General features: G+C 42.5%; 2 protein-coding genes across 2 annotated transcripts; one reads left to right on the forward strand and one right to left on the reverse strand.

Annotated features, from left to right (window-relative positions):
• The first annotated feature begins 53,419 nt into the window (after positions 1–53,419).
• LOC109905297 (GPI ethanolamine phosphate transferase 2) lies at positions 53,420–175,457 on the forward strand. Its single transcript, XM_020502590.2, has 14 exons — positions 53,420–53,882; positions 54,139–54,344; positions 65,303–65,512; positions 65,822–66,010; positions 105,599–105,737; positions 108,393–108,605; positions 117,926–118,143; positions 122,821–123,096; positions 132,145–132,581; positions 139,007–139,198; positions 150,197–150,331; positions 150,547–150,721; positions 157,239–157,399; positions 174,086–175,457. The coding sequence occupies exons 1-14, from the start codon at positions 53,729–53,731 to the stop codon at positions 174,306–174,308; spliced, it is 2,928 nt and encodes a 975-aa protein (XP_020358179.1). The 5' UTR covers positions 53,420–53,728; the 3' UTR covers positions 174,309–175,457.
• Positions 175,458–271,474: 96,017 nt separating this feature from the next.
• LOC116353696 (transmembrane protein 271-like) lies at positions 271,475–272,272 on the reverse strand. Its single transcript, XM_031791401.1, has one exon. It carries the CDS (start codon positions 272,270–272,272, stop codon positions 271,475–271,477), a length of 798 nt encoding a protein of 265 aa, XP_031647261.1.
• Positions 272,273–288,358: the final 16,086 nt, after the last annotated feature.

Genomic DNA, 288,358 nt, shown 5'->3' on the forward strand with positions numbered 1-288,358 from the left:
AAGATCGAGACCAGCCACCTTGACAACTGATGAATCTGTGGGCTTGCACAGCTGAATAATTTCTGCACAAACTCTCAGAAACAGTCTCAGGGAAGCTCATCTGCATGCTCGTCATCCTCACCAGGGTCTTGTCTTGACTGCAGTTCGGCATCGTAAGCGACTTCGGTGGGAAAATGCTCATCTTCAATGGCCACATGCAATCTTGTGAAGTGTGCCCTTCTCTGATTAATCGCAGTTTCAACTGTACCAGGCAGATGGCAGAAAGCATGTATGGCATCGTGTGGGCGAGCATTTTGCTGATGTCAGTGTCATGTCTATGGCATCATTAAACTGAAGACTGTTAGTTTATCAATTCTCTGTAATTATTATGTGATTATTCTAATCATGTAAATGTAATTAACTAGGAAGTCGAGGCACCAAGGAAAATATTCAGATTACAAAGTAATAATTTTCCTTATACAACTTTTCAGATATTTTAATGTAATTAGTCTTCTAATTAATTAATTATTCTTTACCTCGGGTTAGTCTCATTCCAAACGTCGTAAATTGTTGGTTATCTGCACGAACCCAGTCTTCACTATGAATCATCCATACAGCAATTGTCTCAATCATTTATTAGCTAACTAAATAATCACAGAAATGCACACACAAAGTAGGTATGGTTACAAGGAAATGATAGGGGATGTGCCCTAGTGGGCTAAACCGGAAGGGCGGCTTGGTAGACAAAAAGGGAAGTGGGTGTAGACTGAGAAAGGTGGGAATTATGCAAATTGTTTCTGTTGGAGAGTTTGTCCACCCTCTTCCTCTCTGCCATGGTTAGAATGAATAGTTCAGGGTAACATTCAGCAATGTTGTTATGGAATAGATGTTTCATCGGTTGTCGGTCCTCGCATTCACGGGTACATCATTTCTAGCTGCAGACTAGTAATTAGTATCGAAGAGTAGCTCTTATTCTGTCGGATCGATAGTCTAAGAGTTTAACCACGTGGTATGGTTAAAAGATCTACTCAAACCGTAACTCCCTCTGTGATGAGGTACTGATCTGCAGGGAATTCCTCCCGGTGGGGGTTATATTCGTAACAAAGTAGAAAGGGGCTGTCCCATGACGCCAGATCAATGTCTGTGCTCATGGGGCGGGCAAATGACAAAGGGAATTGGAGTTTCCTTCATTAAACAGTTTAAAATCACATTACATAATTTCACAAATAGTTTCATCTTCACCATAATTTGCAAATAAATTCATTAAAATTTACCTGAATTTGTCAAATATAAACTAGTTTGCAAATGTTGAACTAATGATTACACCCTAGATCAGCTAGATGCAGGCAAGTGTATGCATGGCGGTATTGAATGTGTCACTGACTGTCACCTTGATTACTGTCAATTTGTATCTTGACCTGTGCTGACTATATACACTTTGAACTTTCATTCAAAGGCTAGGTTGTAGCAACCTCATGATGGGTATAGGGAACATTTGAGTATTATGTAGTAGCCTAAACATATTGATCTTACATTGAGCTGGGTGAATGGAATATGAATTACAGTCACCCAATATGCTGTAATAGAAATAAGGTAATAGAAATAAGGTAATTCTCATAAAAATACCAAAATCGTCTAACCCATAATGATTCAAATCCTATCAGAAAAGGTCACAGGGAACTTCTTCCCTCAGTCTGAGACACGTGTTCTCACAACCTGGGGTTATGTCATTTATTAGTTTTTGTCTTGCAATACTATCTGCTCATTTAGATCATATAACAAGGTTATCGGTAATAGGTATTGTGGTTTTAGCATTACAATGGCAGAATCACATGTAATTACTGTGGAATGATCACGCTTAGCACGACAAGATGTGTCAAGAGCAGGGAATCAGCTGGATGTACATATTTTATATGATCAAAGCAATCTATTTCTTCTCATATCAGAATCGGGAGCTGATTGATCCATCTATTTTTGTTAGGAATTAATGTTATGTAAAATGTTTACCACAGATTACCATTTGATTGCTTATGACGTTTATGACAAATGGTCTCTACAGTGGTCTACAATGAACTCTACAAAAGAGGCCGTATTAGATCTGAATTCTATCCACCAAAGCTTCCATAAAAGTCTGTCTGTTGTGCCAATGCTAAATCCCCAGTGCAAATAATTCCAGGAAGCAGCTTCCCCTAGAAGACTAGGAGGAATTAAAGCAATGTCGAGTGAGGGCTGCTGTCACCCTGATTGCCAAGCCTACTCATGAAATCCAGAGCGCCTTGTGTTATCACATACATATTTAACCCGTTACATAGACTTCAGTTACAGACAGCTCTTACATATGTCTGTTCACCAAAAGACAACATACTGTAAATAGAGTAGTATTACAATGGGTTCCATTTTGGGAAAACAGAACAACATTTTTCTTTAATTGAAGAACTAGCAAAGTGTACAAGACAGAACAAAGGGAGATGACATTAGAACATTCGGGACATGTAAAGAATGTGTGATAATGTCGTAATCTTTAACGTCTTAAAATCGTTGCGGTTTTGTTGTCTGCACCACAAACCAGTCTTCATAGCAGCAAGACATCCGAGCAGTATGGCGAGTTGTGAGCATTCAGCGACCCAACGTGTTGACAATCCAACTCCATTCCCTGTTTGGTATTCACGTCCTGCCGATTTACATCGGCAGACCTTTGTTTTGAGTAAGAATTTGTTGGATATGATGAATCAATTTGACACATTGAAAGCTCTTTCTGAAACACTGTCTCTTGATTCTTTTTTGAGTGGTATGCAAGAAAAGGTCTACCTTAAAATACAATTGCTCAGTATTGCCTAGTCACATATGTTGTTTAAATTGTCAAACTCCAGGAATCATTTAAGAGCTCCTTGACTCCCTGGTACTGTCACTCACTCCTCCTGCCCTCCAGTCAGTGTGGGACCAAAATGCCAACAAACAAGTATCAATCTGCGTGACAGGCAGAAGAGATCAGTGGGGAGAAGTAGAGGAAGTTGGACTTCAGTACACGGGTGCATCCATCAGGCCGTGGCCCAAATGACTCAGCGGTGTTCCCGAGGTGCGCTGTCGACAAATCTGCCTGATAATCTGCCAACAAGAGTGGCCCATTCGACCATAAAAACAGTGTTGCAGATTACAGGATATTCACTTCCATTGGGTTAGCTATTTATTTCCCCCTTAAGTGACAGTGCAGTGGTCAAAGTACCATATGAGAGCGCAATGTAATTGACTCCAACCTACACTGCAGTCTTTACAAAGTAGCATGCTGTTACTGTTGCTACCTAAGCAGATGTTTACATTTGAGTCATTTACAGTAGCAGACACTCTTATCCAGAACAACTAGGGTAAAGTGCCTTGCTCCAGGGCACATTGGCAGATTTTTCACCTGAAGGATTCAAACCAGCAACTTCTGAGTTACTGGCCCAACGCTCTTAACCGCTAGGCTACCTGCCACCCAGTCTTATAACCCAGCACACTATGAACTGCTGTATCAAAACACCCCACAAATTTCATGCTCCCTCATACAGTTTTTTTATTTTGTATTTTCTCTCCACTTTCTATTAATACACTTACTTCTAAACACATTGCTATGGTGGGTTTGACATAATCTGTCCCTGAGAATGTTTCTCCCCAACTTCAATATCCTCCTAGGATCATTAAGAGGAAGGAAACTAGAGGGAAACCGAAAACAGGAAGGCTGTGTTTATCTGAGCGTATCAATGCGATGATGATGAAGAATGACGGCTTGATGGCCATAACTCACTGGGGAGACGTTGGTGTGGAAATTTGGCCATTTCTTTTGGCAGGTTGCATCTGTCATCGTGTAACGACTGATTTAAGGACCCGTCAGTCATTGATTATGTCTCTGATGGGAGTCAATGGCGATAACGCAGGTTTGGAAATTGAATTCATCTTCTGAGGAGATACAGTAAGGGATGTGTGGGAGAAGGTCTAATGGAAGAATTCAATCTGTGTTTGTTTTTTCATCAGTCTTTTACGCTTTGGGTGTTTATATTGTCTAAAAGGTGAAGTGTATAACATTGGTTGCCATGAAAGCAAATGTGAAAAACATAAGCTGCTACTTAATATGGTAGTGTTATTTTACTTAGATTGTGTACGCTTTTGCTGTACATTTCCGATTATTGTCTTATTTCCTATCAAAGATATTAGAGCCTTTCGGAGTGCCGTAAAACTTCGGCTCAGTGTATAGAAATCCACACAGCAATGGCTTTTTCCAGTAGTTAGTAGTAGGAAATAAGACGTTTCACCGGTACCTCGCCATTATAGCCCGACAGACTTCAAAAGGGACACACTTTCATTTCTAAGAAAATTGTGTGTGATGTGCAGTATTATTCCTTTCTCCAACAAAGAATAAAGAGAACGGCAATTATTCTGCCACTTATCACACTCCTCCTCGTGCTCGGACCGGCCTTCTTCTGCTGAATGAGGGGGATTCTGAACATCTCTGGGACATTTACTGACAAGCAAAAAAACTGCATGATCATGCTATGCAGAACGGCAGAGCCACAATTCACTTTATGTACACCAGTGGTTTGCTCCACTTTGTTTGTGAATGCACAGTACTATTACCTAGCTATAATATTGGATTACCAGTTCAAAATGCCAACACTTGGCAGCTAGTACCCACTGGGCACCAACTGGTTGAATCAATGTTGTTTCATTGTCATTTATTATCGTTGGGCCATATGGTACTTTGACCACTGCACTGTCACTTAAGGGGGAAATAAATAGCTAACCCAATGGAAGTTTATATCCTGTAATCTGCAACACTGTTTTTCCACGAATCCACGTGGAAAATATATTGGATTCGAAAAAAGTAATCAACGTCGTAAACTGTTGTTTTGAGGGTGAATTTCCCATAGACAAACCTTCTATAAAAATATGCTGAATTTGTACCTTTTGAAAGAATGCCAGATTTTTATCGTTATAGCCACTATCAAAAAAACCAATAGGCTAGGCAACACTTCCTACTGGAGACCTGACCCATCAACAGCTATCCATTTAGTCTCCCATCCAGGGTTTTAACCAAGCCCTGCTTAGCTTTGATAGTTGTCACTGACTACTGACAATGTGCTATCGTGAGAATATGTATTGAGGCATCTCTTAATACTAGATATACTGAACAAAAATATAAAACGCAACAATTTCAAAGATGTTACTGAGTTAAGGTTCATATAAGGAAATCAGTCAATTTAAATATATTCAATAGGCCCTAATCTATGGGTTTCACATGACTGGGAAGACATACGTGAGAGAAAAAAGTATTTGATCCCCTGCTGATTTTGTATGTTTGCATACTGAAAAAGAAATTATCAGTCTATAATTTTAATGGTAGGTTTATTTGAACAGTGAGAGAGAATAACAAAAACATGTTATAAAATTGAAATTGATTTGCATTTTAATGGAGGGAAATAAGTATCTGACCCCCTCTCAATCAGAAAGATTTCTGGCTCCCAGGTGTCTTTTATACAGGTAACGAGCTGAGATTAAGAGCACACTCTTAAAGGGAGTGCTCCTAATCTCTACTTGTTACCTGTATAAAAGACACCTGTCCACAGAAGCAATCAATCAATCAGATTCCAAACTCTCCACCATGGACAAGACCAAAGAGCTCTCCAAGGATGTCAGGGACACGATTGTAGACCTACACAAGGCTGGAATGGGCTACAAGACCATCGCCAAGCAGCTTCGTGAGAAGGTGACAACAGTTGCTGCGATTATTCGCAAATGGAAGAAACACAAAATAACTGTCAATCTCCCTCAGCCTGGGGCTCCATGCAAGATCTCACCTCGTGGAGTTGCAATGATCATGAGAACGGTGAGGATTCAGCCCAGAACTACACCGGGGGGTTTGTCAATGATCTCAAGGCAGCTGGGACCATAGTCACCTTGAAAACAATTGGTAAAACACTACGCCGTGAAGGACTGAAATCCTGCAGCGCCCGCAAGGTCCCCCTGCTCAAGAAAGCACATATACATGCCCATCTGAAGTTTGCCAATGAACATCTGAATCATTCAGAGGACAACTTGGTGAAAGTGTTGTGGTCAGATGAGACCAAAATGGAGCTCTTTGGCATCAACTCAACTCGCCGTGTTTCGAGGAGGAGGAATGCTGCTTATGACCCCAAGAACACCATCCCCACCGTCAAACATGGAGGTGGAAACATTATGCTTTAGGGGTGTTTTTCTGCTAAGGGGACAGGACAATTTCACCGCATCAAAAGGGGCGATGGATGGGGCCATGTACCATCAAATCTTGGGTGAGAACCTCCTTCCCTCAGCCAGGGCATTGAAAATGGGTCGTGGATGGGTATTCCAGCACGACAATGACCCAAAACACACGGCCAAGGCAACAAAGGAGTGGTTCAAGGAGAAGCACATTAAGGTCCTGGAGTGGCATAGCCAGTCTCCAGACCTTAATCCCATAAAAATATGTGGAGGGAGCTGAAGGTTCGAGTTGCCAAACATCAGCCTCGAAACCTTAATGACTTGGAGAAGATCTGCAAAGAGGTATGGGACAAAATCCCTCCTGAGATGTGTGCAAACCTGGTGACCAACTACAAGAAACGTCTGACCTCTGTGATTGCCAAGTACTAAGTCATGTTTTATAGAGGGGTCAAATGCTTATTTTCCTCATTAAGATGCAAATCAATTACATTTTTGACATGCTTTTTTCTGGATTGTTTTGTTGTTATTCTGTCTCTCACTGTTCAAATAAACCTACCATTAAAATTAGACTGATCATTTCTTCGTCAGTGGCCAAACATACAAAATCAGCAGGGTATCAAATACTTTTTTCCCTCACTGTGTATACATTGGTTGGTCACAGATACCTGACAACAAAAAGGTAGGGGCATGAATCAGAAAACCAGTCAGTATCTGGTGTGAGAACCATTTGCCTCATGCATTGTGACACATCTCCTTCCAATAGAGTTGATCAGGCTGTTTATTGCAGCCTGTGGAATGTTGTCCCACTCCTCTTTAATGGCTGTGTGAAGTTGCTGGATATTGGTGGGAACTGGAACATGCTGTTGTACACATCAATCCAAAGCCTCCCAAAAATGCTTAATGGGTGACATGTCTGGTGAGTATCCATGCCATGGAAGAACTGAAACATTTTCAGCTTCCAGGAATTGTGTTCAGATCCTTGTGAAATGGGGTCGTGTATTATCATGCTGAAACATGAGGTGATGGCGGCGGATGAATGGCATGACAATGGGCCTCAGGATCTCGTCACAGTATCTCAGTGCATTCAAATTGCTATAGATAAAATGCAACTGTGTTCATTGTCCATAGCTTATGCCTGCCCGTACCATAACCCCACCACCACCACGGGGAACTCTGTTCACAACGTTGACATCAGCAAACCGCTCGCCCACACAACACCATACACATGGTCTGCGGTTGTGAGGCCAAATTCTCTAAAACGATGTTGGAGGTGGCTTACAGTAGAGAAATTAATATTAAAATTATCTTTCAACAGTTCTGGTGGACATTCCTGCAGTCAGCATGCCAATTGAATGCTCCCTCAAAACTTGTGTTACAGTATGTGACAAAACTGTGCAGTTTAGAGCGGCCTTTAATTGTCCCCAGCACAAGGTGCACGTGTGCAATGATCATGCTGTTTAATCAGCTTCTTGATATGCCATACGTGTCAGGTGGATGGATTATCTTGGCAAGGGAGAAATGCTCATTAACAGGGATGTTGTCACGTGTGCTCCCCCTCCGGCCTCTAGGTCACCAGGATGCTCGTTACGGCGCACTCCTGTCACCAGCGTTATGCGCATAATGACACTTACCTGGACTAAATCACCTCTTTGATATGTCACCCCTTTGGTTTCTTACCCAGGTGTTATTGTTTGTGTCACGTTGGTGTGCTGTTCGTGTTCCTTGTTGTGTACGTTTATTTATTAAAACGTATTCACTCCCTGAACTTGCTTCCCGACTCTCAGTGTACATCGTTACAGATGTACACAAATTTGTGCACGTAATTTGAGAGAAGTAAGGGTAGGCTTAAAAGGGCAAATGTAATGTAATCATATTTTATAAATCATATAGCGTCGATGATACTATTTAGGCCTATACAGCATTTGCGAACACAACAGCTATTGTTTTAATTCAACCCAGGGTTCAACTAAAAATAAACTATACATATAGGCATAGTGTTTCAAGCTCTGGTTGATTTCAAATGGAATCTTCAAGTTCGTTTATATGTTGGATTCACATCTCCATCTCAACCAAAAGTTAAAGACTAGGATCAAATTGAACTTTAAATGAAGTTTAAATCAATTTTGATTGGGTTATGTCCTATTCTTTTTGGTTGAGAGGGAGATGTGAATCCAACATATCAATTATTCATTTGTAGACCAACTGGATTTAAAGCCAGACTAAGTCAGTGGCACAAAAGATACATCTCCTTCAAAATGTTCATATTTGGTTGCGTTGACAACCAAACACAATTCAATATCACTTTTGCAATAGAGTAGCTAAATTCCTATTAACTTGTTGACAAGATAACAAATGATATGTTGCTTTCACATCTCCAATTCAAACAAAAAATAAAAGTTAAAGAATAGGATTAAGCCAGTTTCTCAGATGAAATTATCCAAGCATTACATACATCTTCTTTAAATGTTGATATTTGGTTGGGTTGTCAACCAAACACATTTCAATATTCTTCTCTAAGACAGTAAATAGCCTAAAGATAAGGCTATGTAAAAAAAAAAAAATTCAACATTAAAATGATTCAAACACTTTGAGGTTACTGTACCTACAAATGTCTTCTTATGTTATCATAGAACGTGTGCATGTTCAAGATAGCATGGAAATGTTGCAGGTCTGTGGAGATCTTCACAATGCTACAATAATCAGCACAGAATCTCGAGCATCATTTGTCACTTGCACTATGTGCTTTCAATATAATCTCGACTGCAATCCAGGTCATTTGGTTAAGCCATTAAGTTAAACACAGTGATAACACATTTAGTTGTTGCAGAAATACACAATATCTGATATCTGTATTCCTATTTGAACTTTGTTTCGCTTTCAAAATGGTTGAAAGCTTAGTGATAATACATTTGAATTCAACAAACTTCTGGCTGCATTTTTTTGAGGGGGTGAATAAAGGTTGAAATCTCATTGATCAACATCTCAACCAAATGTGACCCAATGTGACCTGCTACTCAGGTGTTGAGCAAACACTATATCGGCTAACTCATGGTTTAATGAAGTGCTAACTTGTTAGCATCAACTGTGAATACCAGATTCATGTTGAATTCACAGGAAAGAAAGAAAATAACCCAGTTCCATTGTGATAGAACCTGGTTCCACAATAACAGGGACGACAGATGTTAAAAGCATGGAGGAGAGGCCATTTAGGCCTATACATTGCACTACACCACGAAGGAAAATATATCTAACACTGTGTCCATGCATTGCATATGTCATGGCAAAGACAAGCAGGCAACCTAAAAGCAGTCTTTCCAAAATTGCCTGGACAACTTCTGTTCCGTGAAAACTGAACGTTTTCTTTGTGACTTTCCTGTGCTGTGCGAGACATCAGAGTGAATAAATAAAAGCTTACTCTGTGTGGCATGTTGGATCAGGGGATGGGATTAAGAGCGTTTTCACGGCTAAGGGAGATGTCTAATCTTCTGACAGCAGACTAAGAAAATCTGTCTCAGACTGACAAGGAAGCTCATGTCTCTCCTTCCAGCAAAGGAAGATAGCCGAGTAGCCGTCCACAAGAGTTCACGTTTGGATCATTTCTGAGTGGATAAATAAGTGCATCTGACTAAATATGCAGGTGCATTTGTCAATATCTAGGTACATTTGTCCTCCCCCCACAAATAGAACTGTAAGTCAGAAAATGTACTGAAATTCCTGTCGTTAAAAATGTACTTCAAAATTCAATTCACTAGTTATATTTTTGATTAAGACATTTGCGACAGCAGCTACAATATGTCACCTCTTTAGCGGTCGATGTCGTTAAGGATTCTGATTAAGTGTCTGATAGGGCTACTATGCTAACACATGTGTTGCCATTATCACACTCGGCGAGCCAAATTGCTGGGCCCTTCCCAACAATAGAGAAATAATAGATAAGTAAAACACATAATAAAAGTCATAATAAATCCAGAATGAATATGTCACACCCTGATCTGTTTCACCTGTCTTTGTGATTGTCTCCACCCCCCTCCAGGTGTCGCCCATCTACCCCATTATCCCCTGTGTATTTATTCTGTGTTTTCTGGCATGAATAAATAATATAGAGACCCGTTCCAATTGGACCTGAGGACAACAATACCCGTACTGTATAGCTACTTTATTAACCGGAGCTGATAAAGCGCGAGAGGAGGGAGAGAGAGGTGCCACTCTAGCAGGCGGGTGGAGGGGTCGTACTTTGAGCGAGTGACACGGGAGGAGGGAGAGTAGAGAGACCAATCAAGCAACCAATCAAGTAGACCAATAGATGCCATAGCTAGGTTATTTATCATCAAATATGATTACGTAGTGCCTGTCTTGAATGCATAAAACTGGGAGAAGCTGGTTAGCTAGGTGGTCTAATTGAAGCTGCAGTGCATACACTTTCTCATCGTACAGTTACAAATAACGACTCCATTCAGAATATTAAATAGCAGCCTACCTGTTGCCTCTTGGTCGTTGTATCCTTCTCCTTTAACTTTGAATTTGAATTCCATTTGAATTCCTTCTTCCATTGATTAGATATCTCCTAACTTTTGCCACATATGGAGATTCTATGACTGTAGCCTATTTCCGCTTTGATGACTTATGATTGGCCAACAACAACAAGCTACAATCAAACTTGTTGTCTCGTGACAAGCAAAAGCAGCAGGATAAATGATAAAATGTCACTCTCTCTCTCTCTACAGTAGCAGTCACATTCAGAGCTGTACGGGCCCTTCCAGACAAGTCAGTTAAAATTACACATACCCTTGACAATCATATTATGTCCGATTCAGACCCGTGATATTATTACTACAGACCATGTAGATATTACAGACTGGGTCAGGGAGAGGTTGAAAATGTCAGTGAAGACACTTGCCAGCTGATCAGTGCATGGTCTAAGTACACGTCCTGGTAATCCCACTGGCCCTGTGGCCTTGTGATTGTTAACCTGTTTAAAGGTTTTACTCACATCGGCTACGGAGAGTGCGATCACACAGTCATCCGAAACAGCTGGTGCTCTCTTGTATGGTTCAGTGTTGCTTGCCTCTAAGCAAGCACAGGAGGCATTTAGCGTGTCTGGTAGGCTTGCGTCACTGGGCAGCTTGCGGCTGATTTTCCTTTTGTAACCCATGATAGTTTGCAAGCCATGCCACACCTGATAAGCATCAGAGCCGGTGTATTAGGATTAAATCTTAGTTCTGTATTGATGTTTTGCCTGTTTGATGGTTCATCGGACAGTGTAGCGCCCAGATTAGTGTCCCGCTCCTTGAAAGCAGCAGCTCTAGCCTTAGCTCAGTGTGGATGTTGTCTATAATCCATGGCTTCTGGTTGGGATATGTATGTACGGTCACTGTGTGTCCTGAAGTTCAGCATCCACTTCATCGGACCACTTCAGTATTGAACGCGTCACTGGTAATTCCTGTTTGAGTTTTTGCTTGTAAGCAGGAATCAGGAGGATCTTATGATTAGATTTGCCAAATGTAGCGCAAGGGAGAGCTTTGAAAGCGTTTCAGTTTGTGGAATAAAGGTGATCAAGAGTTTTTCCGCATCTAGTTGCACACGTGACATGCTCGTAGAAATGAGGTAAAACGTTTTCAGTTTTCCTGCATTAAAATCACCGGGCACAAGAAGTGCCGCCTCTGGATGACCATGTTCTTGTCAATTTATGACCGTATACAGCTCGATGGCCCTATACAGCTCATTATACATTTGTTGCGGTAATAATCCAGCTAAATTAATTTCATAATTAAGTTTTCAAAGTTCTTCAGTCTAAACACGGAGTAATCTGGCATCTAATTCTAAATCAAGAACAATCTAAGAGACTATCTCTTGAGATGAAATACTACCTTGTAGTTCAATCAACTTACTATCAACAAAACGTCAAATTCAAATTCAACTTTGTGTCACAATCTTCAAGGTATCATACCAGTACTTAAACAATGGAAATTAATCCAGTACGCTGATGCTCAAGGTTAAGATTCAAGATGGGCCGTTTCCTTCTCACTAGCTATTGCCTCAGGTCCAGCTAAGACTATGTTGATGGAGCTATAGGTAGTGGGTGGCGTGTCCGAGAGGGCATCAGTGTTGCACAGCTCATCTGGCATTGCAGCAAACATGTAATGTATCAATTCAGTAAACCATGAGAAGACCAGATCACTCTGCTCTTTTTGATTGGCTACACTGAAGCTACAAGCAGGGCTCCATAATTAGTTATTGTGTTCAATGATTTTGAATGGTTTAGAATTCTTACCAAAAAAGTACGCATTTTACCATATAATTTCCTTCTAAATACTAAATACCACCTGTACAATAAAGAATTATACCAAAATGTTGTCATTCCTTCTTTAACCTGTGCTCAATCGTCAACAAATTGCTTGCGTTGGCTAAATGTGCATTACTTATTTCTTCCACTGCAACTATAGAAACACATCCACAAGCAATTCATCACTGGCTGTGGTTCCTCTGTGTCCTATTCAAGATACTCCAGTGCTGTGATTGCTCTTTTATATTAATGCGATCACGTTCGAGGTGGCACACAAAGTGAATTAAGAAGCTGAGAAATTGATCGTTTGGTGAATACAAAGGTCTAGGTAGCTTGTACGGCACTTTAAACACTCCATAATAAACTTGGAATTTAGATCACGCAGCAGAATTCAATGGGGGGCTGAGGTCGTATTTGTTTCAAGAAGCGGCCACCGTGAGGTAACAAACAACCTCCCTTGACCTTAGATTTACTTCCGAAAGGGTTTTCATTCCCCTTTAAGGTTAAGGGAGGCTGTTTGTTACCTCAGGGTGTCCGCTTCTTGAAAAAAGAACTTGCATGGGACTCAATGCGTTTAGTTAGTTATCAGATTCAATGGCAGATTCAACCATGGGGTATTTACATGTCTTTCTCTCAGACAAGCACTCCAAGGGTGATTTGTACCATGATATTTTCATACATTTTCAGTCAGGTCCAAAATGATTGGCACCCTTGATAAAGATGAGTAAAAAAGACTATGAAATAAATTATTCAAATACTGAACTATATTGTATGTAAAAAACAAACCAAATGGAAACATCATTCTTTGGGCATGCTTTTCTGCAAAGGGGACAGGACGACTGCACCGTATTGAGGGGAGGATGGATGGGGCCATGTATCGGGAGATCTTGGCCAACAACCTCCTTCCCTCAGTAAGAGCATTGAAGATGGGTCGCGGCTGGGTCTTCCAGCATGACAACGACCCGAAACACACAGCCAGGGCAACTAAGGAGTGGCTCCGTAAGAAGCATCTCAAGGTCCTGGAGTGGCCTAGCCAGTCTCCAGACCTGAACCCAATAGAAAATCTTGAGGGAGCTGAAAGTCCGTATTGGCCAGCGACAGCCCCGAAACCTGAAGGATCTGGAGAAGGTCTGTATGGAGGAGTGGGCCAAAATCCCTGCTGCAGTGTGTACAAACCAGGTCAAGAACTACAGGAAACGTATGTACTCTGTAATTGCAAACAAAGGTTTCTGTACCAAATATTAAGTGCTGCTTTTCTGATGTATCAAATACTTATGTCATGCAATAAAATGCAAATTAATTACTTAAAAATCATACAATGCGATTTTATGGATATTTGTTTTAGATTCCATCTCTCACAGTTGAAGTGTACCTATCATAAAAATTACAGACCTCTACATGCTTTGTCAGTATGAAAACCTGCAAAATCAGCAGTGTATCAAATACTGGTTCTCCCCACTGTACTTGAATGTGCCGTTAAACCGACTATGCATATTAGATAAACAGAGAGTAGCAGCAGCTTAAAAGAGGGGGTGGGGGGGCCACACAATTCAAATAGTCCGGGTAACCATTTGGTTACCTTCAAACTCAGTGCCTCTTTGCTTGACATCATGGGAAAATCAAAATAAATCAGCCAAGACCTCAGAAAAAGAATTGTAGACCTCCACAAGTCTGGTTCATCGTTGGGAGCAATTTCCAAACGCCTGAAGGTACCACGTTCATCAGTACAAACAATAGAACGCAAGTTTAAACACCATGGGACGACGACGCATTCTGTCTCCTAGAGATGAACGTATTCTGGTGCGAAAAGTGCAAATCAAGCAAAGGGCCTTGTGAAGATGCTGGAGGAAACGGGTACAAAAGTATCTATATCCACAGTAAAACGAGTCCTAAATCGACATAACCTGAAACGCCGCTCAGCAAGGAAGAAGCTACTGCTACAAAACCACCATAAAAAAGCCAGACTACGGTTTGCAATTGCACATAGGGACAAAGATCGTACTTTTTGGAGAAATGTCCTCTGGTCTGATGAAACAAAAATAGAACTGTTTGGCCATAATGACCATCATTATGTTTGGAAGAAAAAGGGGGACCTGGCCATAATTACCATCATTATGTTTGGAAGAAAAAGGGAGAGGCTTGCAAGCCGAAGAACACCATTCCAACCATGAAACACGGGTGTGGCAGCATCATATTGTGGGCATGGCTTGCTTGCATAAGGGATCACCTCATAATGAGGTAGAAAAATGATGTGGATATATTGAAGCAACATCTCAAGACATCAGTCAGGAAGTTAAAGCTTGGTCGCAAATGGGTCTTCCAAATGGACAATGACCCCAAGCATACTTAAGGTTGTGGCAAAATGGCATAAGGACAACAAAGGCAAGGTATTGGAGTGGCTAGCACAAAGCCCTGACCTCAATCCTATAGAAAATTTGTGGGCAGAACTGAAAAAGCATGTGTGAGCAAGGATGCCTATAAACCTGACTCTGTTACACCAGCTCTGTCAGGAGGAATGGGCCAAAATTCACCCAACTTATTGTGGGAAGCATGTGGAAGGCTATCCGAAACGTTTGACCCAAATTAAACAATTTAAAGGCAATGCTACCAAATACTAATTGAGTGTATGTAAACTTCTGACCCACTGGGAATGTGATGAAAGAAATAAAAGCTGAAATAAATAATTCTCTCTACTATTATTCTGTCATTTCACATTCTTAAAATAAAGTGGTGATCCTAACTGACCTAAGACAGGGAATTTTTACTAGGATTAAATGTCAGGAATTGTGAAAAACTGAGTTGAAATGTATTTGGCTAAGGTGTATGTAAACTTCCCACTTCAACTGAATATATACACACACACTAACGGTAAAAAGGTTTAGAACCCCTACTCATTCAAGGATTTTATTTATTTGTACTATTTTCTACATTGTAGAATAATATTGAAGACGTGAAAGCTATGAAATAACACATATGGAATCATGAAGTAGCCAAGAAAAGTGTTCAAAACATCGAAATATATTTGAGATTCTTAACTAGGCAAGTCAGTTAAGAACAAATTCTTATTTTCAATGACAGCCTAGGAACAGTGGGTTAACTGCCTTGTTCAGGGGCAGAACGACAGATTAGTACCTTGGAGCATTTATTTGGGCAGCAATCTGAGGTACAGTTAACTCCAATGATCTTATCCTCTGCAGCAGAGGTAACTCTGGGTCTGCCTTTCCTCATGAGAGCCAGTTTCATCATAGTGCGTGATTCTTCATGTGCAGTCGCAAAAACAAACGTTCAAAGTCCTTGAAATTTTCCGCATTGACTGACCTTCATGTCTTAACGTAATGATGGACTGTCATTTCTCTTTGCTTATTTGAGCTGTTCTTGCCATAATATGGACTTGGTCTTTTACCAAATAGGGCTATTTTCTGTATACCACCCCTACCTTGTCACAACACAACTGATTGGCTCAAACACATAAGGAAAGAATTTCCACAAATTAACTTTTAACAAGGCACACCTGTTAATTGAAATGCATTCCAGGTGACTACCTCAAGAAGCTGGTCACGAGAATGCCAAGAGTGTGCAAAGCTGTCATGAAGGCAAAGGGTGGCTACTCACATATAAATATAGTTTTTGGTTACTACATGATTCCATATGTGTTAGTTCATAGTTGTCTTCACTATTATTCTACAATGTAGAAAATAGTAAAAAATAAAGAAAAACCCTTGAAGGACAAGGTGTGTCCCTAAGTTTGACTGGTACTGTGTATATACACAATGAATTTACAAAACATTTTTCATTACCTAGATTGACCAGGTGAATTCAGGCGAAAGCTATGATCCCTTATTGATGTCACTTGTTAAATGAAGTGGAGGAGACAGGTTAAATAAGGATTTTTAAGCCTTGAGACAACTGAGACCTGTATGTGTGTCATACACATGTCTCTGAGGCTGTTCTGAGGGCAAAAGGGGTACAACTCAATATTAGGAAGGTGTTCTTAATGTTTTGTACACTCAGTATATATGCGTTTAAATATGGTGATGGACTGGAAGATGGTGCTTTTAACATTCAAAGCATTCTGAGTATTAGTGTTTTATTCGTCTCTGTACTAAACTATATTTTGTACATAATTCAGAATTTACATAAAATCTGTCAATACGAAGCGTGGTGATGCCCTGATTCCCTCACTCTCTTATCGTTGAACATGTTGGTGCTCCTCTGTGCTGATTGCACCCCTGATTATGTGTGAAGTGTCTGAGTTATTTTTGTTGATTTGAAGACCATTTTGGTGATCTTTAGGGGAGATCTGTTCATTAGCAGTATAAGCCTGTGCTTGTCAGAGGGACTGGAAATAACTGTGGGGGTTCGTTCACCTCTCTCCACCAGCCATACACATTCAGTTGTGTTTTTGTTTTTTTCAAATTAATTCAGAATTGCAGCATGCGGACGAAAATTATTTTGAACAAATGCTCTGATGTCCAACACACACAGCCACACGTTTGGCCCGGGCCAACTGTTCAATTCGATTTCTTAAAGAATGACTTACAGTGCCACCATGCAATTACCTTAGCAGAGCCCAAACCTTATTATTTAAATATTTACTCTCCAATGACCATGGTCTTTGATGTGCCTTGGTGAGTCAGTTGAAGTCAGAGGTTTACATACACTTAGGTTGTAGTCATTAAAACTTGTTTTTCAACCACTCCACAAAATGATTGTTCACAAACTATAGTTTTGGTAAATCGGTTAGGACATCTACTTTGTGCGTGACACAATACATTTTTCCAACAATTGTTTACAGACAGATTATTTCACTTAATCACAATTCCAGTGGGTCAGAAGTTGACTGTGCCTTTAAGGACAACAAAGTCAAGGTATTGGAGTGGCCATCACAAAGCCCTGACCTCAATCCAATAGAAAATGTGTGGCAGAACTGATAAAAACATGTGCGAGCAAGGAGGCCTACAAACCTGATTCAGTTACACCAACTCTGTCAGGGGGAATGGGCCAGAATTCACCCAACGTAGTGTGGGAAGCTTATGGAAGGCTACCTGAAACGTTTGACCGAAGTTAAACAATTTAAAGGCAATGCTACCAAATACTAATTGAGTGTATGTAAACTTCTGACCCACTGGGAATGTGATGAAAGAAATAAAAATCTGAAATAAATAATTCTCTCTACTATTATTCTGACATTTCACATTGTTAAAATAAAGTGGTGATCCTAACTAACGTAAGATTGGGAATTTTTACTCAGACTAAATGTCAGGAATTGTGAAAAACTAAGTTGAAATGTATTTGACTTCAACTATACGATCCGTAGTACCACCACTGTCTTTATCACTGTTCTTCAGGCATTTGTCAGTTCCTAAAAACAGTCCACAACTAATTTATTCAGATTCAAAAAATACATTTCAGGCTGATTCATGTTCATTCAAACTTTACTGGGTTTAAATTCATTATTTAAAATGAACTGTTGAAGGGAAGATGGGATCATTGTCAAGCCTTGGTCTTAGTGTTTTGTGTTTTCGTTATATATTTGGTCAGGCCAGGGTGTGACAGGGGTTTACGTGTTGTATTTCTTATTGGGGTTTGTAGTATTTGGGATCGCGGCTGATTAGGGGTGTTGTATAGGCTTGGCTGCCTGAGGCGGTTCTCAAATCAGCTGTCAGGTGATTCTCGTTGCCTCTGATTGGGAACCGTATTTAGGTAGCTTGAGTTTCGCTTTGTATTTCGTGGGTGATTGTTCCTGTCTCTGTGTAGTTTCACCAGATAGGCTGTATTTAGGTTTCACGTTCCGTTTGTTGTTTTGTATTTATTAAGTTATTTCATGTAGCGTCATTTTCTCTTCATTAAAGAACATGAGTAACCACCACGCTGCATTTCGGTCCGACTCTCTCTCAACAAACGAAGAACGCCGTTACAATCATTGACTTGTCAGCAGAGTCTTTACATTATGGATGTCACTTTATGGGACATTGAAACTAGTTCATGTAGGGGAACATGGTTTGATAATAAATGGCCTTTAGATTACATTAATCCAATGGCTCAAATGTGGCTGAAAATGACAATATCGATGTCACTTTGGGAAAATGAAACTAGTTGATGTAGGAGTAAATGGTTTGCTAAAAAAATGGCCTCTATATTACATTCATCCCCTGGCTCAAATGTTGTTGTTTTTTACTTTGATGCAATTCTAGCATTGCACATAACACACAAAGATCCAAAAGTAAAACACCCTGACACTCAGTTCCAAGAGACTGAAATGTAATCAAGTAAAAAAGGGAGCGTGCTGTACATGTCTCAAGTTCCTCTTGTCTAAGTACAATGGGTATTGTATATTAAAAGCTATGATTTTGAGTCAGTCAGACTGAACTCAGAAGTCGTTAATGGTGACATAACATTGTCTCCAGAATGATGAGGCCAAACATAGACACGGAGTTTAAACCAAAATATGAGCGGCAGTTAAGAGTATAAGTGGGGGATTGAGTGAAGACGGTATCCATCACTCCCTGGATTTGTCTGTTATCTCTCTCCAAGCAGATATTTTAAAGCCAGGCCCAGAAACCTCCCATGTCTCATAGCTCACCATGTCTTTCTTCATGACTGAAACGCCAGCCATCCTGAAGGATTTTTTTGGGGCTGATTATGAACTTTAATGGCACTGCTGGTTGTTATTTTGTCAACTTTGTGAGTATTTTCTTCTTAATATGGAATTAGTCATTTCGCTTGTTGGTTGCTTTCTTACATAACTTTCAAGATGATATACTGTATATATATAAACCAAAGATCAATTCCACAAAATTGTACTTGCAGTCAAACTACTGTCATCAATATATTTTTGTTTTTAGTTCTCCAAATGCTAAGTGCACACAATTAATATTTTCCCATGACTATGTGACCTGTGAGTGTTAGCCTTTCATGAAGGTGGCAAACCAATTTGGTCACTTGCTAATGTTATCTTCCCTCTGCATCCTTGTCATTTTATTGAACATTTAATCTGTCATCCATCCTTTCATTTCCCCTTTCTCCTGTCAGTGCCTCCCCAAAAACAAATGGGATGGTATTTGGTGCATTATATTCATGCTGATCTCTCTGTCTCTTTTCGATTAGCCATTTCTCCTAGCAGCCAGCCACAGGTTGGCAAATCTCTGTTGTGTTTCAAATGAGGTCATTGCAGAATAATTGGTTTTGCCATCTGTGATATTTGTTATTTGTTTGGATAATGGGCACCAGCCATTGTTTATTCGCAACTTCCGATAATAACCTTCCTTTATACACAGGGGTTGACTGAGACTTTAGTTTAATTGATCAAGTCAGAATGGATCAAATTAAAAGTTATTTTACTCTTGATTCATGGATGTGTTGTAGGAAAGGCCGTATCAGATAACACATAGAGTAGGCTAACAACTATACTGAACAAAAATATAAAAGTGTTGGTCCCATTCTTCATGAGCTGAAGTAAAAGATCCCAGAAATGTTCCATAGGCACAAAAAGCTTATTTCTTGCAAATGTTGTGCACAAGACAATCCATCCACCTGATAGGTGTGGCAAATCAAGAAGCTGATTAAACAGCACAATCATTACACAGGTGCACCTTGTGCTGGGGCCAATGAAGAGTCACTCTAAAATGCGCAGTTCTGTCACACAACACAATGCCACAGATGTCTCAAGTTGAGGGAGCGTGCAAATGGTATGCTGACTGACGGAATGCCCACCAGAGCTTTTTTTCCAGAGAATTGAATGTTCATTTCTTCACTATAAGCCGCCAACAACGTCGTTTTAGAGAATTTAGCAGTACGTACAACCGGCATCCAAGGACCTCAACATCCGGCTTCTTCACCTGCGTGATGGTCTGAGACAAACCACCCAGACACCCAAACTGTGGGTTTGCACCGCTAAAGAATTTCTGCACAAACTGTCAGAAACCTTCTCAGGGAAGCTCATCTGCATGCTCGTTATCCTCACCAGGGTCTTGACCTGACTTCAGTGGGCAAATACTCACCTTCGATGGCCACTGGCAGCAGCTACTCTTCCTGGGGTCTGGCAAAATGAAGGCAGTTATACAATTTTAAAACATTACAATACATTCATAACAAAATTCACAACACACTAAGTGTGTGCCGTCACGTCCATACTCCACTACTACATATCGACAACACAAAATCAATGTGTACATCTGTGTATAGTGCGTATGTTATCATGCGTGTGTGTGTGTGTGTGTGTATGCATGTGTCTGTGCCTATGCTTGTGTTGCTTCACAGTCCCTGCTGTTCCATAAGGTGTTTGAAAATTTGATTCTACTGCTTGCATCAGTTACCTGATGTGGAATATAGTTCCATGTAGTCATGGCTCTATGTGGTACTCTGCACCTCCCATAGTCTGTTCTGGACTTGGGGACTGTGAAGAGACCTCTGGTGGCATGTCTTGTGGGGTATGCATGGGTGTCTGAGCTGTATGCTTGTCGTTTAAACAGACAGCTCGATGCTTTCAACATGTCAATACATCTCACAAATAGAAGTAGTGATAAAGTCAATCTCTCCTCTACTTTTAGCCAGGAGAGGTTGACATGCATATTATTCATGTTTGCTCTCTGTGTACAATTAGGGCCAGCCATGCTGCCCTGTTCAGAGCCAAATTGTAATTTTCCCTCTTTGTGGCACCTGGCCACATGACTGAACAGTAGTCCAGGTGTGACAAAACTAGGGCCTGTTGGACCTGCCTTGTTGTTAAGAAGGCAGAGCAGCGCTTTATTATGGACAGACTTCTCCCCATCTTTAGTTTACAATCCAGGGTTACTCCAAGCAGTTTAGTCACCTCAACTTGCTCAATTTACACATGATTTATTACAAGATTTAGTTTAGGGTTTAGTGAATGATTTGTCCCAAAAGACTGTTGTCAATTTGTTTAATGTAAAATAGTATCTGGTCTAACACAATTATTTCTAAAACTTTACTAACTGTTGGTGTCAAGCTGATTGGTCGGCTATTTGAGCCAGTAAAGGGGGGTTTTACTATTCTTAGGTAGCGGAATGACTTTTGCTTCCCTCCAGGCCTGAGGGCACACACTTTCTGGTAGGCTTAAATTGAAGATATGGCAAATAGGAGTGGCAATATTGCCCCTATAATCCTCAGTAATTTTCCATCCAAGTTGTCAGACCCTGGTGGCTTGACATTGTTGATTGTTGTCTATCATTTTTTCACCTCTTCCAAACTCACATTATGGAATTTATAATTTGGTCAGATATATTTGGGTGTGTAGTGTCAGCATTTGTTGCTGGCATGTCATGTCTAAGTTTGCTTATCTTGCCAATGAAAAAAAAAATCATTAAAGTAGTTGGCAATATCAGCCAGTTTTGCAATTAATGAACAATCTGATTTAATGAATGATGGAGCTGAGTATACCTTTTTTCCCCAAATTTGATTGAAGGTGCTCCAAAGCTTTGTACTATTATTCTTTATGTAATTTCTCTTTGTTTTATAGTGTAGTTTCAAATTATTTTTATTCAGTTTGGTCACATGATTTCTCAATTTGCAGTACGTTTGCCAATCGGTTGTGCAGCCAGACTTATTTGTCGTTCTGTTTGCCTCACGCTTAGTGTATGCAAATCAACCAGTGAGAACTCCAAAAGCATATGAACTATTTGCTGTACTCATCCAACTGCCAAGCAGAAAGAGATATGGCTAGCCAAGTGGTGGCACTGTCAACACAATTTCACAAAAACAAAAGGTGCACCAACAATCTAAATATAAGATTTGGCGCAAGCTGACTTACATTAAAGGATACTAATACCTAAGCAGTACAATTTCTGCTCATCCTCACCACATCCAAGAAGGAAAAATGTCTGCATGTGTTGAATGCAGTGAACTAGCGTGGAGGTCTGAGGTCAGCAGGTGTTGCTTTCATGGATGTCACCCCAAGGCGGCAGGGATCTCGAGTCCCTCAGATCACGTCAACGCTACCCTGCTGCAGGGAAATATCGGGAGATGAGCGTGAGCACTTGTTAACATCTTCATGCGTTCAAACTCACATTGAAGAACAGGTCAACCCTCACTCCGATAAGATTATATGCGGCTTTTTACAGTTCAGGAAGCAGCTGCTGCTAGAAGGTAAACAATGGTAGGAGAGGGGTCAGAGGGTGAGTACTCCGACCAGCACTTAAGTGCTACACTCAAATAGCAAGACGTAGAAGAAATGTGTCAATTTAGTCAATTTTACTTCCTGTCCCTGTACAGTATGTTTTCTTTACTCTCAGAGGACATCCTTTTTATCCCCAGCCAGCAGCTCTGGTGTGGGACGTCAGAACGACAGTCCCCTAATATGGCCAATTATCTATTCTGATAGGGGCCGGCCAGTTGATTCAACACTAATCTCATGAACTGATATGATGTATTTAGGTGGGCGTACACCTGGGGCGGGTTGATTTGTGAGTTGCCCTTCGTGCCCGCTCCCATACCCTATAATTCTATATTTCTTTTTGTAATTTGTATATTGGTAGACCAGAAAAGCCACATCCTGATTGGCAGATGAGTGTCAAACCCGGATTAGAAGCACCTGCTGCTCATCGGATGTTCTTTACAAATGCTGCTTTGAATTAAAAGAGAATTGTTTCCTAATAACTGAAGAAGGCTGTAAAGCCCCAAACATCTGTGTACACCATCCCTGATGCAGTGAAAATTATTCATTAAAGAAAATATATTAAGTAAGCTTTATGCAATCTTTTTGAGCACGAACACATTACTCCTTTTTGTTCAGTTGATTCAACACCCATTGATTTAGTGTTAGGCTTCCCTGTCACTGATGGAGCTTGACATTTCTAAGTAACACATTGAAGTAAGTGAGTCATTTCATATAACTAAATAATGGCAGCCTCAGTAATTTTGCTTCAGTACTTACCTTCCTCGCTCGTGCCCCAAATGCTGATCTGGCATTCGATTCGATGTGTGAACTTCAAGTTTTCCCACATCTCCATTCATCATAACTCATTATGGGGCCGAACAGCTGGCGATATGGGGATGCAGCGTCATCGTGACCGATCTATCCGTCCATTTCCATCTGTTTCACCCCATTAACTCTGGAGATTGGCCCGTGTCTGGCGTAAATGCCTTCCCAAAACCCTATAATCCCACTCATTTATCTCCTCGTCTGTCATCGGTCCCCACATCCCACAAATCTTTGTGTTCTTTTCATCGCCATGCCTACGATATGCACTTGTTGCTAGTCCCAACCCAAATGGGATGCGATCCACAGACTGGGGGAAACCTGTAGATATGGAACTGAATGTCTGGAAACTCATGACAGAAAAAGCAACACCCCCCCCTCCCTTTTTGTAGTAACCTATTGTAGTAAGGTTACTACGTTACTCATTCCTTCAGAAAGCACATCCCTGCTCTTCACTACAAGTTCCTGGTGCTGGGAACCATTGACATATAGTTTTGATCCAATCAGAAGGCTCAGATTCAAATACTACAAATCAAAGCATTTCTTGCAAAACACCAATTCTTTAAAACACAGCTACATAAAAACTATCAAGGGCTGCAGGCTTATATCTGTGACAGGCACTTGTTTTGGCATTTTCAAAGGGCGGTATAATTTAATGATAGCATTAACTAATAATGTCTGGGCGTTTCTTCAATAATTTATTCATTAGCACACCTGGGCTGTGACCTGGGCCAGTGACCTTTAGATTGGCCCTCCTTGGTGAAATGCTCCAGGGTGATATTTCAACTAGGTATAGATCTAGTATCAGCTTCACCTCCCACAAGCCTAACTTTAATCATTAGTGGGGAAAATGCAAAACTAACCTCAAATCAGCCTCTAGGGTCAAACCCTTTCCATTGTCCTCCAAACACGACGAGTTGAGTTTTTACAAGAACGGTGAGCAAAAATCCCAGAACCACACGGGGGGACCTAGTGAATGACCTGCAGAGAGCTGGGACCAAAGTAACAAAGCCTACCATCGGTAACACACTACGCCGCCAGGGACTCAAATCCTGCTGTGCCAGACGTGTCCCCCTGCTTAAGCCAGCACATGTCCAGGCCAATCTGAAGTTTGCTAGAGAGCATTTGGATGATCCAGAAGAAGATTGGGAGAATGTCATATGGTCAGATGAAACCAAAATATAACTTTTTGGAAAAAACTCAACTCGTCGTGTTTGGAGGACAAAGAATGCTGAGTTGCAGCCAAAGAACACCATACCTACTGTGAAGCATGGGGGTGGAAACATCATGCTTTGGGGCTGTTTTTCTGCAAAGGGACCAGGGCGACTGATCCGTGTAAAGGAAAGAATGAATGGGGCCATGTATCGTGAGATTTTGAGTGAAAACCTCCTTCCATCAGCAAGGGCATTGAAGATGAAACGTGGCTGGGTCTTTCAGTATGACAATGATCCCAAACACACCGCCCGGGCAACGAAGGAGTGGCTTCGTAAGAAGCATTTCAAGGTCCTGGAGTGGACTAGGCAGTCTCCAGATCTCAACCCCATAGTAAATCTTTGGAGGGAGTTGAAAGTCCGTGTTGCCCAGCAACAGCCCCAAAACATCACTGCTCTAGAGGAGATCTGCATGAAGGAATGGGCCAAAATACCAGCAACAGTGTGTGAAAACCTTGTGAAGACTTACAGAAAACATTTGACCTCTGTCACTGCCAACAAAGGGTATATAACAAAGTATTGAGATAAACTTTTGTTATTGACCAAATACTTATTTTCCACCATAATTTGCAAATAAATTCATTTAAAAAAATCCTACAATGTGATTTTCAGGAATTTTTTTCTCTAATTTTGTCTGTCATCGTTGAAGTGTACCTATGATTAAAATTACAGTTCTCTCTCATCTTTTTAAGTGGGAGAACTTGCACAATTGGTGGCTGACTAAATACTTTTTTGCCCTACTGCATACATACATTCACATAGAGAAATTCCAACAGTCCTTGACTTCAAGGCAACATTGTATTGCATGTACCGGATACAGTGGCTTGCAAAAGTTCTCACCCCCCTTGGCATTTTTCCTAGTACTGTATATGGCATGCTAGGCACATCCATGCTTTGGCCAATGAATGCATGTATCCTTTGTATTGTATTAATTGAATGCCCCCTCTAAAATACCATCCACTGTATAGTTGGAGAGGAGGTCGCACACATTGACAGAAATTCTGTCTAAACCCATTTACAAAAGAAGAGCTGTCATCTTGGACACAGGCTGTCCCTCAAGGTCATGTATTCAAGCAAGGATCATCACATGCACTGTCAGTGCAAATACAGCCATGGGTGAGAAGCCGTGTGGCATGCTTAAATGTGCCTCCTGTCACATTATATTTAGAGTAGGAGTGTCTTACAATGCAAGTGGCTATTTCAGGAACAGCTTTACATGACGTGTAAGATCCATCAGCTGAAGTGATCAAAGAAAAGACAGAAGGGATCAGGAAACAGGAAAGGAAAAGGAGGAACACCCCTAAAAATAAACCCTCATCATGGATTTTAAGAAAATGATATCAGTCACATAAGCTACCTTGCGTCACGTGAGCCAGACAATTGCAAAGCTCATTTTCCATATACATTTGGGGGGGAACAAGCTGAGGTTTATTCCTAAATCTGTGTTTGCTTGTTATATAGCATTTATCATGAATCTGTGCCTGGCTCTGGCATAACTAAGGTTGGTATATGCAGTCTTACCGAAGCGCCTGTGTGTGTTCTGAAGCCAAGTGCCTCGCTTGCAGCCCCTTACTCAAACGGCTGTCTGGATGCAGAGCCAAATTATTCTCACTCTCTTCATCAGATGCTAATGAGCAATTACTCAGCCAAGAGTAGTCTTTGCATATCAAAATGGAAGCACATGGAAATGTGACTCCAGGACTGACTACAGTAACTTCACCACCATACCCCCAGTAAGTAAAACTGACTTAGGCAACTCATGCATGTCCTCTGTTTATTAGATTTACATTCAAATTGCCCCTTCATTCAGATAGCTGGGCTGAAATTGTTTGTCACAAGAAAGTGAGCAAAAAGGTAGTACAGCACATAAATCAGTATTCTCTCATGGATGCGAAGACCCTGTGTGAAAACATTGTACAAATGCATCTCAGACTTAGTTCATTCTCCCTGGGCAAAATATTGTCCAACGTTCCCCTCGTTGTTTATATTTACTTTACCAATGTAATCACTTGTCATAAACATAACTGTTGGTATTTTTTATTACCCAAAAGTCCTCAACATACATTTTCTATTGTCACAATGTAACCTAGATTTCAACCACAACATTTTAAACATTTATGTTTCTTCACAAATAAATCAAATATTAACCCCAAATTGTGTGTTGATCGGATCTGGCCTAGAGGGTTATTGGCATTGCAAGACAAGCACAACAGCTTTGTCAAGTAAGATTGTAATGAAAACATGTAATTCCATCCAGCAACAGTGATGGAAGTCCTATCTGTTATTCCCAGAATATGCAGCACTTGGGAAATAAGACAACAGTCAGTAGGTGCTGAAAGGCTGGAATTACTGTACCTTGGCACCACATGGTGGATAATACAAAACTCATCCTGCCAAGACTGAAAGTCCAACAGAGTATTTAAATAATGAAAACCTCTACCCAGAAACCAACACCAGTGGTATAAAGCTGACCCGTCAAGATTTACCTGATGGTTTCCCTCACCTTACACAATACATGCACAAACGGAGCTGGGAAACGAAACATCAAAATGGTATAGTTGATATTACTGTAAATAACCCCCACAAAACTATTATTTTGAACTGGTGTCACATGTACACTATATAGTATTTTCACAAGAAATATAAAATGTTTAATTTTCTGTACTTACCTGTTTTCAAGGTGAAGTAGAAGTCCTCCTGTACTTTTTAGATGGTATAGTCCAAAGGATGGGAAGGCAATCTGAAAGATGATTGGGCATGTAACGGTTCTCTTTAGTTGAAGGAGAGGCGGACCAAAATGCGGCGTGATGATGATTCATGTTTGTTTAATAAAGGAAACTATACATGAATAAACTACAAAACAATGAAATGTGAAAACTCAAAACAGCCCTCTCTGGTGTAAACACAAAGACAGGAACAATCACCCACAAACACACAGTGAAACCCAGGATACCTAAATATGGTTCCCAATCAGAGACAATGACTAACACCTGCCTCTGATTGAGAACCATATCAGGCCAGACATAGAAATAGACAAACAAGACAACCAACATAGAATGCCCACTCAGATCACACCTTGACCAACCAAAACATAGAAACATACAAAGCAAACTATGGTCAGGGTGTGACAGGGCACTCTGTTCTAGACCATTGGGTTGGGTATGGGGGTCATGATGCTATGCAAAGCTCTATCCTAGCAAGCCAGCTTTTGTGAGTCCAAGTTATTGTATGCTGTTTAAACTCAGTGAGACAATTTACAGTAAGACTTGTTAAAGTCCATTACATTTTCATATTCATCCCACATAAATGTAGATTTCTACACTCTAACAGGCCTCAACATGCAGCATTCCCATATCCATATCTGCTATGACAGCGTATTAATTTATTTAATCATAATTCATTTATTATCCATTAATGTATAATGCGGTAATAACCACAGCTGGACAAATTGTCTTGTCAAAGCATGTTGAACGGCATGATTTTCTTTTGAGTAGCGAGTGACAATAGTCACTCACCACAGCCATGTCTTAGAAGCCTGGGAGCATGGTAATGGCACATTAATATGCATTAGTCCAATGTAAGAAATGAGATTTGGACTGAGAAATCCGTTTGAACTGAATTTTCTAACATCGACAATAATATGTTTTGTTACCATGGTATTACGACAGCTGAGATTCAGGGTCTTCTCAGAGTGCTACAATCAAATGGTTTGTACAGCTCTTACCACCTCGTTCTATTACAGTGCCTTGCAAAAGTATTCATCCCACTTGGCATTTTTCCTATTTTGTTGCATTACAACCTGTAACTTAAATGTATTTTTATTTGGATTTCATGTAATGGACATACACAAATTAGTCCAAATTGGTGAAGTGAAATGAAAAAATGACTTATTTTTTAAAATCCCCCCCCAAAAATGAAAAGTGGTGCATGCATATGTATTCACCCCTTTTGGTATGAAGCCCCTAAATTATATTTGGTGCAACCACTTACCTTCAGAAGTCACATAATTAGTTAGATTGCACACAGGTGGACTTTATTTAAGTGTAACATGATCTGTCACATGATCTCAGTATATATAACCTCTTCAAGGTTAGGAGCGTTTGTCACAAATTAAATGGTAAACTGTCACCAAATCACCTGTTTGTTTGTTTCTCCGTCCAGGTCCACCCAGGCCGTAGGCGAGGTCAAGGATAGCAGGGTTCGGTACACAAATCGGGTTCTCGGTAGGTCCAGGTCCAAACGCCAACAGGTAAGTCCAAAACAATCCAGCTCATACACGGTAAATCCAGCCAATCTCTATTGCCTCTTTCTCTATTGTTCATAGATTCTTCCAGCACTCTCTCTCTTTCTTCCTGGTTTTTCTTGACCCTTTATCTGTGGGTCGGCTCCACCTTCTGAGGGTTCCCCTAGCTTCTGGGACTTGTAGTTTTGGCGGTCGGCCATTTTGTGATCTGTAGTTCTGACAGGGGTGGCCATTTTAGTGATCGGGCAGAGCCCGTTTATTAGTTCTGCTCTCACATATCTGCCATTTATCACTCGACCCCCTTCTTTGCCACAATATATATATATATATATATATATATATATATATACCTTTTCTGAAAAGAGTCTGCAACATCACTAAGCAAGGGGCTCCACCATGAAGACCAATGAGCTCTCCAAACTGGTCAGGGACAAAGTTGTGGGGAAGTACAGATCAGGGTTGGGTTATAAAAAGATATCTGAAACTTTGAACATCCCAAGGAGACCCATTAAATCCATTATTAAAACATGGAAAGGATATGGCACCACAACTGTCACACTCTGACCATGATTTGCGTTGTTTGTTTCTATGTTTTGTTTGGTCAGGGTGTGATAGGAGTGGGCATCCTATGTTGTATGTCTAGTTTGTCTATTTCTATGTGTTTTGGTCTGATATGCTTCTCAATCAGTGGCAGGTGTTTGTCGTTGTCTATGACTGGGAACCATATTTAGGTAGCCTGTGTTGTATTGTAGTTCGGGGGTTATTGTCTATGTCTGCACTAGTATTATATAGCTTCACGGTCGGTTTGTTGTTTTATATAGTTTGTCAAGTGTTCTTCGTCATTCATTAAAAAGTATGTATTCTAAATACGCTGCGCTTTGGTCTCCTCACTACGACGACCGGACCACCCACCAAAACTCACGGACCAGGCAAGGAGGGCATTAATCAGAGAGGCAACAAAGAGACCAAAGATAACCCTGAAGGAGCTGCAAAGCTCCACAGCGGAGATTGGAGTATCTGTCCATAGAACCACTTTAAGCCGTACACTCCACAGAGCTGGGCTTTACGGAAGAGTGGCCAGAAAAAAGACATTGCTTAAAGAAAAAAAAATAAGCAAACAAGTTTGGTGTGTGCCAAAAGGCATGTGGGAGACTCCCCAAACATATGGAAGAAGGTACTCTGGTCAGATGAGACTGAAATTGAGCTTTTTGGCCATCAAGGAAAACGCTATGTCTGGTGCAATAGTGAAGCATGGTGGTGGCAGCATCATGCTGTGGGAATGTTTTACATCGCCAGGGACGGGGAAACTGGTCAGAATTTAAGGAATGATGGATGGCGCTAAATAAAGGGAAATTCTTGAGGAAAACCTATTTCAGTCTTCCAGAGATTCCAGCAGGATAATGACCCTAAGTATAATGCTAAAGCAACACTCGAGTGGTTTAAGGGTAAACATTTAAACGTCTAGTCAAAAGCCTAATCAAACCCCAGACCTCAATCCAATTGAGAATCTGTAGTATGACTTAAAGATTACAGTACACCAGTGGAACCCATCCAACATGAAGGAGCTGGAGCAGTTTTGCATTGAAGAATGGGCAAAAATACCAGTGGCTAGATGTGCCGAGCTTACAGAGACATACACCAGGAGACTTGCAGCTGTAATTGCTACAAAAAGGTGGCTCTACAAAGTATTGCCTATGGGGGGGGGGGGGGGGGGGGGGGTTGTTTCACAATAAAAAAACATTTTGTATCTTCAAAGTGGTAGGCATGTTGTGTAAATCAAATGATACAACCCCCCCCCCCAAAAAAAATTTATTTTAATTTTATATTTTAATTCCAGGTTGTAAGGCAACAAAATAGGAAAAATGCCAAGGAGGTGAATACTTTTGCAAGCCGCTGTACATTTGTGACTCATCACCTGGATTCTGTGTTATGTAGCAACATTTGAATATCTGTTTTTATTACATTGGATACAAGTAGAGATACAAAATGGTATATAATATACTGCATTTGAGGAAACAATGGGAAAGTAATTCTGCTTTGAAAGTTGATCAACTTGTAAACTCACATTTTGGAGAAAACCATCTTTCAATGTTTTGGTACTACTATTGGAGAGCCCTTTGTTTCTACACCCATTCAGCATTGTTCACACCCATCTCTTTAAGGGTTGAGCCATGCATTCTGTACCAACTTGCCAGCTACTTCCAGCCATCTAAGAAAGAGAGAGAACAGCTCACTGAACATTACTCACCCTAGCAGAGCTGGTTAGGCTGTTACAGTATGTTATCCAGAGCGTTGGGGACTGCAACTGTGCTGTCAGATTGTCTGTTAGTAAATTCAGAGCGTTTCGTGTTCAGAGTGCAGAGGACTCTCTGGCCAATAAGTAGGGTTGTTCCGACAGCTCTGACCTCACAACGACAGTCAAGTACCCAAGCTAACTGGCTAACATTGGCTAGCTACTTCCAGACACATAAATGAGAGAACACCCCACTCTGACCATTTTACTCCCCCTAGCAGAGCTGGTTAGGCAGTTTATGTTATCCAGAGCGTTGGTGACTAACAGTGCTGCTGGCAACATTTGAATTACGCTTTCTTCAATGGGTGTGGAGCGTTTAAAAATGTATCAGTATTCCGCGCTCTGGCACACTAAGTCAAGAGTCTTTTGTTAAGAAATGTGGCTAGATAGCTAGCTAGGTAAACAATGAATCCCAACGCATGATGTAACGTTAGATAGCGAGCTAGCTAGATAACAGTACACTAACATGAAATTAAAATACTTTGCCATAATTAGAGTGGAGTATTTTGTTAAAATATGTTGCGAGCTAGCTAAACAATGGACCATAATCACAACTCATGACGTTACTACCCTGCGTGAATCTGCAGGCAGCTAACCAACCAGGTTCTATGGCTATAACTAGTCAAACAAATGTGTCTGAGATACAAAGAATAAGATCATACACATAATGTTAGCTAGCTAACAGTACAGTTGAAATTAAACCACTTTCGGTCAAAATTAGAAACCTGTAATATATGAAAATGTAGCCAGCTAACAGTACACTTTAACTTGACATTAGGTTGATGCAGTTTGGCTACACAATACCTTTTTTTTTTAAAGCCGGGGTTGACACAATAACCTAGGCATACTGACCAGCTCCAATAGACAACGCGTGCTATATGACAGACCATTCCAAACTAATCTCTGAGCATTGAGCCTGCTGGTCATCTATGAACATTTTGGCCATATTCTGTTATAATCTCCACCCGGCACAGCCAGAAGAGGACTAGCCACCCCTCATAGCCTGGTTCCTCTCTAGGTTTCTTCCTAGGTTCTGGCCTTTCTAGGGAGTTTTTGCTAGCCACCGTGCTTCTACACCTGCATTGCTTGCTGTTTTGGGGTTTTAGGCTGGCTTTATAAATACATTTGATTGATTGATTGATGTCTAGCCTACTCATTATCTCAGCCAATCACGGCTAGCAGGAAGGTTGCGTGCTTTTTCTGTGGCTGAACCAACTAGGCTAATAATTTAACCATTTTATTTGTATTTACAGTTGGCAAACACATTTGATATAAAGGCAAGTTAAAGTTCACGAAAAAAGCATTTGATAAAGAATTATTTTTTTTTAACGTTCAAACAGCTCTCCTGTGAAGTTGTGACTTGCGACATATGCCTAGTTTCCTGAATCGGGTCACATTTTTGGATAATAAAATGGATAAGGAGTTCATACTTGTTTTAAAACTATGGCTGTGCCCCATCAACACTTCAAACCTTATTCCCTTTTTTTACTGTCTATTTTGCCATTTACAGTATGTGTCACGGTCGTCTAAAGAAGTGGACCAAAGCGCAGCGTGGTGAGCGTACATTACTTTATTTATATATATGTCGCCAACAAAACAAGAAACAAAAAAACGACCGTGACGCTTACGAGGTCTATAGTGCCACTAACAAAGATAACTTCCCACAATAACAGAAGGAAAAAAGTATGATTCCCAATCAGAGACAATGATAGACAGCTGTCCCTGATTGAGAACCATACCCGGCCAAAACATAGAAACACAAAAGATAGAAATCAGAACATAGAATGCCCACCCAAATCACACCCTGACCAAACCAAATAGAGACATAAAAAGACTCTCTAAGGTCAGGGCGTGACAGTATGTTATATTTTTCTATGGACTATAGTAGTAAAGGCCACATTCAATATGTATATCTTAAAAAATATATATTAAAAAATGATCCATTGTATGGTCAACTTAAAACATTTCCATATGCTAGCGTAGAACACTCTCCTCCCAGGAGGTGACCACAACTATCATTTCCCACCGGTGTTACCGATTTTCACAGGTCATTCATTTAAGATATTGTACCTCTGCCAAACACAGTACAGTGTAACAATGAGGGTTTGACACACAATGGCTGCAGTGTGGTCTCTTAATTGGAGTTGTTTGGCCAGATGGTTACAGGAAACCCATATGGCCCCATTTGCTGCTTACTGAGCCAGTTTGCTCAGAATGAACCACATCTGAGCCAGGTCTTTCATACCTTTAGCCAAGACAAGACTACTGCTGGACTGCTCAATCTTAATATTGCTACCTAATTACATTTTGGGTGTGTGATATATGCAGTTTTTATTTACTATGTACTGCATTGCATGTATGTGTGTCCCCATGCACAGATGTAGGTGAATACACTCAATAAAGTCTTTGTACTGTGGAAATTAATGGGAAGATCACTCAGAAAGCCACTGTAACACAAAGCATTTTGCCAATTGGCACATATGTGCTGTTGAATGGTCAGTTGAAAAGGTTGGTTCACAGTCTCACTAGATTATTGAGACCAAGTCCCCATATTGCCAATGCATAAGAACAACAACAAGGGATTGGATTCACACAGTGCTTTTCCTGGTGTTAAAGTCAAGAGGCTTTCGATTGTTGGGAAACTGACCTTTCCCACTCCCAATGTGTAGCATCAAAGTAGTTACTAATACGGTTTGTGCCAACCTAGACAGTGAGGCAGTGGTGATAACCCATTAACACACACCTGATTTGGCATGCCTCCAGATTGACATAGTTCCAACAAGCCTTGGCTCATGGCTGTGTGTGAAAAAGAGTCCTGTGTCACAAGACCTGAGAAATGAGCTCAATTAGACTATAGAGACTGAAGCTATCCAAACTCCTTGGCAGTGAAGCACCAAACATGTGTTCCCTCTGTTTCGGAATCTTTTCCTAAAAGCACCACACTTGTGTCTGTGCATAAAATGCACTTACACAATGTACTTTAATGATTTTCAGTACTTTTAACAGGCTTTGCTCTTGATATATTTGAGCTGTTCAGCCCCCCTTTTTGTATGTAATCGTCTTTCTTGGAAAAGTGTCTGCTAAATGCAAAAAAATAAACATGAATTCAAATAAATATGTCGTAGCTCAATTTTGGTAGTATGTTACGAAATCGAATTGACCTTTTAAATGTTTTGAATATATTTGGCGCCCAAGCCAGGATACAGAAAGCCTCCTGTCTGATCCAAAACGGAATCACATACCCATTGTCCTCTGTTACTCATTGTCCTCTGTTACCCATTGTCCTGTGTTTCCTCCATAACCCATCTTCAGTGTATCTATGAGCATGCGTTAGGCCACATCTTAATGTTTTTTATCACATTCAATTTCAAACGTAATAAATGCAGATAATTGCATGAAAATTGCATGTGATTTGCCAGGAACATAAATGGGGCATGTCACATCTCCATTTACTCAACATTCCGCAAATATGAATACTAAGTAGCCTCAATGTCAAACTAGCACTGGCGGCTGTGTCTGGGAGGCATTCTCTCGTAGAGGGTGAGTGGGTAGGCAGTGAAATGGCAGCCGCAGGGAGCAAAGGATCATGGACCATGGTGGAGGGCACAGGGGCCGTTGATGAGTTATTAGATGGAAGTAATAGGAAGGCATTCAGATGAGGCGGACACACCTGCTGCTCCATAATACTGGGGCTGTAAATTCTCAGGGATTGTACTAGGATGTGTGTACTATTAAACTTGAGTTGAAGGATGCTACAGTATATGGGTACTCTAGAGTAGACAAAACCAATCGAATGGCTATTAATCTTGTTGTCACTTTTTTAACCAATGTTAACAGAGTACCATCACCCTCCCTAAAAGGTAGTGAGTAATATCTGCACAGGTAAAGTCCTTTCCATACAACATGTATTTCAAGTCAAATGGTCTTGACTGCTTACTTTGTAGTAGTTACAAAAAAATGCAAAGGCTTTCTGTTTTGTTTTCTGCGGACAAATGCTTTTAGAAGAATAGTATATAGTAAGAAAGGTGAACCATAGACACGTTCAGTGGGGAAACAACAGCGCTGAATGCACATATTAGGCTACATTACATTAGGGACCAAAAACAGCAACCCTAACAGTGTCCTCTAGTGCAGGTATTCCCAAACCGGGGTAGGCTCTAATGCAGGTATTCCCAAACCGGGGTATGCTCTAGTGCAGGTATTCCCAAACCGGGGTATGCTCTAGTGCAGGTATTCCCAAACCGGGGTATGCTCTAGTGCAGGTACTCCCAAACCGGGGTATGCTCTAGTGCAGGAATTCCCAAACTGGGGTATGCTCTAGTGCAGGTATTCCCAAACTGGGGTATGCTCTAGTGCAGGTATTCCCAAACCGGGGTATGCTCTAGTGCAGGTATTCCCAAACCGGGGTATGCTCTAGTGCAGGTACTCCCAAACTGGGGTATGCTCTAGTGCAGGTATTCCCAAACTAGGGTATGCTCTAGTGCAGGTACTCCCAAACCGGGGAATGCTCTAGTGCAGGTATTCCCAAACCGGGGTATGCTCTAGTGCAGGAATTCCCAAACTGGGGTATGCTCTAGTGCAGGTATTCCCAAACTGGGGTATGCTCTAGTGCAGGTATTCCCAATCTGGGGTATGCTCTAGTGCAGAAATTCACAAACTGGGGTATGCTCTAGTGCAGGTATTCCCAAACTGGGGTATGCTCTAGTGCAGGTACTCCCAAACTGGGGTATGCTCTAGTGCAGGTATTCCCAAACTGGGGTATACTCTAGTGCAGGTATTCCCAAACTGGGGTATGCTCTAGTGCAGGTACTCCCAAACTGGGGTATGCTCTAGTGCAGGTACTCCCAACCTGGGGTATGCTCTAGTGCAGGTATTCCCAAACTGGGGCATGCAATACCATCGGGGGTACGCCAAATAAAAATGTGATTCACATCAAACAAAAATCAAACAATGCATTTATATTTTCCAACGGGGCTATACATTTGGGTGTTTTTTCTTGCCTAAGTAGCCTCGTTTCACTACCAAAAATAAAATGAAACTATCTAGTGTTCAGCGAAATAACAACACAATGTCAAATACGGGTAGCCTAGTCAAATAATTAACATCCAATCACATTAACCGTTACTTTCTCACGGGAATTCCACTAACGGTCCATTTGTAGCCAAACGTAGCTACTGCTCATGTTGCAATCTGTACTGATGGCGCAAAAGCCATGACAGGGAGACATAGTGTAGTGGTAATGCGCATGCAAGCAGTTGCTCCCGATTCCACTTGGGTACACTGCAGCCACTTGGGTACACTGCAACATCCACCAAGAGGCTCTTGCTGCCAAGGGAATGCCTGACAGCTTGAAATACATTTTGGATACAACAGTGAAAATTGTTTAACTTTGCTAAAGCAAGGCACCTGAACTCTCGTGTATTTTCTGCACTATGCAATGATATGGGCAGCGACCATGTAACACTTTTGTCACGAGTCCGACCGAGGGTGTTTCCTTTTCCCGGGCGGGTGGCGCTCGGCGGTCGTCGTCACCGGCCTATTAGCTGCCACTGATTGTTTTTCCTCCCCCTCCTTGTATGTTTAGTGGTAGCACCTGTGTAGGGTTAATTAGTTTGTCTTTATTAGACAGCCGGCCCGCCTGGTTGTTGTGCGGGATTATTTCTATGTAACCTTCGGCACTGTTGTAGAGGTACGTGTTTTGTGCCTGGTCGTGATTTGTTCCATTGTACATTTTGATTCCCTGTGTTTGGGAACGTTACTTTTGTGAGCACCCTGTGGTGTGTTAGGCGCTATTAAAAGACGCACAGCATTGAACTCTCTGTCTCCTGCATTTGACTCCACACCCACGACACCCGGAGCATTACAGAATCCCGCACCTATCAAATTGAATGGAGTCAGCAGGAGCAGCAGCCAACCCTCTCCCATCGATGGAGGAACGGGTTCTCCACCACACCACCGTCCTCCATCGGATCGGATCCGCGATGGATCAAGTGATGGAGAGAATGGACAGATGGGAGAGGAGTGGTCTCCTCTCTCCACCTTCGGCACCCATGGTTCCGGACTCTCCATCTCCCGACTCCAGCACCCTCCGTCTGACGCTACCGAAGGCTTATGATGGAGCTGCGGCGGGTTGCCAGGGGTTTCTGCTTCAGCTGGAGCTATACCTGGCCACCATCAGACCCACTCCCTCAGGAGCAGAGAGGGTGAGTGTCCTCATCTCCTGCCTCACGGGTCGTGCTCTGGAGTGGGCGAACGCAGTCTGGAATGGCCCAGACTCAGCGCGGGAGCACTACCCAGAGTTTTCCCGCCGCTTCCGTGCCGTGTTTGATCACCCTCTAGACGGCCGAGCGGTGGGAGAACGACTATTTCATCTCAGGCAGGAGAGGAGGAGCGCCCAGGATTACGCGCTGGAGTTCCGGACCTTGGCAGCCGGATCTGGGTGGAACGACAGGGCCCTCATGGACCACTACAGGTGTAGTCTCCGAGAGGACGTCCACCGGGAGTTAGCGTGTCGGGACACCACTCTGTCACTGGATCAGCTGATTGACATGTCCATTCGACTGGATAATCTGCTGGCTGCCCGCGGACGTTCAGAGAGGGTCCTGTGCGTTCCACCACCCAGCCCCTCCGCTCCCATTCCGATGGAGTTGGGAGGGGCTGCGCCGAGGGGTACCGGAGGAGGAGGCCTTCCCTGCACCAACTGTGGTCGGAGAGGACACACGTCTGATCGGTGCTGGGGGGGTCCGTCTGGGAGTAGAGATGGCAGGCGGAACGCTTCTCGGTCACCCCAGGTGAGTCAGCATCAAACTCACCCAGAACCCCTTGTTGGCCACATGTTTGTCTTAACCTTTTTCCTTCACTTTTTTTCCCTCTTCCCAGCATAGGGCGCTAGTCGATTCAGGCGCAGCTGGGAACTTTATGAATCGCGGACTTGCCCTTAAGTTAGGGGTTCCGCTGGTGCCGATAGATTCTCCTTTCCCCGTGCACTCCCTAGATAGCCGGCCATTAGGGTCAGGGATGGTCAGAGAGACCACGGTCCCACTGGACATGGTGACGCAGGGGAATCATGGTGAGCGTATCAGTTTCTTTATTAATGATTCGCCTGCGTTTCCAGAGACAGGGGGTTCTCCAGGGGTGGTCAGAGGAGTGTTCTGGAAGGTGTTTGGGAGTTTCCATCGGTGCCACGTCGGTGGAGAGTCCAGACCAGGGTTCCACGGTGTGCATTCCCCCAGAGTATGCCGATTTGGCAATCGCTTTCAGTAAAGTGAAAGCGACTAAATTACCACCTTATCGACCGGGAAGGGATTGTACGATAGATCTCCAGGTAGACGCTGCGCTTCCCAAGAGTCACGTGTACCCGCTGTCCCAGGAGGAGACGTTGGCAATGGAAACATATGTCACGGAGTCGCTGGGACAGGGGTACATTCGGCCCTCCATTTCACCCGTCTCCTCGAGTTTCTTTTTTGTGAGGAAAAAGGAGGGAGGTTTGCGTCCGTGTATCGATTATAGAGGTCTAAACGCCATCACAGTGGGGTATAGTTACCCTCTACCTCTCATCGCTACGGCGGTGGAATCGTTCCACGGAGCGCAGTTCTTCACAAAACTGGATCTCAGGAGCGCGTATAGTCTGGTGCGTATTCGGAAGGGAGACGAGTGGAAAACCGCATTTAGTACTACATCAGGCCACTATGAGTACCTCGTCATGCCGTAGATATTTCTGGGATATCGCATTTCCACCTCGGGGGTAGTGATGGAGGGTGACCGCATTAGTGCCGTGCGTAATTGGCCGACTCCGACCACGGTAAAGGAGGTGCAGCGGTTTTTGGGTTTTGCCAACTACTACCGGAGGTTTATCCGGGGTTTTGGCCAGGCTCCCATTACCTCACTGCAGAAGGGGGGCCCGGTACGTTTGCAGTGGTCAGCAGAGGCGGACGGAGCATTCAACAAGTTGAAGGCGCTGTTCACTGATGCGCCCGTGTTGGCGCATCCGGACCCCTCTCTAGCATTCATAGTGGAGGTGGACGCGTCCGAGGCTGGGGTGGGTGCCGTGCTATCACAGCGCTCGGGTACGCCACCAAAACTCCGCCCCTGCGCTTTCTTCTCAAGGAAGCTCAGCCCAGCGGAGCGTAACTATGATGTGGGGGACCGGGAGTTGCTAGCGGTGGTTAAGGCTCTGAAGGTGTGGAGACACTGGCTTGAGGGGGCTAAGCACCCCTTTCTCATCTGGACCGACCACCAGAATCTGGAATATATTCGGGCAGCTAGGAGACTTAACCCACGTCAGGCAAGGTGGGCCATCTTCTTCACCCGGTTCCGGTTTACTTTGTCTTATAGACCGGGCTCCCAGAACGTAAAGGCTGATGCACTGTCCCACCTTTACGACACGGGGGATGGGTCCACCGAACCAACTCCCATCCTTCCCGCCTCAAAGTTGGTAGCCCCAGTGGTATGGGAGGTGGACTCGGACATCGAGCGGGCGTTACGGGCTGAACCCGCGCCTCCTCAGTGTCCAGCGGGGCGAAGGTACGTGCCGCTTGGTGTTCGGGACAAACTGATTCGGTGGGCTCACGTCCTACCCTCCTCGGGTCATCCTGGGGTGACGAGGACAGTGGGGAGCCTTCGGGGGAGGTATTGGTGGCCTACGTTGGCTAAGGACGTTAAGGGTTATGTCTCCTCCTGTTCAGTGTGCGCTCAGAGTAAGGCTCCTAGGCACCTTCCTAGAGGGAAGCTACAACCCCTCCCCGTTCCACAGCGGCCATGGTCACATCTGTCCATAGATTTCCTGACCGATCTTCCGCCGTCTCAGGGGAACACCACGGTTCTAGTGATTGTGGATCGGTTCTCTAAGTCCTGCCGTCTCCTCCCGTTGCCCGGTATCCCTACAGCCCTACAGACTGCGGAGGCGTTATTCACCCATGTCTTTCGGCACTACGGGGTGCCGGAGGACATCGTTTCTGATCGGGGCCCCCAATTCACGTCTCGGCTATGGAGAGCGTTCATGGAACGCTTGGGGGTCTCCGTCAGCCTGACCTCCGGTTATCACCCCGAGAGTAATGGGCAGGTGGAGAGAGTGAACCAGGAGGTGGGTAGGTTTCTGCGGTCGTATTGCCAGGATCGGCCAGGGGAGTGGGCACTATACATTCCCTGGGCTGAAATGGCTCAGAACTCACTACGCCACTCCTCTACTAATGTGTCCCCTTTTCAGTGTGTGTTGGGGTACCAGCCGGTCCTGGCACCATGGCATCCGAGCCAGACCGAGGCTCCTGCGGTGGAGGAATGGGTACAGCGCTCCAAGGAGACCTGGAGGGCCGTCCAGGACTCTCTACGACAAGCGAGTGGACGGCAGAAGAGGAGTGCTGACCGCCACCGCAGTGAGGCCCCCGTGTTTGTACCGGGGGACAGGGTCTGGCTCTCGACCCGAAACCTACCTCTCCGCTTGCCCTGCCGGAAGCTGGGTCCGCAGTGTGTAGGGCCCTTTAAAGTCCTGAGGAGAATAAACGAGGTGTGTTATCGATTACAACTCCCTTCCTATTATCGTATTAACCCCTCGTTTCATGTGTCTCTCCTCAGACCGGTGGTGGCTGGTCCCCTGCAGGACAGTGAGGTACCGGAGGTCCCTCCCCCCCCTCTGGACATCGAGGGGACCCCGGCGTACATGATCCGGGCCATTCTGGACTCAAGACGCCGGGTGAGGGGCCTGCAGTACCTCGTGGACTGGGAGGGGTACGGTCCGGAGGAGAGGTGCTGGGTACCGGTGGGGGACATCTTGGATCCCTCCATGTTGAGGGATTTCCATCGCCTCCATCCGGATCGCCCTGCACCTCGTCCTCCGGGGTGACCTCGAGGCCGGTGTCGGCGCGCTGCAGGAGCCGCGCGTCGGGGGGGGGGGGGTACTGTCACGAGTCCGACCGAGGGTGTTTCCTTTTCCCGGGCGGGTGGCGCTCGGCGGTCGTCGTCACCGGCCTATTAGCTGCCACTGATTGTTTTTCCTCCCCCTCCTTGTATGTTTAGTGGTAGCACCTGTGTAGGGTTAATTAGTTTGTCTTTATTAGACAGCCGGCTCGCCTGGTTGTTGTGCGGGATTATTTCTATGTAACCTTCGGCTCTGTTGTAGAGGTACGTGTTTTGTGCCTGGTCGTGATTTGTTCCATTGTACATTTTGATTCCCTGTGTTTGGGAACGTTACTTTTGTGAGCACCCTGTGGTGTGTTAGGCGCTATTAAAAGACGCACAGCATTGAACTGTCTCCTGCATTTGACTCCACACCCACGACACCCGGAGCATTACAACTTTTACAACATACAGCAGTGAGCTGGTTATCAAGGGGAAAAGTATTGACATGTTTTTTAAATTAAGGGATGAGCTTAAAGTTTTCTTTATTGACCATAATTTTGATGATGAGATTCTCACACGACTGGCCTTTCTGGGTGATGTTTTTTCTCGCAAGAATGATCTGAATCTAGGATTACAGAGACTCTCCCCAACTATATTCAATGTCTGGGACAAAATGTAGGCTATGATTAAGAAGTTGGCGCTCTTCTCTGTCTGCATTAATAAGGACAACACACATGTCTTTCCATCATTGTATGATTTTTTTGTGTGCAAATGAACTCAAGCTTACGGACAATGTCAAATGTGATATAGCGAAGCACCTGAGTGAGTTGGGTACGCAATTACACAGGTAATTTCCCGAAATGGATGACACAATCAACAAGATTATCCCTTTCATGCCCTGCCTCCAGTCCACTTACCGATATCTGAACAAGAGAGCCTCATCGAAATTGCAACAAGCGGTTCTGTGAAAATGTAATTTAATCAGAAGCCACTGCCAGATTTCTGGATGGGACTGCGCTCAGACTATCCTGCCTTTGCAAATCACGCTGTTAAGACACTGATGCCCTTTGCAACCACCTACCTAGGTGAGAGTGGATTCTCGGGCCTCACTAGCATGGAAACTAAATACAGACACAGACAGTGTGTGGAAAATTATTTAAGACTGAGACTCTCTCCAATACAACCCAACATTGCAGAGTTGTGTACATCCTTTCAAGCAGACCCTTCTCATTAACCTGTGATGAGTTATTCACAATTTTCAATAAAAAAATAAGGTTTTATATGTAAGATAGTTAAATAAAGAGCAAAATGATTGATAATTATCATATTATTTTTTTGTGCCCTGGTCCTGTAAGAGTTCTTTGTCACTTCCCACGGGTTGTGACAAAACCTCACACTCATTCTTATGTTTAGTACATGTATTGTATAGTGTGTGTGTGTGTGTGGCAGGCTTAAAAAAAAAAACATTTGAGAGTGCGCTGACCCTGGTGCTAGATGGGGTTACGCAGCTGGAGGTTGAATGTTTGAAGGGGTAAGGGACTATAAAAAGTTTGGGAACCACTGTCCAGTGGACCCCTAACTTCCTTAAACTCCACAAACTCATTGAATTGTATACGTGCCCCTGTATATTTTGTGTAAATTCTCTTACATTTGATGTCTCATATTATGGTACAGTAGATAACAGCAAAAGCTGAAGACCATGCTGTTAAGCGTGTATATGGGAGGCGAAGTCAAGTGCAGGAGAGCGGAGTATATTAAACAGGTGCACTTTAATACATAAAACATACTAGTGCCACAAACACGGTCTACAACAAACGTGCAGACGGGCTTAGAACTCCATCCTTCTTCTTCACAAAAAAGAAACTCGGGAGGCGGGTGAAGTGGAGGACCGAATGTACCCCTGTTGCAGGGATTCAGAGACATATGTTTCCATAGCCTCCGTCTTCGCCTGTGAGAGGGGATACATGTGACTCTTGGGAAGCACAGCGTCTGCCAGGAGATGTATCGCACAAACCCCCCGTCGATGGGGTGGTAATTGAGTCGCCTTCTTTTTACAGAAGGCGAGAGCCAAATCGGCATATTCTGGGAGGATGCGCACAGTGGGGACCTGGTCTGGTTTCCACCATGGTAGCACCAACGGAAACCCCTACACACCTCCCCGAGCACTCTCGCGACCACCCCGTGAGAGCCCTCTGTTGCCAGGAAATAGTGGGGTTATGATGAGCTAACCAGGGAAGGCCTAGTACCACGGGAAACACAGGACAGTCAACGAGGAAGATACTGATTTGGCACCAACAGAGCCCCCTCTGGACGTCCGCGGGACAAATCCACCAGTTGGTCGAAGGAGATGGTGGCATTCCTGCAGGCCGGTGACTTAGATCGCTGAATGCCGCTGAACAAGGAGAGGAGCCGACTCCAGCGGAAGTCGTGACACATGCATACATCCAGTAGATAATAGCTCCAATCCTTTCTGAACCAATCAATTCCCATTGTTGTGTGTCTTCAAGTGGTGAAGGCATAACAGTGATAGGAGTGTTGGCTTGGGACCATTTCCCAGGCCTACCTCATTCACTGGCTACTCAGGCTGCATGATAATCATGGTCTCAATTCAACTGTATTTCTGAGTGGGCGTAACACATACACTCTGCGTTGTACATCAACGTCAATGCCTTGTGCAATTCTGGTCAACTGTAATAACCTTTTCTAAGCTCTGCAGTATGTGGCATTTGAGGTAGGGCCAAATCGAGTCTTACAATAGGCACTTTTGTGTGAGACCTTAAGCTGGCATCTACATTGATCGAAATGCAATTTTAAAGAGCGTCCATGTTCTGTTTACGCATGACCCGTTCTTGCCACAATGAATCCATCCTAATGTAGCAGGCGTAAAACAAACGCCTGAAACCAGATCCCCCACACACTGGACTTGTCACCTCCTTAATGTCCAAATGCAGAAGTTGTGTCACAGACTCTCTTTCCATATCCCCTGAAAACCGGAACATCCGGTTTGTTGGAGAATTGGCAGAGGCTACATTGGATCCAACCAGAAGACTTGTATGTCTCATCTGCCGTGCTAGGCTACTCAACAATCTGTGAGTGGAAGGATGGTAGATTCCAGGCAACAGCAGGCTCTGGTTCGGTCACACACTCTCTTCTGGCTCACAGTCACACACTCAGACTTGCTCCTGGCACACACACGTACACACATACTCACAAACGTATACACACGTGCGCGCGCGCGCACACACACACTGTTTGATCACCTATTGAGTGGTGGCAGGGAAGGGTTGGTACAGAAAAACTCTGAAATCACATTTCCTATTTTGTGCCATCTGTGGCAAATGTGCACGCCAAATTGGGGAACTGAAGCCAGGAGAGCCCATGTTTTTAAAAGTACCCTGAGACATGCCATCTTGAATAATTTCATGTAGCTAATTTTCCAGTAAAATATAACAAAACGAGAATATTTACCTGAAACGTCATTTCTCATGGGTCCATTTCTTATTGTGAAGTGTATCTTCATGAATGAGCAAAATCCGCATTAGTGACATTGCTTTCTCACTGAAAAATACATCTTCATTTGACTGAATTCCAGCTTTTATATAGGAACATAATATTGAATTGTCCAATGTCTATCTCTATGGATTCTGCTATTTGCGGGAAATGGAGAGATGATTTGATTCATACTAAGCTTGTAATCTGTGACAAATATTTTATGGGCGTAAACGAGAGCAGCAAAATTACAGGTTGTCACAGTGAAATGAGATCTAAGAAAATGTGTAACAGAGGGATTTCAGTTCATCTTATTTCAGGAGTAATGTTTCAGATTCAGAAGGCCAGAGCTGACTCAAAGAATACTTGCTCCATCTACTGAAAACATTGTGTAATGGCAGTCCTTGGCATCATGTTGATAACACACTTCAAAATAATAGATCAACCACCAAAATAATAACAATGATAATAATAAGAAGAAGAAGAAGAATTCCACATGGTTACAATTATTAAAAAGTAGGCTATGGCTTTAAATAAAGATGGATCCTTATGAGTATGATGTGCTTATAATTACTAGCAATTGCATTGAATAGTGTGAATAAGAGTGCCATCTGTTGGTCGGTTGTCTCCAAAAGAGATGCTGGTTTAGCAAATGTACAACTTTCCCAGAGTCCAGGTAAGAGGACTGTTAACGGCAGGAGACAGGGATACAATCCACACTTTATTTCACACTCAAGACAAGCGCACACACACACACACTTTACAGAGGAGGGAATGAGTGGAAAGGATTTCTATGGAAGAGAAGAATGAAGAACATATTACACAGTGATAATAAGGTGACAGCAATGTGCCATGGTAACAGTGATATATCAATAATGTACATATAGTAAAGGAGAATGGCCTATATACTGTACATACAGGGATAGCATCAACACGCTAACAAACTAAACATAGCACACAATGCAGACACTATATACAATATCTATGTGTTAGCAATGGGCTAGAGCTTCATGCTAGGCCATAGTTTCTTAGGCTAAATACAGTGCAAGGTATGCAACTAGCATTAGCAGGGCTAGGCAAGCAGCATTTGCTATATGGCTAACATAGCACACCGTAATATATTTAATAGCAGCTAGCCCTTTAGGCTAGGTTACACAGTGAAGCATAGCACAGTGATATGGGCTGTATACAATTAGTGGCCAACAAAGTGCTAGCATGCTAGGTGGCTACGCTAATATGTAAACAGTAGGCCTCTATGATATGACCATGGGGGCAGCCATCTTCGGTTATGCAAAAATGGGCCATAGACAGGTTGTTACATGGTAAGAGCTAACAGTTAAACTATACAGGCACAACATAGATAAATAACAGTCCAGGGAGCAGGAAGAAGGTCCATGGGTTGTGGCCCAGCTGTTGGTGTGTAGGGCAGAGCGTCTACACAATAAGTCCATCTCCCACCTGTCACCTAGGTCCCCCCACTGGGGAGCCAGGCTCACCCAATCAGATTGCTATATATTTGTCAGTGTTCCAAACACAACATTATTTGTCTTTTTACCTAAACACAGTACTTGACTTGGGCAGGAACTCACCAGAGCTGAGTACTGGCAGCTAAAATGTTCTTCTGATTGAGTTCCTGCACCTCCTATAGAATATTAGCTAAAAAATATTGATCAATTCCTGCGCCTAAATATAAACAGTACCGGCACCTCAATAATAACACAGCATGTATTTGTATATATGTTCATAAACACAGGAATATGCAGCCGTATGCATTAAATCAGATGTAAATAATTCCCCAAAACATGACAAGGTCAAATGCGCTGAACAGATGTCCATGTGGCAATCAAGAAGCTCCATAAAGATCATTAAAATGACAATCCATACAAAATATCGTCATGAATTGAATGCCAAATATGATTAATTTGACTTACAGACAATGCTTCTACAAAATGCTAGCAAGTAGGATGGAGTTTGATAACGTTTGCAGCTCCAGTGTGACTTTCACCATTTTGGAATGTAACAATACTTATTCTACAGGATTTAGCACATTTAACAAACAATACACATCAACACAGGACAGTGGCCTCCAAGTGGTCAACATTGGAATTCCACGATAGCCTAAAGGAACTCAAACTCAACTACAGGAGCCAGAACACTCCCCGCCTGGTATCCGTAAGGATGCCACCATTAAGACTATGCAGGTTAGAACTGCAATGTTACTTGTCAGTCTCAGGAGAGAGGAGTAAGATAGTCTCTGAGACTGGACATAGGAAGGTCTAGCATGACCCCTCTCTTGCTGTCTTGACTTCAACCTTTCTCACCTTTGAATCTCTGCTGGGAAAGGTCTTGGTGTCTAAGAACTTGACGGTGGTACCTTGCAGCATCTGATGTAGGGATTTCTGCCCTATTGTTGGGAAGCTCATTGCACTCGATGGGTGTGGGAAGAGGTAAACAGGCCTTTCCATCAGTTGATTCCACAATGAAGCCTCTTGCTCTCCGGCACATGGTCTCTGAGATGCCTGCACACGTTTTGAGGGTGTAAGGTGAGGCATCGACGGCTACGTTGAACACCTTGAAGAAGGCTTATCTGTATAAGTATTTATTACTTTGGTCGTCGAGATTGGCGTATGTTTTCATCTTCTCAGGCTGACCCTCTGGGTAGACATTAACAAGACAGATCTTGGAGCAAGATTTTCCCTGGGCGTTGTCCCCACAGACCTCGGTGCAGGTGGAAGTGGCAACTGGAGAGGAGGGAGACTCGTATTCCTCCCTGCCATCCTGTGTGGAGGAGCTGCGGGCTTCTTTCTGAGCCCAAGGGGCAGGATCCATATGAAGAGCTGAAATGTGTCTGTTGCTTCCACACTCTGAACACTGGATGACAGCTTTACAGTTATTCGCCTGTTGTGCGGTTGAGGAGACACACCAAAAGCATACAGAGTTCTCTTTAAGCAAAGTTTTCCTCTCTTCAAGGAGTTGATTCCTAAATCCTCTACACTTTAGCAGAGGGAAGGGCGGGGGGGCTTTTTGTGGATAGGGTACTGTTTGTTAGGATCATCCATCTTAGATGCATCTTTCTGGATGGCATTGTCCACTTTTGTCTTGTGCACTGTGAAAGGGGATTTTTTAAAATTATTCATACTTTTACTTTTGATACTTAAATACATTTTAGCAATTACATTTACTTTTGATACTTAAGTATATTTAAAACCAAATACTTTTAGACTTAACTTGAGTCATTTTCTATTAAGGTATTTTTTACTTTTACTTGAGTATGAAATTTGAGTACTTTTTCCATCGCTGGCGCCGAAGGAGATGACTGCCGTTTTACGATCCCATAACCAATTGTGCTATTGTGTATGTTTTTTAGCATTATTTGTAACTTATTTTGTACATAATGTTTCTGCCACCATGTCTTATGACCGAAAAGGGCTTCTAGAAATCAGAACAGCGATTACTCACCTTGATCTGGTCAAATCATTTTTCTTTAATGAGTGACGGGAGGTATTGACTCCAGACACCCGAACAGACCTTCATTCCTGTCATTTGCAAGAGAAAGAGACAGAAAAGATATTGCGGAAAGAGATCGGGGTGCCTTGTGAGGATCCGCCGACGAGTGGCTAATCTGCCTTTGCCATCGGTACTATTGGTCAACGTACAATCGCTGGATAATAAATTGTATGAACTAAAATCACATATATCCTACCAACGGTACATTAAAAACTGTAATATCTTATGTTTCACCGAGTCATGGCTGAACGACGACATGAATAACATGGAGCTGGCGGGTTATACACTGTATCGGCAGGATAGAACAGCAACCTCTGGTCTATGTATATTTGTAAACAACAGCTGGTGCACGATATCTAAGGACGTCTCGAGGTTTTGCTCGCCTGAGGTAGGGTATCTCATGATAAGCTGTAGACCACAATATCTACCCAGTGAGTTTTCATCTGTATTTTTTGTAGCTGTCTATATATATATACTGTATATATATTATTTTTTGCTGCTGCTGCATTTGTCCTTTTTAGGTTGCTAGCCTACAGTATAGGCCTTAGCCTACCTTATAATAATTTTTTGTCAACTTGAAATATTTGTAATTTCCCCCACTAATAGTTACAGCTAATTGAAAGCTCCTTAATTGAAACAATAGGCTAACAAACAGGACACATCAACTCTGTTTTGGTAAAAAGCTCACTGACGGGCCTGGAGAAATGTAACCACTCTCAAATTCATAGACCAAGCTATGGATACAAGGACTGACCATCCATGATTTTAAATGATGTTTTAACCATGATTTGGTGCTATACAGCATTTGTTTACATCTAAATCAAATCAAATCAAATTTATTTATATAGCCCTTCGTACATCAGCTGATATCTCAAAGTGCTGTACAGAAAGCCAGCCTAAAACCCCAAACAGCAAGCAATGCAGGTGTAGAAGCACGGTGGCTAGGAAAAACTCCCTAGAAAGGCCAAAACCTAGGAAGAAACCTAGAGAGGAACCAGGCTATGTGGGGTGGCCAATCCTCTTCTGGCTGTGCCGGGTGGAGATTATAACAGAACATGGCCAAGATGTTCAAATGTTCATAAATGACCTGCATGGTCGAATAATAATTAGGCAGAACAGTTGAAACTGGAGCAGCAGCACGGCCAGGTGGACTGGGGACAGCAAGGAGTCATCATGTCAGGTAGTCCTGGGGCATGGTCCTAGGGCTCAGGTCCTCCGAGAGAGAGAAAGAAAGAGAGAAAGAGAGAATTAGAGAGAGCACATATGGGGTGGCCAGTCCTCTTCTGGCTGTGCCGGGTGGAGATTATAACAGAACATGGCCAAGATGTTCAAATGTTCATAAATGACCAGCATGGTCGAATAATAATAAGGCAGAACAGTTGAAACTGGAGCAGCATCACGGCCAGGTGGACTGGGGACAGCAAGGAGTCATCATGTCAGGTAGTCCTGGGGCATGGTCCTAGGGCTCAGGTCCTCCGAGAGAGAGAAAGAAAGAGAGAAAGAGAGAATTAGAGAAAGCACACTTAAATTCACACAGGACACCGAATAGGACAGGAGAAGTACTCCAGATATAACAAACTGACCCTAGCCCTCCGACACATAAACTACTGCAGCATAAATACTGGAGGCTGAGACAGGAGGGGTCAGGAGACGCTGTGGCCCCATCCGAGGACACCCCCGGACAGGGCCAAACAGGAAGGATATAACCCCACCCACTTTGCCAAAGCACAGCCCCCACACCACTAGAGGGATATCTTCAACCACCAACTTATCAAATCAAATCAAATTTTATTTGTCACATACACATGGTTAGCAGATGTTAATGCGAGTGTAGCGAAATGCTTGTGCTTCTAGTTCCCGACAATGCAGTAATAACGAACAAGTAATCTAGCTAACAATTCCAAAACTACTACCTTATAGACACAAGTGTAAGGGGATAAAGAATATGTACATAAAGATATATGAATGAGTGATGGTACAGAGCGGCATGGGCAAGATACAGTAGATGGTATTGAGTGCAGTATATACATATGAGATGAGTATGTAAACAAAGTGGCATAGTTAAAGTGGCTAGTGATACATGTATTACATAAAGATGCAGTAGATGATATAGAGTACAGTACATACATATACATAAGAGATTAATAATGTAGGGTATGTAAACATTATATTAGGTAGCATTGTTTAAAGTGGCTAGTGATACATCATTTCCCATCAATTCCCATTATTAAAGTGGCTGGAGTTAAGTCAGTGTGTTGGCAGCAGCCACTCAATGTTAGTGGTGGCTGTTTAATAGTCTGATGGCCTTGAGATAGAAGCTGTTTTTCAGTCTCTCGGTCCCAGCTTTGATGCACCTGTACTGACCTCGCCTTCTGGACGATAGCGGGGTGAACAGGCAGTGGCTCGGGTGGTTGTTGTCCTTGATGATCTTTATGGCCTTCCTGTGACATCGGGTGGTGTAGGTGTCCTGGAGGGCAGGTAGTTTGCCCCCGGTGATGCGTTGTGCAGACCTCACTACCCTCTGGAGAGCCTTACGGTTGTGAGCAGTTGCCGTACCAGGCGGTGATACAGCCTGACAGGATGCTCTCGATTGTGCATCTGTAGAAGTTTGTGAGTGCTTTTGGTGACAAGCCAAATTTCTTCAGCCTCCTGAGGTTGAAGAGGCGCCTTCTTCACGATGCTGTCTGTGTGGGTGGACCAATTCAGTTTGTCTGTGATGTGTACGCCGAGGAACATAAAACTTACTACCCTCTCCACTACTGTTCCATCAATGTGGATAGGGGGGTGTTCCCTCTGCTGTTTCCTGAAGTCCACAATCATCTCCTTAGTTTTGTTGACGTTGAGTGTGAGGTTATTTTCCTGACACCACACTCCGAGGGCCCTCACCTCCTGCCTGTAGGCCGTCTCGTCGTTGTTGGTAATCAAGCCTACCACTGTTGTGTCGTCCGCAAACTTGATGATTGAGTTGGAGGCGTGCGTGGCCACGCAGTCGTAGGTGAACAGGGAGTACAGGAGAGGGCTCAGAACGCACCCTTGTGGGGCCCCAGTGTTGAGGATCAGCGGGGTGGAAATGTTCACCACCTGGGGGCGGCCCATCAGGAAGTCCAGTACCCAGTTGCACAGGGCGGGGTCGAGACCCAGGGTCTCGAGCTTGATGACGAGCTTGGAGGGCACTATTGTGTTAAATGCCGAGCTGTAGTCGATGAACAGCATTCTCACATAGGTATTCCTCTTGTCCAGATGGGTTAGGGCAGTGTGCAGTGTGGTTGAGATTGCATCGTCTGTGGACCTATTTGGGCGGTAAGCAAATTGGAGTGGGTCTAGGGTGTCAGGTAGGGTGGAGGTGATATGGTCCTTGACTAGTCTCTCAAAGCACTTCATGATGACGGAAGTGAGTGCTACGGGCGGTAGTCGTTTAGCTCAGTTACCTTAGCTTTCTTGGGAACAGGAACAATGGTGGCCCTCTTGAAGCATGTGGGAACAACAGACTGGGATAGGGATTGATTGAATATGTCCGTAATCACACCAGCCAGCTGGTCTGCGCATGCTCTGAGGGCGCGGCTGGGGATGCCATCTGGGCCTGCAGCCTTGCGAGGGTTGACCTGTTTAAATGTTTTCCTCACGTCGGCTGCAGTGAAGGAGAGTCCGCCTGTTTTAGTTGCGGGCCGTGTCAGTGGCACGGCCCGCAACTTTAGTCTGCTTGGGAGCAAGACATCCTGGTCCGTGATGGGGCTGGTTTTCTTTTCGTAATCCGTGATTGACTGTAGACCCTGCCACATACCTCTTGTGTCTGAGCCGTTGAATTGAGATTCTACCTTGTCTCTATACTGACGCTTAGCTTGTTTGATTGCCTTGCGGAGGGAATAGTTACACTGTTTGTATTTGGTCATGTTTCCGGTCACCTTGCCCTGATTAAAAGCAGTGGTTCGTGCTTTCAGTTTCACACGAATGCTGCCATCAATCCACGGTTTCTGGTTTGGGAATGTTTTAATCGTTGCTATGGGAACGACATCTTCAACGCACGTTCTAATGAACTCGCACACCGAATCAGCGTATTCGTCAATGTTGTTGTCTGACGCAATACGAAACATATCCCAGTCCACGTGATGGAAGCAGTCTTGGAGTGTGGAATCAGATTGGTCGGACCAGCGTTGAACAGACCTCAGCGCGGGAGCTTCTTGTTTTAGTTTCTGTCTGTAGGCAGGGATCAACAAAATTGAGTTTTGTTACCATCCTGAGACAAGGCTGAGTATAGCCCACAAAGATCTCCACCATGGCACAACCCAAGGGGGGGCGCCAAACCAGACAGGATGACCACATCAGTGAATCAAGTGATGCACCCCTTCCAGGGACGGCATGAGAGAGCCCCAGCAAGCCAGTGACTCAGCCCCTGTAATAGAGTTAGAGGCAGAGAATCCCAGTGGAAAGAGGGGAACCGGCCAGGCAGAGACAGCAAGGGCGGTTCCTTGCTCAAGAGCCTTTCCGTTCACCTTCTACTTTGTTTACAAACAGTGGAGTAAAACAAGCTTATATTTTGGGTTCTGTTGGGGAATGACAATTGAACTATAAGCTCATGATGCATTTATAAGTTATATTCTTCATTATACTCTGGATGGTTCGAGCCCTGAATGCTGATTGGCTGAAAGCCGTGGTATATCAGACTGTATACCATGGGGATGACAAAACATTTATTGTTCTTGCTCTAACTAGATTGGTAACCAGTTTATAATAGCAATAAGGCACCTGGAGGGTTTGTGGTATACTCTGCGTTGCGTCGTGCATAATAACAGCCCTTATCTGTGGTATATTGGCCATATACCACACCCCCTAAGGCCTTATTGCTTAAATAATCAATGGGTATATATACTGTACAATCAATTACCTATCCAGAAATGACATACAGATTCTAACTTTTCTGGTTATGATTGGGGAAGAGAGTTGGGCAAATTTTATCTCAAAGCTTTAACAAAAACATTACAGAAAACCATGCTCCACTAACTGTTTTCTGTTCTTACCAAACATTTCATTTTTTACCTTATTAATTTAACTAGGCAAGTCAGTTAAGAACAAATTCTTATTTACAATGACGGCCTACACTGACCAAACCCAGACCAATTGTGTGCCGCCCTATGGGACTCCCAATCATAGTTGGTTGTGTTACACCCTGGTTCGATTCCAGGCTGTATGTAGTGATGCCTCTAGCACTGAGATGCAGTGCCTTAGACCACTGCACCACTCAGGAGCCCAAACAAAATATTTTATATTTTGACCATTCAACATATCACAATAATTAAATACATTAAAATTGTAGTTATTAAAAAAATCACAAATATCAATAGATGTAATCTTTCCAAAGCATATTTTTCTGGATGGATCGTAAATATTCTCGAAGTCCCAGTTACGTTGTTTGACTGCTTCGAGTATCCGTAGCTAGTTTAAACAAACCCGGAACCAAGTTGACAGCTCCAGTTCCTGAGAGCATCCTTTCAAACTTGTAGAAACAAATGTTTTTCGGTGGTGATGAATATGCCACAAAAACGAACCTTTTATTATTGTAAATCGATTTTTTTTTTGTGCAGAATTGGGGCGAGTTATCCCGCTAGTGGGAGAGCCATTCATTACATCAAGCTAGCCACTTCCTTGTAATGCAAGAGTCAGAGGATTAAATCAAACACTGCTGTCAAGATAACGTTTATCCTTTCATGTCATAGCAGTCAACTAGCTAGGTAGCTAGCCTGTCAGCAAAATGAGGGTACGTTCGTCATTTTTTGCCTCGTTTTGTCTCGTACTCGAAGTATTAAGCGTAGCCTTGTTTCTTAGGGGATTTTTCCCAGTCCCTGTCAAATCATCTTATTCATCGAAAAGCAAGCTGTCAGATCTTCCGGCTGAACCATTCACAGGTGTGTTTTGTTGACATTCTTTTCTCTCTGGCTAGCTAGCTATACTTAAAATTAGAGTGCTACTGTTATTCTTGGCTCTTAGCTGACTTTATTGATTTTCTGCATTGGATAGCTAGCTACTTGCTTGAATGATGACAAGTAATAAAGTTCTTATTTTGCACACAGAATACATGTTACTTTACCCATTTGTTCCTCAGTGTTGTCTACAATACCTTTAATGTGTTGGTAACTGTGGCATTTTCTTTGGCATTTACAGGGAGCTCCCCAAACTTGTCCAAGGTCCCAGACCCCCTTTTTAAGAGAGTGGTGATAGTGTTGATTGATGCGCTCAGGGAGGACTTTGTATTTGGTCCCAATGGGAGAAAGTACATGCCATACACAAGGCACCTAGTGGAGAGGGGCTCCACACACAGCTTTGTGGCCAAGGCAAGACCTCCTACAGTTACAATGCCCAGAATCAAGGTACGAAAGTAGAACACCACCATAACTAATTCTCATTTGTGGTGCAGTTATTACAACCCTTTACAACTTCATTGTAGAAAAGAAAACTCCCACACTCACAATATTGCAATAAATGTGCAGAAGTAATATTGTGTGCAGGATTATCTTTTCTACCTTTGAAAATGCTGCTTTGTGATTGTGACGGTGTCAGGGTGAAATGTCATGGGGTTGTCATATGTTTGGGTTCAAAACCTTGGATAAAGTGTGTTGAACTAACTGGGCACATATGTCTAGTTTAGGTTGATTCCTTGATTTGAGTTCTGGCCATTAAAAAGTCCTAATAATGCATTTTCTTTGAAATCTTCTTCCAAATGAGATACTGTTTCAACTGTTGTCTTGTTATAGATCTAGTCTAAGCACTGTCCTGTATTGATGAACTTTGAATATAAGTACTTATGAGTAGTAGTCTAGCTATAGATTTAATGACATAAGTGGTATGTGGTTCAAAGAGAGGCAGAATATGTGTACCCTACCACCTTATTCTGACAGTTGATCAAATTACTCTATAGCTACTTTCAAAATGTCAACGCTCATTTACCATAGCTAATTGGGCCTAATAGATCATTCATAGATTCAAGATTCAAACTTTGATTCAACCCCCCCCCCCCAAAAAAATGGCCTACCCTGAATAATAAAAGTATACAACAATTGGCACATCTTTGTGTTGAGACGTTCTCATTCATACCAGAAGGTGGCAGTGCAAGTGTGCCATCATGGACTGCTGCATCTTTCCAAATCACTGCAGTGCACCCAATCAACTGGTATGACACGGCCAACTAACCCAAATCAGAATCACCCAGAGACACACAGCCCATTCATTAGGAGTACACCAGCCAGCCTCTGGCTGTGTGACAGGAAATACATCCCAGAAAAGGCAATTTGGGGAGGGATGTAATTGAGAGAATTGTTGAGGAAAATAAATATTTCATTGGATATACTGGCTGAATTGTACGCTGTGTATTGCTGCCCTTGTGTTTTGAGGCACATAGGGAATGGCCTGACATAGGCCCAGTTTCCTGTTGTTGATAACATGTACACACACACACACAGGGCCGGCTCTAGCCTTTGGGCCCCCCCACCTCGTGACAAAACATTTTAGTGGCCCACCGCTTGACGGTGGAGAGAGAAATTCAAGTTTTAAAGCAAGTTTGCTGCAATTCTACACATTTTTTAATGACTTATGCCATGTTAATATGATATCGGAGTGAGAATGACTAACAAAATGAATGTGGGGCACCCTGGAGGTCAGGGCTCCTGGGCACGTGCACTGCGTGCCTGGTTGGTATTCGGCCATGATTACTACAAGTTTAGATACAGTAGCTGGCTAGACTAACTACCAATTTTTTTTTTTTTAGCTGACATAGCTAATTGAGTGATTTTCAGAACAAGGTAACTGCTTATGCACAACCAAATGTGGAAATTTCACCTGATGTATTCTACTATTCTTACTCTAAATAGTACGTTGAGACCCCGACTGAGCTTAGCTCCTGGTTGCCCTGAGTGACCACTTATATGGCTTGTACCTGGAACTGGCCCTGCGCTCGCTCGCGCGCACACACACTCAAGAGTCCCATTCCAATTCCAGTTTCCCTTGACTATTTTCACATCTCCCGCCCACTTAAGTGATAAGAGAAAGTATTTTCAGGACAAAACAATGCCTTTGCAGGTAAAGCTACAGTGCGTCCGGAAGACCCAATCACTGACTATGCTCACTCACTAACTTTAGCCGACTAGGCTGTGTTGGGAAGACCTTTGCTTTGCAGACAGGGAGTTCTCTTATAAATTAGACTGTGTGGAGTTTATTCATTTGAAAAAGGTGGAATTGGGGCCATTTAAAATAAAAAATAATAATAATACCATAGGCCTACTGGTAATTGTTGAGGTGAAGACCAAGCCTGTATGTTGAGCTCTGTCTATTCTTGGAAGCCTTTTTCAGGGTCACCACACTTTATTGGCTTTGCTGTCACAAATACTGCAGATGGTAGTGTGTGATGCAGACTTAATAACTCTGAATAACTCTTCACCCAAATGAGGTGAAGCGTATGTTATTAAGCGAAGACCAGTGAGTGAACACACACGCTCTCACCACAGCCCTAGTGGACTAGTGGTGCTTCACGATTCCCTGATGATGAATGTTTGCCACTGTGACTGCACGCGTCATCGACAAGGACCCGTTTGCTCATCACTTCTGTTGAGAAAGTTGAAAATGAAAGTTCATCTCTACTTATCACGGGTCAAGGCTTTCGCACATTCCCTTAGGTTGCATTGTTGAGAACACTGTTCTGTGTGGAGGAAATATTTGGTTTCTTTTTGCTCAGGTTGACAAATTGCTCTACACCTGCTCAGACTGAACTCGTTAGCATTCCAAATACTTTCCGGTGGCCGGTAGTAGTTTTCTGCTTCTGAAGAATTTCCTCGCATATCCTTTCATTGGAATGGACACATGAGAAAATATGTTTTTTTTGTGGCCGATTGTATAATTTCCAAGCCTTCAGTTTGACTGTAACAAGAACATACAGCCAGCGGGGGAGGAGTTCTGGTGAATCATCTCTATTGAACACATTTTAATAGGCCTAGGCTAACTCTGGGGAAACTGGCCCAAAATAGTGAAGACCTGTCTGCTCATGATGACCCTAAGTTGGACACAACGTCCATGAGGGTCAGCAAGGAATTGCAGCATTTGGAAATGCCAATATGGGTGACTGGGTCTATGAGAAAGTGGTTTTGACTCAATCAATAACTCAATCAATACATCGCAGACATTATTAGCCTTTTAATTCCATTGTAATGGGAAGAAGTGGGAGCTTTTCTTTCTGTCTTTTGCTTTAGATACATTTGACATATTCATCTCAATGTACCTTTCCTTTGTGTGCTTTGTTCACCCGTAGTGATGTGCGTGGGTGTAGTCATTCTATTTAGTAAATTATGAAGATGACAATTTCTCAGGGACGGGGGGGGGGGGGAAATAATATTGATTTCTGGAGAGTATGTAGGAATAAATGAAAATGAACTGGGAAAAGAAAGCAATCATATAATCTGCATTACTAAGACTGAACCAACCAACCATCCAACCAACAAGAACCAACAAGAAGAATATTTAGTCGTTATCCCAAACACAGCATTTGGACTCGTGTTTTTGGGCTAAACCACATCATGCTTTGAGAGGGCACTTATTGGACCCACTTCTTTATTTTCGCCAGTCTTTGACTCCGCCTTATTTAACATGCAATGCTAGCTGCATTTTCAAGGCCCTCCCTTAGTGTTAAGCCTTAATAATGCATCGGGCGCTCTAATTGGCCGAGCGTCGTCCGGGTTAGGGAGGGTTTGGCCGGTAGGGATATCCTTGTCTCATCGCGCACTAGCGACTCCTGTGGCGGGCCGGGCGCAGTGCACGCCAACCAAGGTTAGCGCACGATGACTCCTCCCACACATTGGTGCGGCTGGCTTCCGGGTTGGAGGCGCGCTGTGCTAAGAAGCAGTGCGGCTTGGTTGGGTTGTGTTTCGGAGGACGCATGGCTCCCGTATGGGAGTTGCAGCGATGAGACAAGATAGTAATTACTAACAATTGGATACCACGAAATTGGGGAGAAAAAAGGGGAAAATAAAAAAAAGAATGCATAGTGCGTTCCAGCGTGTTCCCTTAACATACGGGTGAGGATTATTTTGGTTCTGACGCAGACTAAAATGTTTTTGTGTCAGGTCTATGCTTCCTCCAGAGCTCAGTCAAGGGTTTCCTCTGTTCCTCCACCAGGTCCCAAAAATGGGATCTTCTCTTCATCGACTCCAATGCTCAACCAACATATTTATTTTGCCTACCAGTCATATCCTCTGCAGGAAAGGGAGCATCTCCTCAACAGGTGTTGTGGTTTTTCCCAGCCTGCCAATGATGAAATCGTCAGAAACCCTGCTTGAGACAAGCTCTTCTCTTGCATCTGATTTGAGAGTGTTTTTTCTTACCACATCTAAGAACGAGCCTGTACAGGTTTCAACTGAGCTCTCTGTCACAGACGGAGGGTTGTGTGGTTCGTGTGAGCTGCCAAGTGAACCCTCATAGATGAATAGACTGATGTTGTCTCTCTAGGGTTTGTGTAAATATCCTGCGTAAGATCAAAAGTTAAGCATTGATCTAAACTTTTCTCTGACTTTTGCAATGTAGGCCTAGCTTGAAAAGGATGTATATGTTACCTCCAATCAGGGTTTGAAGCTATAGCAGAGTAGAGATCTAAAGATATCCATTTGGGCCACCTTGGGGTTCTGAACCAGGGGCATCTTACACCCCAAACATCTGAGGGGGCGCAGAGTGAGTGAGGATGGCTATATAGGAAGGAAACACCGGAAACAGCCTTGTCTTGCAATCTAGATCCATAATCATTATGCTTAATTCTATGTAAAAAAAAAAAGTATATTTTCCTGCATATCTAAGCATACCTCTTGAGCTGTCTGTATGCTCCTGACTGATGTTTCTTTTTTTTAAAGACACTAAATATGCTTCTCTGCATCACTGCTAAATCTGGGTAAAGGATTGAAAGGAATGTGAGCCTTATTCAGTTTAGTTTGTATTTATTTATTTATTTAGTTATTGCATGCTTATTTTCTAATGTCTACCAACCTTGCCAGCAGTCATGCTAGCTAAGATAGTTAGACAAGCTAGTTATTCTAACTTGATTGATAGCCTGAAATGTTATAGAAAATGCGTTGTAGTCAGAGACTGCAGAAAACAAAAGTTGACAGAGGGGATGCAGGATTTTGTTTTTGCCTGACTTTAGATTTGTTTCTGCTTATAATTTCTGACATTTTGGTAGGCTATTTGTTAGTCAACTTGTCTATAATTAGATACATGCAGCTTCTCGTTTGTCATTATATGTTGCCCTACAAGACTAAATTAACCTTTTGCAAGATAAACAAAAACCGGAATGATTTTCTGGGCAAAATGTCTGATTTATATAATTTTGACTGGTTGTAAGGAAATAGAAAGCTGTGAAAACGACCCAACATGTTTCTGATACGATTTCAGGTTAGCCTTTTATAATGCTGATAAAGATAGCTAGATACCGCCTGTAGAGGTGCTAACTGCGAATTCACATTCTCTTAAGATGGGGAAATAAATCAATAATATATATCCACTCCTGTTCCTGAGTAAAAAGTTAGCCTACATTTGGTGTATCATTTTAAATGCAGGAAATGCTTAATTTTGCAGGAGTTAATATTAAGGTTATTTGAGAGGTTATAGACCTACAGTCAGTTTTCAGTCTCCATTCAACCCATCCAAACAGTAGACTTCAGTTGCCTTTACGTGCCATAGGGCCATTTGAAGTCGAATTTGTTTAGCACCTCACAACCATCACACACAACATAGCCGGCACTGCTATCATTCCTCGCTCTTTACTACTATGGCTGACCTTGTAAAACAACACATTTCACTACTCCTATCCGGTGTTTTTGACAGTAAAACATCTTTCTTTACCACTTCACCAAATCTTTCCCAAACATGACTTTTCTGTCCCTCCCTTTTCTTTATTTACAACTCTCCATTTCACAGCTTTTCTCTTGTTGAGTTCAGCTCCTTTTTGCCTCCGTGGATCAACATGATTAACCTTTTCTGCCCATTTCCAAAAGCAATCGGCATGTAGACGATGAGTCAACGAACCCCCACATCACTACCGCATACTATATTAAGTCGGAAGTTTACATATACCTTGGCCAAATACATTTAAACTCAGTTTTTCACAATTCCTGACATTTAATCCTAGTAAAAAATCACCTGTCATAGGTCAGTTAGGATCACCACTTTATTTTAAGAATGTGAAATGTCAGAATAATAGTAGAGTGATTTATTTCAGATTTTATTTCTTTCATCACATTCCCAGTGGGTCAGAAGTTTACATACACTCAATTAGTATTTGATAGCATTGCCTTTAAATTGTTTAACTTGGGTCAAACGTTTCGGGTAGCCTTCCACAAGCTTCCAACAATAAGTTGGGTGAATTTTGGCCCTTTCCCCCTGACAGAGCTGGTGTAACTGGGTCAGATTTGTAGGCCTTCTTGCTCACACACGCCTTTTCAGCTCTGCACACAAATGTTCTATTGGATTTGAGGTCAGTGCTTTGTGATGGCCACTCCAATACCTTGACTTTGTTGTCCTTATGCCATTTTGCCACAACCTTGGAAGTATGCTTGGGGTCATTGTCCATTTGGAAGACCCATTTTGCGATGTTGCTTCAATATATCCACGTAATTTTCCTTCTCATTATGCCATCTATTTTGTGAAGTGCTCCAGCCCCTCATGCAGCAAAGCACTCCCACAACATGATGCTGCCACCCCCGAGCTTCACAGTTGGGATGGTGTTCTTCGGCTTGCAAGCATCCCCCCTTTTCCTCCAAACATAACCATGGTCATTATGGCCAAACAGTTCTATTTTTGTTTCTTCAGACCAGAGAACATTTCTTCAAAAAGTATGATCTTTGTCCCCATGTGCAGTTGCAAACCGTTGTCGGTCTTTTTTTATGGCTGTTTTGGAGCAGTGGCTTCTTCCTTGCTGAGCGGCCTTTCAGGTTATGTTGATATAGGACTTGTTTTACTGTGGATATAGATACTTTTGTGCCTGTTTCCTCCAGCATCTTCACAAGGTCCTTTGCTGTTGTTCTGGGATTGATTTGCGCTTTTCGCACCAAAGTACGTTCATCTCTAGGAGACAGAACGCGTCTCCTTCCTGAGCGGTATGACGGCTGCGTGGTCCCATGGTGTTTATACTTGCGTACTATTGTTTGTAGAGATGACCGTGGTACCTTCAGGCGTTTGGACATTGCTCCCAAGGATGAACCAGACTTGTGGAGGTCAACAATTTTTTTTGCTGATTTCTTTAGATTTTCCCATGATGTCAATTTCCTGGAATTTTCCCATGACATAATTTCCTGGAATTTTCCAAGCTTTTTAAAGGCACAGTGTATATACAGTGTATATAAACTTCTGACCCACTGGAATTGTGATACAGTGAATTATAAGTGAAATAATCTGTCTGTAAACAATTGTTGGAAAAATGACTTGTGTCGTGCACAAAGTAGATGTCCAAACCAACTTGCCAAAACTATAGTTTGTTAACATTATGAAAATTACAGGCCTCTCTCATCTTTTTAAGTGGGAGAACTTTCACAATTGTTGGCTGACTAAATACTTTTTTGCCCCACTGTATGCTTAGTTTAATACACTGAAAACAAACTTAAAGATACCAAAAAACAATTAAGTTAAATTAGTGTTGCTAAATATCATGTGGCTGTCCATGGTACTGATTTCTGTGTGTGTCTGTGTGTGTGCTTGCACACTCAAGTAAAACTAATTTAAAAAGTTGACTTGTAGAGTAGTTGAACACTGTCGTGACTTGACTCTAACATTAATCTGAAGACTCTAATTTATCGAATCTCCTAAATATGTTTATTTGTTACCCGATTAAATTAATCATCTAACAATTTACTCGTTAGGATTTGGGGCACCACGAGAGGTTCTATAAAGAGTTACCATCTCCCGAATTATCACATCCATAAACAGACAACTTATTAGTCATAACCTCGTAACATATCATCATTCTGAACAGAGTAACCTCCTTGCATCTGCAAAAGCCCGAGCCTTACTTATGATTCAGTACTACACAAATTGGTTTAATTATTTATTTACTAGCTAACTAAATGGTAACACAGGATGAACATACACACTTAATACGCTAATATCAGGTCCCTAGCGGACTGACAACAATATGGCTGCTTGTTACAAAAGACATGGAGAGGGCGAGAGACAGAGACACTTAACGTTGGTACATTTAGAAACTACTCTAGCTTACAGTACTCCTATACTTTGCACATGAACCGTTGCCCGCTTTGCGTAAGAAATCATGAATGCATTTACATACATTTGTCGTGTAGTCCTGAACAGAACTACAGAGTTTTTTTTCTCCTTCCATTCACTCCGGAAGATGCTACTTTGAAGATGGGCTAGCCAGCCGTGTCGATGGTTCCCAGTGAGGTGATGAGAGTAGGGTAATATGGTGGTTTGAACAGAGTAATAGAATAGAGTCCCACTTACATTCGCATTTTTAGATATTTTACTTAGGACAGCTAATTAGCCATACCAGTTGGGAGGTGAGTGTATCGTCTCTACCTCGAGTTGAGATTCAGATGTCAAACCCCTTTTAAACATGAGCTGCACCTCCTAAGTCTCTCTGTTCTGGTATGTTAATTCTTAACTCAGAATTTCATACAGGTTGTTCTAAAGGGCGATTCCGTCAGGCTGACACGCTCTCTGACCTCACTTAGGGGTGTGACATGTCACTGTGCAACGTTTATGTGAAACAATTGTCTCTTATGGCTCCTAAAATCATGTCCCTCTCTTAATAACAAAAACAATTCCATCATTTTTTATATTTTCATACACAACGTAGAGGATGCTTACTTCGTAAATATATAGTGTATACTTTCCAAGTTACAGTATTTCCTTTATACATTTTTTTACGACATCACAAAATAACAAACAAAACAACATTAGTGTTCTTTAGATCGCCTCTGACCATTCTCCATGTTCTACGTTAGAAATATTGTTCCAGTTTTCGCTTTAGAACGTGTTTTGGCGGGAAAAGTCTTCTTGAAACAAAGCACATTCCTTGGGTGAATTTGGAGAGGTAGACATGAATCTTCTCCGTTGGATTTACAACAGTGCGCGAGTTGTTAACCCCCACCAGCCGCGGGTGAGATGGGGTCTGGTTGAAGTCATCCATTGCAAACCTGATCTGACCTATTTGGATCCTCACAGGACAGTCATGTCCACCAATGCCATTCTCCTCACATTCATGTTAGCAAAACGGTCTGTTGCTCTTTCATACAGTGTGCCTTTAGTTTTCTTTTTCATAGGCTACCTAGCTAAAATGCTTGCTAGCCTAACAATGCTTGCTAACATGGGCAACAATGAACCAGCTAAGTTAGCTTGCTAATTAACGTCAGCCTACTAGGCTACATCTAGGCTACATATTGAACTCCAATCATCTCATGCCAGTGGCACATTATATGCATTTATAGTTAGATCAGATTATCTGTCATAATCATAGGCCAGTACGGAGAATGAAGTCAAAACAAAATCCACCTCCATCCATGCCTTAGGAAAGAGACGATTTTAGCAAATAGACCACTTGCGAATTGATGGAAAATCACAAAAACACAGAGTGACGAAAGATAATTTTTGTTTTATTGGTCAAATATTTGTGGAAGCCTGGCTTCCCTTGGCATCCATGAATACATGCAGCTGGAAGGGAGCCGTGCCAGTTGTGCACACAAGGTCAAGTACATGGCCTCTGTCATGGGTGGGCAAGTTGACATACCTTGTGAAGTTGAAGCAATCCAACAGGGCCATGAAGTCTCTGGCAAAATCACATCCGTCAGAGTCCACATGAATGTTAAGTGCAGGAACTTATAGACGGATCTCATGAGGCCTGTGCATGAACAGCCGGGGGAAAAAAAACCTGGTGAAGACAAAAAGGCAGAGAAACATCACAAAATGTTGTAGTAATACATGCTGGAACTGTTGCGACTGGGAAGCAATACGCTAAGCTTTAGTCGCACAATCTAATTAAGATGTTTTGTCTCATTGAATGACAATAAACACTTCGTTGAAGAATCCCGTCCATAGTTCCTACTCCTACTAGTATTAGTACTGTTGACCAATCACCGACGAAGGGGCGTAGACTTTGGCAACAGAACTTCAACTTGCCTCAAGTATATATATTTTTCCGCTCGAACAGCTGGAAAATCCCTGCCGGAACACCGAAACGAACAAAAACATCACAATGTTGTCATAATATATGCATAAATTGTTTCAACTGGGAAGCATGCAACAGCCTTAAATGTAGATAATACTGATAGTTTTTTGCTTGAATTACAAAGGCCAGCAGGTGCTTTTGACACTGTGCTTTTGACTTGTGCAAATGGACTAGAGCACGAGAACAATTTTGTGGAAAAAGAAAGGCATGGAATCCATTTCATTAGTTTAGTTTAACCTAGTTTTTTTCCTTCTGTGAGGCTGGCTCAAGGTTATTTGCCCCAGAATGTCTGATTGTGAGAAATCACAGGGATTATGCAAAGAGTTGCTGTTAACACTTCAGCGTGAAAACATGTTGATATGCCTCGTTTGTGACAGACTAGTGAGATACTGCCAACAACATCTTGGCCTATATGGGTTTCTTTATTGGATTTAGCTAGCTAAGGAGGACACAACATTATGTAATAAATTATGTGATACAATAAATAGTCATAGTCACTATCAATCCTTCATAGACAGGCTACTATTATGAAAGTATTCTCATTACATAATACAGTATTTTATTTGTTTATTGTAAATAAATGTGTCATTCGGTGATTGCTTTGAAGACAATCTTACACCAGTTTCCCATTGTAATTGCTGTAGCTCCGGTGTTAGCCTTATTCTACTGCAAATCACAGTTAAGTAAATGGAGATGCTAGCGTAACGAAATAACACTGATACTTTGAATAACAGTGATACTTGCTGACTACACCTGACAATTATGTTGCACAATTAGCCTATAGCTTACATATAGTACCAGTCAAAAGTTTTGACACACATACTCATTCCAGGGTTTGTCTTTATTTAGAGTATGTTCTACATTGTAGACATCAAAACTGTGAAAAACAGTGTGCAAATCTGTCATCAAGGCTACTTTGAAGAATCTCAACACTCTTTTGGTTACTACATTTTGGTTACTACATATGTTTTATTTCATAGTTTTGATGTCTTCACTATTATTCTACAATGTAAAAAATTGTACAAATAAAAACCATTGAATGAGTAGCTGTCCAAATTTTTTGACTGGTACTGTACGTAGACTGACAAACTCCCTTGGCCCTCCTCCTCCTGCTCCCTCTAGGCCCTGACCACAGGCAGTATCCCAGGTTTCATCGACGTGGTGATGAACCTGAACTCCCCCGCACTGCTGGAGGACAACCTCATCTGGCAGGCCAAGACGGCGGGCAAGCGGATGGTGTTCTATGGGGACGACACCTGGGTGAAGCTCTTTCCCAAGCACTTCATGGAGTATGACGGCACCACCTCTTTCTTTGTGTCCGACTACACTGAGGTCAGTCATGGTCATTGTCGGTTTGAAGGTCAGGGCCATGCCCTTTAACCTTTGCACTCTCATTGATTTTGTCTGTGATGTGATTTTTTTCATTGTTGGTTACATGGGAATGCCATACCAATTTACTAAAAGTTTTTTCCAAGATCATATCATATTGGCTCAAGTTTAATCTGCTTCTATTACATAATATTTCTAACATACTATACATAAAGACTTTCTCAGAGGTCTGATTCAGAAACAATGACACAGTCTAGATTGTGTCTTGGTGTTAGTCTTTTGTGTTGACATGTCCCCGCTAACTCTTCCCAGGTTGACAACAACGTGACTCGTCACCTGGACAGCACGCTGAAGAGAGACGACTGGGACCTTCTGATCCTGCACTACCTGGGCCTGGACCACATCGGACACATCAGTGGACCCCACAGCTCCCTCATCCAACCCAAACTAATGGAGATGGACGACATCCTCAAGAAGATTCATGGCTCCCTCATCTTAAAGGTATAGAAGCCTACTTTTCAATAGAAAAATAACGCATACAGTACCAGTCAAAAGTTTGGACACACCTACTCATTCAAGGGTTTTTCTTTATTTTGACTATTTTCTACATTGTTGAATAATACTGAAGACAACATAACTATCAAATAACACATATTGAATCATGTAGTAACCAAAAAAGTGTTAAATAAATCTAAATATATTTTAGATTCTTCAAATTAGTCCCCATTTGCTTTGATGACAGCTTTGCTCACTCGTGGCATTCTCTCAACCAACTTCACCTGGAATGCTTTTCCAACTGTGTTTGAGAAGTTTTCACATATGCCGAGCACTTGTTTGGCTGATTTTCCTTCACTTTGCGGTCCAACTCATCCCAAACCATCTCATTTTGGTTGAGGTTGGGTGATTGTGGAAGCCAGGTCATCTGATGCAGCACTCCATCACTCTCCACCTTGGTCAAGTAGCCCTTACACAGCTTTTCGCACTTAGTTCCACTAAGCGCGAAAACAGATGGGATGGCGTATTTGCTGCAAAATGCTGTGGTAGCCATGCTGGTCAAGTGTGCCTTGAATTCTAAATAAATCACTGACGGTGTCACCAGCAAAGCACCCCCACACCATCAAAACACCTCCTCCATGCTTCACAGTGAGAACTACACATGCAGAGATCATCCGTTCACCTACTCTGTGTCTCACACAGACACGGCGGTTGGAACCAAACATCTCAAATTTAGACTCGTCAGACCAAAGGACAGATTTCCACTGGTCTAATGTCCATTGCTCGTGTTTCTTGGCCCAAGCAAGTCTCTTCTTCTTATTGTTGTCCTTTAGTAGTGGTTTCTTTGCAGCAATTCGACCATGAAGTACTGATTCACTCTCACCGCTGAACAGTTGATGTGTCTGTTACTTGAACTCTGTGAAGTATTTATTTGGGCTGCAATCTGAGGTGCAGTTAACTAATGAATTTTTCCTCTGCACCAGAGGTAACTCTGGGTCTTCCTGTGTTGTGGCGGTCCTCATGAGAGCCAGTTTCATCATAGCGCTTGATGGTTTTTGCAACTGCAAGTTCTTGAAGTGTTACGCATTGACTGACTTTCATGTCTTAAAGTAATGATGGACTGTCGTTTCTCTTTGCTTATTTGTGCTGTTCTTGCCATAATAATATGGACTTTTACCAAATAGAGCGATCTTCTGTATACCACCGGTACTTTGTCACAACACAACTGATTGGCTCAAACGCATTAAGAAGGAAAGAAATTCCACAAATTAACTTTTAACAAGGCACACCTGTTAATTGAAATGCATTCGAGGTGACTTCTTCATGAAGCTGGTTGAGTGAATGCCAAGAGTGTGGAAAGCTGTCATCGAGGCAATGGGTGTCTTCTTTGAAGAATCTCAAATTTAAAATATACTTTTTTTGGTCACTACATGATTCAATATGTGTTATTTCATAGTTTTGATGTCTTCATTATTATTTTTCAATGTAGAAAATAGTAAATATAAAGAAAAACCCTGGAATGATTAGGTAGTAACTTTGGACTGGTACTGTATATTGTTCCAATCAAGATTCTAAGAACAGTTTTTAAGGATATGCAGTACTGTTTTTGTCTGCCCCAAAACATTGAAACTGCACCTTTCTATTTACACATTTTCAGGAAATCTCCTGCTTATTTTCAACCTTTTGTAATAAGGTTTAGGATATCAGTTATGACAAGTATCATCATTTATTTGTGGGAGAATGTCCTGTTATGATTAGCGCTTTTGAAGCACTCAACAGTAGTTTTCTTGTAAAAACATGTATAGGATCATGACTGTAAACGGTGTTCTTGTGCATATTTAACCGCGCCAGCCTTGTAGCTATTTTACTCTCTCTCGCGCTTAGGCAACAGGGAGCTCTGAATTAAATGTTCTTGAAAGCCTCAGCTCCAGACTTTCCCAGTAAAAGCCTGCTGCTGTTCTTTACACAGTACCATTGTGACCTATATATATAGACAGCCCATTGTGGTCCCATAGGGTGCCTTAGAAGCTGAATGAAGAAACTCACAAAGTATGTTCCTTCAGATGGCTGAGATGACTAGTAAGATGTTCAACGAGTTTTGAGGTGTAAAACATTCCAGTGACTTTCATAGCCTTGCCGAACTAACGATATCCTTTTTCTTCACTCTGTGTCGGTGCTGTGATAAAATAAATGACGCATCGTGCAAAGTGGTTGGCTGGGAAAGGGAGAAAAGGCAACGCAGGCTCCCATGGCTCCACGGTAAAAAGGTAGCCAGAGCTTCTTTCCTACTTTGGCCTTCCCGGATTAGAAAGGAGAAGCCAGTACCTGCAGTGTGGGACAACACACAATCTGAGCTACAGTTTCTGTAGGGGAAGGGATTAAAGACTGCAGCACTGTGACATTTGCAGACCTGCCAACCTGCACGCGGTTACAAAAAAACGACCCTAAAATAGGCTTCTAGTTCGTACATTGTGGTTTTTGACTCAACCATTTGAGGTTGGAGATGAGCCAATCAGAGAACTTGGCTAGGAGAAAAAATCTCTAGCTCTCCGCTCCAGTTGTTCCACTTTATACTGTCTTTCACAGAAGTTATGTTAGACTTTTAAAGATGATTAGGCCGATGTTAATTAATCAGTTAATTAATCTCTAGACCCAAACTGTTACAGATCTATATCCATCCTGCCCTGCCTTTCTAAAGTCTTCAAAAGCCAAGTGAACAAACAGGTTCACTTGGCTATGCAATCTGGTTTCCGAGCTGGTCACAGGTGCACCTCAGCCACGCTCAAGGTCCTACACAATATCATAACTGTTATCAATAAAAGACAGTACTATGCAGCCGCCAAGGCTTTCGACTCTGTCAATCACAGTATTCTTATCGGCAGACTCAACAGCCTTGGTTTCTCTAATGACTGTCTCGACTGGTTCACTAACTACTTCTCAGGGTTCAGTGTGTCAATTCAGGGGGCCCGTTGGCCGGACCTCTGGCAGTCTCTATAGGGGTGCCACAGGGTTTAATTCTCGGGCCGACTAATTTCTGTCTATATATCAATGATGTCGCTCTTGCTGTGGGTGATTCTTTGCTCCACCTCTATGCAGACAACACCATTCTGTATACATCTGGCCCTTCTTTGGACATTGTGTTAACAAACCTCCAGACGAGCTTCAACGCCATACAGCACTCCTTCCGTGGCCTCCAACTGCTCTTAAATGATAGTAAAAGAAATGCATGCTCTTCAACCGATCGCTGCCCGCACCCGCCTGCCCGACTAGCATCACTACTCTGGACGGTTCTGACTTAGAATATGTGGACAACTATAATACATAGGTGTCTGGCTAGACTGTCAACTCTCCTTCCAGACTCACATTAAGCATCTCCAATCAAAAGTTAATTCTAGAATCAGATTCCTATTTTGCAACAAAGCCTCCTTCACTCATGCTGCCAAATATACCCTCGTAAATCTGACTATCCTACCGATCCTTGACTTTGGCGATGTCATTTGCAAAATAGCCTCCAACACTCAGCAAATTGGATGCAGTCTATCACAGTGCCATCTGTTTTGTCACCAAAGCCCCATATACTACCCACCACTGCGACCTGTATGCTCTCGTTGGCTGGCCCTCGCTACACATTTGTTGCCAAACCCACTGGTTCATGGTCATCTGTAAGTCCTTGCTAGGTAAAGCTCCATCTTATCTCAGCTCACAGGTCACCATAGCAACACCCACCCATAGCACACGCTCCAGCAAAACAACTTTCTAACATTTAGCAGACGCTCTTATCCTGAGTAAGAGCGTCTGAGTAGTGAGTAGTGAGTGCATACATTTTCATACTTGTACCCCGTGGGACTCGAACCCACAACCCTGTAGTTTCAAGCGCCATGCTCTTCCAACTGAGCTACACGGGGCACAAGGTCACAAACTGCACCATTTTTTGTTTCTCTCCGTCACCCATGCACTTTCAAACATTTTTCAAGATGATTGATGAGAAAAGTATTGTCCAACCCATAGGGTATCTCACTGCACCGATTAAAAGTTTCCATTGTAATACTTCTGAACCCCAACTTTCTAACTTTGCCAATAACTTTTGGACTTTATAACATTCCCAGAAGGCATGGATTATTATAACCTAAGACAAAATGTACCTGGTCATTTAATTTACTGCAGGCGTAAGACCTATGTGTTTAACCTTCTGAATTAATGATTATATTGAAGATAGAAGCCGCCTCTTAATGAGTTCCGAGAGCCGATCTGTTACCCAAATAAATAACATCAAATTATTTAGTCTAATTGTTTTTGACTACAGACAGTATGCTGTTATTCCTTTTTTCCTGCATTCATACATTTGTCTGTATGTCTATTCAACATTTGGCAAAAATGAAACCATTCCATGAATTAATAACAATATAGATTTATTTCACAATGCAATGTGACACATTGACAACAAAAAAACATAAGAAAAAAATGACTTCAAACAGTCCATTGATCATTGGATTTCTTCAAATTGCTGTGCAGGAAAAGAATGTCATCCACAGTGTCTGGTCGTAGGCTCGCAGCTGGCTTCCCTTCGCTCTCTCTCTGCACCTCCATTCATTTACAAGGCTTACAAGTCTAGTAGTGGCTTGCAAAAGTATTCACCCCCCGTGGCATTTTTCCTTTTTTGTTGCCTTACAACCTCAAATTAAAATAGTTTTTGGGGGGATTTGTATAATTTGATTCACACAACATGCCTACCACTTTGAAGATGCAAAATATTTTTTGTGAAACAAACAAGAAATAAGACAAAAAAAACAGAACTTGAATGTGCATAACTATTCACCCCCCAAAGTCAATACTTTACAGAGTTTCTTGGGGTATGTCTCTATAAGCTTGGCACATCTATCCACTGGGATTTTTGCCCATTCTTCAAGACAAAACCGCTCCAGCTCCTTCAAGTTGGATGCGTTCAGCTGGTGTACAGCAATCTTTAAGTCATACCACAGATTCTCAATTGGATTGAGGTCTGGGCTTTGACTAGGCCATTCCAAGACATTAAATGTTTCCCTTTAAACCACTGAAGTGTTGCTTTAGCTGTATGCTTAGGGTCATTGTCCTGCTGGAAGGTGAACCTCCGTCCCGTTCTCAAATATCTGGAAGACTAAAAAACGGGTTTCCCTCAAGAATTTCCCTGTATTTAGCGGCATTCATCATTCCTTAAATTCTGACCAATTTCCCTGTCCCTGTCCCTGCCGATGTAAAACATTCTTGGTAATCTCAGGGTGATGAGAGTGTTGGGTTTGCGCCAGACATAGCGTTTTCTTTGATGGCCAAAATGCTAAATTTGAGTCTCATCTGACCAGAGTACCTTCTTCCATGTTTAGGGAGTCTCCCACATGCCTTTTGGTGAACACCAAACTTGTTTGCTTATTTTTTCTTTAAGCAATGGCTTTTTTTCTGGCCACTCTTCCATAACCCAGCTCTGTGGAGTGTACGGCTTAATGTGGTCCTATGGACATATACTCCAATCTCCACTGTAGAGCTTTGAAGCTCCTTTAGGGTTATCTTTGGTCTCTTTGTTGCCTCTGATTAATGTCCTCCTTTCCTGGTCTGTTAGTTTTGGTGGGCGGCCCTGTCTTGGCAGGTTTGTTGTGGTGCCATATTCTTTCTGTTTTTGAATAATGGATTTAATGGTGCTCTGTGAGATGTTCAAAGTTTCTGATATTTGTTTATAACCCAACCCTGATCTGTACTTCTCCTCAACTTTGTCCTTGACCAGTTTGGAGAGCTCCTTGTTCTTCATGGTGCCGCTTGCTTGATGGTGCCCCTTGCTTGATGGTGCCCCTTGCTTGATGGTGCCCCTTGCTTGATGGTGCCCCTTGCTTGGTGGTGCCCCTTGCTTAGTGGTGTTGCAGACTCTGGGGACTTTTAGAACAGGTATAAATATACTGAGATCACGTGACAGATCATGTGACACTTAGATTGCACACAGATGGACTTTATTTAACTAATTATGTGACTTCTGAAGGTAATTGGTTGCACCAGATCTTATTTAGGGGCTTCATAGTGAAGGGGGTGAATACAAATGCACACACCACTTTTCCGGGGGTTTATTTCATCAATTTTTTTCATTTCACTTCACCAATTTGGACTATTTTGTGTATGTCCATTACAAGAAATCCAAATAAAAATCCATTTAAATTACAGGTTGTAATGCAACAAAATAGGAAAAATGTGATGTGGCGGAGCATGAGAAGGTTGTGAGTCTGGGCAGCTGTGATATCGTTTGCATGTGTATGTTTTGAATTGTTCCCCCCAAAAAAATGTGCGTACAAAACAATGACAAGCTTGCAACACACATCTGATTATTAATTATGAATAGGATTTATTTAAATTATTTCGCCACACAATTATCAGGTGGACAGTAGGCCTCTTGAAGCAAGAGGAAATCAACAACATCCACAAGTATTCTTTCACAATAGCTGGCCTTATGTTATCTACAGTTTTGACCTGCACTGTCCCACTCCATGGTAGATAACACAAACTCCTCATTTATGTAATGGGCTGTAAGGCACAAGTATCCTATTCATCGAAAATCATCAGTCCACCTGTCAAGTGTAATTGCGCCATTGTCTTTACCCAAGTTCACTCTCAACTCCGGGACCACACGCCAACAATTTTTTTATTTTTTTTTCTGATGCAAGACTCTAGTGCCAGAGAGGAGAGACTCTCAGACTGAAACAGTCACAACTCCATTAATTTACAAAAGGATAGTCTAATAGCTTGGCTAGGTGTGAAAAATCCCCCAATTTGTGCCACAGTTTAGGCTAACAATAGATCAGCGATTTAACTCCCCCTTGTGATAGTGTGGCTCAATGACCGAATGACTCAATTTTCCACCATCTACCGCAAACTGTTGCGGCATAAGCTCAAAACATGTCGTTAGTAAAGATTGAAAAAAGTAAGTGGCCTAGACAGCTGCCGTGGGGAATTCCTGATTCTTCCTAGTTTATGTTAGAGAGGCTTCCATTAAAGAACACCCTCTGTTCCGTTAGACAGGTAAGTCTTTATCCACAATATAGCAGGGGATGCAAAGCCATATGTTTTCCAGCAGTTGACTGATCGATAATGTCAAAAGCCGCAATGAAGTCTAACAAAACAGCCCCTCCCCCAATATTTTATCATCAATTTCTCTCAGCCAATCATTAGTAATTTGTGTAAGTGCTGTGCTTGTTGAATGCCCTTCCCTAATAAGCGAGCTGAAAGTCTTTGGTCAATTTGTTTACTGTAAAATAGCAATGTATCTGGTCAACCACACATTTTTCCGAAAGTTTAGTAAGGGTTGGTAACAGACTGATTGGTCGGCTATTTGAGCCAGTAAAGGGAACTTTGTTATTCTTAGGTAGCTTAATGACTTATACTTTCCTCCAGGCCTGAGGGCACACACCTTCTAGTAGGCTAAAATGAAAGATATGGCAAATAGGAGTGGAAATATCATCTGCTTTGATCCTCAGTAATTTTCCATCCAAGTTGTCAGACCCCGGTGGCGTGTCATTGTTGATAGACAATACTTTTTCCACACTCACTTTACGGAATTTAAAACTACAATGCAGATTAGATGGAGGTAATGACTCCAGTTAACTACATGGCTCTAGTTAAACTACATGGCCCCACACGTACCTCTAGGGGTACCATCCCCCACTGCTCAACTGACACAGTGGCGCACAGAACGCAAAAATATTCTTAGAAATATTTAACCTCCACACATTAACAAGTCCAATAGCTCAAATGAAAGATAAACACCTTGTTCATCTAGCCACCAAGTCAGATTTCTAAAATGTTTTACGGCGAAAACATAGCACATATTTATGTCAAACCCCCACCAAAAGATAGGCTAATTTACAAAGCCATTTTGTAGAACAATAGATGCAATCACAAAAGCAGGATTAAAAGAAAAATAATTCACTAACCTTTTGAAAATCTTCATCAGATGACAGGAATAGGACATGTTATACAGTACATTTATGTTTTTTTCAATAACATGCCATTTATATCCATAAATCACGGTTTACATTGAAGGTCATGGTCAAAAAATGCTACAACAATGCCCGGAGAAATTATGATAACTCTGCCAGATAACAGAAATACACATCATAAACGTTGACTAAATATACATGTTCTACATATAGTTAGAAAGATACACTTCTTCTTAATAAAACAGCTGTGTTACATTTATTTTTTACGTTACAGAATTCGTTCACTTGTCAATAATATGAGACGGCGCTCATAGATTAGCAATATGGCTTCGCTATTTCGGAGTCCACAGAAACACATAATAACCACATAAATATTCCCTTACCTTTGCCGTTGTTCGATCAGAAGTCGTGGAAGAAGTCATACTTACCAAAACCAGCGTTTGCCTTTCAAATGTGTGTCTTTGGGTTATCAAACGAGACTAATTTGGGCTGAAAAGTACTCAGAAATCTATGGGTTGCGCATCGAAACTTCAAAATTACATATTATATGTCGACTAATCTGGTCAAACTAAGTTCAGATTCGAGCTAAAACATGTTTTAATCATATATAAAATATATAAGCTCGAAAGGAGAAGCCTACATCGTTTGGTGGATCTTGGAGCAAAGAGAGAGAAATTGCAGAGGCGCGCACGTATTATTGCGTGACTGGAGGGTTTCGTCCCGCCAAAGGGTGAGGGAGCGCGCAATCTTCACAATGACGCGCCCCATTGAAAGAGGACATCGCGCTGAAGAGATAGAAACTGTTTCCAGATCTGTAGCTGGTTGGGAAGGGTGGGGGCGATGACGTCAAAGTTGGGCCAACTTTTCTGATGACAGAAAGAGTTTGGAAGAATGGCTGCCCTGTGAGTTCTGCTTTACATAGAGACATAATTTGAACGGTTTTAGAAGCTTTAGAGTGTTTTCTATTCAATAATATTTATTATATGCATATATTAGCAATTTTTTACAGATTTTTTGTCAGTTTACTATGGGCATGCATTTCTCCAACGGGGGCAGTATTCTGCCATAGCCTTAACTGGTTTTAAGCATCTTGGATGTGTGGTGTCAGCGTTTGTTGCTGGCATGTCATGCCTAAATTTGCTAATCCTGACAATGAAAAAATTATTAAAGTAATCGGCAATATCAGTGGGTTTGGTGATGAACGAGCCAATTGATTCAATGAATAATGAAGCTGAGTTTGCCTTTTTGCCCAAAATTTCATTTAAATGTGATTTTTACTATCAATCAGTATTTCATTTATATTTGTTTCATATTTAGTTTAGTTTAGTCACATGATTTCTCAATTTGCAGTACGTTTGCCAATCCCTTATCTCCCTCAACCATAAAATGTTTCAATTCCTCATCAATCCATGGGGATTTAACCGTTTTTACATTAATTTTCTTAATGAATGCATGCTTATTAGTAACTGGAATAAGCAATTTCATAAATGTATCATGCGCCCATTAATGTGTATGGTCGCACCTTACAAGGTTGCACCTTACACACCAACAAAAATGATTTACATCAACAACACAGGAATCAATACAAAACTTATTGTATGACCTTTAATATACGATATTAGGCACCGCCTTTTGAACTTTGGTTTTCCTAGATATGCCTACAATATTGTGATCATCAGGTGGATCTAGATACTGCTTTCAAGCATATTTCTGCAGCATTAGTAAAGATGTGATCAGTACATGTTGATGATTTCATTCCTGTGCTGTTTGTGACCTGTAACCTGAACCAGGTTGCAGGCATTGGTTACAGTTCGAAGCTTTTTCTTAAGTGGGCAGCCTGATGGTGTCCTTTTAGTAGTGGTTTTGATGCAGCCATTCGACCATTATGACTGATTCACGCAGTCTCCTCTGAATAGTTGATGTTGAGATGTGTCTGTTACTTGGACTCTGAAGCATTTATTTGGGCTGCAATTTCTGAGGCTGAGGTACGGGAGTTGCAGCGTGGGACAAGACTGTAACTACCTACCTGTTTTTTCTTTGTCATTATGGGGTATTTATTTTATTTTTTATTTTACCTTTATTTTACTAGGCAAGTCAGTTAAGAACAAATTCTTATTTTCAATGACGGCCTAGGAACAGTGGGTTAACTGCCTGTTCAGGGGCAGAACGACAGATTTGTACCTTGTCAGCTAGGGATTCGAACTTGCAACCTTTCGGTTACTAGTCCAACGCCACTAGGCTACCCTGCCGCCCCAGGGTAGCCTATTGTGTGTAGATTGATGAGTCAAAAAATTGTTTTCATCCATTTTAGAATAAGGCTGTAATGTAACAGAATGTGGTAAAGTCAAGTGGTTTGAATATTTTCAGAATGCACTGTATAGTGTCAGAAAAAGCAAATTCTGCAATTTCCAAATCACATATTCTTGCCAAACAATTCTTAAAAATCAAACCATGCTCTATTTCACAATATAACTTTTTTTGGCAGAATTACTACGATTAAATGCACTCCTCACGTGCACTCACAATACTCAAAGCAGAGTAATATACACTATATATATACAAGAGCATTTGGACACCCCTTCAAAGTAGTGGATTCGGCTGTTTCAGCCACACCCGTTGCTGACAGGTGTATAAAATCGAGCACAAAGCTATGCAATCTCCATAGACAAACATTGGCAGTATAATGGCCTTACTGAAGAGCTCAGTGACTTTCATTGTGGCACTGTCAGTTCATCAAATTTCTGCCCAGCTAGAGCTGCACTGGTCAACTGTAAATGCTGTTATTGTGAAGTGGAAACGTCTAGGAGCAACAACGGCTCAGCAGCGAAGTGGTATGCCACGCAAGCTCACAGAACGGGGCATAGCTCGTAAAAATTGTCTGTTCTCAATTGCAACACTCACTACCAAGTTCCAAAATGCCTCTGGAAGCAGTGGTGTAAAGTAAGTAAAAATACTTTAGTACTACGTACAGTAATTTGTTTTTTGGGTTATCTGTACTTTACTTTACTATTTATATTTTTGACAACTTTTACGGCATTCCTAAAGAAAATAATCTACTTTTTACTCCTTAAGTTTTCCCTGACACCCAAAAGTACTAGTTACATTTTGAATGCTTAGCAGGACATGAACATTTTCTAATTCACGCACTTATCAAGAGAAAGACTCCAGTCATCCCTACTGCCTCTGATCTGAAAGACTCACTAAACACAAATGCTTTGTTTGTAACTCTGCCTGAGTGTTGACGTGAGCCCCTGGTTATCCGTAAATATAAGGAATAGTACTTTTACTTTTGATAATTAAGTATATTTTAGAGATTGCATTTCATTTTGATACTTAAGTAAATTTAAAACCAAATACTTTTACTCAAGTAGTATTTTACTGGGTGACTTTCACTTTTACTTGAGACACTTTCTTTTAAGGTATCTTTACTTTTACTCAAGTATGACAGTTGGGTACTTTTTCCACCACTGTCTGGAAGCAATGTCAGCACAAGAATGCTTAACCGGGAGCTTAATGAAATGGGTTTCCATGGCTGAGCACCCACACACAAGCCTAAGATCACCATGCGCAATGCCAAGCGTTGGCTGGAGTGGTGTAAAGCTTGCCGCTATTGGACTCTGGGCAGTGGAAACACATTCTCTGGAGTGAAGAATCACGCTTCACCATCTGGAAGTCTGATGGATGAATCTGGGTTTGGCGGATGCCAAGAGAAAGCTACCTGCCCGAATGTATAGTGCCAACTGTACATTTTGGTGGAGGAGGAATAATGATCTGATGCAGTTTTTCATGTTTTTAGTTCTTAGTTCCAGTGAAGGGAAATCTTAACGCTGCAGCATACAATAACATTCTAGATGATTCTGTGTTTCCAACTTTGTGGCAATAGTTTGGGTAAGGCCCTTTCCTGTTTCAGCATGACAATGCCCCCATGCACAAAGCGAGGTCCGTACAGAATTGGTTTAATCGAGTTCGGAGTGGAAGAAATTGGCTGGCCTGCACAGATCCTGACCTCAACCCCATCGAACACTTATGGGATGAATTGGAACGCTGACTGCGAACCAGGCCTAATCGCCCAACATCAGTGCCCTACCTCACTAATGCTCTTGTGGCTGAATGGAAGCAAGATCCCACAACAATGTTCGAACATCTCGTGGAAACTCTTCCCAGAAGAGTGGAGGCTGTTATAGCAGCAAAGTGGGAACAAACTCTATATTAATGCCCATGATTTTGGAATGAGACGTTCAACTAGCAGGTGTCCACATACTTTTGGTTATGTAGTGTATTTAAACTCAAAATATGCCATTCTATTCTTTTGAGATGCATTAATTAAATTCATAATGTTCTTTAATAACTGCCCTTAACAAATCAGTAATGAATGGTCTTTGGTGTTTATTTAATTCATTTTAACATTTGAATTGTGTTGTTAAGTGTTTTCCGTTTGTTTGTGCAATGTAGCCTACAGTTGCATAAAGTAATGAAAGTGCTCTTTTGTTCTTTGAAATACATTTGATTTCATATGTTACTTAAGACCTTCATACACACATCCAAATACGTATTATTTTGATAGCATACAGTGCCTTGCGAAAGTATTCGGCCCCCTAGAACTTTGCGACCTTTCGCCACATTTCAGGCTTCAAACATAAAGATATAAAACTGTATTTTTTTGTGAAGAATCAACAACAAGTGGGACACAATCATGAAGTGGAACGACATTTATTGGATATTTCCAACTTTTTTAACAAATCAAAAACTGAAAAATTGGGCGTGCAAAATGTACTTCCTAAAAAGTATTAGCGATTTACACTGATTGGAAAAATAAATATTGTTTGATGCACTTGCCTTTTATCATATATGATAAGAGAGGTCTGATTTTCTCCATGTAGGCCTTCCCTTTATTATAAATAACGTAGAGTCCCCTATATTTCAAAATTTGAATCTCAAGCTAGACTGTATGATAACACTGGTAATAGGTCAGTTGTTGTAGCCTGTTACATTGCCTTCAGAAAGTATTCATACCCCTTGACTTATTCCACATTTTGTTGTGTTACAGCCTGAATTCAAAATGTATTAAATTGTTTGTTTTTTCTCACCCATTTACACACACAACCCCATAATGAGAAAGTGAAAACATGTTTTTAGACATTTTTACAAATGTATTGAAAATTAAATACATAAGTAATCACACCCCTGAGTTCAACTTCCGGCGCCGACAGCGATGGCCGCCTCGCGTTCCTAGGAAACTATGCAGTATTTCTTTTTTTACGTGTTATTTCTTACATTGGTACCCCAGGTACTCTTAGGTTTTATTACATACAGTCGGGAGGAACTACTGGATATAAGAGCAACGTCAACTCACTATCATTACGACCAGGAATATGACTTTCCCTGCACACTGCCCTAACCCATCTGGACAAGAGGAATACCTATGTGAGAATGCTGTTCTTCGTCTACAGCTCAGCATTTAACACCATAGCACCCTCCAAACTCGTCATCAAGTTCAAGACCCTGGGTCTCGACCCCGCCCTGTGCAACTGGGTACTGGACTTCCTGACGGGCTGCTCCCAGGTGGTGAGGGTAGGTAACAACATCTCCACCCCGCTGATCCTCAACACTGGGGCCCCACAAGGTTGCGTTCTGAGCCCTCTCCTGTACTCCCTGTTCACCCACGACTGTGTGGCCATGCACGCCTCCAACTCAATCATCAAGTTTGCAGACGACACTACAGTGGTAGGCTTGATTACCAACAACGACGAGACAGGGAGGAGGGAGGAGGTGAGGGCCCTCCTATAGGGAGGAGGTGAGGGCCCTCGGAGTGTGGTGTCAGGAAAATAACCTCTCACTCAACGTCAACAAAACAAAGGAGATGATTGTAGACTTTAGGAAACAGCAGAGGGAGCAGCCCCCTATCCACATCGACGGGACAATAGTAGAGAGGGTAGTAAGTTTTAAGTTCCTCGGCGTACACATCACGGGCAAACTGAATTGGTCCATCCACACAGACAGTGTGGTGAAGAAGGCGCAGCAGCGCCTCTTCAACCTCAGGAGGCTGAAGAAATTTGGCTTGTCACTGAAAACACTCACAAACTTTTACAGATGCACAATCGAGAGCATCTGCTCCGCCCACAACCGTAAGGCTCTCCAGAGGGTAGTGAGGTCTGCACAACACATCACTGGGGGCAAACTACCTGCCCTCCAGGGTACCTACACCACCCGATGTCACAGGAAGGCCATAAAGATCATCAAGGACAACAACCACCCGAGCCACTGCCTGTTCACCCCGCTATCATCCAGAAGGCGAGGTCAGTAGAGGTGAATCAAAGCAGGGACAGAGAGACTGAAAAACAGCCTCTATCTCAAGGCCATCAGACTGTTAAACAGCCACCACTACATTGAGTGGCTGCTGCCAACATACTGACTCAACTCCAGCCACTTTAATATTGGCAAATTTATGTAAAAAATGTATCACTAGCCACTTTAAACAATTCCACTTAATATAATGTTTACATACCCTACATGACTCATCTCATATGTATATACTGTACTCGATACCATCTACTGCATCTTGCCTATGCCGTTCTGAACCATCACTCATTCACATATCTTTATGTACATATTCTTCATCCCTTTACACCTGTGTGTATAAGGTAGTTGTTGTGAAATTGTTAGGTTAGATTACTCGTTGATTATTACTGCATTGTTGGAACTAAAAGCACAAGCATTTCGCTACAATCACATTAACATCTGCTAACCATGTGTATGTGACATAAGATTTGATTTGATGTTAGAATCACATTTTCCAGTGATTACCGCTGGGAGTCTTTCAAGGTGTGTCTCTAAGAGCTTTGCACACCTGGATTGTACAATATTTTTCTGTTATTCTTTTCAAATTTCTTCAAGTTTTGTCAAATTTGTTGTTGATCATAACTACACAACCATTTTCAAGATTTTCCATAGTTTTTCAAGCCAATTTAAGTCAAAACTGTAACTCGACCACTCAGGAACATTCACTGTCTTCTTGGTAAGCAACTCCAGAGTAGATTTGGCCTTGAGTTTTGGTTTATTGTCCTGCTGAAAGGTGAATTAATCTTCCAGTGTCTGGTGGAAAGCAGACAAACAGGTTTTCCTCTAGGATTTTGCCTTTGATTATCTCCGTTCCGTTTCTTTTTTATCCTGAAAAACTCCCCAGTCCTTAACAATTATACCCATAACATGACACAGCCACCAGTATGCTTGAAGATATGGGGAGTGGTACTCAGTAATGTGTTGTGTTGGATTTGCCCCAAACATAACACTTTGTATTAATAAGGACAAACAGTTGATTTCTTTGTCACATTTTTATTTTTGCCTTGTTGCAAACAGGATGCATTTTTTTAAATATTTGTATTCTGTACAGGCTTCCTTCTTTTCACTGTCATTTAGGTTAGTGTTGTGGATGAACAACAATGTTGATCTATCCTCAGTTTTCTCCGATCACAGCCATTAAAGTCACCATTGGCCCCATGGTAAAATCCTTGAGCGGTTTCCTTCCTCTCTGGCAACGGAGTTCAGAAGGAGGCCTGTATCTTTGTAGTGACTGGGTGTGTTGATCCAACTTCCCAAGTGTAATTAATAACTGTACCATGCTCAAAGGGATATTCAATGTTTGCTTTTTTTATTTGAACCAATCAACCAATAGGTGCCCTTTTTTCTGAGGCATTGGAAAACCTCCCTGGTGTTTGTGGTTGAATCTGTGTTTGAAATTCACCGCTTGATTGAGGGACCTTACTGATAGTTGTATGTGTGGGGTACAGAGAGAGTCATTAAAGAAATCATGTTAAACAGTATTGCACACGGAGTGAGTCCACGCAATTTATTATGTGACTTGTTAAGCACATTTTTACTCCTGAACATATTTATGCTTGCCATAACAAAGGGTATGACTATGTATTGACTCCATGACTTCATTTTTTATTAGTTTGTAAACATTTCAAAAATATAATTCCACTTTGACATTATGGGGGTATTGTGTAAGCCAGTTACCCCAAAAATCTCAGTTGAATCTATTTTAAATTTAGGCTGTAACACAACATGTGGAAAAGGTCAAAGGGTACGTATGAATACTTTCTGAAGGCACTGTACTTACGAGGCACATCGGAGCATAAACTGAGAACAATGTATTTTTATTTGACTGGACTGATGGTCAGTCTCAGTGGAGGGAGGCAGAGAGTGTGAGTCGAAGTGGAAAATCGTGTTTCCTTTCTGAAAGGTATTTTCCTGGTTAAATAAAGGTTAAATAAATAAACAAAAGTGTTGTAGGGAAAAACAACACTCATAAGAACACCCATTTGCTGTATTCTCTGACAACCTCTCGCTCTAGGCATGGTTTTGAAATCTTACAGTAGCCTGCTCTACAGCCAGTATTCATTTTGCTGTGGACGCGTGGAAAGTGCTGTAGACACTGTGATCTAAGGTTTCCGATTAGCCAAACGCTATGCCTACAGATGCACCTATTTTACTGTCTGGGCTCGCCAGGAAGGCAGAGTTTGTATTGTCAGACAAATAAAATGGTTCAAAATGGGAACACTTCAGTTACTCGGCTTGCAGGGTAGCTGAATTAGGTGTACCTATTGCATTATTAGCAAAGAAACACATTTTTAATACAAATAACTAAAAATAAAAAGTAGCTTGGCTGGGTGACCAACCCTCTGTAACTTTCGTTGAAGCTGCTGTACAAAAACAGTTAGTTCTACATCCTCCACAGAAATGCCATAATTGTTACTGGGTGGCTGTATCGCTGTAATTTGACCAAATGAGTCGGATCGGGGCAGGCAGGCAGCTGCGGCCTCCTTCATGATCCCGTATGATTGTTCTGAAAACGACTGTTGAGTTCTATAAATTGCCTGTCCAATATCTCGTTCCATAATGTCTGTAAATCCGAGTTGCTCCTAACTGGGGCTGCTTTCCCCACTTTAGATTGTGACACGCGAGTCCCCAAACCTTGCTAACAGTTTTTTGTTTCGGGAACAGGTAGCTAGCATCCTGGTTGTGGATTTCATTTTTACCATCAAATCATCTGTAACCTTAATGATTTTAATCAAACTCACCTTAAGAATTGTCTCTTATGTACTGAAACTGTCTTTTAAGGCCCTCGATTAGATCGATGCAGTTAGTGACTGATATAGAGGGGGACTGGAGACCCTTCATGGGGAAATCACTAATATCAAATAACTTGGCAAATGCTCCAACATCCTTTTCTATATGCGGTTTCTTGAAAAAAATGTAACAGTGAGATTGGTTTGGCCATTTCACAGCTAGCTAACAGTGAGTGGCCTACACAGTATAGCCTAGCCTACACAGCTGTAGCTACTGTTTACTGCACATGGTATCACTGCGGAGTGACGTGCCAGAACCCACCAGTAATGTTTTCAAATTGATAAGCGGAATTGTTTGAGTTTTTCCCTGGTAAATAATCAAGCGTAATGCATTATTTTGTCCTACATGGAATAGATTTCATGTACAGCACTAGATTTGATGTGGATGTACTTTTAATGTCGGACGTCTTTGAGTGTCTGGAAAGGCATCTGCCAAATAAAATATATGATTCTTGTCGTTATTATTATTATTATTATTATTGTTTTATCTGATGGTGTATGCATGTTTAGGACAGTGCTTGACTTGGATAGAAATGGATGTCGGTACTCATTTTGGGTGCCGGTACTGTTTATATTTAGGTGCAGGAATTTCTCAATACTTTTGAGCTAATATTCTATAGGAGGTGCGGGAACTCAAGCAGAAGAACATTTTATCTGCCGGTACTCATTTCCTGTGAGCTCCTGCCCAAGTTAAGTACTGTGTTTAGATAAAAATACAAATCCAGTCCAGTTTGGAACACTGACACGTGGAGCGTAATTTGCATGTTTTTGTTGCTCAATCTTATTGGGTGAGCTTGACTCCCCAGTCCACCCGTGCCTACGCCCCTCCTGTGATGGCTACACTGTTTGATTTCATTTAAGACTTTAGGTTTCAGGAAATGGCAGTTACAGGTTTTTCTAAAGTGCAAAATGCTCCAACTTCCAGACCTCCCCCTACCCAACCGGAGGCACCACCTTGTCAGAAAATCTTAGGGAGAGCCCATTTAAACGTATTTCCAGTCGTCTCCTGAAGAGTAGTCAATTACCAAGTACCTGTAAGACTCTATTGCCTACCATTTCTACTGAGACAGTCTTCTGCCAACATTTAGGAGAAAAAAAAAAGTGCATTTGCCTATGATTTAAGCAGTGTGGGTGTCGCACGCGTGCCATCGTGGGGTGCCGCCGCCGCTCTGAAGTGGTATTTATAAGAATGATTCAAGGTTGGCAAGTCTGCATTCGTTTGAAGACATTTTGTTGAAGGACAAGCTAATCGTTACTTAGAAAAAGAGAGGTGGAGGGACTATGAACGTGACTGAAGATGATCATGCTGACTAAGGCTGGGTTTTCTAAACCATTGGCCTTGCTACTTGAATGGTATAATTTGATGTTTGATTTACTTGAATATATGTTTTCTTGACCATCAAAGGTGTCTTTTGTACAGCGCCGTGAAAAAGTATTTCCCCCCCCTTTTTGTGTTGTGTTCACTCGGGTTCCCTTTATCTAATATTAGATTTGGATTGAAGACCTGATAACATTCAGTGTCTAGAAAATGCTAAAATACAGAGAGAATTTCAAAGGGGACAAATACCTTTTCACGGCACCGTATATCCTAACTAAACAGGATATTGGTTGATGCTTTGCAAGTTGCAGCCTCTTAATCGTTTAGGGATTTAAAAAAATACAACCAAAATCTGCAACAAAACGAATGGCTCAGAAAGCCAACTCCGCCCCCAGCACATCTTTGGTTGTGTTTTCTCATTTGCACGATTTGATTTCACGGCATGCGTTTTCCACTGTGCTGAAAGCAGCCCTGTCAAACATACTCTTGCTGCTGGGTTCTCACGAGTCTACGATAAAAGGGATTACGGAAGCAAAGAAAACCTGGGCTTGATCAGCGTATGTCAGCTCCCATATACCAGCCACCTTGTTTGTCTGTGCCTGTCACCTGCCATTGCCAAATCCACCCATCCCTGAAACAACAAGAGAGCAAACGTTGCAGGCACAATTTGCCATGTTGTGTGCGTGTCAAAATCATGTCCTCACTCTTTTAAACTGTGTCTGTTCCACTGAGGTTTCAAGAGATTACTCTCTTTCTTCCCTCTGTGTTATGGCTGCTGAAGGTAACCCCCCCCCCCTCAGAAAATAAACAACAGGAGGGATGCCACCAAATATACTTATATTGTAAGTTTAGGATGGCTGATACATTTGAACTAGACCTAGATGTTCTGCAGATAGTCGAACAAATTCTACAATACGTACCTCGTGTGATGTCAGTCATGGGAACCCTGCACGGTGCACAGCTCCAGTCCTTGAAGGCCACATTGTATTCTCTTGTCATCCTTGCCAAAGCTGTATTAAGGGGATAGTTCATCCAAAGTACACTATTTTGCGTTTCGTTTCCTGAGATTTATTTCTTCCATGTAGAGTGCCTTTAGAATGTATCCACGCATCTCAATTTCCCCCCACATTTTTGTTGTGTTACAACCTGAATTTAAAATAGATTAAATTGAGATTTTGGGCCGCTGGCCTACACACAATACCCTATAATGTCAAAGTTGAATTATGTTTTTAGGGTTATCAAATTAATTTAAAATGAAAAGCAGAAATTCAACCCCCTCTGTTAAGGCAAGCCTAAATACACAGAGTGTACAAAACATTAAGGACACTTGCTCTTTCCATGACAGAGTGACCAGGTGAATCTGGGTGAAATCTATGATCACTTATTGTTAAATCTTATTGTTAAATTCACTTTATCAGTGTAGATGAAGGGGAGGAGACAGGTTATAGAAGGATTTTTAAGCCTCGAGACAATTTAGACATGTATGTGTGCCATTCAGAGGGTGAATGGGCAAGACAAAACATTTAAGTGCCTTTTAATGGTGTATTGTAGTACACTTTAGGTGCCAGGTGCACTGGTTTGTGTCAAGAACGGCAACGCTCCTGGGTTTTTCAGGCTCAACAGTTTCCCGTGTGTATCAATAATGGTCAACCACCCAGACATCCAGCCAACTTGACACAACTGTGGGACACATTGGAGTCAACATAGGCCAGCACCCTTGTGGAACGCTTTCGACACCTTGTAGACTCCATGCCCTGATGAATTGAGGCTGTTCTGAGGGCAAAAGATAGGGGTGCAACTCAATATTAGGTTGGTGTTCCTAATTTTGGTACACATGGTGTAAGTTCAGGAGTAACAATTTGCTGAACAAGACACATAAGTTGCATGGACTGAAATAATAGTGTTTAACAAGATTTTTGAATGACTACCTCATCTCTGTACCCCACATACAAAATTATCTGTAAGGTTGCTCAGTCGAGCAGTGAATTTCAAACACAGATTATACCACAAAGACCAGGGATGTTTTCCAATGCCTCACAATGAAGGGCACCCAGTGGTAGAAAAAAAGACATTGAATATTCCTTTGAGCATGGTAAAGTTATTAATTACACTTTGGATGGTATATCAATACACCGGGTCTCTACAAAGATACAGGCGCCCTTCCTAACTTAGTTGCTGGGGAGGAAGGAAACCGCTAAGGGATTTCACCATTAGGCCAATGGTGACTTTAAAACATTTACAGAGTTGAATGGCTGTAATAGGAGAAAAGTGAGGATGGATCAACAACATTGTAGTTACTCCAAAATACTAACCTAATTAACAGAATAAGATAAGGAAACCTGTACAGAATTAAAATATTCCAAAACAAGCATCCATTTTGCAATAATGCACTAAAGTAAAACTGCAAAAAATGTGGCGAAGAGATGAACATACAGTGGGGCAAAAAGGTATTTAGTCAGCCACCAATTGTGCAAGTTCTCCCACTTAAAAAGATGAGAGAGGCCTGTAATTTTCATCATAGGTACACTTCAACTATGACAGACAGAATCAGAGAAAAAAAAATCTATTTATTATTTGCAAATTATGGTGGAAAATAAGTATTTGGTCAATAACAAAAGTTTATCTCAATACTTTGTTATATACCCTTTGTTGGCAATGACAGAGGTCAAACATTTTCTGTAAGTCTTCAAGGTTTTCACACACTGTTGCTGGTATTTTGGCTCATTCCTCCATGCAGATCTCCTCTAGATTTTGGGGCTGTTGCTGGGCAACACGGACTTTCAACTCCCTCCAAAGATGTTCTATGGGGTTGAGATCTGGAGACTGGCTAGGCCACTCCAGGGCCTTGAAATGCTTCTTACGAAGCCACTCCTTCGTTGCCCGGGCGGTGTGTTTGGGATCATTGTCATGCTGAAAGACCCAGCCACGTTTCTTTGTCAATGCCCTTGCTGACGGAAGGAGGTTTTCACTCAAAATCTCACGATACATGGCCCCATTCATTCTTTCCTTCACACGGATCAGTACCTTTGCAGAAAAACAGCCCCAAAGCATGATGTTTCCACCCCCATGCTTCACAGTAGGTATGGTGTTCTTTGGATGCAACTCAGCATTCTTTGTCCTCCAAACACGACGAGTTGAGTTTTTACCAAAAAGTTATATTTTGGTTTCATCTGACCATATGACATTCTCCCAATCTTCTTCTGGATCATCCAAATGCTCTCTAGCAAACTTCAGACGGGCCTGGACATGTACTGGCTTAAGCAGGGGGACACGTCTGGCACTGCAGGATTTGAGTCCCTGGCGGCGTAGTGTGTTACTGATGGTAGGCTTTGTTACTTTGGTCCCAGCTCTCTGCAGGTCATTCACTAGGTCCCCCCGTGTGGTTCTGGGATTTTTGCTCACCGTTCTTGTGATCATTTTGACCCCACGGGGTGAGATCTTGCGTGGAGCCCCAGATCGAGGGAGATTATCAGTGGTCTTGTATGTCTTCCATTTCCTAATAATTGCTCCCACAGTTGATTTCTTCAAACCAAGCTGCTTACCTATTGCAGATTCAGTCTTCCCAGCCTGGTGCAGGTCTATAATTTTGTTTCTGGTGTCCTTTTGACAGCTCTTTGGTCTTGGCCATAGTGGAGTTTGGATTGTGACTGTTTGAGGTTGTAGACAGGTGTCTTTTATACTGGTAACAAGTTCAAACAGGTGCCATTAATACAGGTAACGAGTGGAGGACAGAGGAGCCTCTTAAAGAAGAAGTTACAGGTCTGTGAGAGACAGAAATCTTGCTTGTTTGTAGGTGACCAAATACTTATTTTCCACCATAATTTGCAAATAAATTCATTAAAAATCCTACAATGTGATTTTCTGGATTTTCTTTTCTCATTTTGTCTGTCATAGTTGAAGTGTACCTATGATGACAATTACAGGCCTCTCTCATCTTTTTAAGTGGGAGAACTTGCACAATTGGTGGCTGACTAAATACTTTTTTGCCCCACTGTATGTCCTGAATACAAAGTGTTATATTTGGGGCAAAATGAACACAAAGAATCACCGAGTACCACTCTTCACATTTTCAGAATGGTGGTGGCTGCATCATGTTATGGGCAAGGACTAGGGAGTTTTTTAAACATAAAAAGATACAGAATAGAGCTAAGCACAGGCAGATTCCTAGAGGAAAACCTGTTTCAGTCTGCTTTCCGACAGACACTGGGAGACGAATTCACCTTTCGACAGGACACATTCCTAAAATACAAGGCCACATGTACACAGGAGTTGCTTACCAAGACGACCGCGCATGTTCCTTAGTGTATGAGTTACAATTGTGACTTAAATCAGCTTGAAAATCTATGGCAAGACTTAAAAATGGCTGTCTAGCAATGATCAACAACCAACTTGACAGAGCTTGAAGAATTTAAGAATAGTGTGCAAGTATTGTACAACCCAAGCTTCTAGAGACAACCCAGAAAGACTCACAACTGTAATCGCTGTCACATGTGATTCTAACGTATTGACACAGGGTTAAATACTAATGTAATCTAGATATAATATGTGTTTATTTTTCTTTAATTTTGTACAAATGTTAGAATTATTCTATCACATTGACATGTCCAAGTATTGTGTAGATTGTTGACAAAAAAAATAACAATTAAATTTATATCCCACTTTGTAACACAACAAAATGTGTACGTGCACTCTCCAGCCAATCTGTCTAGTATTGGATCCAATAGCTCAGCAACACTTGATTCAACTACTCCCAGGGTTTGATGACCTGGGTTGGAACACAAATGTAGAATTAAAGAATGACAAGTCCCACACTTACCCGTACGCTGAGCATACATCGCTGAACAGATTTTCTTCCTCTTGAAGAATCAAGTGTTGCTGAGCTATTGGATCCAATACTAGACAGATTGGCTGGAGAGTGCACGTACACATTTTGTTGTGTTACAAAGTGGGATATAAATTTAATTGTTATTTTTTTTGTCAACAATCTACACAATACTTGGACATGTCAATGTGATAGAATAATTCTAAAGACAACCTAAGCAGTAAAGAATTAGCCATGAAAAAACATCGGACTCTTGTACTCTACACTTTTTTAGACAATGCATAGAGTTCGTCCTTGAATGTTCGTCCTTCACTGTATAGAAAGAATTGGTTCTCTGAGATGGAAAACATGCCCCTGCAACGGATGTTTATGGGATTGTGTTCATGTTAAAAGGTAAGCTCTTTCAGCTATGGCTAAGCTGCATTTTTCTAAAAACCTTGAGGAAATCAAATTGATCACCAAGTTGTTGCATAGAGCAGGGTTTCCCAAAGTGGGTCCTGGGGCCGCATTGTGGTTTTTGCCTTAGCACAGCTGATTGAAATAATCAAAGCTTGATGATGAGTTTGTTCTTTGAATCAGCTGTGTAGCGCTAGGGTAAAACCCATAACGTACATCCAGGGGGTCCCCAGGACCCCGTTTGAGGGAGCCCTGGCATAGACCACCGTTTAATACACTGATGGAGAAACGTGTTTTTTCTATTAAATGTGGAGAGGTTTGTGATTTACCGATTCACGTCCTCGGATGAAATACCTTCTCTTAAAGAAGCAGCAGTGCTTATGTGTTCAGCATTTTGTAATGCAGACATAATTTGATACCAGATTGAGTTTCACTTCTCCTGAATGTAACCATGTAGGAATCTAGTCTTTATTCAGTGGGCCTCTAAATTACTAAGTCTATGTGCTTGCCGGGGCACTCGATCCAGCCAATCAAATTGCATTTTTTCTTTCGTGTACATACTCACTTCATCAATTCTATTTCTTATTGGTCTTTTGGAAGGAATGTAAGTGTTGTTGAGTTTTCAGATGAATTGGGGGAAATTCCATGGTAACGGAATTACGCTTTGACCTATGTGCTAAAATATGTGCTAAACAAAAAAATAACATTGTTTTCAAAGTTAAACCATACTCTATGCACAAGGACTACTTTAGTGGGAAAACGTTGGTAACGGAATTAGGAAAGAATCTCCTGCAGAAAGAATGGGTGTCAGCTATGACACGGCGCCTTGAGTTTGAAAGTATTGGACTACAGTAAGTGAAGTGGATTTATACCCAGTAACAGAATTACAGTAACAGTTACATCATGGCTCCCTGATCTGTACTGCACAAAAAATGCTAAATTATGGATATCCTCGTTTTTCACAAGTTTTGACATCACATTGCAGCAGACCACAGTAGAGTACAGTGCAGTACAATACAGCACAAAAGAGCAGTGTAGTGTACAGTACAGTACAATATACTGTGCTCACCTGTCCAAAACTGTATTATATTGTACTCTCTATACTGTGCTCTACTCAACGTACTGTATTGTACTGTACTGCCCCACAAATACAAAACACAGTAACTATGTATTTTTATGTCTAGACAGACAGCAATTTCCGATACTATCATAACACAAGGCGAGACCCAGATGCAGACACAGGAGGCAGATGGTTGGAGTCTTAGATGCTTAATAATCCAAAAGGGAGTAGGCAAGAGAATGGTCGTGGATAGGCAAAAGGTCAAAACCTGTTCAGAGTCCAGGACGTACAGAGTGGCAGGCAGGCTCGAGGACAAGGCAGGCAGGTGGGTCAGAGTCCCGAAACAGGCAAGGGTCGAACCCGGGAGGACTAGAAAAAGAATAGCACAGGCAGGAGAATGGGGAAAAACCACTGGTTGACTTGGTAAATACAAGACAAACTGGCACAGAGAAACAGGAAACACAGGGATAAATACACTGGGGAAAACATGCGACACCTGGATGGGGTGGAGGCAATAACGAGGACCGGTGAAACAGATCAGCGTGTGACAGATACTCCATGATATATTCTGATCAACTGGCTTGTTCTTGTGTCGGAACTAAATACCACATTAATCAGACAATATACCTGGCCATTATAACAGATCAAAGATTTTTGACCAAATTCATAGTTACTGCATTTTATCTTTGTAGGGCATAGTACGCTACTGGTAACACGCTACTATGTACTGTGTTATCCAAATTTGTGAAACATACACGGAGTATATCAAACATTAGGAACACCTTCCCAATATTCAGTTGCAAACCCCACCGTTCCACAGGGATGCTGGCCCACAGTTGGCTTGATGTCCTTTGGGTGGTGGACCATTCTTGATACACTTTAAGCTGTTGAGCATGAAAACCTAAGCAGCGTTGCAGTTACTGTCACAAACCGGTGCGCCTAGCACCTACAACCGTACCCCGTTCAAAAGCAGTGAAATATTTTGTCTTTCCAATTCAGCCTCTGAATGGCAAACATACACAATCTATGTCTCAAATGTCTCGAGGCTTAAAAATCATTTTTGATCCTGTCTTCTCTTCATCTACACTGATTTGAAGTGGACTTAACAAGTACCACAATAAAGGGATCATAGCTTTCACCTGGTCAGTCTGTCATGAAAAGAGCAGGTGTTCTTAATGTTTTGTGTACTCAGTGTACGTATAGTGCATTCGGAAAGTATTCAGACCCCTTTACTTTTTCCACATTTTGTTACATTACAGCCTTATTCAAATATGTATTAAATGCATTTTTTCCCTCATCAATCGACACACAATACCTCATAATGACAAAGCATAAACAGGTTTTTAGAATTTTTTGCAAATGTATAAAAACTAAGGAACAGAAATACCTTATTCACATAAGTATTCAGACCCTTTGCTATGAGACTCCAAATTGAGCACAGGTGCATCCTGTTGTCATTGATCATCCTTGAGATGTTTCTACAACTTGATTGGAGTCCACCTGTGGGAAGGTCAATTGATTGAACATGATTTTGAAAGGCACACACCTGTCTACAGAGGAAAACCCAAGCCATGAGGTTGAAGGAATTGTCCGTATTTCTCCGATGCAGGATTGTGTCGAGGCACAAGGGAAGGGTTCCAAAGAATGTCTGGTGCATTGAAGGTCCCTAAGAACACAGTGGACCTCCATCATTCTTAAATGGAAGAGGTTTGGAACCACCAAGACTAGAGCTGGCCCCCCGGCCAAACTGAGCAATCGGGGGAGAAGAATCTTGGTCAGGGAGGTAACCAATAACTCGATGGTCACTACGACAGAGCTCTAGAGTTCCTCTGTGGAGATGAGAGAACCTTCCAGAAGGACACCCATGTCTGCAGCACTCCACCAATCAGGCATTTATGGTAATGGCCAGACACAAGTCACTCCTCAGTAAAAGGCACATGACAGCCCGTTTGCCGTAAGGCATCTAAAGGACTCTCTCAGACCATGAAAAACAATGGTGTGATGAAACCTAGATCAAACTCTTTGGCCTGAATGCCAAGCGTCACGTCTGGAGGAAATCTAGCACCATCATTATGGTGAAGCATGGAGGTGGCAGCATCATGCTTTGGGGATATTTCTCGGCGGCAGGGACTGGGAGACTAGTCAGGATCGAGGGAAAAATGAACAAAGCAAACTACAGAAAGATCCTTGATGAAAACCTGCTCAAGATCGCTCAGGACCTCAGACTGGGGTGAAGGTTCACCTTCCAACAGGACAACGACACTAAGCATACAGCCAAGACAACATAGGAGTGGCTTCAGGACAAGTCTCTGAATGTCCTTGAGTGAACCTGATTGAACATCTCTGGAGAGATTTCCACATACAACCTGACAGAGCTTTAGAGGATCTGCAGAGAAACTCTCCAAATACAGGTGTGCCAAGCTTATCGCGTCATACCCAAGAAGACTCAAGGATGTAATCACAGCCAAAGGTGCTTAAAACAAGTACTGAGTGAAGGGGTCTGAATACTTACGTAAATGTGATATTTCTGTTTTTGATTTACAAAAGGTACAAAAAACTGCTTTTGCTTTGTCATTACAGGGTATTGTGTGGAGTAAGAATCAATTTCATTATACGGCTTCGACGTAACAAAATGTGGGAAAGGTCAAGCGGTCTGAATACTTCCCGAATGCACTGTATATGATAGGTTCAAATTTGGTCTAGTCCGGGTCTGTCTGTGGATGTTAGCATCAAGGCCAGGGTGGACTGACCACATTTCAATTACTTTTTAATGTCCATGGACGTCCGGTGTCTGTTGGTGCTCAGTGGGTGATGATGCTCGTTAAAGTAAACGGAAGAGAGAGTAGGTGTCAGTAAGAGCTGGGAGAGGTGACATTAACTGGAGTGTGAGAGAAAGGGAGGAGTTGTCCAGACGGACTGTTTTAACAATCTTGGTTTGACCTCCAGACAACAGAAAGACAGAAAACAAAGTATACGGTGTACCAAACATTAGGAACACCTTCCTAATATTGAGTGAAAAACACAAAAACATGTTTCCACCGGCCCAAGTGTTTAAACCCTTCTTTAGGCGGAGTCTCCTCCTATTTCAAACTAGAACCCAACAAGGTGTGTGAGAGAGAGAGCTCCTCTTTGAGTGGCATGCCTATAATTTAAGACCCCACACGGGCATTATTAGACCTAGGGTAGAAAATGTAAAATGGCACTCGTAGAAAGCTGTGAAGAAGATGCACATTATGGCTGGTGATGTTTCCTCCTGCTATGATTATGTACACTCTTAGCCCATGTTCTGCTTGGGTAGCTCTATGTACAGTTGAAGTCGGAAGTTTACATACACTTGGTGTCGTTAACTTGTTTTTCAACCACTCCCCAAATGTCTTGTTAACAAACTATAGTTTTGGCAAGTCGGTTAGGACATCTACTTTGCATGACACAAGTAATTTTTCCAACAGTTGTTTACAGACAGATTATTTCACTTATAATTCACTGTATCACAATTTCAGTGGGTCAGAAGTTTACATACACGAAGTTGACTGTGCCTTTAAACAGCTTGGAAAATTCCAGAACATGATGTCATGGCTTTAGAAGCTTCTGATAGGCTAATTGACATAATTTGAGTCAATTGGAGGTGTACCTGTGGATGTATTTCAAAGCCTACCTTCAAACTCAGTGCCTCTTTGCTTGACATCATGGGAAAATCAAAAGAAATCAGCCAAGACCTCAGAAAAAGAATTGTAGACCTCCACAAGTCTGGTTCATCGTTGGGAGCAATTTCCAAACGCCTGAAGGTACCACGTTCATCAGTACAAACAATAGAACGCAAGTTTAAACACCATGGGACGACGCAGCCGTCACACCGCTCAGGAAGAAGTCTTGCAAGCCGAAGAACACCATCCCAACCGTTGTGGGGGTGCTTTGCTGCAGGAGGGACTGGTGCACTTCACAAAATAGATGGTGTCATGAGAAGGAAAATTAAGTGGATATATTGAAGCAACATCTAAAGACATAATTCGGGAAGTTAAAGCTTGGTCGCAAATGGGTCTTTCAAATGGACAATGACCCCAAGCATACTTCAAAGTTGTGGCAAAATGGCTTAAGGACAACAAAGTCAAGGTAATAGAGTGGCCATCACAAAGCCCTAACCTCAATCCGAATAGAAAATTGGTGGGCAGAACTGAAAAAGCGTGTGCGAGCAAGGGGGCCTACAAACCTGACTCAGTTACACCAACTTTGTCAGGAGGAATGGCCAAAATTCACCCAAGTTAATGTGGAAGGCTTCCCAAAATGTTTGACCCAAGTTAAACAATTTAAAGGCAATGCTACCGAATACTAATTCAGTGTATGTAAACTTCTGACCCACTGGGAATGTGATGAAAGAAATAAAAGCTGAAATAAATCATTCTCTCTTAAAATAAAGTGATGATCCTAACTGACCTAAGACAGGGATTTTTTACTAGGATTAAATTAAAGGAATTGTGAAAAACTGAGTTTAAATGTGTTTGTCTAAGGTGTATGTAACCTTCCGACTTCAACTGTATTAGTATTGTTTTCACAATCTGATGAGGATACAGAGTCTGTAGACAACATGTCATGTTTTAATGTTTGCTTTGAAATTCAAGGTGACATTGCTCCCCATTTTTAGTGAAGTGATGATGCATACAGCACATTTCCCCCAGTGTGATTGTTTTCACTCTCATGCAGTATTAATGTTGCACTGCCACTATTGCAGGACTGAGCATTGCTTATTAGGCAGGGTCCTTAACCAACAATGATTTATAAATGAAACCATGCAAGGAAAGCGACAGATATCCCCTTTTCCATTGCCTGTTCCATTCCCTAGTACAGTGGCTTTTAACACTTTTCGCCCTAAGCTCATTTAATGTGATTTCCAGACTGGTGGCTTTCAGATCCCTTCTTAGCACAGGCACGCACACACACACACAAATGCTGGGATTTGCTTTTCATCCTCTATGTTCAGTGAAGATTATTCACTGTTTGTGGCTCATTCTTTTTAGTTGGTTTTGATTCTACTGTTTGTCTCCTCTTGATCTCCTGTTGTACATTTTTGTTTTCGTTTTTTTTTTCTGGATGTACAGTAGTATATTTATATAAAGCAATTAAAGTGCACGCAACTCCTAAATACTGCATTGAAAATATTTTTTTAATCATTAAATCAAATGTGTTACTATGATCTGTGGAATAATGTAATTTACAACAGAATGAACCGCTATTTGTCATCTAAGCTAGGAATGGCATCACAGTCTCACAGATGACAACATCTAGTGGTTTAGATATCCATCAATCTAGAACCCCCCCCCCCCAAACTCAGGCATGCCCATGTCAGCCGCATCCTTGGAGCTAATCTTGGTTCGGAGCAGAAGATTGCTTTCCCTGGTACTGCAGATCCTGCTCCACAAAAGCCTCCGAGTGTGTTCAAACAGGTTGCTGGTCCACCTCCCAAGACGCCTCTGGGTGCGGTCAAACACTTTGCCGAACAGAGAGTTGTCCCACGGTGGCTGGACAGGGACTATATTCCTGACCACGCTCCTCTCCATGTGTCTACAGGGACTGCAGACTGAGGTGCGGATGGACGGACAGGCGATTCTAACTCAGACAGATGTATGGGAAACACCCAGCATCTCAGTGCTAGAGGCGTCACTACAGACACCCTGTTTCAAATCCAGGCTGTCTCACAACTGGCCGTGATTGGGAGTCCCGTACGGCGGCGCACAGTTGGCCCAGCGTTGTCTGGGTTTGGCTGGTGTAGGCCGTCATTGTCAGAGATCCAAGATGGCGTAGCAGTCAGGCGTCTTTGTCTTCGTCTTGTCGTGTATGTATGTTTTTTTCTTCTAATTTTCTTCGCACATATTTTGTATATATTGAAAAATATATTTTTTAACCTCAACTCCAACATACTCTCCTGCAATCAGCCTCAACCAATGCTTCTATCTAGTAGTCAGCTAGCCACTGCTAGCGGTCATCAGCTAACCTTTAGCCCGGACAACTCCTGCCAGTCTGCACAGCGCGATTCAACCCAGAGCATACCAGACTCTTTTTCCCCACATCTCCAGATTCCTACCGCAAGCTCTGGACCTTTTCACCTGGATCATCGCAGCTAGCTAGCTGCTATCCGCGTGGCTACTCCTGGCTAACATCTCTGTCTCAAAGCAATCACCAATTAGCCTGGAGCTAGCCTATGCTAGGCCCATCTCCCGGCTAGCTAAAGATGTCCATCAGCCACTCCTTGGGCTACAATACTTATTTTGCCAATTGGCCTTGACCCCTTTTACTGCCGATACGGAGCCCCGCCGATCCATCACGACTGGTCTACCAACGTAAACTGACTGAGGGGGTTTTCAACAGGCTCCTCCATCGCGACGTCCCCTGATAGCCTGCTAGCTGTGGCCCGCTAGCTGTCTAGAGCATATCAGACTGTTAGCTGAAGACGTCCATCAGCCAATTTTCTTGGGCAATCACCAATTGGCCTGGACCCTTTTACTACACGGAGCCCTGCCGATCCATCACGACTGGTCTGCCGACGTAACCGCCCGAGGGGGCTACAACTGACTCTTCCGTCGCGACGTCCCCCTAAGGCCCTTCTGCTAGCCTGCTATCCCTGGCCTGCTAGCTGTCTGATTCTCTGTGTCTCCAGCCCGCCTAGCTACTCACTAGACTCCATGATCACTCGGCTACGCATGCCTCTCCCTAATGTCAATATGCCTTGTCCATTTTGGTTAGTGATTATTGTCTTATTTCACTGTAGAGCCTCCAGCCCTGCTCAATATGCCTTCGCTAACCCTTTTGTTCCACCTCCCACACATGCGGTGACCTCACCTGGTTTAAATGGTGTCTCTAGAGACAATATCTCTCTCATCGTCACTCAATGCCTAGGTTTACCTCCACTGTATTCACATCCTACCATACCATTTTCTGTACATTATGCCTTGAATCTATTCTTCCGTGCCCAGAAACCTGCTACTTTTACTCTCTGTTCCAATTGCACTAGATGACCAGTTCTTATAGCCTTTAGCCGTAACCCTATCCTACTCCTCCTCTGTTCCTCTGGTGATGTAGATGGTAATCCAGGCCATGCAGTGCCTAGCTCCACTCCCATTCCCCAGGCACTCTCATTTGTTGACTTCTGTAACCGTAAAAGCCTTGGTTTCATGCATGTTAACATTAGAAGCCTCCTTCCTAATTTTGTTTTATTCACTGCTTTAGCACACTCTGCCAACCCGGATGTCCTAGCTGTGTCTGAATCCTGGCTTAGGTAGGCCACCAAGAACCATGACATTTCCATCCCTAACTATAACATTTTCCGACAAGATAGAACTGCCAAAGGGGGCGGCATTGAAATCTACTGCAGAGTTGTTCTGTAATACTATCCAGGTCTGTGCCCAAACAGTTTCAGCTTCTACTTTTAAAAATCCACCTTTCCAAAAATAAGTCTGTCACCGTTGCCGCTTGCTATTGACCGCCTTCTGCCCCCAGCTGTGCCCTCGACACCATATGTGAATTGATTGCCCCCCATTTATTGTCAGAGCTCGTACTGTTAGGTGACCTAAACTGGGACATGCTTAACACCCCGGCCGTTCTACAATCTAAACTGGATGCCCTCAATCTCACACAAATTCTCAATGAACCTACCAGGTACAACCCCAAATCCGTTAACACGGGCACCCTCATAGATATCATCCTAACCAAGCTGCCCTCCAAATACACCTCTGCTGTCTTCAACCAGGATCTCAGTGACTGCTGCCTCATTGACTGCGTCCTTAATGGGTCTGCGTTCAAACGACCACCCCTCATCACTGTCAAACTCTCCCTAAAACACTTCAATGAGCAGGCCTTTCTAATTGACCTGGCCCTGGTATCCTGGAAGGATGTTGATCTCGTTCCGTCAGTAGAGGATGCCTGGTTATTCTTAAAAAGTGCTTCCTCACCATCTTAAATTAGCATGCCCCATTCAAAAAATTTAGAACCAGGAACAGATATAGCCCTTGGTTTACTCCAGACCTGACTGCCCTTGACCAACACAAAAACATCCTGTGGATGACTCCATTAGCATCGAATAGCCCCCGCGATATGCAACTTTTCAGGGATGTTAGGAACCAATATACACAGGCAGTTAGGAAAGCAAAGGCTAGCTTTTTCAAACAGAAATTTGCATCTAGCACAAACTCCCAAAAATTCTGGGACACTGTGTAGTCCATGGAGAATAACAGCACCTCCTCCCAGCTGGCTAGGAAACACTGTCACCACCGATAAATCCATGATAATGGAGAATTTCATAAAGCATTTTTCTATGGCTCGCCATGCTTTCCACCTGGCTACCCCTACCCCGGTCAACAGCCCTGCACCCCCCACAGCTACTTGCCCAAACCTCCCTTATTTCTCCTTCACGCAAATCCAGATAGCCAATGTTCTGAATGAGCTGCAAAATCTGGACCCCTTCAAATGAGCCGGGCTGGACCCTATCTTTCTAAAATGATCTTCCGCAATTGTTGCAACCCCTATTACTAGCCTGTTCAACTTCTCTTTCGTATCCCTAAAGATTGGAAAGCTGCCGCGCTCATCCTCCTCTTCACAGGGGGAGACACACTAGACCCAAACGATTACAGACCTACAGTTGAAGTCGGAAGTTTACATACACCTTAGCCACATGTTTTTAATCTCAGTTTTTCACAATTCCTGATATTTAATGTTTTAGGTCAGTTAGGATCACCACTTTATTTTAAGAATGTGAAATGTCAGAATAATAGTAGAGGGAATGATTTATTTCAGCTTTTATTTCTTTCATCACATTCCCAGTGGGTTTCCCAGAAGTTTACATAAACTCAATTAATATTTGGTAGCATTGCCTTTAAATTGTTTACCTTGGGTCAAACGTTTCGGGTAGCCTTCCACAAGCTTCCCACAATACGTTGGGTGAGCTTTGGCCCATTCCTCCTGATAGAGCTGGTGTAACGGAGTCAGGTTTGTAGACCTCCTTGCTCACAAACCCCACAATTTTTCTATAGGATTGAGGTCAGTGCTTTGTGATGGCCACTCCAATACCTTGACTTTGTTGTCCTTAAGCCATTTTGCCACAACTTTGGAAGTATGCTTGGGGTCATTGTCCATTTGGAAGACCAAGCGACCACGCTTTAACTTCCTGACTTGCTTCAATATATCCACATATTTGTCCTTCTCATGATGCCATCTATTTTGTGAAGTGCACCAGTCCCTCCTGCAGCAAAGCACCCCCACAACATGATGCTGCCACCCCCGTGCTTCACTGTTGGGATGGTGTTCTTCGGCTTGCAAGCCCCCCCCTTTTTCCTCCAAGCATAACGATGGTCATTATGGCCATACAGTTCTATTTTTGTTTCAGCTGACGAGAAGACATTTCTCCAAAAAGTACGATCTTTGTCCCCTTGTGCAGTTGCAAACCGTAGTCTGGCTTTTTTAGCATGGTTTTGGAGCAGTGGCATCTTCCTTGCTGAGCGGCCTTTCAGGTTATGTCTATCGGACTTGTTTTACTGTGGATATAGATACTTTTGTACCTGCATCTTCACAAGATCCTTTGCTGTTGTTCTGGGATTGATTTGTACTTTTCACACCAAAGTACGTTCATCTCCAGGAGACAGAACTCGTCTCCTTCCTGAGCGGTATGGCGGCTGCGTGGTCCCATGGTGTTTATACTTGCGTAATCTAAATCCTCCCGTTTATGATAGTTTTTTTTCCTGCATCACTAACGACTCCTTTTACCTATTCCCTGCCTGTACTTTAATAACAGGATTTCCTGTTATTAACCTATTGCCTGATCTTCCTGATGACGTGACTAGCCTTTTCCATGCCTGTACTCTTGCCTTTTTGGACCCCCTGTGTATGACTTTCTGCCTGCCCCTGGACCCAGCTACCTGCCTCCTCCTGTGGTCCTTTACAAATAAACACCTGCTGCGCCATGCTCTTGAAACCAGCTCTCTGTCTCCCATCGTGTTCACTACACTTACTGAGGTGCTCAGTCCCAGAATCATTAACCTAATATGTTTTACTTGACAATTGTTTCTGGTGTTTTCCCTAAGATCTGGAACGTTACACATATCCGCAGCCCCTATATAAAGAAGGAAATCCTTCTGACTTTAGATTACTACCATCCCATTTCTAAATGATCTTGCCTTTCCAAACGTTTTAGAATCCCTGGCCAACTCTCAGCTAAGAACTTTTAAAACTTTTCATTCTATTCTTAATGTGCACCAGTCTGGTTTTAGACCTGGGCATAGCACCGTTTCAACTGCTATGCTTGTTCGAGATGACGTGTTAAATTGCTTAGATTATAAAAACCATTATGCCGCCTTATTTACTGACCTTCCCAGGACCGTTACATTCTCATTCAAAGGCTGAATGAAGTAGGCCTGGATCAGGCTTCTTACAGGTGGTTTGAGAATGATCTGGCAACCCATGGACGTCTATGAGTATCGGCGAGCATGCTAGCAGATACCCATCGACTTCGAGTCATTGCGCTAACGCTAGTTAGCATTGGCTCGCGAAACTACCTCTAACGTCCTTCATACTGTACATAGAGACATAGAAATGGTATCCACAAGTTCCTCTGACTCTGGGAAAATGCCAAAGTACCCATTTAAACCACAGGTGACAGTTTTATTACTCACCACTTGATCCTGTATCAAAAGGCTGGCTGGTCCTCATTATGGTCCAGTAGATCACTTCGCTATTCCTTTTTTGTTTGCTCAAGCTTCCGACTTACCTAACTCTGCTGTTAAAATATAAAAACATGAGATGCCAAAACCCGTTCACAAGGTCGGTTAACTCTTGACGTTCCTTGAGTCTCCACCAAACTCGATAAATCCACTTTTAGTTTGAAAGCACGTGAAACCAACTAAAAAATACATTACAATTGTTTGTCCTGGTGCTGCCCCTGCAATTAAAATGATTGATTTGGGGACCTTCTTATTGACAAATGTATTCGTTTTTCTTCAATTTGTGGTGTGGTGGATATTACATGTTTTATATTTTATTTTATTTTAGACGTTTGCTCCTATGAAATTGTATATGCAGGGCTCTCTTGTGAAAGAGACCCTGGTCTCAAAGGTGCTTCAATAAAAGTTTTAAAAAGATGCAGAGGTTGCGCTGGCTGGCAGCTGGCTAGGTGTCGATCTCTGTACAGACAGAGCAGCGGAGGTGGTCTTCCAGAGAAGAGGAAAACGTGGCCGTATCGGAGCTGACTGTGTACTGTGGTCAAATGACAAATGTCATATAAGTCTGTCCCTAAAGCACAGAGTCAAAATGAACCTTTACTCTCAGCCTCAAGTGATTGGTGCTTCTATCTTATCTGAAAGGGGCTGGAGCGTTCCCTTATCCAACGCCCACAGGCCAATACTTTTCCCACAGTAACTCTGGTTTTATCCATGACCCAACACATTCATGGTGTGTTTAGAATAATCTACGGGTCAATTCCTGGACAACTGAGGCAAGGCATTCTCCATTATTATTATTATTATCTACAGATAAAACTATGCCGTGACTATTTGAAATGAAATATTATGAGAACTCGAGTGTAGAAAGTCAAAGCTGAACCTCTTTGAGGTAGAGAGTCGTCACAGAAGGCTTGGCCTGATAAAGGGGTCTCTCATCACTCATGGAAAGAACCTAAGGCCTCTAAGGGGACCTCAAGGTACATGTTTGAAAAATGTGATCAATGATTGTTTTTTGGGAAGGTAAAACATTTTCCTTGCAAAACCCCCCCAAGGATGCCTCTGCAGATACTGTGCATTTTTAAAAGGTTGAAACCAGAATATTTCAAACTTCAAAGGTGAGTCGAAACACTTTGAGTGGTCTGTTTCAAGCCACAGAACAATCCATGAAAAACATCCTATTTTTTTACGATTACCCAGAGAACTTTCATGCATTTATCCATTTTGGTATGACATTCCCTGTCACTATGACATTCAAAGGCATGAAGTCTACAGCTTTCAATAGTGGTCTTGATCTGGCGCATTCGCTATGGGTTCCTGAGCAATCGCCGTTTCCCGCAAAGACGCTCAGACTTCAGAGAACGTTTTGTCATTTGGTTTGAAAAGTATTGATTTTCTTCCCATTTCTAAAGCTCTGTTGAGTGCTGACCTCGGTAATAGGAGGTTGACATGCAGGACAAGGCCATCCCTCATCCTTTTACCTTTTCCTTTTTCATTCTTTTGCTACAATTTGCCTCGGGGTCAGCCCCTATTCTCCTAGGACATCACATCTCTCACATTATGATCTAAACTCTGCAATGGTGCTGCAAATTGCACTCGCCTTCACCCACACAACTTGGCGCGTGAAAAGTTGAAGACAAAATTGTCTTTCATTGAAAATGGGATGAGTTTATTTTTCGTTGAAAAGAAGCAGTTAGTTTGTGTCATGTTGTTCATTCCGCTTTGTGAAACATTTTACAATTTTGTCGATTACTCCCAGAAACTTGGCAATAAATCGATCGGAATAAGGCATGGCAACATATGTATTTGGTAGGCTACAAATGAGCACACTTTCAGGCGTCGTAAATCACGATGGCTGCCTCAGTGCAGGGGAGGGAAAGGAGCATTTTTCTCTTTCCCCTGTTCCTTTTGCTCTACCTCCTTAAAGACTCAACTGAATGAATTACCCAATCCAGGGTGATAAGGCCACTCTTTTTTTCGCCCGCGGTTTCATCGATCTTCATTCCCGACAGACTTTTCAACGTTTTGTCTCCTTGCCTTCCACCAGAATGCAACTGCAACTTCCGACATCTGGCAGATTGACGCTCTCCTGCTGGTGCTCAGGCGCCCCGCTTGAGGAGGCCTTGGGGTTGTTTGATCAGAAATACAAATTGCCTGGCAGTCAGGAAACCTCACAGAGTGGTGGTGGCGAGCAGATCCCCGACTCGCTGCTTAAACACCAATCAAAGTTGGCCAAGTGTTGTTTGGGCTCGACTTTACTTTTCTTCATCTCCAGACTTCATCTATGGGAGTTGTATCGCTTTTTTCCCGTGCAGAGCAAATGACTATTACGTAAAGCCCAACTGTCTTTGCATTTGCAGTTCATACTGTAGTTGTGATTCAGTATTGCTTCTTGAATTAATTAATAGGCCTAGACATTTTGGTGAAACGTGGCTTATTGAATAATTAGGATTTACTGCTGTAGTGCTACTAGCTTCCTTACTAGCTACCTGGTGAGTTCTGAGGAGCCTGTCATGGGTTTCCCAAAAACCCGAAATAACTTTCTATTGAAGACGCAGTCGGAATTTCCCGCCACCCGATAGTTTGAAACTGTGGCTTTGGGAAAAATAAAGCACGTACCATCGAGTGGTTGATATTCATGGTCACATGACAGCATAATTATATTTGGAATGGCCACAGGTGACGTTGCCAGATCACGTCTCTCAGCCTCCTCAGTCATATATACTGTACAGTACAGATTCAGCACTCAGAGAGGGTTAGCTTATTTTTAGGGGTTAGTATAATCTACCAGGAGATGGATAAAATAGTCTATTGTAGATGACACTTGTAGCATGAACTACTCATGAGAGTAGCATGAACTACTCATGAGAGTAGCTGGCTATGCAGGCTGCTGATGAGGAGGAGGAAGGTTTAGAGTGTAGCTCGCTCACTTAGCGTTAAGATGCCATTGATTTGAAAATAGCTGGCTTGGTTAGGGCGAGCAGCTAAACTGGTAGGGACTCGAGGCTTCTGTTAGCTTGCACTGCTAAAGGAGGCAGGCGAGTTTGGAAGAGAGTGCCTGAGAGCTTCTTTTGACATGAAACGGCACTGACCACCTTCCATTCCCTAAAGAGAGAGTGAGTCTAGCCCCTCAGGCGCTGTTTAGACACTCCACTGTGTCATGAGGCGAGGCTGCTACTTCCAGCAGCAGGCCTCTATTTCAAACAGATATCTCCCCCCCCCCCCCCCATGTCCATGGCTAGAATATTGAAGTAGCCCTGAATTGACTGCACAGGTGGAACAATTGTTATTTTCCAATGTGAATATATGTACCCATTATGCTTACAAACTGCCGAAGGGATACAATAGTACTACTGCTGGCACATTTAGACTGGCATTATCTGTGAAGGATAGTGTCGTGGAAGGATCAGAATTTGTTGGTAACATTTGTAAGATGTTTAATATTCATCAAATGTGTGTAAGTTACTTCTCATCAGAATGGTATTTTTGTGTAATTCTGTGGTGAGGTTGCAGTTATCTGTTCTATGTCAAAACTAAGTTGGATGGGCCGCTGAGAGGGGAGAGGTCAAAGTGTCATCATGTGTAAACATATCTTTCACTCTCTACCTTTCCCATGGTGGGGAAAGGAAGGTTGCAGTGTCTGGAATCATTCTATGCTCCCTCTTATGTTGTTTCTATCTTAACCTATAGCCTCACCCTCCTCTCCGTGAGTTTGTCCAGGAGGTTGTATTTTGAGTGGGTTGTATCTAAATGACAATTTGATATATGCCTGTTGATTTGGAGGATGGGTTTATGGTTCACGGGTTTGGGAAAGGAGACAAAGCTGAACGATGAATTATGTCTATGCTGTCTGACTATGTGTGTTCTTTGCTATTAAAGGAACTCAGTTGCATTGTAAGGGGGCTCTCAGAGAATTCAGGGGGAGACACTGAATTTATCTGAGAGTCACAGGATTGTGATAGAGCTCATATAATTAAAGATGGACTTTTATAACTAACTCTGACTTGTTTGTGTGGTTTGCTCCCATGATTTGGTAAATAGAGGACATTTCCACGACAATTGCCTATTGAGGCTGATGAAGACCGAGTTTTCCCCCTCCCCAGACTCAGTCTTATGTCACGGGCCACTTACTGAATATATGCTAACTGTAAATTGCAGTGGATTAAAAGTTTCTGATAAATGGCCATATGTCAATATTTGCTCTGCTTATGTCCCATGCGTCCTCAGGAGACAGAGGGTGCACTACCCTACCTGCTGGTGCTGTGTGGCGACCACGGGATGTCCGAGACGGGCAGCCACGGGGGCTCGTCTGCGCATGAGGTCAACACCCCCCTGGTGCTCATCAGCCCTGCCTTCAAGAGGAAAGGTAAGCACTTTCGTTGGCTCCTCCTGTTATCCTTTAGCCTGTCTGTCTCAGTCTGTCTTGCTGTCAGTGCACAACTAGGCACATTCACACCAGTGTTCAAATATCACAACATATCATAGCACTGGTCCACCCCTTTTTATATGCACTTACATTTGTTTTCACATAGCCACGCTTTTCCTTTTTCCTGACTGAGGATTAATGTCACTTATGATAAGCAGGGGCCTACTCCAGAGTGCCTGAGCCACACACGCATACACGCCTGGATAAATACAGTTGAAGTTAGAAGTTTACGTACACTTAGGTTGGAGTCATTAAAACTCACTTTTCAACCACTTCACAAATGTCTTGTTTACAAACTATAGTTTTGGCAAGTCGGTTAGGACATCTACTTTGTGCATGACACGAGTCATTTTTCCAACAATTGTTTACGGACAGATTATTTCACCTATCATTCACTGTATCACAATTCCAGTGCGTCAGAAGATTAAATAAACTAAGTTGACTGTGGCTTTATGGAAAATTCCAGAAAATGATATCATGGCTTTAGAAGCTTCTGATAGGCTAATTGACATAATTTGAGTCAATTGGAGGTATACCTGTGGATGTATTTCAAGGCCTACTTTCAAACTCAGTGTCTCTTTGCTTGACATCATGGGAAAATCAAAGGAAAATCAGCCAAGACCTCAGAAAAAAATTGTAGACCTCCACAAGTCTGGTTCATTTTTTGGAGAAATTTCTAAACGCTTGAAGGTGCCACGTTCATCTGTACAAAAAATAGTATGCAAATATAAACACCATGGGACCACGCAGCCGTCATCCCGCTCATGAAGGAGACGCGTTCTGTCTCCTAGAGATGAACGTACTTTGGTGTGAAAAGTGCAAATCAATCCTAGAACAGCAGCAAAGGCCCTTGTGAAGATGCTGGAGGAAAAAGGTACAAGTATCTATATCCACAGTAAAATGAGTCCTATATCGACATAACCTGAATGGCCGCTCAGCAAGGAAGAAGCCACTGCTCCAAAACCGCCAAAAGAATGCCAGACTATGGTTTGCAAGTGCAGATGGGGACAAAGATTGTACTTTTTGGAGAAATGTCCTCTGGTCTGATGAAACAAAAACAAAAAAACTGTTTGGCCATAATAACCATTGTTATGTTTGGAGGAAAAAGGGGAGGTTTGCAAGCCGAAGAACACCATCCCAACCATGAAGCACGGGGGTGGCAGCATTATTTTGTGGGGGTGCTTTACTGCAGGAGGAACTGGTGCACTTCACAAAATAGATGGCATCATGTGGAATGAAAATTATGTGGATATATTGAAGCAACATCTGAAGACCTCATTCAGGAAGTTAAAGCTTGGTCGCAAATGGGTCTTCCAAATGCACAATGACCCCAAGCATACTTCCAAAGTTGTGGCAAAATGGCTTAAGGACAACAAAGTCAAGGTATTGGAGTGGCCATCACAGCCCTGACCTCAATCCCATTGAAAATGTGTGGGCAGAACTGAAAAGGTGTGTGTGAGCAAGGAGGCCTACAAACCTGACTCAGTTACACCAGCTCTGTGAGGAGGAATGGGCCAGAATTCACCCAACTTATTGTGGGAAGCTTGTAGAAGGCTACCTGAAACGTTTGATCCAAGTTAAACAATTTAAAGGCAATGCTACCAAATACAAACGGAGTGTATGTAAACTTCTGACCCACTGGGAATGTGTTTGAAAGAGATAAACGCTGAAATAAATTATTCTCTCTACTATTATTCTGACATTTCACATTCTTAAAGTGGTAATGCTAACTGACCTAAGACGGGGGATTTTTACTACGATTAAATGTCAGGAGTTGTGAAAAACTGAGTTTAAATGTATTTGGCCAAGGTGAATGTAAACTTCCGACTTCAATTGAAAATATATTTACACACACATACTCTCTCTCACACAACTGAGCTCTGGCTGTGAGAGACGATGACGTATTTCACGTACACACAGGCACCGCCATCTCTCAGCTGAGCTCTCACACTGTGAGAAGCGGTGACGTCTTGACACAGTGTGAAGAGGAGCTCATTAACGTCTCGCCGCTCCGTGACGAACGTGTCGGTGGCCGTCCATGTGAAAGTGATAATTGTTTCCTCATCCACCACATCTATTTCCGAGATCACTCCTCATCCACATGGGTTTATTTCAGGGGGATCAGATTGTCTTGAGAGACTGGCTGAGGAATTGATGGACAGGCTCATGCAGTAGCTTGTACTGTAGGGCCTCTGAGACGTGAGCAGAACCGCAGAATTCATCTTCTGGATTGGCCTGTCAACTCAACTGTCAGTTTAAAGATTGAGCTTTTGTCAAACTGAAAAACTGGACACAGCATTGATAAAATATAAATAGATGTTGTTGTATTTGAATTTGTGCTACACAAACCAAATCAATAATTATTTTAAAAAAATATGGCATGGTAGGGGTTGATTAGGGATTCAAATGTTCTGGCCTGTAACTTCTCAAATGATTTTGAATGGGACTGAATTGTGTGTCCCCAGAAGGTCATTTATGCAAGACTGTGTGTCTATGCCTGTGTGTCTCCTTGCAGGCATGTGTCTCTATGTCCTGAGATACTCTATGCCCTGAGATACCCTCAATCCACCTCCTCTCTTTGCTCCTTATAACCAGTGGGGATGGAGAAGCCGCCAACAGTAGAGCAGGTGGACCTGACCCCAACCCTGGCCCTTGGTCTGGGCCTGCCCATCTCCCAGAACAGTGTGGGCCGACTCATCCAGCCCGTGGTGGAGGAAGCCTCGCTCAGGGACCAGCTACGCTTCCTGCACCTCAACGGCCACCAGCTGAGCTGCCTGCTGAAGGACAGCATGCCAGCCTATGAGAAAGGTAAGAGGGAATGGTGCAGTGCAGTGGTAGTGCCAGATCAGAGCAGAGAAAGGTTAAACCAGCTCCCAGCCTCCCAAATCCACAGAGTTGTCCGTGTGTACAAAGCTAATCAGAAAAAGCAGCTAAATTCAAGTGTGTTACTAATACAAACACAAGCAAGTATACAGGCGCTTAGGCACATGCATACCATTTGTGGCGTGGACACACACCCACACACACACACACACACACACACACACACACAGCATCTGGCCCTGGAATCCTTTAAGTCTGTAAATAAATGTATTGACACCTGCAAAGGATTCACAAAGATTGCCTTTGGTTGGCTCTCTCCAGAGGACAATCCTGCCCTCCTTTCCCCTCTCTCTCTTTCTCTGTCTGCACACACACACACACACACACACACACACACAGTCCCCTTCTGCAGGGTTGTACACTCTCCTACTTCTATTATCTTACTGAATCACTGTCAAAGAATGAAACAAATAGAAAGGATAAGATTATCCACCTAAAGGGGTTCTTTCACACACACACACACACACACACACACACCGCCCCCGTAGTTCCATTTCAATCTCGGCTGCTGTGTTTAGGCTCTGTTGTATACAGGTCAAAGCGAGGCTGTGAGACACAACAGAAGAAACCTGGGCCCGTATCCACAAGCATCTCAGAAAAGGTCCTAGGAATCCCTTTTAAGACAACAAACCTCCCAGCTCGGAGTAGGTTTTAGGATAATGTTAAGACACTTCTCAGACCAACTCTGAGCCAGGAGTAAAATGAAGTCATAAAAGTTTATCTCAGCTGGTAATCACCACACTTTGAGGTACTGCGAAGGAAAGATAATGATGTTTCTCATTGACATTGTTGCAAATGATGGGGAATAACCAATCGCGATGAGGCATCGCCAGCTGTGAACTCTGTATCACCCTTTATTTTAAAATTTTTTTATTTTACCTTTATTTAACTAGGCAAGTCAGTTAAGAAGAAATTCTTATTTTCAATGACGGCCTAGGAACAGTGGGTTAACTGCCTGTTCAGGGGCAGAACGACATATTTGTACCTTGTCAGCTCGGGGGTTTGAACTAGACAGCCACAGTGAATGTGACTGGACATCAAATATTGCAATGGTAAAATGTTTGATATGCTGTCATTTTCGCCTGACATGATCACTTTGCCTATTTTTAATTACTGCCTAATATGATGGCATGCATACTTTTTGATTTTTGATTTGACAATTCTGATGGTTGTTTAAAAGCAGAATTTTGACAACGTTTCCATTATATCAACACATTTGTCACTCCCATTTTTACAACTCTAAATCGCTTTGGTACAGTAGGCATCAAGTCACTTGCCGATGATGTTGTACAGTGGGGCAAAAAAGTATTTAGTCAACCACCAATTGTGCAAGTTCTCCCACTTAAAAAGAGAGAGGCCTGTAATTTTCATCATAGGTACACTTCAACTATGACAGACAAAATGAGGAAAGAAAATCCAGAAAATCACATTGTAGGATTGTCAAAAGCTCAAGAGATACTGTTGCGTGTAGGTCTACATTATTTATGGCTCGATCATATAGAAAAATCAAAGCATTATTTCAACACCACCATTTCCTGCTTGTAACTGCTCATGAGCTATCCTAAATATCTGTGGACTAGCTGTGACTCTTATGACCAAAGAGGCCTCATGCTTAGCTTTTATTTCTGCCCATAAGAGTAGGAGTGAAATGTCTCTATTCTCAGCACTTAGGACCAATTGTCTACTCTTGAGATGCTTTGTGCACATGGACCCTGTGCTTAGTCTATTACAGTGGATGTTCTGTAATAAGTCATTTAGACAGTGTCTCTTCCCAGTTTTCAAAATTGCTCCTGCACTTTTATGTGGTTCATCATCTTTAAAAGGGTGGGTCTCAAATGTGCAATATAAATGTACAGAAAAAAGTGGTACAGAGTTTTTTTTTTATTTTTTTAAGTGGTTCACATGCAACTCCAGGGTTGTGGGTTTGATATCCTCAGGTTCCCCATGCTGAATATGTTAATTTAGGCGCTCTTTGACATATCAGAATCCCTTGATGTTTCTCTGCGGAGTGTTCCAACTCTACAGTATAGGAACATATTCCATATTCATTGGAGGTACGGTTCCCACTTCAGAATGATCCGGGATCTGGGTTTTGAAAAAAACCGAACAATCCTTGTCGGGAGAGAGATCCGTAGAGAGAGTGTGTGCGGGGGCGTGTCTGTGTTTGCATGTGTCTCTCATCAGAGTCCTCGAACCTGATCAAAGCCACGTCGCGCCACGCAGATTTGTGTTGGTGAATGTGGCTGCATTTACAAAGGCAGCACAATTCTGATATTTATTTTTTGGCACTAATTGGTCTTTTGACCGATCAGATCTGCTTTGAAAAAGGATCTGATGAGATTGGTCAGAAGACAAATATCAGAATTGGACTGTCTATGTAAACGCAGCTCGTGTCAAAACAAGCCCTCTTGCGACACACGTGTTCTTTCACTGAGTGCTACGCCACGTACATATGTGTTTGGAGAGTGAAGCTAAACATTTTACGTTTGGCTCTATACTCCTGCATTTTGGATTTGAGATCAAGTGTTTCATATGAGGCGACAGTACAGATTGTCATATTTTGTTTGAGTGTGTTTTCATACATATCTGTTCTCCGGTTTAGAAATGAAAGCACTTTATATATCTATTATATATCTTGTCCCCCAATTTGAAGATGTCATAAGTATTTGTTCAAAGTTCACTTACAGTGTATTAAAGGAGTCAAAAGGGTTGTATTTGGTCCCATATTCCTAGCAAGCAATGACTACATGAATCTTGTGACTCGTTGAATGCGTCTGCAGCTTATTTTGGTTGTGTTTTGTCCATTAGAAAGTGAAGGGTGAATAATGACTGGAGTAATTTTCTTGATCATCCAACAAGTTTGTAAAAGGCAAAAGCTTGATGTAGTAATTGTGTGCAAGGAATATGGGACCAAATACTAAACTTTTGACTACTATATATACACTATACTTATGACAAAAATACTTATGACAAAATACTTAATGACATCTTCAAATGTGGGTACTATAAAGTGCTTTCATTTAAAAACTGTTAAACAAATGTATGAAAATTCCCTCAAAACAAATGTGACATTCTGTGCTGTTGCTTCATATGAAACATTGTATCGCAAATCCAGAATGCTGGAGTATAGGACCAAATAAAAATGTTTAGCTTCACTGTCCAAAGGCATATGGAGGGGAGTGTAAATGGATACACACAGACATACACACGTGCACACACACACACACACACACAGATCTACATAGTTACAGTGTAAGATTGTGTTTAAATGAAGTATTTTAACAGTGACGAAAGGTATTAATTATGGAATTTGACTACAACAACACATATACCACACCCTCATGAGAGAGTAATCACACTCTGTGTGTGTTACCTTGCAGACTATAGCGTTGAGCAGTATTTCTCCATTTATTGCATGTACGTTAATTTAATGTAATTTATTTTTTATTTAACCTTTATTTAACTAGGCAAGTCAATTAAGAACATATTCTTATTTACAATGACAGCCTACCAAAAGGCAAAAGACCTCCTGGGGGGACGGGAGCCTGGAATCAAAACTTAAAAATAAAAAAAAACATAGAAATATAGTTCAAAACACACATCACGACCAATGATGTAGATGGGATGTCAATCCGCTCAATCCGCTTATTCGGACTGCATTGTGACCGTTTTCCACAAACATTTAGCTTGAATAATCATCCTAGATGAACTGGAGAATTTGGTGCACTGATGTACCATAAATCAACCATACCAGCTTCAGCTTATTATTTTAGCAAGAGTGTTTCTTCTCCTCCTCACAGATTTCTCAATCATCTTTTAATCACAGCTTTTTTGTTCCATAAGTGAGGTGCGAAGAAACTTATCTTCAGAATAACCTAAAGTTCAGATTGTTGGTAGAGGACTTCGCTGAGGAACGAGGTTGTTTTTTTGGGGGATTTTGTGTTTTGTATTTTTCTTTATGGGTTTCTTACTGCTCCTGCTTTGATACCTTGGTCTCAATGGGACTCCCCCTGCCTAAATAAAGGTTAAATAAATATATGTTCATAATTTGAACACTGTCTATCAATTCACCCGCCGCCCTTTCCCCTCCATCTCTTTCCTACTTGTATTTTGGGGCTCCGGTCTTATGTCACCCCATGGGCCTCTATGTCACCCCATGGGCCTCTATGTCACCCCATGGGCCTCTATGTCACCCCATGGGCCTCTATGTCACCCCATGGGCCTCTATGTCACCCCATGGGCCTCTAAATGCTGAATGCACATTACTGTAGACAAATACATGCTAATCAATCACAGTGGCTGCTTATTGCAACTGTCATTTAAAACATATTTATATGGCAGTAGAGTAGCTCAAGAGAAAGGAGAACTCACACAGGCCTTAAATGACTATTCTGAGTTGGATCTAAAATGGCTGCCAGGAAGGTCCTTGTCTACACTACAGATTATTCAGATCCATTTTTTCACTCGCTAGTTTCCATAGTGATTCTGGGACAACTTTACAAGCGGTGGACCTAAATATTGAGTGTGAAATCTGGCCATTACAACTCTGAGACATGAACCGCATAGCATCCTTGTGAGATTGTCCTTACTGTATACCCGATGGACATGCGTAGACATCTACACAAACAACCATCTCACACCTACAGCAAATGTCTTGACAAGCCCAGACAAGACATGGTGAAAATGCTAAATTCAGTCTGTGGCGTGCGTACCTCAACTTTTTTTCTTCTTCTTGTCTTTATCACATATTTAAATTACTGGAGCTCCTTTTGAGAGGCTTTTAATCTTTCCTCAGTAAAAGGAACAGAGGACCGTATGGATTTGTTAATCTGTGAGAAATCTCTGCTAGAGAGAGTTGGGCAATTGGAGAGAGTGGCTGCTTTCAAAGAGAACTCTGCAAGGTTGTGGTTATTGCTGTCCCAGTCAGTCACCTTGATTAAGGCAGCCTTAATATGCAAGTTAAATAAAGGTTACATTTAAAAAATAAAATACAAATGTCACATCCAGCCAAGGACACAGCAAGTAATCTGATCCTAAATTCAACCGCTAGGCTGTAGTAGGCTAAATTACAGTGTGGCCAAACAAATTGGACTGACACAGTAGTGCCTTTATCGAGGCTGCTCGGCCCTCTCCCATTTTGACCTTACACACGTGGATCTCAAGCATACGTGAACAATTACATACAGTGCTGGAATGAAAAAGATGCTGGTACACATTTTTAGAGGTTCATATTTTAGTGCGATTGGGCGTTCATGGAGGGGGCGGACATTGTGATTTTGTCTGGATTGTGACCTCTGACTGATGTGTGTCACGAGTGTCGATCTCGAGCCGAACACTTGGCCCCTAAGCCTTTTATTGAGTGGCCATTTGCTTTTGCTGTTCTGATCGATAGTGATCACTCGAGTCTGCAAGTGGTTTGGGCCCAAATGAGCATTGAGACGATGAACACTCGACATCCCAACTGCCACTTATAAATATTCCAAAATGCAAAATCCATCCGTGAGCATCTATCTTGTAGCATGACTCACTTTCTATGAAACACGGGCAGTGAGGACCCCGGGGCAGACACAAATGCATAGTCTGATAGACAGTGAGAAAGTTGTCAAAACAACAACATCTCTCTACTCCTGCCTAAACTATGTGCAATTATATTGGTCACCAGTGATTTCATCTGCTGGTTTCAACATAATCTAATCACCTATGCTTAGTCTAAATACAGTGGCAACTAGAAGATACCCCAAAAATATTTAGTATATCAACGTAAGCTAAATATTGTATGATGTGGCTTTCCATGGTACTGATTTGTGTGTGTGTGTGTGTGTGTGTGTGTGTGTGTGTGTCACGACTCCCGCCGAAGTCGGTCCCTCTCCTTGTTCGGGCGGCGTTCGGCAGTCGACATCACTGGTCTTCTAGCCATCGCCACTCCACCTTTCATTTTCCACTTGTTTTGTCTTGTTTTTCGCACACCTGGTTTACATCCCCTCATTGCTCTACGTTTATATTATCCTCTGTTCCCCCCATGTCTGTGTGTAGATAGACACACAACACAGCGAGGTGCTGTTTCGTTCGCTCGGCTGCTTTCTCTGGTGAGATACATTCAGCAGCCTCTGGCAAATTGAAGGAAATTTGGAAAACACAGAGACGAAATATAAAATAATTTTGACGTTTTTTAATTTTTAATATTTTTTATGTCTCGTAACTTTGATGCCACTGTAGCTAACTAGCTAGTTCACTTGCTAATGGAAGGAGCATAGCATTTAGTGTTTCACTAGATGGTTGGTTAGTTTCTCTTTCGTTTCATATGAAGTGAATTGCTTAGGCTTAGCTAGCAACTTAATAATGGACAAGATTTTGTGTAACGTTACATGATCAAACTTCAAATATACACTAAACCCCTAAAGCCTTCCGCAAGCTTCCGTTCGGCTGGTACTTAGCCAAACTTGGCTAGGCGAATCCAAAAGAGTGTGCTCGCATACTCCTTTAATAGAAAATAGTACTGTTTGTTCATATTGTCCTCAAAATAGTCCGAATTAATCTAAGATTACTCAAGAAATCTGTAATTAACTTTGTTGTTTTTCTGAGGATATTTTAGTCGCACAATTTTACATCTAACTAATGTTTGGTGCAGTATTTCTCAAGTGAACAAATGTGCATGAAAACCATTTGTCTGTTGTTGATTGACAACAAACACTTCAATGAAGAATCCCATTGAAGAAAACACTCTTTACTTACTTTGAAATGTTCATATTTTTAAATATTCATTTGGATTCTTGCTGCACCTAATACTCTCAGAGAATCTCTGTACTCTGTGCACCCGAATGGAACAGAGGAGCTGGAAACTAAACATTTTGATTAGGAGGTGAAACAACCACAATCCAGGGCCAAATTCAATAAACTCAACCATATAACACTTTATTCTTACTCTGCGGAGATGAAAGTGCTCAACAAAACCAGCCCTTACAGTGCGATTCAAGAAGTACACTCCCACATGTTAGGCATAGTTCAAACATGCGTTCTTCCTGAAGGGAAATAGTGTTACTTTAAAATAGTTACAGGCCAGTTTATATAACCTGTACTTCTTATTGCAATACAGCGCTTTTCCCATCTAATTTCTTTCTTCTCCAACCGTCTGTCTCACTGGCGGTTGGTATTAGATTGATTGAGCTTATTTATTTGTTTCTCTGGAGTGGAGGAGGTACAGAGGTACAAATGAGGGGAACAGGAGGGCACCAGAGGTTTGTGTTCTTGCTGACGTGGCTAATTTCTGTCCTAAGTGCCGTAGCATCCCCTTCTCTGAAAACTTGGCCAGCCACCTCAGTGGGAAGAGAAAAATAACACTGATGGTTGCATGACTCAGCAATATGACAGTGGATTATTGAAGAAGTCCTCGACTTGTTGGAATTATTTGGACTACAAGTGAAGTACCGCCCTCAGCCTCATTGACAACTCCCACTTCTTTTGATATCTGTTTTTCAAATGATTAGATACTTTTTTGTGTGGATTCAGCTAAAGCGAAACCATTGTTTCATTAAAATATGCTGTAATAAACTTTGCATTTCACAAAATTGGGATAACAGAATAATTAAATGATGAATAGCGAGCGTTATCAATTATGGCTGTGACGATAACAGTATCTCAATACTTTTTCCATGGCAAAAATGAAAACACAAAGGAGACCCAGTAATAATCGTATTAGGAGACGATGGGGAGGTGATAAAAAAAAAACTTGTCTATGCCAGGCCAGGGTATTCATCTCTCCTAACCCATGATCAACTAATTAAATTACAGTTTCATTATGAATGGATGGCGTGTCATTTTCGCTGATGTTTGAGGAATTTGTCACCTGAGAAATCAAAGCAGGACATAGGGTGGATCCTGTGTGTAGTATACAGTAACTGAATGAGTAAATGAATTAGTTCTTATTGTTTCTGTAAACGGTGTTTAGCAGTATAATTGGGTACATTAGCTGCAGTGTAAGTGTCTGTTGAAGTGGCAGCTGTTGTAAGATGGGGATACAATTGTAGAGTTTTGGCAGTACAGCTAGTAAATAATTTATAGAGACATATACTGTATATGATCTACTTTTTAGAGCTAGTCTCCTCAAAATATGTCATATTTATAGGCTGTATGTCTGTCAACCAACAATGGGTCGCATTCATCAACCTGAATTACTTTGGTACTTTTTCGTGTCCATCACTAATGAAAGTGTAATGACAGTTCACATTAGAGTAGACAGTCCATGTCTCTCACTCTCATGTACACTGTCTTTTTAATATCTTTGATTTGCTAATAACTTCAGGCATCTTGTGGATACCTAAAAAGGCCATCCTCTGACCAATCCCACTTTCATTTTCACTCTGACCAAGGACCGTTTTTATTGATTGATTCATGCCTATGGCTGAAGGCTCGTATATTTCCACCTCCGTTCCTGTGTCTGACATCATCACAATCTCCATGTATCATAGTTATGCTCATATGATTCAGATAGAGGCGCCAGCAAACGATGGGTATGAGTCGAGTTGTATGCGTTCTAGAACAGTTGGACAAAGCCAAAGCAAAGGGTTGTTTTATTATACTTTACATTTGAATGTTATTGTTCCCAAAATTAGGTCTGTGATGGTCCTGGAATTTTGGAACGGTCGTGACGGTTATTTTATTTTCATGACGGGTCTCCATCCATAATCGTTTGCTACATGATTATACAATTACCATGCCAGCCCTACCCAAAATGCTATTTTGGAAGGTTATTAAAATGCTTGAATGAAATTAATACAGAAAAGTTAACAATGTTGAATGGATTTTTTTTCATATCCTGGTTACGAGTTGGCAATGTTAAGTGAATTACGAGCGGACTAATGGAGCTATAAATCTGCATGCAAATTATATGGAGTGAACGTGCTGTTGGTTGGTTATCGATTGTACTTTTCTCCAAGTCTCCGGCGCAAATGATTTGAGCACGTTTCGCTAAGTAAATGTGTGTAAATCATTACCCGTGGTTTCTTACTAACACAGGAGTAACTATTAGTGTATTATTGTGTTATTGCCGCTGTACAACATATACAACACATTTTTGAAAGGTGCCTCTGTTAGTTATTGTTTGTCTACCTTCGCAACTACTACCACGACTAGTAGTAGTTTGTTTATTGTTCATGTGAAATTGATTGACATCTGATATTACTCACATTTTGGCATAACACCTTCCTTTCCTCGCCCTTGTCTCCCTCTCTCCTCTCTCTCGCTCACAGAGGAGGGCTACGAGCAGTTCCGCGTGGCGGAGAAGTCCCATGGTAACTGGTTGAAGCTGGTGGTGGAGGGCAACACGTCAGAGGTGCTGAACAACATGGGGAAGAAGGTGCTCAAGCAGTACCTGGAGGCCCTCAGGGTCATGAGCGCAGCCCTCAGCAAGCAGATGGGCAAATATGACATGTATTCCATGGTGGTGGGCGTGGTCCTCGTCTTCCAGGTGGGTAGTGGGGTGTTGCCCCCCGCAGACGCTTTTGTCAGTTTGGGATTTTCCCCACGAATGGTTAAGGTTAGGATTGGGGGGGAACCTGATCCTAGGTCTGTACCTAGGGGAACTTCACCCCAGAGCTGGGATTGAGGGACAGGAAGTGACATGGTGATGGTGATAGTGGTGATGATGTACTCGGTAATATCTTGTGTGTATATAAATATTTATATACAGTGGGGCAAAAAAAGTATTTAGTCAGCCACCAATTGTGCAAGTTCTCCCACTTGCACAATTGGATGACAGAGGCCTGTCAAAGATGAGAGAGGCCTGTCATTTTCATCATAGGTACACTTCAACTATGACAGACAAAATGAGGGGGAAAAAATCCAGAAAATCACATTGCAGGGTAGCCTAGTGGTTAGAGCGTTGGACTAGTAACCGAAAGGTTGCAAGTTCAAATCCCGAGCTGACAAGGTACAAATCTGTCGTTCTGCCCCTGAACAGGCAGTTAACCCACTGTTCCTAGGCTGTCATTGAAAATAAGAATTTGTTCTTAACTGACTTGCCTAGTTAAATAAAGGTAAAAAAAAAAAAAATTGCAAATAATTGTATATATTGTATATTGTATATATACACATACATACACATGTACTTTGCATGCAACCGATAATAAGACAAAGTCTATTAAAATATTATCTGTCTCCATAAAGACAATTTAGCAATGTGCAAGCGGGACTGTTGTTAGTTACAGGAATAGGCTATCAAGAAATGTCTGAGAATTGAATGATCAATGCTAGTAGATTTAAATTGCAAACTGAATCAATTCACATACAAGGCTAAACCACAAATTTCAAGTTATTACTGGCATTATTCTAGGCATGATCAAAGAGGGAGAGAGAGAGAGAGAGAGAAGTCAAGGTCCTAAAGACCATGCCACAAAAGGTCCATGGGGAGGAGCTAGAGAGAGAGGCAGTGAAGGTTCCTCACCAAAGCAGGACATGAGCAAAAGAGAGAGAGAGACAATTCATCTAAGATCAATGTATAACCAACCATATGACCTGTTTTGAATTCAATATCTGAGGTGTTGACCAATAGCAGACTCTAAAAGTTCACTTCCAATCAGATATCAGACGTATAGAATGTTATCACAACAGCACCTCTGCTTCCCAGAGATGTGACAGAATGGGGGTTGTGGAGTGCAACACAGATCATTCAGCGTAACTGAGAAACACAATTGAGTACTTGAATACGGTGTCGTCATAGACATGTCAGGGGCTGCCACTACATGCTGATCAGAACACTTGTATACATTATACCAAAAGTGTTATGTACAGTACATATGCATGCCAGTGCATGGTATGCGTGTGAACATGGTGAGATATTGCTGATGGTTTTCATATTGAATGGTATTAGCCTAAATGAGCACTTTGCGTTGTAAACTGGTGTCATATCACACACAACCCACATCCAAATATTTGCATTTTAAGATGCCAATTCTGCTGCTGAAATGATCCAATATCTAGGCATATTCATAGAACACAATACATTTTAATTAACAGTTTTAATGTTGATTTAAGGCTTGACTTGACTTAATCCCGTGGTTTACCTTTACAGAGAGTGTTGATATAGCCTTCAATTATTAAAATGGCCTCGAGCTAGCGTGGGAATAACTATACAGTTGGAACAGAACTTCCCCACAGTTCTGATTGGATAACAGATAATTCTGTTTCCTCTGTCTGTGATAACTTTTAGATGATGCCTTGATCTTTATCGTCGCTACTTTTCAACATTGCTGCTACCAAACACTTGGACAAAGGGTCTCTAAAATCAAATCAAATGTTATTTGTCACATACGCATGGTTAGCAGATGTTAATGCGAGTGTAGCGAAATGCTTGTGCTTCTAGTTCCGACAATGCAGTAATAACCAACAAGTAATCTAACTAACAATTCCAAAACTACTGTCTTATACACAGTGTAAGGGGATAAAGAATATGTACATAAGGATATATGAATGAGTGATGGTACAGAGCAGCATAGGCAAGATACAGTAGATGATATCGAGTACAGTATATACATATGAGATGAGTATGTAAACAAAGTGGCATAGTTAAAGTGGCTAGTGATACATGTATTACATAAGGATGCAGTAGATGATATAGAGTACAGTACATACATATACATAAGAGATTAATAATGTAGGGTATGTAAACATTATATAAGGTAGCATTGTTTAAAGTGGCTAGTGATATATTTACATCATTTCCCATCAATTCCCATTATTAAAGTGGCTGGAGTTGAGTCAGTGTCATTGTCAGTGTGTTGGCAGCAGCCACTCAGTGGTGGCTGTTTAACAGTCTGATGGCCTTGAGATAGAAGCTGTTTTTCAGTCTCTCGGTCCCAGCTTTGATGCACCTGTACTGACCTCGCCTTCTGGATGATAGCGGGGTGAACAGGCAGTGGCTCGGGTGGTTGATGTCCTTGATGATCTTTATGGCCTTCCTGTAACATCGGGTGGTGTAGGTGTCCTGGAGGGCAGGTAGTTTGCCCCTGGTGATGCGTTGTGCAGACCTCACTACCCTCTGGAGAGCCTTACGGTTGAGGGCGGAGCAGTTGCCGTACCAGGCGGTGATACAGCCCGCCAGGATGCTCTCGATTGTGCATCTGTAGAAGTTTGTGAGTGCTTTTGGTGACACTTTGGTGAAGTGAGGTGTGTGTGCGCGTGCCATATTGTTTGATTATCAGGTTCAAATTGAATCAAATGAAATGTTTTTCGTTGCGTGTTTCGTAAACAACAGGGGCAGACTAAAAGTGAAATACTTACCCACGGGCCCTTCCCAACGATGCATAGAGAACGAAAATGGAGAAATGATTGAAAAGTCATAGTAAATATATTGTGAGTAACGATTGCTATATAATGTTACATGGGATACCAGTACCTATTTGATGTGCAGGGGTACAAGGTAATGGATTTAGATATGTACATAACTATAAATAAAGTGACTAGGCAACAGGATAGATGATAAACAGTAACAGCAGCGTATGTGAAAATAGGTCCCAAAAAAGTGCAAAAAGGGTCAATGCAGATAGTCCGGGTAGCTATTTGGTTCACTATATAATTAACTATTCATCAGTCTTATCTCTTGGGAGTAGAAGCTGTTCAGGGTCCTGTTGGTTCCAGATTTGGTGCATCGGTATCAAGTTAAATGGTGTAGCGATGCTTTAAAGGTCTCCAGGTAAACTTTTTCGGGGGGGGGGGGGGGGGGGGGGGGGGGGGGGGGGCTCTCCGTAACAATACAACTTTCCAACTTTCCTGGGCTTGTACGACAAAAATCTTCCATGTGAACAATATTGGATGAGGCAATTCCCATGCGTTCCCTTCGAAACAAATGAACAGAGACTAAATCTGCTGTGCTCTCATGCTGTTGCAGTCACACCTTCATTTGAATAGGTTTCATCTTGGAGATGAGGCTTTAATATGCAAACAGCCAATTTGCCGGTAAAAGCGGGAAAGCAATAATCGTAAGAAAATCACAGAACGTGTTGGCATTTGCTCACTTCGGTTATTTGTGTAAGGGTTTAACTTAACGTTGGACCGTTTTGGATCATTGGTGGAGCTGTGAGATCTTTTTTATGAATTGTTTTTGTAGAATATACAGTATGTTGTAACGTCCTGGTTTTAGAAGATTGCCTCCACTTTTAGAATATTTACAACAGTAAATACTGTACGCACAATAAATAAGATATGAACAACAACGGTTTAACCTATAGAAATGCTTAGCATTTATTCCAGTTTGTACTCAAATTTCAGTTACCATTGAGTTCACTGGGTTTGTTGTCATGCTCGCACTTTAAGACCGTTTCCCTACAAGTTATTTATTTATTTTCAGAAATAAAACTGCTAATTGCAGCACGACATAGAACGCTCTGCATAGACTCCCCAGCGAGTATTATTGGGAGCGGTTGGGAAAGTTGACAAAAGAATATCCCAAACTCTGAATAGAAACTAAGAAGTGTCCCTCGAGAGGCGACTGCCTTCTATCAGGAAGAAAGCAGCAGAGAGAGAGAGAGAGAAAAGAGGCTGTTTCCAAAATGAAAAAGTTGGACTTGTCAGCAGTTTGTCCCAGTCGATACTCAAGGACAAGGCAACTAGTCTACTCTCCACTGCACGGTCCCTGATAGATTTTGCCCGTAGAGAGAAAGGGAAGAGAAAGGGATTTACCTAGCAAAGGACCTGGAACTCTTTTCTCTTGTGTTCCATGTACTTGTTTACTTTGAAGAGAAGGAGCTTCCATATTTGCTTCCGAGATGGCACATTGAAAGGTTCCAGTTGAAAGACTTCAGTCAAGCCCAAATGCAAATATAGGGAAGCACACAAATTATGCTTTTGCTTTGACTCAATCCAAGCCACATCAACCACAGACTGACAAATGTCTGCACTCTGTTCACACATTGACTCCAGTGTTACCTCGTAGTTTGCCCATCTATCCAGCCATCTCTCTCTATCTTCTGTTTCCTTTACTGTATGACTCATTGACCTCATGCGACAGTTGCAAAGACTTGTAGCTATAAAGGTGAGCTTGGTCTGTCCGGTGTTTTTGCATTATGTATGTGCATATTTGCACACCCTTGTGAGTCTGTTTTTGCTTACATCCATGACTGGACTGAGTGTGTCCTCTTTCTCTCTCCAGCTCCTTCTCCTCCTGCTGCTGGCCATGCCCGAGGCACTGAGTGGTGCGTCAGAGGTGGATCTCCCTGTGTCCTCGGCTCTGCTTTCGCTGCCCTTCTACCTGCTGTGCCTGCTCCTCTTCTCCGTGCACATGCTGGTGTGCACGTCGGCCGAGAGCGCCTGTTACTTCTGCAGCCTCCCCTGGGGACTGGTGTTCGGGGCAGTGGCCCTCTCCTCTGCCCTGCTCTGCATTCTGGTATCTATGGCAGCCAGGAAGGGAACAAAGCCCCCTGGTAAGGTGAGTACATTGTCCCGAGAGCCATCTCCAATGAGACATTAGTAGCTCTTTTGTCTTCTAAAGACTGGTCAAATGTTACGCTCAACCTAGTAATTAATGGTCGTTTTCAGACCACTTTTGAGGTCTGAAGACATTTGACACTGACCTTGGAGAGAACTATCACTTGAAGAATTAGGCTAGTGCATTTTCTTCTCTGACCCTCCCTGACCACAGTAGCCTATTCCCTTTCATCGACATTATACAGACCTGCTCAAATTTGTTGGTACACGTACAGCTCATTGAAATAATGCTTAATTCCTCCTGAAAAGTGATGAAATTGAAAGCTATTTTATCATGTATACTTGCATGCCTTTGGTATGTCATAGAATAAAGCAAAGAAGCTGTGAAAAGAGATGAGTTGTTGCTTATTCTACAAAGATATTCTAAAATGGCCTGGACACACATGTTGGTACCCCTTAGAAAAGATAAAAATGATTTGATTATAGGGATATTTCAAACTAATTTAATTAGTGTCACACATGTCTCCAATCTTGTGATCAGTCATTCAGCCTATTTAAATGGAGTAAAGTAGTCACTGAGCTGTTTGGTATCATTGTGTGCACCACACTGAACATGGACCTGAGAAAGCAAAGGAGAGATTTGTCTGAGGAGATCAGAAAGAAAATAATAGACAAGCATGGTAAAGGTTAAAGGCTACAAGACCATCTCCAAGCAGCTTGATGTTCATGTGACAACAGTTGCAAATATTATTAAGAAGTTTAAGGTCCATGGAACTGTAGCCAACCTCCCTGGGCACGGCTGCAAGAGGAAAATCGACCCCCCCAGATTGATCAGATAAAGAACCAAGGATAACTGCCAAAGAGATACAAGCTGAACTCCAAGGTGAAGGGCATCACTGGTTGCATCACTGGCTGGTATGACAACTGCTCGGCCTCCAACCGCAAGGCACTACAGAGGGTTAGTGCGTACGGCCCAGTACATCACTGGGGCCAAGCTTTCTGCCATCCAGGACCTCTATACCAGGCGTATCAGAGGAAGGCCCTAAAAATGGTCAAAGACTCCAGCCACCCAAGTCATAGACTGTTCTCTCTGCTACCGCACGACAAGAGGCTTCTAAACAGACTTCAACCCCTAAGCCATGAGACTCCTGAACTTCTAGTCAAATGGCTGCCCAGACTATTTGCAGTGCCCCCCTCACCCCCTCTTTACACCACTACTACTCTCTGTTGTCATCTATGCATAGTTACTTTAATAACTCTACCTACATGCACATACAACCTCAAATACATTGAATCTTTATCGGTACTATCTCAAATACATTGACCCTTTATCGGTACCTTTATCGGTACCCCCCCCCCCCCCCCCCCCCCCCCCCCTGTATATAGTCTCGCTATTGTTATTTCACTGCTGAGCTTTAATTACGTGGTACTTTTATCTCTTATTCTTATCTGTATTCATTATTGGTTAGGGGCTCGTAAGTAAGCCTTTCACTGTAAGTTCTTCTACACCTGTTGTATTCGGCGCATGTGACTGATAACATTTGATTTGATGTCATTTTCTGATCACACCATCCGTCACTTTTTTGAGCGAAAGTGGGCTGCAAGGAAGGAGACGCAGGAGGACTCCACTTTTGAAAGAAAAACATTTTAAAAAGCCAGCCTGGAATTTGCTAAAATGCATATCGACAAAGACACAATCCTTCTGGGAGAATGTCCTTTGGACAGATGAGTCAAAACTGGAGCTTTTTGGCAAGTCACATCAGCGCTACTTTCACAGACGAAGAAATGAACCTTTCAAAGAAAATAACACCATACCTACAGTGAAACATGGAGGCTCGGTTCTGTTTTGGGGCTGCTTTGCTGCGACTGGCACAAGGTGCCTGGAATCTGTGCATGACACAATGAAATCTCAAGACTGTCAAGGCATTCTGGAGCGAAACGTACTGCCCGGAGTCAGAAAGCTCTGTCTCAGTCGCAGGTCATGTGTCCTCCAACAGGATAATGACCCAAAACACTCAGCTAAAAGCAACCAAGAATGGATAAGAACAAAACATTGGACTATTCCCGAAGTGGCCTTCCTGATCTGAATCCTATTGAAAATCTATGGAAAGAGCTGGAACTTTCAGTCTGGAGAAGGCACCCGTCAAACCTGAGACAGCTGGAGCAGTTTGCTCAGGAAGAGTGGGCCAAAGTACCTGTTAATAGCTGCAGAAGTCTCATTGAGACCTACGGAAAAAATTAGATTGCAGTGATTGCCTCTAAAGGTTGTGCAACAAAATATTAACTTAAGGGTCCCATCATTTCTGTCCATTCCATTTTTCATTTGTTTTATTATTTACAATATTATGTTGAATAAAAAATCAAAAGCAAAGTCTGATTTCTATTAAATATGGAATAAACAATGGTGGATGCCAATTACTTTAGTCAGTTTCAAGTTATTTCAGAGAAAATTGTGCGTTCTTTGTCTTTTGTGGAGGGGTACCAACACATTTGAGCACGTCTGTGTATATTGAGCAGACAGGTTAAATAATTGCATTGCATGTTGATAAAAAAATACACAGTGTGAGCCAAAATGTCTTCGAAAATGATGCTGTCCTTTCTTTGTAATGACTTATTTCTGTCCCTGCAAGTCATACGATTAAAACCATAAGACCAAATATGTTTGCATTGATTTCAAAATGGCACCTCAAGCATGCAACATAAAGAGAGGTGAATAATTCAAATGAATGACCCTTTCCAGAAAAAAGTTTTAAAGACAAACTGTTTCTTTCTACTTCTAAGTCACCAGTGTCATTTAGCTTTCTTAATTATGTTTGAAAAAGTGGTCTCTTCTCTCTCTCTCTCTCTCTCTTCCCCCATGTTTTTTTACACAACATTATTATACCACATTATAATACAGCATAACACAGCAATAAAATGTAGTTAAAAGTAAGCAGTAATCACAAATGTCAACAGAGATAATGTAGTTGTTAGTATTTATTTAATATTAACAGCTGATTTTCCAAAGGGAAGCCAATAAAAAACAGAAACTCACTTCAGCCAATTTGGAGTAAATTGGGGGTGAACATGTCCTGATTTCTCCTAAGACAACCGAGCAAGCCCCTGGAACCTAAAAGTTTACTGAAGAAAGTCCTACATTACCTGGAAACAAAAGTGAATTATCACTAAATATAGCATTTACAACCAAATGTACATTCGTCAGATATAGTCAACTTTGTAAATACAATTCAGGGATGGCCACAATTGCTCTTGAGAAGCTGCAGTTTTATGCAGGCTTTTTTGTTGTTGTTCAATTCCAGTTCTAGCACACCCGATTCTACTATTCATGGTCGTGATGAACAGCTGAGGTCTTGATGAACAGCCGAGTAGTCGAATCAGGTGTGGTAGCACTGGACTTGAAGAAGAAGAAAAAAACATTTATAGCCCTGTGGATCGTCAAGAACAATTTTGGCAACTCCAGATACAAACAATGCTGAGAAACCCCTGTAAAATACAAGTACCAAACGCTCTTAAGAACGACGATATACATATTAACAAATCTGCTCTAAATCCTTTAACTACAAATGTTCAACTCCAGTAAAAGAGCACACATTCCCTTATTTATATTTGACAGTATAAATATGAAAACAGATGGGACTATGCACAGATTTGGAACAGAACATACATTTTAAGTATTGATAGTGTGCGAATGACCATGTGTGCATTGGAATTGGCATAAGTCGTTTGTCAGCTCCACATGGGCCAGCTTGCATTTATTTCTCTGTGACAAGCGCTTGCCCACAATCCACTACTCTGCCATAAAGCACTGTGTCCTTGGGAAGTACCGTAGAGATGGCGTGCATCTCAATCAATGAGGGCAACAACCTGTTCCTTTAGAATCTGAAAGCTGGTCTCTCCTCCATTCTAGCAAGACACACGCAATATTACACACCACCACACTCACTGCCACTTGCCTGCCACTCCACGGACCCAAAGGCTCTTTTTAAGAGCCACCTAATTAATGAAAATAAGTGTGTGTGGGAGGGGTCAAAATGTTTCCTCTGGGAGACAAACCCACAGTCTTCAGATCCACAGGCGGTAACTCTAAACGTTAACCCTACGAACCCTGTTCTTAAAACATTGATTTTGACAGACCTTTTAAATGGACAGATTGGAAGCGTTCGTTCCAAAATGATTTTGCTCAGTCACTCAGTACTGATTGAACATTTATTTAGCTTTCTTGGTTAAAATAAAATAGTCTAAAACTGTTGATTTGTTGAAAACAGACTCCTTTTATTACGTAGCTGACCAAGTTAGCAAGCGTGTCATTTTCCTTTGACTGCGCACAGCATGGCGTACAATTTAACAATGGGTTTTCGAGCATGAACTGCTCTTTTCAGGTCCTGCCACAACATCTTAATCGGGTTTAGGTCTGGACTTTGACTAGGCCATTCCAGAACTTTAAGTGTGTTGCTTTTGAGTCTTTCTGATGTAGAATTGCTTGTGTGTGTTGGATCATTGTCTTGCTGCATGACCCAGCTACGCTTCAACTCACAGATGGATGGTTCCTTCAATGAGGGAAAGTCATCCAGGTCCTGAGGCAGCAAAGCATCCCCTTACCATCACACTACCACCACCATGCTTGAACGTTTGTGTTAGGTTCTTACTGTGGAATGCAGTGTTTGGTTTTTGCCAGACATAACAGGGACCCATGTCTTCTGAAAAAAGGATTAGCAGGCAATGATTTACATTGTCTCGTTTGATGTTCCAGGACAACTTTTAGACAGGGTGCCAACGGCAGGAAACACCGCATCGCTTCCAATTATTGACCGGATGTGTCTATGATGAACTGAAGTGAGGTCCCCGCCACTGGATGCACCATGACAGGTTTACTTTGGCTCTATGTCTGTGTCAGCATGCCTTCAGAAACCGAAGGGGGAGAGGAGGGAGCCTTGTGGGGTTCCTTTTGTGTGACAAACCCAGACGGTCTGGCAAAAAAAAGTAGAGTTATAATGGCTATGTCCTGAATGGCACCCTACTCCCTATTTAGTGTCCTATGGGCCCTGGGGATAGGGTGCCATTAGGTAAGCAGGAAAACACTTGGGTGACAAACTGCCCTGTTGATGCTAAACGCACGTTACGACCAGACGAGATCTCCAGCAGTGTGCCAGTCTGCTATTGGATTAGCATATACAGTCAGGTCCAACATTATTGGCACCTAATGGTAAAGATTAGCAAAAAAAGACTGTATAAAATAAAGAATTTACATATTGAGCTATATTGTATTCTAAAAAATCTTGGGAAATTATATTAGTTTTTACTAATACAATTGCTCAGAGAAAGAGATTTTGTTTCACAAGTAAATATTTTTACTCAAAAAGATATGGGTAAAAATTATTGCCACCCTTGTTTCAACACCTTTCAATACCTCACCTTGCGAGGATAACGGCACTGAGTCTTTTTCTAAAACCTTTTATGAGATTGGAGAACACTTTGGGAGAGATCTTAGGCATTCCTCCTTACAGAATCGTTCCAGATCCTTGATATCTTTCGTCTCCGCTTATGGACTGACTCCTTCAATTCAAACCACAATTTTCAAGTGCGGCGACTAAGATGGCCTTTCCAAATGCTTATTTTGTGGTCAACTAACCTTTTCTTTGTGGATTTTGATGTGTGCTGGAAGATCCACTTGCTGGAAGATCCACTTGCAGCCAAGATTTAGCCTCCTGGCAGAGGCAACCAAGTTTTTGGCTAAAATGTCCTGGTATGGGCAAAATTCACCATTGACCTTAACAATGGTCCCAGGACCAGTGGAAGCGAAATAGCCAATAACATCCAAGATCCTCCTCCATATTTACAATAGCACCTTACCTTGGCTCCCTGCTGCACTCGAGTAACAGGTGGTCAGCCTGCCATGCAGTCTCCTCGTGGATTGCAAGGTTATCGGCCATAATCGGCATCCAAAATGGCGATTACCGATTGTTATGAAAACTTGAAATCGGCCCTAATTAATCAGCAATGCCGGTTGACCTCTACTATCAATGATTGTATTTATTTTCTTATCAACGGAACATGAAATACGGTAATATGCTTTTCTTCCCGGAGTCATGACTGAACAAGGACATGGATAATATACAGTTAGCTGGGTTTTCTATGCATCGGAAGGACGGCAGTGTCTGGTAGCATCGTGGGGGTGGTGTGTGTCTCTTTGTTAACAACAGCTGGTGCGCGATGTCTAATATTAAGGAAGTCTCAGCTTATTTTGAGATTTTCTAACTCGCCTGAGATGGATTACCTCATGATAAGCTGTAGACTATTATTTACCAAGAGTTTTATACCATATTTTTCCATAGTGGTCTATTTACCACCACAAAACTATGCTGGCACTAAGGATGCACTCAACGAGCTCTACAAGACCATAAGCAAACAAGAAAATACTCATTCATAGGCGACATCCGATGGCATTGAGCAGTTTACCACGTCAGTCACTGGCTTCATTAATAAGTACAGCCTGTAATAACTACATGTTTCAAGCAAACCACCATAGTCCCTGTGCCCAAGAACAACAAGGTAACCTGTCTAAATGACTACCGCCCCGTAGCACTCACATCTATCTGTAGCCATCAAATGCTTTGAAAGGCTGGTCATGGCTCACATCAACACCATCATCCCAGAAACCCTGGACAACCTCTAATTCGCATTACGCCCCCAACAGATCCACCGACGACACCATCTCTTTTGCACTCCACACTGCCCTTTCCCACCTGGATAAAAAAGGAACACACACGTGAGAATGCTGTTCATTGACGACAGCTCAGCGTTCAACACCACAGTGCCCTCTAAGCTCATCGCTAAGCTAAGGACACTGGGACTGAACACCTCCCTCTGCCACTGGACCCTGGACTATTTACATTGACTCGCTTTTATTATATTAATGGATTTGTTTATATTCTCTATGCACACTCAGTAGACTTTACCAACCCACTCATACATACTACACTGATACTCCAACACAAATAAAACACTCTACATAGACTCACACACACACGCGCCTATTAATGCCACACACTAACACACAGACACACTTTCACACTCTTTGACGCTCTTCACCCACGCTGCTACTCTGTTTATTATCTATCCTGATTGTCTAGTCACTTTACCCCTACCTACATGTACATATTACCTCAACTACCAACACTGCTGCTACTCTGTTTATTATCTATCCTGATTGGTCACTTTTACCCCTACCTACACGTACATATTACCTCAACTATCAACACTGCTGCTACTCTGTTTATTATCGATCCTTTTTGCCTAGTTACTTTACCCCTACCTACACGTACATATTACCTCAACTACCAACACTGCTGCTACTCTGTTTATTATCTATCCTGATTGTCTAGTTACTTTACCCCTACCTACACGTACATATTACCTCAACTACCAACACTGCTGCTACTCTGTTTATTATCGATCCTTTTTGCCTAGTTACTTTACCCCTACCTACACGTACATATTACCTCAACTACCAACACTGCTGCTACTCTGTTTATTATCTATCCTGATTGTCTAGTTACTTTACCCCTACCTACACGTACATATTACCTCAACTACCAACACTGCTGCTACTCTGTTTATTATCGATCCTTTTTGCCTAGTTACTTTACCCCTACCTACACGTACATATTACCTCAACTACCAACACTGCTGCTACTCTGTTTATTATCTATCCTGATTGTCTAGTTACTTTACCCCTACCTACACGTACATACTGTATTACCTCAATTACTTCAACTACCTGGTACCCCTACACATTGACTCGGTACTTGTAAACCTTATATATAGCCTCGTTATTGTTATTTTATTGTGTTACTCTTACCTTTTATGTACTTAGGAAGTATTTGTCTTTGTAACTCTGCATTGTTGGGAATGGGCTTGTTAGTAAGTCTACACCTGTTGTATTTGTCGCATGTGACCAATAAAATGTGATTTGATTCGAATGTTGTTCCTGACTGTATATAGCCACGGTTTGACACTCATTTTTGTTAGCCATAAGCAGACAGTACATTAAATCCCGGCCAACCCCAACAAATCTAATAAATTGGCAGATGTGAGACCATTCCAGGCAAATGCTGTTGCGATTCAAGTACCCTCCGTCCCTCAGCTCAGGGACCTTGATGAACAAAGAAAGGGTGTTTCCCCCCCAGAGTTCTGCTTACGCATTCCGTTTTCCCCTCTGCTGAGCTTGCGGCATGGTGCGCCCCACCCGCCGATGCGTAAGCGGCACTTGGCGAGGACGAGCCCCTCTCTGTGGAGCAGCGTGTTACCGTGACACGCTACCGGGGGTGTGTTTATGGAAAGCGATCACTTCACCTTCTTTTGTTTGTGTAATAATTCATTTCGTGATGTTTCCTTTACTCATACCATTTTGAGGGAGTGTGAGGGAAGGAAAATGAATACTACAATACAGACGATAGATTTCGATAGTCAGTCAATAGATTTGCGTGGCCCTGAAGCACGTTACACACACTCTGTCCCTGTGTGTTTTAGCTGGTGTCCTCAATGACACCAGTGCGTTAACTTAGTGGGATCAGAGTAGTCCACTCACTCACTCTGTCAGGCTCCCCCTGAGTACTGAGTCAACAACAAGCCCCAGTTCACAGGACCATGGGGAGTACTTTACAACTCAGTGTGGGGCGAAAACACACAGACACACAAACACACGCATGGTCCTAGAATAGAAATAGACTCTCTCTTTTGTTGTTGTTGTTCTGCTTTCTAACAGCTTAGGTCAGGATCTTGGGAACGCCATCAAAAAGCCTTCTCTTTCTAGGTTGGGGCATCTGTGCTCCCTTATATGCTATTGTGTTAAAATGACTTCAACTAGTATTTTAATTGCAGCCTTTATCTTGATCGTTTAGGTTACTCTGTATTAATTGTATTGCTTTGATGTGAAGTCAACTCTATGCTGTGGTTTGGCCAATGTGTTTATGTGTAATTAGTTGTTTATATTCCAGTAGCGCCCCGTGAGCCTAATATGACATCTTCTCTTTGTCTCCTTCTCCCCTAGTCTCCATCCCGTGCCAGCGGCGGTGGGTGGTCGCTGTCGGAACTTGACATTCTGCTCCTGGCTGGCACAGCTGGCCACACCCTTAGCCTGGCGGCCAGCAGCTTCGTGGAGGAGGAGCACCAGGTCTGGTACTTCCTGCTCAACACCCTCTGTCTGGTCGTCTTCCAGGACGTCTGTCGCAAGTACTTCCGGGAGCGCAGTGCCAACATTGGCGTCATAGGGTGTTCGGAGGACGAAGATTGCCTCCCTCCTTCCAAAGAGGGGTATGCGGTCGCCTCACCGTTGACTGATTTCGGGGTGACAGGCGCAGATTCAGAGAGGTGGCTGGCCCTGGCAACACCGCTGCTTACCCTGGCGTGTTGCCGTCTCCTGCGCTCGCTCAACCAGACCGGGGTGCAGTGGGTTCATCTGCCTGACCTGGGACACTGGCTCAACAGGTGGGTGTGCTGAGGTTTGAATAGACCGGAATACTTGCTTTTTATTGTTGTGCTGTGTGTTACTTCACATGATAAATGTTGGTATAAGTGGAGTGCCATACACTACCATATATACATTTCTTAATTTGAAGCGGCCTTTAGGAAAATATCAGCGTTTTTGTTAGCTTGCTTTTTGCCAGTTCAGATTCACTATTTGTGAATACATAGACCAATTCATTAAAGCAACATTTAGCATAATTCTGCTTTGTGAAGGCCATCGGCAGTGCCTTCATGGAGAAGCGGTAGAACACGTCTACTGCTTGAGTATAACAGTTCCTCCATCTTTTATTCATACCCCTATCATACACTCAGATCTGGGCCCAGTTTCCAGCCTTCAACGGCTTTCACGACGCACCGTCACTGAAGTGCAACTCTACTTCTGAGTAAAAATCTGTCGTTCTGCCCCTGAGCAAGACAGTTAACCCACTGTTCCCCGGGGCGCCGAAGACGTGGATGTTGATTATGGCTGCCCCCCCCTCTCTGATTCAGAGGGGTTGGATTAAATGCAAAAGACACATTTCAGTTGATGCCGTTCAGTTGGACAACTGACTAGGTATTCCCCTTTCCATTCACACAAAACAGGAGTGCCTTATTAGCTTGTGAAGATTACAGTTCTGGAGGGCCGACTCACAGGCAGTACTAAGGCTGTCTTCCCAGTCAGTTATGACTATGTTGTATGAAAGGAATACATATGGTAATACTGTTCCATAGGTCTCAACCCGCATGGTCTCAAGTCTTAGCCTGTCCAAGAGACTTCAGTTCCTGAGCTCATCCTCATTTCCAACATGATTTTCCCTCCTTCCTGTTAGAGTTATGGTAGTACAAAAAGTACAACAACTACCGCTATGACCTCTGCAGAGTCATCAAATGAGCAAAATGACAATGTAAATTACGCAGGCTCTGCTGCTTGCCGCATGTGGCAGGGGCTACGGTCTATTGTGGAATACAAAGGAAGATCCAACCGGGATCTGCCCAAATTATGCCTCTCTAATCGGGTGGGATGGCCGTCACCGACCCAGAGGATTGGGTGATCTCGCTCTCCAAGGCCGACGTGAGAAACATCTTTAATCGGGTCAACACCTGCAAGGGCGCGGGACCGACAGTAATCCAGGGAGCAGTCTCAGAGCATGGGCAGAACAGCTGGCAGGCATATTAGGGTACTTTTCAACCTCACCTTGTCCCAGTCTATAATCCACACATGTTTTAAGAAGACCACTATCATTCCTGTCCCCAAGAACTCTAAAGCTTCATGCCACAATGACTACCGCCCTTGTAGCACTCACATCTGTAATCATGAAGTGCTCTGAGAGGCTGGTTATGGCAACACATTAGCTCCATCATCCCAGACACCCTAAACCCACTCGTTTGCATACTGCCCCAACAGGTCCATAGATGACACAAACTGAATTGCTTTCCACACTACCCTCACCCACTTAGATAAGAAGAATACCTATGTGAAAATGCTGTTCATTGATTACAGCTCAGCGTTCAACACCATTGTCCTCTCCAAGCTCGTCACCAAGCTTGGTGCTCTGAACACCTCCCTCTGCAACTGGATCCTGGACTTCCTCCGCCACGCTATCCCTCAACACAGGGGCCCCACAGGAGTGTGTGCTTAGTCCCCTCCTCTATTCCTTGTTCACCCACAACTGCGTAGCCACGCACGACTCCAGGACCATCATCAAGTTTGCTGACGACATGACGGTGGTAGGCCTGATCACTGGCGAAGATGAGTCAGCCTACAGGGAGGATGTCAGTGACCTGGCAGTGTGGTGCTAGAACAACAAACTCTCCCTCATTGTCAGTAAGACCAAGGAGCTGATCATGAACGATCAACGATGGGGCTGCAGTGGAGCAGGTCGAGATCTTCAAGTTCCTCGGTGTCCAAATCACTGAAGACTTAAAATTATCCAAACACAAGCGCACGGTCATCAACATGGCGCAACAGCCCCGCTTCCCTCTCGGGAGGTTGGAAAAGTTTGGCATGGGCCCTCAAATCCTCAAAAAGTAAATGTCTGGTGTGGCAATAGCACCGCCCTCGATCACATGACTCTACAGAGGGTGGTGCGGACAGCCCAGGACATCACTGGGGCACATCTTCTTGCCATCCAGTACATCTACACTGAACGAAAATATAAACGCAACATGTAAAGTGTTGTTCCCATGTTTCATGAGTTGAAATACAAAACTCCAGACATTTTCCATACGCACAATAATCGTATTTCTCTTCAGTTGTGTGCACAAATGTGTTGACATCCCTGTTAGTGAGCATTTCTCCTTTGCCAAGATAATTCATCCACCTGACAGCTGTGGCATATCCAGAAGCTAATTAAACAGTATGATCATTACACAGGTGCACCTTGTGCTTGGGACAACAAAATTGCACTTTATATTGTGCAGTTCTGTCACATAACACAATGCCACAGATGTTTCAAGTTTTAAGGGAGAGTGCAATTGGCATGCTGACTGCAGGAATGTCCACTAGAGCTGTGTCCAGAGAATTTAATGCTGATTTCTCTACCATAAGCCACATCCAACGTTGTTTTAGAGATGTAACCACACCAGCTCAGGATCCCCACATCCGTCTTCTTCACCTGCGGGATTGTCTGAAGGGGCTGAGAGGAGTATTTCTGTCTGTAATAAAGCCCTTTTGTGGGAAAAACTAATTCTGATTGTCTGGGCCTGGCTCCCCAGTGGGTGGGCCTATGCCCTCTAAGGCCCATGGTTGCACCCCTGCCCTGTCATGTGAAATCCATAGATTAGGGTCTAATAAAAATCAATCAATTGACTAATTTCTTTATATTATTTCAAATCTTTGAAATTGTTGCATGTTGCGTAATTTTTTTTGTTCAGTATATAACAGGCAGTGTGGTCTGAAGGCCCAGAGAAATTATTAATGACTGCAACCACCCAAGCAATAGACTATTCTCTCTGCTTCCGCACAGGAATCGGTACCGGTGCATAAGTATGGCACCAACAGGCTCTTGAACAGCTTCTATCCCCAAGCAATAAGACTGATAAATAGCTAACAAAATAGCTGACACGGACGATCTGAATAAACCTTGTATCTTTATTGACCTTTTATTGTTATTTTTGCACTTTCTTTATGCACACTCACTGGGCCCTACACACACACGCACACACTCACTGGGCCCTACACACACACGCACACACTCACTGGGCCCTACACACACACGCACACACTCACTGGGCCCTACACACACACACACACGCACACACACACACACACACACACACAAACACACTCACTGGGCCCTACACACAAATACACACTCACTGGGCCCTACACACATACGCACACACTCACTGGGCCCTACACACACACACACACACACACACACAGTCACTGGGCCCTACGCACACACGCACACACACAGTCACTGGGCCCTACGCACGCACGCACACACACACACACACACACACACACCCCCCACCCACCATCATCTGCTCACTCACACATAATATGCACATACATTTATACTGCATCTACACACACGCACAGCCACTCACATACAACCTGCTGCTGCTCTGTTTAACTTATATCCTGTTGCCTAGTCACCTTACCCCTATACATATCTACCTCCGTCAGTATCCCTGCACAATGTAAATATGGTATTGGAACTGACCCTGTATATAGTATGCTTACTTACTTATTGTGTTCTTCTTATTTCTGTTTTTTCATAGTATTATATTGTCATTGGTTATTGCATTGTGGGATTTTGAGCTAGCAAGAAAGGCATTTCACTCTACTTGTGCATGTGACATTGAAACTTGAAACTCTCATATGCTGGTTTTCCAATCTAGTCTTTCACCTGATTTGCTTAGCTGCACCGTACTCACTCCCTCACAAATCGGGTCAACGTGCTTCATTGTCTGCCCATGTATTGTGTACATAGTCATTATTCGTCCTTGGAGAGCTCCCTCAAGGCTGCAGAACTGCCACACAGACAGATGGCTAGTCCGGGCTTGTCTCCCAGTCTAAACCAGGGCCCATTCCACCCCATTAGATATGTGCTCTGGCCAGCACAGTGAATCAAGTCTCAGTTAGTTGCTTGGTTGGATGCGAGAGGAAGGAAGCCTATGTAAAGAAAAATGTACAAAAAAACTGCGAATTCTTTTTTTCTTTTTTTTTTCTCCACAGGATTATGTGACTTAGATGTAAACACCCAGGGAAAGTTCATTTGAAGTATATGGTTAGCCCTGGAATGACTCTTCACATAATATAATTGAATGATTTGCTCCTTTAGCCATTTTGCAGCATCATAACAGTTAGAGCACTGAGAGGTTAAGTCTTAAAAAGATACGACCAGTGAAGTTCCCCACAGGCCAGACAACTTGCAATATGTCTTTTTTTTTTTTACCAAGCTTCTTTGTAGTGTTGCCTAGGCAAAGTCGACTCTACAATATATGGACAAATGTGAAATCCAATCTACCTCAGGCCTCTTAACTAAATTGTCACCATGTTTCAATAAAACGTTGTCATCCAATAGTCTGACTTCAAAGTGAGTGAGATTCTGAACATACAGAAAACTTGGTGAACCTACGGTACTATACCTTGGCAAAGGATTTAGGCTAATGAATGAAATAAGATTCATTGTATAGACCAAGAGAAAGCGCATTGAGTGTTATCCGTTAGAGCCTGTTGTCTGTTAACTTACCGTATTGTCTCTACAGCACCATAATGGTGGCTAGTTTCCTCACAGCAAGGATATAAATAAAAATGGAGTCACTCCCGTAGGAGCTAATGAATCATATCTTTGGCTGTCTCTGCAGGTAGCATTAGTCTGTTCCTTTCCATTGTGTGTTAAAAGCCTCTCTCTGACTTCCCTGTAATTCTTACATTTTACATTTACATTTTAGTCATTTAGCAGACACTTTTATCCACAGTTAGTGCGTTCATCTTAAGATAGCTCTTTGAAGAGGTAGGATTTAAGATACTCGTTGAAAAGGTTGGGTTTTAGATGTTTTCGGGAAGATGGGCAGGGTCTCTGCTGTCCTAGCTTCAGAGGGATTTTAGGGCCAAGATAACAAACCCTAATTGCCTCCGAAATCAGAGCCGGAATAAGATTGTTATCCGTGAAGCATCGCACACTCGGATTCTCGGAGAGATGTACAAAAAAAAAAAAAACATTCCAGTCTGGCAAGAAAGTTTGAGGAACTGTCAGTGAACCCGCTGTTCTCATTGTTGAACCCGAGGTTTCTCTGTTCCATTAGCATTCTCGCGGTGACACATGTAACAAGACGAATGCCTTGCGCTGGGGTGCACCAGGGTCAGCGTATTGTGGAATTAGAATTTCCTTCTCGCCGTCATTAGCTGGCCTTTACCCTGTCTGGCGCTGCCCCTTTTCCCATATTCCCCCTGTTCTATGCGGAGTGGGTACACTGGGTAATGAGCTCGGGCATCGTTCCTCCTTCATGTTCCTCCCCCAAGGTGTCTGCCTGTTCCCCTTCCCTGACCCAACCCCCTGCCCCGATACCAGGGCCACGCTGTTCCTCTGGCGTAGCTGGGCTGCATCTAAAAAGTTGAACGTGGTCTCCTCTTCCTTGTCTCCTCTCTTTCAACTGCAGTGTTATGAATGCAACAGAAGGGTACATGTAAAGTTGATGCTTACTGGGAAGTTGCTATCACCAGTCCAGTCCTTTCTCATCAGAGTAGATGATGTGGAGGAAAGGAGACAAAGAAGGAAGGTCCCTTCAAGCTATTGTACCGCACACCTTCTTACTCTATTGCTTGCCTGAGATTTTCCCATTTTTTTCCCCCATTCTCAACTCGTTTAGGATTAATTGCCCTGTCCCTACTAACATTGAATGGGTGTGTTCAGACAAGAAAATGTAGCCGAAACAGCTTTACATCCGCTGCTGTAGCCAACATCATTACAGACTTTTCCCCTTAGAATACTATGGTGATTTGATTTGAAAATCGCCATGTTTTGCCCTTGAGTGACTTCTATTAGAGTACTTGTGAGAAATGAACATGCAAATGTGTAATCTTTCGCATTACTGTAATGAAGGTGTACATCTTGAGCCAAGAACTTTCTCTCATTTCTACTAGCCCTTCCTATGTAGAGAACAGTGGGACCTGAGTACAGTGAATGTGCTATTCTTAGTTAGTACCACCCTTCTATTTTTCAATGTATGACTGAGGTGTGAGTCCAAGGAAACAACCTCCTATGGAAAGATAAGGGCAACATTTTACCAACGCAAAATGCCTCTGAGCTCTGCAACAAATAGCTTAATGCTTTCAATATTACAGTCCTAAACTGCAATATTGCTGCACTAAACTGCAATATTGTTCAAAAATGAATTACTCTGTAATTAGTGCAGCTTTACAGTGGTTTAAATGTTCATCTGTTCTGTCTCTACAGCTCAGAACACAAGACGGTGCTGTCCTTGTTGGCCGCCATGTCATTGGCTCTTATCTACTTCCTGGTCCAACGGCGATGTTCCTGGGTCTCCAAGATTGCCCTGGCCCTCGGCCTTCTGGGTGTCTACAGCTACCGGGCGGCTGTGGGCAACGTTATGTTACCATGGCAACATTCCGGTGGAAACATGTCCAAGTAAGTTTTCGCCGACTATTACGTGGCAAGTGATTACTCTTTCCCAATCGCCCTTTTATGCAATTGCGGTTCTGAAGAAATGCTGTATTGCATGTGTTTGTTGAGCCTTTTGATAGGTGATCACATCACACTAGTTAATGAACGCTTTTGTCATGAGCCAAAACGGGTCACCGAAAATTGTGTACTATGTTATCCATTTTCTATGATATGTTTCGTCCTGACCTCCAATTCTTTTTTTCTTTTTTTTTACGAATTCCAATTCGTACAATATGTAAAAAAAAATGTGTAAGGGCTTAAGATCCCGGACTGCATCTTTAAGGCCTACATTGGGATAAAATACACAGCAATACATAGAGGAAGAAAAGATAACGATCACTTTGTTTACCCCTGTGCTTTTGATTTCTAACCACCAAATGTGGAGCTCCTTCGCCCTGCCACTCAGATCAATGCCTCCCTACTTGCCTGCCTGCCTTACTCCCTCCCTGCCTGCCTGCCTGCCTTACTGCCTGCCTGCCTGCCTTACTCCCTCCCTCCCTGCCTCTCACCAGCCCACCAGCCAGCTGCAGCCCATCTTCAGCCCCACTGCAAGAACACAATGAGTATGCAGGTGCTACTGCCCAGTTATCCTGCCCCACTGCCCAGTTATCCTGCCCTATAATTGACAACGCCACCATGCAAAGTCGCCCAGTCATTAATCACCACAGGAAGTTGTTTATGCTTGCGCCGTGGCAACCTCCTGGCATTCCCATTAAGTTGAGTCCACAACAGCAACAGCCCCAGCTCGATCACTCGCAGCCAGGCTAATCTGGTAGCATGAGACCCCTTCATCCTTTGTGCCTCATCACACTGGCCCACATTGCTGAAAGAGGGTCTTTCACACTGACTCGCTATGATAGTTCAGGCTGCATCTTTTTGTGTGTGCTTCGTAAGGCAGTTGGGCTTGACTAACAGCAACAACAAAAAAATTTCATTTATTTTTATGAGGAAACAATTCTTGGTATAGCTCTCTATGCAGTAGTCTTCTCTCCCAATAATAACTTAATCATCCTTCTCCTGTCCTTAGCTTTCAAATCATACAGAATACCCTGTGACATTTTCTGGTATTTGATGTAAGGAGCTGGTAGGTAGGGATTGAGTGCCCACATTTATTCCTCCCTCTATTTCCCCCTCCTACCTTCTATTCTTTCATCTGTTTCACGTGAGGAAATGCTCCATCAAATGCCTCCAAAAGAGCATTGTAGAGTCAACAGAAAATGGGGGGAAAAGGGGCCTTGGAATTTCTGGGTCTCCTGCTGTCTCGTGTTTTGCTGTCGGGCCGCCCGTCCTCGGCCTGATGAGTGGCCATGATTGATATGGCCCTGCAGACGCTGTCGAGTCATACCCCCCCTACCAGATGGGGTCATCAATCAGACCGTTTTTGTCATTTTGAAAAAGCGGAATTGTCATGTACCTCCGGCATAAGGAAAGCCATTCTGGGAAGTAATGTGGTTTAAGAGGCACTTTGAATCATCAAGCTTCTTTGTAATAGTCACAACTTTTTTTATTTTATTTTATCACTTGTGATTTTGCTGTTGTTCATACTGCTTGTTCCTTTTTTGTTTTCCCATGTAGTTTTATATTGTATAACATTTTACCTCACATCATTATAGCGTCGATAGGCCAGTATTAAAACTAGTCTGTGTATGTTGTACCACATTTTAACATTTACATTTTAGTTATTTATCCGACGCTTGTACCCAGAGGCCCTTGCAACTAGTGCGTATATCTTAAGATAGCTAGGTGAGACAACTACATATCACAGTCGTAGTAAATTCATTTTTCCTCAAGAATGTAGATATCAGCAAAGTCAGTGCTAGTCGGAAAATACCAAATACCGGTGCACGTTCCCACACATCGACTAAGGTGAGAAAGCCATGCTACTCATTCTCACTAGTTCAGCTAATCCTAAATGTAATCAAAATAGTTTTTTTTGGGGGGGGGGCTGCGTCAGGTGTCACAGAACACATATGATTGGCTCTTAATGTGAATGTAATTTGTGGCATACAGTATTGAATGTCTTTGGGGGGTGGAGTACTCCAGTCTTTGTGACCAGCCTTTATCTGCCCCACTGATATGACCCATCCTCTTGTTAAATGACAACGTGGAATCATATCTCAGCCCAGTGCAGTTAATGTGAATTACAGGAGTGGCTTAAGGGCCGGCGTTGCCTCTGTGATGAAATAAATCTCCCAGCAACCCTGGGAGGCTTCTGTGTTATCTGAACACACCTGAGTTGCTGTGAAGGGCATGGACGCGTTTGTGTTACAGCACCATACTGAATAGAATAGTACTATAATATTTGATATATTATATCAGAAATGTGTAGTTTGAGGTTGTACTCCCAACTCCCCCAGATAACACACAAACATAGTCCAATCTTGAGAGCAGCACAGGGTGTTCCCGAGTTTCAACACCCCTGTGTTTTGGGGTTAAGTGCCTTGCTCTAAGGCACAACAGCAGTGGATGTTGCACCTGGGATCTGAAACAAAACAACTCCTCAGATTCGACTTTTTTTTTAGAGAAATAGTGTAGTCAAAATCTGTCTTGCAGCAGCCACTGCAAGACAAGTATGTACTGTCAGATGTTACTCATGATAAGATATAGGACTGGAGACAAAAGTCCCTTAAAAATGAAGTGAGGCACCAGAGTTGACACAATGCTGGCAAAAATGTAGAGGATACTTCCGTTGTTCCAAATATCATTATTGCGTAGTTACTTTACTAGTCCCTGAGATGCCATAGCAATGCAAATGTTCTCCCGAACATCACTTAGCTCCCAGCTGTAATTCATTTCCATTGTTCTGGGGATTTTGTTTGATATCCCATCTTTTATAAATCCCCTTCCTGTGAGGAAAGGTAAAGATTGAGCGATACTTAAGCAATGTCATGTTTCTCATTATCCTAGAGAAAACCACCTTGTGTTCAGAGGGTGGCTGAGTAGCTATAAACGTTTCAATGATCTATCAAGGTTATTGTTTGGACCTTTTAAGTATAGGGGACACTTGCTTCGAAGCCGAATAGTTACCACTAACTCTACTGCAGAGCACATAGAACTGACACACCACTGCAATCGAGGTGTCAAAAATTGCTGAAATATCTTCAAAGTTCTGTTGTGTGTTCTGTCAAGGCACAGCTTATACTAGAAAATAACTACACATAGTATCTCAATTGGTTCCTGCAGTGCTTTACACCTGCCCAAAAACAGTCCCTTTATGTATTGTCCTTTTTAAATGTTAGTTGTGCTGACACTTCATTTGGGAACATTTATGCATGCAGATCCCTCATGAAGATGCATATTATTTCTGACTCTCATCGGAATCTCTGAGTACACACACACGCATGCACATTACACACACGCGCACAAAAATACACACATGCGGGGATTTCAGGTGTCATGGATGAGGGGTTCAAAGTAAGGCTCAGTCTCTCTGTCTTCAAAGACATGCCTGGATAAGAATGAAGCTCTCATTGTTCATACACACATTCAGCCTATAGCTGATGTGATCTCCTGTTCTAAGCTTCCCTCTGTCACAATCATAGAATTAGTTCAGAATGTTCACGTTCTATACAATGAAAATATCTTGAGTCAATAAGCATTAAAACACTTACGTCATTCCTAACTCAATTTCCGGAAATGAATCAGGGATTTCTCCATGAGGCCAATGGTGACTTTAAAGCCATTACAGAGTTGAATGGCTGTGATAGGAGAACTGAATATGGCTCAACAACATTGTAGTTTCTCCACAATACTAACCTAATTGACAGAGTGAAAAGAAGGACACCTGTACAGAATAAAAAATATTCCAAAACATACATCCTGTTTGCACTAAAGTAATACTGCAAAAAAATGTGGCAAAGCAGTTAACTTTTTGTCCTTAATTAGTACAAAGTGTTATGTTTTGGGCAAATCCAATACAACCCATTACTGAGTAGCACTCTCCATATTTTCAAGCATAGTGGTGGCTGCATCATGTTAAGGGTACGCTTGTAATCGTTATGTACTGAAGAGTTTTTCAAGATAAAAAAAGACTGAATGGAGCTAACCACAGGCAAATTCCTGGAGAAAATACCTGGTTCAGTTTGCTTTCCACCAGACACTGGGATATTAAGGCCAAATCTACGCTGGAGTTGCTTACCAAGAAGACAGTGAATGTTCCTGAGTGGCCTATTTGCAGTTTTGACTTAAATCGGCTTGAAGATCTATGGCAAGACTTGAAAATATATGTCTAGCAATGATCAGCAAACAATTTGACAGAGCTTGAAAAATGTTGAAAAGAATGATGGGCAAATATTGTACAATCCAGGTGTGCAAAGCTCTTAGAGACTCACAGCTGTAATCACTTTCAAAGATGAGATAATGAGATATTTCTGTATTTAAATTTCAATACATTTCCAAACATTTCTAAAAATAAATATCATTACCTAATCATCTTTCCAATCCACTGATACTAATGTGAGGTGTCTTGGCGGGTGTCTCTCATGGGTTTGGAGTCCTCTCTTGAGTGATCCATTGTGCTTCACTCTCCTAGATGGTAGTGCCCGGGACGACACCAGTATCGGGAATATTTTTTTACATGGTGAAAATGAAAACATGAAGCAGACACATCTATTTGGTCCTTTAAAAACCTATTTTATGAAAAATAGTGTGTGCTATAGCTTGGAAAATAAATAAATGTGACTCTGGGTGACAACATGATGATGTTTGTTTCCAAAATAAGTTTCCTAAAGATGTTTGGTATTTTATTAGGATCCCCATTAGCTTTTGGAAAAGCAGCAGCTACTCTTCCTGGGGTCCACACAAAACATGAAACATGACATAATACAGAACATTAATAGACAAGAACAGCTCAAGGACAGAACTACACTAACAAGTATTGCAATGCTGGTATCGTCCGGGCCCTACTAGATGGCTGTTCTGGCTTTTTGATGACTGACGTCAGGACACACCCATCTTTTCATTCAAGGCTGTGGGATGTTCCCACTGTCATCAGTCAAGTTAACTAGGATACACACCTTGTTCAATAACCATTTATTAATCCCATTTTTTAATTATTTTTTTAGATTGTGGGAATTGTGAGATACTACTGCACTGTTGGAGCTAGGAACACAAGCATTTCGCTACAACCGCAATAACATCTGCTAAATATGTGTATGTGACCAATAAAATGTGATTTGATTTGATTTGAACCAGTTATACAGGTACTTTAGGAAAGCAGACAGAGACAGACTGCCAGACAGACAAATGGACAGACTGAAAAACACAGACTGCAGTCCATGGTGTCCAGAACACTACAGAATCTTCCTCTTGTTTGTTCGGTATGGACTGTCAGTTTATTAGACTGTGTTATTAGCACGGTTGTTCTGCCGGCGTCTAAATGCCAGGGTTTACATTTCTGTGTGTGGTTTCCCCCCCGAGAGCATTTGCCTCATCACTGCAGAGAGCGAGAGGAGATTGGCATCATGTCTGCATTTGCTCGTTCTGTACCCATCTGTGCCGCTCACCCCAAACAACACACACTGGCCTCAACGTGGCGTTTGTTTGCCATAATTACAGCTCATTTAATTTGCTGATTGTGTTGCTCCGTGCAATAGCATCCAGCTTAAGCCCGCACACAGGCACCTGTGGAAAAGCCCAGACACCACCACATTTACCTTCACACACAAAAAGAGACTCCTCTTCATCCTCACATAGTCAACCCAGCTAACAAGTCAGCCCCCCCCCCCCCCAGCCATGCTTAGAATAAATACAACAAAACAAGAATTTCCAGCTATGCTTAGCATAAGAACCAAGAAGGGCAGGGATTCTCTCCACCTCGGATTTGTGTTTTAGATAAAACATTTGAATAATATATACAAGTGAGAGATGTAGCTAGGGCACAACTCCAGGGTTAGAAGGAACTGCTGGCCATTCATCTGAGGGATGAAGGCTGCAATACAAACCCAGTGAATGAATAATACATTGCGCAACACCTGCTTGACTCCCTCTCCTAGTGAACCAGACCCTTATCCCACTCCTATCACTACAGGCTCCTTAAAATTCAAGGATGTCTGGCCCCTTTCGGGGACACGCCGTCAGTCTAGTGCGTGTTTGACAATAAGGCGGGCACTTGAGTGTTCTACTTTTATAGGCACCTTGTTTAGGAAGTGAGGTTTGCCTGGTGAGGGCTTTCCCAGCAGGCTAAACAGGTTTAAATGACATCATAAAACCAGTTGTACTTTCATTATGAAGTCATTTCAAGTGTGTTTTGCCCACTAGGTAAGAGGAGTTTTACTGATAATTACTCTGCCTCTCCTTCCCTAGGTACAGCAGCTAGTAGTAAAAATGGCCTAATCCATGCTTATTATTTAGGTGCACATTTTCATATGTATATCTCTCTATCACGCACACACACACACACACACACACACACACACACACACACACACACACACACACACACACACACACACACTGAACTAAGGATTGCAGGGGGTTTGCTGTTTGGCAGACTGACTATCTGCACCCTGTCACTCCTGAGGGTCCTCACATTAAAAACTCCTGACTCTTGTTCACACAACCCTGTCTCCATGGTTACCTGCCAGGAGGCTACATGGCATCTACTGTTGTCGTACCTTTTCCCGATGAGCGATGACGCAGAAAATGTTCTGCGTGCCATAATAACAGGCAGAGAAATCATGATTCATTCATCCGTATGGATTTTAGTCAAAGCAGATGTCCTTTTGACTTCTGCTATTACAAATAGCACACATGAATTTGAATCAAGAGGCTGGGAAACTGACTTGTGTTTATCTTTTTGGACTTATCTTTTTTTACGAGGTTGTCGGTGTTTGTCAGAATTGCGTAAGTGTGTAATCGGACCAGTCTAGTTTGGTCAGTGTCAGACTTAGAGGGCACACCTCAGCTGAAAGGAGAAATGACTGTGTTTATCTGTGTACTTGCCTTCATCATATCAATTGCTAGATTGCCTTGCCCTTCAACTCCCCACCTTGTCTAGAATCCAGTGGTCTTGTATCTTGTGTACATGGTGCTCGCTCAGGTCTGAACATGTGAAAAAATTACAGACCAATAGCAATTTTTAAAACATAAAAAAATATGGAATTGTACACTACAGTCTGGAAAAGATCCAGAGCCTCATTTATAAATGTTGCGTAGGCACAAAAGAAGGCATGACCGGAGAATGTTTGGTCCTTCACGGACACTTTGACCCATACGTACGCACGTAAACTGGGGAAATTAGAACTGCGACTCCCATGGCGGAAGGGTGAAACTAGAAACGCTTTGAAATTGATACCATTGTGTATAATAAATTGAAATATTACCTCTGACGTATTATATATGAAGAGTTCCCTGGAGTGCACACAAAAAAACAAAAAAAACTAATACAAACGGAGATATCGGTTTTTGCAAAAGAACCCCTCAAATATATTGTACAGTTTAAATCTGATCTGATGCGTTATCATTCCATTAATGTCAAAATCATATGTGATGCAGACATGGTATTCACTAATGTAGTGGCTCTGTGGCCTGGGTCAACCCATGACTCATTCATATGGAGCAACAGCAGTGTTGGGCGCAGTCTTGAGGCCGGAGCTGTGCGTGATGGCTGGCTTCTAGGTACGGATGAGTAATGTAGAAATTCTAAATCAATTGCAATTTTTCTCTACTGCAGTGCCTAACCAATTCACTAACTTTGCAGGCGACAGTGGATATCCCCTCCAGCGGTGGCTGCTCACCCCTTTCACCAATCCACGGAGTGCAGAGGAGAGGAACTACAACGTGCGCCAGGTACGCGCTGTTGTGGAGCGCACCATCGGGCTTCTGAAGGGCAGATGGCGCTGCCTCGATTCCTCAGGCGGAAACCTTTTGTACAAGCCCAAAATGGTCTGCGACGTTGTGAGGGCGTGTGCTGTGCTACATAATGTGGCACAGCTAAGGAATGTGGCTTTACCCCCAGACACTGTTGGTTGTGTTGGCCCCAACCCCTATCCCAGGCATTTGAACCACGGACCCCGCTGGAATACTCAGCTCCGGCTCAGCTGCAGCACCACAGACCCCGCTGGAACACTCAGCTCCGGCTCAGCTGCAGCACCACCGACCTCACTGGAACACTCAGCTCCGGCTCAGCTGCAGCACCACCGACCCCACTGGAACACTCAGCTCCTGCTCAGCTGCAGCACCACTGACCCTACTGGAACACTCAGCTCCTACTCAGCTGCAGCACCACCTGGACCTGGATCATCCAGTGCGTCTTGCATGTCCGTGTCCCCCCCACTCAGGAGGGATTCCTCTTTAATACCGGGAAGTCGCTCATCAAGGGAGGTTGAGCTCCGGTGTCCTCTTTCCCCCGCCCGTGGCACAAACACTTTGTCTCTGTAAGGCTATTCGCCGTTTGGCCTACACTTATATCGGAGCATTTCTTTTTTTATTTCTGAGAGGTTCCGACCTTCTGAGCCAGCAGCATTCACAGCGTCCGCCACATGCTGCCACTCTAACTTTTTGGCATTTGTAATGCCCACACTTGTGTCCACCAAACAATATATTTTTCCTCGCTTCAACCTCCCCTACAAGAACACTGGGTGCAATTTCTTTTTTTCGCCTTTCTGTTGGGATTTGCCGTCATTGTCGTCATGCAGTCAATATGGATGAATATTAATTAGGAGCGTTCCACTGACTATTCATAAGCAACTATGGGCGTTAAAAGGATGTGATAAGACGCTCGCTCACGTGTGGAAAATTTCTAGTTGATTGTGATTTATTAAGGGAAACCGGCGTGGGACGTGCGTGCGCACTGTGTTATAAGTCAGAATATGTTTGTGTGTAAGCACTTTCTGTGAATCCTCCGCACAGTTTTATAAATGAGGCCCCTGGACTTTTTTGAACAAAATAGATTCAAGATAGATGAATATTAAAATAGTCTGCCAAGCAAGATGGGCCTAAAACATTTCAGTTCTTGAAGAACAAAATGTGGCATTCGATCAGCACTCGCATGAACAATGAGTCACTCAGTCATGAACAATGAATCAGTCATCAGTCAATAATTGCTGCAAACGAGAAAGGTTGAGGTTTTTACAATGTGTCCGTTAGCTTGGGGAAAAGTCTGGGGAAAGTCTGTAATTTTATTATCTGACATGGGCAAGCTCACTTTGTATTGGGCCTCAGTCCAACATTCTTTTTATTCACCTTTCCCAAGTTCAGAGTACACTTAGCTCTATCCACCTACCCGTTATACTGTCAAATGGATCGATCATTGTTATTTTCCTCTGGGCCCATGGGAGAGTAAAACACTCATGAATAAACACATTTTACTAGCGTTAGCGCAATGACATGCCAGCTGTTTCCATAGACTTCCAGTCATTGAGCCAACAACCATCCATTTTAAAGCACGCCTCGGCAGAAATATACGATATAAAGTATTCATACCCCTTGACATATTCCACATTTTGTTGTGTTACAGCCTGAATTCAAAATGGATTACATTTTTTTTTCTCGTACCCATCTATACCCCATAATGACAAAGTGACAACATGTTTTTAGAAATGTTTGCAATTATATTGAAAATAAAATAGAGACATTTCTCATTAACATATTGAGCTCAGATGCATCTAATTTCCTTTTATCATCCTTGAGATCTCACTACAACTTGATTTGGGTCCACCGGTGGTCAATTCCATTGATGGACATGATTTAGAAAGTGACACGCCTGTCAATATATGGGCCCACAGTTCACAGTGCATGTCAGAGCAGAAATTATACCATGTCCAAGGAACTGTCCGTAGATCTCCGAGAGAATCGTCTTGGGTATGTCTGTATCAGCTTTGCACATCTGAATTTGGGGATTTTCTCCCATTCTTCCTAGCATATTTTTCAAACTCTGTTAAGTTAGATGGGGAGAGGCAGCAATCTTCAAGTCTTTCCACAGATTTTCAATGGGATTCAAGTCTTGGCTTCGGCTGGGCCACTCAAAGACTTTCACATTCTTGTTGTGAAGTCATCCCAGCTTGGTTTTGGATGTATGCTTGGGGTCATTGTCATGTTGGAACGTAGATCTTCACCCCCAGTCTAAGTTCTATGCACTAAAGCAGGTTCTCGTCAAAGATTTGCTAGTCTCCCAGTCCCTGCTTGTTTTCAATTTCCCAATGATGGAGACCACTGTGCTCTTGGGAACTTTCAACTCTCTAGAAATGTTTTATATATGATATATGCCTCATGACAATTATATCTCTGAGATCTACAAACAGTTCATTGGACTTCATGGCATAGTTTCTGCTTTGACAACTGTGGGACCTTACATAGACAGGTGTGTTTCTTTCTAAATCCTATCCAAACAATTATAGTTGGCCACAGGTGGACTCCAATCAAGTTGTAGTGACAAAGGAAATTGGATGCACCTGAGCTGAAAGAGTGCCATAGCAAAGGGGTGTGAATATTTATGTAAATTAGATATTTCTGTAAATCATTTTAACATTAAAAACCTGTTTTCACTTTGTCATTATGGGGTATTGTGTGTAGATGGGCGAGAGGAAAAAAGCAATGTAATCCATTTTGAATGCAGGCTGTAACACAACAAAATGTGGAATAAGTCAAGGGGTATGAATACTTTCTCAAGGCACTGTTTATCATCATATCATCATATTTTATCATATTTTTTGCAGCAGTGGCAACTATTTTTTATGAATATAGGGGAATCACTGCTGCCATTCTTCACCAAAACTGCAACTGCAGATGCTTCTGTATTTTTAAAGTGTTGTGTTAAAAAAAAAATGTACGGACAAAACATGTTACTTCAACAAAAAAGACTCAAGAGAAGGTAAGACTAACTAAATCTGAAAACTGGACCTGGGGCTAGTAACAGGCTCTTGGGCATTCAGATGGAGTGGTCAGCCCTTGGACACTCGCGTTCCGTGAAAACTTTTCTCAACAGGCTAACCCCACTTCATCTCATCTCTTTTCTCCCCTCAGGGGGACGATGAAGGCACGCTTCGTGTACGTCTTCATCCTGGGCATCTTCTTCACGGGCTCCAAGGACCTGCTGAGGTCCCAGGTCATCACAGCCGACGCCCGGCTGAAGAGCCGGGGATTGTGGGAAATCTACAGGTAGATAGCCTACACGGCAAGTAGCCTACAGAATAGAGAGGCGGGCTAGCAATCGGCAGGTGGCAATTTTGAATCCTGTTCAGATATTCATCTGATATTCACGTACATTGTTTTATTCAAACTTTATTGAATCCCGCCAGTCAGTTTAGAATAAATCATTGTTCTTATTTACTCATATTACATAGTTATTGGACAATACATACATCTTCTTACAGTGGTGTGGTTCTGTTGGTGGCCCTGTTGTTCCGGGCACACAACCTGCCGGTGCTATGCTGCTGCCTGCTGGTCCAGTCCCTGATGGCCCAGTTCATCTGGAAGAAGCTCCACTACGACGCTGCCCAGACCACCATCATGCACTACTGGTTCGGACAGGCCTTCTTCTACTTCCAGGTAACGGGCGGTTAGATTATATAGTATTCATTGTGGAGTATGTTACTTGTAACCTGGCTAGGCCTACACCTGGCTATGACTTTTTAAGAAGAAGTTTGTAGCCTTAGCTTGTGCGAGCCATAAAGGGTCATACAGTGTTTTTCACTAGCGCCGGCTGTCGACTATACAACCTATTAGAGACTCATTTTCAGCCTGGTACCTTTTCCACTTAAATGAACTAGGCTACTTTTCAATTCGCTAGTCAGAAAACAGTCTGCCGAGCCCGGTCCCGCTAGAATGAACGATATGCATCTTCTGGCTATCTATTGATAGGAAAGGCGCCTGTCAGTCACAAAGTGAGCGACAACAGGGAAACGCTGCTGGTTTGACAGTCTGCTGTCTGTCCCGCCTCTCGGTACCTGGGTCTGTGTGTTGTGTGCGCTATGGTTGCCGTCACATTTCTTTACACAGAGGGAGAGAGTGTGAATTTGTACATCCTAATGTAACGTTAGTGAATTTGCACGTCCCATATAATGTGGTAATAATTTGTCAAAATCCACTTAGCCTATTGTTTTCTTGCACTTTAATTTATGTTCTTTCGCGTGCAGGGTCCGACATTAACTATGGCCCGCTGGCCCGAGGCCAATGGAAAATTTGTCGGTCGGGCTAGTGGATCTCCTCTGTCGGGCCAGTAACTTTTCAGCACATTTTTGCATTCCAGTTCAACATTTACCTGCTCTGTCTCAGTGTACCATTGAAAACCATTGACGACTACACACGTAAATGCCATGCTATTTGTATTTGAGCAATATGATCGGCCATTTATTCATGCATAACCACGCTCCTGCGGGGTCACAACTTCTCGAGTAACTTGAGCAGTACACGAGTTGATGTCTTCACACAGCAAACGGTGAGTTGTCCAGCGCAAAAAGAAGCACCCATCAATCTACTCGCTGTGCTTATTTATTTAGATTCACAAAAGGAAACCTTCAATAGGGAACACACTAGCAATATGCTGGCTACTGTTGATAGAAAGCTGCAAAAAGACACCTAGCATTCCTCTTGGCTAGCCTAATGTAGCCATGTCGATATCTAGTGGTGGAGAGTCGACTCCAAAACAATAGATTATTTGACTCCTTTCCCGTCAACTCCCAAGATTCAATATTTTTGCAACGGAGGATAATGAGTATTTGCCGTTGGCTACATCCAAGAACACAAACTCTTGCATCTTTCACAGCAAAGAAAGAACGATCTAGTGAGGGAGAGAGTGTGTAGGTGCACAGCCAGGCATACCAGGCAGACATTCAGAACCGTGCATCGGTAATAAAAGCTGTATCTCGCAATGTCTCAAGTTCACTAAAGTCGGGGCTATCAATGAGTAGGCTATTCTACACACAATAGACCAAAGACTGAACAGACACTCAAATCTTTTATAGCAAATAGAATGAGCAGGCGAGGCAGTGAGGGAGAGAGTAGAGGGGCAGGCAGACAGACAGTTGGAACAGTGCGAATAGGCCCCTGCAGCCCCATGCGCCCGTCATCTCGCACCTATGTCAAATGACCTACTACATGGGTAGTAGGTGAGTCAAACAGACAATATACTTGTCATGTATCTAATTAGCCTATTTCTCAGCGGGCGCCGGTGGCAGCCTACCTCAGCATCCTAACTAGTTATGAAGTTTTAAAAAGTTCCGTGAATCAGGTCAGACTCTGAGGGAGAGTGAGTTGGTCAACAAAAAGCAAGGCCAAGTGTTGCACAAAAAAACGCTGCAAAAAAAGCTTGATCTGATCATGATCGTGCAAAATCTTCCGAAGATCACATCAGCAAAGCTACCACCTCTTCCTCAACAGACGAAACACCATCACATGTGGAAGCTAGCCAACTGACTTGCAGATACCTTACTGCCCGGGCCCGGTAATGACAGTGGCCTTGCTCCTCCTCCTCCTTCCTATTTTTGAGAATAGTGACAGTTCCTCTAGTGAGAGTGCCGGCCCTCCTCATCCTCCTCTCCCAGACCCAACAGCACTCATGAGAGCGATGTGTATGCTTATTCAGAAAAATGATATTGGTTAATTCATTTTATAATCTATAAAGTTTGAATTTCCCAATTGAATTACTGAACAAGTAAATACACTGAACAAACATGTAAAGTGTTGGTCACATGTTTTATGAGCTGAAATGAAATGTTATTCCTTTTCATGGTTTTGAGTGCGAGTACTTTTTGAACTCTAGAGATATTTTCTCACCCACGCATCGGCCGCCTTTCATTCTAGCCTGAGCGCAAACCCTCATATTGGCTTTCTACTGAAATAAAAGATCCAAGAAATGTTCCATACGCACAAAAAGCTTATTTCTCTAAAATGCTGTTCACAAATTTATTTATATCCCTGTTAGGGAGCATTTCTCCTTTGCCAAGATAATTCATCCACCTGACAGGTATGGCTTATAAAGAAGCTGATTTAACAGCATGATCCTTATACAAGTGCACCTTTTGCTGAAGACAATAACAGGCCACTCTAAAATGTGCAGTTTTGTCACACAACTCAATAACACAGATGTCTGAAGTTTTGAATGAGCATGCAATTGGCATGCTGACTGCAGAAATGTCCACCAGAGCTGTTGACTGAGAATGTAATGTTCATTTCTCTACCATAAGCCAACCTCCGTCATTTTAGAGAATTTGGCAGTACATCTAACCGGCCTCACAACCTCGGACCACGTGTACCCATGCCAACCAAAGACCTCCACATCCGGCTTCTTCACCTACGTGATCGTCTGAGACCAGCCCACCCGGACAGCTGATGAAACTGAGTTTGCACAACTGAGACATTTCTGCACTAATTGTCAGAAAACATTTCAGGGAAGCTCATCTGCATGCTCGTAGTTCTCACCAGACTCTTGACCTGACTCCTGTTTGGCATCGTAACCAACTTCAATGGGTAAATGCTCTCCTTCGATGGCCACTGGCACTTTGGAGAAGTTTGCTATTCATGGATGAATCCCAGTTTCAACTGTACCGGGCAGATGTCAGTCAGACAGTGTGTATGCCATGATGTGGGCGAGGGGTTTGCTGGTATAGGCAGGCATAAGCTATGGAGAACGAACACAATTGCATTTTATCTATGGCAATTTGAATGCACAGAGATACCGTTATGTGATCCTGAGGCCCATTGTCATGCCATTCGTCCGCTGCCATCACCTCATGTTTCAGCATGATAATGCCATGCGCTATGTCGCAAGGATCTGTACACAAATCCTGGAAGCTGAAAATGTCCTAGTTCTTCCATGGCCTGCATACTCACCAGATATGTCAACCATTGAACATGGTTGGGATGCTCTGGGTCGACGTGTATGACAGCGTTGTAGTTCCCGCCAATATCCAGAAAATTCTTACAGCCATTGAAGAGGAGTGGGACAACATTCCACAGGCCACAATCAACTGATCAACTCCATGTGAAGAAGATGTGTCGAAGCTGCATGAGGCAAATGGTGGTCACATCAAATACTGACTGGTTTTCTGATCCACGCCTCGACCTTTTAAAAAAAAGGTATCTGATGTGATTAAAGCAAAAATATCCTACATGAATGTAAAGGAGAGTAAACATTATTGTTTCTAGTTTTGGTTAGTTACAATTGAAGTGTCCTGGCATCCGTTCAAAAGATCAGGTCGATCAGACCACGCTGCTGAAATGAGAGGATCGCATTAACAATGGTGCAAAGGCATGCCCGCTTATGATTAAACAGCTTCATGTCAAATTGAATGTCCATTCGTCTCACGTGGACGTCTTGTCACAATTTCATCAACTAAAATGAAAACGTATTTGTTACAGTTATCGTTTTTTTTCATGGCATCTTGTTATCGTTACTTGTTTTTCGCAAGGAAAAATAAGATATTGACACATTTTTGGCTTGTCTCAATAAAACTATAACCTAGTCCTACTGTAGGCCGAGTTGAACAGCCCAATGTCCTGAGACTCCGATTGTAGCCAGTCCATGGTCAGCAGCGTACCACCCTGCATCCCACTGCTGGCTTGCTTCTGAAGCTAAACGGGGTTGGTCCTGGTTGGTCCCTGGATGGGAGACCAGATGTTGCTGTAAGTGGTGTTGGAGGGCCAGTAGGACGCACCCTTTCATCTGGTCAAAAAAATACCCAAGGGCAGTAATTGGGGACATTGCCTCATGTAGGATGCTGTCTTTCAGATGGGATGTTAAACGGGTGTGCTGACTCTCTGTGGTCACAAAAGATCCCATGGCACTTATGGTAAGAGTAGGGGTGTTAACCCTGGTGTCCTGGCTAAATTCCCAATCTGGCCCTCATACCATCACGGCCACCTAATCATCCCCAGCTTACAATTGGCTCATTCATTCGCCCCCCCCCCCCCTCCCCTGTAACTATTCCCCACGTCGTTGCTGTAAATGAGAATGTTTTCTCAGACGACTTACCTGGTAAAATAAGGGTTAAATTACAAAATAAATTAAAATGGTGTGGAACTTTTGAACATACATTGCCTTCAGAAAGTAATCACACCCCTTAACCTTTTACATGAGTTTTTTTGTGGGATTAAAATTGATTTATTGGCATAGTTTTGTCAACAATCTACACCAAATACTCTGTAGTGTAAAAGTGGAAGAAAAATTGTAACATACTGTATGTCAGAAAAATATATATTAAAATAAAACACTAATATGTCTTGGTTACATAAGTATTCAACCCCCTGAGCCAATACATGTTAGAATCACATTTGACAGCGATTACAGCTGTGAGTCTTTCTGGGTAAGTCTCTAAGAGCTTTGCACACCTAGATGGTACAATGTTTTTTGATCATTGCTAGACGGTGATTTTCAAGATGATTTTAGTTAAAAACTGTTACTAGGCCACTCAGGAACATTCAATGTCGTCTTGGTAAGCACCTCCAGTGTATATTTGGCCTGAACCTGAATCAGGTTTACCTCTAGGATGTTGCCTGTGCTTAGCTCTATTCTGTTTCTTTTTTTATCCAGAAAACTACCCCAGTTCTTAACGGTTACATGCATACCCATAACATGATGCAGCCACCACTATACTTGAAAATATGGAGAGTGGTACTCATTAATGTGTTGTGTTGGATTTGCCCCAAACATAACACTTTGTATTCAGGATGTGAAGTTACTTTAGATGCATGTTTTGAAATATTTGTATTCTGTACAGGTTTCCTTCTTTTCACTCAGTCATTTAGGTTAGTGTTGTCGAGTAACTACAATGTTGTTGATCCAGCCTCAGTTTTCTCCGATCACAGCCATTAAACTGTAACTGTTTTAAAATCACCATTGGCCTCATGGTGGAATCCCTGAGTGGTTTCCTTCCTCTCCAGCAACTGAGTTAGGAAGGACACCTGTATCTTTGTTGTGACTGGGTCTATTGATACACTATCCAAAGTGTAACGAATAACTTCATCATGCTCAAAGGGATATTCGATGTCTTCTTTTTACGTTTTTAACCCATTTATCAATAGGTGCGCAGCTTTGCGATGCATTGGAAAGCCTCCCTGGTCTTTTCGGTTGAATCTTTGTTTGAATTTCACTGCTCGACTGAGGGACCTTACAGATAATTGTATGTGCGGGCTACAGAGATGAAGTAGTCATTCAAAAACCATGCATTTCTTTTGCAAAGTGAGTCCATGCAACTTATTTACTCCTGAACTTGCCATAAAACAAAGGTAAACGGTTGTGATTACTCTCGAAGGCACTGTACATTATCCACTCATATGGTCTTGGGTTTGTCCGTTGGAGGGTGGCGTTGCCCTGGCACACACAGGTCCTTTCACACACACACACATACACACACACACACACACACACACACACACACACACACACACACACACACACACACACATACACACCCAGGCGAGAGAGAGGGGAGCTAGTGGCCTTCATCAGCCAGTGAATTAATTCAGCTCCCGCTGCAGTCGCCGAGAGCTCTTCCATCACATCTATGTCACTCCTGAGCCCTCGTCAGGAAATGGAAAGGGGAATGAGACTGAGCCAAAGAGAGTGGGGAGGAGGAGAGATGAGGTGGAGGGGGAAGGGAGATTTCACCCAGCCACTGCAACCCTTACAAGGCCAGAGAGTTGACAGACAGCGAGCTTTGAATAGCTAGCTACCTGGGAAGTGGAGGAGCATGCAGGAGACTGACACATTTTATTCATATCAGCATCTGACTTCTTTCGAAAGTTAACCTTGAGTGTATTGTGCAATCTTCATATGTATACAATGGGGAGAACAAGTATTTGATACACAGACCTCTACATGCTTTGTATGTAGGAAAACCTGCAAAATCGGCAGTGTATCGAATACTTGTTCTCCCCACTATATGTTCATTTTAGGTCAGCTACACTAGCTACATTAGCTAACTTATGTACTTTGTCTAACTAAGTTCCTTTGGCGACGTTACTTAGCTACTTTGTCTACTTCGTAATAAGTTAGCTAAGTAAGTTAAGGTTAGTTGTGAAAATGAAGCTTAATAAAAATGTACGTCTTCTGTTTGTCTGTCTGTAGGGGAACTCCAACAGCATAGCCACTGTGGACATCTCGGTTGGCTTTGTGGGACTGGAGAGCTACGTAGAAGCCCCGGCTGTCTTCCTCACCGCCCTCAGCACATACGCCGGGCCCCTGCTCTGGGCTTCCCACCTCATCTGCTACCTCAGCTCCGAAAACAGGTCAGTTACTGTACACTCACGGCAGTGAATGTCATTAGTGATGATTCATTCAGACGTTAATTCATTCCAACTTACACTGATTCACAACAGCCCAGGAACCAGCTTAACCATATGTTTGTTTATCTTGGCAATTTTGTGTTTATCTTACTGTAGTAGACCAATGATAAAGTAGAAGATTTAGCAAGATTTTTCAAATGAGTTATTATTCCAGTATAAAATGAAAAGCCTTGAAATGGATTATTTAGGATGTCCATATACTCAAAACATTGATTCTGCCTAAAACAAGAGGCTGGCGAAACAGTCCAGTTATGGAATTTCAATTAATTCACGGAAATTGAATTGAGCACGACCATACCATGATACATAAAGCCGAAAGGGGGAAGAAACCCAACATTTCAACAGAGACAAAGGACTCTGTATATTCCTCCCATCTAGCATGAAACTGCAGTGTGTAATTATTGGGACAGGATCATAATGCGATGACGATGATGAAGACGACGACGCCTTGGCCACGTGCCAATTTATTCTGGAATTAAAACAGAAGTGCAGCAAGCTACCCCTGGATGTTATTTGCAAAAGATGCGAGAGATCGTTTCGAACATTTTGTACATCTTTTTAATGCCTTGCGCCTCTAATTGATTTTCTCATGAATTCATACAACAGGTTAGTCACCTAGAGCACAATTCAAAGAGCATGACTTAAAAGAAAGAGATGATTAATAAATGAGCGAGGTGTGCTACCCCACGTCTTGAATGTATATACATTACGCTATGCATCACAGATTGTGTGTTAAAGAGAAGCTGTAAGCAAAGTTATGGAATGGAAAGAAGGGATGGGGCACGCAGAGGAAATCAGAGAGCTGTTTGTTGGGTGGACGTTTTTTTTTTTTTCTTTAAAGGGGCCTTTTATCATTAAGCTCCTGTAAGCCTCTTTGTTACTGGCATCTAATTCCAATTAGGCTGAGTGATAACTAGCTTCATACCGCAATCAAAGCAGAGCGTAAAGCCCAGTCCAACATGGGGGCCTCCTTCTCTCAACGCACGCCAGCCTTTCAATAATTGATGAAAACGATGGCTGCTGAGTTGATCCTCCCTCCAGGAGCCATCGTCTTGGAGAGGGGAAAGAGGACTTACGCACACACACACATACAGGAAGTATTCATACCCCCTTGACTTATTAGACATTTTGTTGGGTGAAAGCCTGAATGCAGAATGGGTTTATTTGATTTTCTTCTCACCCATCTACACACAATACCCCATAATGACAAAGTGAAAACAGGTTTTTAGAAATGTTTGCAAATTTATTGAAAGTGAAATCGAGAAATATTTAATTCACATAAGTATTCACACCCCTGAGTCAATACTTTGTAGAAGCACCTTTGACAGCGATTACAGCTGTGAGTCTTTCTGGGTAAGTCTCTAAGAGCTTTCCACTACTGGATTGTGTAACATTTTCCCATTATTATTTTCTAAATTCTTCAAGCTCTGCCAAATTGATTGTCAAATCATTGCTAGACAACCATTTTCAGGTCTTGCCATAGATTTTCAAGTTGAGTTGACCTTTGTGTTCTAGGTTATTGTCCTGCTGAAAAGGGAATTAATCTCCTAGTTTCTGGTGGAAAGCAGACAGAATCAGACTGAATTCCTTTGGATCTAAGCACAATTTTGTCTGTGCTTAGATCCATTCAATTTTTTTTATTCTCCTGAAAAACTCCCCAGTCCTTTTAACAATTACAAGCATACCCATAACATGATGCAGCCACCACTGTGTTCAGCAAGTTTTTAATCCTGAACTTATTTAGACTTGATGAATACTGATTGACACAACACATTTCAGCTTTAAATGTTTTATTAATTACTTTTTTTTATTTTTATGGAAAACACAATTCCACTTTGATATTATGGGGTATTGTGCGTAGGCCAGTGATAAAGAAAAAGCTATATTTCATCCATTTTAAATTCAGGCTGTAGCACAACAAAATGTGAAAAAAGTCAAGGGGTGTGAATACTTTCTGAAGGCACTGTATGTCCTTGCCAAATTTGTGCAGACTGCACCCAAATGGAAAATAGATGGTGCAAACACATTGCCGGGGCTATGTTTCTGAGTGTCAAAAGGGGCCAGCTCTCTAAAGATCAGTAAATTCAACTTCTTTAGCTCCAGAGATCTAGAGGTGGTATCCCTTAACGCACATCCTTGTATCCCACACTCCTTTACAAGCAGTCATCCCTCTTTAATCCTGCTCCCTGGAGGATAGGGTCAGGATAGAGGTAGCGCACCAGATGAATACTAAAGACAGCCCAAAAGGAGGATGGGAAGTAAAGTGAGAGGGAGAGGATATGGGACAGGCTTGGAAGCGCATTACTAATGCCTGATCTCGTTTCCAAAGAGGGGATGCCCTTCAATTACTACCTCTTCAGGTAGCTTCAGGTAGAAACCTTTGCCTAGGACATGACATCAACACTAGAACTGTCTTAGGCCAACAGCCACCGACATTCTGATTTTGTAAAAAATAAAAATGCCCCAGAAAATTAAAATGCCCTCCTCCTTCCCTGATTTTTCCTAAATATTTATATTTGACATTGCTCAGTTGTCAGAATTGTTTTAAGTCAGACAAATGTGCCAAAGGGCATTGGTACCCATGCGTCACTCTACTCACTGAATAAATGTCGTCACTGTTTGAATCTACAAATGAACTTGATCAAATGGATTACACTGTAGTGTTTTTATGATAAGGAAAACCAAAATAGGCTATAGGCTTACATTTTTCACTAGGACTTTGTGGAGTTATACAAAACATATCCTTGAGTCTATCTTAACTATTTTAGTTGTATTTTTAGATGGATATATTTCCACTAATAATTGCAATTCATCCTTTTACAATTGTTGATGCACTATTTATCAAGCCTTGGTGCTTATGTTTGCGCATCTTGCAGGTTGATATGCATCTGACGCGTATGCTAAAGGGGATGCCCGGCAACTTTTTCTAGCGGGTACTTATAGGCTGAAAGGCCGTTAATTTATAGTGTTAACAGACACCTGATTTGCCAGATGCAAGGCAGGTGTCTCCTGCGGCATAGGAATGGGGATGTATAGAGATGAGAGATGTGACCACCACAGCAAAGAGAAGACAAATGTACACTGCTCCAAAAAATTAAGGGAACACTAAAATAACACATCCTAGATCTGAAAGAATTAAAAATTCTTATTAAATACTTTTTTCTTTACATAGTTGAATGTGCTGACAACAAAATGATCAATGGAAATCAAATTTATCAACCCATGGAGGTCTGGATTTGGAGTCACACTCAAAATTAAAGTGGAAAACCACACTACAGGCTGATCCAACTTTGATGTAATGTCCTTAAAACAAGTCAAAATTAGGCTTAGTAGTGTGTGTGGCCTCCACGTGCCTGTATGACCTCCCTACAACGCCTGGGCATGCTCCTGATGAGGTGGCGGATGGTCTTCTGAGGGATTTCCTCCCAGACCTGGACTAAAGCATCTTCTAACTCCTGGACAGTCTGTGGTGCAACGTGGCATATGTGGATGGAGCGAGACATGATGTCCCAGATGTGCTCAATTGGATTCAGGTCTGGGGAACGGGCGGGCCAGTCCATAGCGTCAATGCCTTCCTCTTGCAGGAACTGCTGACATACTCCAGCCACATGAGGTCTAGCATTGTCTTGCATTAGGAGGAACCCAGGGCCAACCGCACCAGCATATGGTCTCACAAGAGGTCTGAGGATCTCATCTCGGTACCTAATGGCAGTCAGGCTACCTCTGGCGAGCACATGGAGGGCTGTGCGGCCCCCCAAAGAAATGCCACCCCACATCATGACTAACCCACCGCCAAACCGGTCATGCTGGAGGATGTTGCAGAGAGCAGAACGTTCTCCACGGCGTCTCCAGACTCTGTCACGTCTGTCACATGTGCTCAGTGTGAACCTGCTTTCATCTGTGAAGAGCACAGGGCGCCAGTGGCGAATTTGCCAATCTTGGTGTTCTCTGGCAAATGTCAAACGTCCTGCACGGTGTTGGGCTGTAAGCACAACCCCTACCTGTGGACGTCGGGCCCTCATACCACCCTCATGGAGTCTGTTTCTGACCGTTTGAGCAGACACATGCACATTTGTGGCCTGCTGGAGGTCATTTTGCAGGGCTCTGGCAGTGCTCCTCCTTGCACAAAGGCGGAGGTAGCGGTCCTGCTGCTGGGTTGTTGCCCTCCTACGGCCTCCTCCACGTCTCCTGATGTACTGGCCTGTCTCCTGGTAGCGCCTCTGGACACTACGCTGACAGACACAGCAAACCTTCTTGCCACAGCTCGCATTGATGTGCCATCCTGGATGAGCTGCACTACCTGAGCCACTTGTGTGGTTTGTAGACTCCGTCTCATGCTACCACTAGAGTGAAAGCACCGCCAGCATTCAAAAGTGACCAAAACATCAGCCAGGAAGCATAGGAACTGAGAAGGGGTCTGTGTTCACCACCTGCAGAACCACTCCTTTATTGGTGGTGTCTTGCTAATTGCCTATAATTTCCACCTGTTGTCTATTCCATTTGCACAACAGCATGTGAAATGTATTGTCAATCAGTGTTGCTTCCTAAGTGGACAGTTTGATTTCACAGAAGCGTGATTGACTTTGAGTTACATTGTGTTGTTTAAGTGTTCCCTTTATTTTTTTGAGCATTGTATTTCTACTGGTTATGTAGTTCTGTTATGTAATCATGCATCGTTTTCTTCATGACACCTGTGCATTCTGTTAAAACATGTAGATGTCAGGCTTAAAATTAGGTGGAAAAATCTGAATTCCTTGATTAATTATATATCTGACCCCATGTCTGAGTAATGTGGCCTGTTCTGCATTTCAGGAAGTGATGTCACTGAGTACTGCCCCTATATATGTGACCGACCGGCTCAAATCGGTCTTATGTAGCAACATTTGAAATTGTGTGTTTTACATTTGATAGAAGTAGAGACTCAGAGCTACAAAATGGTATATCATACACTGCATTTTTTATTTGACCTTTATTTAACTAAGCAAGTCAGTTAAGGACAAATTCTTATTTACAATGACGGCCTAGGAACAGGGGATTCGGTTTAGCAACCTTTCGGTTACTGGCCCAACGCTCTAACCACTAGGCTACCTGCCGCATTTGAGGAACAATGGGGAAGTAATTCTGGTTTGAGAGTTGACGAACTTGTAAACTCTCTTTTGAGAAAATGACCTTTGAATCTTTTGGTACCTACTGGAGAGCTCTCCTTTGTCTACACCCATTCAGCATTGTTCACGCCCTATTAAGCTAGCCCCACCCATCTCTTTAAGAATTCACATGTGAGGTCATGTACTAAACAGTGAGTAGTGTAGTAAAGATTAAGACTAAAAGTGGTAGTAGTCTACAATAACAAAACATTCCAGGTAAACAGAAAATATTTAATAAATATTAGATGACGCTTACCCAGACACACTTGTCTAAATTGATGGGTCATGTGAAAGAAATGCTATGACCCCTAGCCACATCTTGCCAAGTGGACGGGTCTCTACAGAAGGTGTAAACGGTACAGCCAAATGGTTACTATCTATCTCAAATAGATAGTGTCAATATAAAGAAAAAATACAGTATGTACACAAACAATATCAATAACGATTGTGGTAGATGAGGTAGTTGTATGCATACAGTCAGGGGTAAAGTGGCTAAGCAGCAGGATGAATAAATAATATAGCAGAGAGAGTCATGTGAATAGAGGTACTTCAGATAGTACTGATGACTGGTCCGTCCAAACCACACATGAAGAAGGGAATCTACATTCGGAGAGCCTGTTTCTGTCCTGCCCTTGACTTTGGTGCAGGGCATGTGATACCCATAGCCTCTTCGTCGCAAAACTCCCTCATCTTCAGAGCATCGAAGCTGTAAAACAGGAAATAACTAAAGTAATTAAGACATTACAACCTTGCACAACATCAATTTATCTCCCAAGTTTAGATAAGAACAACAACCTCATACAATGCACTGAAAAGGATATTCACCTGAAGTGCTGGTACTGCTTGAACTGTGGCAGCGGCCTAAAGTACGGAGTCAGGTGTTGTTGCCAGCCATAGCTTTCCACCAGCACCGTACCATCTGCCAGTCCAACCAGCTGTGGGATGTTGACCCCTGTCACAGTGTTGTCCTTCACAACACCAATAAATCTCAGACAAAGTGTTCACTCCGTTCTTTCTGAAGTGCTGCTTGATGAGGGCGAAGCACCAGCCGGGGGCAAACTTGGTGTGGCCTCTGATCAGGAAGTGAAGGTCCAGACTGTGGTGGAGTATGTGTATGTTCCGCCAGACACAATACCAGAGCACAAACGTGTTCTTGTTTTGGCCACTGCAGTTATCAAAATTCAGGTCCACACGCGTTTCCACAACTCTGTGGTTGGTGAAGAAATGGTGCATGTAGTTGATGACTGCGCTGCTGCCTTTGCTGGATGACATGCCTTCATCAGTCAAGTAGTTGACTTGTTGTGGGTTTCCTTCACAGCAGACACTAAACAAGCCACACTTGCAAGGAGTTAAAAAGTAGATGGGACCTGGCTGCATAGGGTCAGAAGGATAGTGCACCTGCAAACAACAAAAGAACATTAAGATAAGTTAATGAAAAGAACGTGATATCATTTTGTAATGCATCGTTATCAGGTAAGTTTCACTTACCTACAAATGTGCAGAGCAGCAGCACTGCATACAGAAACATCGTCTTGGAAACTGGAAGTTAAAATGATATAACACACAGCCTGACTACACGTACCTCTGGAAAATACAGATCAATAAAAGTAGTGCCAGTCATGTTGGTCAGTTAAATAATGAAAACGTGTTGTTCATGCTTTACATACCAAGTGTTCCATTCCTTGTAGAGACGCCACACTGCTGCTTTTGTCACTTGGGATGGCAGCAGCTTTCCACCAAAGTGTTTGTGTGATTGGGCAGCGTCCTTATAACACTATTGCATTATCATCTGTGTAGTTGTTAATGACGTTTCACCACTCGCTGCAAGTCCTCATGCTTCAGTGTAAGCTGTGCTTGCTTGGGCCAGCTCTCTTTTTGATGGGAGACATTAGACCAGTCTCCTTGAATGACTGGTGGAAGAGAATCAGGCGTGTTCTACTGGTGCTGAAAGACAAATTCCAGAAACAAATATTTTGGCATTATTATACAATAGATAGCTGTAATCACCGTCAGACACACCTGGCCAACTTGATGGGTCATGTAATCATCTGGCGTAGTGGAGTCTTTTGTTTAGACATGCTAGCTAAACAACGAATCTGAATCTTAATCCTAATCCATAGAGTACTAGCAATACAAACCGATTGTCATAGCTAGCTAAAGTTAACCAAATAGGTTCAAAGGTAGCTAGTTGGCTAGCAAACATTAGGCCATAACTAGCAATGTGAAATGGCATTCTGAGATAACATTACTACACACAGATCATAAACGTAATGTAAGCTAGCGAGCCAGCCATCTAATGTCAGCTAGCTAGCTAACACTATGCTTTGATTTGCAATGAAAACAACTTTCTGACAAAATTAGAAACATATAGTATCTGAAACTGTAGCTAGACTCTTACCCTTATACATGGATGAATGCTTCACGGCAGACTGCAACTCCTTTCATTAAATTAGACTTCCTGTGTCGTTTCCGTTGCTTGGCCCGTTGTTGTGTCTAGTCACTCTGGTTCAAATTGACCGTGTACAATGCCATAAGAATCATCTTAAGCTTTAGCCCCCACCCAAACTCTGACCATTTCACTCACCCTAGCAGAGCTGGTTAGGCTGTTTTCATGTTATCCAGAGTATTGGTGACTAACTGTGCTCCTAGCAACAATTTAATTTCGCTTTTCATAAATTCATCAGTTATTCTGCGCTCTGGCACACACGAGAGTGCTCTGAAACAGTTGTTGCAGTGATGTTCTATTGAAATGGATACTTGCATAGTGGAGTCTTAATAAATCCTCTTGGAACTACCCATCCCGGATCCGGGAGCGTTGCCATCAACTGACACTAATTAGCATAACGCAACGGACATAAATATTACTAGAAAATATTCATATTCATGAAATCACAAGTGAAATATATTGAAACACAGCTTAGCCTTTTGTTAATCACCCTGTCATCTCAGATTTTGAAAATATGCTTTACAGCCAAAGCAAGACAAGCATTTGTGTAAGTTTATCGATAGCCTAGTATAGCATTATGCCTAGCTAGCAGCAGGCAACCTAGTCACGAAAATCAGAAAAGCAATCAAATTAAATAATTTACCTTTAATGAGCTTCGGATGTTTTCACTCACGAGACTCCCAGTTAGATAGCAAATGTTCCTTTTTTCCAAAAATATTATTTTTGTAGCCGAAATAACTCCGTTAGTTCTTCACGTTTGGCTAAGAATTCAACTGGAAATTGCGGTCACGACAACGCCGAAAAATATTCCAAATTAGCTCCATAATATCGACAGAAACATGGCAAACGTTGTTTATAATCAATCCTCAAGGTGTTTTTCAAATATCTATTCGATAATATATCAACCGGGACAGGTGGCTTCTTAGTAGGAAAGAGAGAAACAATGGCCGCATTTGTCTTTTACGCACAAAACACTCTGAGAGACTCCAGCTGACCACTGACGCAATGTTGACGTTCAGGCTCATTTTTCAAAATAAAAGATTGAAACTATGTATTGTGACACTAGACACATTAGGGAAGTCATCGAAAAAGGAATCTGGTTGATATCTCATTCGCTGCTCAATAGGGACGCATAGGAATGCAGAGCTTTCGCCTGCAATATCAGTTCTGTTATACTCACAGACAATATTTTTACAGTTTTGGAAACTTTAGAGTGTTTTCTATCATAAGCTGTCAATTATATGCATATTCTAGCATCTTGTCCTGACAAAATAGCCCGTTTACTTTGGGAACGTTATTTTTCCAAAAATGAAAATAGTGCCCCCTAGATTCAACAGTTTTAATATGTGATTATTATGAATTTTTTAAGCTGCGTTAGACAGGATTACCTACTGACCAGCTCAAATAGACAAAAGCGTGCTATATGGCAGACCAATCCAAACTCATCTCTCGGCATGTCCAGCCCACACCTTATCTCAGCCAATCATGGCTAGCGGGAAGATTTTTCCCTTTTTCTGTGGCTTAACTAACTAGGCTAATTTTAATATTTTATTAATATTTACAGATGGCATACAAGTTTGTTATTAAAGGCACGTGAAAGTTCACATGTTCGAGAAGACCTTTCTGAACCCCCCCAGAAAACATTTTGATTAAAAAAAATAAGTTTAAGTAGAAACGCCTCTCCTGTGAAGTAGTGACCTGCGACATACGCCTAGTTTCCTGAAACAGGTCACATATAGGACCTTCCACCCCCACCTGGGATATGGATGGATGCCTGATGAAGACCGGGCATTGAACCGTTGTTGTAAATAAATATCACCTGGGAGCATGAGCGGCAGTGTGCAGCGTTTTCCTTTCTGTTTTCCATGGGTTTGCCAACAACTCCAGCACCTGCGGAAAGTACCTGGATGTGCTGTTGTAGAAATTCTTACACAGGGACACTCAAAGTCCATCTTAAATTAGTCATTGTTTATTGTCAGCGTACTGGAGAGGTTCCAACCAACTTAATGCACCATAGTGAATGTCTGTCAGAGGCTCTGCTGTCTGCTATACACAGGCAAGTTATATTTGCATCATTTAACATGATTAATTCATCATTACCGTTGTGTTTCATTCATGTGACCGACCAATACTGGTTTGTAACATGTGACAGACCAGTACCTCACAAGGCTTCTTCTCTCTAAGCCGAGACCTTGAAACTGAGATATCTTTCATTCTCAAAACAATGTCTGGGCGAACTGCCAAATTGCAGATACTGATAAGTGAGGATTCGTTCAATCGGTCACTTGCATGAACACAGCAATTGGTTATTAGAACAGCACATGTGTTAAATGTCCATCACAGTGCGGATGTTCTTCAGCTTTTGTACATGAACTCTCTACCATACAGCACTCATTTTTGAGACTCCCCTTTCACAAGTCTACCTTTCTTCTGATATTATGGCTGAAATAGCAGACTCTCAAATGGCGGGCCCAAAGCAAGTCATTTGAGTTCTCAAAGGATGATTATTCCCGGATCATAATGAAGGACTCGCTTTTTGATGAAACTGGCCCAACGACAGATTGCAATGCAGACTCAGTTATCACATCTCTCAAGAATCTACAGGTCCATGAGACAAAACAATATTATCATGATGTCACCTTAAGTGATTATCTAAGATAATCAAATGAAAGGCAGAAATGGATTATAGATACAGAAAACACCGGCTCTTGGTTCAAACAATCCCTCTTTTTGTGACCGACCGAAGTGACAGAACAATTGAGCACGACTAGAGATCAAGTGACACAGTTAAATGTTGATCGAGAAAGCAAGATCACCCATAAGGACAAAAGAGAGAACATTCTGACCAATATGGAAAACATTTGTGATAAACTTGCGGAAGAGACAAAGACAAGTGATAAAGCTGATAAAGCTGATAAAGTTTGAGCATGAAACTGCGGAGCAAAAGGTGTAATTCTGGAGGGATGGCCGGAGACAGCCAATTGGCACTCCCCCACGGGCAAGCTGGAAGGGTAAACGCCAGCCCAGCCGTAATCCTAGAGGGCCACTAATGTGGCAATCAACCAACTCCCTCACATCTGACTCCAGTGACCAATCCAGAGCGCCTTCTTTTTTGGGGAATCGAATAGGCCGTCATCATGACCACCGCCAACCCTGCTTCCCCGCAAGAAATGCAGGAGAGGACTATGCAGGAAGATGGCAACACCCGAAGTCCCCGCACATACACGGAGCAAGACACGGTAATTAGCTTGTCCAACATGTTCATCTGCCCTGGGTAAGGGACTATCATTTGTCAAAACATCACAGGCCAATGACTTTGATAGTTATAGACTTTCAAAAGGTTTTTCACAGTTTGAGATTGACTGAGTTTTTTTGTAATGGGGTTGCTCCCTATAAACCTGCCAATTTTAATCTATTGAACAATATTAGTAACCAGGCAGGAAAAGTGCTGTTTTTCCCATTGATGTTTTTGCATTTATTTTTAAGTCTTATTTACAATGACAGCCTACCGGGGAACAGTGTGTTAAACTGCCTTTGTTCAGGGGCAGAACGCAGGTTTTTACCTCGTCAGCTCAGGGATTTGATCCAGCAACCTTTCAGTTACTGGCCCAAACCTCTAACCACTAGGCTACCTGCCGTCCCATTGATAACCGGAATGACAATGAACATTATTGATACTTACCCACAATTGAAACCCATTTTTAAATATACCCCACATATGGTCTTTAATAAAGGACCCCCAAAACGTGAAAGACAATGTGGTTAAATCTGATTACCCACCAGAGAAAAGGGAAACTTTATTGGACAAGGTTCCGGAGGGAAATTACAAATGTGTCCAATGTCCTCAATGCAGCTTCATGTACAAACGCAACTCATTTACCCACCCCCGCACAGGACAAAGATTTAAAATCAAGGGCCTAATTACCTGCATGTCCTCCAATGATATTTACATGTTCAAATGTTCTTGTCGTCTGTCTTACATAGGGAAAACCCATAGAAGCCTTAAAACACGGGTCAGTGAGCACCGCAACAATGTGTAAGGGCTATTTTATCAAGAAGGCGAGTGATGGACTACTGCATCAGATGACCTGGCCTCCACAATCCCCGAGTTGGGAGTAGTCAGACCGCAGAGTAAAGGAAAAAGCAGCCAACAAGTCTTGGCGGACAGAAGACACAGCTGAGGACACACATTCCCAGTGCAGTCAATGCTACCTGCTACATAGGCAGCATGAGCAGCACTCAACACATGCCTGGAGGCTTGTGTGCCTGGAGCGTATATTTCATCTCCGAGTTTATTTCCTATGAAGAAAGACTTGTCTCTGAAGAGTACACTACACAAACAATACAGCAACTTGTCATATGCCTCTGGTGTAGAAGTAAAAACAGATCGACAGTACCAGTCAAAAGTTTAGACACACCTACTCCTGCAAGGGTTTTTTCTTTATTTTTACAATTTTCTACATTGAAAAATAATAGTGAAGACATCAAAACTATGAAATATCACATATGTAATCTTGTAGTAACCAAAGTGTTAAACAAATAAAAATCTATTTTATATTTGATATTCTTCAAAGTAGCCTCAAAAACCATCAAGCACTATGAGGACCGCCACAGGTAAGGAAGACCCAGAGTTACCTCTGCTACAGAAAATACGTTTATTAGAGTTAGAAGTTTCAGAAATTGCATCCCAAATAAATGTTTCACAGAATTCAGTAAACAGACACATCTCAACATCAACTGTTCAGAAGAGACTGCGTGAATCAGGACTTCATGGTCGAATTGCTGCAAAGAAACCACTACTAAAGGACACCAATAAAAATAAGAGACTTCCTTGGGCCAAGAATGCGAGCAATGGACATTAGACCGGAAATCTGTCCTTTTGGTCTGAGATTTTTGGTTCTAACCGCCGTGTCTTTGTGAGACGCAGAGTGGATGAACGGATGATCTCCACATGAAGCATGGTGGAGAAGGTGTGATTGTGTGGGGGTGCTTTGCTGGTCACTGTCAGTGATTTATTTTGAATTCAGGGCACACTTAACTAGCATGGCTACCACAGCATTCTGCAGCGATACGCCATCCCATCTGGTTTGCGCTTAGTGGGATTATCATTTGTTTTTCAACGGGAGAAGGCCCCAACACATCTCCAGGCTGTTTAAGGGCTAATTGTCCAAGAAGGAGAGTGAAGGACTGCTGCATCAGATGACCTGGCCTCCACAATCACCTGACCTCAACACAGTCGAGATGGTTTGGGATGAGTTGGACTGCAGAGTGAAGGAAAATCAGCCAACAAGTGCTCAGAATATGTAGAAACTCCTTCAAGACTGTTGGAAAAGTATTCCAGGTGAAGCTGGTTGAGAGAATTCCAAGAGTGTGCAAAGCTGTCAACAAGGCAAAGGGTGGCTACTTTGAATAATGTCAAATATAACATATAATTTGATTTTTTTTAACGCTTTTTTGGTTACTACATGATATGATTCCATACGTGTTATTTAATCGTTTTGATGTGTTCACTATTATTCTACAATTTAGAAGAAAGTAAAAATGAAAAAAAAAACATGAATGAGTAGGTGTGTCCAAACTTTTGACCGGTACTGTATATACAAACAACCTTCCTGATGTAGTTAAGCTGTTAGTGTTGGAGACAACATTTTACTGATGTCCCGCTGGGACTGATTCTTGCTCCACTTCTTTCCTTATACATGGCTCCCACTAAGCAAAATCATTTCTGAACATTGTGTCGACTTTCACACCTATGCAGATGACACACAGTTTAAAATGTATTTAGTACTTGATAATGTTTAGGTTCTAAACCCATTGATTAACTGTTCATCTAGCATTGTCATTGTCAGAGTAGATGCTACAAATGTGAATGTCAGTTGATATAAATCAATATGGTTTGTGAATGAAAGAGATTTGAGATTAAACATCAGCCAGTGCAGTTCTAGACTTGTTTTAATACTTTTCCTCTGCCCAAAAAATGCAAGGGTTTTTGTGTGTGTGCGCTATGTGCATTCATCAGGGTTTGTGAGAGAGAGAGAGAGACAGACACATTCAGTGTGTGTTACTGAGTACAGTCATTTATGTTGGCACCTACAGGGGTGCTTGTGTAGGGACTTTCACTGATTATGCGAACACACACCCAAACAATCCCACACACACCTTTTGATTCAACACCTACCCTAAGTTGATTGCACTACTGGAAAATTGTGCCACCATGGGATGGTCTCCGATAGAGGTGTCGGTCAGTCCCTCACCCCCTGGTCAGTAAGGGACAAGGCGCTCATAATGTCCATGAGGCCGGGTAGTCCAGCAGGAGTTGGGACGGTCCGTGTCCATGCTGCTGGAGGTGTCCAGGCTGATGGAGGAGGCCATCCCCACTGAGGCAGGCTAGGCATACTTGATAGGGACAGGGAGAGAGTGCTGAGAGTCCCACAGGGCCTGGATGGTTATCCAGGTCCAGAGCCCAAGGCCGGTCCACATCTGGTCCAGGCGGTGGATCCAGGGCTGGCACTGAATCTGGTACTGAGGCGTCAGCAGGCAGGAGTGGATGGCAGACATATGACTGGAGCTGAGTCGGCCGACAGATCCAGGACAGGGCCAGGAATCGGACCCAGGGCTGGTGCTCGGTCTGGTCATGGGCCCAGGTTGATGCTGGACTTGTTCTCCGGGATGGCATTGAACATCGGGACCAGAACTGGGGTCTGGTCTGATGCTGGCAGGTACAGGAGAGATAGTGAAGGATAATGCGCCGACTGGGACTCTGACTGTGGAGTCGGCTTGTGTGTTAGATCCAGGCTAAGCAGGTCTGCAAGAGCAGAGGGTAGTGTAGCGACCAGCAACTGGAGTTGAGTCTGGTCATGTCTGGTCCTGGAGAGACACTAGCATGAGTGTCTGTTGAGGTGGTGGCTTGGGCACCGGTGGCTGCGAATCTGGTCTTGCAGGTTGATAAGGTTGGTTCACTGGCGGCTGCTGGTCGGTCTGCAGCTCTGGTATCGTCTTTGCTTCTTTGAACTCTGCTAGTCATAGGGCAGTGTGCAGCACTGACAACGGCTCAACTGGCTCAGGTGCTGCTTGTGTTGGCACCGACTGGGGTGCGGAGTGGAGTTCAGCCAGCTGCTGGAAGACTTGGGCCTCGGTATTCATCGTGGGGCAGGCTCAAGCACTGACAGTTGCAGGTCTGGCTCCACCTCTGTCATCAGTTTTGGCGTCTGAAGCGCATTGGAAAGGATTGGTTGAGGCTCTGGCAATTTCTTGGCTGGCTCAAGGACTGGCTATGGGAGCTGTTGAGGCTGGGTTGGTTCCGGCGCCGGCCTGGGTGTGAATGGAATCCCGTCGGGGCTTCAGTCTGGGTGTCAGGCCTGGCTCTAACTCTGGCAGCTGCTTGCCGGACTGGCACTTTGGGACCGCATGATTTGCTGGAGTGCAGGGTGCTACGTAGCTGTCTGGACGTACTGGAGTCCTGGTGAATGTCTGTGCCTGATGTGCCAAGGAGCTGGTGAGAGCACTGGCTGGAGAACCTCCTGGGGCTCTTGTGACCACTGGACATTCTGGAGTCCGGGTGGCAGCTGAACTGGCTGGCGGGCCGGTTGCCACTTGACACGTGTGAGTGGTGACTGGACCACCAGCAAAGCCCCCCAAGCCATTCAAGGCTGCTGCAATACCTGGTACACAGGACACAGTTGGTCGATCCTGTGGTACTCGAGGACAAGCGGTGCAGTCCCTGATGGCGACAATGTTGCAGTAGGGGGACAATATCCGCATGGGGGGCTTCTCCGTGGCCTCGATCTGCTGGACTCCCCAGTCCTTCTATTCACGCCGGCATGTGCGCCTGGTCTGGGGCATGGCATATGGCATGAACTGCATCCTGTCAGTAGTGGTCTAATCCAGCACAATTGCATCTATCCAGACAATGAAAAAGAGCGCCACCATGCGGTTTAGATATACAGTAGGTGCAACTGTCAACTTACTGGTGTCCCAGTAAGAGGACGGAAAATGAACAGTAGGAGACAGGGATACAATTCACACTTTATTACCACACTCAAGACAGGCACACACCCATAGCAAACAGGAAGTGAACTAGGTAGAAGTGTTGTAGTGATAGTGTTCAGGAGAGGGACTGTAAGGGTTTTCTTCAACTACCACCCACTGCCTCAGTGCAGCACTTTAGCATGCCTTTATTTGTTTGGGAGGGATGACTTCCCAGGCTTGAACTTCCTCCCCCAGAGCTTTGCGATCACATGGCTGCAGTATCCCAGTCTGAATATGGAATGAGCTGTGGCTCTATTCAGACTTAGGAGCTTTTGGATGCGGTGTGTGAATGTGTGTGTGTTTGTGCCTGTGTATGCGTGCACACGTGTTTGTGGGTGCAGGTTTGTGCACGTGTGTGCTTTTGTGAAAGAGAAAGAATGTTGAAAAAAAGAGTGTGAGGAGACCGTGTGTGCAAGCAAGCAGCTTGTACACACTTCTCTGTATTTCCGACTGTTTTGAATGAGAAATTATCCTACCATATCTGCCTTTCGTTTGAGTTGAAAGGCTGTCGTGGAAGCTCATATCCTATACGTTCTACATGCGCTGGCATCCATCCAGCCCTATCTGAATAGACAATTAGATCACATTATTTTCAGAGGTACCAAGGTCGTCTTCATGTTAGAGTCGATGGTAGGCTAAGGCAACCATAAGCATTGAGACGGCCGAGATACAAGTCCTCAGGCTAAGAGAATTGCAGTAGGCTCTGTCTACGAGTCCAAGAGTTCAATAGTGTTTGTTTTCTATCAAGTACTTTAGATGTGGAGGTTGACCATGCACATGGTGTTAAAACGTGACCTATGAGATGCGAACCTCCAATCCTGTGATTGTCCCATGCAGTATTTATTTATTTTTGTCAGGTGCACATTTGTGCGTTTTTTTGACTGCTCGTGGCATCTGTTTTTCCATTGTTCTGACAACCAAATGAGATTCAAGTCAATTTATCTCCCTTCTCTCCCACTGTATCTCTTCACCCTCTCCCATATCCCCCTCTACCTCTCCTTCTCTCTCCAGGAGCTCAGTGGCGGTCGGCCATGGCTGCTACTGCTTGGCCCTGCTGCGCTCCGTGCCGGCGGCAGCCTACGTGGTGCTGGTCACGGCTCTGCGCTACCACCTCTTCATCTGGAGCGTCTTCTCGCCCAAGCTGCTGTATGAGTCCATGCACACACTGCTCACCGCCGCAATTTGCCTCTTCTTTACCACCATGGAGCAGAGCCGCAGCTCCAGCAGGCCCTAGGGTCCCCACGTCTCCGAGGACTCTCAGCTTCCAGGAAGAGGGGCTAAGGAGAAGGGCCAAAGGGCCAAAACTATGATAATGGGTGGTCCTGATACTGTCGTCGTTGACTTCTGGATGCCCTACTACACCCCGGAGGTATGAATGTAGGTGTGAATGTACTGTCCCACTGCGCTGGAGTTCTGGGACAGCGGCATTCACCTTTTGGAAAGCAATATATTTTCTCTATGGTATCAAACAAAACTTATTTAGTTAAGATTATTATTTTGATATGTTGGTTGGTTCTACTGAAGTCTGTTGTGGTGTTTATTGAGCAGAGCTGAACATGAAAGGTAACTTAATGAATTATTTCATTTGAATGTGTCGAAAGCGCAATCGTGAAGGTATACTGTGAGTCCCTTGAAATTGGATTTGTATTCATTTTTTTTTCTCGGTGTTATTGTTTGTTTTGTTTCCGTAGACGAGTAAGTGCTTCTATTGACCACCGTTTCTCTGTAGTGCTTTATGCCAGTTGCATTATACTGTGTTTCCTCCATGCACTTTAATCAATACAGTGACCACATTATCAGCACAGGGACTTTGTCGAGATGCTTTCCAACCGGTCTGTATTTTCCATCTCTTCAATGAACTAACTGAGTTGAATGGATTCTCTTTGTAGTTGATATAGATCTGCTCCAAGCTAATAACAAGCCATACTTTCCTCCCACTTTACTTTCAGGTATATATGTATATATCTTCTTCTTTTTTTTTTTTTACTCTCGGGGAATATATTGAAATTCAGTCAAAGCTCTGTTAATACAGTGGATTTTTACTAATATTCAGATGAGAATTGATTCTGGGTGAATGCCGTTAATCAAAAGAGAATTTAGATTTAGCCGCTGTGTGGGGATAAAGGTTAATTGTTGTTGGGTAAGGTGATATACATTTTCCATCGAAAAGTGGTTATCTTTTGATAAATAAATTGTGTCCGAGGCAATATTTCACTTATATTTCTGTATTGCTCATTTGATTTCTAATGTTAAAAAAGGGTTATGTAACGCCAATTGACAATTAGATTTCTTACCGACTTCTTGCCAGACTTGTGAAACCTAATCAGAGGCAATTGGGAGGCCTTGCCCTGACACACTAATTAAATTTTAAATTGAAATACAATTAAAGTGTTGTTGTTTTGTGTACATTTATGAAGAAATCGCCTAGGAAAATCTTGTGAATACTGAATGTATAAAATGGTTAGTTCCAGTCACACAATCTGTTTGGATAACTTGCGAAGAACTTGAACGGAGATCCATATTCTGGTAAAGGGCTCTCCATGTACAATAATAACATTACTGTAGCTGTTTGCAAGTCTGGTGAATAAGCATATGAGATTGCAGCAAATCATACAACTTAATACATATAACCTTAGATATGTGATTGTCGTGTATTACTTATCAATTCCCAACTATTCATGTGTTAATTAAGATAATGTTGATTTGTTTTTTTGTGCAAATATTTTGTTACAGTACCAGTCACAAGATTGGACACACTTACTCGTTCAAGGGGTTTTTCTTTATTTTTACTATTTTTTACGAAACTATGAAATAACACATATGGAATCATGTAATAACTAAAAAAGTGTTAAACAAATCAAAATATATTTTGTATTCTTCAAAGTATCTACCCTTTGCATTGATGACAGCTTTGCACACTCTTGGCATTATCTCAACCAGCTTCACCTGGAATGCTTTTCCAACAGTCTTGGAGCAGTTCCCACGTATGCTGAGCACTTGTTGGCTGTTTTTCCTTCACTCTGCGGTCTAACTCATCCCAAACCACCTCAATTAAGTTGAGGTCAGGTGATTGTGGAGGCCAGGTCATCTGATGCAGCACTCTATCACTCTCCTTCATGGTCAAATAACCCTTAAACAGCCTGAAGGTGTGTTGGGTCATTGTGCTGTTGAAAAACAAATTATAGTCCCACTAAGCGCTAACCAGATGGGTTGGCGTATCGCTGCAGAATGCTGTGGTAGCAATGCTGGTTAAGTGTGCCTTGAATTCTAAATAAATCACTGACAGTGTCACCAGCAAAGCCCCTCACACCATCACAACTTCTCCTCCATGCTTCACGGTGGGAACCACACATGCAGAGATCATCCGTTCACCTACTCTTCGTCTCACAAAGACACGGCGGTTGGGGACAAAAGTCTAACATTTGGACTAAACAGACCAAAGGACAGATTTCAACTAGTCTAATGTCCATTGCTCGTGTTTCTTGGCCCAAGCAATTCTCTTTTTCTTATTGGTGTCCTTTAGTAGTGGTTTCTTTGCAGTATTTCGACCATGAAGGTCTGATTCACGCAGTCTCCTCTGAACAGTTGATGTTACTTTAAGTCTGTGAAGCATTTATTTGGGCTGCATTTTCTGAGGCTGGTAACTCTAATGAACTTATCTTCTGCAGCAGAGGTAACTCTGGGTCTTCCTTTCCTGTGGCGGTCCTCATGAGAGCCAGTTTCATCATGGTACTTGATAGTTTTTGCGACTGCCCTTGAAGAAACTTTCACAGTTCTTGAATTTTCGAGATTAACTGACCGTCATGCGTAAAACTAATGATTGACTGTCATTTCTCTTTGCTTATTTGAGCTGTCTTTTACCAAATAGGGCTATCTTCTGTATAACACCCCACCCAACCTTTAACAATGCACACCTGTTAATTGAAAATGCATTCCAGGTGACTACCTCATTAAGCTGGTTGAGAGAATGCCAAGAGTGTGTAAAGCTGTCATCAAGGCAAAAGGTGGCTATTTTGAAGAATGTCAAATTTAAAATATATTTGGATTTGTTTGACACTTTTTTGGTTACTACATGATTCCATATGTGTTATTTTATAGTGTTGATGTCTTCACTGTTATTCTGCAATGTAGAAAATACTCTAAATAAAGAAAAACCCTTGAATTATGAGTAGGTGTGTCCAAACCTTTGACTGGTACTGTGTGTGTGTGTGTGTGTGTGTGTGTGTGTGTATGTATATATATATATATTATTATTTTTATTTTTATTTTTTTATTGTTCTTTGATATTTCACTACTTATATAGGGAAATAAGGTCTGACATTATCCAGATTTCCATTAAACTGATCTCATGTGAATTAAATAATATTGTATAAAAGGTTAATGTAGACATTGAAACAGGAAAGTACCTACTGTCACCAGCAAACAGCCAAATATTTTAGAAAATGGTCAAGATTCAAATGTGTTTGACAAATTATCCACTTTAATGCAATATAAATGTTTTTTAGATCATTTTGATAAACTGACCAATTATGTGATGCTATGTCGAATGATAAATGATGCGCATAATGTACAGGAAATTATCCGTGACAGTTCGTCACTCTTCATTCAATCCCATTCTTCATGAGATCTCACGAGTGTACACTTGTTGCCAGAGCTTCAGGTTGACTTCCATCATAAACTGTGCAAGTTGAAAATGAAATGTATTATACTTTACTATATTAAAGTATACATTATTTATACTTTATTATATCATCATTTTATAATTTAATCTTTAACCTCTTGAGGATGTTCTCTCAAACATTGCAATTTCACATACATACAGTATGTTTTGTGTATTTGGTGAAAGAAAACAGGGCTTTTGCAGGAAGTGATGAGATGTCATGAGGTCCAACTATTATAAAGAAGGGATACACCATCCATTCTCGTTTGCGATTAGTGGGACTATCATTTTTTTTTTACGGGACAATGAACCAACACACCTCCAAGTTGTGTAAGGGCTATTTGACCAAGAAGGAGCGTGATAGTGTGCTATATCAGATGACATGGCCTCTGCAGTCACCCGACCTCAACCCAATTGAGATGGTTTGGGATGAGTTGAACCGCGGAGTGAAGGAAAAGCATCCAACAAGTGCTCATCAAGTGCTGATGTCTTCACTATTATTTTACAATGTAAAAAAAATTGAAGAAAAACTCTTGAATGAGTAGGTGTGCAAACTTTTGACTGGTACTGTATATATGAATATAAAAAAATATATACAGTTGAAGTCGGAAGTTTACATACACTTAGGTTGGAGTGGAATTGACTCGTTTTTCAACCACTCCACAAATGTCTTGTTAACAAACTATAGTTTTGGCAAGTCGGTTCATCCTTGGGAGTAATTTCCAAACGCCTGAAGGTACCATGTTCATCTGTACAAACAATAGTACGCAAGTATAAGCACCATCAGGGCTTTGTGATGGCCACTCCAATACCTTGACTTTGTTGTCCTTAAGCCATTTTACCACAACTTTGGAAGTATGCTTGGGGTCATTTTCCATTTGGAAGACCCATTTGCTACCAAGCTTTAACTTCCTGACTGATGTCTTGAGATGTTGCTTCATTATATCCACATACTTTTTCATCCTCGTGATGCCATCTATTTTGTGAAGAACACCAGTCCCTCCTGCAGCAAAGCGCCCCACAACAAGATGCTGCCACCCCCGTGCTTTACGGTTGGGATGGTGTTCTTTTGTTTGCAAGCCTCCCCCTTTTTCCTCCAAACATAACGATGGTCATTATGGCCAAACAATTACAATTTTGTTTCATCAGACCAGAGGACATTTCTCCAAAAGTACGATCTTTGTCCCCATGTGCAGTTCAAACTGGCTTTTTATGGCGGTTTTGGAGCAGTGGCTTCTTCCCTGCTGACCGGCCTTTCAGGTTATGTCGATATAGGACTTGTTTTACTGTGGATATAGATACTGTTGTACCTGTTTCCTCCAGCATCTTCACAAAGTTCTTTGCTGTTGTTCTGGTATTGATTTGCACTTTTTGCACCAAAGAACGTTTATCTGTAGGAGACAGAATGCGTCTCCTTCCTGAGCGGTATGATGGCTGCGTGGTTTCTTTAGATTTTCCCATGATGTCAAGCAAAGAGGCACTGAGTTTGAAGGTAGGCCTTGAAATACATCCACAGATACACCTCCAATTAACTCAAATGATGTCAATTAGCCTATCAGAAGCTTCTAAAGCCATGACATCATTTTCTGGAATTTCCCAAGCTGTTTAAAGGCACAGTCAACTTAGTGTATGTAAACTTCTGACCCACTGAAATTGTGATACAGTGACTTAAGTGAAATAATCTGTCTGTAAAGAATTGTTGGAAAAATTACTTTGGTCATGCACAGAGTAGATGTCCTAACCGACTTCCCAAAACTATAGTTTGTTAACAAGACATTTGTGGAGGTGTTGAAAAACGAGTTTTAATGACTCTAACCTAAGTGTATGTAAACTTCCGACTTCAACTGTAGGTACTGAATGTCAGGAAGCTTGGCCCCAGTAATATACTGGGCCGTACGCACTACCCTCTGTAGCGACTTATGGTTGGATGCCGAGCAGTTGCCATGCCAGGCAGTGATGCAACCGGTCAGGATGCTCTCGATGGTGCAGCTGTAGAACTTTTTGAGGATCTGGAGACCCATACCAAATCCTTTCAGTCTCCTGAGGGGGAAAGGCGTTGTCGTGCCCTCTTCATGATTTCTTGGTGTGTTTGGACCATGATAGTTTGTTGGTCATGTGGACCTCAAGCAACTTGAAACTCTCGAGCCGCTATACTACAGCCCCATCGATGTGAATGTGGGCGTGTTCGGCCCACCTTTTCCGGTAGTCCACGATCAGCTCCTTTGTCTTGCTGACGTTGAGGGAGAGGTTGTTGTCCTGGCACCACACTGCCAGGTCTCTGACCTCCTCCTTATAGGCTGTCTCATCGTTGTCGGTGATCACTGTGTCTTCAGCAAAGTTAATAATGCTGTAGAGTCGTGCTTAGCCACGCAGTCGTGGGTGAACTGGGAGTACCGGAGGGGACTAAGCACGCACCCCTGAGGGGCCCCCGTGTTTAGGATCAGCATGGTAGATGTGTTGTTGCCTACACTTACCACCTGGGGGCAGCCCATCAGGAAGTCCAGGATCCACTTGCAGAGGTAAGTGTTTAGCCCCAGGGTCCTTAGCTTAGGTGATGAGTTTTGTGGGCACTATGGTGTTGAATGCAGAGCTGTATTAAATTAACAGCATTCTCACATAGGTATTCCTCTTATCTTGGTGGGTAAGGGGAGTGTGGAGTGCAATTAGGATTGTGTCATCTATGGCTCTGCTGGGGTGGTATGCAAATTGATGTGGGCCTGGGATGATGGAGGTCATGTTTGCCATGACCAGCCTTTCAAAACACTTAAAACGTCTTAGGGATAGCCCCCTTTTTTTCAAATTTTGCCATAATGACATACCCAAATCTAACGGCCTGTATTTCATGCTCTGTGGCAAGGATATGCATATTCTTGGTACCATTTGAAAGGACGCACTTTGAAGTTTGGAAATGTGAATTGAATGTAGGAGAATATAACACAATAGATCTGGTAGAAGAAATTACAAAATAGAAAAACAACCGGTGTGTAACAAACTTCATCTGATGATCGGATCAAAACGCAGTGGTAAGTGTCCACTGAATACAAAATAAGTGAAACAATGAAAATCGAAACAGTTCTGTATGTTGAAACACAGAAAACAACTACCCACAACCCATAGTGGGAAAACAGGCTACCTAAGTATGGTTCTCAACCAGAGACAACGACAGACAGCTGTCCCTGATTGAGAACAATACCCGACCAAAAGCAAAGAAATACAAAAACATAGAAAAAAGTACATAGAACGCCCACCCTAGTCACACCCTGGCCTAACCAAAATAGAGAATTTGCGGACTCCGGCTGCAAAACCTGACTCTAAAGGGGAGTGTCCGGGTGGGCCTTCTTACGGCGGCGGCTCGGGTGCCGGACGTGGACCCTTGCAGCTGGACTGAGGGGCTGCGATTCTGGCAGCCCCGGAGTGAAGTTGCTACATTTAACGATAGATACATGGTTTCCGGATACTCCCGTAAAGCCCAACCCATTGGCTATCTAGCTAGCTTTGTTTGACCCCGTTTGGTGCTTATTTGACAAAGATACAGTCGTTCAAGCGATGGCCGCCAGCGTCATCGGCATGCCATGAAGGCGTTGCTCTCTGACCAAATATGGTGTCCTATAGGATATACTACACCCCTAATGAAATAGTGAAGTCTTGTTACCTTCTAGGATCTCTGAGGAATAGATACAAATGTGATTTCACTCATGGAACAACATTTAGGGCTTAGATTTTCACAGATTCCTTTCTTTGCAAATTGGAACGAGTGGAAATACAAAATCGATCGTGCATGCTATATGGACTTTTTTAGCAAAATGAAACTTCATGTTATCTCTGGGACCCTTTTGGATGATAAATGAGAGCAATATTTCCGAATGTAAATACATACACCTTCAGAGGTGAATTTATCAAACCTATCGTGGTGAAAAAACGGTTTTGTTGTTAGGAGTTCTCCTCAAACAATAGCATGCTACTGTAAATTGGACAGTGCAGTTATATTAACAAGAATTTAAGCTTTCAGCCGATATAAGACTCTTCTATGTACTGACATTTGTTGTTACTCTAAAATCTGCGATCTTGACATAACGTGCTGAATGATTTACACGCCAATCCTTATTAATGATTACAGATGTGAGTGCTACAGGGCGGTTTTCATTGTGGCAAGAAGCCTTAGAGTTCTTGGGAATAGGAATGATGGTAGTCATCTTAAGACGTGGGGATTAAAGACTGGGGACAAGGAGAGAATTACCATGAATTTGCCTGACACTCGATCTGTGCATGCTCTGAGAACACGCCCTGGAATACCGTCGGGCCCTGTGGCCTTGTGAGTGTTGCCCTGATTAAAGAACCTACTCAAATCGACCTCGGAGAGTGAGGTCACCCAGTGGGGGCCCTCACACACAGTACGCTGTTTGTTATTGTCGAAGTGTGCATAGAATGCTTTCAGTTTGTCTGGAATAGAGGCATCTTTGGGAAGGTCATGGCTGGGTCTTCCTTTATAATTCGTAATGGACTGTAGCCCCTGCCACATGTGGTGGGCGTTTAAGCTTGTGTACAGTAGTATGATTCCAACTTATTCCTATATTGTCCTTATGCTCATTTGATGACTCTGCGGAGGTTGTATGTTCCTATCCTCAGCCATAGTGTCAGGGTTGTCTGCGATTGCTGTAACCTCCGTGTTAATCCAGGGCTTTTGATTGGGGAAGCATCGAACCTTCACTGTGGGGACAACGTCGACGATGCATTTCCTTATGAAGCCGGTGACGGAGGGGGTTAGCTTGCCGACGTTATCAGCACCGATCAGCGCTAAGCAAAGCAGTCCTCTAGCATGATCTATGATTCTGATGACCATTTCTCAATGGATTGAGTCACGGTTACTTCCTGTTTGACCTTTTGCTTGTAAACAGGAAGCAGGCGTACGGAGTCATGATGTTATTTGCCAAATGGCTTGATTGTGTGTAAAGTATAGTTGTCTAAGACTTTAGCGCCCCTAGTGGTGAAGGAAACGTGTTGATAGTTGGGCATCACATGTTGTTATGACTCAGAATTAAAATCACCATCGACAAGAATGGCATCCGGATGTATGTTTTCCTGCTAGTTTATAGAACTTTGATAAGTGCCAGCTTGTTATATTTCTTGTTCTGATGTGGATTGTATCCAACAGTCACGTTAACAGCTGAAATGCCTGGCCTGCTGAAGAGTGACAGACTTCATCCTAGCTAGAATGTGGCTTTCATTTTATACATCAACAAAGGCAGGGCTCTAACTCCTCTCGATCCACAATGAGATAGGGAGCAGTCCAGGCAGGCAGCAGGCAGTTAGCCAGCTTAGTTGACTACAATCAGTGTAGTCAGCTCAGTTTTCCCAATTGAGATTGTGTATGTGCCTCAACCTACTGTAGGTCGGACAAAACTAAACATGGAGGTGTTTGCCAATCACACTGGAATAAAGACCAGTCCTGTCATTTCTGAAAGAGATTGTGATAATACCTCATCTCAAAATTGGACTTCTTAATGTTAGATCCCTCACTTCCGAGGCAGTAAATCACATCTTAAACTTGATGTGATTGGCCTGACTGAGACCTGGCTTAAGCCTGATGAATTGACTGCGCTAACTGAGGCTAGCTTGGAAAGAAAGTACCGTGCAATAACGAAAAACCCTCGATCAGACTACTTTTCCAACCTGATTGAGGAGAATAAAAAACAATCCCAAACTGCTTTAAAGCCAGCTAATGTGAAGTTAGCCTTCACTTCAGCAGTGATGAATTCATTAACTCGGTTATCCTGAGTCTGCACAGAACTGCCAGGACCTCTGCGCAATGGAGACACTCAAGTTTGTAATCCTGTATCTCTCGATACTTTCACTAAAATAGTAATTGCCTCTAAACCTTCCAGATGTCTACTGGACCCTTTTCCAACTAAACTACTAAAAGGGCTACTTCCTTTGCTTGGCCCTTATATGTTGAACATAATAAACGGCTCCCTATTCTCCAGATGTGTACCAAACTCACTAAATGTAGCAGTAATAAAGCCTCTCCTGAAAAAGCCATACTTTGACACAGAAAATGTTATATATCGCCTATATCGAATCTCCCTCTCAAAATGTTTTGAAAAAGCTGTTGCTCATCAACTCGCTGCCTTCCTAAAGACAAATAATGTACCCAAAACGCTCCAGCCTGGTTTTAGACCCCATACCTTTTAATGGTGTCAGATTAAGGCTCTGTGTCCTCGTGCTCCAAGACCTTCGTGCTGCTTTTGACACCATTGATCACCAAATTTTTGGAAAGATTGTAAACCCTAATTGGTCTACGCGGACAAGTTCTTGCCTGGTTTAGATCTTATCAGTCTGTCTCTGTGAATGGTTTGTCCTCCAACCTCTCCCTGTCCTAGTCAATCAACTGCCTGGGCACAGCCTGGACCACCACGGACCTCTTCCGCTGGTCCGTGCTCTCTGGATCAGAGCTCTATCCCTTTAGCTGGTGTAGCCTGCACGCAGCCGGCGTCTCAGCAGCCCTCTTCTCAGGTGAGTTCTGTGGCTCTGGCCTCGCAATCAGCTTCGAGACACGGCAGAGGCCGGATCATTCCGGCTATTGTGATAGGGAGTTTGATGGTGAGGTATGTATCTGTATCTGGGTCAAAGACTTTGTTTTCCTGCTGCAAAAGTTCAGGATATCACCAGGTTGCTTCCCAAGGTTGTGCGTCAGTCACCGGGGGCTGATACTGTCATGGTTCATGTGGGGTCGAATGACATGAAGGGCAGCTCAGAACAGCTGAAGATGGATTTTACGGAACTGATTCAGTCACTACTTGACACCATCAAACCCTCCATAATATCTGGCACTCTGCCCTACCTAAATCGTGGCATTGAACGGTTCAGCAGACCTCTAGCCCTCCATAACTGGCTATGAGACTACTGCAGCTCTGTGGGTGTCACGTTTATTGACCATTTTGAAACCTTCTGGAAACAAAGCTAGTATTATAAGGATCCCTTCACAGCATTAAAAGGCTGTGTTGAGACAAAGACTTATCAAAAACCCTCAATTAATCCCTACCATTGTGTCGCTGAGTTGTCATAATGCTTCAGCAAATGGACAGTACTCCAGGGCCATTGGAAGACACAATGTAAGAAACCTAATGTATGTCCTTCTTACTGCCCTGAATGTCTCTGCTGATCCTACAGCTATTGTATGCAGTACTAATATTCCTATGAACCAGAGTTAAACTGTTAGCACTGAGGTGGTGTGCCCTAGCAGGAAGTCCACTTTGTGCAGCTCACCCTGCACTAAGATAAATAACCTGAGCATGTCTACCTCTGCTAAGCTTGCCAGTAAAGCAAGAAAAACAATCAACCATCCCAGAAAAGTGTATATGTAGCTTCAGGAACAAGGTTCATGAAATGAATAATTTGCTAGTAACAAATGACTATTCATATTCTGACAATTCCTGAAGTTCACTTTGTTAAAGCTTTTGATGATACAGTGGTAGCAATACATGGTTATAAGAGCTACAGAAAAGACAGAAATGCCAAAGGTTTAGGTGTTGTTGTTTATATTCAGAACCACATTCCTGTGGAGCTTAGAGAGGATCTCGTGTTAAATACTGTTGAAGTAATATGGCTACAGGTTCATCTGCCTCAGCTAAAGCCCATTTTGGTGAGAAGCTGCTATAGACCACCAAGTGCTAACAGTCAGTATCTGGATAACATGTGGAATGCTTGATATCAATATAGAGGTATATTTTCTAGGTGATTTAAATATTGACTGGCTTTCATCAGGCTACCCACTCAAGAGAAAGCTTCAAACTGTAACTAGTGCCTGCAACCTGGCTCAGGTTATCAATCAACCTACCAGGTTAGTTGCAAACAGTACAGGAATGAAATCATCAACACATCTTTACTAATGCTGTAGAAATTTGTTTGAAAGCAGTATCCAAATCCATCGGATGAAGTGATCACAATATAGTAGCCATATCTAGGAGAGCCAAAGTACCAAAGGCTTAGCCTAATATTGTGTAATAAGAGGTCATACAAGAAGTTATGTAGCAATTCCTATGTTGTTGATGTAAAGAATACTTGCTGATCAGTGGTGTTTAATAAGGAGCAACCAGACACTGCACTTGACACATTTATGAAATTGCTTATCCCAGGTACTAATAAGCATGCACCCATTAAGAAAATGAATGTCAAATCTGTTAAATCCACATGGATTGATGAGGAATGAAAATAATAATGGTTGAGGGGGATGAGGCAAATAAAATGGCACATAGGTCTGGCTGTACAACCGATTGGAAAACGTATTACAAATTGAGAAGTCGTGACTAAATAGGAATACAAATAAGAAACTACACTGTGAAACAAAGATAAATGAATGTATAATAGTAAAAATAAAGAATGATAGTAAAAAGCTTTGGAGCACCTTGATGGAAATTTTGGACAAAAGGGCTGATTCATTCATTGAATCAGATGGCTCATTCATCACAAAACCCTCTGATATTTCCAACTATTTTAATAATTGTTTCATTGGCAAGATTAGCAAACTTAGGCATGACATGCAAGCAACAAACGCTGACACTACACATCAAAGTATATCTGACCAAATTATGATAGACATGCGTTGTAATTTTGAATTCCGTACAGTAAGTGAGGAAGAGGTGAAAAAATGATTGTTGTCTATCAACAATGACAAGCCACCGGGGTCCGACAACTTGGATGGAAAATTACTGAGGATAATAGCGGACCAGAGCTGTAAATATTTTTTTTTTAAATGTTTTCCAGGAATGTCATAATTTTCTATGAGTTTTTCAAATAACATAAAAAATACCTTTTTTATACAGGTCTCAAACTTTCCTTAAACCCTTGCTCGCCCATAGTTGGAAACCCGGATCAGCTCTCCCTAGAGAGTGAAACTGTGGTTTCCCCTGATTGAACTAAAACATGACAAAGAATGCGTTTCACCAAGGTTCTTCCACACCTCATACCAAACGTTGCTCGTATTAAAATCAAAGGGATTATTTGTTAGTTTTTTTGTGTCTTGACATCAGCTGAGTAAATGTAGAGGTTAAGGGGTAATTTGGGTACAACTGAAGACATTTCAATTTCCATCCACGAAGGGAGAGACTCCGAGGTAAAATAGTACATAGCAGTGCGAAGCTGAGCTCCTGTCACGGTCGTCCTCCTCTTCATCTGAAGAGGAGAGGCGAGAAGGATCGGAGGACCAAAATGCGGCGTGATACGTGTTTATCATGAATTTTAATAAAGAAAACACTGAACACTATACAAAAACAGTAAACAAAATAACAACCGTGAAGCTAATGCGAGCTGCGCTGAAACAAGCCATCAGCATAGACAATCACCCACAAACAAACAGTGCAACCCAAGCTACCTAAGTATGATTCTCAATCAGAGACAACTAATGACACCTGCCTCTGATTGAGAACCATACTAGGCCGAAACATAGAAATCCCCAAATCATAGAAAATCAAAACATAGACTGCCCACACAACTCACGCCCTGACCATACTAACTAAATACAAAACAAAGGAAATAAAGGTCAGAACGTGACAGCTGCCCCGTAGTACCACTGGATATTATACAAATGGAGCTCCCCTCTGTCATACGGTAGGTACCATAAGGACAAGTGAACTCTGGTATGTCTGTTATTCCAGATAAATATATAGTGAACATATTTTTAAGCCTTGTAAAGAGGGATGGTGGCGGCGGCAAGGGAATGTTCTGAAATAGATACAACCGTTTCGGGAGGACATTCATTTTCAGAATGTTAATCCGGCCTATTAAAGATATAGGTAAAGATGACCATCTATCTATTGATTGAGTTATTGAATCTATAGGGTCATAGATATTTGAGAATATGCGGTCAATCTCTGGCACAACATGAATGCCGAGATATGTAAAGCATTCTGTTGCATTAAAAAAAAAGTAGTCAGAGGTGTAGGTGTCTTTCCTCCTCCTTTAGCATCATATTTGAGGATTTAGTACTATTTATTTTGTATTGCGAGAACACGCCAAACTCTTTGATAAGGTCCAGAAGTGCGGGTATGGAATTGCACACGACTGTAAGAAACAATATTACAGCATCTGCATAAAGGACAATTCGATGTTCCATCTGATCTATTCTGATACCTGAAATATTGGGGTGGGACCTAGCTATGGCTAGAGGCTCAATGGCTAGGATAAACAGGAGAGGGGAAAGAGGGCAGCCCTGCCTGGAACCCCTGCAGATGTCAAAAGGTTTAGATACTGTATTAGTAGTAAGGATCTCTGCAGTGGAATTTGTATATAGTATCTTTATCCATTTACAAAAGCTCTCTCCACAACCAAAACAAGTTAACACTTCAAAAAAGTAGGGCCACTCAACCCTGTTGAATGGCTTCTCGCAGTGTCTGACGACCCAATTCTAGCATGTAGAACATTTAGCACTCTCCTAACATTATAAAATCCTTGACGACCTTGAATAAAGCCATTTTGGTCTCTACCCACCACATCCGGGAGAAATCCCGGATTTGGTATGCAGCTTTCCAGGTTTTAGGAGCAGAGTGATCCGAGCTCCACTCAAAGAAGGGGGCAGGAGTCCATTTCCGTAAGATTCCAAAAACATCACCAGGAGGGGAGTGCACAGTTTGTTCTTAAATCTCTTGTAAATGTCAATGGGCAGCCCATCTGGGCCAGATGCCCTCCCCGCGCTCATGCTATCAATTGCATTGGAAATTTCCTCCACAGTCAGCTCAGCATTAAGAAAATTCTTAGATTCATCTGAAATATTGGTAAATTCCAATCTATCTAAAAAAGCTAGCCTGGGTCTCAGTTTCAAGAGGATACTCTGATGCATATCATTTTTCATAAAAGTATTTAAAGGTATTGTTTATCTCCCGAGGGTCTACCGTCACAGCTCCCCCTGAATCCTGAATGTATTGCTCTCTCTGCTTGCTGCTGTTTAATCCGCCAGGCCAACAGCTTCCCAGCTTTTTCACCCTGGTCATAATATGATTGATTTAGTCTCAATAAGCTTGCTGCAACTCTACCTGCAGAAATTCTGTTATATTGAGCCCTGAGCAAAAGCAACTCCTTGTGTGCACCTGTGGAATTTGTGAGGAAATTTCTCTCTCCAGAGTTTTAATTTTGGTTTCAAGAAATGTCATTTTTTGATGAGTAGTTTTCGACTTGGAGCTGGTGAAATGTATCATTTGTCCCGTTATGAGAGCTTTAAAGGTTTCCCATCTAGTACAAGCTGAAGTCTGTGATGTATTCATTGAAAAGTATAGGTCAATTTGCTGTCCAATGTATTCTGCAAAATGTGTCTCTTGTAGCCATTTAGGTTGGAAGAGCCATTTAGGTGAGTCACCTACTAAATTTGTATTGGAATATATAAGAGATGCTGGAGCATGGTCAGAGATGACAATGCTATCATAAAAGCCATTTTCAATTTCAGAGCGTAATGCTGCTGAGATCAAAAAATAGTTGATTCGGAAATAGGTCTGGTGAACGCTACAGTAACAGGATTATTCCACATCATCTGGTTTCATTTCTCTCCAAATATCTAAGTTTAAATCCTTCATAAAATGCTGTATGGTTTTCCTAGATTGGGTGTGGGAGTAGTTTGAACCCGAGGTGCGATCTTTAACAGGATCTAACCTTCCAACTCACACTCTCCCCTGAACGCAGCTCACTTTCCAGCTCACACTCTCAAAGACCTAAATCCTCTGAACGCAGCTCACTCTCCAGATCCCAATCACCTGAATTCAGATCACCTGTTCACACACCTGTATGTCATTATAACACACTATTTGGTTCAGTTCTTTGCACCCCATCATTGTGAGGTGTTGTTTGTTTTGTGACACACTTCTATATGGAGCTCTGTTTTTCCTGTAATTTAACCCTCCCATGTATGATAGTTTTTGCCTGCCTCACTAATGACGCCTTTTGCCTAGTCCCTGACTGTACCTTAGCCTATCGGATTTCCTCTTATCAACCTATTGCCCGATCTCCCTGGCGACGTTACTAGACTTTTCCCTGCCTGTACTGTTGCCTTTTTGGACCCCCTTCTGCCTGCCCCTGGACCCAGCTACCTGCCTCCCCCTGTGGTCCTTTACAAATAAACACCTGCTGTGCCCTGCACTTGAAACCAGCTCTCTGTCTCCCATCATGTTCATTACAATAATTACCTGGAAGTGGGGACGGGTTTAAAAACAAATCATTCAAGAATTTAGAGTCATCTTCGTTGGGACCATACACATGAATTAAATTCAACTGCTCCGGACAGCAAGGTACCCCATATAATAATATATCTGTCGGCAGGATCACAAATTGTTTGCAATATCTGATATGGAATGGACTTGTGGATAAGAATAATAACTCCCCTTGCATGAGTACTAAATTAGGCTACAATGACCTGCCCAGGCCAGCTCTTGTGTATGTTAGGAATGTCGCCAGATAATAGATGTGATTCTTGCACAAATATGATCTTCGCCTGAAGTTTTAATCTACTTATTACCCGTTTTATTTTGGTGATTTTATTTAAGCCCCTACAGGGCCAGGATGTAAATTTAACCTTAACACTATGAGTCATCGAATTTACCAGGGACACTTGAACTAGAACATTGCCCCATAAGAGCACATTGGATCAGCCTAATATACCAATAGACCTCTGTCACTACCATAAACAAAAACACAGTATGCTTTCAAGCACGTCATTGTACAAAAACACATGCCTGACAATAAACCATGAATGTGTGATTAACCCTCTTACTCCAAAGTCTCTAACAGACCTCCCCCTTCCCCTCTCTGTGACACTCCGTATAAGATGCACAACAGATCACACAGACGTGAGGAGCCGCCTCTGCGGTTAATTCCCCTCTGCACACCTTCTGACCTGCCACTTGTCATTACATTATATTGTGTTCACCATATAAGGGCACAAGGCGAGACCCAGATGCAGACACAGGAGCCAGATGGTTAGAGTCTTTGTAGTTTATTTATAATCCAAAAGGAGTAGGCAAGAGAATTGTCGGGGACAGGTCAAAACCAAGAGGTAAAGAGTGGCAGGCAGGCAGAAGGGTCAGGCAGGCAAAATAAAAGAGAATATAAAACAGGAGCACGGGAAAAACATGCTGGTTGACTTGAAAACATATAAGACGAACTGGCACAGAGACACAGGGATAAATACACAGGGGAAAATAAGAGACACCTGGAGCGGGTGGAGACAATCACAAGAACATAGATAGATAGATAGAACAAACGCGCACCAGGATGTTCCGATGCATAAAAGCAAAGTTTCATGGTACATAAAGTTATAATAAGGCCTACTTGTAAACTGGCCATGTTTATTGTCATGACGTGGCCCTTTTTGGGTATAGATCGTGGCACCCCCCCCCCCTCTCTCTCACTCCTACACCCAGGTTCTGTTATCTCAGGTTGTACATTCCTGGAGGAGACACTCTTCCCCTGGCCCTGCTGAAAGAGACATATAGAGAGAACAAAGGATTTCCCATGGCAAACTCCTAAATCCCCAAAATGAGGATTTGATGAAATATGTTCACTTGTGAGTAGGTGGGAATGGTCTGTGGACACTTAACAACTTCTTATGGTATAGGGGACACTTGCGTCCCACTTGGCCAAAAGCCAGGGAAAATGCAGCGTGGCAAATTCAAATAAAATGATATAAAGATCAAACTTTCATTAAATCACACATGTAAGATACTAAATTAAAGCTACACTCGTTGTGAATCCAGCCATCATGTCCGATTTTTAAAAGGCTTTTCGGCGAAAGCATAAGAAGCTATCTGATGATAGCACAACATAAACATCACAATTGGTCCCTTTGTTCGATTAATTCCGTCCATATATATCCAAAATGTCAATTTATTTGGCGCGTTTTATCCAGAAAAAACAGCTTCCAAAATTGCACAACGTCACTACATAATATCTCAAAAGTTGCCTGTAAACTTTGCCAAAACATTTCAACCTACTTTGGTAATACAACTTTACGTATTTTTAAACGTTAATAATCGATCAAATTGAAGACAGGTCTATCTGTTTTCAATAGAGGACGAGAGGAAACTAACGCTACTTTTCAAGTCTTGCACAACTCTCAACAGTGTTACCCATTTCCTAGATGGCCGTACTTCTTCATTTCACAAAGGAATAACCTCAACCAAATTCCAAAGACTAGTGACATCCAGTCGAAGCGGTAGGAACTGACAACTAAGAAATATTGTTTCCCAATGAGAAATCACTGAACGGTTAGTCCTCTGGGTTTTGCCTGCTACATAAGTTCTGTTATACTCACATACATGATTCAAACAGTTTTAGAATCTTCAGAGTGTTTTCTATCCAAATCTACTAATAATATGCATATCTTATATTCGTGGCATGAGTAGCAGGAAGGTGAAATTGGGCACGCTATTTATCCAAAAGTGAAAATGCTGCCCCCTATACCTTAAGAAGTTAATGGGTGGGTATGACGAGTGTGTTTCATTTGGTGACCTCAGAGAGGACAGAAAACACACAACTATATCTCTGAATATATACATTTCTAAATGATCGGGTTTGCATCCAATTATTGTATAAAATGAATGGGTAAAGATTAAACTAGTTGTGAAATGATGTAAACCGCTAAGGTTGCAACGGTTGTTGAATTGCTAACTATACTACGTGGAGCATTGGCTACACGGGTGGAAATGGTTAAACTCTGAGATCCCGACAGAGCAAATCTTAGATAGTAATTACTAGTCTGTAGCTAGAATCCGCCAAAACATCCGCCGAAACATCTATTCTATGAGAACATTTCTGAATGGTACTCTGAAGTATCCATTCTAATCACGAAGGACTGATCTTCAGAGATGCAGAGAGAGGGACAATGATGAACTGACTCTCCAACAGAAGGACTGATGTTTCCAACAGAGATTACGACACACTGCGTAAATATATATTGATTGCAATTATTCCCGAATGAGTGAGTGTTCATGTGCTAAGGATTAGCATTTCAATTAATATAATAATCAATTGTGTAGTGTCTCCTTTTGTTCTTTCCCGCCTTTTCAGTCCACACGCACGTCCACACCCACATTTTCAGTCCACATCCACCAAGCCGTCATATCGGATTAGCCCACTAGGGAACCTCCACTATCATTTCCTTGTAACCATATCTACTGTGTTTGTTTATGAATTTCTGTGATTAGTTACAGTGGGGCAAAAAAAAAATTGGTCAGCCACCAATTGTGCAAGTTCTCCCACTTAAAAAGATGAGAGAGGCCTGTAATTTTCATCATAGGTACACTTCAACTATGACAGACAAAATGAGAAAAAAAATCTAGAAAATCACATTGAAGGATTTTTTATGAATTTATTTGCAAATTATGGTGGAAAATAAGTATTTGGTCACCTACAAACAAGCAAGATTTCTGGCTCTCACAGACCTGTAACTTCTTCTTTAAGAGGCTCCTCCACTCGTTACCTGTATTAATGGCACCTGTTTGTACTTGTTATCAGTATAAAAGTCACCTGTCCACAAACAGTCACACTCCAAACATACTCCAAACATACTCCAAACTCCACTATGGCCAAGAATCATTTGGATGATTCAGAAGAAGATTGGGAGAATGTCATATGGTCAGATGAAACCAAAATATAACTTTTTGGTAAAAACTCAACTCGTTGTGTTTGGAGTACAAAGAATGCTGAGTTGCATCCAAAGAACACCATAACTACTGTGAAGCATGGGGGTGGAAACATCATGCTTTGGGGCTGTTTTTCTGCAAAGGGACCAGGACGACTGATCCGTGTAAGGGAAAGAATGAATGGCGCCATGTATCGTGAGATTTTGAGTGAAAACCTCCTTCCATCAGCAAGGGCATTGACGATGAAACGTGGCTGGGTCTTTCAGCATGACAATGATCCCAAACACACCGCCCGGGCAACGAAGGAGTGGCTTCGTAAGAAGCATTTCAAGGTCCTGGAGTGGCCTAGCCAGTCTCCAGATCTCAACCCCATAGAAAATCTTTGGAGGGAGTTGAAAGTCTGTGTTGCCCAGCAACAGCCCCAAAACATCACTGCTCTAGAGGAGATCTGCATGGAGGAATGGGCCAAAATACCAGCAACCGTGTGTGAAAACCTTGTGAAGACTTACAGAAAATGTTTGACCTCTGTCATTGCCAACAAAGGGTATATAACAAAGTATTGAGATAAACTTTTGTTATTGACCAAATACTTATTTTCCACCATAATTTGTAAATAAATTCATTAAAAATCCTACAATGTGATTTTCTGGATTTTTTTCCCTCATTTTGTCTGTCATAGTTGAAGTGTACCTATGATGAAAATTACAGGCCTCATCTTTTTAAGTGGGAGAACTTGCACAATTGGTGGCTGACTAAATACTTTTTTGCCCCACTGTAGTTAGTAAATAAATGATTAAGACAATTAATGTATGGATGATTCATAGTTAAGGCTGGGTTCGTGCAGATAACCAACAATTTATGACATTTGGAATGAGACTAACGTGAGGTAAAGAATAAATCATTAATTAGAAGACTAATTGATCAGATATTAAAATATCTGAATAGTTATATTAGGAAAATTATAACTTTGTAATCTGAAGATTTGCCTTGGTGCTCCGACTTCCTAGTTAATTACATTTACATGATTAGTTTAATCACATAATAATAATTACAGAGAATTGATTTGACAGTCTTTACTTTAATGTTGCCAAAGAAACAACATTTATAGTTCAATAGACAGTGTTACTAGATAAATTATAGCACGGTGATCTGGCAAAACTTTAAATACCTGTTTAGACAAAACCGAAAGCAACAGTTCGAAAAATGTAAGAAAAATAGGTAAAAGTTTAACTTTACATTGCTATTGCCTCTTCTTCAACGTTGCTCTGATTCCACACCTCTGACTAGCTTCTCAAGAAACTGCTCTGCCTCGGCTGGTGTTTCTAAAATCTAGGAATGATCGCCGTGGGAGACCCTGCACTGGGAAAATGATTCCATACTGGATAGCCTTAGCCCGTAGCCGCTGCTTGACACTGTTGTGTCAAGTGTTTCGGCTGCTTGTGGACTTCCATAAAGAGATCTTGGAAGAACATAACTTGCCGATTCTTGTAGAGTACTCTCCCTTTCGCCCTGGCTGCATTCACCATGTGCATCTTATCTTTGTAGTTTAAGAACTTCATTATCAGAGCCCTCGGGGTGCGTTGGGGTTGGATCATGGGCCAGAAATCCGATGAGCTCTCTCAATAATCAAAGGAGAGCGGAGTGGCTCAATCTCTAGAGCCTCGGGAAGCCACCACTCTAGGAATGAGCAAGCATCGCTTCCCTCAGCGCCTTTGGGGAAATGTACTAGTCTCAAGTTTGATCTCCTGCTGCGGCCCTCCAAATCAACTAGTTTAAAGGTAAGCGATTCAACCTTTTCCTTAAGAGCTGCGGTCGTTGCCTGCAGTACTATGCTGTCTTCGGTTCCAGAGATGCGTACCTCAGCCTGAGAGATCTGCCAAGCACATTCTTTGACTTCCTTTTTAACGTTGTCCACTGCAGACAGTACATTTAAAAATTTGATAGAGAATTCTGCACTCATATCTTTGATGGCCTTGAGGATATCTTCGGAGCTAACGGCACTGCACGTGTTTGACGCCTCAGTCCCGCTTCCACCACTAGCACATGAAGCTAGCACGACGCCTTAGTCCTCAGACTCTAAACTTTCACTCATTAAGTCTGGCTTTTTGGTGTGACTTATCTTTGTCGGCATTGTGGGTTTCGGAAGCTAGTAAACTATTACTGCCTTTCCTGGTACATTAAGCTTAAGGGTGAACTTATTTCCGGATATATTTGTAGAGGAGCTGAAAAAGATGTGACTGATTAGATCTGCGCCATACCGGAAGCCCCTGCTCTGCATTCTTAATAGCACTATCAACAAGGCAGGTCCTACAGGCCCTAGTTTTGCCGCACCTGGACTACTGTTCAGTAGTGTGGTCAGGTGCCACAAGGAGGGACTTAGGAAAAATGCAATTGGCTTAGAACAGGGCAGCACGGCTGGCCCTTGGATGTACACAGAGAGCTAACGTTAATAATATGCTTGTCAATCTCTCCTGGCTCAAAGTGGAGGAGAGATTGACTTCATCACTACTTGTATTTGTGAGAGGTACATGTTGAATGCACCACGTTCTCTTCTCAGTCCCCAAGTCCAGAACAGATTATGGGAGGCGCACAGTACTACATAGAGCCATGACTACATGGAATTCTATTCCACATCAAGTAACTCATGCAAGCAGTAAAATTAGATTAAAAAAACAGATAAAAATACACCTTATGGAAGAGTGGGGATTGTGAAGCAACAGAAACATAGGCACAGAAACATGCATACAAACACACAATAACATACGCACTATACACACACATGGATTTTGTGTTGTAGATATGTGTTAATAGAGTAGGGGCCTGAGGGCACACACTTAATATGTTGTGAACTCTGTTGAGAATGTATTGTAATGTTTAAAAAAAAATTATAACTGCCTTAATTTTGCTGGACTCCAGGAAGAGTGGGGATCCATAATAAATACTAATACAAATCAAAGGTAAGTTTCAGTGTTCCTCAAGGTTCCGTTCTAGGACCACTATAGTTTTCACTATATATTCTACCTCATAGTGATGTCATTCGGAAACACAATATCAACTTTCACTGCTATGCACACGACACACAGCTGTACATTTCAATGAAAAATGCTGAAGCCTCTTCCCTACCCTGGAAGCCTGTGTTTAAGACGTTTTTTAAATGTTTTACTTTTAAATTCTGACAAAACAGAGATGCTTGTTCTAGTTCTCAAGAAACAAAGATACCTGACATTGAATCTAGATGGTTGTATAGTCGTCTCAAATAAAACTGAGTAGGACCATCTCGTTACTCTGGACCCTGATCTCTCTTTTGATGAACGTATCAGATATTTAAAGTGCAACTTTTTTCCAACTTTGTAACATTCCTAAATCTGAAAATGTTTACCAACAAATTATGCAGAGCAGCTAATTCATGCTTTTATCACTTCAATATTAGACATAAGGCCTGGATAAGGCACTAAATAAATGTCAGTGTAAAATAGTGCTAAATACGGCTGCTAGAATCTTGACTAGAACCAAAATATTTGGTCATATTACTCCAGTGCAAGCCTTGCTTCCTCTTAAGGCTAGGGCTGATTTCAAGGTTTTACTGTTTACCTACAAAGCATTACACGGACTTGCTCCTTACTTATCTCTCCAATTTGGTTCTGCAGTACATACCTACACGTATGCTACAGTCACAAGATGCAGGCCTTCAGCTGGAGGCAGGGCTTTCTTAATTTTACTGGAATGGTCTGCCGATCCATCTAAGAGAACCAAACAAGATCTTAAAATTAAAGTCTTTATCGAAGCCTCATTATATTCAGTAGTTCCTATAATTGAGTGTAGTCTGGCCCAGGGGTGAGAAGGTGGATGGCAAGGCATTGGAGTGATGAATCATCCTTGCTCTCTCTGCCTGGCCGACTCCCCTCTCCCCACTGGGATTCTCTGCCTCTGACCCTATTACAGGGGCTGAGTCACTGGCTTGCTCATGCTTTCCCATGCAGTGGGGGAGATCTTCGTGGGCTATACTCTACCTTGTCTCAGGGCAATAAGTTAATGGTCTGTTGATATCCCTTTGGTGTTGTGGGGGCTAAGCATTGGCAAAGTGGGTGGGGTTATATCCTGCCTGGTTGGCCCTGCTCGGGGGTTGATAGGCCCCACCCCCTCCTTTTCAGTTCCCAGTTTCTAAGCTGCAATAGTCTGTGCTGGGGGGCTAGGGTAGGTCTAGTCTATGTGCTGGGGGGCTAGGGTAGGTCCGTTTTATTTGGAGTAATTCTCCTGTCTTATCTGGTGTCCTGTGTGATCTTATATCCTCTTCACACTTACTACACTTTTGGTAAAAAATACTGTCAGCGAGACATATTACTCAAATGTAAACTTGCGTACTTGCTACGTCTCGACCGCTACCTCTGGAGATACTGCACGACACTTGCCCGACAGTTGCCCCTCGTGAAGCAGGGCAGTGTAAATAAAATTGTCTCGTTGATCAAGTACCACTATAGTCATAGCAGAGCAATGTTTTTGAAACAGCTGAAATGTATAGACATTTCCTATTATTTTGAGACTTGTATTGAGTTTGTAGCTGAAATTGCAGCAACAGCCTTTTTTACATTCAGAAATTGTCGCAGTAGCTGCCCGGCTGCACTGAGCCACCAAAACATGTAAAATGTAGATCAGACAAATAAGATATGTTTTTTTCATTCGTAACATTGTGTGGTGATTTCAAAGGTGGCACCACTGGTCACAGAGAGGTGGAGGGGAATTGTTTTCCTCTGGCCCAGAGTTTTTCTGGATCTGGTAATAACTTATTTTTCAAACTTATTTTGTACATAATGTGGCTGCTACCATCTGTTATGACCGAAAAGAGCTTCTGGACATCAGAACACCTCGAACTGGACAAAGATTTAAAAAATTAAGAGTCTGACACGAAGGATATACTGCTTTCTCGAGAACAGGCCCAAATCCCCATAATTTGCATGAAGAAAAGATGGAAAAAAAGGGGGCGGAGGTCGGGCTGCCTTCTGAGAATTTGTAGGCGAGCGAGTAAACCTTGACTACCATCTGTTCTATTGGCCAACGTGCAATCACTGGAAAATAAAATGAATGATCTACGATTCAGACCATCCTACCAACAGGACATTAAAAACTATAATATATTATGTTTCACAGAGTCGTGGCTGAACGATGACACGGATAATATAGAGCTGTCTGGGTTTCCTGTACATCAGCAGGACAGAGAAGCTACGTCTGATAAGACGGGGGGCGAGGGTGTGTGTCTATTTGTCAATAAAAGGTGGTGCGCAATGTCTAATATTAAAGAAGTCTCAAGGTATTGCTCGCCTGAGGCAGAGTACCTCATGAAAAGCTGTAGACCACACCATCTACCAAGAGAGTTTTCATCTATATTATTCGTAGCAGTCTATTTACCACCACGAACCGATGCTGGCACTCAATGAGCTGTATAAGTCCATAAGCAAACAAGAAAATGCTCATCCAGAAGCGGGGCTCCTAGTGTCCGGGGACTTTAATGCAGGCAAGCTTAAATCCGTTTTACCTCATTTCTACCAGCATGTCACATGTGCAACCAGAGGGAAAAAAAACTCTAGACCACCTTTATTCCACACACAGAGACGCATACAAAGCTCTCCCTTGCCCTCCATTTGGCAAATCTGACCATAATTCTATCCGCCTGATTCCAGCTTACAAGCAAAAACTGAAACAGTGACTCGCTCAATACAGAAGTGGTCAGATGACATTGACACTACGCTACAGGACTGTTTTGCTAGCAGACTGGAATATGTTCTGGGACTCATCCAATGGCATTGAGGAGTTTACCAACTCAGGCACCGGCTTCAACAATAAGTACATCGACGACATCGTCCTCACAGTGACTGTACGTACAGTACATATCCCAACCAGAAGCCAGGCAAAATTACAGGCAAAATCCACATTGAGCTAAAGGCTAGAGCTGATGATTTCAAGGAGCGGGACACTCATCCGGACGCATACAAGAAATTCCGCTACAAGCTCAGACGAACCATCAAACAGGCAAAGCGTCAATACAGGATTAAGATGCTCATTGAATGTGGCAGGGCTGAAAACTATTAGGGACTACAAAGGGAAACCCAGCCGCAAGCTGCCCAGTAATGCGAGCCTACCAGACGAGCTAAGTGCCTGTTATGCTCGCTTCGAGGCAAGCAACACTGAAGCATGCATGAGAGCCCCAGCTGTTCCTGACAACTGTGTGATCACGCTCTCGGTAGCTGATGTGAGCAAGACCTTTAAACAGGTCAACATTCACAAGGCCGCGGGCCAGATGGTTTACCAGGATGTATTCTCAAAGCATGCGTGGACCAACTGGCAAGTGTCTTCATTGACATTTTCAACATCTCCCTGACCGAGTCTGTAATACCTACATGTTTCAAGCAGACCACCATAGTCCCCGTTCCCAAGGAAGCGAAGGTAGCCTTTGTAGCACTCATGAAGTGCTTTGAAAGGCTGGTCATGGCACACATCAACACCTTCCTCCCAGAAACCCTAGACCGACTCCAATTCGAATACCGCCCAGAACAGATCCACAGACGACGCAATCTCAATCGCACTCCACACTGCCCTTTCCCACCTGGGCAAAAGGAACACCTATGTGTTCCTGAGAGCCGCAGCGGTCTAAGGCACTGAATCTCAGTTCAAGCGACATCACTACAGTCCCCAGTTCGAATCCAGGCTGTATCACATCTAGCCGTGATTGGGAGTCCCATATTGCGGCGCACAATTGGCCCAGCGTCGTCCGGCTATGGCAGGGCAGGACCTCATTGTAAATAAGAATTTGTTCTTAACTGACTTGCCTAGTTAAATAAAGGTTCAATAAAAATAAACAATAAATAAAAACGTGAGAATGCTGCTAATTGATTACAGCTCAGCGTTCAACGCCATAGTGCCGACAAAGCTCATCACTAAGCTAAGGGCCCTGGGACTAAACACCTCCCTCTGCAACTGGATCCTGGACTTCCTGATGGGCCAACCCCAAGTGGTAAGGGTAGGCAACAACACATCTGCCACGCTAATCATCAACATCCTCATTAAGTGTTGACACAACAGTGTGATCACTGACAACGATGAGACAGCCTATAGGTAGAAGGTCAGAGACCTGGCAGTGTGGTGCCAGGACAACAACCTCTCCCTCAATGTGAGCAAGACAAAGGAGCTGATCGTGGACTACAGGAGAAAGTGGGCCAAACAGGCCCCCAATTAACATCGACGGGGCTGTAGTGGAGTGAGTCGAGTGTTTCACCAATAAACGATCATGGTCCAAACACACCAAGACAGTCGTAAAGAGGGCATGACAACACCTTTCCCCCTCAGGAGACTGAAAAGATTTGGCATGGATCCCCAGAGCCTGTTCTATGGCAGCACCATCGAGAGAATCCTGACCAGTTGCATCACCACCTGGTATGGCATCTGCTCGGCATCCGACCATAAGGCGCTACAGAGGGTAGTGTGTACGGCCCAGTACATCACTGGGGCCAAGCTTGCTGACATCCAGGACCTATATACTAGTCGTTGTCAGAAGAAGGCCCAAAAAATTGTCAAAGACTTCAGCCACCCTAGTCATAGACTGTTCTCTCTGCTACCGCACCGCAAGCGGTACCGGAGCGCCAAATCTAGGACCAAAAGGCTCCTTAACAGCTTCTAACCCCAAGCTATAAGACTGCTGAACAATTAATCAAATGGCCACCCGGACTATTTACATTGACCCCCCCCCCCCTCCCCCCGTTGTTTTTACACTGCTGCTACACACGGTCTATTATCTATGCATAGTCACTTTACCCATACCGACATGTACAATTTACCCCCACACGTTGACTTGGTACCGGTACCCCATGTAGAAAGCCTCATTATTGTTATTTTATCGTGTTACTTTTAATATTTTTTATTATAGTTTATTTAGTAAATATTTTAACTCTATTTCTTGAACTGCATTGTTGGTGAAGGGCTTATAAATAAACATGTCATGGTAAGGTCTACATTACACCTGTTGTATTCAGCGCAGGTGACAAATACGATTTGATTTGATTTGATGCTAACCTAACCACCTCCGGACCCTAGTTGTAGTGTATGACATAAATAAATCAGCTGGAAAACAAAAATAATGTACAACATTTTATACGGATGAAATGGGCTATGATGGGAACAGATAATTTTTCTAATCAGGTCATATAGTTTTTAAGAAAACCAAGAATCCCAAACAGATATGTTTGACTAAAACATAATCATTTCAAACCTTCCTTAAATTTCTATATGATCACATCTCTCTATTATGTGTGGCAATATTTGAGAGTAGATTTCTTACATTAAAATCACTTGGAGCTGATTTCCTGGTGTCGTTACAGTCTTGTATGTCCAACTGAAACGTGGGGGGGCCAAATAAATCCACCCCTGTGAGCCGCCAGTTGAGGAACCCCTTAAAAAGATGCCTATAGAGTGTCATCACTATTGTGGCGATTGATTAATTCCAGTCAATCATTTTTATTATTGACTGGAAGTGTGAATATAAACCAAATTTGATCACATTTTCTCAGAACACAAGTAAATGGGCCTATTTTAGGTTAAATACATAGCTTAGACTATAAAAACATGACGTTGCGATTTTAATTAATAAAAACATGGTGGTGGTGGTTGTGAGCTTCCATATAAAACAGTTTGAGGCAGTGAATTCACTTATACCCACAATTTCAGTTGCAATTTTGTTTTTACCACATGTAATGACTGGCATGATATTGATAGAAATTAAGCCTGGTTTATCGTAATTTTGTAAGGTCGGCCTCATGTATTTTTATATTCCTATTGTCTACACATGAATTGTTGCATTATTCAAAAGTGTAATATATTTCAGAAGAAGTTTCAGTCATTTTCGTTAATAGTTTCTGCTTACTGGCTGGCGGCTACTGCGATATTTACTGTCCATTTGAGCTGTGGACCATGTCGCGTTGCCAGCCACAACGAAAGGTAAGGCAAGGATGTAATGTGATTTGAAAAGTAGAATTCTCTTTCGCCACCCCGCTCCTCAGACTCTCCTTCATATCTGGAAGTGGGAATAGGGCCTCAGGCATGCTCCCTCTTCTTCTCCTCCTCTCTCTCTCTGATGCTTGATTCTCTTAGGGCCACCTGTGTGTTAGATGTATGCAAGCATGACTGTAAGATATTTTGGATAAAATCATCCACTAAATGGCACATCCCACTGCTCACACACTGGTTGAATCAATGTTGTTTCCACGTCATTTCAATTCAATTACGTTAAAACCAACGTTGAATTCATGTCTGTGCCCAGTGGGATATTATTATATTATCGTACTACATCAGAACCAAAAATATGATGTTTGTAAACAAAGTAAATGTAAATAGGCCTCATATGATTCAAAATATCATTTGGATATCAGTCCTTTTGCATCCATAACACTTTCTATGAATGTGAGAGTTGTTACATTTCTCCAGCCACATCCTTCAGCTTTTTACCATAATGGGTGAGGAATATGCTTTGTTATTGTTTCTACTGCTGGTTGCTGCTTTAAGCCCTGAGCACAAATCTATATTCAAACCTTTCTCTATAACGATATGAGCAAACTCCTTTTCTACTCTGAACGCTACATCAATCAATGCCGCCTACTTTGTTCCCTACCAATGATGTGTTACTGTTTTACTATGCAACACTGTGTGTCTCCCACAGTTCTCCCCCTGTGAGTAGATAGACAGGTGCACCTGGGTCTCCACATTCCCTGCTGTAGCCTCTTAGCACTCAGCTGCCATCCAGCATTGTCAGCTCATTAGGCTACATCAGCGACTGATGTGGGAACCCAATGACGTTCTGCAACCCTTAAGTATGTTGCGATAATGGACCGAGCAGCGAGCATGTGATGCGTCGTCTAATGATCAGCTAAGAACACAGTTCGTTTTGTACTGAAGGTGGTCCAAGTGGAGGATGAAGCCAGTATAAGTTGTAATTACAATGTGCATGAAAGGTGCATGGCACTGGCAACATATGAATTGTACTTTAGTGAGATGTTATGACATCTTGTTCTTCTCATGGCCGCTGTGAAGGGGTAAAGGCAGGACCATTACGATGTCCATTTTAGGATGTCCGTTTTAGGACCTCCTTATGTACAACAAACTCCTTAAGTGAAGTCAAGTGTTTACCAATCTAGGCAGTGTCAGTGTCAGACACCAGTGTAGACTACACAGCTCAATGATGAGAACCACCATCAGTGATACAGAGAGTGTGTGTAAAGGTGCTGCAGCAGCCTCTCCAATTGCTATTGCAGTCGATGGAATTAGCCGGTGCAACACCGGCGAGATCCAACTGTGCCTCTGAGGCCAAGCGTACTTTAGCGTCGCCACTCCCCCTTGACTCTACTCACTCTCCTTTGATCCCCAGGAGCTGACTGTCTGCCAAGTGGCAGCGGGTGGAGAGCCAAACAATTTATGGGAGGCAAAGCTGCGAAGGAATTTGTTCTAAGAATACTGAGGCAGCATAAAGTATTGATCCAACGGACAGCTCATTTGTGCCTGCCTGGGGGTCTACCTTGCTTCTCTCAGGCCTCCTCTATATGCCTTTCAATTGAGGGAAACATGGCCTTGGAAGACTGTTTAGATGTTTATTTACTGGTGGGGCGAGACAGGGATGCCCTTTGTCTCCTTCCCTGTTGTGGTACTGCGGAGTCCCCCTTCTTTCTCCCCCATCCATCCACTACACTGACTACAGTGACTCCAGCCCTGATGCTACAGCAAGGGATCCCCCTGAGCTACATGCTGCTAGATATATGCAAGACAAATACGTGGCTATCTATCCAAAATGTAATGTGTGTATATATATTTAAAAAATACCATGTAAGTAAAATGTATATGTAACAAAAAAGCTGTAAAATCAAAAATGTAAAACAAAGACATTTTTAGATTAGCCCAAAAATATATATATAAATAAAAAAGAACTATGTGGCAGCAAAAAACTGCTTTAGAAAGAGTTGATGGTGAATCATGAGTCCTTTTCAGACAATTATTCAACAGACATTTGCAGAGAGAATTACAAAGAAATCACAAAAAGGCGATACAAATAATAATATACAAGGCAATCTCATATTTCCTAAAACACAGGCTAATTCTATCCAGCTAACATTGACTCTAAATTTGTTTACTAACACTTGGCATTTCCCTTTATACATGACATTTATTCAAATATATGTTGTACTCACAATGTGGCTGCCACTTGTACAATGTTTTGTAAAGAAAACTGTAAAAAAAGAAAGAAAAAAAAAGTGTAATTTTTATGTAATTATAATTACCTTAATGTAAAGTCTTATCATTGGTTTTATGGATCTATCATAATACACACATTTCCGGAAATGACTGTGCTGTGGACACAGCTTAGATATTATTGCGGCCACTTCACAATTTCTCCGTGCTTTTGTCATGGCGACCAGTGTAGTGGCAATGTGGTCTGCTCTTCTGTCTCCTCCCAGCGTCACCGCTCTGATCAATATGCATGACTTGGTTTCGCCTCCACAGTTAGGTCCAGACACTGATGCACCGTTGAATCACTCAAATCCTTAACATTTCACAGACGAAGGGGAAAATCGATAGACAAGAAAAACAAGGGGTCTATAATGAAAACACCTATGACATCGTGATGTGTGAGCATGGGGTGTGTGTTGATTGTTTTAGTGTGTGTATGTGAGGTGGTAGGTGGGGCGTCCTGCGCGCGCGTGTGTGTGTATGTGTATTTTGAAGAGAGAGTGGGAGGGAGGGCCTTAGGAGGGTTTAGTGTGTCTAGACAGAGAACATGACTGCATTTCATTTGTGAGTGTGGAGAGATTGTGAAATGAAAGTGAGTAGCCTACAGTTTTTCTTCTTGGAAAGGAACTCGAACAGCAAAGTAACACCGTCAACCTGAGAAATGGGCCAGTCTTTGGATTTGTATTAAAAGTTGCATTTCATAAAGCTAAGGCATTGGGCTGTGGACTTAACTGTTCTGTGAACACAGAAACAACTCAGAATAATTTGAAGGTTGTTGGTTCAAAATGAAGCCAGGTAATGGCTCGACATTTAATCTGCAACTATTTTTTTTAACCTTTATTTAACTAGGCAAGTCAGTTAAGAACAAATTCTTATTTTCAATGACGTCCTAGGAACAGTGGGTTAACTGCCTATTCAGGGGCAGAACGACCGATTTGTACCTTGTCAGCTCCGGGGTTTGAACTTGCAACCTTCCGGTTACTAGTCCAACGCTCCAACGCACTAGGCTACCCTGCCGCCCAATGTAAACAACCACAACCCCTTAGTGCCTGACTGCATATTCTTGACCAATCCAACCAGGTTTACTCATAGACATTTATTTGATAGATTTGTTACAACAAATTCCACTTTTTTAATAATAATTGAAAAAAGAAACTCACTCTGGCCCCCTTGTTTGCTCCACATGCAAACCAGCTTTGTTCTTGAGACATTTCATGAAGATTTATGTTGTGCTTTTGGTACTGTCCTAATGGATATTTTTGTATTTAATATTCCTACCTATCAATGTGCAGAAGGAATCAGCAGGTAGCTGAATGTTCTTGCTCTGCTTTAAATAGGGTCGTAATTTGAGTCCAAAGCCCCAGATGGCATCTGATTCCAGAAATAGACCTAAATTTACATTGTCTACCTTTGAAAAATCTAGAGTTTTTGCTCAGCTCCCTTTGTGAAATACCCCTCTGGTTGAAATCTGTCTGCGTCATTCTGCTCCTTACTTTGCCCTCAAACGTTGTACCGAGCTTTGCTTTTGGCGGAAAACTTTCATCTTGCTGCTTTCACCTGGGATTCCAGCGGCCTGCACCGCTTCAAAGGGGAAGGAAACAGAAATGGAGGTAAACAGAAAGAGAGTAGAGGCTGAGAGGAGAGTTCTCAAGGGGAGACGATGCCCGTCTCCCTCATGATCCGTCCACACACTCACAACATGATGAAAGAGCATCACTGGAGAGAAACGTACTTTTAGATGCCTTGATTATTTAACCATTTCGCTGTCTTTACCTGGTTGTCAATACTTTGTATGATTGCATGTATCCAACACATGTATTCAACACACAGTATTGACATCTTTGTATTCAATCATCAACTAGGTAGTGTGTAGCGATTGTGCTCTTGTATTTTGCAGTAGCTTTGGTTCAAAAACACAATGTGATCCCAAAGAACAGCATGTGCTATTTTTCAAGCCCAGTATTCAGAATCCCTTTCGCTGTGGCTGGGTCTTTACAGTCTTTTTATATTTGCACAAAGCCACAGAACGATTTGAGCTTTTCTCCTTCAGAAGTCTGGAGAAAATTGCAGTCTTTAAAAGTGAAAAATAAGCCAGCCTTTAATCGATGCTGCATCCAACTGTCCGGAAATAGCATTTCCACTGTTTTTTTTTTTATCTCAGGAAGCGTTTCGGAAAATCAATCACTGTAACATTATAATCAGCAGCACTATAGGACTTTTACTGTGATTTCATATTGAAAGCGTCAAGGGGTTGACTTTGAAGGGGACTGAAACTCCAGGGCCACTCGGGACTTCATCGTTTTTTTCCCCCTCTAATGGTTTGTTTACATAGATTTCTTTTTTCATCACTTGTCTTTTTTTGGCATCGTTGTCAAGTCTCTACATCTAGGGGCATGTTTTTCTCTGTCGCTGGATATGAGTATCATTCTCCCCCCCCCCCCCCCCCCCTAGTCTTACATTGTCATCTTGACGTGCTTATTGAAGACCAATGTCTTTGATGATTTGCTTCATAAAAATCTGTAACAGCTACCCAATTTGTAGATCATGCAGAGAAGAGAGAAGACAAATCATGAGACATAATGTAACATGGCAATTCCTGGGAGTTGTCTTGTGCATTTTTATTTTACCTACAGTAACTTCTGCATAACAGCAGCTTTGGCTCAATCCACAGGAATAAGCAAAGTGGGCAGAAGTGCTTATATGGAGTGGACCATTCACTCATTATGGTTCCCAACCCAGCCCCAGAGGTGAGCTGTGGCAATCATAGGTCTTTCTTCATATTATAGCTCCTAAAACCAAAAATATCATCATAACATTTTTACGGGAGGGGGACTTAAATAAACCTTACCTCTACAGGAGAAAACACAAAAATCGACTTGCTTTGGAACCCCTCAACTTTCCCGGATGTGAGAAACACAGACCCAACTTTGACCTATTGACAGACAGCCATCGTTGCACAAGTCAGGTGTTTTCCGTGTGTGTGTGTGTGTGTGAAAGAGAGAGAGCGAGAGAGTGTATTACCTCACACACGCTGAATCTAGGTGGTGAGGAGGTCATGTTCCGGTGCTCCCGACCCTTTCACTCTCCCAGAGCTGCTCGCTTGAGACACAGAAAACGAATCCTGGCACATCTGCCGAGGCACTGGAGGAAATCATCAGGATCCTGTCAGACGGCTGCATTAGAATAGCTCATGAAATTGTCTCCTGAGTGGCGCAGCATTCTAAGGCACTTCATGGTTGTGTTGCGGCATCACTCTAAGGACTCTGTGGACCGGGCGCCTCCAGGCTGACTATGGTCGGGGAGTTGACCAGTGTTTTCTCTGACACATTGGTGCAGCTGGCGCGGTTTGGGCGGGTCATATTTCGGAGGACGCATGACTCGACTTCGGCCTCTACCGAGCCCTTGGGGAGTTGCGGCGATGAGACAAGATCGTAATCACGGAATTGGGGAGAAAATATGACATGAAATTGCTTTTGAGGACAAGTAAACAGGCCTATTGCACGTTCTGAAATATATATGGAGGTGCAACCGAAGGCTTCAGATTCTTTCGTGTCTGGGTTTGGGGGCTTGATGACAACAGGCTTGAGAGTATACAGTTGGCTCAAGATAAGCACTTCATTTAGCTTCTGCACATTATTTTGAATTACTCCCGATAACGGCATGCTCCAGTTTAGATGACACTGTCATGACAATCACAAGTTGCATTTGTCAGGCGTCAAATTTCGTAGAGTTTTCTCTACGACTGCATTACATGATACACACATCAAGATTTGGTAAAACTAGTAAAAGAGTTTTGGAAAACCTTTTGTTATATAAGTACACATTTGGTGACTAGGCAGGAAAGTCAATACAAACTCGAGGCAGTAAATAAGGATATTGTTGGGCAGGTAATTTTGTTCACAATGATCTTTCGATTCTGCATAATAAATCATTAAAGGTACACTCAATAGTGTATATTTAGAAAGTAGTCCTAGTACAACATTTCCCTTGGGCCTAAACAAGATCACAATGCATTGTTGATGCAATGCACCGCATAATAAACAGTGAATATTAAATGTTACCCAATATATTGGAGGAAATAATATTTTCCCACGTATATAGGCAGGAACTCCAACCCATAGAACTTACACGATAAACAAATGACCCTTGCCATGCCCAGTGTTCATATATCATTTATGGCACGCCTCGGTGCCTGACAACATTTGGATTTATTGGCATTATAACCCTTCGCCGCCATGCATAAGTCATGCGCTCTGACTTATTCTAAGTAGTTACCAGTCATTTACTGATAAGCCAGAGGGACAAGGAATATTATTAGGAAATAATACAGAGAAATGTGCATATAGGTAGATAACCACACTTCTTTAGGTCAGAGACCGTCCTCCTGTGCAAACCGGCGCATGTATTCGGAGGGAATGACGTCGGTGTGACAAAGAGGCGCTTGGGATACGTTCGGCTTCCTTCTGCCAGTCAGCTGGTGCATGGTTCTGTGAATAGGAGACCGCTCTAACCTTTTAGTATACGCAGCCTGACAGTGATCATTCTCATGCAAAACAAAATCATTTGAAGGATGTTGACACACCATTACAAGGGAGCAGTCCCCAGAATTCCCCAAAGTCAAGCATCTTCAAACCCTCACACAAAAAAAGTTTATCTTCACTCGTGACAGATCGGCAAGACGTGCAAGTCTCTGTCTTCGACTTTGTCCAACCAGTCCTGCCATAATAGCAGGCTCCCGGTAGATGCAGTTGTCAATGGCTAAAGATCCCACTTCCCTGCATCATTGTACACTCTGAGAAAATCACTGTGAATTCAAAAAGTCCTTTCTAATGGTGAGCCAGATAATCATTCAATCATACACCTGTGAGATTGTCTGGAGTTAGTTCATTTGAGCTGGAAAAAAGCTGGTTCATTTTTCCCATCACACCATCCTTTCATGTAATGTATTTTTCTCCTGTCCTGGTCATCATCCTAAAAATATACAATATTAGCTGATGGTCATTTGGCCATTTCTGATATCATGTCGCCATTTTATTGAGAACAAGATCTTGAAAGTATGAGAGGAAACCGGACATTGTCCAGCCCTTTTTTGGACAGGCCTAAAAATGGCAGAGAAATACCTTTTGATGACGTCCTCGTGGCACTTTTTTAGGACCTTATCATTGGCACTGATATGGTGCTGGATATAATTAATATGTGGTTTAAATGTCAACTTTAGTGTTTTATGGAATATCCCTCTGGTTTATGGAGGCAAGGTTCCGTCTGGGAGTTAAGCTCAAGAAAACAGTTTAATTGGTTGCCTTCTTCCTTCAAAGGTGACACCTGTCCTCCTCCTCCTTTCTGGAGATCTGAAACTGTCTGCGACCCAAATGGCACCCTAATATTCCCTATGTAGAGTACTACTTTTGACCTGGGCCTATGAGGCTCTGGTCAAAGGTAATGCACTACACGGGGAATAGGGTGTCATTTGGGATGCAACCACAGACTGTCTTCTATTCTGTACATGGACAGAGAAGCCACTTTACTTGAAGTAGACTCATCCTAATTTATACCCGAGGAGTAATTTTGTTTTGCCGTATGTTTACATACAGACAACATGTAAGCATAAATACTGTAGATGTACTATGTAATCCAAACAATGGATGAAAATGAATATAGCCAAGCTGGAAATGTAGTCATAGAACATGTCACTTGCATCATTATGTAAAAAACAACAATATCCTATCATACATAATTCCAATGGAAATCAGGGTTGGGGTCATTCAGAATTTTATTCAGTTCAAACAATGAATATTGAATTTAACTTCAATTGGCCACACCCCATATGAAGCGGAATTTGAATTGAAGGAAGTAGAATTGAATTCAAACCAGTTCAAACCAATTCATCTGAGACGTGAAACATGAAAATCTTTTAGCAAAAGTATAAGCCACTTATTAATGCAAAGAATACAAATACTAATATCCTTATCAGACAGATGTTTTGCATGGACGATACATTGGAGATAATATGAGACAAGTACTTGAAACAATAGAAGACTTTGAAAATCTGGGAAACCAAGCCTGGTAATCATAGCTGACAATACAACCAAATCATGAACAACCAAAGTATACTTACTACATTACGTATTAGATTACAAAAAAAATACACATTTTACATTACTGTGTAGTTTACCAATAAAATGGTCAGACTGTGTAGTGGACATACTCGGTATTCATATCCCAAAATAAATACATTATCTCACTACAATAAATGTTAATAGAAAGTTAGCAAAAATAGGCAAGAACTTGCTACCATGGAAAGGAAAATACCTGTCTATTTGTAGAATAATCACCCTGATTAACTCTTTAGTCATATTCCAGTTTACCTATTTGCTTATGGCCTTGCCTCCACCTAGTGACTTGCTTTTTAAATTATATGAGCAAATACTATTCAATTTTATTTGGAATGGCAAGCCAGACAAAATGAAATGGGCTTTAAACGATCTTGTATTCGGAGGGCAGATATGATTAAAGAGTAAAGCGTTTGACCTCTCGCTAAAGGCTTCAGTCATACAAAAGGTATACTTAAATCTGAACTGGTTCTCCAGCAGATAAGTAAGAATGTCTCACCCAATGTTCAAGAATGGCCTTTCCCCATTTATTCAGATTACAACCTCTCACTTCCAAAATAGGAAAATTGGTTGCAATTTCAGTTTAATCCAACAGAAAATAAAACAAATATTACAACAAATATTCTGGTGAAAAATACAGTGCCTTGCGAAGGTATTCAGCCCCCTTGAACTTTGTGACCTTTTGCCACATTTCAGGCATCAAACATAAAGATATAAAACTGTATTTTTTTGTGAAGAATCAACAACAAGTGGGACATAATCATGAAGCGGAACGACATTTATTGGATATTTCAAACTTTTTTAACAAATCAAAAACTGAAAAATTGGGCGTGCAAAATTATTCATCCCCCTTAAGTTAATACTTTGTAGCGCCACCTTTTGCTGCGATTACAGCTGTAAGTCGCCTGGGGTATGTCTCTATCAGTTTTGCACATCGAGAGACTGAATTTTTTTTCCCATTCCTCCTTGCAAAACAGCTTGAGCTCAGTGAGGTTGGATGGAGAGCATTTGTGAACAGCAGTTTTCAGTTCTTTCCACAGATTCTCGATTGGATTCAGGTCTGGACTTTGACTTGGCCATTCTCACACCTGGATATGTTTATTTTTGAACCATTCCATTGTAGATTTTGCTTTATGTTTTGAATCATTGTCTTGTTGGAAGACAAATCTCCGTCCCAGTCTCAGGTCTTTTGCAGACTCCATCAGGTTTTCTTCCATAATGGTCCTGTATTTGGCTCCATCCATCTTCCCTGTCCCTGCTGAAGAAAAGCAGGCCCAAACCATGATGCTGCCACCACCATGTTTGACAGTGTTTGACAGTGGGGATGGGGTGTTCAGGGTGATGACCTGTGTTGCTTTTACGCCAAACATAACGTTTTGCATTGTTGCCAAAAAGTTCAATTTTGGTTTCATCTGACCAGAGCACCTTCTTCCACATGTTTGGCGTGTCTCCCAGGTGGCTTGTGCCAAACTTTAAACAACACTTTTTATGGATATCTTTAAGAAATGGCTTTCTTCTTGCCACTCTTCAATAAAGGCCAGATTTGTGCAATATACGACTGATTGTTGTCCTATGGACAGAGTCTCCCACCTCAGCTGTAGATCTCTGCAGTTCATCCAGAGTGATCATGGGCCTCTTGGCTGCATCTCTGATCAGTCTTCTCCTTGTATGAGCTGAAAGTTTAGAGGGACGGCCAGGTCTTGGTAGATTTGCAGTGGTCTGATACTCCTTCCATTTCAATATTATCGCTTGCACAGTGCACCTTGGGATGTTTAAAGCTTGGGAAATATTTTTGTATCCAAATCCGGCTTTAAACTTCTTCACAACAGTATCGAGGACCTGCCTGGTGTGTTCCTTGTTCTTCATGATGCTCTCTGCGCTTTTAACGGACCTCTGAGACTATCACAGTGCAGGTGCATTTATACGGAGACTTGATTACACACAGGTGGATTGTATTTATCATCATTAGTCATTTAAGTCAACATTGGATCATTCAGAGATCCTCACTGAACATCTGGAGAGAGTTTGCTGCACTGAATGTAAAGGGGCTGAATAATTTTGCACGCCCAATTTTTCAGTTTTGAATTGTTAAAAAAGTTAGAAATATCCAATAAATGTCGTTCCACTTCATGATTGTGTCCCACTTGTTGTTGATTCTTCATAAAAAAATACAGTTTTATATCTTTATGTTTGAAGCCTGAAATGTGGCGAAAGGTCGCAAAGTTCAAGGGGGCCGAATACTTTCGCAAGGCACTGTATATGGAAATGTCTGCTCTACTCAAAGTTGCAACCAAATAATTGCGGCGTTACCACAAAAATGTAAGATCAATTTGCATTTTATTGCATGACATAAGTATTTGATCACCTACCAACCAGTAAGAATTCTGGCTCTCACAGACCTTTCTTTAAGAGTCCCTCCTGTTCTCCACTCCTTACCTGTATTAACTGCACCTGTTTGAACTCATTACCTGTATAAAAGACACCTGTCCACACACTCAATCAAACAGACTCCAAACTCTCCACAATGGCCAAGACCTGAGAGGGTGTAAGGACATCAGGGATAAAATTGTAGACCTGCACAAGGCTGGGATGGGCTACAGGACAATAGGCAAGCATCTTGGTGAGAAGACCACAACTGTTGACGCATTTATTTGAAAATGGAAGAAGTTCAAGATGACGGTCAATCACCCTCAGTCTGGGGCTCCATGCAAGATCTCACCTCGTGAGGTGCAATTAATACAGGTAATGAGTGGAGAACAGGAGTAGTTCTTAAAGAAAAACTAATAGGTCAGGATTCCATAGCCGCAGGCAGAACAGTTGAAACTGGAGCAGCAGCACGGCCAGGTGGACTGGGGACAGCAAGGAGTCATCATGCCAGATAGTCCTGAGGCATGGTCCTAGGGCTCAGGTCCTCCGAGAGAGCAAAAGAAAGAGAGAAAGAGAGAATTAGAGAGAGCATACTTAAATTCACACAGGACACCGGATAAGACAGGAGAAGTACTCCAGATATAACAAAATGACCCTAGCCCCCCGATAAACTACTGCAGCATAAATACTGGAGGCTGAGACAGGATGGGTCAGGAGACACTGTGGCCCCATCCAATGATACCGCCGGACAGGGCCAAACAGGAAGGATATAACCCCACCCACTTTGCCAAAGCACAGCCCCCACACCACTAGAGGGATATATTCAACCACCAACTTAACATCCTGAGACAATGCCGAGTGTAGCCCACAAAGATCTCCGCCACGGCACAACCCAAGGGGGTTAATAATTTTTCTTTGTCATGAATTGTTAGATTGTTCTCTTCCTGCACTGTTTGATCTAATGCATTCTGGGAAATGTATTTTTTTCTTATATTTCAAAACATTAAGAGAATTATGAATTATTACAAACAACACACAACATGATCTTATAATATTTTCAGACCACTGTAATTTTTTAAGAAATTGTAAAAATACATTTAAAAAGATGCCTTATGCTACATGGTATTGGTAACCATACATGATGTCAAAATTAACATTACTATGATAATGTGTAGAATAAATAAGCCATATGAATTCACCGGTACACCTCCAATTGACTCAAATTATGTCAATTAACCTATCAGACGCTTCTAAAGCCATGACATCATTTTCTGGAATTTCCCAAGCTGTTTAAAGGCACAGTCAACTTAGTGTTTGTAAACTTCTGACCCACTGGAATTGTGATACAGTGAATTATAAGTGAAATAATCTGTCTGTAAACAATTGTTGAAAAAATTACTTGTCATGCACAAAGTAAATGTCCTAACTGACAAAACTATAGTTTTGCTAATAAGAAATTTGTGTAGTGGTTGAAATATGAGTTTTAATGACTCCAACCTAACTGTATGTAAACTTCCGAATTCAATTGTATATAGGGGGATTGGAAATGATGCAGACAATTACATTGATGGAAGCCACAATCAATCTGTAATATTAAAGCTTATTTACCCCCCCCCTAAAGTAAAAAAAATCATTTAAAAAAATAATAGTTTGATTATAACTCAAAGATAATAATCAATGTTCTTTGTCATGAATTGTTAGATTGTTCTCTTCCTTACTGCACTGTTTGATATAATGCATTCTGGGAAATGTATTTTTTCTGATATTTCAAAAACATTAAGAGAATTATGAATTATTATAAACAACACACAACATGATCTTATAATATGTTCAGGCCACTGTAATTTTTTAAGAAATTGTAAAAAAAAAATAAAAAAAGAATAGGTTTCAGCCTTATGCTACATGGTATTGGTAACAATACATGATGTCAAAATGAACATTACTATGATGATGTGTAGAATAAATAAGCCATATGAACTTCATTCAATTACATTTTACTTCCTTTTCATTTACATTTTGCTTCCTGTGGGGTGTGACCAATTCAAATTTAATTTAAGAGCAATTCGTAACTCAATTCTGAATTGACCCCAGCCCTGATACAGGAAACACTGTATTATCCATGTGCATTTACATTTTATCGCTCTTATCCAGAGAAATTTGGGTCAAGTGCTTTGCTCAAAAACACATTGACAGATTTTTCAACTAGTCTGCTCGGTAATTCCAACCAGTAACCTACCATTTACCAGCCCAATGCTTTTAACCGCTAGGCTACCTGCAGCATACCCACTGGGATCAAACTGGTTGAATCAACATTGATTCCACATTATTTAATTTTAAAAATCCATGTGACGACGTTGAATCAACGTGGAAACTTATTGGATTTGCAAAAAGACATTAACATAAAGAACTTTCTGGATTGTAACGTTTTTTCTTTTTCACTCAACTTTTTACCTAAATTCAATGACATGGTTCGCATTTTTATTGATTTCACGTTAGTTGACATCTCTATCAAATGTAAATCAGAACTAGTTGAACTGAAGTTTGTGCCCAGTGGGTAGGAAAGACCAAATGTAGACCTCATAAAATTATAAGACCCTATGAATACTTGCACTCCAATATAGAGACACATCCTTTCAAAATTGAGAAGACCATTTGTTTCTAACTTTCTGATCCCATAGACGTTGTGATTGAGAGTTATTTGAGTGTCCATCCAATCTTTTCCCAAATATGGTTCCCACATTACCAGACACTAAGTGCTCTGAATTCCAAATGGTACCCTATTCCCATTATAGTGCACTACTTCTGAACAAGGCCCATAAGGCGTTGGTCAAAATTAGTGCACAATATAGAGAAGAGCGTGATATTTGGTATGCAACTCTTGTCCAGTTCTTAATATTCTTATTATAGCAATGTAACATCACCACCACTTAGAGGTATTGACCTCATAATAGCTAGGCAGTATTTGGTCTACTAAGATGGCTTGAAAAACATCTCCAAGAGCATTTCAAGTACTTATACGCCCCGACTCTGGGTTGTACTGCAAAACAGTGATTTTAACATGAAAATATTGGTGGGGAAAACGCATTCAACAAAGCTCATATGCATCAAAACAAGTACACTACACTGGATACCCATTGAATGCACTAATAACCAATACCAGAAATGATTAAGATTCATATCAACTTTATTATCCCACCCGGGGGAAATTCATTTGGTCATGAATTTCATGTACAGTAACACAGAAACTACACAAAATAATTAATTCAAAGTGCTATAGCTACACATTTAAAGTGAAAGTGCAATATGCTGTATACTCGAGGGACCAACAGACTATCTATTATACAGCCTGATGGCTGTTGGAATAAAATATTCCCCATATCTATCTTTAAACGTTCTTTTGAAGAAGCCTCTTTCCCATTGTGCGGCCGCTTCTGTGACTGAATTTGGAGTGAAGCGAATGAGTACTGTCCTGTAAAACGCTTTCAAGTTTTAGGAGGATGAGTTTTGTGTACAGGTTGGTGGCTGATTCTTGATCTATACCAATTATCCTTACCGCCATCTTAATCAAAAGCTGAAGCTTGACTTGGTCTTACACTCGCATGTTTCTGAACACGCATATCAGACCAAAGGACAGCACACTCTGCAGGACAGATTTATAGAACATTTGCAAGATATGGCAGTTGACATTTAAAATGATTCAGTTTGCCTAAAAAAAATAAACATTCTCTGTTGCAATTTCTTTGTCTTTGCAAAGGCACAGTCATTGAATTACAGTTTATTTTCTATTTCGATTCCAGGGCACTTATATATGGTCACTCTATCGACTGATTCCCCATTGATCTTCGTAAAGGGTAATGGAGTTTTGTTCCTTCTGAAATCAATTTCCATCTCTTTTGATTTCTTAATGTTCATTTCAAGAAAGTTATCTGCACACCACTGGATACATTTTGATGTTTCTCTGTCCAAACCTTGAAGAGAGGCTTGGTCTGGGTGGAGGAAACCCACACCAGCTGTGTCATCTGCATATTTAAAACAATGTGCGGGCTGCGTCAGAGGCTTGACGATGGTTCGTGTACAGTATCAGTAGAAGGGGCTGTTGTTGAGTACGGTTCACAAGGAAACTACTAATTCACTTGATCAGTAGAGAGTTGACACCCAAGTTCAACAGCTTATCCAACAGTAGCTTATCCACCAGGGGTTGGATGGTGTTAAATGCGCTACTGAAGTCAATGAATACAATTTTCACTTAGGCTATTAGCCTTTTCTAAATGTTCGCAGATATTGTTCAGCATGACCAGTGACGCATCATCAAATTAGTTTTGAGCCACACACAAACGTTAACACATTTGGGTTATGATCAGCTTGTGGCCACTTACCATATCTTTAGCTCATTTAGCATGAAATAACACATTAGTCGAGCATACCTTTATGGTGTAAACTAGATAGTTATCAGTTATCAGGTATCAGGTATCAAGGTAAGACCCAGATGCAGACACGTCGAATTGACAATGGTTTAATATTCTAACAGGGGCAGGCAATAGACAGGTCAAGGCAGGCAGGGGTCAGTAAACCAGAGGTGAGGCGAAAGTACAGGTCGACAGGCAGGGTCGGGGCAGGCAAGGGTCAAAACCAGGAGGGCGAGAAAAAGAGAGACTGGGGAAAAGCAGGAGCTGAGAACAAAAACGCTGGTTGACTTGACAAACAAGGCAAACTGGCAACGGACAAACAGAGACGGACAGCGGACAAACGCTATTCCCTCACTTTACGTATTGCACCGTTACAGTTCCATCAAAAGTATTTCTAACTAACCCTTCTTCTACATGTGATTCCATGGGGATTACAGTCAGTCTGCCATCAAACATCAACAATTTGACATGTAGCCTATAGGATATTCAAATCAAATTGTATTGGTCACATACACATGGTTAGCAGATGTTAACGCGAGTGTAGCGAAATGCTTGTGCTTCTAGTTCCGACCGTGCAGTAATGTCTAACAAGTAATCCAAGAATTTCACAACAACTACATTATACACACACACCAGTGTAAAGGGATGAATAAGAATATGTACATATAGATATATGGTTGAGCGATGGCCGTGCGGCATAAGCAAGATGCAATAGATGGTATAGAGTACAGTATATACATATGAGATGAGTAATGTAGGGTATGTAAACATTATATAAAGTAGCATTGTTTAAAGTGACTAGTGATACATTTATTACACCCAATTATTAAAGTGACTAGAGATTTGAGTCTGTATGTTGGCAGCAACCACTCAATGTTAGTGATGGTTGTTTAACAGTCTGATGGTCTTCAGATAGAAGATGTTTTTCTCGGACCCAGCTTTGATGCACCTGTACTGACCTCACCTTCTGGATGGTAGCGGGGTGAACAGGCAGCTCGGGTGGTTGTTGTCCTTGATGATCTTTTTGGCCTTCATGTGACATCGGGTGATGTAGGTGTTCTGGAGGGCAGGTAGTTTGCCCCCGGTGATGCGTTGTGCTGACCGCACTACCCTCTGGAGAGCCTTACGGTTGTGGGCGGAGCAGTTGAGCAGTTGCCATACCAGGCTGTGATAAAAGTTTGTGAGTATTTTCGGTGACAAGCCAAATTTCTTCAGCCTCCTGGGTTTGAAGAGGCACTTCTTCACCACACTGTCTGTGTGGGTGGACCATTTCAGTTTGTCTGTGAAGTGTACGCCGAGGAACTTAAAACTTTCCACCTTCTCCATTGCTGTCCCTTCGATGTGGATAGGGGGATTCTCCCTCTGCTGTTTCCTAAAGTCCACGATCATCTCCTTTGTTTTGTTGATGTTGAGTATGAGGTTATTTTCCTGACACTCCTCCCTGTAGGCTGTCTCGTCGTTTTTGGGAATCAAGCCTACCACTGTAGCGTTGTCTGCAAACTTGGATGGCCACACAGTCATGGGGGAACTGGGAGTACAGGAGAGGGCTGAGAATGCACCCTTGTGGGGCCCCAGTGTTGAGGATCAGCGGGGTGGAGATGTTGTTTCCTACCCTCAACACCTGGGGGTGGCCCGTCAGAAAGTCCAGGACCCAGTTGCACAGGGTGGTGTCGAGACCCAGGGTCTCAAGCTTAATGACGAGATTGGAGGGTACTATGGTGTTAAATGCTGAGCTGTAGTCAATGAACAGCATTCTTACATAGGTATTCCTCTTGTCCAGATTGCGATTGAGTCGTCTGTGGACCTATTGGGGCGGTAAGCAAATTGGAGTGGGTCTAAGGTATCAGGTAGGGTGGAGGTGATATGATCCTTGACTAGTCTCTCAAAGCACTTCATAATGACAGAAGTGAGTGCTACGGGGCGATAGTCATTTAGCTCATTTACCTTAGATTTCTTGAGAACAGGAATAATGGTGGCCCTCTTTAAGCATGTGGGCACAGCAGACTGGGATAGGGATTGATTGAATATGTCCGTAAACACACCAGCCAGCTGGTCTGCACATGCTCTGAGGACGTGGCTTGGGATGCCGTCTGGCCCGGCAGCCTTGCGAGGGTTAACAAGTTTAAATGTTTTACTCACGTTGGCCAAGTTGAAGGAGAGCCAACAGGTTTTGGTAGTGGACCGTGTCAGTGGCACTGTTTTGTCCTCAAAGTGTGCAAAGAAGTTGTTTAATTTGTCTGGGAGCAAGACATCAGTTTCCGCGATGGGGCTGGTTTCCTTTTTGTAATCCATGATTGACTGTAGACCCTGCCACATACGTCTCGTGTTTGAGCCATTGAATTGCAACTCCACTTTGTCTCTATACTGACGGTTAGCTTGTTTGATTGCCTTGCAGAGGGAATAGCTTGTATTTTGTATTTGTATTTTGTATCTGTTTGTATTCGCAGAAGTTAGAGTAGCAATGATCCAGAATCACACATTCGATATGCTGATCAAATTTAGGGAGCCTTGTTTACAGATTAGCTTTGTTAAAATCCCCTGCTACAATAAATGCCGCCTCAGGATATATGGTTTCCAGTTTACATAGAGTCCAGTGATGTTCTTTCAGGGCCTTCAAGGTGTCTGCTTGGGGGGGGATGTACACGGCTGTGATTATAATCTAAGAGATTTATTTTGGTAGATAATGCGGTCGGCATTTGATTGTAAGGAATAGAAGGTCAGGTGAACAAAAGTACTTGAGTTCCTGTATGTTGTTATGATTACACCACAAATCGTTAATCATAAGGCATACACCCCCACCCTTCTTCTTACCGGAGAGATGTTTGATTCTGTCGGCACGGTGCGTGAAGAAACCGGGTGGCAGTAACCGACTCCGACAACATATCCCAAGTGAGCCATGTTCCCGTAAAATGGGAAGTTTACATAGAGTCCAGTGACGTTCCTTTAGGACCGTCTTGGTGTCTGCTTGAGGGGGAATGAGCACAGTTGTGACTGTAATTGACAAGAAATCTTGAGCATAAGTCGGGTGAGCATAAGGACTTGAGTTCTTGTATGTTACACCATGAGTCGTTAATGATTAAGCATACATCCCCGTCCTTCCTCTTCCCAGAGAGGTGTTTATCTCTGTCGACACGATGCATGGAGAAGCCCGGTGGCTGAACCGATTCCGACAACATATTCCGAGAGAACCATGTTTCAGTGAAACAGAGAATGTTACAATCTCTGATGTCTCTCTGGAAGGCAACCCTTGCTCGAATTTCGTCTACATTGTTGTCAAGAGACTGGACATTGGCGAGTAGTATACTCGGGAGCAGTGAGCGACGTGCATGTCTATGGAGCCTGACCAGGAGGCCGCTTCGTCTGCCCATTCTGTGGCACCGTTGTTTTGGGTCAGCTACTGGGATTAAATTGTCCTGGGTGGTGGTCCAAACAGAGGATCCGCTTCGGGAAAGTCGTATTCCTGGTAGTAATGTTGGTAAGTTGACGTTGCTCTTATATCCTATAGTTCTTCCCGGCTGTATGTAATAAGACTTAACATTTCCTGGGGTAACAGTGTAAGAAATAATATATACAAAAAAAAAAAATACTGCATAGTTTCCTAAGAACGCGAAGCGAGGCGACCCTCTCTGTCAGCTCCAACTTGTTGCCCATATTATAGCTAGCCTACCTCAAAACAAATGTTAGCCACTGCTCCATGATCCACCACCAACCACATGCCTTGATTCTTATTTTATTCTTATTCCAGCTTACTATATTTTAATGGATGGTCATATTTTAATGTTTAGGTGGCTAATGAGCACCGAGACGATTTATCTCTACATTTCCTTCATAACGATACGTTTAAATGATTTGCTGGGCGATAGCTAAGCTAGTCAACATGTTTCAGCTAGCTAAGCTACCTAGCTTTAAGGTGTGTTAACAGTGCGTGTTAAAAACACATCACTTCCATTCAAAGTTAGGTGGACATAAGACGTTGATTTATCTGTGGCCAATGACAATGAGCCTTCTTGGGCGGGCACTTCTACTGTAAATCAATGGAGGACTGAAGAGGGGCTTTTGCTGGCTAGCTCTCCCAGCAGGTGCTATGGTGACGTAGTGTCCCTATTCGTGACAGCACCCTGAGCCAATCACTTGCAACCAGAGAAGATCAGCGACACCTACGTTCTGTACTTTCTCTGTCTTCCTCTCCACCACAGAAAACACTGAGCAAGGCTGAAACAGCTGCCAACAAAAATATACCAAAACAACAATACAATGGGAAAGTGACCACACATGCTTTATTAGATCATGCAAATTTTCTAAATAAAATCAAATTGTTTGCTAACCGATATGATATATTGTTGTGATATTAAATAACAGAATTGGATGCAAATCTCTTGGATATTGCAGCTTCCCCATGTAACCAAGATATCTGCCTTTCCTTCACTAGATCTGTGATACAGCTTCTGTGTCAAGAATTAAATACATGACTAATTATGTATGCTGTGAGAGGAGGTGAAGACTATATATTCCATTGCTGAATATGAAGTTGTTAGCGCAGAGGTTGCATACTCACAGAGCTGGTGGAACCAACACTGCATGACACCAGTGGGTATCCATGGATACGGAGTGAGCCGCCAGTCTGGGTAAGATAATACTGAACTGCTATCAGACATTAATGGCTAGATTTATAACCCATTAACTGCCATAGTGCCTCTCCCAAAAGATAGCTCTCCTGAAGTAGTGATTCAATCTGATGTTAGTGACAGGGGCAAGACCAAGTCTGTTCCCTTTGAACGGTGAGTTACATAATGTTGCCCTTTTCCTAGGTCCTTTTCCTCACTGGGTTATTTCATTGCATATTTGTTTTGTGGAGTGGAGGCAAGGTGACAGGGCTGTATAAAATGTACAGTTGAAGTCGGAAGTTTACATACACTTATGTTGGAGTCATTAATACTCATTTTTCAACCACTCCAAAAATTTCTTGTTAAAACAAACTATAGTTTTGGCAAGTCTGTTAGGACAGCTATTATGTGCATGACACAAGTAATTTGTCCAACAATTGTTTACAGACAGATTATTTCACTGTATCACAATTCCAGTGGGTCAGACGTTTAAATACACTAAGTGGACTGTGCCTTTAAACAGCTTGGAAAATTCCAGAAAAGGATATCATGGCTCCAGAAGCTTCTGATAGGCTAATTGACATCATTTGAGTCAATTGGAGGTCTACCTGTGTCTTAGAGGTGAACATACTTTGGTGCGAAAAGTGCAAATCAATCCCAGAACAACAGCAAAGGACCTTCTGAAGATGCTGGAGGAAACAAGTACAAAAGTAAAACGAGTCCTATATCGACATAACCTGAAAGGCCGCTCAGCAAGGAAGAAGCCACTGCTCCAAAACAGCCATAAAAAAAGCCAGACTACGGTTTGCAACTGCACATGGGGACAAAGATTGTACTTTTTGGAGAAATGTCCCCTGCTCTGATGAAACAAAAATAGAACTGTTTGGCCAGAATAACCATTGTTATGTTTGGAGGAAAAAGGGGGAGGTTTTGCAAGCCAAAGAACACCATCCAAACTGTGAAGAACGGGGGTGGCAGCATCATGTTGTGGGAGTCCTTTGCTGCAGTAGAGACTGGTGCACTTCACAAAATAGATGGCGTCATGAGGATTAAAAATGATGTGGATATATTGAAGCAACATCTCAAGACATCAGTCAGGAAGTTAAAGCTTGGTTGCAAATGGGTCTTCCAATTGGACAAGCATATTTCCAAAGTTGTGGCAAATGGCTTAAGGACAACAAAATCAAGGTATTGGAGTGGCCATCACAAAGCCCTGACCTCAATCCTATAGAAAATCTGTGGGCAGAACTGAAAACGTGTGTGTGAGCAAGGAGGCCTACAAACCTGACTCAGTTACACCAGCTTTGTCAGAAGGAATGGGCCAAAATTCACCCAATTTATTGTGGGAAGCTTGTGGAAGGCTACCCAAAACGTTTGACCCAAGTTAAACAATTTAAAGGCAATGCTACCAAATACTAATTGAGTGTATGGAAACTTGTGAAATAAAGCTGAAATAAATCATTCTCTCTACTATTATTCTGACATTTCGCATTCTTAAAATAAAGTTGTGATCCTAACTAACCTAAGACAGGGAATGTTTCCTCTGATTAAATGTTAGGAATTGTGAAAAACTGAGCTTAAATGTATTTGGCTAAGGTGTATGTAAACTTCTGACTTCAACTGTACATGCAAAATAGAGGGAAATTTCTTCACTGCTATGACTATATCTCTCTTACACATGCAATGTGTGTGTGTGTGTGTGTCACTTTGTATTGTTCTAATCCTATATTCTGCTATAGGTGTGATCAGGCCACATGACTCATTGATATGAACTGAGCACATCATGACGAAATGACCCCCCACCCCGCTTCCGCTTATTGGTGCTCCCTTGCTCATTGAAGTTATTATTGCAGTATTAAGGCTGCCATCACAGGACACTAAAGAAGCTGGGATCCCGACCAGGAGAATGTGTGCCCTTGTCCAGCCAGCACCAGTAATTGAATGTATTGAGCATCTTAAGCTCACTTTGATAGCCCAGCGGAGTCAGATGGGGGGTTATCTCAACAAAAAGGAATTAGACAAAGGTGAGGGTTTCCCAGATTGGGAATTACTGTCACCACACTTGATCAATTTCAGACTAAAGGGGATTTAAATGGGACTTTGTCATTGTGTATTTTTGTCCAGGGGGATCAGTGTATCACCATGGTTTGCATGTCCTGGAAAGGATGGAAAGATAGATATGCTAGCCTTGCTAGCCACTTCAAATTAACTAAAACTTTGGGACAGCCGTGAGAATGTCAGATCTCAAAAGTAGTTTTTTTGGAATTCAATCTTCCTCCCAGAAGTACAGTACTTTTTGGGACTTGACTCTCAAACCTATCAGTAGCACTTTGCATGTTTTTGACTGGCCGTTTGGAGGTCCAGGCAATGGAGTATCAGTTTTCATGGATAATTATTTGAGTCTAATGTTCTCACACAGTCCTCGGCTGCCCTGCCGGGTGATGATATCACTTTGGATCTCCTCAAAGAGTCAACCTCTCGGGCTTGCCTTCGGCAAAGCATACCTCGTAGCTCCAAGCTGAGGCGGAGCTGATAAAACTGTCATGTTAGAAGCAGTGGGAGGGTGACAGGAGAGTTGAGCTGTCAGCACTCACAGCAAACAGCCCTCTGTCCATATCTGGAGCTAGAAACTTTACTGAAAGAGCTCAGGCGAAAAACTAACTTTTGTCGAAGGTCCACATTCAATATTTAAATGGAACCTATCAGATACACTTCAATTGTCATATCACATCACCCTTGAATTCAGATAGCTAACCAGGTCAGACCTCATGGATGACATTTTTGAGCTGTCAAACAGTATGGAAATATGCAAAAATGACTGCATTCCTGACAATACTTTTTGCAGCTATTCCAAACTAATTCCAGACTCGTTCCACTGCTGTCTATTTGAAATGTGTGAAATTCTGTCGGATCTCTGAAATTCAACACATTGTGAGAGCTGTTTAGGTGAACAGAAAATGTGTACCAGTCCATAACATAAATTGTTGTCTGATCAAGGTTACTTGAACTTTGTTAGTGTAAACTGTCAAGGAATTTGGTAGCGATGCCTCTGGAGCCTGTGCGAAGTTTGCAGCTATTCTTTTCATTTTAACCTACACACTTTGCAGTGGTGCAAACGCTTAGTAAGTATCAACCAAATAGTTTCACTTTTTTTTTGGGGGGGGGGGGGGTTATACTCAAAGACTTTGGTTGAAAGCCCCTTTTCTTTATTTACTTTGTGTGTTTTAAAGTACCTGCTTCTGTTTGTTTGGTTATTGTATTATTCCTGGGACGTATTTGGAAATCTTCTTTTCATTTCCCTAGAGTTACCTTAAGAGTGAGTTGAGTTTTTACTTTATTGATGCTACTTTGCTATGATGCCATTCGGGGTTTTCTCCTCTGTTTGACATAGAGTTTTTTTTTTTAAAGGCTAATGTTGCTGTGGGGGAAAATACAAAATAAACAGAGTTCATGTTTTGCAAGTGATTCTGTTAAGAACTAATTTCTTTGTATTAGATCCTTTGTACTTTAGTCAAATCCTACGGAAATGTAAGTATCATTTTATTCTCTTCTCTGTTTACCCTTGTCCTTGCCTTGACATATGTTCATGTATGTTGTTGCTATAGTTTCCTTCCGGTGCACAATGCAGAAAGTTGCTCTTATGACATACAAACATTTATTCTTAACTGAAACATTTGTTTTAGCACACACATATGGCAATCATCAATTGTAATTCATTATTTTCCAAGAAAATACATACACAATATTGTTAACACCTACCAGGTCAATAATAGCAAGTACAGCTTTCACAAAGGGGATCAGTGACATGCATGAAAATGTTTCTGCAATACATGCCAAAATTTCACCGAATCACAAAACCTATTACATTTGATTCAATCTTTGCATGTATTGAGTACAAAAACAACCTGCTAAATTGCTTGGAACCAACTGAGATTTTATCATTTTCTTCCTTCTCCTTCTGTTTTTTTAAATAAATTGATGTGATACTCAGATGCTGCCTAACAAAACCCATCAGATCCCTTAACTTACTTATCTATTGTTTAATCATGTTCACTTGAATTGCAGTTTGTCAAAGAAAGTGTCCTCTGACAGCAAAAAATGATTTCAAGATGGTGCCGACAGAGAGGGTCACCTCGCTTCGAGTTCTTAGGAAACTACGCAGTATTTCATTTTTTTATACATTATTTCTTACATTGCTACCCCAGGAAATCTTAAGTCTTATTATATACAGCCGGGAAGAACTATTGGATATAAGAGCAACGTCAATTTATCAACATTACTACCAGGAATACAACTTTCCCTAAGCGGATCCTCTATTCGGACCACCACCCAGGACAATGGATTTAATCCCAGTAACTGATCCAAAACAACGGCGCCGCAGAATTGGCAGATGGAGCGGCCTACTGGTCAGGCTCCTTGGACGTGCACATCGCACACCAGTCCCTGGTGTGACATCAGAGATTGTAACATTCTCTGTTTCACTGAAACATGGTTCTCTCGGAATATGTTGTCGGAATCGGTTCAGCCACCGGGCTTCTCCATGCATCGTGTCGACAGAGATAAACACCTCTCTGGGAAGAGGAAGGACGGGGATGTATGCTTAATCATTAACGACTCATGGTGTAACATACAAGAACTCAAGTCCTTATGCTCACCCGACTTATGCTCAAGATTTCTTGTCAATTACAGTCACAACTGTGCTCATTCCCCCTCAAGCAGACACCAAGACGGTCCTAAAGGAACGTCACTGGACTCTATGTAAACTGGAAACCATATATCCTGAGGCTGCATTTATTGTAGCTGGGGATTTTAATGATTTTAACAAATTTGAGAACAAGGCTACCTAAATTTGATCAGCATATTGATTGCACCACACGCAGGGGTAATACTCTCGACCACTGCCACTCTAACTTCCGCGATGCATATAAGGCCCTCCCCCTCCCTCCCTTTGGCATATCCGACCACGACACCATCTTGCTCCTACTGTCTTATAGGCAGAAACTCAAACAGGATGTACCAGTGATGAGAACCATTCAACGCTGGTCTGACCAATTGGAAGCCATGCTTCAATATTGTTTTGATCAAACGGACGGGAATATGTTCCGGTCAGCCTCAGATAACAACATCTACCTATACGCTGACCCGATAAGTGAGTTTATAAAGAAGTACATTGGAGATGTTGTACCCACTGTGACTATTAAAATCTACCCTAACCAGAAACCATGGATGGATGGTGGAATTTGAGCAAAACTGAAAGCGCGAACCACCGCATTTAACCATGGAAAGATGTCTGAAAATAGGGCTGAATATAAACAGTGTAGTTATTCCCTCCTCAAGGCAAACAATCAAGCAAAATGCCTGTACAGGGACAAGGTGGAGTCGCAATTCAATGGCTCAGAAATTAGATGTATGTGGCAGGGTCTACAGGAAATCACGGAATACAAAAAGAAAACCAGCCACGTCAAGGACGCTTCCAGATAAACTAAACACCTTCTTTGCACGCTTTGAGGATGGTGCCACCGCCACGGCTCGCTAACAAGGACTGCCCCCCCCCCTCCTTCTCAGTGGCTGAAGTGAGTAAAACATTTAAACGTGTTAACCCTCGCAGGGCTGCTGGCCCAGACGGCATCCCTTGCCGCTTCCTCAGAGCATGCGCAGACCAGCTGGCAGGTGTGTTTACGGACATATTCAATCTCTCCCTATCCCAGTCTGTTGTCCCCACATGCTTCAAGATGGCCAACATTGTTCCTGTACCCAAGAAGGCTAAGATAACTGAACTAAATGACTACTGCCCCATAGTATTCACTTATGTCATCATGAAGTGCTTTGAGAGGCTAGTCAAGGATCATATCACCTTACCAGCCACCCTAGACCCACTTCAGTTTGCATCCAGCCCCAACAGTTCCACAGATGACTCAATCGCAATCACACTGCCCTATCCCATCTGGACAAAAATAATACCTATGTAAGAATGCTGTTCATTGACTACAGCTCAGCATTCAACACCATAGTACCCTCCAAGCTCATCATCAAGCTGGAGGCCCTGGGTCTCAACCCTTGCCCTGTAAAATTGGGTCCTGGACTTTCTGACGGACCACCCTCCAGATTGTAGGAAACAACATCTCCACTTCACTGACCTTCAACACAGGGGCCCCACATTATCAGCCCATTCCTGTACTCCCTGTTCACCCATGACTGTGTGGCCATGCACACCTTCAACTCAATCATCAAGTTTGCAGACAAGACAACAGTTGTGGGCTTGATTACCAACAATGACGAGACAGAGGAGGTGAGGGGTCTTGCAGTGGGGTGTCAGGAAAACAACCTCTCACTCAATGTCCACAAAACAAAGGATATGATTGTGGACTTCAGGAAACAGCAGAGGGAGCACCTCCTTATCCACATTGAAGGGACAGCAGTGGAACCGAAAGTTTTAAGTTCCTCGGCGTACACGTCACAGACAAACTGAAATGATCTACCCACACAGACAGTGTGGTGAAGAAGTTGCAACAGTGCCTCTTCAACCCCAAGGAGGCTGAAGAAATTTGGCTTGTCACCCAAAACCCTGACAAACCTTTACAGATGCACAATAGAGAGCATCCTGACGGGCTGTATCACAGCCTGGTACGGCAACTGCACTGCCCTCAACTGCAAGGCTCTCCAGAGGGTGGTGCGGTCTGCCCAACGCATCACCGGGGGCAAACTTCCTGCCCTCCATGACACCTACAACCTCGATGTCACAGGAAGGCCAAAAAGATCACCAAGGACAACAACCACCGGAGCCACTGCCTGTTTACCCCGCTATCATCCAGAAGGCGAGGTCAGTACAGGTGCATCAAAGCTGGGACCGAGAGATTGAAATATAACATTTATCTCAAGGCCATCAGACTGCTAAACAGCAATCATTAACTCAGAGAGGCTGCTGCATACATTGAGGCCCAATCACTGGCCACTTTAATAAATGGATCACTAGTTACTTTAAACAATGCCACTTTAATAATGTTTACATATCTTACATTACTCATATCACAGGTATATATTGTATTTTGTACCATCTACTGCACCTTGCCTATGCCGCTCGGCCATCGCTCATCCATATATTTATATGTACATATTATTTTTCACCTCTTTAGATTTGTGTGTATAAGGTAGTTGTTGGGAAATTGTTAGATTACTTTTTAGATATTACTGCATTGTCGGAACTAGAAGCACAAGCATTTCAATACACTCGCATTAACATCTGCTAACCATGTGTATGTGACCAATAACATTTGATTTGATTTAGTCCCCCCACACCAAATGCGATCACGACATGTAGGTTAAAATATCAAAACAAACTCTGAACCAATTATATTAATTTGTGGACAGGTCAAAAAGCTTTAAACATGTATATCAAACATTGCTATCTAATTTGTCCTGGGATATAAACATTGAGTTGTTATTTTACCTGAAATGCACAAGGTCCTTTACTCCGCCAATTAACCCACACATAAACCGGTCAACCGAATCGTTTCTAGTCATCTCTCCTCCTTCCAGGCTTTTTCTTCTCTTGACTTTATATTGCGATTGGCAACTTCATCAATTAGGTGCATTACCACCACCGACCTCGTTCGTCTTTCAGTCACCCACATGGGTATAACCTATGAGGAGATGGCACGTGGGTACCTGCTTCTATAAACCTATGAGGAGATGGGAGAGGCAGAACTTGCAGCACAACTTCTATTTTAGGCCTTGACAACGCAGACGCTTGTTGGCGCACATGAGCAGTGTGGGTACAATAATTGAATAATATAGATTTCTACATTTATTTTGCAAGCCCTCCCTAACCCAGACACTGCTAGGCCAACTGTGCTTCGCCCCACAGAACCCCCCCCCCGGTCGCGGCCGGTTACAATAGAGCCTGGGCGCGAACCCAGAGTCTCTGGTGGCACAGCTGGCGCTGCAGTACAGCACCCTTAACCACTGCGCCACCCAGGAGGCCCTTTTTTTCAGTGTCATTTAAAATAAAGTAAAATGTACGCCTACCACGCTGCACCTTGGTCCAATCCATCCGTCAACTAAAGTGACAAGCAGGGTCAGTGCAGGCAGAATGGTCAAAACCAGGAAAACTAGAAAAAAAGAGAGGAGCAGGGGGAAAATGCTGGTAGGCTTGACAAACAAAACGAACTGGCAACAGACAAACAGAGAACACAGGTATAAATACACTGAAGATAATGGGGAAGATGGGTGACACCTGGGGGGGTGGAGAAAAGCACAAAGACAGGTGAAACAGATCACGGTGTGACTCAGTGATGCAACTGGTCAGGATGCACTTGATGGTGCAGCTGTAGAACTTTTTGAGGATCTGGGGACCCATGCCAAATCTTGTCAGTCTCATGAGGGGGGAAGGTGTTGTCATGCCCTCTTCACGACTGACTTTGTGTGTTTGGACCATGATAGTTCGTTGGTAATGTGGACACCAAGGAACTTCAAACTCTCAAACCGCTCCACTACAGTTACAATGTTAATGGGGGCCTGTTTGGCCCACCTTTTCCTGTAGTTCACGATCAGCTCCTGTCTTAATCACGTTGAGGGAGAGGTTGTTGTCCTGGCACCACACTGCCAGGTCTCTGACCTCCCCCCTATAGCCTGTGTCATCGTTGTAGGTGGTCAGGTGGTCACTGTTGTGTCATCAGCAAACTTAATGATGGTGTTGGAGTCGTGTTTGGCCACGCAGACGTGGGTGAACAGGGGAGTACAAGAGTTGACTAAGCACGCACCCCTGAGGGGCCCCATTGTTGAGGATCAGCATGGCAGATGTGTTGTTGCCTACCCTTACCACTGGGGGGTGGTCCATCAGGAAGTCCAGGATCCAGTTGCAGGAGGACATGTTTAGTCCCAGGGTCATTAGCGATGAGCTTTGTGGGCACTATCTCCATCTATCACCATCTCATGTGGACATCACTTCTGCAAGATCTGTATCACATGATACTGGGATAGCACTGACCTGTTTCAGTGTCCATTCTGTCAGGAGAGATTCCCTAGAAGACCTGAGCTACAGGTCAACACAACACTCAGGGAGGTTATTGAGAATTTCAAAGTGTCCATTCTGTCCCCAGCTGACCCCAGTCCCAGCTCCTGTCCCAGCCCCAGCCCCAGCCCCAGCTCCAATATGACCTGGAGAAGTTGCTGGCAGTGGTTTTTGGAGGATGGTGCTGGTGCTTTGCTTGTTGTGTGTGGTGTATGTCATGTATCCACAGACTAACAACAAATCCCAAGGGAAGCGGCGAGAGAAAATGGTCGGTATGTATGGAGATGAAGAGGGATCCAGGCATTAGAAAGTGACATCGATCTTTAAAGGGTCAATCAGTGTTTGCTACATCATGATTTTTTAATTCATGATATATAGCCATTGATTCTTGAAGAATATAAATTATAAATGCCTAATGAGCTTAGTTGAACTAACCCGACCAGAACCCAAAATATAAGCTTGTTTTACTCCTTTGTTTGGAAACAATGTGATTGTAAACCAACACTGCCTCAAAACATGGATAACTTATTGGTGGTATTTTCACGTTTGGATGAAATGCATGCCCAAATTCAACTGCCTGCTGCTCATCCCCAGAAGATAAGATATGCATATAGAAAACACTGTGAAGTTTCTAAAACAGTTTGAATCATGTCTGTGAGTATAACAGAACTTATTTAGCAGACGACACCTCGATTACAAACCATTCAGATTTGTTTTGTTTTGAGGTCACTCTCTTTTAAATTGGTTTTCATTGGGAATCCAGATTTCTAAGGGACCTTCTTGCAGTTCCTACCGCTTCCACAGGACGTCACCAGTCTTTAGAAATTGGTTGAGGTTTTTCCTTTGTGTAATGAAGAAGTACCCTGTTCAGAACGAGGGTCACTTGTAGTGACCTGTTAGCTAGAGGCGCTTGACCAGAAAGCTAGCTACAGTTTGTTTTCCTCCGGTATTGAACACAGATCATCCCGTCTTCAATTTTATCGATTATTTACGTTAAAAAAATACCTAAAGTTGTATTACAAAAGTAGTTTGAAATGTTTTGGCAAAGTTTACAGGTAACTTTTGAGATATTTTTTTAGTCAAGTTGCGCAAGTTGGATCCGGTGTTTTTATGGATCAAACACGCAAAAATAAATGGGCATTTTGGATATATATTGACGGAATTAATCAAACAAAAGGACCATTTGTGATGTTTATGGGACATATTGGAGTGCCAACAAAAGAACCTCGTCAAAGGTAAGGCATGAATTGTATTTTTATTTCTGCGTTTTGTGTCGCGCCTGCAGGGTTGAAATATGCTGTTCTCTCTTTGTTTACGGAGGTGCTATCCTGCTTTCGCTGAAAAGCCTTTTTGAAATCTGACATGTTGGCTGGATTCACAACAAGTGTAGCTTTAATTTGCTATCTTGCATGTGTGATTTAATGAAAGTTTGATCTTTATAGTAATTTATTTGAATTTGGAGCTCTGCATTTTCCCTGGCTTTTGGCTTTTGGCCGCTAGCATCCCACATATCCCAGAGAGGTTAAAACTAGAACTCTGATATCATGAATGGTCAGTCATTAAATTCATCAGCTCTCTATGAATTTGTGAGTGGGTACATCAATCGGCTTTTTACCAAATCAGTGACGGGGTTAAGGACTGCCAAAGATCTTAACTCTCACAATTATTTATTTTAATTTTAGGGGGACCTACAATGAGTGCACAGAAAAATAAGAACACCTTCCTAATATTGAGTTGCACCACCTTTTGCCCTCAGAACAGCCTCAAATCGTCGGGGCATGGACTTTACAAGGTGTCGAAAGCGTTCCACAGGGATGCTGGCCCATGTTGACTCCAATACTTCCCACAGTGTCAAGTTGGCTGGATGTCCTTTGGGTGATGGACCATTCTGTATACACATGGGAAAATGTTGAGCGTGAAAAACCCAGCAGCGTTGCAGTTCTTGACATACTCAAAAACGGTACAGTACTACCACACCTCTTTCAAAGGCACCTAAATCCTTTGTCTTGCCCATTCATCTTGTGAATGGCCCACATATACAATGCATGACTCAATAGTCTCAAGGCTTAAACATCCTTCTATAACCTGTCTCCCCTTCATCTACACTAATTTAAGTGGATTCAACGATTGACATCAATAAGGGGATCATAGCTTTTACCTGGATTCACCTGGTCAGTCGATGTCATGGAAAGAGGCAGGGGTTGCTTCTGTTTTGTACACTCAGTACATTTAATATTTAAAAAGGTTTGTGTTTATTTGAAATTGATTGCCAGGCTATAATAGTATATTTTGTGTCCACAGACTGAGGAGGATGCAGCACAATGAAGATGTGTGCTGCACAAGTGTTCACATTTTTATCTCTATACCGTCTTTTCAATCTGAGCGGCATGCGCACTGCACACGCTCTAGTTTCTCTATCTTTCCCCGACAGTGGATGTTAACTCTAGACCCTGGTACAGCACATACTAATCTAATTTTGTTTGGCGATGAGAAACAAGTGCATTGTCGAACCAAACCGACATTCTCTCTCTGATAACCCAGAGGTTTGATCCCGTTGGCTGTGTCCTGGGTGAAGAGGGCTTCTCCTCGGGGAGATTCTGCTGAGGTGCAGGTTGAAGGGACGACCGACAGGGCAGGGAGAGAGGCAAGGGAGTCTGTCAACAGGAAAGGGAGTCTGTCAACAGGAAAGGGAAGATTTAATGTGCCCCTGAGTATGATTTCTGGACTGTGTCGTTAAGGAATGAATAGTACCGGGCTCTTGCCCAACAGTGCTCTTCATCTTCTGTGGGGTTTATCAGAGGTTGTCATCCAACGTTATGGTGCATTACCGCCAACTAGCCTACTGTACTGGAGCGCCCCTGCCTCCCACCTATGTACTGGAGTCATAGCTTAACCATTCATCCATAGATGTATAAAGAGGGGTTCCTGCAGATGCAAGAATGCCCACATGCAGGAACTCCCCAAACTCCGGGCTGCAGTTACACCCTTCTCTTATCATTGGCTTTTCTACAGAAATGTTTGGCGATCGACTAGGAATGCTTTGAAGATCGACCAGTCGACCTCGTTCGACAGGTTGGTGACCACTGCTTTAAAGTTTACACATGAGAAACGTTTGATGCAACGCAAACCAACATAGGCTCAACAAGCAAAGGCTGTGGTAAAACAATGGTATTAACAAGGTGTTACACACAGCTTGCAATTACCATGGTATTATGTATATGGTTCCTTCGGAACATGGTGATTTACATAATGACCTATTAGTTACTTTCTTTCTTTGGGATTCATTGAAACAAGCGCCACACTGCACATTGTCTGGTAACAGGCAGTTAGACTACCAATTGTGATGAATTCTTCAAAGTAAGTACCAACAATTATATCCTTTTACCACGTTACCAGAAATAGGATTATATAGGAATGAATTCAATCACAATTTTTTGGGGTTTGGGTTCACATAAAATATTGGATGGGGATAAGGATGGGAGTGGATTTGTGTCAATATCCAATAAAAATGTCTAGGGGGATGCCTCAGCTACCAGACAGCGTGGGAGGTATGTCTTGGGCTACCAAGCGATTAGAATCATGACGTGCAAGAGCTACCAGATAACCAGAAAAATACTGGGCTGAGATACTGAGAGAGATGTCACACATGGCACAAGCACATGCTGCGCCATTGGAGTTTACATCAAAGACATTCTGGTTGTCATCCATGATGGGATCATTTCGTGAGGAGTGTGTGATGAGTATGATCTGTTCTGCCTTTTTGTCGTATGGTGTCCGTTGTTGGAAACAGTCCTTGAAAAAAAACATGCACTGTTAGTAGAATGGAGAACAAACCTACAACCTGAAGGACAGAGAGAGAGAAAGACTTCCACGCCAGGGCTGAGGGCTTGTATTCATGTTTCATTCACTTCCCACTCCCACCCCATCCCATATTGCTCCCCCTATGGACATTCTACCCCCCCCCCCCCCCCCCCCCCGCAATATGTCAAAATTATTATTGTCATTTTTTATTATTGTCCATGTTTTCTTTCACCCCTCTTTTTGACCTCCACTGTTGGAGCTCGGAGCTTAACAATTTCACTGTACCCTGCAGTTACATCTGCGTCCCTGTGCCACTGACTAATAAACTCATCTAATCTCATCAACAGCTCTTTTTCATCGCCGTGGCCGATTTTCAGAGCGCGAAAGAGAGTTGCCAAAGCCAGATGACAGGCTGTCTCCTGGGTGTTGATACTACCCCACTCACTCACACAGAGGTGACATACCTGTCTGTCCAACATGCTGTCGCCTAGCAACCTATTGTCTTGGCTCCACTGCTGACAGTTGCCACAAGGCCCAGCGAAGAGCTCATCTAGGCCCAGGAGGAGACTGCATGCATGACCCCACTGTCGAAATCTCTCTCCGTTTACTCTTTGCTTTCCCAATTCATCAGAGCAGAAGATAGACAGTGATGATTAACATCAATGAGTGTTCATAATGAATATTGAATCTATAAACACAATAAGTATGCCAAAATAGGTACATGGAGTTTTTGCTCAGTATATTTATGCTGATAGACCTCAACTGCTTCAGGGCTTGACATCTCACAGACATTTCCTTTTTTTGGTATTTTACCCCCTTTTTCAATCTTGTCGCTACAACTCCCCAACAGGCTTGGAAGAGGCAAAGGTTGAGTCATGCGCCCTCAGAAGCATGACCCGCCAAACTGCACTCCTTAACACCCACCCACTTAACCGCCGTTCAACTGACGACCGAAGTCAGCCGGCAGGCCCGCCACAAGGAGTTTCTAGAGCACGATGAGCCCCACTGGCCAAACCCTCCCCTGACAATGCTGGGCCAATTGTGTACCGCCCTACATGACTCCAGTCACAGCACAGCCTGGGATTGAACCCAGGTCAGTAGCGACACCTCAAACGCTGCGATGCAGTGCCTTAGATCACTACGCCACTCAAGAGGCCAACAGACATTTTCATTAGATATTGACATATAATCCCAACTGCATGTGCCACTATGAGAGGTTACAAACCTTGATAATGTCTCTCACGCCACTGTGCCTCTACAGAAGGACTCTTGAGAACAGATTCAGCACCACACTTCAGCCTTTCAGGACACTGGACAGCTGCTGGTCACTTCAGCCCAGAAGCCAAAGCCACTCTACAATTTGACTGTGGGGAGCTGTCAATCAGCACCGCCGTTCAGCCTTCCCGGACCTTGGACATCTCCTGGTCACTCCAGCGATGCATCTGAAGCCACTACAGAGCAGAAGAAGAGCTGTCCTTCAGATCGACCTCAAGCCATTCAGGACACTGGACAGCTGCAGCTGAAGCCACTCTACAATCGCCCAGTTGCAGGGGATTGAGTGATCAGCCTGGCAGGGATTAAAGGCTGCCTCAACTGCACAGCACTCTGAAAAGCGGGGAAACAGCTACCTAAAAACTGTCAATGGGACCGGGTTTCCCAGCCCCTCTCTCCTGGGAGACCATCAGACAGTCCATGGGTGTGTCCCAAATGCACCCTATGCACCTTTATTGAGCCTTATGAGCCTTGGGCTATTTGGGGTTGCGCCCCATATTTGTGTCATAGCACTGCATTGACACACCTGATTCAACTAATCCACAAATCACTTAGCCATTGAGTAGTTGAATCAGGTGAGCGAGTGCAGGGCAAGAACAAAAATACATTTTAGGCCTGTTTCTACTTTTGTCTCACTGGCCCTGGGCAGTAAACGTCACTCAGCATTTTTAAACAACTTAAATGCATAAACCATTTCGATAATTAAAATTGTCACATTTGTTTTGCATGATTTCAATAATTGACATTCACAATCGGGATAGAAATGGAAAAACTAAAGCAACCAACAATTAGGACACACTACAAATGAGATGTTCCCAAAGTAAACAGTCAGAGAGACACAGGTATGTTTTTTTTTTTAAAGAGCCAACCACAAATTTAATCTAATGGTAATTCTACAACAACAACAACAATTCTACAAACCACACCTGGCACTAAAGCAGACACCATCATGCTTGTCGTATGAATAACAAAAAATGATGTCTGCATTCCATGTAGATTGGAATGCAATCTATGTCACCTTCATTTTGTGCCAATGAACAGTGTCTATATTAAAACCGCCTCTGTTATTATGCTAATATCCTGTTGTTGTTTTGTCCACAGCATGCAATCATTTCGGGTGAAATTCATGAGTGTCGGGGGTTTAAAATCCTCTTCTTACTTGAGTAGGGGTCGACTTGCAGTCAAGATAAACACTGACGAGGAGACGAGGAGTGCCTCAGATAAACATGCATGCTAACCAAGTAAATTGACGCCGCAGGTATTCTAGGTTATGCTAATCAGATGCACTGTTGAACCACAACCACCTCATCCTTCTTCACATTATCTCCCTGGCTCTCTCAATGTTTATGTTAATCCGACAGGACCCATTCCCTTCCACCAGAATGCACTCTGTCACCGTTCCAGACGCCGCTAGCGCCGCATCGTCTACTATCCGCCACAGACAAACAGTGGCCTCTCAGCCAAGCCCAGTGACATGGAAAAAGCATGGTTTGTTGTTTGAACGCTAACACACTCTCAGACAAGAGAGTCAGAATAAGGCATGGGGTGAGACAGAAGAGGAGTGTGTGGCTACAAGATTGCTGGTTGAGTGATAGAGTCTGGCTGTAGTTGTAGACCCTCCAGTGGACGCTGTTATGTTGTTGTGTGGTTCACCCTGGTGCAAGGAGCCACTGGCTGTGCTCCACTGCTCCCTTCTGAGGCGGCATCCCAAATCACACCCTATATCCTATTAAAGTACACCACTTTTGTCAAAAGTAGTGCACTTCATAGGGACTAGGGTTCCATTAAGAACACAGTTTGATGAGTCCTCTTCGGCAGTCCTCTCTCACTATCCCTCACAGGTTGACTTACAGGGCAGAATAGCTTAGGCTGGGATAGTGTTCTGAACTGTGTGTACGACGTCTACAGTGGTACATTCAGTATGCTCTCTTCTTGGGTTTCATTGCATAAGAGTATTGCGTACTGTCTTGCAACATTGCTGATGTAAACAGGAAACACCCTTGATGGCAATGGCACGTAAGCGGCCCACCATTGGCAAAGTTACAGGCCCACTTCTCCTTTTGCTCACCAGCTTTTTTAGTTATCCATTAGCCATTGTTGGTGTGCTATTGCCTAGTTAAATAAAGGTTCAACAAAAATTGGTATGGGCTGTCGACACAGGCTCCGTTACTGGCTTGCCCACAATGGTGTGCTGCCTCATAGCCACCAGTGGTCCGGTAAGTGTTTGCTAGCTTGGAGATGGATAGCCACTTAGATCCAACTTAAACATATAGTAATGGTCATGGCACAGAGAGAAGTTCAGAGGTGGAACTTGGCATCCCACGCTATAGTCATCCCTCCCACTGGGCGCTGAGGAAAATGTTTCACCTCCGCATCCTCATGTACCCAGGCTGGACTCTGAGGGAGAGGAGATAGAAAGCACTGGCAGAGACCCCCATTGGAGCAGATTTTAATTGTTGAGTGAGGGCCATGTTTAACAGTGTAGCTGGGAGGCGCGGGGTCCCCATGGGGAGCTGGCTGGCTGGCGAGAATGATGGGGCACTGGGTGCGATCTCCCACCGATCCCCCACTAAGCCTCGGTGTTGCCAACAAGATGGATGGCTGATGAGTCGTCAACGCTGCCGGTGACTTATAATCACCGGTATTATAACTTATAATGCTTATAGTGCTTATAATTTCCTGTGTACTCAAATGTTTGTGTATGTGCGTGGGGTGGCAGGGGGTGGAGGGTGGTGGTGGTTTGTATAAATGGATTACAATTCAAATGGTATTTGGGTTTATAGTACAGTAGGTCTAAATGGATTTCAATTTCAAATCTAGTGTCGACAACTAAATGAAACATAGTTAAAAAGAGATAAACGCTCTCCTTTGGAGTATCACTTTATGACATGCACTGAGTTGCTCTACCGTAACTGGGCAACTGACGATGCCTCTTGCCTGGCCTTTCATTTGGGACGTGAATGTAATTTCAATTGGATCGTTTCCAAGTCATTCATTGCAGAAGCGCACCAATTTCAGCCTGCAGACTGATAGCACCAGGGGTTAAGTAGTGTGCTATGCTCACCAACCCTCCTGTAAATACGCATGCACACACACACACACACCTCTCTATTCTTCGCCTTTTTAACAGTGTTCTGAACAACAGAGGTTTTTCCTTTTCAATCACGCACACACTCACAGACTCACACACACACACACAAGCACACACACAAACACACAGGCAACACAGCTCTAACTCACTGAATAGAGCCCTAACTGACTGAGAGCCCTAACTGACTGAATCGAGCCCTAACTGACTGAATAGAGTTCTAACTCACTGAATAGAGCCCTAACCGACTAAATAGAGCCCTAACTGACTGAATAGAGCTCTAACTCACTGAATAGAGCCCTAACTGACTGGATAGAGCTCTAACTCGCTGAAAAGAGCCCTGGTTGATTGAATAGAGCCCTGTTTAATCTGAATAGATTAAACAGAGTCCTAATTTATTGAATAGAGATCTAATAGATGAAATAGTGCATGGTACAGTATGCCCTGATATTCCTCCACACTGCAGCTGCTGAGTAACTTGTTTCTGCTGACTTCATCAAATAGTCACCAAGCAATTTGCCGCTGAGATGAGCACAGCAGCCCGTTTCTGGTGCGGTGGCCATCCCAACACAGACGGTTTGGTTGATGGTCTCTCTCTAAGGACAAAGCCCCTCTTATGCACATGTCACTCATTGTGGTACGTCTCAAATGTTACTTTACCACTCACCTCCACAGGTCCACGTTATACATCAAACCTTTTTGAGTGGTGTGGAACCGTCTTAAACTACAAGGTTCCAAAGACAGCCCTCACAATGCAAAGTTGCCCTCAATAACTATAACATATTAAATAGACGCCACTTAAATCCAGAACTAGTTTGGAATACAGCAGTTAACATCGTATGAAAATTATGTTGTCTGTGTGCTGTTTACTTGAATATCTGCATAAATAATCACAACAGTAATATGTTTGTTTTTTTGCAGAGTTCAGCTCTGTTTTGCAGAGAGAAAATGTAGCCTCAAGACTAATCATGCATTGTGAGGGTTCTGTAGGCCCTCTGTGTGAACTCCTGGTGCGTTGACTGTTTAAATCTGTGTCAACTCCTGGTTCATTGACTGTTTAAATCTGTGTCAACTCCTGGTGCATTGACTGTTTAAATCTGTGTCAACTCCTGGTGCATTGACTGTTTAAATCTGTGTCAACTCCTGATGCATTGACTGTTTAAATCTGTGTCAACTCCTGGTGCATTGACTGTTTAAATTTGTATCAACTCCTGGTGCATTGACTGTTTAAATCATCTGTGTCAACTCCTGGTGCACTGACTGTTTAAATCTGTGTCAACTCCTGATGCATTGACTGTTTAAATCTGTGTCAACTCCTGGTGCATTGACTGTTTAAATCTGTGTCAACTCCTGGTGCATTGACTGTTTAAATCTGTGTCAACTCCTGGTGCATTGACTGTTTAAATCTGTGTCAACTCCTGGTGCATTGACTGTTTAAATCTGTGTCAACTCCTGGTGCATTGACTGTTTAAATCTGTGTCAACTCCTGGTGCATTGACTGTTTAAATCTGTGTCAACTCCTGGTGCTGGACCATATGTCAAGCTCCTTTAATATTTGATAATCACATATTTAAACAGGAATGTAATTCCATCGGGACTGCTGCAAATCCTGTGAGAACCTTCTGTACTTGTGTCTGCAAGGAGAATCCCTGTTGTGTCTCATAGCGTGGATAGTTTTGCTACTCTGCAATTGTAGTGTGTTTGACGCTTAAAGCAACATTACACTCCAAAATCAAAGTTTGTGCAATGTTTTCAGGCACTTTTTTGCAACTGCACAATTTTCCAGATTGGCAGACATTCATGTCTTAAAATAATGATGGACTGTTATTTCTCTTTGCTTATTTGAGCTGTTCATGCCGTAATATGGACTTTTACCAAATAGGGCTATATTCTGAATACCACCCCTACCTTGTCACAGCACAAGTGATTGGCTCAAACCCATTAAGAAAGAAAACAATTCTACAAAATAACTTTTAATAAGGCACCCCTGTTAATTAAAACGCATTCCTCTTGAAGCTGGTTGAGAGAATGTCAAGAGTGTGCAACGCAGTCATCGAGGCAAAGGGTGGCTACTTTGAAGAATATCAAAGATATTTTGATTTGTTTGACACTTTTCTTGGTTAGTACATGATTCTATATGTGTTATTTCATAGTTTTGATGTCTTCACTATTATTCTACAATGTTGAAAAGAGTAAAAACTAAAATAAAGGAAAACCCTGGAATGAGTGGGTGTGTCCAAACGTTTGACTGGTACGGTGTGTCGGAGTGTTAATGTCCCTTTACAAAGTTAGAACATTTCCACAACGCTCTTTAACATTTGCAGACGGCATCCAACTGGAAGTGCATGTTATAGACAGAGACCTCTCACTCTCAGAAGCTGTGGGCCTGTCCACTACTCATGAGTATTATCGCACACTGAGACTCAGTCACTATGTAAGACTGTTGTTAAAAATCGAATAAAATAATCCAGCACCAAGTTGCACACCTCTGAGGATTGTCTTTATTGTGATTCTCAGTGGAGCACTGTTGAATCGACATCTTGAGTTGAATGAAAAAAAATCGATCAATGTCTCTTCTGTTTCGCCGGCGAGCATGCACTCTGTTCTATTGCCAATACAACTGTAGATACAACGTCAACAGGTCATCTGTGCAGATCTTTGATATTGTGACTGCTTGTTTACAGCGTCTGCTTACTGTAAACTTGTCTAAGAATGATGGAAGTTATGTAGGTCTATACCAATATCTTCTGAGATGCTGTTTAATCATTTGTTCTCTTTCAGACATGGCAGAAAGGTGTGGTACATTTGTTGACTTTGTTAGTCAGCAGTAAGTTTGCCAGTTCAAGGGGAAATCCGGAATTGGTACATTGATTTGTTAACTATTGATTCTTGAAGAATATCCCCTTTTTATAATCCCATTTTGCCCCTTTTAACTGATATCACAGAGAAGCAGCTGACCTCAGTTTAGGCAAGTACATTTCAAGGAACGGGAAATGAGATTGAGTCACGAGTGTGTGTAGGAGTTGCAAACCAATCCCATCCAGTAAGTAGCATTGAAAAGAAATGCAAGTGAAAATGGTTACAAAAAAAGTGTTAAAGTCCTTGGAACATTTTTAATTACACTCTCGATTCCTTCCACAGCAGTTATTAACATGCTGCGAAGAGACATTGTGGTGGCACTCTTATATTTATGACTCACCATGATATGCATATCACAAAAAGGAGAAGATTCCTGGGTGACGCAAAACAACATAGTTACACTCGAAAAAGCTCAGTTGACAATGATGTGTACAACCATAATATGACCATAACCATAGCCATAACAGTATATGAATCTCAAAATGCAGTAGCACAATGGATACTTCCTCCACATCAGAAGAAGCTGACCGTTTCCAGGTTTGTGATGAAGGGAATTCTACTCCTTAGTTGTACATTTGGATCAGACTCAAGTTGGTTTACATGAGTTTGCAGACTTCAAGAAAGCCTTGTTAGGGCCCCATGGGTGCTTTGGATTATGGCAACAAGACGCCTGATACAACGAAGCCTGATTGATGTGCTGGTTAGTGGAATCAGGGTCACGACTTCCGCCGAAGTCGGCTCCTCTCCTTGTTCGGGCGGCGTTCGAAGTCACCAGGCTTCCTAGCCATCGCCGCTCCATTCTTCAATCATCCATTGGTTTTGTCTTGTTCCATTCACACCTGGTTTGCGTTCCCCAATCACACTACATGTATTTATTCCTCTGTTCCCCCTCATGTCTTTGTGTGTCATTATTTAGTGTGTTACGTGTTGTACGCACTAGGCTAAGCATTTGATATTTTCCTGTGTGTTTTCACGAAGCTTATTTGTATTGCTTTACATTTATGTTGTGTGACATTTGTGCGCGCTATACACTTTGCCTTGTTTGGCTGTAGGAGGTTTTCGATGCAGCTGCGTCTGTCTGTGTATCTCTCTCCTGCCGTAATAAAGTGTGTGCCTGTTCACAATTCTCTGCTCTCCTGCACCTGACTTCACCACAAGTACGCACACGCCCGACAATCAGGTGTTTTACTGTTTGACTGGAGCAAAAGCTTTCACCCACAACGGACTCGTTTTGCCCAAGATTGCCCATACCTGCTTTACTTTTTAACAGGGATTGCCCATACCCGCTCTACTTTTTAACAGGGATTGCCCATACCCGCTTTACTTTTTAACAGGGATTGCCCATACCCGCTTTACTTTTTAACAGGGATTGCCCATACCTGCTTTACTTTTTAACAGGGATTGCCCATACCTGCTTTACTTTTTAACAGTGATTGCCCATACCTGCTTTACTTAAAAAAAATCTGATGTGCTATATATCCCCATCTGTATTGTGTAGAAACAAGGCCCCCGTAGCTGTATAGCTTTAACCATTAATGAAAGTGCTTTGAAATCAGGTTCAATTGTGAGCATTCTTTTGCAACATGGTCTCGTCAATGATGCCATGACAACTGTGGCACCTAATGTTTCTTCTCTCAGACTGAAAGGGACATGCAGGGACGTAGGAGCAACTGTGACATTGAGGGGGGGGGGGGGGGACTGGGGGCGATTTCTAGTGAAAAGAAATGCATACACATCTTAACTTACAAATGGGCAAATTTACATCATGGCTGCCTCTTTCTGCATGAAGTCAACACATGCAATACACACTATACTTAAGCTGTAAATCCATAGGGTCTCAAGAAACATGATATGAAGATGTTTTTTTCTCCAGATTATCAACAGGGGCAGGGGGGGGGGGGAGACATGTCATTTGTGAATGGATGGAGGCAGTGTTTTCCTGCTGTTCTTTGTTCAATCAAGCTGGGCAGTAGCCTACTCCGGTTTTTAACAGCTGAGCAATGTGCTTAATATTAGCAGCTGAGAAATAATTATCGTAGCAGTAGCAAGCTGGGATCCGACAAAACTCTGCTTTCAAACAGGATTGCGTATAGAAATGTCTGAGCTTATAACACTTGTTTCACTCTACGCATCAACAACTGCTTGAAGAGCAGCCTTTCACTGCCGAAGGGTGATATTCTGCCCAAACTCAGTATGCCATGGGCTCTCCAACTCTGCTCATGCAGATCCAGTGCTTAATTTGGGAAAACAAGTGATATCTGTTCAGGAACATCGAGAGTGAAATGTTTTCACAACAAAACTATTTTGTTCAGCTGCTGATAGAGCCTCTCTCTGCGTGCTAACGGACTCGTTTTGCCCAAGATTGCACATACCTGCTTTACTTTTTAACAGGGATTGCCCATACCTGCTTTACTTTTTAACAGGGATTGCCCATACCTGCTTTACTTTTTAACAGTGATTGCCCATACCTGCTTTACTTTAAAAAAATCTGATGTGCTATATATCCCCATCTGTATTGTGTAGAAACAAGGCCCCCGTAGCTGTATAGCTTTAACCATTAATGAAAGTGCTTTGAAATCAGGTTCAATTGTGAGAATTATTTTGCAACATGGTCTCGTCAATGATGCCACGACAACTGTGGCACCTAATGTTTCTTCTCTCAGACTGAAAGGGACATGCAGGGACGTAGGAGCAACTGTGACATTGAGGGGGGGGGGGGGACTGGGGGCTATTTCTAGTGAAAAGAAATACATACACATCTTAACTTACAAATGGGCAAATTTACAAGGCTTAAGGGATGCAGAAGGGGCACTTATACTGGTACAGTCCAATCAGTCTTAGGGCATTGAACATTCATACTGTACTGAATACCAGTGTGACTGTTAATGTGGATATATTCAATTAAACAACCATGTTGTACTCTTTCTCTGCTACTGTGTGATTCATTTCCCAGTGTTGTTCTCACTTCCCCTAGGTTGTTACTAATGTTGCTCTTCATAATGTATGGTTTGAAACTTCACATAATTGTTTCTACTTATAATACAGCTATTATACTCTAATAATAACCAGCAACATACACCGTTAAAAACGCTTTAAAACGTGTTTTAACGGTAGGCATGAAAGGTCCAAATGGAATGAATCAATCTAAACAATTATCAAAAGTTAAATATAACCACAGCTGCCTCTTTCTGCATGAAGTCAACACATGCAATACACACTATACTTAAGCTGTAAATCCATAGGGTCTCAAGAAACATGATATGAAGATGTTTTTTTTCACCAGATTATCAACAGGGGCAGGGGGGGGGGGAAGACATGTCATTTGTGAATGGATGGAGGCAGCGTTTTCCTGCTGTTTTTTTGTTCAATCAAGTTGGGCAGTAGCCAACTCCGGTTTTTAACAGCTGAGCAATGTGCTTAATATTAGCAGCTGAGAAGTAATTATCGTAGCAGTAGCAAGCTGGGATCCGACAAAACTCTGCTTTCAAACAGGATTGCGTATAGAAATGTCTGAGCTTATGAAACTCGTTTCACTCTACGCATCAACAACTGCTTGAGGAGCAGCCTTTCACTGCCGAAGGGTGATATTCTGCCCAAACTCTGTATGCCATGGGCTCTCCAACTCTGCTCATGCAGATCCAGTGCTTAATTTGGGAAAACAAGTGATATCTGTTCGGGAACATCGAGAGTGAAATGTTTTCACAACAAAAATATTTTGTTCAGCTGCTGATAGAGCCTCTCTCTGCGTGCTAAAGAAATGAATGAAGGAGAGAGAGGAGGAGATGGAAACATAAAGGTGGTGAGATATTCTGTAGCTAAAGGTATTCAAATTAATAGGTATCAGGCTATTCATTTTGAAAATGTTCCCTATTACTTGGCTATTCAAAATCAAATGCAAATGGACTATAATCGTAGGCTAAATATAAGCCTATGCTTACTCTCCCAGCCTCATGGATAGAACATTTGGAGCGTAGCATAAGGTAACCAGTTCATTCAGTATGAATAATAATACAGTCCACAGTCAAAGGTGATTACTAGAGTTTGTAGGCTGAATCAATGATGTACTAAAGACATCTGAAATCTATATTCTCTCTTTTAACCCCTAATCGGTAGTAACTCCCGTACGGACTCGGGAGAGGCGAATGTCAAGAGCCATAAGTCAGCCGCGCCAATGTGCATGCCAAACCCTCCACTAACCCAGGCAACACTGGGCCAATTGTGTGCCACCTCATGGGTCTCCAGGTAGCGTCTGGCTGCGACACAGCCCAGGATTGAACTCGGGTCTGTAGTGACGACTCCAGCACAGCGATACAGTGCCTTAGACCGCTGCGCCACTCGGGAGGAGCATCAATGTTAGTTTTATATTTTTCTGCCGTGTGTAAAATGTGGTAGGCTATTAGGCTATGTAGAAGGATTGTATTGCACAATCATTATTTTAATTCAGTGTTTTTGGGGCTCATATATAGGCATATGTGTATGCATAAGCTCTAATATGCATATGAGGGTTCTACATGCTACGTCTTAAATGCTTAGAATTAATCATCACCTTAGATAGCACTAACCAGTCCCCATCCATCCACACACATCCTCCCTCCCCACCCAGAAACCATGCTTCCCACTCTGCCTATGCGTCAACAGTAATCTTCTCTGATTGATTGAGAGATTCAAAGGGCTATCATCGTTAAGCAAGATAGATGGAAAACATTTCATATTTAAATTGTACTTTGAAATGAATTTTGTAACTTTTCCCCAGAAGCATTTAACTGCAGGGCACTTCCACATCATATGAAGGAATGTGCCAACCTTAGATTTAGGGGACACAGTTGGGGACAATTTCATCATAAAACATGTCCTTGGGAGGTAAATACAGCCTTTGAACAAACTTAAAATGTATACATTTGTGGTTCGGATTACAGGATGCCAGGATATATTTTTCCACATTAAAGGGTGGTTCAGATTCAATTAGATATGTGGACAATCCTTTGTTAATGGCTAGCTCAGAAAATAAGCATTCCAAAAGTTGTTTATATATTATAGAGATTAATCCTTTCGGGAGCCCAGATCATTTATTTACAGTGCGTTCGGGAACATATTCAGACCCATTGACGTTTTCCAGATTTTGTTACTTTACAGCCTTATTAAAACATTTATTAAATCATTTTTTACCTCTCATCAGTCTACATATATACTCGAAATTGAGCTCAGGTGCCTCCTGTTTCCATTGATGATCCTTGAGATGTTTCTACAACTTGATTGGAGTCCACCTGTGATAAATTCAATTGATTGGACAAGATTTAGAAAGGCACACACACCTGTCTATACACCTGTCTATATAAGGTCCCACAGTTGACAGTGCATGGCAGGGCAAAACCCAAGCCATGAGATCTGGGGAAGGGTACAAAACCTTTTCTGCAGCATTAAAGTTCCCCAAGAACACAGTGGCCTCCATCATTCTTAAATGGAAGAAGTTTGGAACCACCAAGACTCTTCCTAGAGCTGGCCACCCAGCCAAACTAAGCTATCGTGGGAGAAGGACCTTGGTCAGGGAGGTGACCAAGAACCCAAACGGTCCTCTGACAGAGCTTAGAGATGGTTGTCCTTCTGGAAAGTTCTCCCATCTCTGCAGCACTTCACCAATCAGGCCTTCATGGTAGAGTGGCCTGACGGAAGCCACACCTCGGAAATAGGCATCTGATAGCCCGCTTGGCCTAAAGCCACCTATAGGACTCTCAGACGCTGAGAAACAAGACTCTCTGGTCTGATGAAACCAAGATTGAACTATTTGGCTTGAATGCCAAGCGTCACGTCTGGAGGAAACATGGCACCATCCCTTGGTGAAGCATGGTAGTGGCAGCATCACACTGTGGGGATGTTTTTCAGTGGCAGAGACCGGGAGGCTAGTCCGGATTGAGGGAAAGATGACCGGAGCAATGTACAGAGAGATCCTTGATGAAAACCTTCTCCAGAGCACACAGGACCTCAGACTGGGGCAAAGGTTCACCTTCCAACAGGACAATGACCCTAAGCACACAGCCAAGACAACAAAGAAGTGGCTTTGGGACAAGTCTCGGAATGTCCTTGAGTGGCCCAGTCAGAGCCTGGAATTGAACCCGATCCAACATCTCTGGTGAGACCTGGAAATAGCTGTGCAGCAAAGCTCCCCATCCAACCTGACAGAGCTTGAGAGGATCTGCAAAGAAGAATGGGAGACTCCCCAATACATGGGATATTTATTGTGTGTAGCTTGATGAGGGGGGGGGGGGTGAATACATTATAAAGCTGTAACAGAACAAAATGTGGATAAATTCAAGGGGTCTGAATCATTTCTGAATGCACTGTATAAATCACATCATTGGATGTTTCGGTAGTTGGGTTTCCCAAAGGATTCCAGCATTTTAGAGCTTGTTTCTACCATAAGGCATCACCGAGTTAAGCATTGTTATGGAATACTTGATATAATCTGGATACGTTTTTACGTATCTATTTAAAAATATAAAGCAAACAATAGAGATCCTTTTTGCCATTTTCTTTAACAAAGGGTATCACTTAATTCGAGCCCTGGTTTAAATCAAACACACCAAGCCCTTCCCAGACACTGAGGTATTTAATCAGTGCATGCGACCAGGCCTGGAGTATTTGGCTACACAGACATCTATGGATAGGATAAGTGTGTCTATCAAATAGGTAAGCTTACCACTCATTTTTTGGAGGATGAAGAAATTCATTCCAATTATCTATGTAATTCCATGTTTATTCCTATTAACATTTTTTTGTGCATGTGTGCACATATAGGAGATCCCTTGCCAGGCAGAAGGGAATTTTACTTTAACCCCAGCATCGGAGAGTTACATTGTCGCTATCACTATGCAACCTACTACCTATAGTAGGAAAATGAGTTTATCATTAATAATATCCCACATGTTATCACCCATAATCCCATAATTGTTACAATTACAATAAAACAACACTTTTATATTACATATTTAACATATATTTGAATATTTCTGTAGAACTTTATTTCTGTAGATCATTTGAGCTTTGGAAACAAGTGCCTTCATAAATGCATGGCGGGCCTCGTTTCAATGGAACAGTGTCAAATAAGTATTACGTCAATGACCCAGCCTTAACTAATTTAGTTTATTTACATATCGAATTTGATTGTCCAACATCAGTTTCAGCATTTACTTATTTAGTCTCCACCTAGAGTGACCTCTTTCCTCTGATGTGGTGCTGCAAAGCAGTCAGCAATGTTTTCTCTCGGTAGCTGTCCATGGTCCTGAAATTAAATCATCTGAGTGCTTGGACACCAGCCTGATCTCCAGCTCCTTCCACTTCTAGAAACTAGTTAGGTGGTCATGCGACTTCTCGTGCGAGCTGAGGATGTGGCACAGATTCTTACAGGCCCTGGTTCCATCCCTGACCAGCGCAGATTTGCACTCGTGGGAAAAACGTTTTCAGCAAAAACAGAAGGCTACATCGTTTTGCTTGGAATAGACAAGCCTTGGTTTCTCCACTCTCTCCTCGTGCGCCTTCCACCGATTGTAGTGGGCCACCGAAAACTTTCGTTGCACCTCATATCTTGGGAAATTCCCCTCCTTATCCTGATGTGGCTCCGCCTGCACTGACGTATCCCGTAAAGATCCATTCATTTATTTTGGCCACTCAACGGGATCTTCTATGTTTTTTGTCTGGGAGTTGGATTTAGCAGCATCACCGTCATCGGGGACGGGGAGCGACGAATCTGAGTCTGGGTCCAAGATAGTAGGGTCTTCGCCAGCATTGTTTGGAGGTGTGGCTAGGGCTGGTGCGACCACCTGTTCTTGTCCAGACAGAGAGCTGTCATCATCGGGGGAAGAGCATGGCTCGGACTCCTCCGGTTTGCCCTCTTCGCTGCTAGAATCAGCCAACGGGAGCACGTCGTTTTCGGCGAATGAATGGCCTGTCCTGGTAGACTTGTCATTCTCCACACCGACTGATGGACATTGCTGCACGCTGATACATTTCACCAGCGAATTTCTTTGGTTTAGAGATCGTGCTTTTTTCTCATTGTTTTTTAAAATATTCGCCTCCTGCTAGTTTTTGTCTCTTAGACATGGTAGCAAATAGTTTCAAAATCTCTATAGATTACTTTTGACTAAAAGTATATCCACTTTTAGTAGCTAGCTAATGCTAACAGGCTAGTTTAGGCTACTGCCTTAATCACTAATCGTCTCCATCACACACAAACGTAAAAACAAATACAATCATTTAATTGTCATATTCATTTTTATTAATGTTTCACAATTGGATAATCCCATATAAAAACACACACATCACCATAGCTACCAATGATAGTGGGAGTGAACTTCGGGAGAAGCGGTAATGGGGTGGGGGCGGAAACTGAATCAACACTATGAACTGGTAGCTGGGGTGCCGCGGGCGGGGTAGTAGCCGATCAGGGGCGCCGGATGGCGGCAGCTAATTGTCAAAATGCCAGCCCAAATTCATGTCCTAATCTTGCCTAATGGGAACATTAGTGAGTTGGGTACTACCAACGCAGCAGCACCATTCATGTACACAGCGCAAGGAGGAGGAGATTACCGTGACTCAACGGTCATGTGTAATTTAACTGCAGTGACTGCCGGTATGGTAGTAATATGGTCACTGCAACAGCCACCATTCATGACCCATAATCACTGTGATAAAGTTAGCCTTTGACTGTGTCACACAGTGTGTCTTGGTAGTCTGAAACAAATATACTTTGAAACAAAAGTTGACACCTCACACACATGGTTAAGGTCTTTAAAAAAAGAAAACACCTGTATCATGTCAGATACCGAATTAAGATGTATTACATTTTGAGTTTGCATCCCAATATGAACCTTTATATACATCACAGAAGACTGAAATATAGCAAAACCGTTTGATATTGAAACACCAGATTCTCTGTGGCTGTTTATTAATTATGAAATTATGAAAATTCTGAATAACATTCCACCCATGAGGCCACTAGGTCATTTGTATTTATAGGTAACAAAATCATGACTACAAGTAAGTTAGTAAGTCCTTGAGGCTATGGCTTCCTACCCTTTAAAGAGCACCAGTACCAGTCAAAAGTTAGGACACAGCTACTCATTCAAGGGTTTTCTTTATTTTTCCTATTTTCAACATTGTAGAATAATAGTGAAGACATCAAAACTATGAAAAACTATGAAATGACACATATGGAATCATGTAGCATCAAGTGTAGATTGTAGGATTGCTGGGGTGTTCATTTTCATCCCTAACTACAACATTTTCAGTATGTTCCGGTCCGAGCTGCGCCGTACAAAACCGGCGATAGATTTTCGAGCTAAGGGATAGCTGATGACCACATACTGAATACTAACGATTAGCCAGTAAAGAAGCTAACTAGCTTCTGACTAGCTTTTGGTTAGCTTCTGGCTAGCTTCTGGTTAGCTTCTGGCTAGCTTTTGGCTAGCTTTTGGCTAGCTTCTGGTTAGCTTCTGACTAGCTTCTGGTTAGCTTCTATGGAGGATTACAGATGAGGTAAATAATACTTTCTTTTTTAAAATAAGTTGGTGAGGCAGGTTGCAGGAGAGTGTTTTGAAGTTGAGTTTATGGAAAATAAAAAAAAATATATAAAAAGGTATTCAAAGAAAGTTGTAAATATATATATATATATACGGGACACTTAGCGGGACTATAAGACAAGACGAGGACAAAAGACGTCTGACTGCTATGCCATCTTGGTGACGATTATGCTGAGCACTTGTTGTCTGGTTTTCCTTCACTCTGTGGTCCAACTCATCCCAAACCATCTCATTTGGTTTGAGGTCAGGTAATTGTGGAGGCCAGATCATCTGATGCAGCACTCCATCACTCTCCTTCTTGGTCAAATAGCCCTTACACAGCCTGGAGGTGTGTTGGGTCATTGTCCTGTTGAAAAACAAATTATAGTCCCGCTAAGTGCAAACCAGATAGCATGGCGTATCGCTGTAGAATTCTGTGGTAGCCATTCAAGGTTGTGTGCCTTGAATTCTAAATAAATCACAGACAGTGTCTAGCAAAGCACCCCCACACCATCACACCTCCTTCTCCATGCTTCGCGGTGGGAACCACACATGCAGAGATAATCCGTTCACCTACTCTGCGTCTCACAAACATCTCAAATTTGGACTCATCAGACCAAAGGACAGATTTCCACCAGTCTAATGTCCATTGCTCGTGTTTCTTGGCCCATGCACGTCTCTTCTTCTTATTGGTGTCCTTTAGTAGTGGTTTCTTTGCAGCAATTTGACCATGAAGGCCTGATTCACGCAGTCTCTTCTGAACAGTTGATGTTGAGCTGTGTCTGTTACTTGAACTCGTGAAGCATTTATTTGGGCTGCAATCTGAGGCTGGTAACTCTAATAAAGTATCCTCTGCAGCAGAGGTAACTCTGGGTCTTCCTTTCCTGTGGCGGTCCTCATGAGAGCCAATTTCATCACAGCACTTGATGGTTTTTGCAACTGCACAATTTTCCAGATTGGCGGACCTTCATGTCTTAAAGTAATGATGGACTGTCATTTCTCTTTGCTTATTTGAGCTGTTCATGCCATAATTTGGACTTTTACCAAATAGGGCTATATTCTGAATACCACCCCTACCTTGTAACAACACAAGTGATTGGCTCAAACCCATTAAGAAAGAAGCAGAGGTAACTCTAGGTCTTCCTTTCCTGTGGCGGTCCTCATGAGAGCCAGTTTCATCATAGTGCTTGATGGTTTTTCAACTGCAGTTAAACAAACCTTCAAATTTCTTGAAGTTCTTCATGTCTTAAAGTAATGATGGACTGTCATTCCTCTTTGCTTTTTTGAGCTGTTTGAGCTGTTAATATGGACTTGGGCTATCTTCTCCCCCCCCCCCCCCCCACCCCACCTTGTCACAACACAACTGATTGGCTCAACCTTTTAACAAGGCACACCAGTTAATTGAAATTCCAGGTGACTCCCTCATGAAGCTGGTTGAGGGAATGCCACGAGTGTGCAACGCTTTCATCAAGGCATAGGGTGGCTTTTTTAAATAATTTGTTTAACACTTTTTTGGTTACTACATGATTCCATATGCGTTATTTCATAGTTTTGGTGTCTTCACTATTATTCTACAAAGTAGAAAAAAGTAAAAAATAAAGAAAACCCCTTGAATTAGTAAGTGTGTCCAAATTTTGACTGGTACTGTATAAGCTAAAAGCACACTGGTGTGCGGGCAGTTGCCAAGAGCCTTACTTATAGTTCTTTGCACTCCTTACATTTTGGGACACACTCTTTTCATGCCACTTTCCACATTATTTCAGTAATTACATTTGTTTACTTCATCTTTGTAGCTCCCTGATGAAACAGTAACACCCATTCCTGTATTTACTGTAGGTTTAGCCAACCTGTACTTTATGGGAAGATCTCAATTGCACACTGCTCGCTTCCTCTCTCTTTGTTTCCTTTTCAAAACCCATTGGAGGAGAAAGTCAGAGGTTCCTACAGTCTGACCTTCTCCTCCAATGGGTTTTGAGAAGGATATGAGAAGAGAAGACGCAAGAGTATGCAATTGAGATCTTCCTTATGGTCAGCGGTGTGTTGAACAGATTCCACTATCCGGACATGTCGTTCTCGACACTGTGTGCACACTGAAATCTACACCCACCATGATGAATAGCACCGCCCTACTGGCAAAATGGTGTGAAAAGAATGTGTCCTGGACCATTGTACCTGCTTCTACTCCCTTGGAACATGTCTTGTCCGATGTTACCTCAGATATTATCTGTCTGTCTGTAAGAAAAACAACATGTTGTGGAAAATATCATGCCTTTCTGGAACTGCTTGTTTTGTCTTTTGACTGTCATAAACAGAAAGGGTCCTTGATTCTTTCTGTCTCTTTATACTGAGAATGTCTCAAGCTTGTCAATTGGCTGTTGTCCATGTGAGCAGCTGGAGAGAGTCAAAACAAGGCTAATGGCTTGAAAGCCCACACAGAGGTAATGAAGCAGGTTTGGTCACAGGAAGGGAAGGCCCATTGGTGGCTTTTTAAACCCATTGGACTGGAGTCCCTCCAGCAGTGACTTTTCCTTGGCAGCCCTGCATAGACAAATAGATGAAAGGCTTTTAGGGGGTATCGATTCCCCCCCCCCCCCCACCGGTTTTGCTGGATATTTTACCCGTGAAATATATTTGGACTCTGGATGGGAATGGGGGGGGGGGGGAAAGCTACTGGGCCGAGGTATTTCTGCCTGAAAACCCTTGTGATAATTGCCTTTGATGTTTTGCCTCTGCCTTCTAAATGTCAAGATTGTCTGCAATTATTTGGCCATTTAGAAAAAAAAACGTATATCAAAGCTGCCTCTTTGCCTCTTAACTGCTTTATAGCCCTATTTTCTTAGCCACTTTCAAATGGCATCGATGTAAAATATGCTGTAATTAGATATATTTTCCCAGGAGATTCCATTATAAATTGGGTGTGGCGCCAGTCCAATGATAAGGAAAGTATCCACCCCCTGATCAATCAAGCTATAAACAAATTGTTCCCCTAAGGTTAGTGGATTATTCCTTAGTCAGCACCACTAATGACTTCAATAAAAGGTCATTACGCACCATTGTGGGGATCAAATGGATTAATCATGCCTGTGTCGCTGATCTATCCTCCTGCTATTCCTACATGAGCTCCCAGCCCTTTACCTTCAGGCCTACCTCAACCACCAATTCCTCCCAAACACGTACCACCGTTGATAAGTTATCGTTCATCTCAATTCTCCTCTGTGTAATGAGTTGCGTCAGAATCACTCCCATGTATCACTGGGAATGAATCACAGTAGCTAGTTTGATTTGCAAGTCAACGATTTCGGCTTTGTATGGTCAGTGCTGTAGGCTGTGATTAAACTAATGCATCACTTCCCTACAAAACTGCATTCCCCGACCAGAAAAAAAATTATGAAATGGTGAAGTAACATATCTTCTGGATAATAGACTTGCCTTTATACCTAACTACCTCTAACACCTGACATGTCTTTGCTACATCACCCCAAACTATGATCTTGAGTGGTATAAACTGTTTAGCTTAGGATTGTGGAACGGAACAGCACGGCTACATTAGGCATTGGACACAGAAAGCACTTATGATGTACTAATGTGCTTTAAATAGGCTCAAAAAGCACTTAGGCTGAGAAGTGCTGACACGTTCTGGCCTTCTGTCTGAAATCTGAGATGTGTAACTGGGAATATACAGTTAGTCAGCCACCAATTGTGCAAGTTCTCCCACTTAAAAAGATGAGAGAGGCCTGTAATTTTCATCATAGGTACACTTCAACTATGACTATGAGAACTATGAGAAAAAAAATCCAGAAAAACACATTTTTATGAATTTATTTGCAAATTATGGTGTAAAATAAGTATTTGGTCAAGAAACAAAAGTTTATCTCAATACTTTGTTATATACCCTTTGTTGGCAATGACAGAGGTCAAACGTTTTCTGTAAGTCTTCACAAGGTTTTCACACACTGTTGCTGGTATTTTGGCCCATTCCTCCATGCAGATCTCCTCTAGAGCAGTGATGTTTTGGGGCTGTTGCTGGGCAACACGGACTTTCAACTCCCTCCAAAGATTTTCTATGGGGTTGAGATCTGGAGACTTGCTAGGCCACTCCAGGACCTTGAAATGCTTCTTACGAAGCCACTCCTTTATTGCCCAGGCGGTGTGTTTGGGATCATTGTCGTGCTGAATGATCCAGCCACGTTTCATCTTCAATGCCCTTGCTGATGGAAGGAGGTTTTCACTCAAAATCTCACGATACATGGCCCCATTCATTCTTTCCTTTACACGGATCAGTCGTCCTGGTCCCTTTGCAGAAAAACAGCCCCAAGGCATGATGTTTCCACCCCCATCATGCTTCACAGTAGGTTTGGATGCAACTCAGCATTCTTTGTCCTCCAAACACGACGAGTTAAGTTTTTACCAAAAAGTTATATTTTGGTTTCATCTGACCATATGACATTCTCCCAATCTTCTTATGGAACATCCAAATGCTCTCTAGCAAACTTCAGACAGGCCTGGACATAAGACAGGTACTGGCTTAAGCAGGGGGACACGTCTGGCACTGCAGGATTTGAGTCCCTGGCAGCGTAGTGTGTTACCGATGGTTGGCTTTGTTACTTTGGTCCCAGCTCTCTGCAGGTCATTCACTAGACCCCTCCGTGTGGTTCTGGGATTTTTGCTCACCGTTCTTATGATCATTTTGACCCCACGGGGTGAGATCTTGCGTGGAGCCCCAGATTGAGGGAGATTATCAGTGGTCTTGTATGTCTTCCATTTCCTAATAATTGCTCCCACAGTTGATTTCTTCAAACCAAGCTGCTTACCTATTGCAGATTCAGTCTTCCCAGCCTGGTGCAGGTCTACAATTTTGTTTCTGGTGTCCTTTGACAGCTCTTTGGTCTTGGCCATGGTGGAGTTTGGAGTGTGACTGTTTGAGGTTGTGGACAGGTGTCTTTTATACTGATAACAAGTTCAAACAGGTGCCATTAATACAGGTAACGAGTGGAGGACAGAGGAGCCTCTTAAAGAAGAAGTTACAGGTCTGTGAGAGCCAGAAATCTTGTTTGTTTGTAGGTGACCAAATACTTATTTTCCACCATAATTTGCAAATAGATTCATTAAAAATCCTACAATGTGATTTTCTGGATTTTTTCCCCTCATTTTGTCTGTCATAGTTGAAGAGTACCTATGATGAAAATTACAGGCCTCTCTAATCTTTTTAAGTGGGAGAACTTGCACAATTGTGGCTGACTAAATACTCTTTTGCCTCACTGTATGTAGCTTAAGAAACAAGGTTCATGAAATCAATAATTTGCTAGTAACAAATGACATTCATATTCTGACAATCTCTGAAGTTCACTTAGATAAAACCTTTGATGATACAGTGGTAGCAATACATGGTTATAAGAGCTACAGAAAAGACAGAAATGCCAAAAGGTGGAGGTGTGGCTGTTTTATATTCAGAACCACATTCCTGTGGAGCTTAGATTGGATATCGTGTTAAATACTGTTGAAGTAATATGGACAGCAAGGAGTCATCATGTCAGGTAGTCCTGGGGCATGGTCCTAGGGCTCAGGTCCTCCGAGAGAGAGAAAGAAAGAGAGAAGGAGAGAATTAGAGAACGCACACTTAGATTCACACAGGACACCGAATAGGACAGGAGAAGTACTCCAGATATAACAAACTGACCCCAGCACCCCGACACATAAACTACTGCAGCATAAATACTGGAGGCTGAGACAGGAGGGGTCAGGAGACACTGTGGCCCCATCCGAGGACACCCCCGGACAGGGCCAAACAGGAAGGATATGTCCACCTGGCCATGCTGCTGTTCCAGTTTCAACTGACCTGAGCCCTAGGACCATGCCCCAGGACTACCTGACATGATGACTCCTTGCTGTCCCCAGTCCACCTGGCCATGCTGCTGCTCCAGTTTCAACTTCCACCTGACTGTGCTGCTGCTCCAGTTTCAACTGTTCTGCCTTATTATTATTCGACCATGCTGGTCATTTATGAACATTTGAACATCTTGGCCATGTTCTGTTATAATCTCCACCCGGCACAGCCAGAAGAGGACTGGCCACCCCACATAGCCTGGTTCCTCTCTAGGTTTCTTCCTAGGTATTGGCCTTTCTAGGGAGTTTTTCCTAGCCACCGTGCTTCTACACCTGCATTGCTTGCTGTTTGGGGTTTTAGGCTGGGTTTCTGTACAGCACTTTGAGATATCAGCTGATGTACGAAGGCTATATAAATACATTTGATTTGATTTGATTTGATTTGGCTACAGGTTCATCTTCCTCAACTAAAGCCCATTCTGGTGAGAAGCCAGAAATCTTGTTTGTTTGTAGGTGACCAAATATTTATTTTCCACCATATTTATTTTCCACCATAACAGAAGTGTACCTATGATGAAAATTACAGGCCTCTCTCATCTTTTTAAGTGGGAGAACTTGCACAATTGGTGGCTGACTAAATACTTTTTTTGCCCCACTGTATAGGTTAGTCTGTGGTAGCATTGGTTTTCATGGTAGGTTAATAGGTCTTTGTTGTTTCTCTTTGTCTTTGACTGTTCTACACTTATGACTGAATACTGTTTTTCTCATTTTCTTTTTCATGATTCCTTCTAAACAGCCTTACCTATAGTACACACACACACACACACACACACACACACACACACACACACACACACACACACACACACACACACACACACACACACACACACACACACACACACACACACACACACGTTCAACCTAGAGAGAGCTGGCAGAGACATTACCTAATTTCACAGTTGACCCCATTTAGGCCACACCCTCAATTAGTTCCTCAGCGGACAACTCAACTGGCAGCGCCCAATCAATAGTTAAAGCTAAGAGCATGTACAAGAAAAGTGATATGGATCCCAAAGCTGCTACCAGTGTGCAGCCTAAACCCAGGAGCCCCAACAAAGTAATCAACTGGCTGTTTGAACAGCAACAGCCACTGAGAAGCCAATCACCGGGGAACGCAACTTAGCAGTCTCGCCTCTGATGATGTTATTTTTCCATTATCATCAGTACTGGAGAATCTGAAAGTGGTTTCCAGGAACGGACTGGGACCAGATATCAGCCTGGGCAGACCTTTGTTTTTTCCTCAAGGCCCCCGCACGGCCATTCTTTCTTTGAAGCCCCCATTATTAGCCAAATAATGGTAATTTTCCGCAAAAAAGGAAAGAACTAATAAATGTAGACAGGCCAACTTGCCTAAATAAAGAACCAGCCCTTCTGGCATTTGCCAGAACTACCCAATGGCCAGTCTGCTCCTGTTCCCTCATAATATCTGGGCACTGGAAGCCCAGACAAATGTGATTAAATGAACCAACTACTGATTTGTAAAGTGGGATGTGATAGTACAGTATATATGATCTATTAAAAGTTTGACACCTCCAAACAATTAAGAAATTGTACTAACTATTGTATCCGCTGACAGTACCCACGTCTCCTGAAAGCTAACGTCACTGTCACGGTGACACTTTGAACCGTTTGACAAATTAAAGGCAACTGTCATGTTGCGTGCATTGGCAATAGTTGTGTTCTTACACAAGGATATTTGTACAGTTTGTACAGCATTTTAAACTATAACATATACAATGGCTTGTGAAAGTATTCAGCCCTTTGGCATTTTTCCTATTTTGTTGCCATGTAACCTGGAATTAAAATGGGGGGGGGTGCATACAGTGGGGGGGGGGGGGGGGGGGTTGTTTGTATCATTTGATTTACACAATATTTCTACCACTTTGAAGATGCAAAATATGTTTAATTGTGAAACAAATAAGAAATAAGACAAAAAAAACTGATTCTCCAGCTCCACTTCAATTAGATGTTGAAGACCACTGTACACATGCTAGGTATGAAAGAAAACTATAGAAATAATGTAGAGGTAGAGGATAACTACTTCTCCTGTAAGGGAAATAAATGAATCAGAATCCAACTCGTCTTGATTTCATAACCAAAACAAGCTTTAATAGCAGAACTAGGAGCTGGGAGAAAGTAGACAAGGCAGAAACAATGGCTGACAGAGATGTTGGCATTCGCTGGGAGTTGCTCGAGCAGTGTTCGAAATGTGAAATGAGTTGAAGGGAGACGGTGACTATACCAACAGGCTTCCCCTGTATGTCTGACACCTGGGGACTGAGGAAATGGGAGAGAGGGCTTTACATCTTCACAGGCAAAGAGAAAAGCGGTGGGGTGATCACAGGAGGCCATTTCTCAAAACAAGCATCATTTTCCAGCAGCCTCGTCTCTATTACTCATGAACTGAGCGGAGGACATTTCGCGAATACAGCTCAGGAAGTCGGGAACATAAGGCTATGGGGATAAGCTGACGACTAACTTGTGTGGGATACAGGGGGCCCTGTTCACTGTCTTCCCTTGCAGAGAGAACGCATGTATAATTATTGGGAAGTTCAGTTTCTTTATGTTTTAGATTGTGAACATCGCTCTGCTTAGAACAAACTGAAAGTGCATTCTTGCAGTGCAAGGAAGGGAATGTTTTTCCTTTATCACGAAACACCAGATTTTACTTATAAGGGTCTCCGATTTTTTTCCCAGGTTTTCGTTGGTCATGTACACTACGGCCAAAGGTATGTGGACACCTGCTCGTCGAACATCTCATTCCAAAATCATGGGCGTTAATATGGAGTTGGTTCCCCTTTGCTGCTATAACAGCCTCCACTCTTCTGGGAAGACTTTCCACTGGATGTTGGAACATTGCTGCGGTGACTTGCTTCCACTTAGCCACAAGAGCATTAGTAAGGTCGGGCACTGATGTTGGGCGATTAGGCCTGGCTCGCAGTCGGTGTTCCAATTCATCCCTAAGGTGTTAGATGAATTGAAGTCAGGGCTCTATGCAGGCCAGTCAAGTTCTTCCACACCGATCTCGACAAAAGGGCCTTCCCTGTTGCCACAAAGTTGGAACTACAGAATTGTCTAGAATGTTAATGTATGCTGTTGCGTTAAGATTTCCCGTCACTGGAACTAAGGGGCCTACCCCCGAAACATGAAAAACAGCCCCAGACCATTATTCCTCCTCCACCTAACTTTACTGTTGGCTCTATGCATTGGGCCAGGTACAGTAGCGCTCTCCTGACATCCGCCAAACCCAGATTCGTCTGTCAGACTTCCAGATGGTAAAACACGATTCATCACTCAAGAGAACGCGTTTCCACTGCTCCAGAGTCTTATGGCGGCAAGCAACCCATCAGCAACGAGTGTGGCTGAAATAGCAGAATCCACTCATTTGAAGTGGTGTACAAATACTTTTGTGTATACTGTATGGTGTATGTATTTTCTACTCAACTGATCGAATGAGGGAAAGAATAGCCTGCAATCTGTGTTTGATGCAGCCCACAGAATACTCCCCTGCCAAGATGGGAATTGGAGGTTTCTAGAGGCTGCGTGAGTCTGTGAGGTTCTTGTCTTCCTCATATTAAAAGAAGAACAATTTATTCAAAGAACCATTTCTGTGTCTTACAGAACGTATTGCAATTTGCTCATGATAAATTAAATAATGGAAAAGGCCAATAAATGAGGTTTGCTGTGTATTTTCTTTGGCTGACATTTCTGTTCGTCGTCTTATCAGCCAATTTCCAATAACTTTTATCAAAGTGAAATAGTGGAGGCAATGGAGCAGTGGAGGCAATTTGAAAGATAAACACCTTCTGTGGATTTATAGTTTTAGCATTTTTTGGTATGAAAATGGCTTGTTTGGGATGTTGACCACACACAGCCATGTTGAATTTGGTATATTTGATATAATAAATGAGACAGCATATTATTGCTATAATGCCATATTTCCAAGAGGTTTGCAGAGAAATCCAATCATGGTTTTAAGACACATTCCTAAATTCCATTTGTCATTACAGCTCATGTCTATACATTTCGGTTTCAACATTTTCTGTCAAAATTCACATTTATGTAGGCACAGTGGAGGTTCAATTGTAATAGCATGTGCAGTTTATCTTTCTGATATTTTCCAGGGTTCAGGTCCTCAAACAGACAGTATTAATTGTTGCTGCAACAAAACAAAAACAATTGGGCAAAAACAGGTGGTAATTCTTTCTTTATTAATAAACCTCCATAAAATACAGGTTTTTTTCACTGTGAAAGGAAATAACAAAGGACTACTTTTTCTCACTCCAGTCTGTAAAGGTTTCCTACTTTAATTCTCACTGAGTGGCCTGGTACATTCTCATGGGTTGTGTTAGAGACCATCCAAAACCTCATCTTTAACTTCTAAATCATGCTAATAAGGTCTAAAAGTTGATAGGGAAGTATACATGTCCTGTATTTTAATGAAGACACCAGTTGGAGAGATGAATACGGAGTGATATAGTTTTCAAGGTCTACCAATGTCCTAATTGCTCCTTATTCCCTACATAGTGCATTACACCCCTATGGACCCTGGTCAAAAGGAATGCACTACGTAGGGAATAGGATGCCATTTTGGGACACAGGCTTGCAGTCCTCTGATTTAGATGATCCACTTGGTGGTCGGTGAGCGGCAGTGCAGTAAATCAGCTTCATTACTGTGGAATTGCCCAGAAAGGCTAAGCAATAAAGCCAAATTGAATAAACAGGTTTCATTAAACACTTGATATGCATCAACTGAACGGGCTGTTTTAATGCAACGCATCTCCCTGGGTTTGAAGATTCCACCTGAGATTGATGAGGCTGAAAATAATTCGGTGCAATCTGGGATATTTACAGGTGTCATAACCTGTCTTTGCAACCAAAAATGTGTCTATCAATTTAAAGGCTTGTTACAGTTCTACAGCCCAATGCTTCAGTGTAACCTTTTCCTGCAGTCAAATGACCTAGTGGCCTCACGTTTCCAAAAACGTGCCGAAAGTCTGGTGTTTCCATGTCTAACAGTTTTGTTATATTTCAGTCTTCTCGATTGTATATAAAGTGTCATATTTGGATGTAAACTCAAAATGTAATACGTTATATGTAAACTCTATATCTGACATGGTACAGGTGTCTCCTTTATTTTAAGCCCATATCCATGCGTGTGATGTTTTACCCCCTTCTCCTCCCCAATTTTGACCTTGTGTCATCGCTGCAACTACCCAAACGGGCTTGGGAGGCGAAGGTCGAGTCATGCGCCCTCAGAAGCATAACCCGCCAAACCCGCCCGCTTTACAACCCGGAAGCCAAACGTACCAATGTGTCGGAGGAATTGATGTGTAGACTTCTGTTTCAAAGTAGATTTGTTTAGGACTACCAAGAAACACTCTGTGTGACCCTGGTTTAGCCCACTGCAGTAAAAGGTGAAGTGGTGGGACTGCCATTGGGCTGACACACAAATCCCAGATTGTAGCTTTTTCAAATCACATTTGAAGAGAGACAAAAGGGATAGTGATTTTCACTTTGCCAGCTCTTTTTTGCTGAGCAGAAAGATTTAGGACCTGTTCTTCACCCACCCTTCCACCATTCCTCATTTCCTCTTCCTCCCTGTCAAGTGAGTGAGTGCAGTAACCACAGTGCAGGTGTCAGGACCTAGTCTGGAGGCCAGCACTGACAGCGAAACACACAGAAACACTGCAGGGTAAAATGCCCGGCATCAGACACATGGTTTGCATCACAATACCGGGAGCTACGTTTCCTCTACACCAGGGTTCTGCAACTGGCTTGTCCGCAGCGTCCCAATTTAAAAAAACAACTAAAAAACTACATTTACATAAAATACTGTAAAAAGATCAGCAAATCAGCTTTCCAGTGATTTTCATTTTGGAAATCTGTTCCACAGTATTATCACGCATAATATAGAGATATATGTGATTGTATACAAATGTCAGCAAGGTTTGAAGTGATTATGTGTTAGTCATCTGTTTGGGCTTCTTGTGGTCAATTTGCTGTCTATAAATGATGTGTAATTATGTTCCCGCCCCCCTGACCATCTGCTCAAGAAAAAAAACGTCCCGCAAATGAATCTAGTTGATGATCCCTGCTCAACACAGACGGTGGCCAGTCTTATCTAGGGGTGGACAGTGGGGATGCAGGCGTTTGTTCCAGTCGAGAGGTAGGATACACCCGATTCAACAAATCGAAAAGTTTATATTGACGATTATGATTAGCTGATTAGTTGAATTAGATGTGTTACTGCTTGGCTGGAACAAAAACATGCACCCACACCGGCCTTCGCAGAGTTAAAATGCCTATTTCAGATTGCCTACCTACGTCATCATTCTAAGTCATCCCCTCCCTGAGCCATCGACTTAACCTCAATACCATAGCCCACTGCGATAACACCACAGTTCCTTATGAATTGCTATTTGAGAGTCAGAAAGAATATGGGTCATATCTCCTTTCACTGTTTGCAGTCTTCTAAAGTGCATTAGCACTAATAAGACAGAAGCCCACATGGTGTAAATCAGTGTAGTTAAAAAGCCTGTGAAACAGTGAGCCTAAATTACACTCTTGTATCACTGCTTTCAAAGACTGTACTGTACTTGATGAGATCACACACCACACGAAAGTGTCAATGCATGTCCAGATACATGTAAATCTTAGTCCCTACCCTCTTTTTCTCTCCGACAAAATAAGCGATGAAATTTGAATTTACAACTGGGAAATCGTTTTAATTAGTCTAATTAACAGCCCTGGGGCATGTGCCTTCTGAAACAGCCCTGATTGTTATTTTCCTCGTCATTTGAATAGTCACTAATTGGATGAGGTGAGCAGGAAAGAAGTGAGAAGATTGCATTCGATTGCAATACATTACATTAAGCAAATTAAACAGCAGGGATTTGATCAACCACGGATATCTTTAAAGTCACCTTTAAACTGACTTTTTTTTAATGTACAATAGACCTTTCAGAACGACAGGATGCCAAGATGCCATCAATGTAACATTATTGACACGCCTTGCATCAGTGTCCTTGTAACAAAGTATGTCAAATTGCTTATAAACGACTTGCTAGGTTTGATACTGAAAGATCACTAAGAAGCACTATATATTGTAGCTGCAAGTACACACTGTACATATTTTGTGCTAATGACATCATTTCATTAGTAGCTAAATAAAGTGTATTGAAGTATAGTGCCTGTAAGAAATAGCTATACATGCAAGCATAATCATACAGGTAGCCTATTAGGCAGCCCCCCGCACCTCTCTGATTCAGAGGGGTTGGGTTAAAAACACCACTGGGGATAAAACTCTCCACTATAACTCTGTCTCTGCTTTAGCCATTTTGTTTGCATCCCTGTTGTGCTGTCTATCGGTCTCAGCATCTTCTCTGCTGTCACTCTCTGCTTCTTCTTCTCTGTCTGTCTGTGTTAATTACTACATGGATCCAGACAAACATTTCCCCCTGTTGTTACTGGTGCCACTAACTTTTACAGTAGGTGTCACTAGTTCATGATTTGGTAGGGACCCAAATCATGAGTAATTATCTTATTAAGTCATTCATAGTGCTTTATTAGATGTATACTAAATAGACTACTGAGATATTCAAGAAATTAGTTGTTTCATCTACCAAGTCCAAGCAGGAATGCATGACTCAAGATATTTTGATGTGCAACCAAATTCAGTGATTGACATGAATTATGGGTTGAAAATTAGACTACAGTTGCTATATTTTATTGTCAAAATAGGACTCCAGAATTTCCAGATTTTTTGTTTTGTTCACTAGAGATGAATCACATACATATTTATGTGCACTAAGGAAGTGGAAACTCAAAACACATGAACTAGATTTATAACTCTAAATATATTACCCTTTGCTAGTTTCCATGTATTCTTCCAACAGTAAATGCAATGTCCTAAAAAAAAAACATTGCAGTTGTATACTACTACCCATGAGACCTATAGGCCTATGCTCTCTCAATGGCCGATGCACATATTATACAGAAAATGGTGCCGGAAGAAATGGCAGCAGTTTTATGGGCGCCCAACCAATTGTGCTATTGTGTTTTTTTTTGCGTTATTTGTAACTTATTTTGTACGTTTCTGCAACCGTATCTTATGGCAAAAAAGAGCTTCTGGATATCAGGACAGCGATCACTCACCTCGGATTAGACAAAGATTTTTTTCTCCAACAAGGAGGACGAACAAGACATTCCCCAAACAGCCCACAGGTCCGACATCCCTGTTATTTGCAAGAGGAAGCGACACAGGTACAGAGGACTCCGGTAAGACGGGGGGGGGGGGGGGGGGTCTGTGCATATTTGTAAACAACAGCTGGTGCACGAAATATAAGGAAGTCTCTAGATTTTGTGATAAATTGCAGGCCACACTACTTGCCTAGAGAGTTTTCAGATATACTTTTTGTGGCTGGTTATTTACCACCACAGATAGATGCTGGCACTAAGACTGCACTCAGTCAGCTCTATAAAAAATAAGCAAACAGGAAACCACTCACCCGGCGGTGCTCCTAGTGGCCGGAGACTTTAATGTAGGGAAACTTAAATCAGTTCTACCAAATTTCTATCAACATGTTAAATGTGCAACCAAATTCTTGATCACCTGTACTCCACACACAGAGACGCATACAAAACTCTCCCTCGCCCTCCATTTGGTAAATCCGACCACACCTCTATCCTCCTGATTCCTGCTTACAAGCAAAAATGAAACCAGGAAGCACCAGTGTCTCGGTCTATAAAAAAGTGGTCAGATGAAGCAGATGCTAAAGTACAGGACTGTTTTGCTATCACAGACTGGAACATGTTCCAGGATTCTTCTGATGGCATTGAGGAGTACACCACATCAGTCACTGGCTTTATCAATAAGTCCATCGAGTACGTCGTCCCCACAGTAACTGTACGTACATACCCCAACCAGAAGCCATGAATTACAGGCAACATTCGCACTGAGCTAAAGGGTAGAGCTTCCACTTTCAAGGTGAGGGACTCTAACCCGGAAGCTTACAAGAAATCCTGCTATGCCCTGCGACGAACCATCAAACAGGCAAAGCGTCAATACAGGGCTAAGATTGAATCATACTACACCGGCTCTAACGCTTGTCTCATGTGGCAGGGCTTGCAAACTATTACAGACTACAAAGGGAAGCACAGCGGCAAGCTGCCCAGTGACACGAGCCTACCAGATGAGCTAAATCACTTCTATGCTCACTTCGAGGCAAGCAACACTGAGGTATGCACAAGAGCATCAGCTTTTTCGGACGACTGTGGGATCACACTCTCCGTAGCCGATGTGAGTAAGACCTTTAAACAGGTCAACATACACAAGGCTGCGGGGCCAGACGGATTACCAGGACGTGTGCTCCGGGCATGTGCTGACCAACTGGCAGGTGTCTTCACTGACATTTTCAACATGTCCCTGACTGAGTCTGTAATACCAACATGTTTCAAGCAGACCACCATAATCCCTGTGCCCAAGAACAGAAAGGTAACCTGCTGAAATAACTACAGACCCATAGCATTCACGTCTGTAGCTTTGAAGTGCTTTGAAAGGCTTGTCATGGCTCAAATCAACACCATTATCCCAGAAACCCTAGACCCACTCCAATTTGCATACTGCCCAAACAGATCCACAGATGATGCAATCTCTATTGCACTCCACACTGCCCTTTCCCACCTGGACAAAAGGAACACTTATGTGAGAATGCTATTCATTGACTACAGCTCAGCGTTCAACACCATAGTACCCTCAAAGCTCATCAATAAGCTAAGGATCCTGGGACTAAACACCTACCTCTGCAACTAGATCTTGCACTTCCTAACAGGCCGCCCCCGGGTGGTGAGGGTAGGTAGTAACACATCTGCCACGCTGATCCTCAACACTGGAGCTCCCCAGGGGTGCGTGCTCAGTGTCCTCCTGTACTCCCTGTTCACCCATGACTGCATGGCCAGGCACGACTCCAACATCATCATTAAGTTTGCAGACGACACAACATTGGTAGGCCTGATCACCGACAACATCGAGACAGCCTATAGGGAGGAGGTCAGAGACCTGGTCGGGTGGTGCCAGAATAACCTATCCCTCAGAACAACCTATCCCTCAACGTAACCAAGACTAAGGAGATGATTGTGGACTACAGGAAAAGAATGACCGAGCACGCCCCCAATCTCCTCGACGAGGCTGTAGTGGAGCATGTTGAGAACTTCAAGTCCCTTGGCGTCCACATCAACAACAAACTAGAATGGTCCAAACACACCAAGACAGTCGTGAAGAGGGCACGACAAAGCCTATTCCCCCTCAGGAAACTAAAAAGATTTGGCATGGGTCCTGAGATCCTCAAAGGGTTCTACAGCTGCAACATTGAGAGCATGGTTGCATCACTGCCTAGTACGGCAATTGCTCGGCCTCTGACAGCAAGGCACTACAGAGGGTAGTGCGTACGGCCCAGTACATCACTGGGACTAAGCTGCCTGCCATTCAGGACCTCTACACCAGGCGGTGTCACAGGAAGGCCCTAAAAATTGTCAAAGACCCCAGCCACCCTACTACTGCATAGCAAGTGGTACCGGAGTGTCTATCTAGGACAAAAAGGCTTCTCAACAGTTTTTACCCCCAAGCCATAAGACTCCTGAACAGGTAATCAAATGGTTACCCGGACTATTTGCATTGTGTGCCCCCACAACCCCTCTTTTTATGCTGCTGCGACTCTCTGTTTATCATATATGCATAGTCACTTTAACTCTACATTCATGTACATACTACCTCAATTGGACCGACCAACCAGTGCTCCCGCACATTGGCTACCCGGGCGATTTGCATTGTATCCCGCCAACCCCTCTTTTATGCTACTGCTACTCTCTGTTCATCATATATGCATAGACACTTTTACCATATCTACATGTACATATGACCTCAATCAGCCTCGCTACTGTATATAGCCTGTCTTTTTACTGTTGTTTTTTATTTCTTTACTTACCTATTGCTCACCTAATACCTTTTTTGCACTATTGGTTATAGCCTGTAAGTACAGTGCCTTGCGAAAGTATTCGGCCCCCTTGAACTTTGCGACCTTTTGCCACATTTCAGGCTTCAAACATAAAGATATAAAACTGTATTTTTTTGTGAAGAATCAACAACAAGTGGGACATAATCATGAAGTGGAACGACATTTATTGGATATTTCAAACTTTTTTAACAAATCAAAAACTGAAAAATTGGGCGTGCAAAATTATTCAGCCCCTTTACTTTCAGTGCAGCAAACTCTCACCAGAAGTTCAGTGAGGATCTCTGAATGATCCAATGTTGACCTAAATGACTAATGATGATAAATACAATCCACCTGTGTGTAATCAAGTCTCCGTATAAATGCACCTGCACTGTGATAGTCTCAGAGGTCCGTTAAAAGCGCAGAGAGCATCATGAAGAACAAGGAACACACCAGGCAGGTCCGAGATACTGTTGTGAAGAAGTTTAAAGCCGGATTTGGATACAAAAATATTTCCCAAGCTTTAAACATCCCAAGGAGCACTGTGCAAGCGATAATATTGAAATGGGAGGAGTATCAGACCACTGCAAATCTACCAAGATCTGGCCGTCCCTCTAAACTTTCAGCTCATACAAGGAGAAGACTGATCAGAGATGCAGCCAAGAGGCCCATGATCACTCTGGATGAACTGCAGAGATCTACAGCTGAGGTGGGAGACTCTGTCCATAGGACAACAATCAGTCGTATATTGCACAAATCTGGCCTTTATGGAAGAGTGGCAAGAAGAAAGCCATTTCTTAAAGATATCCATAAAAAGTGTTGTTTAAAGTTTGCCACAAGCCACCTGGGAGACACACCAAACATGTGGAAGAAGGTGCTCTGGTCAGATGAAACCAAAATTGAACTTTTTGGCAACAATGCAAAACGTTATGTTTGGCGTAAAAGCAACACAGCTCATCACCGTGAACACACCATCCCCACTGTCAAACATGGTGGTGGCAGCATCATGGTTTGGGCCTGCTTTTCTTCAGCAGGGACAGGGAAGATGGTTAAAATTGATGGGAAGATGGATGGAGCCAAATACAGGACCATTCTGGAAGAAAACCTGATGGAGTCTGCAAAAGACCTGAGACTGGGACGGAGATTTGTCTTCCAACAAGACAATGATCCAAAACATAAAGCAAAATCTATAATGGAATGGTTCAAAAATAAACATATCCAGGTGTTAGAATGGCCAAGTCAAAGTCCAGACCTGAATCCAATCGAGAATCTGTGGAAAGAACTGAAAACTGCTGTTCACAAATGCTCTCCATCCAACCTCACTGAGCTCGAGCTGTTTTGCAAGGAGAAATGGGAAAAAATTTCAGTCTCTCGATGTGCAAAACTGATAGAGACATACCCCAAGCGATTTACAGCTGTAATCGCAGCAAAAGGTGGCGCTACAAAGTATTAACTTAAGGAGGCTGAATAATTTTGCACGCCCAATTCTTCAGTTTTTGATTTGTTAAAAAGTTTGAAATATCCAATAAATGTCGTTCCACTTCATGATTGTGTCCCACTTGTTGTTGATTCTTCACAAAAAAATACAGTTTTATATCTTTATGTTTGAAGCCTGAAATGTGGCAAAAGGTCGCAAAGTTCAAGGGGGCCGAATACTTTCGCAAGGCACTGTAAGTATTTCACTGTAAGGTCTACACCGGTTGTATTCGGTGCACTTGACAAATACAATTAGATTTGAATTGACATATCGCGCCTGCCGCTGCATATCTCAAAGCCATAACGAATAGCTTGGTTGTAGGTTGCTATAAAGCTGAATACTGCGAGTTGAGAAATAATAACTATACCTATAGAAGCTTAAACCATCCTCTCTTCAGGGACAAGGGGACGAAGCTTTCAAAGTTGTATTTTTACCACAATTGGATTTGAAATGTTTTACGATCAGAACTAATTTTGCATAGGGGGAGAGGATATTGTCTCGCTCATCACAGCAGCATGTCCCAGTTCGCTATACACTGCATTACTTTTGACCAGAGACCTATAGGCCCTGGTAAAAAAAAATTTTTGCATTATGTAGGGAATAATGTGCCATTTGGGGCACAAACATAATATTCAATGGTTTTAGTGGCCATTTAGTGAAGCATGTGGGACAAATGCAGGCTACCCATCAGGTTATACTACAGTGAGAACAAGAGCAATTGGCTCCACTAAGTGAGAAAAAAAGGTGGAAGGGGATACATCTACTACGTACAACTTTTTCACTACTACTGTATTGCATGTAGATGGTAAAGGAATTTCATTTTAGAGTCAAAATTATGTGGGCCTGTCTATCATCTTGTTCAGTCAAGCACTAGCCTGATTTAAATGGGCCACACCTGTTGGGTGTGCCAGACGCATTACATGCGTAGATGTTAGGAGTAATGAAGGTAAAAAATGGAAGTTGACTTTTAAATAGAACTTCTAACATCAGGCGAGAGTAAATACACGTTTATTCATGTTTTAAAGGAAACAATAACAACAGCAAACTATATGGGCATATGATGTGTATACAATCTGAATTCAAAACACAAATGCTTCTTTGATATCTGAACTCGTATGGTAGCATCTAATGGTCTATAGATCTGTTTCAAGTGTCTTTATTACCATGGAATTGTCACTATTTTGACCGATGGCAATGGGCTAGTTCATTGGCAGTATAATAGTAGATGTGCATATACTGCCAGTGTACCAGGAGGCTACCTTTGCTAAGAAGAAATAAGCATGAAGGCGAAACCGTTTTCGGCTGTGAACGGAAAACTGTTTAGGTAAGAATCTCTCCACGATTGTTTGTCTCAACACTGAATAGGCCGAAGGGGGAAATACAGTGATTGTCATTGCAGAATTTAGAGCCCATGTTGCAACTTTGTTTGTTCTGAGTTGCTATTTGTTACTTTCGTCTCCGGGGAAAATGTCTTCGTACGCGGGCGGTAGCTCGTTCGGGAGCGGGTAAGAAAACGGGTAGGAATGGTTGAGCTCGGGATCCGTGGGTGAATAACCCGGGAGCTCGATAGACGGGTGGCCCCTGCATTGTACTTCCACACCTGCCTCGTCGAACACGTGAAATATCCCCAAGTTAATATAGGAAACCGGTTGGAATTCGGACACGGTGAAGTCTTGCTCCTCGCTGCAAAGAATATCCCCCGCGCTCTGCCTATGTGATTGCCTCCGTCTGTAAAATTGCGCGGTTTTGTACCTTTTGATGATCACCAAGTTCATAAGCCCAAGAAGGCATTCCAAAGTGCTAAAAATGGTCGAGATGACTAGACTTTTCTGATAATCCTTCAGTTGGTTGCAGATGGTGGTTAATTCCACAGAGTCTATGTCTAGGCAATAATGGGAATATTTGCGCTCCACAAGAGACACAGTGTCCCCGTCCACCACCGCGCCGGAGAAAGCGGTGAGAACTCCCAACAAAAACACCAGGATACCCATGAGAAAGAAATTCCGACACCCGGGCTTCCCTTTGCAACAAAGCAGCGCAAAACCCAGCAGCGCCTGCCCTAGTCCGACCAGTATCCCCGAGTAGAAAGCCCCTGCCGCGGTCGAGAGGTGAAAATGCACTTTTACTTTGGTGCCCAGCGAGATGCATTTGAATCCGATCACAACTTCGCTCACGGCGCAGACGAAGAGGAGGGTGCTGGAGACGATGGTACACAGTCCTTTCCCACTCAACTTCATTATATTCCTCCTCTACCACTCCCGGTCCCTCTCCCTCCTTCATCCTCCTTTGTCCTCCTCGTCAGCCCGTCTCGAAGCACTGTCAGATTTTGACATGATACACCGGTGACTGCAGTTCAAAACTTGGATCTCCGGAGCTGCGTGCTCTCTCCCCCTTTCCCGCTGCTTCGGGAATGGATTAATTATTGATAGGAAGAGCGCGTTCCTTCTGCGGTAGCGACCCCCGTAATCCAATTGAAAGGTAATGTTCACCCTCATGACCCTGCTCGCCCCCCATCCACACTGTTATGCAAGCATCCACATCTCCAAAAGCGGTTCGAAATGATTATGGAGGACGATTAGCTCAAACCGGTGGTTATTTCCACGTCGCGTGATTGCGATCATACAATGAGTGCTAAACAGAATGCGGCAGTGGAGTGCCGCTAGGAGCGCAGAATAACTATTCCGGGGGAGGACGGATGGGAGAAGGACGCTTTTAAATTGCTCAGAATCCCACAGGTTTGCGGCTCATAGCAAATGGCCATACTGGCTGCCCACTCTACACCATTACTCCTTTGGCTAAAGTTATATCCAACCTGACTCGTGAATAATTGGTACCAGACACACAATGGTGTGGTTTTGCTTTGAAAATAAAACAAATAGCCCCATGCTTTTTAGTCTGGGTCCATTTTAATTTCAACCTAGGCACGTAACATCATGTCTGTGATTTAAGGCAATACTGTCCACATAAAGTCGTTCAGGCAGGAGCAGGTGTCCAATCATAATCAATTTCTAGACTGACACTCAGATGACGGGATTTGTTTTTGTTAGTGACAAGATTTAGTGCCATATTAGTTCCCATTTGTAGGCACCCAGAGTCTTGTGACACGTTGTTTTGAGCAACTTTAGGGTGTTGGGAATATAGCTGAAAGTTGGTGGGGAGCATAATTAAATTCAAACATTGTACAATTAACCTTGGATCTACTGATTCAAATAAGAAGTTCTTTATCAATGCATGTCGACATTTTATATTTTAGGCCTTCAATACACTCTGAGCATACAAAAAAAATAGGAACACCTTCCTAATATTGACTTGCACCCTTTTGCCCTCAGAACAGCCTCAATTCGTCAGGGCATGGACTGACTACAAGGTGTCGAAAGCATTCAACAGGGATGCTAGCCCATGTTGGGTTGGCTCCAATGTTTCCCACAGTTGTGTTAAGTTAGCTTGATGTCCTGTGGGTGGTGGACCATTCTTGATACACCCGGGAAACTGTTGAGCGTGAAAAGCCCCGCAGCATTGCAGTTCTTGACACACTCAAACCGGTGCGCCTGGCATCTACTACCATACCCTGTTCAAAGGCACTTAAATATTTTGTCTTGCCCATTCACCTTCTGAATAGCACACATACATAACCCATGTCTGAATTGTCTCAAGGCTTAAAACCCCTTCTTTAACTTGTCTTTTCCCTTTCATCAACACTGACTGAAGTGGATTTACAAGTGACATCAATAAGGGATCATAGCGTACAGCTGGATTCACCTGGCCAGTCTATGTCATGGAAAGAGAAGGTGTTCCTAATGTTTTGTACAATCAGTGTATGTATACAGCTGTGGAAATTGATAATGAAATGAATCGCCTAGACATTTAAAACTGAGTGACAGTTTATTATAACTTTTTCTGCACCTGAAAAAGACAATCTAGAATTCAGACTAGAGAGCATCCCCACCTTTATCTACTCACTGGAAGTAAAACCATGTGGAGGTTGACAATAGTTTCTCCAAAAGGCACAGATCCATTTAGAACAATCAAAGTGTTTCCTTTCATATAATACATAGACATCCAAGGCACTCATCTCCACCATTGAAACCCTACATTATCTCCTGCTAAACAAGTAATAACTGCAATTAACTGCTTATCCCGATATCTGATTGACTTGCTATCTTAAAGAGAATACCCCTGAACACTATCCAAACTGGGCAGTGTGTGTGTGTGTTTGTGTGTGTGCGTGCGTGCATGCGTGTGTGTGTTAAACACATATATGCAGAGTTGAAGTTAGATATACAGTCGTGGCCAAAAGTTTTGAGAATGACACAAATATTAATTTTCACAAAGTTTGCTGCCTCAGTTTGTATGATGGAAATGTGCATATACTCGAGAATGTTATGAAGAATGATCAGATGAATTGCAATTAATTGCAAAGTCCCGCTTTGCCATGCAAATTAACTAAATCCCCCAAAAACATTTTCACTGCATTTCAGCCCTGCCACAAAAGGACCAGCTGACATCATGTCAGTGATTCTCTCATTAACGCAGGTGTGAGTGTTGACGAGGACAAGGCTGGAGATCACTCTGTCATGCTGATTGAGTTTGAATAACAGACTGGAAGCTTTAAAGGGAGGGTGGTGCTTGGAATCATTGTTCTTCCTCATTCAACCATGGTTACCTGCAAGGAAACATGTGCCGTCATCATTGCTTTGCACAAAAAGGGCTTCACAGGCAAGGATATTGCTGCCAGTAAGGTTGCACCTAAAGCAACCATTTATCGGATCATCTAGAACTTCAAGGAGAGCGGATGAATTGTTGTGAAGAAGGCTTCAGGGCACCCAAGAAAGTCCAGCAAGCGCCAGGACCTTCTCCTAAAGTTGATTCAGCTGCGGGACTGGGAACCACCAGTACAGAGCTTGCTCAGGAATGGCAGCAGGCAGGTGTGAGTGCATCTGCACGCACCGTGAGGCGAAGATTTTGGAGGATGCCCTGGTGTCAAGAAGGGCAGCAAAGAAGCCACCTCTTCCCAAGAAAAACATCACGGACAGACTGATATTCTGTAAAAGGTACAGGGATTGGACTGCTGAGGACTGGGGTAAAGTCATTTTCTCTGATGAATCCCCTTTCCGATTGTTTGGGCCATCCGGAAAAAAGCTTGTCCAGAGAAGACAAGGTGAGCGCTACCATCAGTCCTGTGTCATGTCAACATTAAAGCATCCTGAGACCATTCATGTGTGGGGTTGCTTCTCAGCCAAGGGTATGGGCTCACTCACAATTTTGCCTAAGAACACAGCCATGAATAAAGAATGGTACCAACACATCCTCCGAGAGCAACTTCTCCCAACCATCCAGGAACAGTTTGGTGACAAACAATGCCTTTTCCGGCAGGGTGGACAAACAAAAGGCCACAAATTCTGACAAACTCCAAGCATTGATTATGCAAGAATGGGCTGCCATCAGTTAGGATGTGGCCCAGAAGATAAATGACAGCATGCCAGGGCGGATTGCAGAGGTCTTGAAAAAGAAGGGTCAAAACTGCAAATATTGACTCTTTGAATCAACTTGATGTAATTGTCAATAAAAGCCTTTGACACTCATGAACTGCTTGTAATTATACTTCAGTATTCCATAGTAACATCTGACAAAAATATCCAAAGACACTGAAACAGCAAACTTTGATTTGTTTGGTTTTTTTGGTCTAGTTTCGGTTTCCCATCTCCACACTTTCTCTAGAGTTAGTACCTTCACACATAGTAATACAATATGGCCATTAATGTCTTTGGAGCCCAGAGGCCCAAACTGTATTGCTTGAGCTATCCATGGTGCTGAAAGGCCTATCTCTTGCATGGGCTGCAAATGGTATGTTCTGCACTGGCCATGGTGCTGAAACACCTCTAATTTGAACTCTACAACTGTATGTTTTGAGTTGTCAATGGTACTGAAAAGGCCAAAAGTTTTGAGAATGGCACAAATATACATTTTCACAGTGGTTTTTAACCAAACACCTTTCATAAACTGGTGGCTATTAGAAGAAGGGATCATGATAGCCGTTTCTAAGAGCCGCCTGTTTATAATACATTATGGATGCATATCACCACATGGTGCAAGTATAAGACGTGCTATAAGCATTCATATATATTGATAGCTACTTGTAACACCCTTTATAATTGTCTAAAGTCTACATTTCAATACTTAGAGGATTACTCACCTGGACATACACATGATAAAGCATAAGCATTCATAAAATCGACTGACAGCAGAAATATGGTCATATGCATTGAAAAATACTACATAAGCAAAGCTAATGACTAAATGCTTAAATGCTTATGTGTTTATAATGCCTTTACAAACCAGGTGGCTCATAGAAAGTGCTACCAAACGGGGATAACTTAATTATACCATGGTTATGAATCCCTTCACACTGTTCTCATATCTTTGATATTATGCACATGCTTAGGTGTGTGTGCGTGCCTTCCAGCGTACATATGCATGAGCAGCATAATGCTGATGTATTTATTTAGAACTTGTACATGTGTTGATGTGAGACGTCTGTGCATGTGTCCTGTTTGACTGTGATGCCAGCTTGTTTGTACTAGGTCAAATACAAATAAACGCACCTCGAGGACAGATGAAGAGATTTCTATTTGTTGTAGATCTTTGTTTCTCCCTTCATGTGTTTTCATCAACCCCACCGCTGCTCTGGTTGCCATGGCGTCAGGCAGCCATGGCGAGTGAGAGGCAATTGGAAACTTTGCTTTTCGTTAAGGGCCCAATTCCGACTTATGAAATTAAGCCTTTCTTACGCACCGCTCTGTAGTTGGTATTCAGACTAACCTTATAAAAAGGTCCTTAGCGGGCTTTGCAGGCGTTGTGTTATTTTCATATTTTTATTTGCCTTCGCTGAATAAATGTAATTCAACCGTCTTGCTGGCCAACAGATTTTCTCGTGGAGGTTTACATCAATAGAGTTTTCAATATATTTATCTTTAACCCTCCCTTTAAATACAGTGTACCTTTTAGTTCGAATTTTGTCGACAGGCTAGAATACATAGAGAGAACAGGTTCAGAAAGAGAGCCATCTAAATATATGCATATTTGTCTCTGTTTCAACACCAACTGGTAGATAGCAAAGTACTCTGATCTTGTAGATTATTTAGGCACATTTCTGGGTTAGGAAATGATTTATGAATCATTAAAAAAACGGTTTTGGCGAGCCTTTACGCAAAATATATATATATATATATATATTGATGAGTCAAACATACAGTGGTTTGATGTTGGAAGATTAGTGTACATATAATTATAACAGGGAGAATAGTTGACAAAAGTCAGCTATACCCTCCTATTGCCTGTAATAACCATGGAGCTATGTGATGACACAGCCAAGTATTGCTCCATGCGTCGGGTTCAAACTACTATGGCTTGGACTGTGCGCCGCTCCATAACAATTGAATTAGCCTAACAATTGAATTAGCCTACATTAGGGCTGTTGCGGTGACCATATTACTGGCAGTCCTGAGTCATGACCGCAGTAAAATTCCACAGTAACTGTTGAGTCGTGGTAATGTCCTTTTATGCACTCACGACATGGCGTTGGTAGTACCAAAGTCTGTAGTACTGTCAGGTCACTAATGGCCTGGCACTCAGCGCTCTATTGTCCCTCTTACAGCTCTGACATCAATGAAAATCCAATCAAAGTCACACTAAACACCTATCATCAAAACAGTACCATGCTTTTAAAACTCACCTCCCTGTGATTGATCAATTTGAAGAAAGAAGTTCAACAACAGGTTGAAACTGAGTGGAAAACATGGTCGTTGTGGATGTTGTTTCAAAGCCTAACACAATGAAGTGGACCACACTTTCTAAAGTGATGATTCGTTCAAAACACCGATTTGCATTTAGCATTTTGGAACTTGTGCATACCAATAGTCCTATATATGAGCCCCCAAAAAACAGAATTAATATAATGATTGTGCCTTTATACAACACATAGCCTACCGCATGTTACACATGGCAGAAAATATGTCTTTGGTAAATAATTGGTCTAGCTTACACTCCAACATTAAACAATTTGTAGTAATGGCCTGAGTGTGGACTGCAGTATTATGCATACTGGATGGACTGGTTACCTTATGCTACACTCCAAACAGCCTTAGGCAATGCTGTTGGTTCATTGATTGTGCAGGGGATGCTTACAGAGTTAGCCTACAATTATAGTGAATTTCAATTTGATTTTGAATTGCCTAGTAATAGGGAATTATTTATATTTTCCTAATTAATAGGCTGGCACGTTACCTTTAACTACAGAATGTTTCACCACCATGCGTTTCCATGTCCTCCAATCTCTCCTTCATTCCTTTCTCGAGCGTGCAGAGAGAGGGGCTGTCAACAGTTTAATGAAATATGTTCCGTTGTGAAAACAAGTTACTATTGATGTTCCCAAACAGATTTCTGTTAGTAAAGAAGAGATTTAATTGAGAATAGTCTGATGGGTGAAAATAGGATCACTTGATGAGAGAACAGGGTGTGCAGCCTGAGGTCAAGGAACAGAGCGCAAGCTTTTTAGCGACTTTCTCAAATCATGAATAGCACATAGTCAGATCATGCAGCCGATATACGTTTTGATTTCTAAGACATTCTAAGGTTTGTATCATTCACAACTAAAGTTGCCAAATAATGTATCGGACCTGTTTCAAATGATCAATTTTAGGGTCAACATAACCACTTCATAAGCGCACTCCATGTGGAATGGAAAAAATATATTTTCAAATTTATTCACTTGATCTATATTCTTCTTACTATAAAATCATATGATATAAAATGGCACGGGATTATAAGCATGTGTTGTCTGCTAAATGAACAGAAGACTGTTGCATGACAATAACCGGCTGACAAAATTGGATGACCACCCCAGCCCTATCCTACCTGTCTTCTTTAATTATCAACTGTTACTAATTATCCTCAGCAAACAAACACGTGGTCGTGACGGTGTTTAGAAGAAGCAAGTGAAGGTAAACGTAACAATGTCATGATAATGTAGGCTATGCCAACTAAAGGGAACTAACAGTAAACTGGCAGTTGAATATGTGTGGTTATTAGGCCTACTGACAGTCTATGCTAATAGTGGCTAATATTTAACATGATAGAAACAGTAAACATAAAGTCAGGGTAGGCTATAATTAAGGCATTTGAGTGCCCATCCCTGCAAGTTAAAAGGCTGTACAATTTAAATTCTGCATGACAGCACAGCATTTCATAAAGTTTACTTTGGGAAAGTTGATAGCTTCAGTTTACTGCAATATGACTGGTTTGTCTCATTTGAGAAGATTTCCACGATATGGACAAAAAAACTAGGCCTTATTTTTAACAAAATATTGAAATTGTGATTTATTTGACTTGCCATTTAGATGAAAACACTTGGGTGACTGTTGGAATCATGGAAATACAATAAACATTCTAAGTATATAGTTAGAATATAATATAGTGGGTACTTTGAATACAGTGTTGCATGACATGTCAACAAATACAAATGCCAGGGAGGAGTTATTGTGACAGGGTAGGAACCAAAGTGATGATCAGTGTTTAATAGGGCAGTGGATCCCAAACTTTCTCACTTGGGGAACAGACCTGCGCATCCGCATCATCTATTTCTATGTGCACAAGTACTGTTCAATACAAACTGTTCACACCCCTCTTGTTAGTGGAGAGGATTTTGCAGATTTAAAGTTTAGTTCCTGCAATTCTATACATTTTTCCATGTCTAATGTTTATTCATGTGATTTGAGTGACTAAAAAAATTACAACAAAATCTATGGGCTAAAAAACAACAAAATAAAAATGTTAGCTGACATAGGCTAGTTGATCTGGGCATTTCTGACATTTCTATAAATAGCGCTCTAAGGTATGCAATGACTAACATGACAAGAAGAACTGATGATTCATTACCCAATTTCGAAATTGCACCTTGTGCATTCTACTATTACAACTTTCAAGAGTAGGTTCCCTCCCTGCTGACCCCTCGCGCGCCCCATAGTTTGGGAACCTATAATCTTTGGCTGCATTAAATGTTTCTTCATGTAGCCAATATATTTATGCTTTGCTTCTTTGATTTATAAGATACTGTTGCACAGACATGCTGATTTAAGCCTACACCAAATCAAAGTTTATTTGTCACGTGCACTGAACACAACACCTTACAGTGAAATGCTTACTTACAGGCTCTAACCAATAGTGCAAAAAAAGGTATTAGGTGAACAATAGGTAGGTAAAGATACTTATTTTCCATCATAATTTGCTAATAAATTAATAAAAAATCCTACAATGTGATTTTCTGGATTTTTCCCCCTCATTTCTGTCTGTCATAGTTGAAGTGTACCTATGATGAAAATTACAGGCCTCTCATCTTTTTAAGTGGGAGAACTTGCACAATTGGTGGCTGACTAAATACTTTTTTGCCCCACTGTATGTACATACTCCCTCTATCAGCCTGACTAACCGGTGTCTGTATGTTTCCTCGCTACTTTTATAGCCTCGCTACTGTCTAAATTATTTTTTGCCCCACTGTAGATATGGTTAAAGTGACTGTGCATATATGATGAACAGAGAGTAGCAGTAGCGTAAAAGAGGGGTTGGCAGGTGGTGGGACACAATGCAGATAGCCCGGGTAGCCAATGTGCGGGAGCACTGGATGGTCGGCCCAATTGAGGTAGTATGTACATGAATGTATAGTTAAAATGACTATGCATATATGATAAACAGAGAGTAGCAGCAGAGTAAAAAGAGGGGTTGCAGGGGGGGCACACGATGCAAATAATCCGGGTAGCCATTTGATTACCTATTCAGGAGTCTTATTGCTTAGGGGTAAAAACTGTTGAGAAGCCTTTTTGTCCTAGACTTGGCACTCCGGCACCGCTTGCCATGCGGTAGTAGAGAGAACAGCCTATGACTGGGGTGGCTGGGGTCTTTGACAATTTTTAGGGCCTTCCTCTGACAACGCCTGGTGTAGAGGTCCTGGATGGCAGGCAGTTTAGCCCAAGATATGTACTGGGGCGTACGCACTACCCTCTGTAGTGCCTTGCGGTCAGAGGCCGAGCAATGCCGTACCAGGCAGTGATGCAACAATGCTCTCGATGTTGCAGCTGTAGAACCTTTTGAAGATCTCAGGACCCATGCCAAGTCGTTTTAGTTTCCTGAGGGGGAATAGGCTTTGTCGTGCCTTCTTCACAACTCTCTTGGTGTGTTTGGACCATACTAGTTTGTTGTTGATGTGGACACCGAGGAACTTGAAGCTCTCAACCTGCCACACTACAGCCCCGTCGATGAGAATGGGGGCGTGTTTGGTCCTCCTTTTCCTGTAGTCCACAATCATCTCCTTAGTCTTAGTTACGTTGAGGGATAGGTTGTTATTCTGGCACCACCTGGCCAGCTCTCTGACCTCCCTATAGGCTCTCTTGTCGTTGTCGGTGATCAGGCCTACCACTGTTGTGTTGTCTGCAAACTTAATGATAGTGTTGGAGTCGTGCCTGGCCATGCAGTCGTGGGTGAACAGGGAGTACAGGAGGGAAGTGAGCACGCACCCCTGGGGAGCTCCTGTGTTGAGGATCAGCGAGGCAGATGTGTTGCTACCTACCCTCACCACCTGGGGGTGAGAGTAGGGGGGGGATCTAGTTGCAGAGGGAGGTGTTTAGTCCCAGGATCCTTAGCTTAGTGATGAGCTTTGAGGGTACTATGGTGTTGAACACTGAGCTGTAGTCAATGAATAGCATTCTCACATAAGTGTTGCTTTTGTCCAGGTGGGAAAGGGCAGTGTGGAGTGTAATAGAGATTGCATCATCTGTGGATCTGTTTGGGAGGTATGCAAATTGGAGTGGGTCTAGGGTTTCTGGGATAATGGTGTTGATGTGAGCCATGACCAGCCTTGCAAAGCACTTCATGGCTACGGGCGTGAGTGCTATGGGTCTGTAGTCATTTCGGCAGGTTGCCTTTGTGTTCTTGGGCACAGGGACTATGGTGGTCTCCTTGAAAAATGTTGGTATTACAGACTCAGTCAGGGACATGTAGAGAACGTCAGTGACGACACCTGCCAGTTGGTCAGCACATGCCCGGAGCACACGTCCTGGTAATCCGTCTGGCCCCGCAGCCTTGTGTATGTTGACCTGTTTAAAGGTCTTACTCATGTCGGCTACGGAGAGCGTGATCCCACAGTCGTCCGGAACAGCTAATGCTCTTATGCATGCCTCAGTGTTACTTGCCTCGACGCGAGCATAGAAGTGATTTAGCTCATCTGGTAGGCTCGTGTCACTGGGCAGCTCGCTTCTGTACGTCCCTTTGTAGTCTGTAATAGTTTGCAAGCCCTGACAAAAAAGAGGAACGTCGGAGCCGGTGTAGTATGATTCAATCTTAGCCCTGTATTGATGCTTTACCTGTTTGATGGTTCGTCACAGGGCATAGCAGGATTTCTTGTAAGCTTCTGGGTTAGAGTCCCACACCGTGAAAGCAGCAGCTCTACCATTTAGCTCAGTGCGAATGTTGCCTGTAATCCATGGCTTCTGGTTGGGGTATGTACGTACAGTCACTGTGGGGACGACGTCCTCGATGCACTTATTGATAAAGCCAGTGACTGATGTGGTGTACTCCTCAATGCCATCGGAAGAATCCCGGAACATGTTCCAGTCTGTGATAGCAAAACAGTCCTGTACTTTAGCGTCTGCTTCATCTGAGCACTTTTTTATAGACCGAGTCACTGGTGCTTCCTGGTTTCATTTTTGCTTGTAAGCAGGAATCAGGAGGATAGAGTTGTGGGCGGATTAACCAAATGGAGGGCGATGGAGAGCTTTGTATGCATCTCTGTGTGTGTTGAGTACAGGTGATCTAGATTTTTAGCCCCTCTGGTTGCACATTTAAGATGTTGATGGAAATTTGGTAGAACTGATTTAAATTTCCCTACATTAAAGTCTCCGGCCACTAGGGGAGCCGCCTCTGGGTAAGTGGTTTCCTGTTTGCTTATTTCCTTATACAGCTGTCTGAGTACAGTCTTAGTGCCAGCATCTGTCTGTGGTGGTAAATAAACAGCCTCAAAAAGTATATCTGAAAACTCTCTAGGCAAGTAGTGTGACGTGCAATTTATCACAATATACTCTACTTCAGGCGAGCAAAATCTAGAGACTTCCTTAGATTCGTGCATCAGCTGTTCACAAATATGCACAGACCCCCCCCCCCCCCCCTCTCTCTTTGTCCTATGTACCTGCAACGCCTCGTCTTGCAAATAACTTGGAAGATGGCCCTGTCGGGTATTTGGATAATGTCTTGTGCGTCTTGCTTGTTGAAGAAAAAATCTTTGTCTAATCTGAGGTGAGTGGTCTCTGTCCTGATATCCAGAAGCTATTTTTTGCCGTAAGATACGGTTACAGAAACATTATGTACAAAATAAGTTACAAATAACGGAAAACCCCCCCACATAATAGCACAATTGGTTGGGCGTCCACAAAACTGCTGCCATTTCTTCCGGCGCCATTTTGTTACCAGCACTGGTATCAGGCTGTATTAACTAGCTGTTTGCTCTGACTCAGTACATTTATTAGCTAGCCAGCTAGCTAACCAGCTAGCTAACTAGTGATCAGCATTAGTGGCTAAAATGATTTAACTAAAACTTGCTAAGAAAAGACAAACTAGCTGCTTGCAAATGTAAGAGGCACAAACTAATAGTGTAATTATAGAACTCTGTGTGGCTCCGTTGGTAGAGCATGGCACTTGCAATGCCAGGGATGAATGTTCGAGTCCCAAGGGAGCCCGGTCTGCTAAGTGGAAAGTGGCACGGAGAGGGATGACTTAAGTAGTGGTGTAAACTATAAAAATGGACGTTATACATGGCATTTAACATTCAAATACCGCTATAGACGATAAAGTAAAAACCCAAACCTGTATGTGCATTAATACCGGTATATCGTCAAATACAGTATACCGCCTAAGTGAAAAGCTGACGACAGTCGTTTTCCAGAAATAGGATCTTGGGAGTGATCAGGGAAAATAGGGAGGAGCAACACTGTCAACAGCATGGATACTGCTGAATCTAAACCATCTGAGAGCAGGATAGGGAGAAATTCCTGTTTGTCTGTACGATATGAAATACACCAGCAAACAACCCAAGCCTAATGAGGGCAGCAAACAGATGTGTGTGTGGTGTGTGAGAGATAGAAACAAAGGGTGGCCTACCTTTGCAAAGTAATTCAGCACAATAGCTAACATGCTTTAACAAGGAGCACTGAGACATTATTAGAGAATAGCTAAGCTTCAAGTGACAGCTACAATTGTCACTTCAGGATAAAGCTCGGAGAACCTGTTCATTTCACCCAATCAGTTAGCAGCAGCAATGGGCCCAGACCATTTCACACAAAAATGTTAGGGCACTTTTCAATCAGATCCGCTTTAGCCGACATCCGCATAGCAGTTGTTTTGGTGGTGTGGGAAGTGGAACAGAGTTAGAGCTTTCAAATCCACAAAAGGCTCCTGGCATTATACCTAAAGCGGACATTGCCATCGGCTGCACGGAGTTGCATTTACAGAAATCTCATGAAGCCTTGTTTACAAGTTTGAACACTGGAATGTGCGATGTAATTAAGATGATAGAAATTGTCATTATTTAGTGGAATGATTTTTCAATTTGAGCGAAACACGCCTACACTTTCTCTTTCTGAATTTCTTACAGGAGTGGTGGGTGTGGCTTCTTGACAATGATCGCAAGAGCAGCTACTCACCGATCCGAAGGCTCCAACGCAGTTCCACCTCCGACACCGCCAAAAGCTATGCGGGTGTCTGCTATGGCTGGTTAAATCCTAATCTGATTGAATCTAGGCCTTACACTATCATTTAACCGTGACACAAATTGTGTTTTTGTGAGTCCTCCTCTCAGACCTTCTCCAATGCAAGGAGAGAGAGGATACAAGGAATCTAGAAAAAAAATAAGAATAAAGAAAGAGAAAACATATTCCATCTTTGGAAAGGCTCTTAGTAAAAGACTTGTTAGCAGTGTGCTTGGCTTTTGCTCAAAGTTTCTTGGTTATTGATCCATTTACCACCTAGTGTGATGGACTCCTACTGAGATGAATCAACATGTTCCCAATCAAATACAGCTATGTGATGTTAGGTAGTGTGCGTGTGCCTACCCGTGCAAAGCAATTCAGTACAAACTTTTGGCCATTTTTCCTTGTTACTTGATAGCCTCAAGGGGCGGTATACATCAGTAGTTCTCTAACCGTTGAAAGATGCTAGAGATCCAGTCCGTGAGACACTTACACTAACAAGCCAAAGGCCCTAGACTTAGGACTCACTATAGGTTTTCAAGACATTGGATGGAAGTGTCCCATCTTTGTTGAATAAACGACTCAAGACAATGGCATCACGATACAGATCATACTGGGTAAAAATCCTAAACTGAATGCTCTCACGCTTCAAATAAGTGTGAGATGAATCTAGACAGGCACAGGCCTATGTGAGACATTTAGGCGAGGTGGCCTCTCCCTCCATCAGTTCTCTCGTCCCCAGCCGGGCCATAGATTGTTTACCTGTGCCGTGACAATTTGAGGGTGGAGGGGGTTTCTATTTGTCACATCCAAACTCATTCCCCTTCTCCCTCATACCACAATAACGAGGGCTGAGTGAACCAAGTTTTACCTGGCGTTGCTAAGCAACCATCCTCTTTTTCTCGCCCTCTGAATTTCCCCCAAAACGAGGACAAATGCAATGTAGCGTGTGATGCCTTGATAGGGCTCAATGACAATGATGGTGCATACGAACAAGGGAAATTTGGATATCAATGGACATGTACAGCAGAGGAGGTTGGTGGGATGAGCTATAGGAAGGTGGGCTCATTGTAATGGCTGGAATGGAGTTAATGGAATGGGGTCAAACATGTAGTTCCCATGTGTTTGATACTGTTCCATTGATTCAATTCCAGCCTTTACAATGAGCCTTCTCTGATGTACAGTATATCAGCAAAGTCTTCATACCTCACCAATACGGAGCATGATTTTCCACATTTGGGTAATGAAAGTACTTTAAACCGCAACTGCACTTAAAAACCAACTTCTCATTTTGAAAACTTGATATGAGGCAAACATTTCATCTACTGTAAAAATTGAATGCAAAGTCAAAAACGGAGTTTTGTGAGCCTCCATCACAATGTAAATGAAGGTTGAGTTGGTTTCAACCCTGCCTACAACCGGCTGCACACATTTGGAGTGCAGCTGCACATGGACCAATCGTAATGCCCATGGTAAATTTGGTTTGACTTTGGGGCTAGTTAGGGATCATTGTGTAATTTACCAATGTACAATCTGTAAAAATTGCAATAGCTCCAACTTTTAATTACTTAAAACCACAAACCAACTACAAATTCTAGAAATGAATGAACAAATAATGGAAGCATTTTATTTTTTTACTTAAAGGTGTGCAACCTGAAAATATATTCTCATTTACATTGTGTAATTTATTGATGGTCCCTAACTAGCCCCGGCGGCTATCCAAAGTCAACCAACTTTGCCACAGTCACACACACCAGCCGGCTGTAGCTGATTGGCAACAAATGATTAGGCTAACTCTTCCCACCTGTGAACACACACAAGAGACACCTACATCAAACCACACCCCAAAACCAACTCAAGTTTAAATTCAGTCATGGCCACTAGCATTATTGAACCAAATCTAAAATGAGGCCAAAATGCAGTCACCATTTAATGTCAGGCACTGCGCAGAACATTTCTCTCACAGTTCAGCTGACTGCGGTTGAAGTGTTGACACTACACGCTATATTTGTGGAACATGGTGCTCCAAAGACAGATGTTGCACCCTTCAAAAGGAATCAGGCAAACCCAATGCCTGTGAAAGAATGCAAAGGCCTATACATGCACACTACCTAACATCACATAGCTGTATTTTTTGAATATTTTATTGGAACATGTTGATTCTTCTCAGTAGGAGTCCATCACACTAGGTAGTAATTAGATCAATAGCCAAGCACACTGCTAACAGGTAGCTGTCTCCTACTAAGAGCCTTTGTTTGGACTCTGCTTCATTCCAAAGATGGAATATCAAATAAAATAGTATTTGTCACATGCGCCAAACACAACAGGTATTACAGTGACCTTGCAGTAAAATGTTTACTTACAAGCCCTTAACCAACAATGCAGTTAATGAAAAAAGTGTTAAGTAAAAAATGAATAAAGGAGAAGAAAAAAAATGAATGTCACTTTCTCAATGAATCTTTTCTCGATTGCTTGCATCCTCCTCAAGATGCATTGGGGAATAAGTTCTGAGGGGAGGAATTACAGAAAGACCATTTGTCATGGTCAAATGATCGTGTAAGGCCTAGATTCAATCAGAGCAAGAGTTAACCGGCCATAGTAGACACCCGCATAGCGGATGTTTTGGCAGTGTCAGAGGTGCAACTGCATTGGAGCCATCAATTCGGTGAGCAGCTACTCTTGCGATCATTTTCAAGAAGATTCACCCGCCCCACTACTGTTAGAAACTCAGAAAGAGAAAGTGTAGGCTATATAGAAATACCGGCCTCACCCTTCTAGAATCTGAAGTCAAATGTCTACTGTTTGCTGATGATCTGGTGCTTCTGTCACCAACCAAGGACGGCCTACAGCAGCACCTAGATATTCTGCACAGATTCTGCCAGACCTGTGCCCTGACAGTAAATCTCAGTAAGACCAAAATAATGGTGTTCCAAAAAAGGTCCAGTCGCCAGGACCACAAATACAAATTCCACCTAGACACCGTTGCCCTAGAGCACACAAAAAAATATATACATACCTTGGCCTAAACGTCAGCGCCACAGGTAACTTCCACAAAGCTGTGAACTATCTGAGAGACAAGGCAAGAAGGAACATAAAATTCAACATGCCAATTAGGATCTGGCTAAAAATACTTGAATCATTTTAATAACCCATTGCCCTTTATGGTTGTGAGGTCTGGAGTCCGCTCACCAACCAAGAATTCACAAAATGGGACAAACACCAAATTAAGACTCTGCATGCAGAATTCTGCCAAAAATATCCTCCGTGTAGAACGCCAAATAATGCATGCAGAGCAGAACTGGACAATGCCCGCGAATTATAAAAATCCAGAAAAGAGCTGTTAAAGTCTACAACCACTTAAAAGGTAGCGATTTCCAAACCTTCCATAACAAAGCCATCGCCCACAGAGAGATGAACCTGGAGAAGAGTCCCCTAAGCAAGCTGGTCCTGGGGCTCTGTTTACAAACACACCCCACAGAGCCATCACCTACAGAGAGATGAACCTGGAGAAGAGTCCCCTAAGCAAGCTGGTCCTGG

Source organism: Oncorhynchus kisutch, linkage group LG15, assembly GCF_002021735.2.
Source record: "Oncorhynchus kisutch isolate 150728-3 linkage group LG15, Okis_V2, whole genome shotgun sequence".
In the NCBI taxonomy this organism is placed as follows: domain Eukaryota; kingdom Metazoa; phylum Chordata; class Actinopteri; order Salmoniformes; family Salmonidae; genus Oncorhynchus; species Oncorhynchus kisutch.

Excerpts from the sequence above, each read along its gene's own strand:
- LOC109905297 (XM_020502590.2), top strand. The coding sequence starts at position 53,729 with ATGAGGGTACGTTCGTCATTTTTTGCCTCGTTTTGTCTCGTACTCGAA. Across the intron at positions 65,513-65,821 it reads TTGTGTCCGACTACACTGAG|GTTGACAACAACGTGACTCG; the intron begins GTCAGTCATGGT and ends AACTCTTCCCAG. Across the intron at positions 105,738-108,392 it reads CCCTGCCTTCAAGAGGAAAG|TGGGGATGGAGAAGCCGCCA; the intron begins GTAAGCACTTTC and ends CCTTATAACCAG.
- LOC116353696 (XM_031791401.1), bottom strand. The coding sequence starts at position 272,272 with ATGAAGTTGAGTGGGAAAGGACTGTGTACCATCGTCTCCAGCACCCTC.